This window comes from Homo sapiens, chromosome 9 (assembly GCF_000001405.40).
Source record: "Homo sapiens chromosome 9, GRCh38.p14 Primary Assembly".
Classification (NCBI taxonomy): Eukaryota; Metazoa; Chordata; class Mammalia; order Primates; family Hominidae; genus Homo; species Homo sapiens.
Window position 1 is genome coordinate 64,704,829 of NC_000009.12, and position 288,358 is coordinate 64,993,186.

The following is a 288,358-nucleotide window of genomic DNA, read 5'->3' on the forward strand; positions in this document are numbered from 1 at the left end:
AAAATTGGACCCTGATCATACACCATACACAAAAATCAACTCAAAACAGATACAAGACCAAAGACCCAAATAAGACCTGAAACCATAAAACTCCTAGAAGAAAACATAGGGGGAAAGCCTCTTGACATTGGCCTTAGCAATAATTTTTTGGATATCGCACCACAAGCCAGGCTACAAATGTAAACATAAACAAGGAGGACTGCATCAAACTAAAAAGCTTCTGCACAGCAAAGGAACAACCAACAAAATGAAAGGGGAACCTACAGACTGGAAGAAATATTTGCTACCACATATCTGATAAAGTGTTAATATCCAAAAATCAGTAAAGAACTCTTACAACTTAAGAGCAGAAAAACAACCCAGTTGAAAAATGGGCCAAATAGGAAATGACCAATAGGAAATGGGGAGATGTACATTAAAATAATACAAAGTAGCAGACATGTAGGATGAACAAGTTAGAGATCTAGTGTACATCATGAGGGCAATAGTTAATAAAAATATATTGTCTTTGGGATTTTTGTTAAATAAGTAGATTTTAGCTGTTCCTGTCACACAAACAAAAATCTAACTATGTGAGATGGTAGCTATGTTAATTTGCTTCACTATAGTAACCAGTTTACTATCTATATGTATCCTTTAAGATCATGTTGTCAACCTCAAATATATAAAATAAAATTTATTTTAAAAAAGAAAAGTTTTCCTTCAATCCAGAAAGAACCACTATTACCATTTTTTGGTGTTCCATTCCAAAATATCCCACAAATATACAATTGTTCAATCAAATTTAACATTAGACTTTATACTTGAACATTCAAAGTATGTAAGAAATTATAGAAAAGTGTCTGTGTGACTCCCTGTCTGTAGAGCACAGGCTTCATCTCCACTAACACACACACGACCAGTACCTTATACAGAGAGTCCTTGTTTGTCTTTAGTCTGACACCATGGGCGAGCCTGAGTTGGCCCGTGGTCCACATTCCTGACCAGGTGTCTTTCTCACCCACTGGTTTCAACAAAGATGTTACTGGGTTATAGAAGGCTGGGATGGAAACAGGATACCAAGTTCGCATGAAGACAATATCTGAAAAGAGGTAATTTACTTTAACGTTTTCAAAAGAAGATTCATATCCATATTGTGAAGAAACAAAGAACAAAATCTTCACTCCAAACTTCTCTACCTGACTGCAAAGTATTTGAAGGGAAAGCTCGCTAAGGAAACTATTCTTATAGATCAAAGAACTGTTACTGAGTGTGGCCAGGGGACTGCAGACACAAGGCAAATGGGCACACTGCATAAGACTGGGAGATCTAAGGCTGGAGCTGCTCAACTCTCTGGAGACCTGACTCCAGCCTCTCGTCACACTGGCTAGAAGTCAAGCATGAATGGTAACACCCTGCCCTGAACACTACTTAAGACACTCACCGCTCATCCGCAGCTTATCCTCAAAGCTATCCTGGAAAGCTCCTTCTGGAGCTCAGAGTGCTCTCTTGATCTGCCCCCTTATCCCACTGACAGTTCGAATCACAGCATCTTCAAATTTGGCCACTTCCAAGGCAGAATTAAACATTCCCTACAGGTATAGCAAGATAAAAACACACACACACACAAAATCATATACTTTATGCTTTACTTCTTACTTCAAACATACATCCGTGATTAAAGAACAAAAACAACTCACTGAAGGGTGATAAAATAATCAAAATGTATTTGCCCCTGAAAGTGGAATTACTACCTCAAAAAGAATACAACTCTTTCATTTTCCCCAAAATAATCATGTGAGTTCATGGGCATGCTCATCACTGCTGTCTGTGTGGAAGAGAAGATCGAAGAGGGATTTACTGGACTGAATTGGCCTAGGAAGCCTTTGCTGGCATCTCTCAGACTGGACTGCAGCCCAGATCCTTTTACTCAGATGCATGCACTTAGAACATGAAAACAGTAAGATAAACGCCAGTGGTATTATTACCTTATATTGCAAGAACATTTTATGACTTCCTAACTCTGTTTTCAATAGAAACATCCCCACTAATGAAATTGTCAATAAATGCTGCTCAAACCACCCTCCCAAAATACTGAAAAACAGTACATCCATTTCTCTGTACCCTTGCCAAGTTGTCTGCAAATGCTTTGTCGATTTTTCTACTGAGTTAGACAAACTTGTGATTTTTTTCCCTTTCTTAACACCAATTTAAAAAGTAGGAAACAAAACCTAGTGGATAAAATGACATATTTTCAATATGAGTTCTGTGGCAGTCTCACATGGAAGTCAGGAGTAACAGCCTCAATTCCTAAATAGCTGTTTACCACTGCTTTTTTGCGCATATTTAAGTAATACAGAATATAAAGGAGCAAACAAAATATGAAGTTTATAAAAGATTTCAAACACTTTTCTAAAAATAAGAGGCCCACATTTTAGAGGTATTTCATTCCTTTTCTCAAACAATATGGACATTTATAAATATGAGAATATATAGATATACAGACCTTAATAAATGAAGTGTTCTTGAAAATTTTATATGGAAAACCAGTTAGCTTTAATTTCTTCACAATTTTTATGGATTTATCCAGATCAAGGACAACTCCTGTGGCAGCTATCCGAAAATCAGGCTAACAGGAGCCCCAAAATTTGAAAATAGGAATAATATTAGCAAGAGAAAAACTTCAATTCTATGTGACACAATAAATTACCAAAGTGAATTTTACTTACAATTAGTTAAGAAAAACAAGAGAGACCATCTGAACTTGCAACCCATTGGTTTGACAAAAGCAATCCAAAACTTTAAAGTTGGTAAGCCAAACTAACAAGGGTGACTTGAGGCCAGGCACAGTGGCTCATACCTGTAATCCCAGCACTTTGGGAGGCCAAGGCAGGTGGATCACCTGAGGTCAGAAGTTTGAAACCAGTCTGGCCAACATGGCGAAATTCCGTCTCTACTAAAAATACAAAAATTAGCTCGGCATGATGGTGCATACCTGTAATCCCAGCTACTCGGGAGGCCGAGGCAGGAGAACCGCTTAAACCCAGGAGGCAGAGGTTGCAGCGAGCCAAGATCGTGCCACTGCACTCCAGCCTGGAAGACAGAGTGTGACTCGGTCTCAAAAAAAAAAAAAAAAAAAAAAGAAAGAAAAAAAAAGGCTACTTGAGTACTTTCCTGAGAGTGATTTCAGAGGAATGTAATTTTACTATAATAATTTATTTGGAACGAAATGGAAAAGAAAAATACAGTTGCAATGTTTAGGAAATTAAAATTTGGACCTCCAGGGAAGATTCCATCTGCTCATTATTCTGCTTTCTTCTCTGTTAAATGGGACCAGTAAACCCTGCCCTGCCTGACTGGTCAAATGAAAATGGAGTGAACAGAATGCTACCCCAGCACAGCTGCAGGGAGTCTTGTGTCTGGGTGGTCTCTGATGGCTCCTCATAACCTCATATAGTGCTTAGCACATGGTGAGCACTGCTTAAATACTTGCTTGGATAAATAAATGCAAAAGATGCATAAAAATAGGAAATGTACCATTATAATTCTTCCACCTCCCCTCCTCTAATCCCACACCCTACTGAAAAGGATGTACGAAGATTAAAAGCAAAGGGAAATTTACTTTATATTAATAAAAATGAGTAATTTTCAACTTAAAGTCTCATGTACATAATAACCCACATTCAGGATATATTTCTCAAACCAATCTGTAAAAGAAATCGTCCAAGATAGTTACCATTATGCCACTGACAGACTGTATTGCCAAGAAACCAGTTCCCTGTGGAGTGATAGGGTCTTAAAGGAAAAGGAAAAAAAGAAATATAGCAAACCAGAAATTTTAGATTCTAGTTTAACATACTGGATATGGACACTTAGATTTGGATATAGATGTACATATATACTCCAAACCACCTCCCCGCTCCCAGAAAAGAGAAACATCTTAGGAGTGGAATTTTATGAAAGGAAAAGCACAAAGCTAAAATAACACAGCCTGTAAAGTTTAATCTCGGCAATAGGCAAGTTATTGTAATCATATTTTACCCCAAAAGGCTGCTCCACAATGGATGTGCTGTGGCGTATACTTTAGAAGCCTTTGTCTTCCATTGTGGTCTTCGATATAATAGAGCAGGATGGTCTGAAACCTCCTCCACCCTACAGAAAATATGATTGGATCTTGGGACTTGAGGATTTTCTTATACCAGCGATGCTTCTTCAGACGCATCTGAAGGGGATGAGAGGGTAAGATGATTGATGGAGGGGAAATCCACAGAGCCTCAGGCACCAAATACGCAGCAAAGGGACCCACCTGCACGTGTCCAACATTTCCCTCACTGTTGCCCAAGCCACCCAGGATAATGGGGTAATGGGGGTCAAAGTTCTGCACAAATTCACAGGGAACATTTTCAATCTCAACGCGGACATACATCCCAGGTCGAAAACCCTCATACTGAACTCTGGCTTCATCATCTTGATCTTCAAATTCTACGTGATTCAGCTGTACATGATGGGGTGGGGGGGGGCGGAAACCTGTATGCTGTTATTTGTAATAAACATAGGATTAACATGAACAAATGAGCAATTTCTAAGTAAAGGAACTGTGGACAGAATTATGTAGGCTTTATCCTATTAAAAATACTACACATTTGGCCGGGTACAGTGGCTCATGCCTGTAATCCAGCACTTTGGGAGGCCGAGGCGGGCAGATCACATGAGGTCAGGAGTTTGAAACCAGCCTCGCCAACATGGTGAAACCCTGTCTCTACTAAAAATACCAAAATCAGCTGGGCATGGTGGTGCGTGCCTGTAGTCCCAACTACTCAGGAGGCAGAGGTGAGAGAATCGCTTGAACCTGGGAGACGGAGGTTGCAGTGAGTCAAGATCGTGCCACTGCACTCCAGCCTGGGCAATAGAGCGAGATTCCATCTCAAAAAACAAAAAAACAAAAAAAAACCCTACACATTTTACCTCTACAGTCTGTTCAGAATATGTCCCAACCATTTTCTTCTCTCCTGCTCCAAGGGACAGCAAATGTAGATAACTGTGGAGCCCTGCGTGCTCAAACATTAGAAACATCCCCAGTCCACACTTTCTTTCCTTCCTCTCCAAATAATTCTTTCACACTTTTCCCTTGTCTTCAAACACCCACCACCACCCTCACCTTCACTCAGCTGATGGCTGTTTCCTGATTCACTCCAAAACCAAAAGAACCTCTACGGTCAACCCTATACCAGGGTTTCCTCCCATATCCAGCCTTATCAGAGCTCTGACCTGCCCCATAGAGGAGCTATGTGTGGCTATTTAAATTAAAATTAATTACAATTACATAATATTTAAAATGCAGTTCCTCAATCACACTAGTCACACTGGAAGTGGTCCGTATCAACCTGTGGCCAGTGTTACAATATTGGGAAGCACAGATGTGCATCTCCATGATCACAGAAAGTTCTACGGGCAGCTCAGGCACAGATGATTTGTCCATGCCTCTACTCAGGGCCACACATCACTTGCTCACTAGACACCATCCACTCTTCCTGGACTTTATTCCAACAGCTCTTCCCTCTGTTCTCTCTCTCATCTCAAAACCTTTTGATTCCACTTCTTCCACCAAAAACTGCTTCATTTCTCTGCTTCTCTCTGCAGCAAAACCCCACAAAAGTTTTCCACAGTTGCAGCCTCCAGTTCCTCTGCTCCCATTCTCCTACATCCATGAAAATTGGTGCTTGCCAAGATCGCTGAAGGCCTCCACGCTGAAGGACTCCTCCGGTGGTCAACTCTGCCTTTACCATAGTTAACACTGCAGCGGGATCTGAACAGTGTTTCGCCTCCGTGTACAACTGGACTCCTGCGTGCCTGCAGGCTCACACTGCTTCTCCCTCTCCCTCCTAGGCACTGCTCAGGCCTCACGGCCGCAATCGCCCCATCTCGCCCATGCCAGTCTTGCTCCTCCCAGTCACTCTGCACTCACTCCCCGGCCACCTCACAGAGTTAAGTGGCATCTACATGCTGAGGGCTGTACATCTAAGTCCCTGGCCAGACCTGTCTCTCCAGACTTGACACTCCGCTTGTCTGCATGATACCCAGCCGAAACAAACATCATCTTCCCAAAACTGCATCTGCAGACAGTTTCCTATCTAACCTGCAACAACCCATCCTTCCAGGAACTTCCAGTCGCCATCCTCATTTCCTCACACACCCCACATTCAGTCCACCAGGAGATCCTACTGACCCAGCTTCCAAATAAACTCTATCCGGGTTTGACTCTTTGTCTCATCTCCACTGCCAGCCCTCTGGTTTGTGCCACCGGACTGATCTCTACCGGACTGATGTCTTGGCAGAGTGATCTGATTACCTGAATGTCTCTCCTCTGCTCAAAACCCTCCAAGGACTCCCATTTCAGAGTGAAACATTCAGTCTCTTCCAATGGCCCACAAGGCTCTAGGTAATTTTAAATTGTAAATGGTGTGAAGCAGAAACTTCAGAGTTAGCCTAGTCATGCCTTTCAAAGGTCAACACAGACTAGCAACCACTAAGCTAATGCCTAATCAGGAAACAGTCCTTTGACTAGATGAAGATCTAGGATGAAACTCCGTTTCACAAATCATATACCTAATCTGTTCCAGCTTACACAGGCACTCCTGGCCTCACTAACAAGACGCAACTCAGATGCTCACCATCAACTGTACACACATTTCTGTGTCTGTCTCCTTCAGAGTGAGATCACCGCCTCCAGCAACCTGCTCAGCACCCCCAGGCAGGAGGGCCACACCATCTCCCTTTATCTCCGCATCTGACCTTATACTCCACATGTCCTTCTGAACTCTGACCAGGATGAGTTTTCAGAGCTGGGGAGTGGAGCCTGGGCCTGCGCCTCTCCGCGCCTGCGCCGCCGCTGTGCGCCTGCGCCGCCGCTGTGCGCCTCTCCGCCGCTCTCCGCCGCGCCGCCGCTCTCCGCCGCGCCGCCGCTCTCCGCCGCGCCGCCGCCGCCCGCCTCGCCGCCGCCGCCCGCCTCGCCGCCGCCGCCCGCCTCTCCGCCGCGCCGCCGCCGCCCGCCTCTCCGCCGCGCCGCCGCCGCCCGCCTCTCCGCCGCCCCGCCGCCGACCGCCTCTCCGCCGCCCCGCCGCCGACCGCCTCTCCGCCGCGCCGCCGCCGACCGCCTCTCCGCCGCGCCGCCGCCGACCGCCTCTCCGCCGCTGTCCGCTTCTCCGCCACGCCGGCACCGGCGCTGTGTGCCTTTGCAAGGGCGGAGCTGCGTTCTCCTCGGCACAGACCCGGAGAGCATTGCGAGGGCGGAGCTGCGTTCTGCTCTGCATAGACCTTGGGGCACTGCCTCGCTTTGGGACAACTCGGGGCCGCATCGACGGTGAATAAAATCCTTCCTGTTTGCAGCCATGTTTGTGGTTGGTGGCAGCGATGGAGACTGCAGCCAGCCAGTGTAGAAAGGCATTGGGGTAAGTGCGCCATCCAGGCTGCACTGCTGGTGGCCTGGGACGGGTTGGGAGCCCTATCTCAGGCGTCACTGCCCGTCTTGGGTGGCTGGTTGGGTGTGCTATCTGGGGCTGTGCTGCCTGCCCGGGGGCGGGGGGGGGGCGGTTTGGGGGCTCAAACCGGGGCTGCACTGCCTTTGGCGGGGAGCCGGTTGGGGGCACTATCCCAGACTGTATTGCTGGCAACAGTGAGGTGGGTTAAGTGTGCTATCTGGGGCTGCACTGTGTGGCTGTGGGGGGGGGTGGCGGTTTTGGGTTGAGGGCGCTATGGGCTGCTGTAATGCCCATGGTGCGGGGAGGCGGGGCGGTTAGGGTATGTTGGGTGTGCTATTGGGGGGGGGCGACACTGCTGGTGGTAGGGGGCAGGGTGGGTTGGGGGCCATATCAGGGGCTGCACTGATTGCTTTAGCTAGGATTTCTGGTACTATGTTAAACAACAGTGGTGACAGGGGGCATCCTTATCATGTTCCAGATCTTAGAGGAAAAGCTTTCCATTTTTCCCCATTCCATATGATTCTAGCTGTGGGTGTCTTTCCTGTAGTTTTTATTATGTTGCGGTATGTTTCTTCTGTGCCTGTTTCTTTGAGGATTTATAGCATGAAGGGATGTTGAATTTCATCACATGCTTTTTTGGTTTCAGTTGACATGATCATACGGTTTTTGTCGTTTATTTGGTTGATATGATGTATCACATTGTATGTTGAGTGACTCTTGCATTCCAGGGATACATCCCAGTTGATCATGATGAATTATCTTTTTAATGTATTACTGAATTTGATTCACTGGTATTCTGTTGAGGATTTTTGCATCAATATTAGAGATCCTGTCCTGTAGTTTTCTTCTTTGATGCTTTTATCTGATTTTCGTATCACAGTAATAATGGTCTCATAGAATAAGTTTGGAAGTATTCCCTCCTGTTTTTCAAAATAATTTGAGCAGGATTTGTACTAGGTCTTTAAATTGTTTGGTGTGAAGCCATCAGCAGTGAAGACATCATCAGTTCCTGGGCTTTTCTTTACTGGGAGACTTTTTCTGATGGCTTCAATCTCATTACTTGTTACCAATCTGTTCTGGTCTTGGATGTTTTCATTGTTTAACCTAAGTAGGTTGTATGCATCTAGGAATTTGCCAATTTCTACTAGGCTTTCCAATTTATTGGCATATAATAGCCAGTTATGATCCTTTGAATTTCTGAAGTATTAGTTGTAATGTCTCCTTTTTTTAATCTGTTGATTTTATTTATTTGAATCTTGTCTCTTTTCTTAGGCTGGTTAAAAGTTTGTCAATTTTGTTTAGCTTTCCAGAAAACCAACTTTTCGTTTAATCTTGTGTGTTTTTTATTTCAATTTTGTTTCTGCTACGATCTTATTTATTTTCTTATTTTCGGTTTAGTTTGTTCTTACTTTACTAGTTCTTTAAGATGTATTGTTTATTTGAAGTTTTTCTTTTGTTTGGATGGTAGGCACTTATAGCTGTAAATCTCTGCCTTTGTACTGCTTTCTGCGTAACAAGTTTTGGTATACTGTGTTTTCATTACCCTTTGTTTCATGAAATTTTTGAATTTCTGTCTTAGTATCTTCATTGACCTTTATTTATTCAGGTCATTTATTCAGGAGGGTAGTGTTTAACTTCCATGTGATTGTATTGTTTCCAAAATTACTTTTCTTATTGATACCTAGTTTTATTTCTTTGTAGTGAAAGAAGATTGCCACGGAGACAGAGAGCAGCATGGTCAGTGTGGTAGGAGCCGGCCATCAGCGAGAGCTGCTCCATGCCTGGCTGCTGGGAGCTAGAGCCTGCGGCCCACTGGCTTGCCTCACTGTAGTTGGTGGTGGCAGTGACAGAGACTGCAGCATGACCAGAGTGGTAGGACAGGGGCTATCCAGGGCTGCACCTTTCGCAGTGTGGGGTGGGTTGGGGGCGCTATCCAGGGTGTCATTGCCTGCATTAGGGGTACTGGTTGGTAGCACTGCACAGGGCTGCACTGCCCACAGCAGGGAGGGTGGGTTATGGGTGCTTTCTGGGGCTGCAATGCCCATGGAGGAGGACAGGTTAGGGCATATCGGGTATATGCTACTGGCGGCATTGGGGGACGGAGGTGGGGGGCGCTATTGAGGGCAGGACTAGCCGTGGAGCGGGGGCGAGTTCGGTGCTATCAGGGGCTGCACTGCTGGCGGCAGTCAACAGAGTTGGCATCCAAGGAAGGAGTGGTTCTCCTCTCCCTGACTCCACACTCCAGAGGGCGAACCACTCTTGGTCATACTGGAGTGCGGCAGGGCACGCAGCGTTTGCATGGGAATCCTGAGCATGGCAGAGCCCCCACACCCACCGTGGTTCCTGAGCCTGTGCACTCTGGGTCTGTGCCTCAGAGGCTGCCAGGCACCCCTGGGGACACCACGGGGAACAGGGCCCTGTGTGTGGAGGCATCCGGAACAGGAATTGGCACCTGGGTGCGGAGGGCTGGCTGGGTCTGAATTTTTCTGCTTCTCCTGTTCCCCGAGGAGTGCAGCCCCGGTGGGCCCAGTGGTTCCTGTGGAGTGGGGAGCTGGGTGCTGTGGTGTCTCCAGCACCCACCCCAGACCCCAGTTCCCAGCCAGCTTGGGCCAAAAGGAGAGGCTGGACTTTGGAGGGTGGGTGTGAGTGCCTTTGCTGAAACTGGCCCCTGCCACCCAGTGGCCGGCACGACAACTTGAGGCTCTAACGCTTCCACTCCTCACAACTTCCTCTAGGCTTTTCTGGCTTTGCCCGCCCAGCTGCTCCATGCCAGGAGGAGGAGGAGACACCTAGAGCCTGCAACACCACGGCTCACCTCGCTGCGGGTGGGTGGCAGTGACGGAGACTGCAGTGCGCCAGAGTGGTAGGAGAGTGGCCACGCTAGGAGGGCGGGCGGCTGCAGGCAGGGTTGGGAGTCAGGCTTACAGCGATGGACGGGCTGCAGCAGTGGCCAGGTGGTAGGAGCCTTGTAGGGAGGGCTGGTGCATTGGCAATGGGCCTGGCTTTGCCCTGTGCCTGCCGTGGATCTGGCCCTGTACTGCCCTGCCTTGCCCTGTACCTGCCCTACTGTTACCTGGACTCTCAGCCCTGTCCTGCTCTGGTCCCATCCTGACCCTGTCTTGGCCCCGTGCTACCCTGTCCCTGCCCTGGTCTTGCCCTGGCACTGGCCCTGCCCTGAACCTGCACTGGCCTGACCTTGGCTCTGGCTCTGCCCCTTGTCCTGACCCTGGTCCTGTCATGGCACTGGCCCTGCCAGTGGTCATGGTCCTGCTCCTGTTCTGGCCCTGACCTGGCCTTGGAAATGTCCTGGCTCTGCTTTGGCCCATCCCTGCCCTGGCCCCACCATGGGCCTTCCTGTTCTGCCCTCTCCTGGCACTGACCTGGCCCTGTCATGGCCCAGTGGTGCCATTGCCCTGCCTTACCCTGCGCTGGTTGTGCCTTGGCCCCGCTTGGTGCTGGCCGCTTCCTGGACCTGCCCTGGACCTGCCCTGACCCTGCCTTGGCTTTTGCCCTGCCCTCACTATGGCCTGGCCCTGGCCCTGGCCCTAGCCCTGGTCCTGCCATATCCCTGACCCTGCCCTTATCCAGGCCCTGCCCCTGCTGCTGCCCTGGCCCTGGCCTGGAACCTGGTCCTGTCAAGGACCTGCCCTGACTCTGCCATGGCCCTGGCCCTGCTCTGCCTTGTTCCTGGCCCTGACCCAGACCCAGACCCTTTCCTGGCTCTGCACTGGTCTTTCCCTGGCCCTGAGCTGGCAGTGGTCTGCCCCTGGTCTTGCCATCACCCTGCCCTGCTGTGCTCTGGATGTGTCATCACCCTGCCCTGGCTCTACTCTGCCTTTGACCCTGCCCTGGCCTTGCCTTGGCCCTCACCCTAGTCTTCGCTAGGCCCAGCACAGACCTGGCTCTGACCCTGGCCCTGGTCTTTGTCCTGCCATAGCTTTGGCCCTGAAGTGGACTTGGAGGTGTCCTGGCCCCGGTGTAACATGGCTCTGCATTGGCCTGTCTCTGCCCTGCCCCTACCATCGCCTTGCCCTGCTCTGCCCTGTCCCAGTACTGACCCGGCCACGCTATTTCCCCGCCCTACCCTGCCTTGGCTGTGCCCTGGCTCGGTTCTGGCCCTGGCCCCGGCCCTGCCCTGGACATGCTCTGACACTGCCTCAGCCTTGGCACTAGCCTGGCTCATTCTTGGCATCAGCCCTGCTCTCTCTGTGGACCGGCTCTTGTCCTGTCCTGCACTGGCCATACCATGCCCTGCCCTGCCCTGCCCTGACTCAGCCCTGACTCAGCCTTGGCCTTGGCATTGCCCCTGGTCCTGCCATATTTCTTGCCCTGTCCCTACCCTAGCCTTGGCCCTGACCCTTACCTTGCTCTGGCCCTGCCCTTGCCCTAATGCAGCCCCTGGCCCTGTCATGACCCTGCCCTGGACCTGTCCTGGCCCTGGCCCTTCCCTGCTTGAGACCTTGCCCTGGTTCTCCCATGGCCCTGACCCTGAAATGCCTGGCCCTACCCTGGCCTTGCCCTGCTCTGGCCCTTGCCCTGACTCTGGTCCTGTCACTGACCTAGCCCCAGCCCTGTTGCTGGTCTTACCATGGCCCAGACCCTGCCTTGGCCCTGCCCTGACACTGTCCTGGACCCTGGCTGTGCCAAGAACCTGCACTGTCCTTGCCCTTGTTTTGCTCCTGCCCCAAACCTGGTCCTGCCCAGGCCGTTTCTATGGCCCTGGCCCTGGCCCTGCCCAGGTCTTGGCACTGGCCTGGCCCTGCCCTGGCCCTGCCCTGCCCTGGCCCTATGCTTTCCTGGCCCTGCCTTGGCCCTAGCCTGGCTTTGACCCTGCCCTGGCCCTACCTTGGCCTTCACCCTAGCCTTACCAGGGCACTGTGTTGGACCTGGCCATAGCACAGACCTGGTTGTGGCCCTGGCCCAGACCCTAGCCCTGCAGGTACCGGTCCTGGCCCAGCTCTGGGCCTGGCTTTGTCCCTAATTCTTAGATGACCCTGGCCCTGCCCCTGCCCTTGCCCTTGCCCTGGCACTGGCCTTGGACATGTCCGTGGTCCTAACCCTGGCCCTGCCCTGGAGCTGCCACTGTCTTGGCCCTGCCCTGGCTCTGGCCCTGCCCCGGCCCTGGCCCTGCCCCGGCCCCAGCCATAGACCTGCCCTGGTTGGTCGTGCCCTACCTTAACCCTGTGCTACCCTGGGCCTGCTCCACCCTGCCCTGGCCCTGCCCTCCCTTTGGCCCTGCCCTGACCCCGTCTTGGCCCTCACACTGGCCCTAGCACAGACCTGGTCCTATCTGTGGCCTTGGCCTGGCATTGACCCCTGCTCCTGACCCTGGTCCTGCCATGGCCCTGGCCCTGCCAATGACCCTGGCAGCCCTTACCCTGGCCCTGAACTGGCCCTGCCCTGGCCCTGAAGTGGATTTGCAGGTGTCTTGTCCATGGTTTAACCTGGTCTTACCATGGCCCTGTCCCTCCCCTGGCTCTGTCCTGGTCTTATGCTGACCCTGACCCAGACCTTGGCCCTGCCACAGCCTTGTCCTAGACCTGGCCATGGCCCTGCGTCTGCCCTGGACCGGCGCTGGCACTGGCATGGACCCTGGCCCTGGCCCTTCACTACTTAAGGCCATACCCTGGCCCAGCCCTGGCCCTAATTTGGCCTGGCTCTACCCTGGCATGCTATTCTGGCCCTAGCCCTGACCCTGTCCCTGTCCCTGTACTGGTCCTAGCCCCGTTGCTGGTCCTGCCATGGCCCTTGTCCTGACATTGCCCTTTCCTGGTTCTGGCCCTGGCCCTGTCCCAGCCCTGCTCTGGCCCTGGTCTGAACCCTGGCCCTGCAATAGACCTGCCTTGGTCCTGCCCAGACCCTGGCTCTGGCCCTACCTCTGCCCTGGCCATACCCTTGCCCTGGCCTGGACCCCGGTCCTGGTCCTTGTCCTGCCCCAGCCGTGGCCCTGGCCCTGCCCTGCCTGTGCCCTGTTCTATCCTGGGCTGGCCCTGCCATGGCCTGGTCTTGCCATTGCCCTGCCCTAGCTTGCCCTGCTTGTGCCCTAGATCTGCCCCGCTTGTGCCCTAGATCTGCCCCGGCCTTTGCCCCATCTTGGTTCTAGCCTTGACTCAGCCCTGGACCTTCCCTGACCTTGCCTCAGCCCTGGCACTACCCTGGCATTGCCTTGGCATTTGCCCTACTCTCTCTATGGCCTGGCTGTGGTCCTGCCCTGCTCTGCTCTTGTTCTGTCCTGGCACAGCCCTGGCCCTGGCCCTGGCCCTGCCGTATCACTGGCTCTGGTCCTGCCCTTATGCAGACCTGACCCTGCCACTGCCTTGGCTTTGGCCTGGACCTTGGCCATACAGTGACCCTGCCATGACATTTTCCTGGTCCTGGCCTGGAACCTGGCCCTGCCAAGGACTCGCCCTGGCTCTGTCATGGCCCTGGCCCGTTCCTGGATTTGGATGTGTCCTGTCCCTTATTTGCCCCGGCCCTTCCCTGGCTCTGCCATACCCCTTCTCTGGGGTAGGGCCAGGGTCAGGACCAGACCAGGGCAGGGTCAGGACCAGGGTAGGGCCATGTTAAGGCCTGAAGATGGGAAGGGCCAGGGCAGCGGCTGGACCAGGGAAGGGTCAGGGCCAGGGATGTAGTAGGACTAGGGGCAGAGCCGGCACTAGGGCTGAGCCAGGGCAGAGCAGGAGAGATTACTTTAGGCTATTACTAAAATTTTTATTTTAGATTTTTAAGATAACTATAGTAGTAGTAATGTCTATACTATGTTGTTTGTAATAGTAATAATACTTGCGGTAATCACTAAATTTTAACTAATACTATCTTTGCTTCCAGTAGTGTTCTATGAGTATAATTTTATCAACATGTAAATATGTGAGGCATTGATTCTCATAATAATTCTATATGCTAGGTACTTAAAGCATCCCCATTTTCCAAATGTAGGAAACAGGCAAAAAGAAGGTAAATACTTGGCCAGATTACTCCTGTAATCCCAGCACTTTGGGAGGCCAAGGCAGGCAGATGGCTTGAGCTCAGGAGTTTGGAACCAGCCTGGGCAACATTGTGAAACCCCATCTCTACTAAAAATGCACAAAAAGAACTAATTTAAGTTTCTTGTAGGATTCTGGTTATAAAACACTGGTCAAACACACAGGGCATGGATAGGGCAGGGCCAGGGACAAGGTCAGGCCAGGAAGGGGCCAGGGCCAAGGCAGGGCCAGAGCTGGACTTGGAGGTGTCCTGGTCTGATTTGCCCTGCCCCAACGTTGGCCCAGCCCTGCTCTGGCACGTCCTGTCATGTCCTGTCCCTGGCCTGAGCATTGGCCCTGGCCCTGTCCTGCTTCTGGCCCTGCCCCGGAGTTGACCAGGCACTGCCATGGCCCAGTCCTGCATTGCCCTGCCCTCCTCTGCCCTGGTGCTACCATGGCCCTGCTTGGGCCCTAGCTCTGCCTCGACTCTGGACCTGCCCTGACTCTGCTCAGCCCTGGATCTACCCTGACTCTGCCTTGGTGTTGCCCTCCCATCTCTATGGCCTGGCTCTGGCCATGCCTTGCACAGACCATGCTCTGCCCTGCGTGCCCCAGCCTGGGTCCAGCCCTCATCCTACCATATTCCTGACCCCAGCCATACCCTTGTTCTCGCCATGACCCTGCCGTGGCCCTCTCCTGGCCCTTCCTTGATCCTGCCCTGCCCTTCCATGCCCTGGCCTTGCCCTCACCCTGCATTGGCCCTGCACTGGTCCTGCCCTGCCCTGGCACTGCCTTGGCCCCGGCCCTGCCTTCTTCCTGGCCTTGCCTTTGCCCTGCCCTGGCCTGACCCCAGGCCTACTGAGTCCATGAAATGGCCCTGGACCTGCCTTGCCATCCTCTGTCCTGGCCCTATATTGTCCCCACCATGCTCTGGTCCAGCGCTTGCCCTAGCCCTGTTGCTAGTCCTGCCACTGCTATGGCCCTGCTCTGTTTTTGGCCGTGCCCTGTGCTACCCTAGCCCTGCCCTGCCTTGGCCTTGGCCCTACCATGGCCTTCTCTTACCCTGGCCTGGCCCTACCCTGGCCTTTTCTACCCTGGCCTTGCCCTTCCCTGGTCTTGCCCTGCCCTGGCCTTGGCTTTGCCTTATCCTGGTCCTGGTTCTGCCCTGACCCTGGCCTTGCTCTGGATCCTCTCTGGTTCTGCTTTCTCCCTGGCCCTGCCCTTGCTCTGGCCCTGTCCCTGGACCAGCCTTGACCCTGACCCTGACAATCCCCAGGTCTGACACTGGCCATGCTTGGCCCTGGCCCCTCCTTTTGGCCCTGCCTTAGCCCTGTGCTATCTTAGTCCTGCCCTGGCCCTGAACTCGCCCTGGTCCTACCCTCACCCTACACTGGCCCTGCCCTATCCTGGCCTTGCCCTGCCCTGGCCCTGCCTTTGGCCTGCTCTGGCTCTGGTTCTGCCCTGGACTTGCCCTTGCCCTGGACCCTCCCTGGCCATGTTTTTCCCATGGTCCTTCTCTGGCCTTGCCCTTGCCCTGTCCCCTTTCTGGTCCTGCCATGTTTCTGGCCCTGCCCTGTCCATGTCCTGGACCTGACTCTGGCCCTGGACCTCCCTGTCCCTGCCCTGCCATACCCTGGCCCGTTCCTTGCTCTACACTGACCCTGCCCTGCCTTGGCCCTGTGCCACCCTAGCCCTGCCCTGGCCTTCTGCTGACCCTGATCCTGCCATGGCCCTGGCCCTGCCATGTCCCTGCCCTGGCCCTGGTTCTTCCCTGCTTCTGGACCTGGCCTTGGTCCTCTCATGTCCCTGGCTGTGACCCTGCCCCTGGTTTTTCTCTGGCCATGACCCTGCCCCAGTTCTGTCCTATCCCTGGCCCTGTCTCAGTTCTGTCCTAGCCCTGGCCTTTCACAGTACTTTATGCTTAGTAAGGGCTCCATGGTGTCTGTGAGTTGAATGTTGTGTTCATAGTATCTGCCAAAACAGAAAGAAAAAAGTAAAATATTTTGATAAGAAGTTAAAGCTTTGTATATAATATGCCTTGAATTGTAAGTGCCTGTTATTAGTTGTATTACATATGGGTCATGGCTTTGTACACGTAACTCCAAACCATTGATACTGTTAAAAGGATATATGAATATATGAAAGAATGTATAAACGTAAGAATGTATCAGTATCTAATGACCTTTCCAAATTAATTTTTATTTTTAGCTCTATTAGATTTTTCTCAGTGTAACAAATGTTTATTCCTATGTAATTAAGGGTGTGTTTCCTGTACAGAATATTCATAATACCTAATTGAAAATTATATGATACAAAAATATAATACTATTTTTAGGCCAAGCATGGTGGCTCATACCTGTAATCCCAACATTTTGAGAGGCCAAGTTTGGAGAATCATTTGAGTCCAGGAGTTGACCAGCCTGGGCAACATAGTGAGACCTTGTCTTTATTAAATAAATAAATAAATAAATAGGTTGGGCACTGTGGCTCATATCTGTCCTCCCAGCATTTTGGGTTGCCAATGCAGGAGGATTGCTTGAGCCCAGGAGTTTGAGACCAGCCTGGGCAGAATAGCAAGACTCCATCTCTGCAAATAATAAAATATTAACCAGGTGTGGTGGTGCGCACCTGGGGTCCCAGCTACCTGGGAGGCTAAGGTGGGAGGTTTGCTTGAGGCTTCAGTGAACTGTGAATGCACCACTGCATTCCAGCCTAGGCCACAGAACAGGACCTTGTTTATAAATAAAGAAATAAGTAAAAATATAAATAAAAAGTAAAAATAACTATAAGTAAATATAAATATAAAAATGCATACATGAAAAGAAACAATTTTTAAATTTAACATCACTGAGGGCATCCTATCCATTTCATTTCATGATTCCATTACATCATTTCACTTAGATGAAATGATGAGATGAAATGATGAGATGAAATGACGAAATGATGAGATGAGATGATGAGATGAAATTTTGAGATGAAATGGTGAGTAGAAATGATGAGATGAAATGATGAGACGAAATGACAAAATTGAAAAGAAATTGAAAGGAGAGGAGATGAGATAAAATGAGATGAAATGAGATGATGGATGAAATGAGATGAAACGAGATGAAATGAAATAATGAAATGATATGAAATAATGAAATTGTAATGAGATGATATGAGATGAAATAATGAGATAAAATGATGAGATGAGATGAACGATGAGATGAAATGATGAAATGAAATGAGATGAAAAATGATGAGATGAAAAATGAGATGAAATGAAATAATGAAATGAGATGAAATGAAATGAAATAATGAAAGGAAATTATGAAATGTAATGATGAAATTGAAATGAGATGAGTTGAAATGATGAGATGTAATGGTGAAATGAAATGATGAAATGAGATGAGATGAAATGAGATGAAATAATGAGATGAAATGAGATAATGAGATGAGATGAAATCATGAGATGAAATGATGAAATGAAATGAAATGATGGATGAAATTATGAGATGAAAGATGAAATGTAATGAGATGAAATGAAATGACATAATGAAATGAAATAATGAAATGAGATGAAATAAAATAATGAAATGATGAAATAATGAAATGAAAATGAAATGGAAATGATGAGATGAGAAGAAATGATGAGATGAAATGATGAAATGATGAGATGAGATAAAATGAGATGAAATGGTGAGATGAGATGAAATATGATGAGATGAAATGACATAATGAATGAAATGATGAAATGGAATAATGAAATGGAAATGATGAGCTGAGATGCAATGAGTTGAAATGAGATGAAATGATGAAATGATGAGATGAAATGATGAGATGAGATGTGATGAAATGATGACATGAAATGATGACATAAAATGAGATGAAATGAGATGTAATGATGGAATGAGATGAGATGAAATGAGATGAAATGATAGATGAGATAAAATGATATGAAATGATGAGATGAATGATGAGATGATGAGATGAATGATGAAATGAAATGATGAGATGAGATGATGAAATGAAATGGTGAGATGAAATGAGATGAAATGAAATAGTGAAATGAAATTGAAATAAAATCGAAATGAGATGAAATGATGAGATGATGAAATAAAATGATGAAATGATGAGATGTGATGAGATGAAATGATGAGATGAGATGAGATGACATGAAATAATGAAATGAAATTGAAATGAGATAAGATACGAGATGAGATGAAATGATGAGATGAAATGATGAAATGATGAGATAAGATGAAAAGGGTTGAGATGATGAGATGAAATGAGATGAAAAGATGAAATGATGAGATGAAATGAAAGGATGAGATGAAATGAGGTGAAATGAAATTAGATGAAATGTAATGAGATGAAATGAAATGACATAATGAAATGAAATAATGAAATGAGATGAAATAAAATAATGAAATGATGAAATAATGAAATGAAAATGAAATGGAAATGATGAGATAAGAAATGATGAGATGAAATGATGAAATGAGATGAGATAAAATGAGATGAAATGATGAGATGAGATGAAATATGAGATGAAATGACATAATGAATGAAATGATGAAACGGAATAATGAAATGGAAATGATGAGCTGAGATGCAATGAGTTGAAATGAGATGAAATGATGAAATGATGAGATGAAATGATGAGATGAGATGTGATGAAATGATGACATGAAATGATGACATAAAATGAGATGAAATGAGATGTAATGATGGAATGAGATGAGATGAAATGAGATGAAATGATAGATGAGATAAAATGATGATATGAAATGATGAGATGAATGATGAGATGATGAGATGAATGATGAAATGAAATGATGAGATGAGATGATGAAATGAAATGGTGAGATGAAATGATGAGATGAAATGAAATTGAAATAAAATCGAAATGAGATGAGATGAAATGATGAGATGATGAAATAAAATGATGAAATGATGAGGTGATGAGATGAAATGATGAGATGAAATGATGAGATGAGATGACATGAAATAATGAAACGAAATTGAAATGAGATAAGATACGAGATGAGATGAAATGATGAGATGAAATGAAATGATGAGATAAGATGAAAAGAGTTGATGAGATGATGAGATGAAATGAGATGAAAAGATGAAATGATGAGATGAAATGATGAGATGAAATGAGGTGAAATGAAATTAGATGAAATGTAATGAGATGAAATGAAATGACAATGAAATGAAAAAATGAAATGAAATAATGAAATGAGGTGAAATTAAATGAGATGATGAAATTAAATGATGAAATGAAATAATGAAATGGAAATGATGAGATGAAATGAGATGAATGATGAGATGAAATGATGAGATGCAATGATGAGATGAAATGATGAGATGAGATGTAATGATGAGAGGAAATGAGATGTAATGAAATGAGATGAAATGAATGAGATGAAATGAAATAATGAAATTGAATTGAGATATGAGATGAAATGAGATAAAATGAGATGAAATAAATGATGAGATGAAATGATGAAATGCTGAGGTGAGATGAAACGATGAGATGAAATGAAAGGATGAGATGAAATGATGAGGTGAGATGAGATGAAATGAGATGAAACGAGATGAAATGATGAAATGAGATGAGATGAGAAGAAATGATTTGATGCAATGAGATGAGATAAAGTGATGAGATGAAATGAAATGAAGTGAAATGAAATAATGAAATGAAATTGAAATGAGATGAGATGAAATGAGATAAAATGAGATGAAATGAGAAGAAATGAGATGAAATGATGAAATGAGATGATGAGATGAAAAATGAGATGAATTGAAATGAAATGAAATAATGAAATAATGAAGTGAAATGAAATGATGAATTGATGATATTGAAATGAAATTGAAAGATGAGATGAAATGATGAGATGAAATGAAATGTTGAAATGATGAAGAGATGTGACATGAAATGAGCTGAAATGAGATGAAATGAAATGAGATTAAATGATGAGATGAAAAATGATGAGATGAAAAATGAGATGAAATGATGAGATGAGATGAGATGAATTGAGATGAGATGAGATGAAATAATGAAATTAGGTGAAATAATGAAATGAGATGAAATAACGAAATAAAATTGAAATGAGATGAGAGGAAATGAGATGAAATGTTGAAAAGAAAGGAGGAAATGATGAGGTGAGATGAAATGATGAGATGAAATGAATTGAGATGAAATGAGATGAAAAATGATACGAAAAATGATATAAAAAATATGACATGAGATGAAATGAGATGAAAAATGATACGAAAAATGATATAAAAAATATGACATGAAATGAAATGAGATGATATGAAATGACATAATGAAATAAATGAAATTACATGAAATGAAATGAAATAGTGAAATGAAATGATGAAATAATGAAAATGAAATGGAAATGAGATGAGATGAGATTTGATGAAATGATGAGATGAAATGATGAGATGATATGAAATGATGAGATGAGATGGGATAAGATGAAATGAGATGAAATGATGAGGTGAAGTGATGCACTGTCATGTGTGTGTCTTTTTCCCAACCAACAAAAATTATAATTCATTAATTTTATTATTTAAGAATATTCTTAAGAGTTGAAGGAAAAATAATATCTGTACATTATGGGTTACAATTAAGTATAAATAATACATAAATATATTAAAACTTACAAAGAATATGTTTCGGAATCGAATATACCATGCTTCTGTGATGACAGTTATTTCATGCTGGTTGTCACAATTTTACATGAAAAACTAATGAAACAATGTTTTTAACTGTTTCTAAAAATAACAGTTTCCAAAACAGTTTTACATTCAAAATATGAAAAAGATGTCTTTGTGTTCCTTAATCTGATGAGATTTTCACACTCTGCACATGATAATTGTTAGATTTTTATTGTGTTGATAAATTGTATATCAAATAAAAAATGTTATTACCTCTTAAATTAGGATTTTTAGGTGATATAGGCAGAAAGGAAGGCAAGTTTTTATAACTTTGTCTAAATGAACTTTCTAAATGCCTGAGTATTAAAAGATAGCATGTCTATAAATGACAATGTATATATTACTGTATGACCTAGGACCAATCAAAACCGTTACCTCTGATAACATTATATTGTGCCCAGTATAAAATAGATATAATAATACCTCAAACTTAAATCCAGGCATTGTCATTGAATATGTTAAGAATATGCAGCAAAGGTGCTTTTAAAAATACAAGCTAGTGATTGTACTAAATTTGTAAATCACATAGGATAGTGGGTCATTTTAAGAATATTATTTCAATCTATAAACGTGGATGTCTTTGCTTTTTTATGTTTTCTTTAATTTCTTTCATTAATATTTGTCATTTTTGTTGTCGAAATCTTTTACTTGGTTAAATTTATTTCTAAGTACATTTTTGTAGCTATTGTAAAAGGAATTGCTTTCTTAATTTCTTGTTTCAGCTAGTTTACTATCAATATATAGAAATGCTACTGATTTTTGTATGTTGATTTATATCCTGCAACTTTATTAATTTCATGTATCACCCTGAGAAGCTTTTGGTAGAGTCTTATTTTTTTCCATGTATAAGATCACATTGTCTTTAAACAAGGACAATTTGACTGTCTCCTTTCCAATTCAGATGTCCTTTATTTCTTTCTCTCACCTAATTGTCCTGGCTAAGACTTTCACTATGTGAAATATGATTGGTGAGAATAGGCATCCTTTTCTTGTTCCAGTAAAATCTTTTTCTTGTTCACAGTAAAATCTTTCACCTTTTCCACACTCAGTATGATCTTAGCTGTAGATTTGTCCTTTATGTCCTTTGTGTTAAGGCATATATTTTCTATACTAAATTGTTGAGAAGTTTTTTGTCATGTAAGAATATTTAATTTTGCCAAACGCTTTTATTGTGTTTATTAATTTAATCATATGGTTTTCAGTATATATCCAAAGGAAAGAAAATCAGTATATCAAAGAGTTACCTGCACCCCCATGTTTATTACAGCACTATTCACAATAGCCAAGATATGGAATCAACAAAAGTGTCCATCAACAGATGAATGGATAAAGAAATGTGACATACATATATAATGGAATATTATTTAGTCATAATAAAGAACAAAATCCTGTTGTTTGTGGCAACAAGAATGCAAGTGGAGGGCATTATGTTAGGTGAAATAAGCCTGGCATAGAAATATAAACACCACATAACTACGTGTTCTCACTTATGTATGGAAGCTAAAATTTTTAATCTCGTAGAAGTAGATAGTAGAGTTTTGGTTACCATATCCTGGAAAGAGTAGGAGAAAGAAGAGTATAAGAAAAATGTGCTTAATACATACAAAATTACAGCTGGAGAGAAGGAAGAAGTTCTAGTTCTCTACAGCACTGTTGGGTGACTGTAGTTAATGGGAATTTATTGTGTGTTTTCAAATAACTAAAAGAAAAGATTTTGAATATTCTCACTGCAAAGAAATAATACATGATTTAGGTAATGGATATGATAATGACTCTGACTTGATCTTTACGCATTGCATAAATATATCAAAATATCACTCTGTACCCCATAACATGTACATTTATTGTATGTCAATTAAAGTAAATTTAAAAGAGAAAAAATGAGGTAAAGGTAAATGTACAGAATTTAATTACTTTTTCTTCTATAAAACCCGAGTCAGTACCAAGAAGAGTCAATTTATTAGTTTTCTAAAATAAAAAAAATCAAAATCACCAAAAAAGAGCAATATCCAAGAAAACATTGAAAAGGAAACACAACATTTAGTAAGAATAGAAAACTTGGGCACTGTATCACCCTGTTCCTAGATACCGATTTACTGATGGCCATTTAAATAGAATTTTATTCTATCTAATTCATTTATACTCCCAGAGTTTGAAATTACATTTTACCTACAATAAATGAGATAACACTTGTAAATTATATGGTACTCTGCCTAACACACGTTAATAACTCAATAGATGTTAGCAATAAACTTTTACTATAGTAGTCAAAGTATTAATTTCTCACATTGCAATTTCCTTCAAAGACATAAATACAACCTTTCTAATGACTCCTTGTTCATCAAGATACCTCTTCAAATTATTCTATTTGTTTCATTCAGTATATTATCTGTGTATACCGATATTACACTCTTTTCTTTTTTTGAGATGGAATCTCATTCTGTTACTGATGCTGGAGTGAGGTGGCATGATCTCGGTTCACTGCAACCTCCACCTCCCAGGTTCAAGCGATTCTCCTGTCTCAGCCCCCCAAGTAGCTAGGACTACAGGTGCACACCACCATGCCTGGCTAATTTTTGTATTTTTAGTACAGTCAGAGTTTCACCCTGTTGTCCAGGCCGGACTCGAACTCCTGACCTCAGGTGATCCACCCACCATGGCCTCCCAAAGTGCTGGGATTACAGGCATAAGCCACCGCACCCAGCCTGATATTGCACTCTTGGATTTTGAACACTGAGTATCTTTTTGAAAGATTACACCTCTTTACCTCTTCGTGCTTCAGAAATTATTTTCCTTCAAGTGTTCTAAGAGGCTAATGAAGAATGAAGTCATGTTTTATCACTTTTGTCCTTAAAGATTTCAGACATGCTGAAACTGATTGAAGTATCATTTGCTACCAGATAGATTAGTTATCTCTAGTTGTAGGAGTGGATACATCTTTAATGGTATATTTTGGTTTATTGTCTTATTTTTGATGTAGTATTCTATCAATAATTTATTAAACCTGGCATCCTTGAGTGAGCATGGATTTTTCAACTTTGGTGTTATATTGTGTTTGCTTTTAAAAACTGCTTTTGAGGCCAGGTATGGTGGCTCTTGCCCATACCCAGCACTCTGGGAGGCCAAGGTGGGCGGATTACCTCAGGTCAGGAGTTCAAGACCAGCCTGGTCAACATGGCAAAACCATGTCTCTACTAAAAACACAAAATTAGCCAGGCATGGTGGTGCATGCTTGTAGTCCTAACCACTCGAGAGGCTGAGGCAAGAGAATCACCTGAACCTGGGAGGCAAAATTTGCTAGGTTGCTGTGAGCCAAATTCGCATCATTGCCCTCCAGCCTGGGTGAAAAGAGCAAAACTCTGTCTCAAAATAAAAAAAAAAAAAACGACCAAAAACTGCTTTTGAATGGAGTTGTACATACAATTTTGATGAAAAAAATTATCAAGTGCATAAGTTCATAATAGAAAAACCAATAATACTCCAGGCACAAGTTAGTACTAAAAAAATTATGTTGAATATGCTCTAATACAACATGCTTTTTCCCTTCATGAACAATTTGTGTTTTACTGAGAAGAGTCATTGTTTATGGTAGACATTAGACTACAGATGAATATGCACTTTAAACACTCTTAGTTGCTTTCTTAATTTTATATCTGCTGCTTTATGCTTCTGTTTATTTTCATTCTTTCCAATGTCCACATTCTAGTAAATTTGAATATTTTAATCCAAGTTTATATACTATTTAATATTGCTTGTATAGTTTAGTATTGTTAAGACTCAAAAAGGTTTACAGAAAGAAGAAAAAGATCAACATGTTATTAATCATTTAAAGATCATTTTGAAATCTTTGACCTTTATATTTTAATGAATAAAATATTAGTAGTTATTAGTATAAAATAATTTATGTGTTTTGGACTTAGCATCCAGTATTTCTTTTTTAATAAAGAAAATAATTATTCTCTTGCAATATACTATGTTTACCTGGGTTTTGAAAAGTGATGTTTCCTAATATGAGAAAGCCATTTACATTTTTAAATCTACAAAGGCAAATGGAATGGTACTAAATTATTTATATAATAATGTTTAGATGGTGGCCCTTATAACATTCTTTCTATACTTCCTACAGAGTTGGGGGTATGCAATCCTGGAATATTTCTGGGAGCTAATCCTTTAGCTTGATGAATGAAACAAGACTTTTAAATAAAATTAAACTTTCAAATTATCCAGGTAATGGGCCTGTCTTTTAATTCAATGGATATGGAGCATAATGAATTATCCCCTGTTCATTGGGTAATAAGTTCTCATTCTTAATTTATAATACTCAAAATATCCTTTAATTTTTAATTTTTGATAGTCATATCATTATCCCTAGGTATTTTAGCTTCTATCTTAAATTCTAAAATAATTTTGAGACAGGAGAAAGTATTCTTTATTACTATATGTATTAAACATCATGGTTTTCAAATTTAACTGCAAATGTATCTTTTCATTGCTTCTTGGTGACGCCCTTCACCCTATCCATATTGTCACTACCAAGTGGTGATTACTTTTCAGGTTCACATACTTATTCTTTAGAAAAATCTTCTCTGTGCCTTATAAAGAATATGATTGTTGGCATTGAAAAGCCAGTGAAATATACATTATTAGCCTGTTGCCTAACTCATTTATTTAAGAAACTACACTAATTACCCACATACTTATGTTTTTATTTACTCATTATTTCTGGAGAAAACAAATACTGCTAACATGATATTTGTAAGAGAGAAAAAAGTCTTTTCTTGAAAAGTGCTGTCATTGTAGTACTAACTTATAGTATCAACTTCTTTATCAACTCCTTATACACTTTTTATTCTGAGAGAAATAAAAAAGCTAAAAGTGAAATGACTTTGTAACTCTCCATATTATAAGCACCCATCTTGGTAATTTAGGGTCTTTATAGTTAGGGTAAGTTGTGTCATACCGAGGTTACAAAATAAAAAGTATTTTGTCTCTTTGGGCCTTTCCTTATTCAGTAATACTGTCAGTTTGGCTTTTTTTGTAGGTCAACTTATTGAACTCAGTATTCTGAAATAATGTGTTTACTATCTTTTGATAAGCATTTAAAATATTAGATTTATTGTTACTCGTCTGCCTTCATTGGGCTGGAAGAATAATTGTTTCACTCCACAAAAGCCAAGTTGCAGAGAAAAACACATAGACATTCAACTGCAAAGCAGAGAAACTTGACTATTTTCTGCAATTTTAAAGTGTATATTGAATAAAACCATCTTTTTATTTTCTTTTTTGCTCACTGGCAACTATTAACAACATCAAGTGCGTTATTATAATGTTATCTAGTTAAAAATCTCAAAAAGTTTTCATAATTACCATTTAAAAATATATAAATAAGTGACCTAATGTTAATTTTTATTGTCTGAGACCATGTCTGTTATTTCACTCTTTAAATTCAGTTAGTAATGCAGAACCTAGCACTTAGTAGATACTCAAAAATTATTTGCTGAATAAAAAAAGGTTAAACATGTAATATACACAAAATGTACTGGAAAAAATGCACCAAACAATTTTGTTATACCAGTTTAATGTAAATATTGTCTTTAAAAGATAATATAGTTTTCAGGTGTCTACAGTGATTTTGTAATATTTGTGCACATATAAAGTAATATTTCCAAAAATGTAATCCAGTGGGGAAATATACTTTCTAAATTCTAGATTTATAATTTAGGGTTTAAATTATAAAATCATTAAATAAGACACAAGTGAAATATAGTCAAATATCCCCTTGGAAAAAAATTAAGTGGCCTCTAAAGTGAGGTATTCATATATGTAATTTTACAATCCTCTAGTGATAGAATTAATTAAATATGCCACCAAATTGATTAATTCCTACAGTGTTAAAAGAGAAGCACTAACAATGCCAGTGACCATGTAACATGGATTTAAGCTACAAGTCATAGAAATGTGATGAGAAGCCTCAGCACTGTAAAACCGAGGGTGGAGGAAAGCTTTTCCTCTCTCAAATGAGCTTTGCGAGGTATACTTCTTGAAGGATAGGAAGTTGAAGTGTTCAGGACTTTTATGTCTATTCTACTTTGGCTTAGTTTACATGATTCTTAGTTTATTAGCCTAGAAATGGCCAAGAAAACTTAAGGCTCAATATTTAGTTATAAATATGAAATATCCCCAATTTTTAAGATAAAAACAACTTATAAATGTATTTGTCTGTAAAAATTGTGTATATTTTTACAGAACATCTATTTCTTTCTTTATTTTTTTATTTTTTTTATACTTTAAATTCTAGGGTACACATGAACAATGTGCAGGTTTGTTGCATATGTATACGTGTGCCATGTTGGTGTGCTGCACCCATTAACTCATCATTTATGTTAGGCATATCTCCTAATGCTATCTCTCCCCCCTCCGCCCCCCCCACAACAGGCCCTGGTGTGTGATGTTCCCCTTCCTGTGTCCAAGTGTTCTCATTGTTCAATTCCCACCTATGAGTGAGAACATGCGGTGTTTGGTTTTTTGTCCTTGCGATAGTTTGCTGAGAATGATGGTTTCCAGCTTCATCCATGTCCCTAGTAAGGACATGAACTCATCATTTTTTATGGCTGCATAGTATTCCATGGTGTATAATGAACCTGAAACGGGAAAGGGCGAGATTAACTAAGCCTGTTTGCCATGGACAGCAATGGGGTTGCTAGAAGATTAGCTGTGTGGAAAAATTATGCATTTACCTTTGGGCATAATAAAATGCAATTGACTCTCCATATTCATGGGTTCTGCATCCACTGATTCAAACAACTGTGGAACAAAATTGTCAGAAAAAACAATACAACGATAAAAAATGATACAAATAAAAAACAACATGGTATACCAACTATTTACGTAGCATTTACATCGTATTAATTGTTATTAAGTAATCTAGAGATTATTTAAAGTATATAGGAGGATGTGTGTAGGTTATATGCAAATACTACACTATTTTATACCAGTAACTTGAGCATCCATGGATTTTGGTATACAAGGGGGATCCTGGAACCAATTCCCCATGCATATCAAAGGATGACTGTATGAGTTATCTGTAAAATGGTTTGGTTGAAATGTTTAGAAAACAGCTAGAAATACAAGACTGGCTGTTGGATGAAAAAAACATAGGACTAGGAAATTCAGGTATGCTAGTCTTTTTGAGTATTGCTTAAAGCCATGGGAAAAGAGCTCTCTGTGAGTTCCAAGACAGATGCAAGGACTGGCATTCATGCACAGCTTCTAACAGATAAATCTGAAGAGTTCTTAGTATGCATGTTGACTGAAATTACTTTAGAAGTAATTTTTCTCCTGGTGATAAAAGGCATGTAAGGCTATTTTAGGAAATTGAAAAATGCAAAAAGGTATAAAGAAAAAGAAAAGATAATCATTAATAGTACGTTAGTAAACAAGACTTGACTAAAGATACGACTTTCCTCCCGCTTGTTTTCTTATTCATATAAAGGGATAGGAAATATGTATGTATGTATGTGTGTGTATAGGATCATGCACTGTATATAGCTTGCTTCTTTTTCCATTATGATAATTTTCCCATGTCATGAATTACGGCTTGCAAGTGCTTATTCTTAAAGGGCTGCATTATTTTTCATTATTTGGATTTATTGTTATTTAATTGGAGCTTTATTATTGAACATTTAGATTGCTTCCAAAATTTTTTGCTCTTGTTAATATATTGTAATAAACTTCTGTGAAACACATACTCTTCACCTGCTACTTACATATGACTTCTGTAAGCAGAGACCTCTGTATCCCCAGGACCTAGAAGGTTACCCAGACATAGTAGTTGCTTAATTAAAAAAAATTATTGATTGAATGAAAGAAGACTATTAAATGTTCAGTTCTTCTTTTTTTATTCTGATTCCCTGTGTATCCAGGGGCCTCTTATTTGGCTGCATATATGAGTTTGGCTGTAATGAAAGTATTGGCCGTATATGACCATAAACAGGCATTCCTATTTCTGTCACAGTTATATTTGTCATTCTGTATTAATACATCTATATCCTGATTTCTATTGAAGCATGGTTAATTTTGTTTGCTTCTAAGCAATGTAGCTACCCTGTTGATGCTGATAAAAATAAATTTCTGAACCTATAAGACTGAGGATTGGGCCTAGGTTGTAGTAAATTGGCAAGATAATGGATGCTACCCTGTCAAGAGTCCTCTGAAGAGAAAAGTCTGCCACCCTTCACCAGGTAGAAACTCCAGGCAGTGCCACATTTTCCAGTTTGACGCCCTGTGATACCCTGAAAAGACAGATGTTTGACTCTTTTCAAATAATATTTTAACATATTTTAAGACGCAAAGGCATTGTGTCGGACTTTTTTCTTAAGAATATATTTCATTACCACTCAGAAGTTAGCTTCCAAAAGAAATAAGTGTGTGCAAAGGTTTATGATAGTGGTGTAGAGAAGTTTTTAAAATAAATGTGCATCTTTTATGGTAATAAAAGTACATTACGAAGAATTTTTTAGGTCCAGTTCACAGATTCCTTGTGCCTGGGGAAAACTTTATTAGAAAATTAGATAATTTCTAATTTGATTAGGGGAAGTCTAATGGGAAAACTTTTTAACTGAGCGGTCCAATTTGAAACATGAATATCTGTGCTGGAAGCTTCTATTGAACTTTACTTAAGTCACATCTGAGCCCCTCTGCCTGTCAGTCCACCATTACCCTAATAGTGGTAGAAATTCTTTATATGACACCTAGATCTTTTTTTGTTGCACTTTTAAGCTGTGTAGGAAACACACTGCCCACATGTTCATACAACACAGAGTGATTATCCACTTAGTTCCTAAAAAGTTGTGTTTGGTTATGGGATTTGATCCCACTTGTCCAGGGTTTAGGTCAGCTACTGAAGATTAGGATATCTGGGTACCTCTTACTGGAGAATCCATTCCTGTTTTCATTTCATTCCTGGGGGCAATATTCAATCTGGTGTGGCCCTCTGTATTATAAAATGTTTCCCAGATTGTGTTTATCTGAAATACAAATCCAAGAAGAAGCATGGTGTTAATTGCCATGTAAAAAAGATTCCAGAGTCAAGAGCTTGAGAAGTTCTATTCCTTCCTTCATAGGTTCAGTTGTTTAACTCAGCATTTTTCAAACATATTTTACTCCTAGAACCTGTTTTTCCTCAGACATATTTAAGAAAAAAGCGTTTTGTAGAACACATTTGGACAAATGATACTTTATATCATTGCTTTGTTTTTTAAATTTTAGTTTGACTCAATTTTACAGTTTCAGGATTTTGTTTCTGTTTCAGGTTTTAAGCTTTTCTTTTATAAATAGTTACTTTCCTAGTCTGAAATCTATACATTGTTTCAGTAATGAATTCATTATGTAAATTTGCCCATCATTCATCTAAAGGGAATAAACATTAAATTGTTTTTTTAAATTTTGACTTGTGTCACATATGAGAATATAAAGTATATCTGTACAATAAAGGAAAATGAAACATCAAAGTATCTACCTCAGGTTAAGAAGCAGAACTTGGCTGGGCATGGTGGCTCACACCTGTAGTCCCAGCACTTTGGGAGGCAGAAGTGGGAAGATCACTTGAAGCCAGGAGTTGGAGACCAGCTTGTTCAATAAAGGAAGACCTCATCTCTAACAACAACCACAACAGCAAAAAATTAGCCAGGCACGGTGACACATGCTTATAGTCCCAGCTACTGGTGCAGCCTCGAACTCCTGGTCTCAAGCCATCTTCCCACCTCAGCCTCATGTTGTAGTGAACTTTGTTATGCAGTGTCTCCTATTCTACTTGTGCAGGAGTATTTTTCCAGTATGTACCTGGAGTGGAATTGCTTGGTCATTGGGCATGTGTGTGTTCAGCTCTATTGAGTGGCATCATACTGTTCTCCAAGGCAGTTGTACCAATCTACACCCTCACCAGCAGTGAATAGTCTTCCCATTGTTCTTCCTCAATGAAACTAGATATTCACAGCCTTTTAGGTTTTTCCTAGAGTATGAAGTGGTATCTCTTTGGGGTTTTAATATTTATTTCCCTGATTAGAATTGTAGTTGAGTATCTTTTATTATGTTTATGGGCCATTTATGTTTTCTCTTCTGTGAAATTCCTATTCGGGTTTTTTGCTCATTTTAAATGTTGTTGTTTGTGTTTTTCTTATATAGGAATTCTTCACGCATTCAAGATGCACGTATGTTGTTCAGCATAGTACCTGAGACATAGAAACAACTTTGTAAGAATAGCTATCATTACATTACCATTGTATTTAATCCTTTGTTTTTATGTGTTACAATTATCTTCTGCTAATTTGTGGCTTATTTTTCATTCTGTAATGCTCATTTTTTAACCTAGTATTCTATTATTTTAAAAATACACAATCTTGAGTAGTCTACATGTTCATAACCATGACATATTCATGTTGCATTTGTTCTGTGTCATAACCCAGAACTTTCTTTTTTTTTTTTTTTTTGAGATGGAGTTTTGCTTTTGTCACCCAGGCTGCAGTGCAATGGCGTGATCTTGGCTCACTGCAACCTCTGCCTCCTGGGTTCAAGAGATTCTCCTGCCTCAGCCTCCCGAGTAGCTGGGATTACAGGCACCTGCCACCATGCCCAGCTAATTTTTGTATTTTTAGTAATGGTGTTGTTTCGCCGTGTTGGCCAGGCTGGTCTCGAAATCCTGACCTCAGGTTATCTGCCCACCTTGGCCTCCCAAAGTGTTGAGATTACAGGCATGAGTAGCTGCACCCGGCCAACTTTCAATCTTAAGTACCATTTTTTGCTGCTGTTTCTTTTTTTGAACCCCAGGAAAAAATTAACTCATTTAATCCCCTATTCAAACTGCTACAATTTTATTTTCAGTGTTGTCGCCTGGTTGTAGATGCATTTGTCTCTCCAAATGCACTGTGATTATTTCGAAGACAAAACATTTTTGGCATTGTGATATATATATATATATGTATGTATATATGTATATAATATATGTTGTATAAATATTTATGTTTTATATATCATATAAAATTTATATATAAAAATTATATATATATATATATATATATATATATATAAAAATGCCACTTATCCCTAATATAGGGACTCGATTAGTTTCTGCTAGTGTGGAGACAAGTCATATCATGGCTAGGGGCCATGATGGTAGGAGCAGTCAGAGGATTTCTTGCATTGTGATGAGTGCCTATAAGTTAAATGAGCCACTTATCAGTAGATTTGATAGCAGGATAATAGTTATATCACTGATACCTAGGCAGTACATGACACTCGGTAAAGAATAGATTAATCCTCGTGCTCTTCATCTTCCTCCTAATCTCTTTACCTGTGCTGCCCTCCAGCTTTCAAAGTGCTCTGAGTCATCACTTACACAGTGTTCCTTAGCTGCCCCTTCAGTGAGCCAGTGTTTCTGTGCCCCAGTGTTCCTGAGAGTTAGAACACAGAAAACAGAGCAGGCTCTTGCCCACATCACAGAACATCTTTGTCTCCCTGTGGATCCCGCACATTTGTTCATTAGAGCTCAGGAATTGCCAGAGACTGGCTTTTGTGGCAATGGACACTAGATTCTTCAGAAGAATATTGGTTGAAATCTTCCTGCTGTGACAATTCCCTGCATGCAGGGCAGGAGTGTGTGCTTCTTCCCAGCAAAGGCAGAGGCAGGGCCTACAGAAACTGTGCCCGCAGCCTATAGTGATGGGGTCTATGAGGTAATTCAGGCAGATGAGGCAGGTGAGTTCTTTCTGGAAGGCTTGTGGGAAGTCTAAGTCCATTTTTCTGAGGGAAGAAAACCAGAAGAATTTATTCTTATGCCACAGAGAGGCAAAGATCTACACAAAGTTTGAATCAGGTTTTGAGTAGGATTCGCTCACAGGTTTAAATCTATAGCAGGATACGATTTTATTTTGCACATAACAAAAATGAAAAACTGAGGCATAGAATTCAAGCTTTGCAGAAAAATGTGTTGGCTCCCTAACCAACACACACACACACACACACACACACACACACACACACACCCCTACTTTCCAAATTCTTTCCTCCTGTATGAAAAAAACTTAAGGCTGGGCACAGTGGCTCATGCTTGTAATCCAGCACTTTGGGAGGCTGAGGCAGCAGGATTGCTTGATCCAAGGAGTCCAAGACCAGCCTGGGCAACATGATGAGACCCTGTCTCTACAAAAAGAAAAGGAGAAAAAAATTAGCTGAGCATGCCAATAGTCCCAGCTACTAGGGAGGCTGAGGTGAGAGGATTGCTTGAGCCTAGGAGGTCAAGGCGGCAGTGAGCCATAATCCAGCCACTACACTCTAGCCTGAATGACAGAGCAAGACTCTGTCTCAGAAATGAACAAAGAAAGAAAAAGAGAGAGAGAGAGGGAGGGAAGGAGGAAGGAAGGAAGGAAGGAAGGAAGGAAGGAAGAAAAGGAAGGAAGGAAGTTTACAGAGTTTTTTGAGGTGTTAGTGTTCCCTAAATTGTATGGTCTTCAGAGGTTTACCCTCCTATAGCTTCAAGGGGTGAGTCCTGACTGGTAGGAAAATCAATCACACTCTTACTTGCCAGTGATTCATTTAGGGAAGACAGCTAACTAAGCTCTTCCACTTTGATTATTTCATTTAATTGTAACAACCATCTTATTATGACTTCTTCAAAATTACCCTGCCAGTAAGTGTTGGAGGACTCCCCAGAAGCAGAAACCACCATGCTTCCTGTATAGCCTACGGAACCATGAGCCAACTAAAGGTGTTTCTCAGGTATTTCTTTATATCTTTGGCCAAAATTAAAGAGTTAGGCTTTACTCTCCAAGATACTGCAATGGACAAAAACAAGCCACCACTGTTTTCTAATGTTGTTTTCTTGTTAATTCAATCAACAAGTATTTTCTGGTAAGTTTAGTGTTCCAGAGACTGGTAACCTGGTGATGCACCAGTTAATAAAACATCCTTAAGAGAAATAAAAGTTGAAAAATGAACCAGATGATAAAATGCAGTAGTGTACACAATCCCACTTATCCACAGGTCTTCTGTGTGTCACCCATGATCCAGAAAATGTCTTTAGTATAAGCCATTGATAAAGATGCCTGAAAAATTTACGTATAGAAGACATAGTCACAAAATTATTTTTTTCCTTTGATATCCCTTGTTACTTCAAACAGAATTTACCACTCCAATTCGATTTCTGAATACATGGGAGTTAATAGAATACTTCTAATCCATTTATAGGATCTACACTAAGTAAAAAAATTAAAGACATCTGAAAACTATTTTGTGAGTCCTTATAATCCATATCAACAATCATGGAATATATTAAGTAATAGACCAAAAATTAATCATCATATTAACCAAAAACACATAGCAAGACAAGATAACTAAATATTTTCATTTGGAAATTGGGAAATTTAGTCAATTTTAAAACTCAGCAAATGAGATCATTTCACAGAAGCAACCTAGGTTTGCTGGTAAATTAAAATTATGACGTTTTGGTTTGGGAGGGTAGTTCCTCTTCTGTAAATTGTGTACTCACATAAGAAATATATCTATGTTCTCACGGACACTTGCTGTAGAGGTAATAATATGAAGTTAGCTCAGGGATCAGGGCCTCACAGTGCAGTGCTGGTAGTTTTTTTTGTTTTTGTTTTTTTTTTTTTTTTTTTGCCCTGCACCTTGAGTAAAAGTTTCCTGAGGCCTCCCCGGAAGCAGAAACCACCATGCTTCCTGTATAGCCTATGGAACTGTGAGCCAACTAAAGGTATTTCTCATGTATTTCTTTATAGGAATGCAAGAGCGTACTAATACAGCTAAGCAGAGGCCATCAGGACCAGCAAAAGTCTGAGCTGGATGAGAGACAAAGCTAAACTTTGAGCAGCAGCAGGAGCTGCCAGGGATTACAGAAAGGAAGGACTGACTCCTAAATTCCAGGATGTCTCCTTTAAGTCTGTAAGAAGCTCAGCCACTGTCTCCTTACCTGACTCCTCTGGGAAAGAGTTTCCCTAGGTTAAACCATACAGGGATAGGGTAGGAGATGCCATTTGGATCTAGGAGCAGAGGGCAGAGACTCAGCAGGAAGAGTGTCTCTTTGAGAAGGATACACAGTGGAGCAGGTGTGTAGGTTCACAGGGCCAGCTATGGGTAGAGTCGGGTGTACATTTTTAGAAGCCACAATTCCCAAAAATCTCCTGACTATAAGATCAGTGCACAGAGCCAGTCAAATGGAGGAGGAGTGGGTCCAGGCAATTCAGGAAGAAGGAAAGTAACAAATGAGTGGTTGCAGGAGGACACTTTTTCTGTCGAGGTCACTAAACAAAACATTGTCTCCTCCCCTTAACTTCGGAAACAATGGAGGGTAAAAGTGTTGCCTGGGCCCTGGGGGCAAAGGCAGTAGATAACTTCTCTGTCGTGTTCTCCAGAAGGGCCCATTCCAGCCTCACAGGCCGAGAAGTCTGTTCAGTTCCCAAGTACTAGAGATGCTGCTATAAGGGACTCCTGAATTTCCTTCCTGAACCAGAGGCTGCCCAGCCTTTTCTTCCTGTTTTATTTTTTCCCAGGAAGAAACTTGCCTGTACAATTACAAGGTTCTACGGTTCTAAATTCCAATCTAGTCTTCCACATCATTTTGAAGGTATAATATTACTTGTCAAAGTGGGATGATAGAAGATATGTGTGGACATAAATTGTTGACAAGGAAAAAAACTAAAATCAGAAAATAAGAAAAAATATATGTATGTACAGTGGTTAGCTAGAAATGTGCCTTTTAAATATTTGGCATGTGGTATGTGGGCCTCAATGTGTACTATTGCACTAGCTTCCCAAATATTAAAGGATGTCTTTTAAAAGAAAAACCTCTTGCTAAAAGGTTAACAGTTAAAATAACCAGAGTGGCACAGGTACCAGTCATTAAGTGAAACCTTTCATCTTCCCAGAATAGTACCTGTTCCCAAGCCAGCTTCTTTGAAAATCACTTTTCTCTCCTTTACTATTTAGTTTACAGATTGTATAGTAACAATACAGAAACCACAATAGTAGCAAAAAAAATAAAGAATATTTTTAAATGAAAACTCACATCCTAACTCTACCAAAACATGAAAATTAAACCTGAATGCCTCCCATTCCTGATATATTTTCACCTAAATATTCAGCTCTGGGATTGCATTGTTTTTGGATTGAGTGGAAATTATTGCCTGGTCTTGAAATCTTCCATAATGTGTGTGTGTGTGTGTGTGTGTGTGTGTGTGCGCGTGCGTGTGTGCATGTGTGTGTGTGTATATGTATGTATGTGTGGTGAATATATTTCTTTTTGTTCGGAGCAAAGATTTTTTCAATATGTATATTTATTTTAGGCAGATTATGCTAGTAATTTTCTACAAATGTGCTTTTTAAAAAATAACCTTTAATTTAAAAAAAATTATTCTTACTCAGTGGCCCACAATTGTTAAAAACGCTACTAATGGAGCTGGGTATGGTGACACACACCTGTCATCCCAGCTACTTGGGAGACTGAGGCAGGGGTATTGCTTAAACTTGGGAATGTGAAACCAGCCTGGGCAACATAGTGAGATCCCAATCTCAAAAATCAATCATTAAAAAATAAAATAAAACACTACTAATAGCTTTTTAAAAAATAGTTCTTAACCAATTTTCCTAGCACCTTCCTTTCCTCAGTGAAGTATAGAAATATGTGGTCAGTCACTGTGGCTCACACCTATAATCCCAATAATTTGGGAAGCCAAGGCATGAGGATCAGTTGATTCCAGGAGTTCAAGACTAGCCAGGGTGACATAATGAGACTTGGTCTCTAACGAAATTTTTTTTTCTTTAATTACCAGGGCATGAGGGTGCATGCCTGTAGCCCAGCTACTTGGAAGGCTGAGGTAGGAGAATCACTTGAGCCCAGGAGGTGAAGGCTGCAGTGAGCCATGGTTGCACCACTGCACTCCATACCTGGGTGACAGAGTGAGACACAGTAACAAAAACAAACAACAACAAAAAGTATTTGTTTTAGAAAAAACATTTGGTGAGATTTGGGCTTAAAAATATATTATTCTAAAATATTCATAAATATTCTCTAGTAATGATAAGATTAAAGTGACAAAGACAAACTTTTTTCCTGTGCAGTTCCATCTCTCACCTTCCTGTAATTTGTCTGTCCCATCCAGCTTCCAAAGGAAATTATTTACAAAATAATGTCTGCATCCTGGGTCTATATATCTATTGCCTATGAGGAGAGCGTTTAAGATCTGAGCCATCTTCAAGTCTTATACTTTGTGTATAGCTCTCATGTTTTTGCAGGTTATGTAAGTTTGTATACCCTTTCTTTTATTAATCTGTGTATGGTCAGTTCATTTCCGGTAATCTTCAGAGGGTGAAAGGGGAAGCTTTTCACTTCACTCCTACTGTGACAACTAACTACCTTCTTACTTATTCAATTTTTTAGTCTATATCAACATTTTTATATACATTTACTTTTAAACAAAATTTTGCATCATTACACTTAAAATTTTATTTAACTTTTAAAAAGGAAATTAAAAATAAAATTAAAAATTATAAAATTTTACATAATAAAAATAAAATAAATGATTTATATAAAAATTAATCTGACCTGTGAAAAACACTGTCCAGAGGCTAGGTGCGGTGGCTAACGCTTGTAATCCCAGCACTTTGGGAGGCCGAGGTGGGTGGATCACGAGGTCAGGCGATCTAGACCACGATGAAACCCCTCTCTACCAAAAATACAAAAAATTAGCGGGGCGTAGTGGCGGGCGCCTGTAGTCCCAGCCACTCGTAGAGGCTGAGGCAGGAGAATGGCGTGAACCCGGGAGGCGGAGCTTGCAGTGAGCCGAGATCGTGCCACCGAAATCCAGCCTGGGTGACAGAGCCAGACTCTGTCAAAAAAAAAAAAAAAAGAAAAAAGAAAAACACTATCGAGAGAATAAAAAGACAAATCACAGACTGGGAGTAAAAATTTACAAAAGCTATATCTGGTGAAGATACATTTGTTATCCAAAATATGCAAAGAACTCTCAGGACTCAATAATAGGAAAACAAATAGTCTAACACAAATGTAGAGATCTGAACAGACATTTCACCATAGAATACAGATGGACGATACATAAGCACATCATTCATCATTAGGGAAATGTAAATTAAAACCACAATGAGATACTGTTACTTGCCTATTAGAATAGCTAAAATTTAAAAGACTGACCATACTAAACATTGGTGAGAACACAAAGGAACAGGAATGCTCATATACTGCTGCTGGAAATACAGCCACTTTGTCAGTTTCTTTAAAAGTTAAACTGGCTGGGAGCGGTGGCTCACGCCTGTAATCCCAGCACTTTGGGAGGCCAAGGCGGGCGGATCACGAGGTCAGGAAATCGAGACCATCCTAGCTAACACGGCGAAACCCCATATCTACTAAACATACAAAAAATTAGCCGGGCGTGGTGGCGAGCACCTGTAATCCCAGCTACTCCGGAAGCTGAGGCAGGAGAATGGCGTGAACCCGGGAGGTGGAGCTTGCAGTGAGCCGCGATGCACCACTGCACTCCAGCCTGGGCAACAGAGCGAGACTCCGTCTCAAAAAAAAAAAAAAAAAAAAAAAAGTTAAACATATCACACCACCTAGTCATTCAAATCCTGCTTATTTGCCCAAGACAAATGAAAGTGTATGTCCAAACGATTGGACAAACATTCGTAGCAACTTTATTTGAAATAGCAAAAACAACTGGAAGCAAACCAAATGTCCATCAAGAGGTGAATAGATACACTAACTGTAGAATATCCACACAATAAAACTATTTTTTTAAAAACTACGGGGCAAAAAACAAAAAACCAAAGATAGAATCTAATTTCTTGGTAAATACATTCACTATTAGGGTTTTTATAACAGAGAAGTCATTCTTTATTAACACTCTTTTGACTATGAAAATATTTTGACATCAAAAATCTGCAAAATATGAAGAAACAAAGGACACACAGCTTTTTCTATTTTTTATTTTTATTTTATTTTTATTTTTTTGAGAAGGAGTCTCTTTCTGTCACCCAGGCTGGAGTGCAGTGGCGCGATCTTAGTTCACTGCAAGCTGCGCCTCCCGGTTCACGCCATTCTCCTGCCTCAGTCTCCCGAATAGCTGGGACTACAGGCGCCCGCTACCAAGCCCGGCTAATTTTTCGTATTTTTAGTAGAGACGGGGTTTCACCGTTAGCCAGGATGGTCTCAATCTCCTGACCTCGTGATCTGCCCGCCTCGGCCTCTCAAAGTGCTGGGATTACAGGCGTGAGCCACCACCCCCGGCCCCAGGACACACAGCTTTAAAATTTCTCCTTGGTCTCACCCAGTGCCAACCACCTAAAACCTCTCATTTTCCCCCAGACATTTCTTCTGCCTCCAGGATGGAGGTAGAGAATCTTGGCCTTGGACCACGCACTGGGGACCATGCTGGGCTGCCGTGGACAGTGACGGACTCAGGTTCTCACCAGGATCCCCAAAATAGGCCCCTGAAAAAAATGTTACCATCAGGGTGCGCTCCCTGATTCTTGTGTCTGCTGGAAGGAGGAAATCAAGCCAGGAACATTGTCAGGATAGAGATGAAAATGGGGCTCACTTTTCTGTCTTTTGTGATGTCAGACAAGCCTTTCAGCTCTGTCTCTTCAGCCCTCATGGAATTGTTTGGTGTGGACGCACCGAGATTCTGAACTGGGTCCCCTTTCCCTCTGCCCTTCTCTGGGGCCAGATTCTGAGCTCTCCATTCCAATTTTTCCCCCAATTTGCCCTTGCATTTATTTATCTGGATTACTGTCTGCCTGTCCCAAAGAATAAAAGCTTTATCACAGTGGGGATTTTGTTTAAAAAAATAATAATAACAGCTATATTTTTAGGATCCATGACACTGTCCAGCATATCGGTGGTATCTGATAAAAAATGTTTGTTGACTGGATGAACAAATATATTATTCACAATTCACATTATCCTGAACTGGCTAGAAAATTAAATATCTGATATCAGTATTGGCAATATTATGAAGTAAATATAAGTCTGATACAGTGCTCGTGAAAGTCTAATATGCAATGCTCATTTTAGAAAACATTTTCTTGTAGATTTGAAAATGTTTCATCTCCATGAACTAGTTGTATATCTGCAAGTTGTGTATCTTTGGGTTAGGCAGAATAATTGCCCCCCACCAAAGACAGCCACATCCCAGTCTTCAGATAAGGTGAACATGCTAACGTAAGTTAGCATGTTCAAAGAGACTTGGCAGATGTGATTACCATTAAGGGCATTGAAATGGGGAAATTACCTTGAATTACCTTGGTGAGCCAGTCTAATCTCATAATTCCTTGAGAGCAGAGAATATTTTCTGGATGCTGAGATTCAGACAGATGGCAGTATGAGAAAGATGTGGCCTGCTATTACTGGCTTTTAAAACAGTGGTAGGGGGCCACAAGCCAAGAAAAGCCAGTGACCTTTAGAAGCTGGGAATGACCCAAAGTTTACAACCAGGAAGAAACTGAGGATCTACAACCACAAGGAACTGAATTCTGCCAACAACCCAGATGCTCTTTTAGAGCCTTCAGAAAGAAATGCAGCCTGCCAACATCTTGATGTTAGTTCAGTGAGAGCCATGCCAGATTTCCAACCAAAACAATTCTAAGACAATAAGTCTGTGTGTGTTTTTTAAAACTGACTCAAATCTTACAAAAATGTGTTCTTTTAAGCCACTGAATTTGTGGTAAATTGTTACAGCAGGAATAGAAAACTGATACAACCCTAGAGAAAGTCTTGTACATGTGCCCTATAAACACACAGCAGAATTTTTTTAACTTTTTATTGAGTTAAAAAATATATATATATAATTTACCATCTGTACATTTTTAGAGGACAGTTTAGTGGTGATAAATACATTTATATTTTCTTCTCTTAATCTCCTCTTCCCACTCCCCTTGCTGGCCTCTAGCAACCACCAATTTACTTTCTATCTTCATGAGATCCACTTTTTTACTGCCCACATATGAGTGACAACATGTGGTATTTGCCTTTCTGTGCTTGGCTCATTCCACTTAACATAATGGCCTATGTTCATTACGTTAAACCAAATGGCCAGTGCCACCTATGTTGCTGTGAATGACAGAATTTCATTCTTCTTTGTTTCTGAGTAGTATTGCATTATGTATATATATGACTTTTAAAATCTATTCATTTGTTTATGAGCACTTACGTTGATTCCATATTTTGTCTATTGTGAATAGTGCTGCAGTACACATCGGCATGTAGATATGTCTTTGATACATTAATTTCCTTTATTTTGGATATACATCCAGTAAAGAAATTGCTGGACCACATGGTAGTTCTATTTTTACTTTTTTGAGGAACCTCCATACTATTCTCCATAGTGGCTTTATTAATGTGGATTCCCACCAACAGTGTACTAGTATTTCCCTTTCTCCACATCCTTGCCAGCATCTGTTATTGCCTGTCTTTTTGAAACAAGTCATTTCAACCAAGGTGAGATGATATTGCATTGTGATTTTGATTTGCATTTCTTTGACGATTAGTGATACTGAATATTTTTTGTCTTCCTATTGGCCATTTGTTTGTCTTCTTTTGAGAAAATATCTGTTCAGATCTTTAGCCCATTTTTAAATTGTATTTATTTATATATTTTTAACTATTTTTTTTGAGAAGTAAGGTCTTGCTTTGTCACCCAAGCTAAAGGGCAGTAGCATAATCATAGCTCACTGTAACCTCAAACTCCTGGGATTAAGAAATCCTCCTGACCGGGCGCGGTGGCTCACGCCTGTATTCCCAGCAATTTGGGAGGCAGAGGTGGGCGGATCACGAGGTCAGGAGATCGAGACCATCCTGGCTAACATGGTGAAACCCCGTCTCTACTAAAAATACAAAAAATCAGCCGGGCTTGGTGCCGGGCGCCTGTAGTCCCAGCTACTCAGGAGGCTGAGGCAGGAGAATGGCGTGAACCCCGGGGGAGCAGAGCCTGCAGTGAGCCGAGATCACGCCACTGCACTCCAACCTGGGCGACAGCGAGACTCCATCTCATAAAAAAAAAAAAAAAAAAAAAAAAAGAAATCCTCCTACCTCAGCCTCTTCAGTAGCCCATTTTTCAATCAGATTTTTTGTTTGTTTATTATTGAGTTGTTTGAGCTCCTTATATATTCTACTTGTTAATCCTTTGTCAGATAGATAGTTTGAAAATATTTTGTCCCATTCTGTGCTTGGCTCTTCACTTTGTTGATTGTTTCCTTTGCTTGAGGCTTTTTAGTTTGATATAATCCCATTGTCTATTTTTGCTTTTGCTGCCTGTGCTTCCGAGGTCTTACGCAAAAAAATCTTTGCCCAGACTAATGTCCTGGAGCATTTCTCCTATGCTTTCTTTCTTTCTTTTTTTTTTTTTTCACGCCATTCTCCTGCCTCAGCCTCCCGAGTAGCTGGGACTACAGGCGCCCACCATCATGCCCCGCTAATTTTTTTTTTGTTTTTTGTATTTTTAGTAGAGACGGAGATTCACCGTGTTAGCCAGGGTGGTCTCGATCTCCTGACCTTGTGATCCGCCCGCCTTGGCCACCCAAAGTGCTCAGATTACAGACAAGAGCCACCGCGCCCGACCTTTCCTATTTTTTTTTTTTTTTTACTAGCTTCATAGTTTCAGGTCTCAGATTCAAGTCTTTAATCCATTTTTATTTGATTTGATTTTTGTGTATGGTGAGATGGGTTTAATTTTATCCTTCTGCATATGGTTATTCAGTTTTCCCAGGATCATTTATTGAAAAGACTGTTGTTTTCCCAGTGTATGTTCTTGATGCCTTTGTCAGAGATGAATTGTTTGTAAATGTGTAGATTTGTCTGCGATCTCTATTCTGTTCCACTGTCCTATGTGTCTGTTTTTATGCCAGTAGAAATATATTGGCAATAATTAGTACAGAAGAGCTGAAACAATGAAATGACAAAAGTGAATTATACTGATATAATTCATTATGCTCACTAAATGCAATAGCATACAGCTAGGAAAACAAAGTAGTGCACACGGTATTAAAATACAACACAATTCAATATACACAGTGCTCACAGTGGCCATCGTTAGAGTGTTGAAGAAGGGGATGTAGTCAGCAAAAGTTGTACAGGTGACTTCAAAAGTAATCATAAGCACTTATGATTACTTTTGGCTTAATTTCTTAAACCAAGACTGGAGACACAGGTGTTCATTATGTGCTTATTATATATATAAAATAAATATTTTATAAATATATTGTTTCTATTCAGTATTTAATAAAGTAAATCAGTAGAAAAGGTTAAAAAGCAATGCACACATATTTCAAATATTTTTTGCTCCAAATTATATAAACATTGCATAGTTATTGCCCTGGGCCTGGCAAGGTGACTCACACCTCTCATCCTAGCACTTTAGGAGACTGAGGCAGGAGGATAGCTTCAGCCCCAGAGGTCAAGGCTGCAGTGAGCCTTAATTGCACTACTGCACTCCAGCCTAGGTGACAGAGCAAGATGCTGTCTGAAGATAAAAATAAAAATAAGTTAATAAATATATGTTTATATATTAACTGATTTTATTAACTATATATATATATAGTTGTTGTCTTGGTCTATAGGCAATCTTACAGTGCTTAAGACTTTGATACTGAGAACAGATCTCCTAGGTATATGCTATGTTTCTGGGGTGATATGATGCTCTCATCTGGCCTCCGTGAGCCTAATTCTATCTTACATTTACCCCACTCTTCAACAACAACTTGGGGAGGTGTCCCTAAACATTCCTAGGTGAACCCAAACCTGTGGCCCTCAACACATTTCTAGGTAAAGCAAGCTCCTGACATATCTGTGGATATCCTCTCACTGGAAGAAGGGGGAAGAGACCATCTCAAAATAATTCATTTAATATAGCTTTTCAGCATTAATTTTATTTTGATAAAGAGACACACAGTAAATAAAATTTCTAAAAAACTATAAACTTTCAAGCATTCTCACGCTAAATCTAGCCCTGCTTACATGCCAGGGAAATATAAAGGTAATCTGTTTCTCAACCTGACCAGGATGCTACAGTAATTAAAAATAAACTCAATCCCTGGATCCCTACCAAAGGGACATTTCATATGGATCAAAGTTCTGGAAAAATTATTTGTCTGGAAATAGACTAATTCTCCAAAATATAATTGAAATAACAGCCTCTGGAAAGGGCCAAATACGACTCTTAATGAAACAACAGCTAAATATAGGTCTGATGCTCATTCCGTGTGGACAACAATAGCAGCCATTCCCACAAATGGCTGATTTGTGGGAAGTAAACACTACTTTTGCAGAATCTTTCATGATTTCAGTAGAAGGTCAAGGACATTTCAGTTGGGAACAGATTGCTCCATGGTAATACGATCACTATGTACCCAACAATGGCTCTTTCTTCCTAGCCTCAATGCAGATGTTATTTTCACCTTAACTATTATCATTGCTGTTTCTAACCACATAAAAGTGTATCCTTTATATATCTGAAGTAAATTCATACTAGTGGTGTAACATCTCCAGCCATTTAAGTGTAAAAACAGAAAACATATGATGTGTTTACTTACTGTTTTATACTCCTAATGCATGAAGAGAAGATCCTTTTATTCATTGCCTATACTTTTATTTCTAAACTTTCTGTAACACTTTATCTTATATCCAGCATAGAATTGAGATTTGCTTTTTGATTTAATCTGACAATATTTTTTCCTCTAATAAGAGTCAAGCCCACTTACTTTTAATGATAAATTGTGTTTGGTTATATTTTGATTACAGTATATTATGCTATGATTTATATGCACATATCTGTCTTTTGCTGTCTTGTTTTATTGCTTTTGTTTTGATGTTGTGATATTTGGAAGAGTTAAACTTTTATTCTGATGGCTACCTTATGTAATTTCATAAAATCATCTCTTTCTTTAGACAGTAGCTAATGTCTCTAAACTAAGAACAATGGTATTAGCTGTATTCTCTTTCTTGTCCTCCCTATGTGATTTTTCATCCCACAATTTGATTTAATCATATTAACTTTGTTTCCCCTGGTGCCATTAAGTATGCTTACATTTCTATAAACAATATCCTTTGACTCCCAGGCATTACAGATGAGCAGTCAGTAAAATCATTCTGAGGAATACTTTCTCTTTCCTTTTCTTCCATTTTTCTTAGTTGTATCATTTCTATATTGCCAGAGCACCTACAGTTGCATTTCTTTCTGTCAGCTTTATCCAGCATTTGTTCTTGTCTTTTATTTGAAGTTAAATATATTCCTTGCTCACTACAACACTGGGGGAAGGAAGGTTTCTGTTGTCGTCGTGCTTGTACAATTGTTTATTTAAAAACATTGGCGAAAACAAAAACTGTATGTAGATGGAATGGAGATAAGACAGAAAATGAGAGAGACTGATGATGAGTGTGCCTATTCTAGACTGGGAGGCGTGCTACACTGAGTAGTGTCTCCAAGGCTGCAGGAAAGGATGGTTGATTGTGAGCAGGTGGACTTTCCACTGGAGGAGAGAAGTCCTGCGCTCAACAACCTGTGCAGAACCAGAAACTGGTAATGCTTCAAATCAACTTACAGACCTGGAGGTAGAAATTTAAGAAAACTCGTTTAGCACATAGTTTCCTAGAAAATATTAGCTACTATTTGCTGAGCATCTGTCAGGTCTGTCTGTAGTATGGAAGATCTAAGTACAGGGGAAACTGGATTAGTAACAGTGGGTCAGAAAATTATATAATATTCAACCAAAATTCCTGCTTTACATACACAGCACCTGGTATTTCCAGAACTAGAAGGTAAAGAAATTATTTGTGCTTGAACTTGCAGAAAACTGCCTTTTCCCTTCTTCTCTTGCATCTTAACCTGGAGCTTCCCTTTTCTTGAGCCTCAGTGTGCTTCCCAACTCAATTTATAATTGACTTCCTGCAGTTTCTCCTTAGGACAGGGCTTTGTTTTGGGGGTGGTTAATTTGTAGGGTTCATAGGAAACAGACCACTCACAGCACTGCTTTTTGCCACCCTCACTCTCAGCTATGAGTTGAGGCCCAGGAAGCCTTCTGCCAGCCTCAGCTGCTGTTCTCAGATTAATCTGCTGAGTTCTTTTTGCCTAGTAAGAATCTCTGAATTTAGGAACATAGATGTTAGCGCTTGTATTTCTAGGTTTTCCAGTTCCCAGGGCCATTAAACATTTTTTTCCTTTCCTTTCCTTCTTCCAAAAAAATTGGTGATTCCCCTGGGTCCCTGTGGTTTAACCTCACAAAACGTCCATGATGACACCCTGTTACATTGTTTTGTCGTAGTTAATACCTTGTTATCCCAGTTGCTCAGTCAGTTTTTGTGAGAGATTCAGGGATCTTAATAAAACTGTGCTGCTACTGCTACTAACATCTTGCATAAAAGCCCGATTAATTAAAATGTTTATTTTGCATGTGATTTGAACTTGTAATTTTTATTCAAAGTTTTTCAACAGAGATCCAGAAAAGACCCTCCTTATATTTTTAGTTTTGTGCATTGCAACACTTTTTAGTGAAAAAAAAAATGAGAACAACACAAGTGATTTTAAAAGAATAAACCTACAATCCATTAATTATAAAATGAAATACTATGCAGGTGTTAAGAATGAGGGAATCAATAAGAACTTGTGTGGGGTAACTATAAACTTTTAAAAAATAAATTTAATGCTCATGTGACCATATTATCGTTAAAAAAATACAAGCATACTTGCACACACCTTCAAGCAAAATGGGTACACGCATTTAAAAATATTTAAATTAAGTAAATGGCCCAATAATTTAACTTCGTACAATTCTATGTTCTCTGATTATTTTATATGCCAGAAACAGGCATTACTGTTTTGTTTATTTCATTTGAAATAATTGTAGTCACATGAGGTTTAAGTTATAATACAGAGAGGTCACATATGCCTATTTTCTAATTGGTATCTTATTACTATTGAGTTTTGAGAATTTTTTACATATGCTAGATGTAAGTTCTTTGTCAGATATATGGTATGCAAATTATTTCTCCCAGTCTGTAATTCATTTTTTCAACCTCTTTACAGGGTCTTTCTAAGTAAAAAAAAAAAAAAAAAAAAAAAAAAAAAAAAAGTGTTTATTTATTCTAATGAAGTCCAGTTTTATCACTTTTTCCTTTTGTAGATTTTGTTTTTAATATCAAGCCTAAAAATTCTTTGCCTAGCCCAAGGTCTCAAGAGTTTTCTTCTATTTTAAAAAGTTTAGTGAATTTATTTATTTATTAATTATTTTTGAGACGAGGTTTCGCCCAAGCTGTAGTGCAGTGGTGCCATCATTGCTCACTGCAGCCACTAACTGCTGGATTGAAGTGATGCTTCCACCTCAGCCACTTGAGTAGTAGCTGGGATTACAGGCACGAGCTACCATACACAACTTTAAGTTTTATAATATTACATTTTACATTTAAGCCTGTGATTTATGTGAGCTAAATTTTATATAAAGTATAAATTTAGGTCAGTCTTAGTTTTTGTACCTGTGAATGTCCAATTGCTGTAGCACCATTTGTTGAAAAAGATATCCTTCCTTTAAACTGATTTTGCATCCTTGTTAAAAAAAAACAGTTGAATATAGTGTGGTCTGTCAGCTTTTAATAAGATAAAAACATTGACACTCACCAGATATCGAAGTTTAGAAATTTTTTTAAAGCTAAACTTCTGAAAATAGAATAAAAACACCTTCACATGTCAAATTAGTCAATTTCTATAGGACTAATTCATTTAAATATATTAAAATACAAAATAATTCAAACTACTAAAGTGATAATACAAGACTATAAATTTAAAGGCTAATTATTAAGTCAAATTGCTGTATTCTACGTGTTAGAGTGAGTTCAAAAGATCCATTGCATTACTGAATAGGCAAAAGTTTTAATTTCAGAGGATGAAACTGATATATTACTGCCACCTTGTGGATATTCTGTTATTACAGGCTATTATAAAAAGCAATGAGGGTATGTAATCTGTTCTAAGAAGAAGCATTTCCTTTTTTTGAGGTTTTTATTATTGTTATTATTACATTTTAAGTTCTGAGATACATGTACAGAACGTGGAGGTTTGTTACATAGGTATACACATGCCATGGTGGTTTACTGCACCCGTCAACCCATCATCTACATTAGGTATTTCTCCTAATGCTATCACTCCCCTAGCCTCCCACCCCCCTGACAAGCCCCGGTATGTGATGTTCCCCTCCCTGTGTCCATGTGTTCTCATTGTTCAACTCAAAAGAAAAACAGAAGCATTTTCTGATTTCCCAATTTCTTAAATACAATGCAACTTTATGTTTAATTTAACTAACTTAATTTTTTGAGACAAGGTCTAGCTCTGTTGCCCAGGCTGGAGTGGAGTGGTGTGAATATGGTTCAGTGAAACCTCCACCTCCCTGGCTCAAGTGATCCTCCTTCCTCAGCCTCTCGAGTAGCTAGGACCACAGGCACGCACCACCATGGCCAGCTAATTTCTTTTTTATTTTTTGTAGAGATGAGGTCTCACTTTGTTGTCCATGCTGGTCTCAAACTCCTGGGCTCAAAGGATCCTCTTGCCATGGCCTCCCACAGCGCTGGGATTTATAGGTGTGTGCCATGGCACCAGGCCTAAGCAACTGTAGAGAAGCCTTTTTTTCTTTCATAAAAACAGTTGTAGATATTTTCCTTATGGAATTTATTTGTGGTGAAATATTTTAATAGATGGTTTGTTAATAATTTGTCTCAGATAATAATTGATTAATATTAAAACTACAAAACAAGTAGGATCTTCTTTTTCTATGAAAAATGAAAGTTGATTCTGACATTTATGTAAACATTTTAAATATTCAAAGTATATAAATGTGAAGTCCTATCAAGAGTAATTAGACAAGAGAAAGAAATAAAGGGCATTCAAATCGGAAAGGAGGACATCAAATTGTTCCTATTTGCAGATGACATGATCTTATATATAGGAAAACCTGAAGACTACCAGAAAACTTTTAGAACAAACAAATTCAGTGAAGTTGCAAGACACAAAACTAATACATGAAGATTGGTTGCATTTTTATATATGAACAACAAACTTGCTGAAAAAGAAATTAAGAAGGCAAACCCATTTACAATAGTTACCAAAAAAAAAAACCCAGACATAAATGTAACTAAGGAGGTAAAATGAAAACTACAAAACACTAATGAAAGAAATTGAAGAGGATACAAACAAATGAAAAGACATTCATACTCATGGATCAGAAATATGAATGTTGTTAAAGTGACAGTACTACTCAAAAGCAACCTACAGATTCAATGCAATCTCTATCAAAATACCTATGAACATTCTTCACAAAATTAAAAAAAAATCCAAAGAGATTTTATGGAATCAAAAAGTATCCTGAATAGCCAAAGCCATCCTAAGCAAAAAGAACAAAGCTGGATGTATCATGCTACCAGACCTCAGAATACACTACAAAACTGTAGTAACCAAAACATCATGGTATTGGCATAAAAACAGACACATAGACCTATGGAATAGAATAAAGAACCCAGAAAATCCACATATCTCAGCCAACGGATTTTTTACAAAGATGCCAAGAACACTCATTGGGGAAAGGATAGTCTCTTCAATAAATTGTGCTGGAAAAACTGGATATCCATATGCAGAAGAATGAAACTAGACCTCTGCCTCTCACCCTATACAAAGATCAACTCAAAGTATCTCAAATACCCAAATATAAGACCCAAAATGGTAAAGCTACTAGAAGAAAACATAGGGGAGATCCTTCAGGACATTGCTCTGGGAAAATATTTTATGAATAAGGCATCAAAAGCACAGGCAACAAAAGAAAAAATAAACAAATAGGATCACATCAAGCTAAAAATCTTCTGCACAGCAAAGGAAATAAGAAAGTGAGTGAAAAGACAACTTACAGAATGGGAGAAAGTATAAACTCATCTGGCAGGAAATTAATATCAAGAATATACAAGGAATTCAAACATATCAACAGCAAAGAAGCACAACAATCTAATTAAATATAAACAAATGCTCTGAACAGACATTTCTCAAAAGAAGACATACAAATGACCAACAAATATATGAAAAAATGTTCAACACCACTAATCAGCAAGGAAATGCTAATCAAAGCCACAGTGAGGCATCATCTTACTTCAGTTAGGATGGCTATTATAGAAGAGACAAAAATAACAAATGCTGACAAAGACGTGAAGAAAAGGGACTTTTTTTTTTTTGACAGAATCTCACTCTCCGTCCAGGCTGGAGTGCAGTGGTGGTGTAATCTGGCTCCCTCTGCTTCTAGGGTTCAAATAGTTCTCCTCCCTCAGCCTCCTGAGTAGCTGGAGAAAAAGGAACTCTTATGCACTGTTGGTAGGAATGTAAATTAGAGCAGCCAGTATGGAGAACAGTATTGAAACACCTCAAGCAATCCCACTACTGGGAATTTATCCAAAGGAAAGAAAAGCATTATATTGCAGAGACATCTGCATCCCCATGTTTATTGCAACAGTGTTCACAATAGCCAAGATATGGAATCAACCTAGGTTTCCAACAACAGATGAATGGATTTTTAAAATACGGTATATATACACCAAGGAATGCTATTTAGCCATAAAAAAGAATAAATAAAACCCTGTCATTCTCAGCAACATGGATGGAACTGGAGGATATTATGTTAAGCAAAATAAGCCAGGAATAGAAATTTCAACACCACATGTTCTCACTCACGCAGAAGCTAAAGAAAAGTTGATCTCATAGAAGTAAAAAGTAGAACAGAGGATACTGCAGGCTGAAAAGGGTAGGGAGAAAGGAGGAATGGTAAGAGATTTGTTAATGGATACAAAATTACAGCTAGGTAGGAGTAATAAGTTCTAGTGTTCTATAGTACTGTAGATGACTATAGTTAACAATACTATATTATGTAGTTTAAAATACCTAGGAGTAGTTTGAATGTTCCCAACACAAAGAAATAATAAATGTTTGAGATGATAGATATGCTAATTACCCTGATCTGATCACCATCTACATGTACTGAAACATCCCCATATAGCCATGAATATGTATAATCTTTGTCAATTTAAAAAGTAAAAAAAAAAATTAATCTTGGAGAATGCATTTGAAGAACTTGTACTCAAGAAATCAACTTAAGAACCTGAGTCTCCTTGGAATTTGTGTTTTCTAGACCAGTACTTCTCCAAATTAAAGCAAATTTAGGCTGGGCATGGTGGCCCATGTCTATAATCTCAGCCTTTGGAAGGCCGAGGCAGACAGATCACTTGAGGTCAGGAGTTCGAGACCAGCTGACCCAACATTGTGAAACCCTGTCTCTACTAAAAATACAAAAATTAGCCGGGCATGATGGCATGTGCCTGTAATCCCAGCTACTTTGGAGGCCGAGGCAAGATAATCGCTTGAACTGGAGAGGTGGAAGTTGCAGTGAGCCGAGATTGCACCACTGCGCTCCAGCCTGGGCAACAGAGAAAGACTCTGTCTCAAAAAAAAAAAAAAAAAAGCGAATTTAGTTCACTTTGGTATTGTGTCAAAATGTTGATTCTTTTAAAGTAAATCTAAAGAATTTAGATGTAGTTGAAGCTTGTCATCTGTTCTTAATTTTTTTAATAAAAATATAATATTTAGATTCAGAGTAAATCTAAAGTGAGACCTGAAGCTGCTCCCAGGTGATACTGATGCTGCTTATTTTTGCCCAGATTTTTAGTCACAAGGTTCTAAATTATCGTTTTGAAGTCCTACATGAGTAATCACTTGGGGAGCTCAATTAACACCCAGCAACAGACTAATTATTAATAAACCAGAATCTTCAGTATTAGGCTTCAATCATTGGCAATTTTTTTTTTTTGACACACAGTCTCCCACTGTCGCCCAGGCTGAAGTCCTGAGGCCAGAATGAGACTAGGACATGGTTCCTTTGCCTAAGTAAACTGAGGCAGAAAATGGAATACTTCAGACTTCAAATTAGTATGGTAAGTCCTATGAAGAGTATGATTAGAGTTCATTATTTACCCAGAAAAGGGTCACTCAGCCCAGCCTGGGAGTTAGAGAAGGTTTCCTGAAGTCTTGACATGTGAGTCGTGAAAGGACATAAGGAGTTAACCACGTGACAAAATAAGCTAAGAGAATTCTCAACAAAAGACAAAATATTGGCAAAGGCTTTTAGGCATATACTAGCTTAGTATTATTGGGAGAATGTAATGATTTTCTGTATTTCAAAAGTGTAAAATACAAAGTGGGCCATGATATGAGATAAACCAGTAAATATGTTCTGGGAACAGATCATAGAAGGGCGTGTATGCTGTCCTAAGGAGCTTAAACTTCAACTTCAGTTCATGGGAGCCAATGACAAGATCTGAGCAGGGGAAGGATGTGGCTAGAGGGGCATCTTAGACAGACAAGATCCTCTGTGGATTACACCTAGGCTAAGCAACGGGTTAAAGTTGTTGTCTTAAGACAATAGTCCAGGTAAAAGATAATAAAGTTTTAAATTAGGATGTTAGTAGGAATGAGGAAGAGGGATGGATTTCAGAAATAGTAAGGAAATGTATTAGCAGGACTTGATTAGTGATTGACTTGGGGAAGGAGGGGAAGATAGAGTTCAGGATGACTCCGAGACTGTCTGGTGTCGGTGGCTAATAACTGAAGCTATTAATAGAGGTAGGAAATGCAGACCAAAAGCAGGCCCGGGGTGAGAGATGATAAATTTGAATTTTAACATGTTGAGTTTGGACATCCAGGATGAAATAATCACAAAACATTTAAATATACGAATCTGAAAAGGTAAGCATCATAAGCATATGAGCTATTGGTAAAATTCTGATACTTAATGAAGTCTCACAGGGAGGCAGTACAGAGGCAAGCAATGGGCTGGGGATAAAACATAGGGAAATATTATTTAAATAAAGATGAAAGAAAAGGAGCCCACAAAGGAAGCTGAAAAGGCATAGTCAAAAAAAGAGGCTTGCCAAATGCCACCTTTGAAGCTCTGCTGTTACACTTTATAAGGAAACTTTTGGTTACCTGGGATTGCATGCATTTATAAAAGTTTCTATTATTAGGAAGACAATAATAATGATAAGGCTCTTTCTCATTGTTGTCAGTGTAATTTATCTATTTAATTATAGAACCTAGTTCCAGGATGCTTAATCTGAAGTATATACTTGGGGCAAAATGAATTATATCTTAATAATAATCTGGAATTTTTATCTCTAACTTGACATATTTTAATTCTTGCTAGATTTTCAAAATGTCATACCTTGAACCACCGCCAGATGGCTATGAGAATGTTACAAATACTGTGTCACCATATAATGCTTTCTCAGCCCAAGGCATGCCAGAGGTAAAATAAAATACATTTGTAACCCAAGTCTTTAAATGGTTCTTTTGCTATATAAAACCTGTATAGAGGACTAAAACCAAGGAAATTAGGTGAATCATTCATGCGGATTCATTGTTTGATATTCAGTGCTATGAAAACCTCATCCCTCAAATTTAAAAAATTATAATAAAATAGAAAACAACACCAGACAGAGAAAAAAGAAACAAAACAAATACATTAAAAACTGACCCTGCTGAAGCAGATGACACTCTTCGAAATAACAAAGAAACTGCTGAACACACCTTTAATTCAGTGAGGCAGTAGGTGTTTTTTTCTTTGTTTGTTTTTGTTTCTTTTTTTTTTTGAGATGGAGTTTCGCTCTTGTCACCCAGGCTGGAGTGTAGTGGCACAATCTGGGCTCACTGCAACCTTCGCCTCCCAGGTCCAAGCAATTCTCTTGCCTCAGCCTCCTGAGTAGCTGGGATCACAGGTGCACACCACCACACCCTGCTAATTTTGTATTTTTTTTAGTGGAGGCGGGGTTTCTCTATGTTGGTCAGGCTAGTCTCGAACTCCCAACCTCAGGTGATCTGCTCACCTCGGCCTCCCAAAGTGCTGGGATTACAGGCGTGAGCCACCACGTTAAAAAGGGAAACTTCCTATTTGCCCTCTGAAGGTTTGCAGAAAATGAATGGACAAAACATAAATTAATAGAAGAAAGAGGCAAAAAAAAATTCTGTAAAATGTAGGGGAAAAATCACAGGGTCTCACTCAGTTGCCCAGCATGAAGTGCAGTGGTGTGATCATGGCTCCTTGCAACCTTGAATTCTCAAGCACAAGTGATTCTCCCCTCTAAGCCTATGGAGTAGCTGGGATCACAGGGGCATGCCACCATGCCCACATACATAGGTATTTGCTGGAGAGGAGATGGAGACTCTCTGTCCTGGATGTGAGACAGGTGTCTGGCATCTGGGTAAGGATGACATTCCCTCATTGCTAAAGAGTAAAAGAGAAAAGTGTCATGGATAGTGCAAGCAGGGACATGCCCTGACCTAGTGAGGTCCAGAGGCTTATATTGTCCTTCATAGGGGAGTGGGAAGAAGCGAGTGTAGGCAACCCAGGGGAAATAAATGACCTAAAATAAAAGAAATAGATCATCAGAAGTGTAGATGTATTAGTCAGGGTTCTCTAGACTGACAGAATTAAAGGACTATATACATATATATATGAAGGGGAGTGAGATGGTTAATAATGAGTGTCAACTTGATAGGATTGAGGGATATGAAGTATTGATCCAGGGTGTGTCTGTGAGAGTGTTGCCAAAAGAGATTAACATTTGAGTCAGTGGGCTGGGGAAGGCAGACCCACCCTTAATCTGGTGGGCACAATCTAATCTGCTGCCAGCAAATATAAAGCAGGCAGAAAAATTTGAAAAGGAGAGACTGGCCTAGCTTCCCAGCCTACATCTTTCTCCCATGCTGGTTTCTTCCTGCCCTCAAACATTGGACTCCATGGCTCTCCTTTCTCATCAGTTTGCAGACAGCCCATTGTGTAACTTATGATCCTGTAAGTTAATAAACTCCCCTTTATAAATAAATATATATATGTGTGTGTGTGTGTGCATATATATGTATGTGTGTGCGTATGTATATATATATGTATATATCCTGTTAGTTCTGTCCCTCTAGATGTCACTGGCTAATACAGGAAGTTTATTAAGTATTAACTCACACAATCACCAAGTCTCACAATAGGCCATCTGCTGGATGAGGAGCAAAAAGAGCCAGCCAGAGTTCCAAAACTGAAGAACTTGGAGTCCATGTTCGAGGGCAAGAAGCATCCAGCATGGGAGAAAGATGTAGGCTGGGAGGTGAGGCCCGTCTCTTTTCACATTTTTCTGCCTGCTTATAGTATGGCTGGGTTGGCAGCTGATTGGATTGTGCCCACAAAGATTAAGGGTGGGTCTGCCTTTCCCAGCCCACTGACTCACATGTTAATTTTTTTTGGCAACACCCTCACAGACACACCCAGGATGAATACTTTACATCCTTCAATCCAATCAAGTTGACACTCGTTATTAACCATCACAAGCCCACCCCTTGTGAACTTGAACCCACACACATCTCCTGAGATCATACATAATCTTAAAATACAGACAATAGTAAGGTCATAATTACCCCTAACATAATAAACTATCCTTCCTACAACTGGAAATGCACCCATCCCCAACCCAAATACTCTTACATAAAGTAAACAATACTTAAATGCTGATATGAGGTCAGCAAATCTATGTCACCTGATAAAGAAAAGGGAAATGAAATGAAGATATTTTCTTAGTACAAGTGCATACATGCACAAACATGTTTCTAACAAAAGAAGGAAATACTCATGATAGTTCCAGTCCTCATTTCTGCAGCTGGTCAGGTGGTTGTAGCTGGTATTGATAACTACTTTCTTCCACTATTCATTCTGTATTCCCTTTGCCTTCAGCAAGCACCTCAGAAGGTCGTGACCCGGAGAGGATCTGGACCGTTTGTAGTCCTACCTGGATTGGGTATAGTTTCCCATTTACCTTAATCAGAGTGCATGATAATACCAAGAGACGCCCTAATGGATCTCCTATATTCCATGCATACTCTTCCTCACTTCCATTGTGGAGTAGCGGACTGACTTCATCTTGATAGTCTGGGTCAATCACTGCCACCAACACTGTAACTCCATTCTTAGCTTGTTGACTTAAAGGTAGGAGGACCCCAAAGCATCCAAGTGGCCATCTTAACTTCCAGTTTAATGGAATCGTTATTGTGTCTCCTGGTAGCAGCGTTCTTCCCTCTGGAGTTAAGATGACTAGTAAAGCAGAACCTAATGTCGTGGGAACAGAAAGCAAACATTTTGCTAGTGCATCATAGTGAGTGGTTCCACTTTCACATCCACCCCTTGAATCCTGGATCTGTGAATCCTGGCTATGGGAGAAACAATACCATACATTGGGCGCTGATTCAGAGCACACATGGTCTTCTGGAGTATGGTGCCCCGGCCCGGCAAAGTATTGCAACCTAGTTGATGTTGTAATCGCGACCTCAAAAGGCCGTCCCACCATTCTATCAATCCAGCTGCTTCAGGAAGATGGGGAATATGGTAAGACCAGTGAATTCCGTGAGCATGAGCCCACTGCCTCACTTCTTTACCTGTAAAGTGAGTGCTTGGTCAAAGGTAATGCTGTGTGGAATACCGTGATAGTGGATAAGGCATTCCTTGAGTCCATAAATGGTAGTCTTGGCAGAAGCATTGCTTGCAGGTAGGCAAACCCATATCCTGAGTAAGTGCCTGTTCCAATGAGGACAAACCTCTCTCCTTTCCATGGTGGAAGAGTTCCAATATGATCAACCTGCTACCGGGTAGCTGGTCGATCACCCCAGGAAATGATGCCATACAAAGGGTTCACTGTTAGTCTCTGCTGCTGCTGCTGGCAAATTGGGCACTCAGCAGTGGCCACAGACAGTTCAGCCTTGGTGAGTGGAAGTCCACATTGCTGAATCCATGCATAACCTCCATCCCTGCCACCATGGCCACTATGTTCATGGGCTTATTGGACAATGACAGGGGTGTCTGAGGAAAGAGGCTGAGTGGTATCCACAGAACGGGTCATCTTATCCACTTGATTATCAAAATCCTCCTCTGCTGAAGTCACTTGTTGGTCAACACTCACACAGGGTACAAATATCTTCAGTTTTTGACCACTCAGAGAGGTCCATCTACATACTCTTTCTCCAAGTTTCTTTGTCACCAATTTTCCAATCATGCTTCTTCCAAGTCCCTGACCATCCAGCCAAACCATTGGCTACAGCCCATGAATCAGTATATAACCGCACATCTGGAAATTTCTCCTTCCATGCAAAGTGCACAATCAGGTGCACTGCTCAATGTTCTGCCCACTGGGAAGATTGTCCTTCACCACTGTCCTTCAGGGATGTCCTAGAAAGGGGCTGTAGTGCTTCAGCTGTCCACTTTTGGGCAGTACCTGCCTATTGTGGAAAACCATCTGTGAACCAGGCCCTAGTCCTCCCTTCCTGTGTCAATTGCTCAAAGGCAAGTCCCCATGAGGCCATCAGTGCAGGCCATGGGAGAGAAGGCAGGGTGGCAAGAGTAGAGACCGTGGGCATTTGAGCCACTTCCTCATGTAACTTACTTGTGCCCCCCAGGACCTGCTTGAGCCCAATCACTTATACACCATTTCCATTTGATGATGGAATGCTGCTGTGCATGACCCACTTTATGGCTACATGAGTCAGAAAGCACCCAGTTCACGATAGGCAGTTCAGGTCGCATGGTGACTTGTTGACTCATAGTCAAATGTTCAGTTTCCACAAAAGCCCAGTATAGGACAAGAGCTGTCTCTCAAAAGGAGAGTAGTTAACTGGAGAAGATGACCGGTCCTTGCTGCAAAATACTAGAGGCCTCCACCATGATTCACCTATGGAGGCTTGCCAAAGCCTCAAAGCAGCATTCCTATCTGCCATGGACACCTCAGGGGGACCCAGCCTCCCCTTCATTCAAGGGGTTCTGGGTCTGTAAACTGGCTCAAGGCTGGAAATTGATTGAGGGGCCATGAATCTCTGTTTTTATGATTCCAGTTAGTCTTTTATCTGTTTGACCTTAAGTTTCCTCCTTACATAAATTAAGTAGGAATGCATTAGTCTTCCTGTCAGTTTCACTTCCAGGAACACTGTGATTAGTTAGCCAATGCCAGAGCTCTACATGAGTCAGACTGTTCAGATTGCTGCTTTGTCTTTTCTGCCCATTACGGTAGCTACGCCCACCGTGCCTTTGAGGGTTGAGTGCTACCACTTGGCCCCTGCCACTTCAGGATCCAATTATTCCAAATTGTATTTAACTTTTGTAACTGAGTGACTGCAGTTCTCACCATTAGATCTGACATACAGAGAAGAGCCTTTACAGGGCTCTTCAAAGATGCAGGTGCTGTCCTCACAAATCTATTTTGCAAGGTGTTTGTCAAGGGTATTAGGTACAGAGTCACTAAACTCCTTGCCTCTCATGAGCGATGATTCATTAGTGTCAAATGAATTTGTTTTGCATAGCTCTTTAAACCTTTCATGCCAAGAACTGTCAATATTCTCTACACTATTAAAAGTAGAGTCCTTAGCATTTTGGGATCTAATCATATTTAGCAGCCAAATCCAGAAACCCCAAAACCAACAAAAGAACTCCAGCCTTAATATTCTGATCCTGCAGAACCATTCCTGGTACCAAAATCTGTATTAATGAGGGTTCTCTAGAGGGACAGAACTAATAAGTTCAATATATATATATATATATATATATATATATATGGGTTTATTACATATTAACTTACAGGATCACAAGGTCCCACAGTAGGCTGTCTGCAGGCATGAGGAGTGAGGAGTAAGGAGAGCTAGCTCGAGCCTCAAAACTAAAGAACTTGGAGTCCGATGTTCAAGGGTAGGAAGCATCCAGCACGGGAGAGAGATGTAGGCTGGGAGGCTGGGCCAGACTCAATTTTTCACTTTTTTCTGCCTGCTTTATATTCACTGGCAGCTGATTAAATGGTGCCCATAGATTAAGTAGGGGGTCTGCCTTCCCCAGACTACTGACTCAAATATTAATCTCCTTTGGCAACACCCTCACAGACACACCCAGGAGCAATGCTTACATCCTTCAATGTAATCAAGTTGACAATCAGTATTAACTATCACAGGATTACAGACCTGAGCCATCACACACAGTGTTATTGTATATTTCATACAATATAAAATATTCCTGATTTTCCCATTTTATCTGTGACTTAATAAAGTTTTTCAGCTATGACCCCAAACTGGTAATACTTGAAAGCACATTCAAATGTATTTTGCAACAATTCATAACTGGCAAAATGTTGAGCCTTGTGGAAAGAGTCACCTTACTTCCCCGTCAGCTGTCAATTCCCCATCATTACTATCACTTCCGGGAGCACATTTTCCAAAACTCCTTTTCTCTCTATGGTTTCTTTAGAGTTGCTCCATGAGGTTACAATAAGTTACAACTAATTACTGTCATGAGATTGGGAAGTCAGAGTGGTGGATTCATGTACACTGACACCTGAAGTAAAACACATGCAGTTAGGTGTGGACTGGAGAATCACCTGGAGATGTGCTGCAGGCAGCTGAGAGCATCAGCACCCCCAGCCCTGGGCTTCCCAGACAGGACTGAGGATCATCACACGGTGTTCAGCACATACCACCAGGGGCAGGTGCATCCTGGCTTCTGAAGTAGCACCTGAGAATCCCCTGTGTCTAGTACCTGCTTCATGAATAACACTCCATAGGCTTCGGAAAGACTGTGGTTTAGACTCTAATTTATTCAACTTGAATAATTTCTCCTTGAAATACTGAGAATAGCTTCTCTTTTGCTGTACAAATTCCAATTATCCCATAACACAGACTCCTCAGCTGGACTTATCTCTCTTCTTTATTCAGTCAGGACAGGCATTGTCACGTCTTTTCTGCTGGGGATGAGGGCGAAAGAGGCTTAGCGTTCAGAGGAACCTCCCTGGCCTCCTCTAGGAAAATCTCCCGATGACTTTCCAAACCTGACTGAGTTTGAGAACTTCCCTCAGCAGATAGAGGCACCAGAAGGAGCATTGGGGCAGCCCAGCCTCACACATCTACTTCCTTGGGGTTTATGTTATGACTTGTAACACTGTGGGAGGGTTACTGTCACTCTGTTGACAGTAATAAGTTGCAAAATCTTCAGGCTGCAGGCTGCTGATGGTGAGAGTGTAATCTGTCCCAGATCCACTGTCACTGAACCGAGAGGGAATCCCACTTTGCAGACTGGATGCAGCATAGATCAGGAGCTTAGGAGTTTTCCTTGGTTTCTGCTGATACCAATTTAAATTATTGCTAATGCCCTGACTCGCCCGGCAAGTGATGGTGACTCTGCCTCCTACAGATGCAGACAGGGAGGATGGAGACTGGGTCATCTGGATGTCACATCTGGCACCTGAAGTTAGAAACATAAAAACAAATATTCTTGCAATTAATCATGTTATCAGAGGACTTCCCTGAAGTTCCAGACAGTACTGAGCACACTGACCGAGTATAATCCTAGTGTTCTCCTTCCTTACCTGGCAGCCAGAGCCCCAGGAGCCCCAGGAGCCCCAGGAGCTGAGTGGGGGCCCTCACGTCCGTGCTGTGTCCTGACTGGGGCTGACTCCTGCACCAGGTGTGGCCAGCCTATAAGAAGTCTTCAGGGCAGGGGGCTGTGCTCTAGGAATAGGCAAATCAGCAGGGGATGGGGCAGGCTGAGCACAGCTGCACGGCTGGCTCATCTCAGTAACTCAGCACATGGGCGCAGTATCCCCAGAGTCCCAGGTCAGACCAGGGCAGCACAGATTTACCTTGAAAGAGTACACTTCTCATTGGTGGCCATATGGTTACAGAACATATTTTTGGAGTGAATTTTCAAAATTTTAAATCAACCTAAGACTAGATTAAATAATATATTTATACTTGTATTAAGAGTGTATAGGAAAGCATCATTTTTGGCAGAAAATTTACAATAAAGTTATAGAGTGTGGGGCTGTCAGAAACTTCAGTTAGTCTCAAAGGAATTTGATGAGTGTAAAAGTATTTAGTGCTATAATAACAATGTCTCTGTCAGTGTGAAATTGCTTCTTTTTTGAAATGAATATAAAAAGAATTTATCAGAAGCATCTTTAATAAATTCAATAGAATTTACTAACAAACTTAAGACATTGTTCCTAGGAGTAAAAGGAAAAACAATTCTCTGAAGATGCACAAAGATGATAATGTGTCACGCATAGATCTGCCATTATCCAGAGCTATGGGTCTCTTTAAGACCTAGGGGCTAAATGGGCTGCACCTTATTCTTGGCGTGATGATCCCCATATTCTATCCCCTTTCCTGCCTTTGGTATAATTTCTTATGGTTCTCCAGCATGGAGAGCTGACTAGTAATACCAGGTCTCATTATTTCAAAATCTCTGTTTCACTCGCGGACTATAGGAGCCAGGATTAAAATCAACTTGAAGCCCTCTATCAATCTAGGCTCAAATAATCAATTGTTTCAAAGTAGGATGACAAAGGCCGCATCCCCTGAGTAATGCTCTGAGCTGCGCTCCCCACCAGCCTGTTCCTGGGGTCTCAGGAGCATCTGCCCTAGAGTCTGGCTTTCTGGAGAGCAGGTGAGGGGGGAAAAGCCAGGTCAGTGAACCTCTCTGCTTAGCAAGGACAGCTGCTGCCCAATGCATGTTCTTGCCATGCACCAGGGCATCATCCTGACCCAGATGCCAGCCACCCTGTTTCACATCCATTTAGAGAGAATCTCCATCTTCTGCCAAGACACTGCCCATGTAGATGAAAAAGTATTTTGCCTCCAAACATATCTTAAGCACTGATTTGAACCTCAATACTTCACACAGATGCCTTTGTCCAGGGCGTGTCGGCCTGGCTCAACAGCAGGGGAAGTGGAGCCAATTACATCAGTGTCAGTGGACTGAGAAATACTCCAGGGAGTAGTTCTCATGCACGACTACCAGTGGCCAGACCAAGGTAGTGCAGCCTGTGCACAAACCTCCTGCTGCTTTTCCAGAGAACTGGATTTCTGGGAAATGGCTACTGAACAGGCTGCCAGGATCCATATATCCAGATTCAGAGAGATACATCTCTGGATTCAAATGCGCTTTTTCTTTGTGCATAATTTTAGCAGTCATTGTTACTACGCCTTGGGGATTCTAGTCATTATACTTCAGCTGACTCTCTATGGCCCTTTCTCCCCTTCACTGCTCTGTCTGAACCTGGGGAAGCAGCTCAGGCTGCAAATGAGGCAGACCTCATGGCCTGGAATTAGCATCCCCTAGGACGGCTGTCAATCAGTGATGACAAGGGAGGTGTACACATCCCGCAGCTCCCTCACCTCTCAGGTGGAATAACAGAGGCATTTTTCCTGTGTTTCTATGTGGGCTTGAGCTCTCGTCATCCTCAGAGGTGGCTCCTTGTGAGGCACCTTTCACTTTCCCTTTCCCTCCTCCTCTCCCTTGCTCACTTGCTTGTTTCCCGCACTTTGTAAATATACTGCCTGCATGCGAATCTTTGGCATCCTTCTCACTGAGGGGACCCAACCTAATGCATTGGAAAAATCCTCATTCTTGGAGGGCATCGTTGGTTTGAATTATTGCCACTTCTCATGCTTTAATGCATAGGGAAATTCCAAAAATTTAGGAAATCTTTAAATTCCCTTTGCCAATCTTTCTTAGATTTGATTTTAGCAGAGATTCATTTTCTCTAGGTCACAAAATCACAGAAGCCTTCCACAAATGGCTACACAACATAGAGTCCACATAGAGCAGAGACTCAGAATCTCCCAGGATTTGACATCCACACATCAGACAGTCCTAGATTCTCAGGTTTTTTCTAGGTCGATCGCCTCGTAAATCTGCCTTGTGATATTTTTATTCTACCTTAGGGGAAGACCATTGTGTGGATGATGAGGGTTGTTTGTGGAATGAATAATACACCCACTAAAGACATCATTGTCCTAATATCTGGAATCTATGATCATTACTTATGAATATGTCAAAAATAACTTGGCAGACATGGTTGAGAATTTGGGGGTCAGGAGAGTATCCTGAATGATCTGGGTGAGACCATCATAATCACAAGGGTCCTTATAATAGGGAGGGAGGAAGGTAACAGCCAGAGAGGACCTGGGACAACGGACAGGGAAACTGGAGTGATGGAGGAAGGGGCCATGCTGCTAGGAATGTGGGAACATCAGAAAGATGGAATGCTCGATATTGGATTCTCTCTCTTGAAGCCTAGAATGAATAGAGCCCTATTACTCCTTGATTTTACTTCATTGAGACTTCTGACCTCCAGAAATGTAAGATAATACACTTGTGTTATGGGGAGCAGTAAGGTTGTGGTAATTTGTTACGGCAGCAACAGGAAACCAATGCAAGGGGAAGGGGTGTGTTTTACTTCCCTAGTGTATCACTGTCCTCTGTTCTCCCAAATAGTTCTGTGTTTTTGTGTTTGCTGTCAATTTCAACAAGAGACAGAAAACATTTTTCTATGAGGAGAGCTAACACCACAATTCTCTTACGTAGAAAGTGTCTTGAGTAATTCTCTGGGTTAGGTCTTGTACAATCTTGGTATCTGAGAGCCTGGAGGTCATCCCTCACAGCACATGAGAAGAGGAAGGGGATGCGGGTTTGCTGTTTTAACATTTGTAGGGCAAATTAGATGTACAAGACCTATTATTATTATTATTATTATTATTATTATTATTATTGTTCTTTAAGTTCTAGGGTACATGTGCACAACGTGCAGGTTTGTTACATATGTATACATGAGCCATGTTGGTGTGCTGCACCCATTAACTCATCATTTACATTAGGTGTACCTCCTAATCCTATCCCTCCCCCCTCCCCCCTCCCCCCACCCCACGATAGGCCCTGGTGTGTGATGTTCCCCTTCCTGTGTCCATGTGTTCTCATTGTTCAATTCCCACCTGTGAGTGAGAACATGCAGTGATTGGTTTCTTTGTCCTTGCGATAGTTTGATGAGAATGATGGTTTCCAGCTTCATCCATGTCCCTACAAAGGACATGAACTCATCCTTTTTTATGGCTGCAAGCGAGGACTGAGTCAGAGAGATGGGGATGGCAGAGGAGACAAAATGTGGTCAGGGCCATGTAAGATGTGACCCTGCTGCCATATCTGAAAGAAAGGCTATTGGTGTTTGTAAAGGCTTTGGGCAAATTGTGCTTTGTAGACAAAACTGTAGAAGGGTCTGGGTTTAAGCTTAGTGTCAGCGTGATGAGGAGTAGAGGTCGCAGTGAGCTTGTGTTAAGAAATCCACCCTGCACTTCTGGCTTTGTCTCTTTTCTGGTTTTATAGGTGGTGGGTTCCTCTATGGAATGAACGTGGCTCTGTGGAAGGAACATAGTTAAGGTCAGACAGACCTAGATTCCAAGTTCAGCTTCAACAACTGCTGACCAAGTGACTTTTATGCAAATCAGCCATGTGCTGTCATGAACAGTTTCCTCATGTGTGAAATGGGGCACTGAGGATGTGAAGGGGTGTCCTGAGGGTTCTGCCAGCTGATGCACCATGAAGTGTACCTACATGTATAGACAGACACACACACATACATGAGAAGAGTATCTAGTGTCCCTTTTATGCATTCTTGAGTAACTCAGAATGTTATGTGAGATATTAACAGTCATATGTCATTTTCAACTAAAATTATCAATATTTATCTTATAACTAACAGATGCTTCTCTGTACACTGTAGGTTTCATGTACATTTCTTCAATCACAAAATTTTTCACCAATCTATTTACGTCTAGTATCAGAAAGTTAAGCAAGGAGATTGCAAACCAACACAACACCTTTAGTCTGGATTTTCCCGGAGCCCCATTTGTGTTAGTGTCCTCGGGCTACTGTAACAAGTTCTCAAAAATGTGGTAGCTTCAAACAACAGGAATGGAATCTCTCATAGTTCAGAAGTCCAGATCAGTTTCACTGGGCTAAGAACTTGGAGTCATCAGTTCTGGCTCCTTCTGAAGCTCTAGGGAGCAGTCTGATTTAGCTCTTCCAGCTTCTGGTGGCTTCTCTCTCCCGGGATGTGGACACATCACTGCAATCTCTGTCTCTGTGTTCACACTGCCTTCTCCACTTCAGTCTAAGCTAAATGTCTCTCTACCTCTTGTTTTTATTAGGACACTTGAGTTTGCATTTAAGTCCCAGTTGATTAATCTAAGACCATCTCCCTGTTTCAAGCTCCTTAATTTACACCTGCAAAAGCTGTTTTCCCAAATGAGATACATGCATAGTCTTCTTGGAATGAAACCTCACTATTTGGGTATGATACTCATTACTACACCATTACATAACCAGGTCTCAGTGTTAGTCCTGTACATACATCACAATCTCTCTCTCTCTCCCCATCTCTCTCCACACACCCTGGCTTCCTCCTTTTCTCAATGTCATAAATCTCTTCAATTCCTTAAGTGTATCCAGTGATACCTATAAACAAATAAGTATCTGAGAAAAGTCTCAATCAGTTTAGAAATTTATTTGGTCAAAGTTAAAGAAATATCAGTGAAACAGCCTCAGGAGGTCTTGAGAACGTGTGTCAAAGGTCGTCGGGCTACAGGTTGGTTTTACACGTTTTAAGGAGACATAAGATATCAATCAATACGTGTAAGCTGTACATTGCTTTGATATTGAAAGGCAGGACAGCCCGAAGGAGGGGGGATATTGGGGACTTCCAGGTCATAGGTGGATTCAGAGATTTCATAGGTGGTTGAAAGAGTTTATCTAATGACCTGTAATCAACACAAGGGAGTTCCTGGGTTTAGAAAAAGGGTTTTGGAGCCAAGGTTGCATCATGCAGATGAAGCCTCCAGGTAGCAGGCTTCAGAGAGAATAGATTGTAATTGTTTCTTAGTAGACTTAAAAGGTGCCAAACTCTTAGTTAAATCTCTCTGGGTCAGGAAAGAGACTTAAAAAGGAATCTCTACAGAATTTAGATTTTTCCCACAAGAACCAGCTTTGCAGAGGCATTTTTAAATACATTAAATAACAATATCTTGGGGAAAATACTTTGATTTCTCTTAGGACGTGGTATCTGTCACATTGGTATCTTATTGCTATAAAGAGTTTTCTTTGTCAGTCTCAAGGTCTCTGTCTTCATATTAAAAGCTGGTCAGTTCTGCCTGAATTTTAAAGGGAAGAGGGTAAGTTAAGGCATGTCCAATCATCCGTTCCGATCATGGACTGTATTGTATTTCAGGTTGATTTTGGTGTGTCCTTGGCTGAGAGGAGGAGTTCATTCAGTTGGTTAGGGAGCTTAGAGTTTCATTTTTGGTTTACACACCTATGTCCAGGTAAGAGGGCCCCACACAGGAGGGCTTGCTCAGAACCTGGCTTGCAGGGCTGCTTACAGACCTTCTATGTCTCCTGTTGTCATGCACAAGGAAGGACACAGCCAATGACAAAACTCAGCCATCCGGGGAGAAGCTGTGTCTGCAGAGGACGGTCATGAGCTGTGAGTCTAGAGACCTGTGATTGTCTTCAGGGGCCTGTGGTCCTTGGCTTTCATAGGAGTTGTGGGGGCATGGCTCAAATAGCATCCACCAGGATTCCAATCAGAATATCTCATTCACAGAAGGCAGTGGGTGATATGACAGCACAGAGGGACTCCGTGGGTCCAGCTGCATGGAGCACTCTGGGAGAGTCACTGGCACCCGTGCTAGACAGAGCTTCATTCAACTTCTGGAGCACACGGATTTAGATCTCTTTACATCATTTTGAAATACCATTTATCATTCTGAAGGAAACCACTGTAATTAACTAAGGTAACATCTTTAATAGGTAGAAAGAAAAAAGTGATTATTTTATTGCCAAGACGATGACAAGAAAAGAAACAAACAAAAATAGCATGAAGGAAAGAGCAACACTAGACTGAGGGCTTTGGGTAAGAGGTTGAGACTTAGTAGTGAATGCCCTGGGCCATCTTCTGTCAAAAGGGAGGGACAATCAGCAAAGGGAAATATGCAGTAGAGGCAAAATCTTGGTTAGTAAAAGAATCCTAAGAGAAAACAAGAAGTCTCCTTCCTGAGCATCATGTTGGTGTCGGGAAGATGCACATAATCCCCCCATTGCATGTCTTACACTTTTCAGCAATTAGGGCTCAGCATGAATTTAGAAGACACGATTCACTTCACAGCAGATGGGGACACAGTCAAGGCAGTGGTGAGAGGCAAGGCTGGGCTTTCAGTCTCAGAGCACAGAGCAGGTTCCCCACTACTCCGCACCCTGGTGTCTCCCCCCAGATGTTCCACCTCATTCTTGCCTTAAGGGCTCCAAGTTGTTAATGGGACAGTAGCCCTCTTCCTTTCCCAGGGTTTCTAAGAATTTGGCTCTCTTTTGTGTATCGCGGGGTTTGTTTGCCATCTAGAGGCAGGTTTTTGGCATAGCAACTTATAGGCTTTTTCTACTTGTGATAGCAAAAATAAATACATAAATAAATTCATCATAAATAATAAATGGACTTAATGCATTCAATCTGTAAAAAAATATAAGGTCAGTTTGAGAGCTTAAAAGGAGCCTGATGAGGTTAAAAAGACAAATTATCTTTAGTAAAGAGCAGTTGGAGCAATAGATGATTATTTAATCAATGACATTTTAGGAGTAACTATCAAATGGTAAATAAAACTTGAAATAAGATGATAAACTATAATTTTATATGCAAAAAAAATATTTCCAAGAACCATACAAATACATTTTCAGATTAAAACAAAAAATGTGGGTTTATCATCATATCCGCTAAATGGAAGATTTCTCAAATGTGTGCTTGGAGCAAAAATAACACTTATCCCTATTTGAAAGTTCAAGATTTTTGAGCTTTCGAAGAAAACAGCTTTCCCTTCACTCTGTTCCACTCACGCTTCTGAGGATGGCCATGGGGCAAAAAGCCACGGGGGCGGGGGGCAAAAAGCCGCGGCGCCTGGGGTGCAAAAAGCCGCCGCGGGCAAATAACCGCGGCACGAGGGGGGGTGGGGCGCAAAAAGCCGCCATAGCGGGGGAGCAAAAAGCCGCGGCGGCGGGGGGCAAAAAGCCGCGGCAGCGGGGGTGGGCAAAAAGCCGGGTCGGGCAAAAAGCCGCGGCGGCGGGGGGTAAAAAGCCGCGGCGGGCAGAAAGGCGCGGCGGCGGGGCAAAAAGCCGCGGCGGCGGGCGGCAAAAAGTCGTGGCAGCGGGGGTGCAAAAAGCCGCGGCAGGCAAATAACCGCGGCAGGCAAATAACCGCGGCACCCGGGGCGCCAAAAAGTTGCGGAGGGCAAAACCCGGGGCAGGCATAAACCCGAGGCGGCGGGGGGACAAAAAACCGCGATGGGCAAAAAGCCGCGGCGGCGGGGGGTGGCAAAAAGCCGCGGAGGCAAAAAGCCGCGTCGGCGGGGGGGGGGGGGGGGGCAAAAAGCCGTGGTAGCGGGGGGGCAAAAAGCCGCGGCGGCAGGGGGTCAAAAAGCCGTGGCAGCGAGGGGCAAAAAGCCGTGGCGGGCAAAAAGCTGCGGCTTTTGGCGGCGGGGGGGGGGGGGGGGGGGCAAAAAGCCGCGACGACAAAAAGCCGTGGAGGGTAAAAAGCCACGGCGGCGGGGGTGCAAAAAGCCGAGGCGGCGGGGGAACAAAAAGCTGCGGAGGCAAAAAGCCGCGGCGGGCAAAAACCCGAGGCGGCGGGGGGGGCGCAAAAAACCGCAGTGGGGAAAAAGCCGCAGCGGCAGGGGGCGAAAAGCCGAGGCGCGCAAAAAGCCGCGGCGGCGGGGGACAAAAACCCGCGGCGCGGAAAAAGCCGCGGCGGCGGGGGTGCAAAAAGTCGCGACGTGCAAATAACCGCGGCACCGGGGAGGGGGGTGGGGGGGGGGGTGCAAAAAGCCGCGGCGGTCAAATAACCGCGGCACCGGGAGGTGTAAAAAGCTGCGGCGGGCAAATAATCGCGGCACCAGGCGGGGGCCGCGGCGGCGGGGGTGAAAAAGCCGTGGCGATGGGGGGGGGGCAAAAAGCCGCGGCGACAAAAAGCCACGGCGGCGGGGGTGAAAAAGCCGCGGCGGTGGGGGGGGCAAAAAGCCGGGTCGAGCAAAAAGCCGCGGCGGCGGGGGATAAAAAGCTGCGGCCGGGCAAAAAGCCACGGCGGCGGGGGAGCAAAAAGCCGCGGCGGCGGCGGGGGGTAAAAAGCTGTGGCGGGCAGAAAGCCGCGGCGGCGGTGGGGGCAAAAAGCCGGGTCGAGCAAAAAGCCACGGCGGCGGGGGTGAAAAAGCCGCGGCGGTGGGGGAGCAAAAAGCTGCGGCGGCGGCGGGGGGCAAAAAGCCGCGGCGGAGGGGGGAGCAAAAAGCTGGGTCGAGCAAAAAGCCGCGGCGGCGGCGGGGGTAAAAAGCGGCGGGGGGCAGAAAGCCACGACGGCGGGGGGCAGAAAGCCGCCGCGGTAGGGGAGCAAAAAGCCGCGGCGGCGGGGGGGTAAAAAGCCGCGGCGGCGGGGGTGAAAAAGACGCGGGGGGCAAAAAGCCGCGGCGGCGGGGGGGGGGAAAAGCCGCGGCGACAAAAAGCCACGGCAGTGGGGGTGAAAAAGCCGCCGCGGTAGGGGAGCAAAAAGCCGCGGCGGCGGGGGTGAAAAAGCCGCGGGGCGGAAAAAGCCGCGGCGACAAAAAGCCACGGCAGTGGGGGTGAAAAAGCCGCCGCGGTAGGGGAGCAAAAAGCCGCGGCGGCAGGGGGGAAAAAGCCTCGGCAGCGGGGGTGGGCAAAAAGCCGGGTCGGGCAAACAGCCGCGGGGGCGGGGGGGCAAACAGCCGCGGGGGCGGGGGGGCAAAAAGCCGCGGCGGTGGGGGGGCAAAAAGCCGGGTCGAGCAAAAAGTCGCGGCGACAAAAAGCCACGGCGGCGGGGGTGAAAAAGCTGCGGCGGTGGGGGAGCAAAAAGCCGCGGCGGCTGCGGCGGCGGCGGGGGGTAAAAAGCCGCGGCGGGCAGAAAGCCACGGCGGCGGGGGTGAAAAAGCCGCGGCGACAAAAAGCCTCGGCGGCGGCGGGGGGTAAAAAGCCGTGAGGGGCAAAAAGCCGCGGCGGTGGGGGGGTAAAAAGCCGGGTCGAGCAAAAAGCCGCGGCGGGCAGAAAGCCGTGGCGGCAGCGGGGGTGGGCAAAAAGCCAGGTCGGGCAAAAAGCCGCTGCGGCGGGGGGGGGGTGGGGGGCAAAAAGCCGCGGCGGTAGGGAATTAAAAGCCGTGGCGGGCATAAACCCGAGGCGGCGGGTGGGGGCAAAAAACCGCGGTGGGGAAAAAGCCGCGGCGGCGGGGAAAAAGCCGCGGCGGCGGAGAACAAAAAGCCGCGGCGGCGAAGGGCAAAAGAGCCGCTGTGATGAGGGTCAAAAAGCTGCGGCGACGCGGGGCAAAATAGTGGAGATGGGGTAGAAGGCCGGCACAGCTTGGCTTTGCTGGAGTGTGATGTGATAGGAAATGTGCAGCCAAAGACAAAAAAAGATGTAAGTAGGCTTGACTCATTGCAGCCAAGAACCCAGATGTTATCTTGAGGGTTTTAACTAATAAGCAGTTTAAATCAGAATGGCACATTCTGATTTGTTTTTTGTATATTCACATTTGGCAGGCATAGATACCGTTCGAAGAGAAAAATGTCAGTAGATAGAGGTAACAAACTTAAATATGTGCCGAATCTAGAAACAAGAGACTAGGGGGATAAGGACCTTTTGAAATAAAATGCGAGATTTGAAAACTGATTGACTGGGGGATGAGGAAAAGGCAGGTCTTTAAGGTCAATCCCTGTTTTGCTTTAAGTTGTTAGGGGGTGGTTTTATCACATATTGTAGAATACGTCATTTCAGTTTTGAACATCTTGAGTTAAATCGTCCTAACATAGCTTATGAATTTGATTTTCTTCCCTGGGAAGCTAATATTTCAAACACTGAAAGAGTATATAGATTTCCAACTTGTATCCAATTTATAAAACTATCTCTAGGCTGCTGATTTCAGGAGGAGGCTCATGAATATTCTATTTGCAGAGAATATATCAGGAGTTAACATCAGCGTCAATATTTGTGGACGACCAGTTAACTAAGCCACCTCTTAGTGTATTTAGATGGGAAATCTTAGCTGAAGATATTCAATAATGAACCAACAGTGACTAAAAAATTCAATATTTAAGTATATTTCATTGTAATTAATTTGAATTGAAGTAGCCATATACAGCTAGTATTTACTACATTGAACAATGCAAATAAGAGGAAAAAATTAATAACCATCTCTAATACCACATGCCAAAATCCTCATCAATTTATTCTAGCTAAAGGAGTTGATCAGAAGCAGCAATTGAAAGCACCAACTAAACCAGCTGGGGTTAGTTCACTGTCATTCTCTCAGAACCATCTCTTCTCTGAACAAAACAAGTACAAGAGTTCATTGTAAATCTGCATTTTCCTTGACTATTTTAAGGTTTTGATGTTGACACTAATTTGTGAAATCCCTCCTGTGGTGTGATATTTCGTTTTCCTTGCTTTTTGTTAGGACAAGAATGCTTCAGCTCTTAATTTAAAATTATGTTTCTCCCTCCTAGGTTGAATGAACTTAGAATGCATTCTCTGACATATCCAAGTTTTTGTTAATATGAATTTGGGGAACAAAGCATACTTAATTAGCTAAGACTTCTTATTCTAGGCTTGACCCTGTGTTCGACATCTATTGAATTTGTAGTTGCATGGGCTGCTCTCTGACACTGGTTACTGACCTGGAAGCTATATTAACGTTAGGGGAGGTGGTGTATGAGCATTAGAGGTATCCTTGCAAGGAAAGACTTGTCTTAACTCAATACGTCTTTTTTTTGCACACAAGAAAGTCAGTGTTTGAGTCTTCTAAAATCTTCCTATTTCCAAGTTGCAGAGTACCATTGATTCCTAAACAAAGACCTAATTTTTGACTCAGAGATGTGGCAAGGTAGTGAATCACCATTATAATTTAACAATCTTCAAGATAAAATTATCTCTCTGATATTTAGATTTTGCCCAATTATTAAGATATTTGGGTGTTTCGTTAAGAATGGAAGACTCTAGTCTCTTGAGCAGAGACTATAAAGGCCTCAGATGATCATTTTTACTTTTATGCTCTTTTCTTTAACACCTTCAACACAGTTGGAAGCAGCCGATATTCCCCAGAGTTGTGTTTTTTAAATCAAATGCATGGTTCAGTGGTAGAAAACTGGGCTGATCCAAGCTGTTTTCAGTAAACACTTCATTTCAGGTGACCTATTTCATATTAAATAATCTCTAGATCCTGTCTTCAAAACTAACTAGATCAGGTAACCTACCCTGGATTTTCTCCTTTTAGGGTCTGTGAGCTGCAGTCACTTTTGTGAAAATGATTGCAATGAAAAGATAGAGTTGTAGATGGGGAAAATGTTTTGACTAATTTAAGCATAGTGGTATTTCATATGAGAATTTAAGTTACACACATTTGAAAATTATAATGGAGTCTCTTGGCTGAGCTTTAAAAAAAATAGCGTTTAGGCTAAACGGGGAACTGCTACCTCTCCTAAAATCAGAAAGATGTTACAGTAATTCTCCATTCTCTAGAATTATCAGGAAGCACCTTTGTGATGATTTACTTTTGTTCTTGGGAGTGTGAGCCCGTGTAGTCTTGGAACCATCAATTAGAATGATGGCTTCCTGATCCCAAAGTCATTCGTTCTGAAAACAATATTTTTCATAAATTTGAAAGTGAGAAGTTTTGATCTTGCCATTCCCAAGTAACTCTCTTAATAAGAGGCATCAGCATGCTTCAGTGTCACTTTCCAGTGCTGAGAGTCATCTTTGAGTTCTCCATTTCACTCCCTACACTCCAATTTAGCTGCAGTTCTCTTGGCTAGTCCTATGAAATACATCCATGGCCTAATGACTTCTCACCACTACTACCACTCATCCTGACAGCATTCTCACCTAAGTCACTACCTTTTTTCTCTGGATTAGAGTAGCCTCCCAATTTATTTGCTCACAAAACCTATTTATTCTACACGGTGCACAAGATACACCCCTTTGAAATGCAAACACAATCATGTTATTCTCTGGTTAAGTTATCTCATATATTCCTATCGCATTTAAAATTAATTCAGAATAATCCCCTGATTATCAAAACCCTACATGCTCTTCCACAATATGGTTTACTTCCAAGATATCTCTTCAACTTTTTTTTCACTGTACTGAATTGGTGACTAATAATCATATTTTTGTTTTTGCACAAAAAGTCTTGACTTGTAAATTTTTCAGTTTCTCCTTTATCCACAGGTAACTCTTTCCTCATAAGGCGAATTGCTTGCTTCCTTGAGTTCTGCTCTCAAAGATACCCTTCATTTTCTACCTAATATTAATAACTTTAATCATTCATTATTCCATTACTATGCTCTATAGTGTATACAATTTCTGTTCTTTGTCATGTTATTAACTAAATTATTTGTTCCAGTAACGTATTCCATAAATATTGTACACATAAAAATTATGTTATTTTTATTGCTGTATGCTCAGCTGCCCAATAACAGTCTGAGGATTAACATATTTGTTAAATGCACAAATACGTTCTTTCACAAATATTAGTTTAATAATTTTATATTAAACTCCCTCTATACTTACAGTATGAATTAGATAATTGAGAATAAACATTCCAGTGGAAAAAACTAAACAATTTGTTGTAAAACATCCTTAAAAGCATCAGAAAGTTAATACAGCAATGAAGAATTACAGGACCAAATTAAGAATGGTATGGAAGCCTGTTTGTGAGGCTTATGTTTGGGTTATCTCTTTACTTAGAGAGACTATAAATCTCAAAAGAGGATTAAACGGAGAAATAACCATATCAACTCACATGGTAAGGGTATTCAAACATCTCTTAGTAATGGAGAAAATTGAAAGAAAAGAAAAAAGAGAAAGGGAGAAAGAGAAACAGAGCGAAAGGGATAATGGAGAGAAAGAAGAAGAGAAAGGAAGAGGAAGAAAAGTAGGAGGAGGAGGAAGAGGGAGGAAGAAAGAAAGGTGAAAAGAAAGAATGCTAAAGTTTTCAACAACATAATTTATCCTTCTAGAATATGAACGTTGGTCTATTTGATGATGTCCCACAGATTCCTTAGTCTCTGCTCATTTTTTATCTGTTTCTCAGAGTCAATATTTTCCATTTTCTTATCTTCAAGCTCATGACTTCCTCTGTGTGTGCAAATATACTCTTAAATCCCTCTGGTGATTTTTAAATTTTTATCATTGTAGTTTTCCACTCCAGAATTTCTGCTATCTCTGTTGATATTCCTACTTTTTAATATTTTTTCTGAATCCTTTATTTCTTTGTTTATGTTTTCCTTGTGACATTTGAGTATAATTAAGAGAGTTGTTTTAAAGTCTTTGTCTAGTAAGTTTGAAGTCTGGGTTTCCTTAGAGATATTTTCTGTCAGTTTGTTTTGTTCCTTTGAATGAGCCATACTTTCCCGTTCTTTGTATGCCTTGTAACTTTTTTTGAAAACTGGGCATTATAATAATTATAATTACTATGTGGTTACTCTGTAAATCAGACCCTCCCCCACAAACACAGTAATGTTTTGGGGTTTTAAATTTTCTTTACTTATTATATTGTTAAGGATTTTTTTTTTAGTGAAATTTTCCAAAGTGATTTACAAAACTGTTTGCTTTATAAGGTGTGGTCACCGAAGTCTTTTTGTTTCCTTAACAAATGTTAAGCTAATGTTTTGACAGTGATTTTCTTGTATGTCAGGAAGTAAGCAAACAGGCAAATACAACAAAAACAAAAAGAAAAACAAGTAATCATTGTCCAGCAAAATATGCCTCTAGGCCATGCAGACTGGCTTTGTGCTGGGTTCTTTAAAGCTGGCACAAAGTGTGTGTTCACTCTTGCACTGAGTGAAGTTCAAGTTCACTCTTGCACAGAGCTTGCACTGAGGGGAGGGATCAGCCAAGGTAAAAGTGTAGGGTCTTCTTATGACATTTGTCAGCATGTGGCTTAACCTATGCATACATGTGACTTTCTAGCCTCTCCCATGTACGTGAATAATTTTGAATGTCTTAGTTTTCCAAATACTCTTCTCCAACTTTTCTTCCTGTGCTGAAGGTGATCTACTATATGTGTAAACTCTAATTTTTGCCCTAAGCATCTGTGGTTTGTTAGGTCTCCTTGCAGAGTTCCTTGATAATGTCCATTCCTTATCTGTTCTGTATTCTAGCAACACAGAAAAACAAAAGCCTTTCATGAGTCCTTTAGGTATCCCCCAGACCAGTCAGAACAGACACATAGTAATTTGCGGGTAAGATCTTCTCTTGTTCCTTTGGACCATGGACCAGTGTTCCTCACTGGGAACGTGGGCTTCTGACACTTCAAAACTGCCAATTTGCTGGGGCAAAGGCAAGCTAAAAATGTCATAAAGTTTTCAAGTTGTCTTTTTCTTGAGTCTGCTTTCACTCGGTTGTTGTAATCTTTTGACTGTTTTCCAGAGTTTTGGCAAAGTTTATTTGGACAGTTTCTCTTAGTTGTGTGATGTTTCTGTGGGGAAATGAAAGATTGCAGCTGTCTCCACTGCCATTTTGCTGATGCTCCTCTTTTGTCAATTTTTGCTTCATGTTATTATGCTTTGTTATTAGTTCATGTATTAGTTTCCTAGGGCTGCCATAACCAAGTAACACAAACTGGGTGCCATGAACAAAATACATTTATAGTCTTATAGTCCTGGAAGCTAAAAGTCTGAGATTGAGGGGTCAGCAGGGATGATCCCTTCAAGGGCTATGAGAGAAAGCCTGTTCTGTGCCTTGTTTCTCGCTTCTGATGGTTTAGTGGCAGTCTTTGGCATTCCTTGGCTAATCTCTGTCCTCATAATCACATGGTACTCTCCCTGTGTGTATGTCTCCCTCTACTCAAATTTCTTCTTTTAATAAGGACATCAGTCATATTGAATTCAGGCTCATCTGATTGTATCTTAACTTGATCAGCTGCAAAGAACCTATTTTCTAATGAGGTCATATTCAGTGGTTAGAATTTCAGCATCTATATAAAGGAAACAATTTAGCTCATATCTGTGCATACATGATTGTAATAGCTATGTCTTCCTAAAGCGTTGACCCCCTTTTTACTACAATATAAATTTTTAAAATCCTATTCACATTTTTAATAGTCTATGTTGTGTGTTATGAGTATAATGAGTTCAGTGTTCTTATGATTGCTCTTTGCATGATATTTTTTGTCATCTTTTTACTTTCAATCCATTAGTATCCTTGCATCTCAGCGTATATTGGGATCACTTGTTTTAATCCAGTCTGACTATCTCTGCCTCTGGAATGGATTTTAATCTGCTCACATTTAAGATTATAATTGGTATAATTCTATTTATGTCTGTTTTATATATTTTATCTATTTACCGTTTGTTTTTTATATTTCTCAAATATTTTTCTTTATTGCTTTATTTTGCAATGAAAGAATATTTTCTAAAATAGGGAACTTTAGATTACTAATGAATTATTTTATTATATATTTTTGAGAATTTTTGTTGTTGTTGTAAGTTTACCATATAGGTATATGGAAAATTAATTATTCAAATCATCTTCCAATTTATACTAGTAAACTTCTGGTAATACATAGAAACATCATTCCTATATAAATCTCTTTTATTTCCTCCATTTTAAAGTATTATCACTTTACACATTACATCTATTAAAGTTACAAAGCCAACAATACATTTTAGTAATTATTACTTTACCATCTAGAGTGATTACCTTATCACAATACATTTTTCTTCCAACTACCTCCTTTTTGATGTTACTGGAAAATATGTTATAGACGTATTACATTTCTACATGTCAAAAACTCAGCAATACATTATGCACATATTATTATTATCATCATTGAGACGGAGTCTCCCTCTGTCACCCAGGCTGGAGAGAAGTGGCACAATCTCCGCTCACTGCAAGCTCCATTTCCCGGCTTCATGCCATTTTTCTGCTTCAGCCTCCTGAGTAGCTGGGACTACAGGCGCCCGCCATCACGCCCGGCTCATTTTTTGTATTTTTAGTAGAAACAGGGTTTCACTGTGTTAGCCAGGCTGGTCTCGAACTCCCAACCTCAGGTGATCTGCCCACCTTGGCCTCCCAAAGTGCTCAGATTACAGGTGTGAGCCATCGTGCCCGGCCATTATACACATGTTATTTAATAAACAATTTATGATAAAGAGAAAAAATGCATTTTTACTGTCTTTTATAATGTCAATATTACCTATACCAGTGCTTTTTTAAAAATGTGGATTCAAGTGACTGTCTTCTGTAACTTGCTTTTAGCCTTAGGAATTTATTTTAGAGTTTTTTTTAATGTGGTAGGTCTGCCAGCAACAACTTCAGTTAATATTTCTGTTTATCTGGGTAAGTCTTTGTGTTATCTTCATTTTTGAAAAATAATTGCTGGATAAGGAATTCGTGGCCGAGAGTTTTTTTTTTCCTTTGCATCTTTTGAATATATTATTCTACTGCCTCTTGCCTTCCATTGTTTCTCTTAAGTCAGCTGTTAATCTTACAAAACATAGGTGCTCAAAAAATAAACATGTGCATGAATATTTACAACAGTAATATTCATACAGTCAAAAAGTGGGAACAATCCATACGCTTGTTGACTCATAAATGGACACCCAATTTTCAGCTATAACAAAGAATGAAGTACTTATATATGTTATAATATGGGTGAAATTTGAAAGCATTATGTTAAGTGCACAAAAGGACAAATATTACTTGATTTTATTCACATGAAACATCAGGAATTGGCAAATCAATTGGGATATAAATTAGATTAGTGGTCGTTAGGGCTCAGGGAAGCAGAATAGGGTGTAACAACTTTATGCATAATGAGTTTTTAGAAGGGACATGATGAAATTGCCCTGGAACATTGTGAATATACTAAAAGCAAGTGCATTGTATGCTTTAAAATGGTTGTTATTAATTTTATATTATGTGATTTTTACCTTAGAAAATAGCCTTACTCTATACATAATAAACTCAAGATATGTTACAAATGTACATGTGAAATCCAAAATACTATAATATTTAAGGAATAGCTAAGTAGAATAACACTGAAATTTAACATAATGAAACATTTCCTTAAAAAAGAAAAAAGCACAGTAATTAAAAAGGGAAATATATTTAATATTTTTTCTCTCCATTAAGCATGCCATTAACTGAGTAAAAAATCAAGCTGCAATTATGTAAACTACATTTTCTAAAACCATAAAGAAAATAAGAAATAAAAAGGTATTTGGGAAAAAAAATCCAAAGGTACAGTCAACTACACCAAAAAAGCTTAGTCTCATTAATCATTATGAAAATGCAAATGGTAACTGAAAGAAGATAAAACTACAATTCAAAGAGAAAACCTAACATTTCAACCCCCCAAAAAGTCTGGGTTTTTGAGATCTGGGATGGAATAGGGTTCCTAACCTGACAACAATGAAAGAACCAAACTAACTTCAAAGTCATGACTTTATTTTTATAGCAACGAGGTTGCCAAGAACTGAGTCAAAATGTGAGGGAAAACAAGCACCTGCAAGGAGAAAGAGGACAGATGCACTTACAGAGGACAGATGCAAATAGACACCACTATGACAAGTAAAGCTGGAATAATCAATAAATTCCTAAAGACAAAGTGGGGCTGGTGAGATTGGGAGACCGCTGACAGTTGCAGAAGTTGGGAAAGATCCATCATCTTGAAAACTTTTTCCCCACAAACCCACTGTGATCTCTCAAGCAATTGGTAAGGAATCCAAGAGAGTCTGTATATGACACAGATCAGGGAGAGCAGAACACTTGGGAGGTGACCAGGTCTTGGGGGCCGAGCCCTTATGAATGGGATTAGTGCCTTTATAAAAGAAGCTCAATGGAGTTCTTTTGTGCCTTCCACTGTGTGAGGACATAGAAAGAAGGCACCATCTATGATCCATGAAATGGGCTCTCATCAACACTGAATTTGTGAGCATCTTGACCTGAGATCTTACAGCCTCAAGAAGTGTGAAAAAAGAAATATCTGTTGTTTTTGAGTCACCCAGTTTATGTTATTTTGTTATAAGGGTCCAAATAGAACAAGATATTCCACTTAATATGTAGGGGAAGGCAACAAAAACTGCCACACTTAGAATACTCCTGATGCTGGGAGTATGAAAACAGGAAAAACAAAACAAAACTGCTCTTAAAGGTGAAGGAGGAATATCACTGAGCTCACCAACACAGCCAGGAAAAGAACAGAAGTGTGAGAAGGCTACATTCCTGAGACCCTGAGAAAATGTACCTGCATAAGACTGAGATGAAATTGCCTACTCTAGTTATGATTGAAATCCCAAAAAGAAAAGAGGAAAAAATAATGGAGCAAAAGAAATATATTTCAAAATAACTGCCAAAAATATTCTAAAAGAAGTGACAGAAAATCAAACTTCAGATATAGGAAACTCAGAGAATGTCAAATAGAACAAAAAGAAATAAGAATTCCATCTTGAAAAATCTTTAAAAAATCAAGTCTAAATTTTATATCTTGCTCCAAATATATAGAGATATAAATAGGTTATCATCAAGATATGGAGAAAGCCATATCATGGAAACACTAAAATAAGGCTGTGGAAGGACTACATTGATATTAGACACAACAGAGTTCGGAACAAGAAATAGTATCAGAGATGAGAGATAATAGATAATAGAATAATCAATACTCAAGAAGATGTAAACATCCTACTAATTAGGATACGCAGCTAACAACAGAGCCTCCAAATACGTGAGGTAAAACATGAAAGAAATCAAAGGTGAACTAGAAAAATCCAAAATTATATTTGCAGACTTCAACACTTTTGTCTTAGTAATGGAAAGACTAGGCACAAACTCAGTAATCATGTGGAAGATAAGAACAACAATATCACCAACAAGACATCCAATCTTCAATGGCAGCTACTCTTTCCTTTCAAGTGAAAAAAAAACAGTATGGCATATTCTCTAACAAACACAGAATTTCTAATGTTTGCGGTCTTCCTTCTTTCCATCTTCCTTTGTCTTCTCTTCCCTTCCCTTGCCTTCTTCCTTCCTTTCTTCTTTTCCTCTTCCTTTTCTTTTCTTTTTTCTTTTCCTTTCTTTCTTTTCTTTTTTCTCCTTCCTTCTTTCCTTCTTTCTTTCTTTCCTCTTATTCTTCCTTCCCTCCTCCCTCCCTTCCTTTCTCCCTCCCTTTTCTTCCTTCTTTTCTCGTATTCTTTCTTTCTTTCTCACGTTCTTGCTTTCTTTCCTTTTTTCTCCCTTCCTCCCGCCCTCCTTTTCTTCCTTCCTCCCTCCCTTCCTTTCCTCTTTTTCCTTCCTTCCTTCGCCTCTTTATTTTCTTTGTTTCTTTGCCTTCCTCCCTTTTACCATTCTCTCTTCCTCCTTTTCTTCCTCCCTTCCTCCTTTCTTTCTTTCTCTCTTTCTCTCTTTCTTTCTGTTTCTTTCTTTCTTTTCTTTCCTTCCCTCTTTCTTTCTTGTGTTCATGTTTTCTTTTTTCTCCCTTCCTGCCTTTCTCCCTTCCTCCCTCCCTCCCTTCCTTCCCTCATCTCCTCCTTCTTTTCTTTCTTCTTTATTTCCTTCCTTCTTTTTCTTTCTTTGTTTTCTTTTCTTTCTCTTTACTACAATTCATATTATTTTTAAAAAATTAAGAGAGGGAGACAGAAAAATAAAGAACGCTTTAATCTGCAGGTAAATAGATTATGTCTGCTGCAGGCAAAAGAATGGCCTCCCAAAAATTTTCATGTCCTAATTCCCAGAGTCTAACATACAAATATGTTAGGTTGCACGGCAGTGTGAAATTAGATTTCAAGTGAAATTAAGGTTGCGGAAAAATGATAGAGAGATTGTCTTAAATGGGTGGGATCAATGAAATCACAAACTTCCTTATAAGTGAAAGAAGAAGACAGAAGAAATGCAACCTTGGAGGTGGTGGCATGAGAAATTACTCAACATCACTGACTTTTAAGATACAAGAATGAGGACCCAGCGCGGTGGCTCACGCCTAATCCCAGCACTTTGGGAGGCTGGGGTGGGTGGATCACGAGGTCAGGAGATCGAGACCATCCTGGGTAACATGGTGAAACCCCATCCCTACTAAAAATACAAAAAATTAACTGGGCATGGTGGCAAGTGCCTGTAGTCCAAGCTACTCATGAAGCTGAGGCAGAAGAATCACTTGAACCTGGGAGGCAGAGGTTGCAGTGAGCTGAGATCATGCCACCGCACTCCAGCCTGGGTGACAGAAGGAGACTCTATCTCAAAAAAAAAAAAAAAAGAAAAATAGGATATAAGAATGAGGTCATGTTCCAAGGAATAAAGGTGGCCTCTGGATGCTGAAAAAAATCAAGTAATAGAGTCTGCCACATAGCCCTCAGAAAGACTGCAGCCCTGCCCAAAACTTGATGTTAGCCCTGTGAATTTCATTCAAGTCTTCTGAACTACAGAACTGTAGGATTAACGGTCACTTTATTGTAAGATATGAAGTTTGTGGTAATTGGTTACAGCAGCAAGAGGAAGTTTATATTATAATTGTATCATGAAAATGAGAACCATAATTTACAACTGCTTTTAATACTGCACTTGGATGTTTGAAATCACATACGTGGAAATGATTTCTGTGTGCATGAGGGAGGATAGCAAATTGATGCCAAAATAATGCAAATGCAAATCTTACACACATTTCTATGTAGGTTTCATTTAATCTTTGAAATTAAAATGAAATTAAAAGATTGTGATATTTTGATGAAATTAGACTAAAATGAACAATAACAAAATAAGAACTCACTTATATTCTTTATATGGTCAATAAAGAAGTGATAGTGGAAAAAAACAAGATCAAATGAAGGTGACGATTTAGGAAGTTGGAAAGATAGCTGAAACTACAAAATGGTATATAACCAGTGAACACTTAGACACACTGATTGATGAACTTCAGCTTTAGCTTGGTGAGAGCATAAAATGAGAGCAGCTGAGGTTTGCAAATTTGTAATCTCCTTGTGGAAAAACAGGGGAAAACACATCTCAGCCTAATAAGATTTATCTACTAAGGAGTCTAGACTTGGTCCATTTGTCCTTGTAATTCAAAAGCTAATTCAAATACTGATTTGATGTATTGTGTGAACAACCATTGCTGATTATCATCGCATATCTGGCATTCTCTTTTATCTGATATCTAAAATATTTGGTAATTCCTGGAATTTCTCTTTTCAAACCCAGTACAGTTTAATTTGAGTCTTAGAACAGTTGTCTTTGAGAAATTCTTCCCTCTACTGCATCTGTGAATGGGCATAGCATGGTTACATACATACTGTCACTCCATAGAACATTTGTTAAATTAAAGCCAAAGTTTAAAGCAACAGCTTTAACTCACTGGTTTTACTAATGTTTTCCTCCCCAATAGCCACAACAATATTGATACCCTCACACCTTTTAACATAAAGCTTGGTGTTGTCTATTTTTCAGGTGTTGTCATGTATATGATCTCAGTATTTTAAAAATCAGCTTCCGGCCCATATGGTGGTTCATGCTTGTAATACCAGCAGTTGAAGAGGCTGAAATGAGAGGATTCCTTGAGCCCAGGAGTTCAAAAGCAACCTGGGCAACATAGCAAGACCCAGTCTCTATCAAAAGTTAAAAAAATAAAAAGTGGGCATGGTGGTGTGCACCTGTTGTCCTAGCTATTTGGGAGGCCAAGGTGGAAGGATTGCTTGAGCTTGGGAGGTTGAGGCTGCAGTGAGCAGTGATTGCACCACTGCACTCCAGCCTGGGCAAAAAACCAAGACCCTATCTCAAAAAATATATATAATAAAAATAAAAATCAGCTCTCATTGATTTCTATGTAAATATGTACAGGTGATGTCCATATAGACATAAATAATAATATTTCTGACAATGGTTCCATATGATCTTCAACATGTAAAATGCTTATCTGTGTAATTGACTGGTTAGTCTCATTAATGAATATAGATTCAATTCTACTTTCTTGTTCTAGATAAATTATATAATCTAGCTTTTCATTTCACTTATTTACTGATAACAAGAGGAAGAATGACAAGATATCTATTTTGGAAAATTACTCTGGTAGGAGTAAAGATGAAACAATGATAGAATTGCACAGAAAACTAGAAAAAAGTATGGTCTTCTGATATTCTATCACATCACATACTAAAGGCCTCATAAAACTCAGATATTTTATCTAAAAATGTTATTTTCATCATAGGAATGATCAAAGCATGAGACTACAGTTGTATTAAAATGTGCTTGTATCACAAGCACGTGTGCTAAAAAGGAGGGGAAAACATCATTACTGATATTTTCAATGTATGTTTTACTTTTCATCAACATGAACCTCAACTTGATATGATGCAAATTGAAGGAAATCACCCATAATTCCATATGAAAAAGGCCTGTGATATTTTATGGGAAAATAAACAGAGAAAATGCTAACAGAAACCCTATTAAGCATGAAGCTTTATGGAGCAAACACAAATCCAGTGGTGAAAGATACACACTCGAGTTCTCTTTGTTGTCTTGGAACAATACGGTTTAGAGGTGACTGGCGGGTGAGGAGAACATATGCGAGTTCACCAAAGAGAAAAGCTGAATGAGGCAATGCCTCTTCCTGACCATATCTCTTACTCAGATAACTATATAATTTATTGTCCAGTAAAGGGAATATTAAAAAATCATATTAAAAGTTATGCAGTGAAGTTGTCCAGGGAAATCAAGACTTAACAGTCTCACTCTGACAATAATGAACAGGGGGATTCCCTCAAGATAGACTAGGACATGACCCCACACTGGCAGATAGTAGTACCAGAGAAGAACCCATGGAAAATCTTTACCTTATGCTTGAGGTAGGGACCAGGCTAAAGTGAAAGCCAGACATAAAATTCTATCTAAAATAAATCCACAATCGAAGAAAATATGTGGTGTACAGGCATAGAATGTCTTTACTGGATCATTGAAATAGTAAGATAAATTCAACTTTTTACATTGTTTTCTTTTCCTCCAGTTAGGGCTTGAGGTTTGTCTCTGGAGAGTGACTGTCAATTGGAGCCCTGCCTTTCTGGGGTTCTGGTCAGGGGGTTGTGGATGCTTAACATGTGCCTTTCACAGGACACTTCCTTACACCAGCAGTGGCCAGATGTGCATCCCACGACCAGGCCTCCCTCTCACAGAACATCTGTTGAGACTAGGAGATGCCTGGTGACTGTTGCCTGACCTGTGTCCTGTGTATTTCTGACAAGAGCCACTCTCAGAGACCCTGGCCAGGAGGAGAGTTAGGTTCCAGTGTAGGTCAGCTCAGACCCATGGAGGCCACAGAACCAAACATGGGAAATCACAGAAGTAGGTTTATTACTCACAGATCCAGAGAGAAGAGGGTAGCTGAGAAGAGGGTTTAGCTGTGTCCCCAGCCAAATCTCATCTTGAATTCCCACATGTTGTGGGAGGGAACAGGTGGGAGGTAATTGAATCATGGGGGCAGGTCTTTCCCATGCTGTTCTTCTGATAGTGAATAAGTCTCACAAGATCTGATGGTTTTATAAAGGGGAGTTTCCCTGCACAAGCTCTCTTGTCTTGTCTGCTGCCATGTGAGACTTGCCTTTCACCTTGCACCATGATTGTGAGGCCTACCCAGCCATGTGGAACTGTGCGTCTATTAAAACTCTGTCTTCTGGAAATTACACAGTCTTGGGCATGTCTTTACCAGCAGTGTGAAAACGGACTAATACAGTAGCACACCTCATAGGGCTGAACAAAATGGGGAAGATGAGTGGGGAGCAGGAGAGAGAAAAGGGGTCTGTGGGACTCCAGCCTTTATTCGGCCCAGAACATTACCCAAATAAGTTTTCCACGGGGCACTAGTCTGTGGGGTGAGTGCCAGCAGGCACATTTCTTGACTCCCGCTGCAACCGAGCAGGTCACTCTGGCGTGTGGGGTCTGTCCATGTGTGCTGTGAGGTCTGTGGGGTGAGTCAGGTAGGTTGTATCCAACGGTTCCATAGCTGGTAGTCACCAGGAGGAGGCAACTGTGTAGGGTCAATATCTAGGCCAGCCACACTGAGGAACTGTGAGGGTTAGAATTGGAAATTGTCAAGGGAATCTGAACCCAGCTACCATATGAGAGAGTTCAACTTATGTTCAATGTGAATGCCATGGCAATATTAAAAGGTAAGAATTCGCTCCATACGTGCTTGAGGTAAATAGGAGAAACCTAGAATTTATGTAAACAGTGAGAAGATTGGATGCGTTTTCCGTCACATATTTTAATACTAGCAGCATATTATATATGTCAATCCATCAGGCATTCAGAAATACATGCTTATGAAAATTTTTTGCACCATCAGACAAAAGACAAGGGTAGAAGACATTTGTAACCCTATAAACACTAGTAAATTAAAAACAGAAGAACCTTTATGTCCTAACATATCTGTGTTGTGAAAGGCTGCCCTGTGAAATACGGGATATCTTAAACATATTTTAAAAATCATAGGTGTCAATATTTTTTAGAAATCCATTTAAATTTTCTCTTGCTATTTTACAATGCCTATTTATTTATTTAGTGGCTCTGCTGATTTTGATGTATATCCTAAACTTTACATTTTCTTTAAAGGATATTTTATACAACTTTATGTAAAAGTTTCAGTATCTTCACATTCTCTCCCTGTCCTTTTGTTTTGCTCTTATATGGTGGTCTTGAGTCTTTTCTCTGGCTTTTCAAACCTAGTAAGACTAAGAAACTAAAGTAACTTTGCCCGTGGTTTGGTAATGCCTTCCAAAGCACATCCTAAGCTCTCGTGCATACAGGGGTCTCCTTTGAGCTCTGTGCTTTTGAGATCCCATATACCTAAATTCCAGTACTCCAAATCAGTACTGCTCAGTTTTAGTTACTAAGTTTAAAAATGTATTTCAATAGCAAGTTACTTTAGTGCACTCTTGCTTCTTTCTTGACTGCTTGTATACATGTATATTCCTTTAAATGAATCTTGGAATTTATTTAAAAATTTTAAATTATACTAATGAAACTGTATATTGTTGTGAATTCATAAGTGAATTTGGAAATAATTTGTCTTTATGATACTAAATCCTTTTTATCCAAGAATAATATGTGTCTTTATATTTATTCCAGTCTATATTTATATCACTGAGTAAATATATAGAAATGTAGATACATACAGCTGTAGTTATAGATACAAATATAGATATAACATGTTAAATCTATATCTATCCCATATAACATATATACATGCTATATATGTGTGTGTGTATATATATATGTTTATGTTATTAAAGAGCTCCCTTAAAATTTTTCTTTTATTTCCTATATAATTTTAGGTCGAGCTTGAATTTTCCTTGTATAAACAAGCAAATATTTATACTAGTTTTAATACTGATGTTTAGACATTGTATCTTATTTTAGCATTGAATATTTTCACAATTATCATAAATATTATCTAATATTAATAATGTACCTGTTAAAAATATTTAAAATTTTACCTTTGAATTATTTTATTGTTGAATTAAAATTCCTTTAATATGACAGTAAATTTCTATTTTATGCTTTCTCTATGCATATGCAAATTAATCTATCCACTTCTCTATCTCTATGTAGTAACATATGAAAATCAGGCCTCTCTTCTAATGGACATACACATGTTTGCATATAGAATATCAGACTCTTTACAGCATTTAAAATCTTTACAGACATGAATATTGCCTTTTAACAAATATATTTTAGCATGTACTGAGAATCCCCTATTTATTTTTAATTTGGGCTAATCAATATTATTATTAATATTATTGGATTACCAAATTTGGAAACACACTTTCATCCCCAAGGTGGATATTTGTTTTATTTTTTTTGCCAATTTCTTGTCTTACTGTTTCAAACATTGTTGGATATTATTTTTATTTTATTTGGCATTTTAGTATCAACATTTGTAATTGATGTACTCTACATATTTTTTCTTCAATATCTGGTGGGTTTTATAATTACTGCTACATTGGATTTGTAGTAGACATTGACAAAAATTGTTCCTGTATGTTTCATAGCTGTATGAAGGAAACTAATATATTTTACCCCTAAATATATTTCCTTGATATATTTCAAAATGGCTATTGAGAAGGGCTGGGAATGCAAACTTAGCTGCAAAGCTGTCTTGGGGAGATTTGCATCGGTAGAGAATCTGCCTTGATGCAGCCAGGCTTTCTCTGAGGTCTGCCCCCTTGTCTGGATCTAGGAAAGGTTAACTGAGCATCTGAGGTCTCCAAAGGTCTGAAAGAAACATTTTCTGTCTATTCTCTCTGAGGACTGCTCCCAGTGAGGTTTCACCTATGTAATAAGTCCACTGTTGCTAGCCAGGGTCGTTTTCTCACATAACCTTTTTTTTTTTCCTGTGATCCAAGACCCCATTCTTTCTGTAAACTTCATGTGGTAGATAAGCTTCTGCACGCATCGTGTGTCTGGGTCTTCGTTCTAAGGGCTCCAGTGTACACACATTGCAGAAACCTTTATGCCTTTTCTACTATTTATCTGCCTCCTATTAGTGATTTTCAGGGAAACTTCAGAAGGCAAAAGGGACATTCTCCTTTAGCCCATTCTCAGACAAAATCCCAAAACATTTAACTGATTCCTAATAGCTTAAAATCACTCTGACAAATCCATATATTTATAACCTTTTCTTCCCTCTATGATTTCTGTTCAGCTTGGGTTTTGTTTTTCATTCCATTTACTTCATCCTCGAAAAGATCTCTTTTACGTCTATTTATTCTCATTTATGGACATTGAGAAAAGAAAATAACTTTCATGTGAGAAATGCAAGTCCTTTTAAATAATCAGGCCCAGAGAGATATTCAAATGAGACAGCAGTTCTGTCCTGCTCCTCTTTGAGCTGTGTGTTCATCTAGGCTGCTTGCTGTTGCCACAGTAGCTATTAATTAACCAATAACGCCACACCAGATAGTATAATCCACACCCAATAATAGTGTAACAGTGTATAGCCAGTCACTAATAAATGCTATTTCCATAAGCCAATGAGAATTTGTGACAAACCTATTTGCATCATCCCACTTCTGGACGCTTTTTTGCCTTTAAGAAACTGCTTGTTGCAAAGCTCCAAAGGGAGTTCATATCCAAGGATACTTGGGTCTGTTTCTTCCAGGCAGCTGTCCTCATTTTGGCTCAAGTAAACTCTTTGAATTACATTTTGTGCTTCAGCCCCTTCCACTTAGATTAACAACATGGATTTGTGTCACCATGTACGGCAATTAAAATGTTCACACTTTTCCCCCCAAGGGCACTGATGTGTTTTCCTGAGCACTTGGAATAGCTACGTAGTGTTTACTGTCTAGATTATGGTTTCTCAACCTTGGTGCTACTTACCTTTAGGACCAGAGGATTCTTTGCTGTGGGAGGCTGCCCTAGCAATGCTAGGTGTTTCGTTTGACCTCTAAATTTCACACCTCCACCAGTCTTGACATCCCCACAATAACACTAGACATTGACAAATGTCTCCTGGGGAAAACTCTCCACCAGTTGACAGGGAAAGTTCTGGAAATATTGGAATTGTCAATTGAGATTTTATGTTATCCAAAACAAGTATTTTTCTTTGTTTTCAAACATCTACTTCCATCTACTTATCTATTTATTTTTTACTTTTATTTGTAACTTAATTCCATCAAGGAGAGAGAGTTCATTTTCTGTTATGCTAAATTTTTGAAGAATGTATTGATTTTTTTATGACATGATATATGGATGATATGTAGATATTACATGTTTGTATTATCAAATTTCAGGGCGATAATAAAATAAATACTTATAATATTTATATTGTCACTGTATATTAGTTATTTTCTTCCTTCACTACAGGAGTTTTTCAACCTATAGGCTATTTTTCAATTCTAGGTTATCCAATAGATTTTGAAACGTTATGATTAAATATCTACTTCTCAAGCATTCATCTTTGCAAATGAAACAATCCCAAGCTCTTATAATGCACATCATATAAAGGGCAGATTAGTCAATATATGGTTCAGAAATAATTATGTAATATTTATAAGAATATTAAAAATTTACATCCTTAACTCAGATAACAATAATCCAAATTAAAATTTGATTTCATTACATAATTTAAAATGACACCAGAATACTAGTAAAAATGTAGATAAGTTTATATAATCTTTTTTAGCTGTAGGACTTTATTAGCATAAATTCAAATACAGGAACCAAAGTAAGATTGAGACCTATAGTCAAAGGTTAAAATGTACACATTATAGGGCCATGATTAAACTAATTTAAAGCATGATAACATGGAGAAATATTGCAAAACATACATTTTACTGAATTAATTGTTAATATCTAATCATTATGTGAGAACAAAATTAAAGAGTAGCTACACACGCACACACCCACACACAAGTGCAATATTGTCAAATAAACGATGTTCAGTTACACTAGAAATCACACCTGTGTTTCCTCCACAAAAAAGATTAAAAATCACAATAATATTTATTGTACATATGGAGGTAAAGATACTGAAAATATTACCCTAAAATACATTGTTTTTTGAGATGGAGTTTTGCTTTTATTGCCCAGGCTAGAGTGCAATGGCACAATCTTGGCTCACTGCAACCTCAGCCTCCCAGGATCAAGTTATTCTCCTAGCTCAGCCTCCCAAGTAGCTGAGATTACAGGCATGCACCACCACACTCGGCTAATTTTTTGTATTTAGTAGAGACGGGGTTTCACCACGTTGGTCAGGCTGGTCTCCAACTCCTGACTTCAGGTGATCTACCCACTTCAGCCTCCCAAAGTGCTGGGATTACAGGCGTGCGCCTGGGCAGCTTTTTGACATATTTCAAGATGGCTACTCGGAAGACTGGAGATAGCTTCTTCTACAAGAATAGCTGAAAAGCTGTGTTTGTTGGGGAGATTTGCATTTGTAGAGAATATCTGCGTTGATATAGACAGTCTTTTCCTGAGATACTCCCTTGTGTGGGTTTAGGAAAGATTAACTGAGCCTGGCACGTTTACATTTCTAAAAACCATTTCCTATCTATACTTCCCAAGAGGAGGGCTGCTCCCTGTGAGGTTTCATCCATGGAACAAGACCACCTCTGCTACCAGGCTCCTCTTTCTTCCTTGTCATCACCTGTCTTCCACAAAGCCTGATTTACCAACCTACAGCTCTGTGTTTTTCTGTAACCTCAAGATGGCATAGGCGTGTTGACTACCTTGCCTTTCCTGGAGTTTTTATATATATAGTATATATTTGTATATCTATTTATAATATACAAATATGTGTATAGATATATTCATATATATTATGTAAACTCCAAGTGCATACTTGTGCACATATCTGTAAACCTTTTTTTCCTGTTAATTTGTACATTTTTGGTTTGTTTTATAGACTCAAATAATTAAAGCTTCAAGGGAAAAATTTAAACTTTCCTATAGAGAAAAGACATATATATATGTGAAAAATAATATTTAGAGTGTAAGACGCTTTTTAAAGGTATATTTGCAATTTGTGTCAAAACATTTAAATATACATTTGTTACTTTAACTGTAAAATTTCAAATAATTTAAGCTAAATACATAGTATATGCAGAAAATTTAGCAATATTTGTATGTAGCACCTTACTGTGCATTACTGTAACCAGCTGTCTAGTATAAAGAACTAATTAAGGTAGCACCTACTTTTCAAATATCGCATTTTTTCACAGACCTATTAAATAAGACAAATAACATTTAAACTTTATTTTTAAATTTGCAGAATAGTATTTTTCCAGCAGATGGTTTATTTTAGCAAATTCCATCTTCACATTGTGCTATGCTTTTATGAGTTCCAGCTGTTAACAGATAATATTTTACTGCTGAATCTATCATGTGTGATATAATTGCTCATTATGTACCTTAAAACACAAGCAATATAGTTATTTTCAACTTGGAGCAAATTAAAATCTTATCAGCAATTTAAAAACTCTAGAGTCGTCTTCTTCTGGTTAATTATTTTAAACTTGTATTTTTCTCTTTATGTTTTTAGTAAGTTGTCTTATCAAGGAGAAGAACTCAAGCTGATTATTCTTTTTTTTCTCTTCCATCCACCTCGCTGGTGTGTGAATAATTTCATTTCTCAGAAAGTGTTCTTTCATATCCATCTTACAAGATGAGAGGCCTTTTAACATCTTCCATTCATATATGATACAAGTAATGGAAAATATTCCAGCTTCATGAATATGGTGATACAAATAGTTATCCGTCTAACCTCTGTCAGTGCCAAATGTTTACTCAGTGAATTACTCAGCTGACTGGTAATTTCTTCTGAAATCACTAATGAGAGGATCAGAGGTCTGGCTGTTGTCTGTACCTCGTACGACTCCCAGTGCAGACAATTGTTTCTATGGAGCACAGACAGTTGAATGGATTGACTTCCTGCCTAGAATAGCTTCTGCTGTGCTTCTTATCCTTCTTGTGGAGATTTCAGATTGTCTGAATTGCTTTTCTATCTTAAGAAAAAACTCAACAATTTTCCCACCTGAGAGGAATGTATACTGTAGTAAGTTAGAAGAAGCAATCCGTAAAGTTTTTACATTGTTTGTTGTAAAATGCAGCGTTGGTGTCTCCATCACTAACCTTTTCTATCCCTCATTGCTCTTTCTTTGACTGCAATAGGATACCTCTAGGCAAATCTGTATTCCCGAAACAGAGTGCCCTTTCCGTTAGCTATAAGTACACTCAATGGTAGGCTGAAATACTAGTTTTTATCTATGGCGAAATGGAATCATATCAGTGATTTTCTTTAAAAGGAAATTTAACTCTTGCTATGGTTTGAATGATTGCCCCTTCCAAATCTCACGTTAAAATTTGATCCCCAATGTTGGAAGTGGGGCTTACTGGGAGGTGTTGTGTCATGGGGATGGACTTTCATGAATGGATAATACCCTCCCTTAGGAATCTCAAGCTATCCTCCCTCCTCGGTGCCCTCAGGAATGAGTGTACCATTCTTTATTCAACTATAATTCCCCCACCCATCCTTTTTGAGATATTAATTACATGTATGTTACACTGCTGCATATTGTCTCACGTATCAGTGAGTTTCTGGCTTTCTTATTTTAGTTTACCCTTTGTCCTTTAGTTTGGAAAGCTTCTATTTTTTTCTATAAATTTTCTGATGTTAGGGTAAAATCCATAACTTATTCTATCTCATGGAATTTTTATTTCAAATGTTTATTTTTCATCTATACATGTCACATTTTTCATTTTATAACTTCTATTTTTCTCCTATGATCAATTTTCATTTAAGTACTTTGACATATATATGTATTTATCTATATGTATTTATAAAATATATTTACTTTAAGGGCCTTGAAAATTCCTTCTTCTCTGTCATTTATAAACGACTTATTTTTATCCTGTTAATATATATCTTAATAATATATATCTTCCGGCTTCTTTGCATGTCAGAGTTTTTTTGGGGGGGGGGTATTTTGATGTTATGCTATTGAATATCTAGATTTTATTGGCTACCTTTGAACAATGTTGTGGCAGGCAGTTCAGTAACTTCAGGATGAGTATTTTTCTGTTGTTGTTTTAAATCTTCTCTTTAAACTTTGTGGAGTTAGTCTAGAGCCATCTGTAATTTGGAGCTAAATGAGCACTGTCACTGGGGCATGAACCTCCAGTGGTCTTTACTGAATATCCTGGAGGTACAGAGGGGATTCCCATCTCTGGCTGGTCAGAGCTAACATGTCTTCCTTTCATGTGATGCCAGGGAAGTGTTCTTCCAACTCCGTGGTAGAGTCTTTTGCTGAGCTCCTTAGAATTTCATCCTATGTACCTTTGACTTAGGGACTTGGGAGAAACCTTAGGCTGATTATTGGTTCCTTTTTCTGTAAACGTTCTCTTCTACTACACATTCCAGCTGCTTAACCTTTTTTGATTTTTATCTGGTTCCTCAGTGCAATGACAATGTCTGCTCTCTCTGGGATTCCTCTCTACTGCTGTCACGGAGAACCTGGGAATAAAGCAGGACTCATTCTGGCTCCTTCTCTTCTCTTGCGGAGCACAGTACTGTGCTGCCTGATGTTCAGTACTTCAAAAAAAGTTTCATATATTTTGTCCAGTTTACTATTCTTTAACTCTAAAAGAGTACCTCCAGTCCCAGTTACAGTATCATGTTCTGTAACTCTACTCCTTGTTGCTTCATTCTGCCATTGTCTGGTATGATCGCCCCTTTCCCTTCTGTAATCAGGCCAAGAGCATAATATAATACTAGTTAGTTATAACTGCACAGCTTGCTTCCGTTGTGTAAAAAAATCACTGAGACTTAACTGTGTCCAACTTTTAAAATGTGAATATAAGTACAACTAAAGCTATATTTTGGTTAATATTTGCATTGCATGCTTTTCCATTATTTAGTTTCAACATATGTGAAATATAAATATAAATTATAAAAACTTTAAGAGAGTCCATTGAAAAATCTGGTCTGAGTATGTTTTAACTGGTTTATTATAACGTGCATTCTCGAATTCAGGGTCTAATATAATTGGTACGTTTATCTATTTGCAAAAAAACTTGACAATATTTTTAAATTAATTTATCCAACTCACAACTTATATGCTTCTGCTGTTGTATGGAAGATACATTTTAAACTTTATGAGATAGCATTCTGTTATACCGTCGATATCCAATTAAATTTCTCTCTGTGTTTACTTCTTTCATTAAAAAAAAAGCGTTCTTCTAACTGCAAACTTTCATCAGGGATCATGGCTCTTCTACCTGAAGAATAATCTTTACTATTTCCTTTCCTGTGGGTCTGCTTGGGAGAAATTCTTTATTGTATCTTTGTTTTTGATGGACATGTCCACCAAGTAGACAGTTCTAGGTCAGCACTTATTTTATTTCAGGACTTGAAAGGTATCAATACCTCACTTGTTGGCTTTCATTGTTTCATTTGACACGGTTGTTATCAGTCAACTCTTTCTGTTTATAGTTAGCCCAATTTTTTTATCAAGTGCTCTTGACATTTTTCTTTTACTTTTCAGAAATTGTCCCATTATGTTTCTAGGTGTGTCCTCTGTGTGTGTTTTCTTTTGGTTTGCAAAGCCTCCTGAACCTGTGGTTTAATATTATTGGTCAATTTTGATAAAACCTCTAACATTGCCACTTAAAATGCTGTTCAGACCAGCTGTTTTCTCCTTCTTAGATTTCAACGTGTTAGATTATTACTGTATGCTTTATATTTTTTAAATGACCTTTCTCTACTTTTTTTTAGTTGGTTAATCTGTATTAGTGTATATTTTGCTTTTTTATTTTATTTTATTTTATTATTATACTTAAAGTTTTAGGATACATGTGCATAATGTGCAGGTTTGTAACGTAAGTATTCATGTGCCATGTTGGTGTGCTGCACCCATTAACTCGTCATTTAGCATTAGGAATATCTCCTAATGTTATCCCTCCCCCTCCCCCCACCACACAACAGTCCCCGAAGTGTGATGTTCCCCTTCCTGTGTCCATGTGTTCTCATTGTTCAATTCCCAACTATGAGTGAGAATATGCGGTGTTTGCTTTTTTGTCCTTGTGATAGTTTACTGAGAATGATGATTTCCAGTTTCATCCATGTCCCTACAAAGGACATGAACTCATCATTTTTTATGGCTGCATAGTATTCCATGGTTTATATGTGCCACATTTTCTTAATCCAGTCTATCGTTGTTGGACATTTGGGTTGGTTCCAAGTCTTTGCTATTGTGAATACTGCCGCAATAAACATACTTGTGCATGTGTCTTTATAGCAGCATGATTTATAGTCTTTTGGGTATATACCCAGTAATGGGATGGCTGGGTCAAATGGTATTTCTAGTTCTAGATCCCTGAGGAATCGCCACACTGACTTCCACAATGGTTGAACTAGTTTACAGTCCCACCAACAGTGTAAAAGTGTTCCTGTTTCTCCACATCCTCTCCAGCACCTGTTGTTTCCTGACTTTTTAATAATCGACTTTCTAACTGGTGTGAGATGGTATCTCATTGTGGTTTTGATTTGCATTTCTCTGATGGCCAGTGATGATGAGTATTTTTTCATGTGTTTTTTGGCTGCATAAATGTCTTCTTTTGAGAAGTGTCTGTTCCTGTCTTTCACCCACTTTTTCATGGGATTGTTTGTTTTTTTCTTGTAAATTTGTTTGAGTTCATTGTAGATTCTGGATATTAGCCCTTTGTCAGATGAGTAGGTTGCAAAAATTTTCTCCCATTTTGTAGGTTGCCTGTTCACTCTGGTGGTAGTTTCTTTTGCTGTGCAGAAGCTCTTTAGTTTAATTAGATCCCATTTGTCAATTTTGGCTTTTGTTGCCATTGCTTTTGGTGTTTTAGACATGAAGTACTTTCCCATGCCTATGTCCTGAGTAGTATTGCCTAGGTTTTCTTCTAGGGTTTTTATGGTTTTAGGTCTAACATGTAAGTATTTCATCCATCTTGAATTAATTTTTGTATAAGGTGTAAGGAAGGGATCCAGTTTCAGCTTTCTACATATGGCTAGCCAGTTTTCCCAGCACCATTTATTAAATAGGGAATCTTTCCTCATTGCTTGTTTTTCTCAGGTTTGTCAAAGATCAGATAGTTGTAGTTATGTGGCATTATTTCTGAGGGCTCTGTTCGGTTCCATTGATCTATGTCTCCATTTTGGTACCAGTACCATGTTGTTTTGATTACTGTAGCCTTGTAGTATAGTTTGAAGTCAGGTAGCGTGATGCCTCCAGCTTTGTTCTTTTGGCTTAGGATTGACTTGGCGATGCAGGCTGTTTTTTGGTTCCATATGAACTTTAAAGTTGTTTTTTTCAATTCTGTGAAGAAAGTCATTGGTAGCTTGATGGGGATGGCACTGAATCTATAAATTACCTTGGGCAGTATGGCCATTTTCATGATATTGATTCTTCCAACCCATGAGCATGGAATGTTCTTCCATTTGTTTGTATCCTCTTTTATTTCATTGAGCAGTGGTTTGTTGTTCTCAATGAAGAGGTATTTCACGTCCCTTGTAAGTTGGATTCCTAGGTATTTTTCTCTCTTTGAAGCAATTGTGAATGGGAGTTCGCTCATGATTTGGCACTCTATTTGTTGTTGGTGTATAAGAATGCTTGTGATGTTTGTAAATTGATTTTTTATCCTGAGACTGCTGAAGTTGCTCATCAGCTTAAGGAGATTTTGGGCTGAGACAATGGGGTTTTCTAGATATACAATCAAGTCATCTGCAAACAGGGACAATTTGACTTCCTCTTTTCCTAATTGAATACCCTTTGTTTCCTTCTCCTGCCTGATTGCCCTGGCCAGAACTTCCAACACTATGTGGAATAGGAGTGGTGAGAGAGGGCAACCCTGTCTTGTGCCAGTTTTCAAAGGGAATGCTTCCAGTTTTTGCCCATTCAGTATGATATTGGCTGTGGGTTTGTCATAGATAGCTCTTATTATTTTGAAATACATCCCATCAATACCTAATTTATTGAGAGTTTTTAGCATGAAGGGTTGTTGAATTTTGTCAAAGGCCTTTTCTGCATCTATTGAGATAATCATGTGGTTTTTGTCTTTGGCTCTGTTTATATGCTGGATTACATTTATTGATTTGCGTATATTGAACCAGCCTTGCATCCCAGGGATGAAACCCACTTGATCATGGTGGATAAGCTTTTTGATGTGCTGTTGGATTCGGTTTGCCAGTATTTTATTGAGGATTTTTGCATCAATGTTCATCAAGGATATTGGTCTAAAATTCTCTTTTTTGGTTGTGTCTCTGCCCGGCTTTGGTATCAGGATGATGCTGGCCTCATAAAATGAGTTAGGGAGGACTCCCTCTTTTTCTATTGATTGGAATAGTTTCAGAAGGAATGGTACCAGTTCCTCCTTGTACCTCTGGTAGAATTCGGCTGTGAATCCATCTGGTCCTGGACTCTTTTTGTTGGTAAGCTATTGATTATTGCCACAATTTCAGATCCTGTTATTGGTCTATTCAGAGATTCAACTTCTTCCTGGTTTAGCCTTGGGACAGTGTATGTGTTGAGGAATTTATCCATTTCTTCTAGATTTTCTAGTTTATTTGCGTAGAGGTGTTTGTAGTATTCTCTGATGGTAGATTGTATTTCTGTGGGATCAGTGCTGATAACCCCTTTATCATTTTTTATTGCGTCTATTTGATTCTTCTCTCTTATCTTCTTTATTAGTCTTGCTAGTGATCTATCAATTTTGTTGATCTTTTCAAAAAACCAGCTCCTGTATTTCCTTCAATTCTGCTCGATTTTAGTTATTTCTTGCCTTCTGCTAGCTTTTGAATGTGTTTGCTCTTGCTTTTCTAGTTCCTTTAATTGTCATGTTAGGGTGTCAATTTTGGATCTTTCCTGCTTTCTCTTGTTGGCATTTAGTGCTATAAATTTCCCTCTAAACACTGCTTTGAATGTGTCCCAGAGATTCTGGTATGTTGTGTCTTTGTTCTCGTTGGTTTCAAAGAACATCTTTATTTCTGCCTTCATTTCGTTATGTACCCAGTAGTCATTCCGGAGCAGGTTGTTCGTTTTCCATGTAGTTGAGCGGTCTTGAGTGAGTTTGTTAATCCTGGATTCTAGTTTGATTGCACTGTGGTCTGAGAGACAGTTTGTTATGATTTCTTTTCTTTTACATTTGCTGAGTAGAGATTTACTTCCAAGTATGTGGTCAATTTTGGAATAGGTGTGTTGTGGTGCTGAGAAGAATGTATATTCTGTTGGATTTGGGGTGGAGAGTTCTGTAGATGTCTATTAGATCCGCTTAGTGCAGAGCTGAGTTCAATTCCTGTGTACCCTTGTTAACTTTCTGTTTCATTTATCTGTCTAATGTTGACAGTGGGTTGTTAAAATCTCTCATTATTATTGTGTGGGAGTCTAAGTCTCTTTGTAGGTCACTCAGGACTTGCTTTATGAATCTGGGTGCTCCTATATTGGGTGCATATATATTTAAGATAGTTAGCTCTTCTTGTTGAATTGGTCCCTTTACCATTATGTAGTGGCCTTCTTTGTCTCTTTAGATCTTTGTTGGTTTAAAGTGTGTTTTATCAGAGACTAGGATTGCAACCCCTGTCTTTTTTTGTTTTCCATTTGCTTAGTAGATCTTCTTCCATCCTTCTATTTTGAGCCTATGTGTGTCTCTGCACATGAGATGGGTTCCTGAATACAGCACATTGATAAGTCATGACTCTTTATCCAATTTGCCAGTCTGTGTCTTTTAATTGGAGCATTCAGTCCATTTACGCTTAAAGTTAATATTGTTATGTGTGAATTTGATCCTGTCATTATGATGCTAGCTGGTTATTTTGCTCGTTAGTTGATGCAGTTTCTTCCTAGTCTCGATGATCTTTACATTTTGGCATGATTTTGCAGAGGCTGATACCGGTTGTTCCTTTCCATGTTTAGTACTTCCTTCAGGAGCTCTTTTAGGGCAGGCCTGGTGGTGACAAAATCTCTCAGCATTTGCTTGTCTGTAAAGGATTTTATTTCTCCTTCACTTATGAAGCTTAGTTTGGCTGGATATGAAATTCTGGGCTGAAAATTCTTTTCTTTAAGAATGTTGAATATTGGCCCCCACTCTCTTCTGGCTTCTAGAGTTTCTGCCAAGAGATCTGCTGTTAGTCTGATGGTCTTCCCTTTGTGGGTAATCCGACCTTTCTCTCTGGCTGCCCTTAACATTTTTTCCTTCCTTTCAACTTTGGTGAATCTGACAATTATGTGTCTTGGAGTTGCTCTTCTCGAGGAGTATCTTTGTGGTGTTGTCTGTATTTCCTGAATCTGAATGTTGGCCTGCCTTGCTAGATTGGGGAAGTTCTCCTGGATAATATCCTGCAGAGTGTTTTCCAACTTGGTTCCATTCTCCCCATCACTTTCAGGTACACCCATCAGATGGAGAGTTGGTCTTTTCACATAGTCCCATATTTCTTGGAGGTTTGTTCATTTCATTTTATTATTTTTTCTCTAAACTTCCCTTCTCACTTCATTTCATTCATTTCTTCTTCCATCACTTATACCCTTTCTTCCAGTTGATCGCATTGGCTCCTGAGGCTTCCACATTCTTCATGTAGTTCTCGAGCCTTGGCTTTCAGCTCCATCAGCTCCTTTCAGTACTTCTCTTTATTGGTTATTCTAGATATACATTCTTCTAAATTTTTTTCAAAGTTTTTAACTTCTTTGCCTTTGGTTTGAATTTCCTCCTGTAGCTTGGAGCAGTTTGATCGTCTGAAGCCTTTTTCTCTCAACTCATCAAAGTCATTCTCTGCCCAGCTTTTTTCCATTGCTGGTGAGGAACTGTGTTCCTTTTTAGGAGGAGAGGTGCTCTACTTTTTAGAATTTCCAGGTTTTCTGCTCTGTTTTTTCCCCATCTTTGTGGTTGTATCTAGTTTTGGTCTTTGATGATGGTGATGTACAGATGGGTTTTTGGTGTGGATGTCCTTTCTCTTTGTAAGTTTTCCTTCTAACAGACAGGAACCTCAGCTGCAGGTCTGTTGGAGTTTGCTAGACGTCCACTGCAGACCCTGTTTGCCTGGGTATCAGCAGCAGTGGCTGCAGAACAGCAGATTTTCATGAACCGCAAATGTTGCTGTCTGATCATTCCTCTGGAAGTTTTGTCTCAGAGGAGTACCCAGCCGTGTGAGGTGTCATTCTGCCCGTACTGGGGATTGCCTCCCAGTTAGGCTGCTTGGGGGTCAGGGGTCAGGGACCCACTTGAGGAGGCAGTCTGCCCATTCTCAGGTCTCCAGCTGCGTGCTGGAAGAACCACTGCTCTCTTCAAAACTGTCAGACAGGGACATTTAAGTCTGCAGAGGTTACTGCTGTCTTTTTGTTTGTCTGTGCCCTGCCCCCAGAGGTGGAGCCTAAAGAGGCAGGCAGGCCTCCTTGAGCTGTGGTGGGCTCCACCCAGTTCGAGTTCCTGGCTGCTTTGTTTACTTATGCAAGCCTGGGCAATGGCAAGCGACCCTCTCCAAGCCTCTCTGCCACCTTGCAGTTTGATCTCAGACTGCTGTGCTAGCAATCAGTGAGACTCCATGGGCGTAGCACCCTCTGAGCCATGTGCGGGATATAATCTCCTGGTGCACCATTTGTTAGGACCCTTGGAAAAGTGCAGTATTAGGGTGGGAGTGACCCGATTTTCCAGGTGCCGTCTCTCACCCCTTTCTTTGACTAGGAAAGGGAACTCCCTGACCTCTTGTGCTTCCCGAGTGAGGCAATGCCTCACCCTGGTTCAGCTCACGCACTGTGCACTGCACCCACTGTCCTGCATCCTCTGTCTGGCACTCCCTAGTGAGATGAACCTGGTACCTGAGATGGAAATGCAGAAATCACCCATCTTCTGCGTTGCTGATGCTTGGAGCTGTAGACCGGAGCTGTTCCTATTTGGTCATCTTGGCTACCCTTGGTAGTTTCTTTTCCCTCTGCTTCTGGTTCTGAGAGTTTGTCACTAACATAGGATTCCAGAACACTGCTGCAGGGTCCTAAGTGATTGTCCCTCACATGGGATTCGAAAACAGTCCTGCTGGGTTCAGAGTGTTATCCCTCACATATGATTCCAGAACACTGCTACGAGGTTCTGAATGTTTGTCCCTCACAAAGGATTCCAGAACACTGCTGCTGGGTTCTGAGTGTTTGTCCCTCACATAGGATTCCAGAACACTGCTGCTGGGCTCTGAGTGTTTGTCCCTCACATAGGATTCTAGAACACTGCTGCAGCTTTCTTAGTGTTTGTCTCTCACATAGGATTCCAGAACACTGCTATGAGGATCTGAATGTTTGTCCCTCACAAAGGTTTCCAGAATGTTGCTGCTGGGTTCTGAGTGTTTGTCCCTCACATAGGATTCCAGAACTCTGTTGCTGGGTTCTGTTTGTTTGTCCCTCACAAAGGGATCCAGAGCACTGCTGCAGGTTTCTGAGTGTTTGACCCTCACATAGGATTCCAGAACACTGCTGTGGCTTTCCGAGTGTTTGTCCCTCACATAGGATTCCAGAACAGTGCTGCTGGGTTCTAAGTGTTTGTCCCTCACATAGGATTCCAGAACACTGCTGCTGCATTCTGAGTGTTTGTCCCTCACATAGGATTCCAGAACACTGCTACGATTGTCTGAATGTTTGTCCCTCACAAATTATTCCAGAGTACTGCTGCTGGGTTCTGAGTGTTTGTCCCTCACATAGGATTCCAGAACAGTGCTGCTGGGTTATGAGCGTTTGTCCCTCACATAGGATTCCAGAACACTGATACTAAGGTCTGAATGTTTGTCCCTCAGATAAGATTACAGAACACATCTACGAGGGTCTGTATGATTGTCCCTCACATAGGATTCCAGAACACAGTGGCTGGGTTCTGAGTGTTTGTCCCTCATATAGAATTTCAGAACACTGCTACAAATTTCTGAACGTTTGTCGCTCACAGAGGATTCCAGAACACTGTGGCTGGGTTGTGTTTGCCCCCCACATAGGATTCCAGAATACTGCTGCTGGGTTCTGAGTGTTTGTCCCTCACGTAGGATTCCAGAACACTGCTATGAGGGTCTGAATATTTTTGCCTCTCAAAGGATTCCAGAACACTGCTGCTCAGTTGTGTTTGTTTGTCCCTCACAAGGGACTCCAGTGCACTGCTGCAGGTTTCTGAGAGTTTTTCCCTCACATAGGATTCCAGAACACTTCTACGAGGGTCTGAATGTTTGTATCTCACAGTGGAATCTACAAAACTGCTGCAGGGTTCTGAGTGTTTCTCACTCATATAGGATTACAGAACACTGCTGCTGGGTTCTGAGAGTTTATCCCTCACATGGGATTCCAGAACACAGCTGCTGGCTTCTGAGTGTTTGTCCCTCACATAGGATTGCAGAACACTGCTACGAGGGTCGGAATGCTTGTCCATCACAAAGGACTCCGGAATATTGCTCCTGGGTTCTGAGTGTTTGTCCATCACATAGGATTCCAGAACACTGCTTCAAGAGTCTGAATGTTTTTCCCTCTCAAAGGATTCTAGAACACTGCTGCTGGGTTCTAAGTGTTTGTCCCTCACATAGGATTCCAGAACACTGCTGTGAGGTTCTGAAACTTTGTCCGTCACAAAGGATTCCAGAACACAGCTGCTGTGTTCTGAGTGTTTGTCCCTCACATAGGATTCCAGAACTCTGCTGCTGGGTTCTGAGTGTTTGTCCCACACATAGCATTCCAGAACAATCCTGCTGGGTTCTGAGTGTTTTCCCCTCACATAGGGTTCCAGAGCACTGCTGCTGAGTTCTGAGTGTTTGTCCCATATATAGAATTCCAGAACAATGCTACGACGGTCTGAATGTTTTTCCCTCACATAGGATTCCAGAACACTGCTACAATGGTCTGAATGTTTGTCCGTCACAAAGGATTCATAACACTGCTATGGGTTCTGACTGTCCCTCACAATGGATTCCAGAAAACTGCTTTGAGAGTCTCAATGTTTGTCCCTCACAAAGTATTCCAGAGCACTGCTGCAGGGTTCTGTGTGTTTGTCCCTCACATGGGATTTGAAAACACTCCTGCTGGGTTCAGAGTGTTTTCCCTCACATAAAATTCCAGAACACTGCTACAAGGTTCTGAATGTTTGTCCCTCACAAAGGATTCCAGAACACTGCTGCTGGGTTCTTAGTGTTTGACCCTCACATAGGATTCCAGAGCACTGCTGCTCGGTTCTGAGTGTTTGTCCCTCACATAGCATTCCAGAACACAGGTACGAAGTTCTGAATGTTTGTCACTCAAATAGGATTCCAGAACAATGCTGCTGGGTTCTGAATGTTTGACACTCACACGGGATTCCAGAACACTGCTGCTGGGTTCTAAGTGTTTCTCCCTCACATAGGATTCCAGAAAACTGCTTCTGGGTTCTGATTGTTTGTCCCTCACATAGGATTCCAGAACACTGCTTCGAGGGTCTGAATGTTTTTCCCTCACAAAGGACTCCAGAACACTTTTGCTGGGTTCTGAGTGTTTGCCCCTCATATAGAATTCCAGAACAATGCTATGAGTATCTGAATGTTTTTCCCTCACATAGGATTCCAGAACATTGCTAAGAGTGTCTGAATGTTTTTCCCTCACAGAGTATTCCAGAACACTGCTGCTGGATCTGAGTGTTTGTCCCTCACATAGGATTCCAGAACACTGCTGCTGGGTTCTGAGTGTTTGTCCCTCACCTTGGATTCCAGAAAACGGCTACGACAGTCTGAATTTTTGTCCATCACAAAGGATTTTAGAAGACTGTTGCTGGATCTGAGTGTTTGTCCCTCACACAGGATTCCAGAACACTGCTTCGATGGTCTGAATGTTTGTCCCTCACAAAGGATTCTAGAACACTGCTGCTGGTTTCTTAGTGTTTGTCACTCACATAGGATTCCAGAACACTGCTGATGGGTTCTGAGTGTTTGTCCCTCACATGGGATTCCAGTACATAACTGCTAGATTCAAAGTGTTTGTCCCTCACATACGATTCCAGAACACTGCTTCTGAGTTCTGAGTGTTTGTCTGTCAAATAGGATTCCAGTACACGGCTGCTGGGCTCTGTTTGTTTGTCCATCACAAAGGATTCCAGAACACTGCTATAGGTTTCTGAGTGTTTGTCCCTCACATAGGATTCCAGGACAATTCTACGGGGCTCCGAATGTTTGTCCTTCAGATAGGATTTCAGAACACAGTGGCTGGGTTCTGAGTGTTTGTCCCTCACATAGGGTATCAGAACACTGCTGCTGGGATCTGAGTGTTTGTCTTTCACAGAGGATTCCAGAACACTGCTGCTTTGTTCTGAGTGTTTGTCCCTCACATAGAATTCCAGAACACTGCCACTCGGTACTGAGGGTTTGTCCCTTACATAGAATTCTAGAACTCTGCAGCTCATTTCTGAGTGTTTGTCCCTCACTTAGGATTCCAGAACAATGCTACGATTGTCTGAATGTTTGTTCCTTAACAAGTATTCCACAACACTGCTGCTGGGTTCTGAGTGTTTGGCACTCACATTGGTTTCCAGAACACTGCTACGAGGGTCTGAATGTCCCGCACATAGGATTCCAGAACACTGCTAAGAGGGTCTGAATGTTTTTCCCTCAGAAAGGATTCCAGAACCCTGCTACTGGATTCTGTTTGTTTGTCCCTTACAAAGGATTTCAGAGCACTGCTCCTGGTTGCTGACTGTTTGTCCCTCACATAGGATTCCAGAACACTTCTGCAAGTGTCTGAATGTTTGTCCCTCAGATAGGATTCCAGAAGACAGTGGATGGGTTCTGGGTATTTGTCCATCACATAGGATTCCAGAACACTGCTGCTGGGTTCTGAGTGTTTGTCCCTCACATAAGGTTTCAGAACACTGCTGTTGTGTTCTGAGTGTTTGTCCCTCACAGAGGATTCCAGAACACTGCTCCTGGGTTCTGAGTTTTTGTCCCTCATATAGGATTCTGGAACACTGCTACGAGGGTCTGAATGTTTATCCCTTACAAAGGACTACAGAACAGTTCTGGAATCCTATGTGAGGGACAAACACTCAGAACCCAGCAGTGTTCTGGAATCCTATGTGAGGTCAGTGTGGGGGGATGGGGGAGGGAGAGCATTAGGAGATATACCTAATGCTAAATGACAAATTAATGGGTGCAGCACACCAACATGGCACATGTATACATATGTAACAAACCTGCACATTTTGCACATGTACCCTAAAACTTAAAGTATAATAATAAATTAAAAAAAATAAAAAATAAAAAAAGAATTAACATAGTTTTATGTAGTCTTCAGTAGACAACATTCATCCATGTAAATTAAACAGTATTTTCTACAATCATGTGAATATAAGGCCACAATATTTACTATGAATAAATCCCTTAAATAGTAATTTTAATATCGTTATTTATTCTTTTGAAATATAAAGTATTATAACTGAGTGAAGGTTACAGATAATTTTAAAAATGTATGTCATTACTAGTATATTAAGATTATTTATACTTAGATATTTATATCTAATATCCAAAGAAAATTTACTAATTGTTACAGTAGATATTAATCTGACATGCTTATTAATTCATCCCATAGATATAATAATAGGTCAGCTGGGCATGGTGGCTCACACCTATAATCACAGCACTTTGGGAGGCCAAGGCAGGCGGATCACCTGAGGTCAGGAGTTTGAGACCACCCTGACCAACATGGAGAAACCCCGTCTCTACTAAAAAAAAATGCACAATTAGCAGGGGATGGTGGTGCATGCTTGTAATCCTAGCTAATCAGGAGACTGAAGCAGGAGAATCACTTGAACCCGGGAGGTGGAGGCTGCAGTGAGCTGAGATTGCAACATTGCACTCCAGCCTGGGCAACAAGATCAAAACTCTGTCTCAAAAAACAAAACAACAAAAAAAGATAGAGTAGTAGGTTAGAAAAATTTTACATTCTATCTTTTTGTTGTTGTTGTTTTTGAGATGGAGTCTGGCTCTGTCACCCAGGCTAGAGTGCAGTGGCGTGATCTCAGCTCACTGCAACCTCTACCTCCTGGGTTCAAGCGATTCTCTTGTCTCAACCCCTAAGTAGCTGGGATTACAGTTGTCTGCCACCACGCCTGGCTAGTTTTTGTATTTTAGTAGAGACGGGGTTTCACCCTGTTGGCCAGGCTGGTCTTCAACTCTCGACCTAGGTGATCCACCTGCCTCAGCCTCCTAAAGTGCTGGGATTACAGGTGTGAGCCACCGCGTCCTGCCTTACAGTCTATTCTTATGTTTTACTAAATTAGGAATGCCACTCTTACAGAACAAATCAATGCAAGTGACGTGACTACCCAAAAATCATGAATCATAATAGTCTTCAGTTAGATATGTTGCAATCTCAGATATAGTTCTACTATGTAAACAGAGTCAAATTCCAATTCTTTATCAAAAAGTGCTGGTGAAGGTTGCCTGATGTGTTCCAGTGTAGATCCTCAATCCAATGGCCAGCAGATGAGAGAGCAGCAGATATGGAAGAAAAATCTTAAGAAATTCTGCTGAGAATATGCCCCCTTTCATCATAACACTGTGTTTCTTGTGTTGAGAGCGGCTGTGCATTTTGGGTGTTTAGAGAGAAACTGTCTCAGGGGAGTGAGTATTTTCTGGTCGACTTGGCTAATATTATATGTAATCTGAATTTTTCTTTCAGATGCTTTTAACCTCTTAATACAATTTTATTCAGACTGAGGGCTGTTTTTCTCTTCAATGCTTTCGGTGTCTGTCTTCAGAAGGGACACCCAAAAGTGTCTCATGGTGTTTCTGAGTGAGTTGGGCTGTCACAATGAGAACTCTTTTGCACTCTATCCAGACCCATGCTGGGAATCCAGCAGTATTTTTTTGTCACCATCATAAATAGAAACGTAGCTGAAACATTGCTCCCATTTCCATTATTGCAAAAGTGCAATCCTACCCAGGAGTCCTGCAGGTTCTCCTCCTGCAGTTCAGGGACCCTGCTCCATAATGTGACACTGGAGTGCAGCTGTGGTGGTTGGAGTCCATGTGGAATGTGGGCTGCCAGCTGTGTGCTGTGAGCTGTGCCTCAATGGTAGATGGAAGGGGAAGAGATGGGACACAGGCCACCAGGACAGGGCAAGCAGGATTGCTGCAGCCCATGGCCTAGGGAGTAGGGACCCTTTGCTTTGAAATGTAAATAGCCAAAAGAATAGTATCCTATCTCACAGTGTCTGTAAAAGAACCAGAGCCTACTTTCAGCAGGCACCTGGCTGTAAGTTGCAAAACTACCTCCTATCGTGAAGATGTGAGAAGTTTATTTTTCCTTTCAATATAACTAATTAACATACACAGATGGCCTCCCCAATTACCAGGTGAACTTAGGATAAACTGTGTATGAAAAATGATGCCATGAAATCTTCCACTTGAGGACTAATTATGGAGACCTTTCTGTCTTTGCAATCTCTTGAGCAGATTGTCTGTGATTCATGTCACATAACATTCTGGTTTTATTGTGCAATAAAACACTTTTCTTTCTGTTCTGTTATTGTGGGGTTTTTCTAGGATTGGAGATAATTTTCCTTTTAATTATATTTCTCAAACACTGTTCACAATTACCAGACATTGTATATATGTATAAATTGCCCACCAAGCTTCACTTTAGAGAAAGCTTTCCCCCTCAGGCTTCCAGTCAACCCAGTCAGTTGTGCTTCAAAGTGCACACTGCCCCCAGAGTATGCAGGCAGTCTTGTGTCTCTGCCTGTTTCACATCTATAGTCCTCTACAACCACTCATAGAGAGGTTAAGCCTTTCTACAAGTGGTTGACAAAATTCACAGGACAGTAATCAACCATTTCACCTCTTTCAGTGACCATAGTGTCTTGAGACCTGAAACTGAGTTGGAGACTATTAGGCCCAGAAGAACAATTAGGGTGACATGTGTGCATTGAGTAAACATGAGTATCTCAAAGTTCCTCTTTCTCCTCCTCCCAAAATTCCCATGAATGTGCAGTTAACACCTGCCATTTCTCCATCCATCCAGGACCTAAATCTACAGTACCAAATTCTGAATCTCGGTCTTGAGATTAGAGGAAAAAGAATAACTTTGATCTGAGGAGTGCAAGTCCTTTTAGTTTTATCAGGCCTGGAGGGACACAAAAATGAGAACATAATTATGTTCTACTGCCTCCTTTGAGCTACGTGTTTACCTCTTGAAACTGTTTGCTATTCCTACAAGTAGATATAAATTAACCTAATAATGCCACACTAGATGTTACAAGCAATACCTCACAGCTTAAAAATATATAGCCAATTAGTCATCAATGTTATTTCTGTAGATCAAGAAGAATTTCTGACAAACAACTTTGTTTCAGTCCACTCCCTGTCCCTCTCTTTTGCCTTTGTAAATCCACTTGTAACTGCTGCTAATTAAAGTGTACATTCAAGGCAACTTGAATCTATGCTCCCAGAGTTCAATCCTCAGTCTTGGCCCAAATAAACTCTCTAGTTAAATGAGTGTTGCCTTAGCCTTTTCTTTTTAGGCTGACATATCATGTGCTAGAGCAGACTTTATGATGGAAACTTTTTTTTTTTACTCTCCTTGCTGTAACACCAAAGAATGAAGAGTCAGGTTGATCTTACCTGTAATCTGTACATAAGAGCTGAGCTCTCCCTGGGATTCACAGGAGAGAGCCAGATTTTGGATTGAGAATGTACAGAAAACCCATAGGAGACATTTTCTGATCTGTGAGATGTCAGCATAGAAATCTTAAAGCCCTTCCTTCAGAGTGTACCCTTTGAGCTTTCCAGATCTTTTCCAGTGACCTGCTATGATTATGTGAGAGGCTGCTGGTGTAAATAGAATCTGGTTGCACAATCTGTAAGTGTAAACATGCATGTCAGCAGGGAGAGATCAAAGCCACAAAATACCCAGAGCAATGACATAAGTTTACCTATTTGTAAAATGTGATACTGGAGTAGAGTATTCTTGTCCTTTCTCTTACCTAAGACCTAGCTAATCAGAACAGGTGATATCACATGTAGATCCAGGTTCTGGAGCTCTACCAGGGCAGTTCCATTTTCTATTTAGAATCAGCTTGAGTCTTTCCTACCTGGATCAACATATGGTCATCAGTCTATGGTCACTAGGAATCCTCTCACAATCACCCGGGAATCTTTAAGACATTTCAGGATGTCCTGTACAGACTTAGGTCAGACTGGCAGGAGTGCCTAATTCTGCTTCCATGTTAGAGGAAGGGAAATGAGTCATTCAGTGTCTGTTCCTTCTTTTGTAGAAAGAATCTCCTTCGTTGGTACCTGGACGAGAGTTTCTCCAGTTTCCTTGGCAAAAAATTCAGGAGTTCTGGAGACTTGGACTGATAAACAAATTGCCTCCATTTCATATGGCCTTTAGAAAAATAGATGAAGCAGTCAGGGTCCCTGTCATTCAAAAACTTTCAGTCTAGAGCAACTGGATAAATGGTTTAATTAAGCATCATATAGTCAATACAATAAAGTGGGAGTGTTAAGGGGACTTGGGCGATGACTCTGATGTTGTTGTGACTTCTGATGTCACCACCTGAAGAGCTATTCTCAAACAGGAGAGTTATTTGTATTTCTACTGCTTTTACCTTGCTAAGAATACATATTTTCTAATAAAATTATCCTAGGAAGCCCTAAAAGTTTTGGTTAAATTGCTTGTTATTATATGTTATAAAATAGATTAGTGGCTAAATGGATTAAAATTATACAAACTCTTAAGTTTCTCTTGGACAGGCTTAGGAAAGACAGAACAAGAAGTACTCCAGCAGCATAGAGATCATAATTCAACATTGGACCGTTTCTCTACCCCAGCTCTGTCCAGATTCACCCTTTTCTGAGGCTCATTCAGGTCTGGTCCCACCCTGGAGTTTCTCCTCACAGAACTCATAAGAGGAGACCAGAGATTTGGGAGGTGGCTTCTGCTGCCTCTCCAGAGCTTATGCTCACAATATTCTGAAACCCAAAAGCAGATAAATTAGAGCAATAAGCTATATATTTTGAGGTCTTAACTTCTTTCTTTTTAATTAAAACCAGTGCTTGTAGAGACATTCCATCCCAGTAGTTACTCCACAAGTCACAAGAAAGTAAAAGAAACACAATAAAAAATCCCTTTAAACTGCACTTAACCCTTTCCTTTCTGTATCCCTCCCATCTGTCTACATTTATCACTTATGCTATACATTTTTAAAAAAAATCAGTGAGAGGCCGGGCTATGTGGCTCATGCCTGTAATACTAGCATTTTGGGAGGCCAAGGTGTGCGGATCACTTGAGGTCGGGAGTTCGAGACCAGCGTGACCAACATGGAGAAACCCTGTCTCTACTAAAAATACAAACTTAGCTCAGTGTCGTGGTGCATGCCTGTAATCCCAACTACTCGGGAGGCTGAGGCAGGATAATCCTTTGAACCCAGGAGGCGGATGTTGTGGTGAGCTGAGATCGTGCCATTGCACTTCCAGCCTGGGCAACAAGAGTGAAACTCCGTCCCGAAAAAAAAAAAAAAAATCAATAAGAGATAAACAGGGAAGAAAACAATGCTGGCCCCTTCATCTAAATTCTGAGAATTATTTAACACTTAGTACCCAACTCTCAAGTTGTTATGAAGATTAAATCACATAATGTGATGTTCCCGGCACAGTGCTCTGTAACATACTCCGGAGCACATAGTACCTGCTTAATAAGCATTGCATAAGTATATGTGTACATGTTGTTTTTCAGTGCAGACTTACTCAGACGTTGTTGCCTTCTCCTGTCTCTGAAGTTAAAGAGCTAGCAAAGAATGTGGTTTTTCAGGATAGAGATTGATTTTTTATTTGATCAGAAGTATTTGTGTTGTGATGAGTGATGAGTGTAAGAGTTTGTTCCATGCCTGCTTTCTCTAGCTAAATGCTACTAATGATGGGTCTGGGGAAGCTACATCAACATTGACAGGAGATGTGTTTAAAATGCACTTTCATGGATGCTTTTAAAACCTGCAGAATCACATTACATAGTGTAGGGCCAGGGTTACCAAATGATTTATATGCACACTGAAGTTTGAGAGGCAATGTTTAGCTAAGTGGTTCTTGGCCCAGGCTTCTAATTAAGATTCCATGGCCAGGTTGCAGAAATCTTTTCACTTGTGCCCTTCCCGCAGGCTCTGTATATTGGTGTGGGTGGGAGCATCCTTGTTGATATAATTAAGTGCCTCATGTGACTCCAGGTTGAGGCCAGGGTCAAACATGAGGAATTCAAAATACATTCATGAGAGTTGAGTTCAAACTTTATTCCAAAGGGAGGTCCATTCCAATGGTTGGATTTAGTAGGGACAAGTTAGTGTGGCCCATATCCCCATTGCTGTAGCAGAAATTGTGGCATCTGTGGCAGGAAAAGAGAAAGATAAATTTTGATCTTTGTGGAGGAGCTCACTGTCCTTGAATCTCACCTGTTATAAAGAACATAAATGAGTGGACATTTTCTGCATGCCTGGATCTTTCTACCTGTGTTTGTGGTGGTAGCAGGTGAAGAGATTGTGCTGATTCCTTTAAAGGCATATTCCCAAGATGCAGGTGTGACTTGTCCAGAGAATATCACCTGAGAATAAATCCTAGAGAAGGACGATGAAGAGAAAAATGGCTTTTTCTCAGGTGACTGTGTCTCAGACCAGGAGCAGTGTTCACTCTGCCTCCTGGAATGCCATATGTTTAGAACTTACAAACCTGTACTTCTTGACTTTATGCTGTTTCTCCCTATAAGTTTGTTTAAACACTTTTTCTTCTCATGATAGTCAAACCACTCTGAAAAAATATTATTTTCTATACACTAGAGTCTTCTCGACATTCTCTTCATCTTGGCTTCTTCTCTGCTATGCAGAATTCTCATCATTAATTTATGACTCATAATATTAAAAATATTCCCTTTGGCTGGGCGCGGTGGCTCATGCTTATTATCCCAGCATTTTGAGAGGCCGATGTGTGTGGATGACCTGAGGTCAGGAGTTCGAGACCAGCCTGGCCAACATGGTGAAACCCTGTCACTACTAAAAATAGAAAAAATAGCTGGGCATGGTGGTGGGTGCCTGTAATCCCAGCTACTTGGGAGGCTGAGGCAAGAGAATCACTTGAACCCAGGAGGTAGAGGTTCTGGAGGTTGCAGTGAGCCTACATCGTGCCGCTGCACTCCAGCCTGGGCAACAGAGAGAGACTCCATCTCCAAAGAAAAAAAAAAAAGAAAAATACCCTTTGTTGCTGGTGCTGGTGCACATGGAAAGGTATGGATACCCAAGATTCCTACTGGGGAAGAGGTGGGGTTCTTAGATATTCATGAAAAATGGGAATATGTAATGTTGAAGTTCTGTCTGTGTGCTCCATCAACTCGATGCGGAACAGGATTAAAATATGCACATTTGAACAGGATGGCATTTATTACCCAGAATAATTCAGAAAGTTTTGAAAAAAATAATTAGAAGATACTCGCTTTCTAGAATGCTAAAGAAAGTCTGTGTAAATACTTTAATAGAGATTACACAACATGAGCGATTACTGTCGTTTGCATTTTGCATAAAACTTGTTTCTTTATGATTAGATTTGAATTATAATTTGCCTCTTTGGCGGGGGCTAGTATCCCAGCAGTGATATTGTGTCCTTCTGTGAGCATCGGCGCATGATGAAAATTTGTTCTGTTATAATTGGTGTTAATTTGATTCGCTTAGTTAAATAGTTCTCTGAGAATTTTTTTCCACCGTAGAGTTATTTTTCTTTTTATTATTGAGTACCCTGGGGACATTTACCAGCTGATGTGCATAAAGCATCACATGTAATCTGGAAGTTCTCTTTTCTTCTTAGATTGTCTTTGCATATGTCTTTCTTTAAAAAGTGAAGTCTCTCATCTTTGTTTACTGGTCATAAAAACCCAGGCTCTGTCACTTAATGAATGTTTGACAAAATATTTATCTTGGGCCAGAAAGATTGGTGTCACTTGTGAGCTTGTTAGAAATTCAGAAACTCAGGTTTTACCTCAGGTTTCTTGAAACAAAATCTGCATAAAATGATCTCCAGTTTATTGTTGTACACATTAAAATTTGAGAGGTACTTTATAAGTAAGCCTGACTTTTTAATCTGAGAAATATGCAGAACTTATACTGTATGATTAAATGGAACACTCAAAAATGTACATGTCTATGTTCCTGTTGTTAATTTTGTACTTTATCATTCAAAAAATATCAATACACTACACTGGTATTGTGAATCTTATGCTCTCTTTTCTCAGAGATAGAGAATACAACAGAGAATATTTCTTTGTTGGGAATTATTTTATAGGACAATTTCAGTCGCATCAGTCAGAATCAGTTCTCTTCACTCATTTTATCTTGAGTCAATTTAAAAATTCTGCCCATGGCCACTTGAAGTGGGTGTGTGTGTGTTTTCGGGGACTGTTGACATTCAGGGATGTAGCCGTAGAATTCTGTCTGGAGGAGTGTCAATACCTGGATGCTGCTCAGCAGAATTTGTATATGGATGTGATGTTACAGAACTACAGAAACCCGGTCTTCTTGGTTGAGGATAACTTCAATATAGAATTCCTAATTTACCCTAAAGGTTTCATTTTCTTCCTTTGTAGGATGTGTTTTGGTAATTTCTGCTTTGCATGAGTAAATTTCAGATCCCTGTTTTCAAGACAATCTTGAGGATTTTTTGGTGTGGAAAATAAATTCTTCAGGTTGTTTCATTTTGACCTGAATTTTCCCCTTTCCTGAGTTTATCTATATTATTCACTCTAGATAAGTGGTAATTTCAGAAATTTAGCAGCATAAAATAATGTTGTCCACACCTTAAAATTCAATTGCCACCACCAATTTTTGATTCAGTAATACTGGGGTGTGAAACAGAGGACCCACATATTTAATGTACTTTCTGAATATGCTAAAGGTTCTGTCAGTAAAAAGTACTTTGTAATTAATTTTCTAGAATCTTCTATTATGTCCTCTTTTCTCTACTTAGAACAGTATTAGGTTGGTAAATGGAGAATTCCAGGAAAAGTCATGCTCATGCTGCTTTTTAAAATAAAACAGGTATTGTCTTCTCTAAGCCAGACCGGGTCACCTGTCTGGAGCAAAGGAAAAAGCCATGGAGTATGAAGCACCCAGGTGGGTGAAAGCGAATGAAGAAGAGGATGACATAGATGAGACATCCAAAGGCTGAGAGGAACCCAGACTTTTACATGTGATTTGGGAAGCTGTGCTCCAGTGGATATCATTTCTGAGAAGCCTGGGTTTTTTCACTTGTTCTCACATAGGGGCATCCTCTGTCCCATGCTCTCTAATGACTCTACATTTTCTTCAATAATTTTTCTTCAGATTTGCAGTGAGAGCCAAAGTTCTCTTTACGGCTTATAAAAGAGTGCACAATCTGACTACTTTTATTGCTTTGGGGATATACAAATAGCTGCATATTTTTTAGAAACCCTGTGTTTAACCATTTTTAAGTTCGCTTTCTGCATTGTGTCTGAAATATGTAAAAGTAGTGATATTGAGATTTGGTTCAGAAATCCCAGAAATACAACAAACATATGTTGTATGTTTTCTGCTTTATAGTTTCTTATTTTATGGAGGTTTCATATGTGTTTCTACAGAAATTCATACTCAGTAATTTAATCAGAATATTAAGTATCTCTTTAAGAATATCTAATGTTATTTGAATTGATATTATTATTCTTTTAGTACTAACTGAGGTTGGTAATTTCAATTCTGTCTTAATTTCTCAACTGTAATGTAACGTAGATATTTCCTCCATTTCTTCAATTCACTATGTCAAGGAACTTAGAACATTACTGAGCATATTTTAAGCTCCCACTTCTTTCCTTGTTTTTTAAATTACTATTTTGTAATTTTATCTTGTTTAGGATAAAGTTTACCAGAACTGTAATTTATATGTGTGTATATATATGTAGGTGTGTACTGTGGATTTTTTTACAAATAAAAATTCTCTATATATTTATTGTGTACAATGTAATGACTTACTGCATGTGTAGATTGTAAAATGATGAGCACAATTATGTTTATGAGCATTTCTATCACCTTTCCTCACATAGGTACCTTTTTTGTAATGAAAACATCTGAGATCTGCTGACACCAAATTTTAAGCATACAAAAATTTAGTGTTAACTGTATCATGAAGCTATACATTACATTTGAAAAACTTACTCATAACAGAAAATTTGTGCCTTTTCAACATCTTTTCATTTTCTCCCATATCTAGTCCCTGACAACTTTCATTGTAGTCTCTGCTTCTGTGAGTTCATCTTTCTTAGATTCCCCATATAAGTGAGAATGTGCAGTATTTCCCTTTCTGTGTCTGGCTTATTTCCCTTGGCATAATGTCTTCCAGTTCTACCCATGTTGTTGAAATGGCAAGATTTTGTTATTTTTCAGGCTAAATAATATTCTATTGTTTATTTACACCAGCTTTTCTTTATTTAGCATCCACAAACATTTAGGTTTTTTATATCTTGGCAATTGTGAATAATGCTGCAACAAATATGGTGGTACAGATATGTCTTCAAGTTACTTATTTCTTTTCCTTTTGTTATATAAACAGTATTATATACACAATACTACTATTGCTAGATTGTGCAGTAGTTCTGTATTTCAAATAACCTCTATTGGTTTTTGTAATGACTCCATCAATTTATAACTCTCCAAGAATGTACAGAATTTTTTTCTTCAAAGTGTTGTCAACACTTGTTATGTTTCTTCTTTTTACATTATACATTCTAACATGTTTGAAATGATACTCATCATGGTTTTGATTTGCAATTGCCAGATATTTGGTGATATTGAGTACTTTATGGCTTATCTCTTGGCCATTTGTATGTCTTCATTGGACAAATATCAGTTTAGTTTTTTGCCTATTTTGAACTGGGTTACTGTTGTTTTTGCTTTTAATCTGCTTGCATTTCTTATATATTTTGTATATCAATCTTTTATCAGATGTATGGTTTGCAAATATTTTTTCCCATTCTACAAATTTTTTTATTTTATTGTTCCCTTTTCTGTGCAGAAGGTTTTTAGTTTGATGCAGTCCAGCTTGTTTATATTTGCTTTTGTTGCTGTACTTTTGGTATTATGTCTAACAAATTATTGTTAAGACCATATCATGAGGGTTTTCCATGTATTTTTTTTTCAGATTTTTTAAGGATTCATATTTAAGTCTGTAATTTAACTTTTAGCATGGTGTAAGAAAAATAAGCTAGTTTTATTCTTTTGCCTGGAGGTATCCAGTTTTTTCAGAACCAAATATTAAAAAGACTATACTTTGTTCATTGTGTATTTTTGGTGCACTTGTCAAAGATTAGTAAACTTTATATGCCTGGGTTTATTTCTGGGCTCTATTCTGTTTCATTGTTTTCTTGTGTCCATATTTTGCATGTATCATCTTTTTTTTTACTACAGTCTTAAAATATAGTTTGAAATCATAAAGTATGAAGTTTGGTTGTTTTGTTCCTTTTCCTCTAGATTGCTTTGGTTTTTCAAAGCCTATTGTAGTTTCATGCAAATTTTAGAATTGTAGTTTCCATTACCGTGAAAAATGTCACTGGATTTTTAATAGAGAGTTCATTGAAACTGTAGATCACTTTGACTCATATGGCACTTTATAATATTTATTCTTCCAGTTCATAAACATGCAATCTTTTTGCATTTGTTTGTGACTTCTTCCATTTCTTTCACAATATATGTTTCAGTGTAAAGACCTTTTGCCTTCTTTGTTAAATTTATTTTTCAGAAATTTATTATTTTAATTCTGTTGGAAATGAGATTGTTTTCTTCCTTTTTTATCAGGTGGTTTGTTGTTAGCATATGGAATCATAACTGATAATTATATGTTAATTTTATATATTGCCAATTTTCTGAGGGCATTTGTTAGTTTTTGATGTATTGTTTATGGTTTTCTATATATAAGATCATGTCACCTACAAACAGCAACATTTTAATTCTTTTCCTCAATTTGAATGTCATTTTTAGGGTCATTTTCTTGACTAATTCTTCTGCAAAGTACTTTCACTGCTATGTTAAAATAGAAACATTGACAATGGAACCATGTAGCCTTACCCTGGTGTCTATAAATTTGAAGAAGCAAACAGCTCTTTAATTTTTTATAAACTGGTTTCAGGAGGTACAGATCTCCTTTTGTTGGGTCCCCAGGGTAATGGGTCCACAGGGTAATGGGATGCCCTATGAGCTTGTAGTAGGGAAGAGTTTATAACTGTGTCACAAGGCTGCTGCGTATGCAGTGGATTCAACTTTGAAGTGACTTTTTACCAGGGGCTTTGGTTGTTGTGATTCCCATCTAATGTCTGGGTGGGCTGGATTTCCTTCAGGATTTTTATTTATAGTGCAGAAACGAGGACAGATTTCTGCAATTGTCTGTGCATATGGTGGACCTTATATCGGGATGTGGTAAGTGTGGCTACCACTGAGTATTTGGAAGTTTTTTTCCACATCACTGTGTGGGTTCCTGTGTTGGCAGGAATTGTTGTGAACTGTGGCAAAGACAGCTGAAACTGAGTCACTGAACTTTTTTAGGGGCCACAGTAGAGGCCAAGGTCTGCAGGCCACAGTAGAGGCCCAGCTGGAGTGCAGTGGCATAATCTTTGCTCACTGCAACCTCCGCCTCTCAGGTTCAAGCAATTCTCCTGCCTCGGCCTCCCGAGTAGCTGGGATTATAGGTGCCTGCCACCATGCCCAGCTAATTTTTCTGTATTTTTAGTAGAGATGGGGTTTCACCATATTGGCCAGGCTGATCTCTACCTCCTGACCTCAGGTGATCCGCCTGCCTCGGCCTCCCAAAGTTCTGGGATTACAGGAGTGAGCCACCACGCCCAGCCTTCTTTGCTGATTTTCAATAGTTGTCTTATTATGTGAAGGTGAGTAGTCATAGAAACAGTGGTATATTCACCAGGTGTTTAATGATAAATATATATATTTTCTTTGTGTGAGAGAAACACTTTAGTGATTTGACGGTGATTTATATTTATATATTTATATATTTTGTGATTTATAGAAAGACCTATATCACCTGTAGTTGTTTTCAAAAAAAATTGTGAAAACACATAACATAAAATTTACCATCTTAAAGCTTTTTAAGTCTATATTTCAGTGCTGAGTGTGGTGGAGGCTCATGCCTATAATGCCCGCACTTTGGGAAACTGAGGCAGAAGTATTGCTTAAGCTGAGGAACTTGAGACCAGCCTGCACAGCATATAGAGAGACCTTCCCCATAAAAATTTAAAATTAGCCAGGTGTTGGGTTTTCCACCTGTGGTCCTAGCTCCTTGTGAGGCCGTGGCAGGAGAATCACTTGTGCATGGGAGGTTGAGGCTGCAGTGAGCTATGATTATGTGACTTCATTCTAGCCTGCAGGACAGAGTGAGAACCTACCTCAAAAAAGTTGTACATTGTAGTCGTTAAGAGTATTTACATTGTTATGTAAAGATCTCTAGAACTTTTACGTCTTCTAAAATTAAAACAATACCCATTAAGTAACAACTGCCCATTTTACCCTCTCTTTAGACCTTGAGTAACACCATTCTCCTTTCTGTTTCTATTTGACTACTTATGATGACTCATATCATGGAATCATATAGTATCTGTCACTTTATTACTATCTTATTTCAGTTGACATAATATTCTCAACGTTTATGTAAGAATGTGACAGATTTACTATTTTAAGGCTGAATAATATTACACTGTATGTATATGTCACATTTTTAATTTGTTTATCAGTCAAGGGATATCTGGGTTACTTCTGCCTTTTGGCTTTTGTAAGTATTGGTATACTATATTTATATATATAGTGTATATATAAATATATGTGTATATATTTATATAATATATTGGTATAATAAATATATGATACCAATATTTATATATTTAACATATATATTAAATATATATTTACTTATATAATATATATTTATTTAATATATATTATATTAGTATATATAAAATATATAAATATTGGTATAATATAGTTAATATATATTACATTAATATATATTAAATGTATAAATATTGGTACAATATATTTATTATACCAATATTTCAAATATATATTCAAGTATATCTTCCAGGTTCTTTGTTTGAATATAGATTTATATTTGGAATATACATTTATATTTATGTTTGAATATAGATTTATAAGTGGAATTCTTGGATTCCATTTATAAATATATTAATATATAAAAATATATTTTATATTCCAGTCAAATAATATGATTTATATTTGAATATAGTTTTATAAATGGAATTCCTGAATTATGTAATTTAATTTTTAAGAAACATTCATAATATGATGGTTGCATCCTTTTTTCCCCACCAACCATTCACATGAGTTTTAATTTCTTTACATCCTCAACAGATTTGGCATTTTAAAAATTTATCATGGCCATTCTAATGGGTATGAGGTGGTTTTGTTTTGGATTGTAATTTTGTTTTGTATTTCTCTACAATTGGTCCTTTTTTGCATTATTTTAAGTGCTTTTTTCTACTTACATATATATTTTTGATTAAACATCAGTTCAATTCTTTGTCCATTTCTAAATCAATTTATTCAATGTTAGTTGTTCAGTTTTAGTTGTTTATAATTCTGAATATTAACTCATCACATGTAATTTGCGAATATTTTCACCCATTTCTTCAGTGGCATTGTCATTCTACTAAATATTTTCTTTGGTGTGCTGAAAATTTGAAGTTTAGCATAGTTAAATTATGGGGGTTTTTATGTTTTTCATAAGTATGATGTCATATCTACAAAAAAGTGCCAAAACCAGTGTTCTGTATTTTCCCTATTTTTTTCTTTTAAGAGTTGTATTCGTTATATGTTTTTTAGTTTCATTATTTTACTTAAAATGTGCAAGAAAATAATCCAACTTTATTTTCTTCAGCGTAGATACTCAGTTTGCAACATCATTTGTTGAAGAGATTTTCTTTTCTCTATTGTGTAGTCATGGCTACTTTGTGGAAGATTATTTGATTATATAAAGAAGGGTTCATTTCTGGGCTATTTTGTTCTATCATCTGTTTATTTGTCTCTGTTAGTACCACATTGCTTTTGTTTATTATAGCTTTTTAATATATTTTGAAATCAGGAAATACAATGCCTCTTTGTTCTTTCTAATGGGTGTTTGGCTAGTTTTAGCTCATAATCAATTTAAAGAGTTTTAAACAATATTTCTGGTCAACAATGTACCATTGGAATTTCTTCACCACCGTGAGTTGTTTTCACATTTAGATTAAATTATCTGGACCTTGAGCAAGAATATATTAAAGAGTGTGTTTTATTTCCATGTATTTTTGAATTTGCCAGTTTATCTCTTGATTTTGATGTCGTTTCATTTTATTTTAGTCAGAAAATGTAACTGTATAATTTTAGTCATCTTAAATTTATTTATTTATTTTTGTTGCTATTGAGAGACAGATTCTCACTGTGCCACTCAGGCTGGAGTGCAGTGGTACAATCTTGGCTCACTGCAGCCTCAACCTCCGAGGCTCAAATAATCCTCCCACCTCAGCATCCCAAGTAGTTGGGACTACATACGTGTGCTTTCACGCCTGGCTAGTTTTTTGATTTTTTGTAGAAATGCGGGTTCTCACTATATTGCCCAGGCTGGTTTTGAAATCCTGGTCTCAAGTGGTCTTTCCTCCCAAAGTGCTGGGGGCTACAGTCATGCGCTACCACACCTGGCTGGTCTTCTTAAACTTAATAAGACTTGTTATGTGTCCTAACAGAATGCACCAAGTTCAAACAAGAATATTATGTAATCTGTTCCTTTTTACTGTAGAGTCCTGTACATATTTTTAATGTGTAGTTGGTCTATGATATGATTTGGATGTTTGTACCCTTCAAATCTCATGTTGAAATGGGATTCCCAATGTAGGATGTGGATCCTTGTGTGGTGTGTTTAGGTCATGGGAGCAAATCTCTTGTAAATGACTTCGCACCATCCCCGTGGTGATCAATGAGTTCTCATTCTGTTAATTCACATGAGAGCTGCGTGTTTAAAGAACCTGGCACTTTCTTTTCATGCTTGCTCCCTCTCTCCCCATGCAATATGTCTGGTTTCTCTTTGCCTTCACCATGATTGTAAGCTTACTTAGACCCTCACCAGATGCAGATGTTGGCACCACACTTATTGTACATTGTGCATAACTATGAAGAAAACAAATCTTTTTTCTTTATAAATTACACAGTCTTAGGTACTTATTGCAATATAAAATGAATTAATACAATTTATAATGTCATCCAGGTTTTGTTCTCTTATTGATGTTTTATCTAAACTTTCACTGATTATTAAAGTGGGGTCTTAATGTCTGTAATTATTATGTTGCTATGTATTTTTTGCTTCACTTCTGTCAATATTAGCTTTATACATTTTGGAACCCTGATCTTTTAAATAGATATAATACTTATAGATTCCTGGTAAATGACCAATGTTACCATTATATAGTAACAATCTTTACCTCATGCTAGTTTTTGATTTACAGCGTATTTTGTCTAATATAATTATGACCACCTCACTTAATTGTGGATACTGTTTGCATGGAATATGTTTCTTCATTCTGTTTCTTTCAACCTATTTGAATCAAAGTTAAAGTGAGTATCTTGAAATCCTGGTCTCAAGCAATCTTCCAGTCCTTGCCTCCCAAAGTGCTGGGGCTACAGGCATGAGCCACCACACCTGATTAGTCTTCTTAAACTTAATAAGGCTTCTTATGTGTCCTAAAAGAGTACACCAAGTTCAAACAAGAATACTGTGTGATTTTTTGCATATTGTGTGATTTTGTTTGTTCTTATTCCATTTAGTCATTTAATTTCTTATTATTAGTTTAATCAATTTACATTTAAAATGATTCCTTAGAGAAATGAAGTTACTATTACCATTTTGATTGTTATTATTTTCTGTGTTTCTTGTAGAGATGTTTTCCATAATTTCCTATTTTACTGTCTTAATTTTTGCTTTTTTGATTTTGTAGTGTTATGCTTTGTTTCCTTTCTCATTTTGAATTGCATACTTTCTATAAACTTGTATTATCTAGGTAATTGGAGATTATGTAAAACATTTTAAAGTTATAACAATATTAGTATGTCATAACTTCAGTTGAATACAAAAACTATACCTCTTTACATCCTGTAGTGTTTTTTTTGCTTGTTTGTTTTGTTTTGTTTTGTTTTTGAGACGGAGTCTCGCTCTGTCACCCAGGCTGGAGTGCAGTGGTGTGATCTCGGCTCACTGCAACCTCCGCCTCCCAGGTTCAAGCAATGCTCTGCCTCAGCCTCCCAAGTAGCTGAGATTACAGGCACCCACCCCCACGACCGGCTAATTTTTCATATTTTTAGTAGAGACGGGGTTTCACCATCTTAGCCAAGCTGGTCTTGAACTCCTGACTTCGTGATCCACTCATCTCGGCCTCCCAAAGTGCTGGGATTACAGGCATGAGCCATTGTGCCCACGCTTACATCCTGTAGTTTTTTATTATTATAAATATTGTTTTATATTTTATATCTATTAACAGATTTGTGCAGATTTTTTTGTTGAAATTCTATAGCAGAATTTTAAGAGATTTTGCTTCATGATTATGGTAGTAAACCACTGTATATGTGTTTATATATTTACATTTAACAGAAAGCTTTATAGTTTCATGTAGTTTTTTAAGGCTGTCAGCATCATTATATTTTTCAACATATGGACTCTTTTTGGCAATAAAAAAATAAACAGCATCTCACTATGTTACTCAGGCTCATCTTGAACTCTTAGCCTCAACTAATCTGCCTGCCTTGGCCTCCCAAGACTCTGGGATTACAGACATGAGCCACTGGTGCCTGGCCACCATGTAGCATTTCTTGTGGGACCATGCCGGTGATGATAAATGCCTTCACCTTTTGTTTATTTTGTAAGTTCTTTATTGTTTCCTTATTTTTAATTCCAGAATAATTCCAAATAATTTCAAAGCAAACAGTGTTGATTGGTATTAGTTTTTCTTTTATCACATAAAAATTAGGAAAGTTCTCATCCTCTTTTATCTTCAAATAACCCCTCTACTACTTTTTCCCTACATTCGTCTTCTAAGATTTCTTTTCCAAATGTAGTAATCTACTTAATGGTGTTCAGTAAGTTTAACATTCCATGTTTTCATTTTGTTTTGCAATTTTATTTTATTTCATTTTACTTTATTTTATTTTATTTTTTTGAGACAGAGTTTTGCTCTGTCGCCCAGACTGGAGTGCAGTGGCACGATCTCGGCTCACTGCAAGCTCCGCCTCCCAGGTTCATGCCATTCTCCTGTCTCAGCCTCCCTAGTAGCTGGGACTACAGGTGCCCGCCACCATGCCCAGCTAATTTTTTTGTATTTTTTAGTAGAGATGGGGTTTCACCGTGTTAGTCAGGATGGTGTCGGTCTCCTGACCTCGTGATCTGCCCGCCTCAGCCTCCCAAAGTGCTGGGATTACAAGCGTGAGCCACTATGCCCAGCCAATTTTATTTCATTTTTGTTTCATATTTTAGAGTATGCCACGTCACATCAGTTAATTGTGTTTTTAGTTTTTATTTTGTGTGACAATTGTGAATGACAATATTCAACTCTGTACACTTTAAGACAGCGTGGAGACAAAGTTACATATGAATCAGTCATATGTCTATTCCCAATATAATAATTTCTGTGTTTTTGTATACACATATTATTTCTGTATTGTTTATGACTTGTATGTTTGTAAGTGATCAATGGTCGTTTTATCTGAGTAGTCATAAAAATTCTCCTACTTGTAATATCTATTTGGGAATCTATTTTGGTGTGGGAGAAACACTTTTTTGATTTGAAGGTAATTTTAAAAACTGTCAATTTTGTTCCTTTTTTAGGTATTATTACTGTTTATTGTTAATTATCAAGAACATAAAATTTAGAATCTTAATTTAAAAATATGTAGTTTATATTAATTATATTGACATTATTATACAATATATCTCTAGAATGTTTTTGTCTTGCAAAACTAAAACTGAATACACATTAAACAGTTACTCATTTCTCCCATTTTCTGGCCCTTTACAAACAATTCTGTTTCCCTGTTTTTGAGTCTAACTGCTTTAAATATCTCATGTAAGTGGATTCATACAGTATTTTTTGTGGCTGACATATGTTGTCCTGCATAATTTCATGAAAGTTTGTTATGGTTGTTAGAATATTTCCTTTTTTTTTAGACGGAGTTTCGCCCTTGTTGCCCAGGCTGGACTGCAGTGCAGTGATCTCAGCACACCACAATCTCCGCCTCCCAAGTTCAAGCCATTCTCCTTCCTCAGCCTCCTGAGAGGAGGCTGGGATTACAGGCATGCACCACCATGCCCGGCTAATTTTTGTAAGTAGAGACGGGGTTTTTCCATGTTGGTGAGGCTGGTCTCGAACTCCCAAACTCAGGTGATTCACCCACCTCGGCCTCCCAATGTGCTGGGATTACAGGTGTGAGCCACTGTGCCCGGACTGTATTCCCTGTTTTTAAACACTGAGTAATATTCCATTATTTTTATGTTTCAAATTATATTTATCCAGTAATCTGGGGAGAAAAATTTGCATTGCTTTCACCTATTGCCTGTCAATAACAATGCTGTATAAATTATGGATGTGCAGCCGGGCGTGGTGGCTCACGCCTGTAATCACAGCACTTTGGGAGCCCAAGGTGGGTGGATCATAAAGTCAGGAGATCGAGACCAACCTGGTTAACACGGTGAAACCCCATCTCCATTAAAAATACCAAAAAATTAGCCAAGCATGGTGGCGGGCACCTACAGTCCCAGCTACTTGGGAGGCTGAGGCAGGAGAATGGCATGAACCTGGGAGGCAGAGGTTGCAGTGAGCCTAGATTGTGCCGCCGCACTCCAGCCTGGGCAACAGAGCGAGTCTCCATCTAAAAAAAAAAAATTATGGATGTGCAAATAACTCTTCCTGTGATTATATGTGTGAGAGTTTATGTTTATACTACATTCTCTTTATTTGGTCTAGTTCACTTTTTATAACCAAACCAAATTGTTTTAACTCTATAAAATGTGTTTTGAAATCAGGGAGTTGTGATGCCTCCAACGTTGTTCCTCTCTTTGAAGATTATTGGGTGTTTCATTGTTTCTTAAAATTTCATATAATTTGGGGGTTGCTTTTTCTATTTCTGCTAAAATAAAATTAGATATTTGAAAGGGATTGCATTAAATCTGTAGATTACACTGAGCAGTATGGGCATCTTCACAATATTAGTTATTTTACCCTTCGATCATGCTGAATATTAATTATTTTACCCTTTGAGCATGCTGAAGAGTGTGTTGTTTAATTTTCATGTATTTGTAAATTTTTTAGTTTTGTTTTTGTTGATTTCTACTCTCATTCCATTTTGGTCATAAAAAGTAATCTATCAATTTCAATTTTTAAAGATTTAGTAAGTTTTTATTTTTATCATGGCCTAACAGGCAGTTTATCAAAGAGAATGTATGTGAGCTATTGAGAATGGTTGTACCCTGCTATTGTTAAGGGGTGTTCTTTGTTAGGCATAATATTGTTTTATACTTCTTTCTTTGTATATTTTTTCTTTTTGAGATGGAGTCTTGCTCTGTCACCGAGGCTGGATTGCAGTGCCGCAATCTCGACTCACTGCAAACCCCGCCTCCCTGGCTCAAGCAATTCTCCTGCCTTAGCCTCCTGAGGAGCTGGGATTACAGGCGCCTGCTACCGCACCTGGCTATTTTTAGTAGAGATGGGGTTTTGCCATGTTGGCCAGGCTGGTCTCAATCTCCTTACCTCAGGTAATCTGTCTTCCTTGGCCTCCCAAAGTGCTGGAATTACAAGCATGAGCCACTTGTTCCCATCTGTACTGCTTTCAGTTTCTCTTTTCCTTTTTTTTTTTTTTTTTTTTTGAGACAGAGTCTTGCTCTCACCCAGGCTGGAGTACAGTGGTGCGATCTCGTCTCACTTCAAGCGCCACTTCCTGGGTTCATGCCATTCTCCTGCTTCAGCCTCCTGAGTACCTGGGATTACAGGCACCTGCCACCACCTCCTGCTAATTTTTTGTGTTTTTAGTAGAGACCGAGTTTCATCGTGTTAGCCAGGATGGTCTCCATCTCCTGACCCCGTGATCGCCTGCCTTGGCCTCCCAAAGTGCTGGGATTACAGGCGTGAGCCACCGTACCTGGCCCTCTTTTCCATTATTAATATTGTTTTGTTTTATTGTTCATTGCAGAAATTGAAGTATTAAAATATCTTATTATAATAATATTGCTTTCTATTTGTTGCTTTAATTCTGTCAATTTTTGCTTTGTATTTTAGGAAACCTAATATGAGAAATATATGTACAGACACAAACATATAAATATATGTATGCACATATTTGTCATACATTTTCAATAAATGATATCTTTATTATTGTTTAATGACCTTTTTTTCTCTTGTGAATTTTGACATAAAGTATATTTTATAAAATAAGAGAGTTGTTGACTTACGATGTATTTTGTATAATACAATTTTGATCTCTTCTGCTCTCATTTGGTTGATGTTTGCCTAAAATGTCTTCTTCCACTTGCCACTTTCAGGCTGATTTCACTACTAGATCTCAAGTGACTCTTGAAGAGAGGCAAGTTGTATCTTGGTATATAAAATTTTATATAATCCCTCTATTCAATGTATGTGTATTGATTGGCAAGTCTATTTTTAAAATATTTATTTTCTGAAGACAAAGATTACTGTTATTTTATTGTTTAATGATTCTTGTAGGTCTGTTTCTCATTCTATCTTCCTTTGTGTCTTTTTGATTTTTGTATGGATAGGCTGTCACTACTTTCTTATTTCCTTTTTTGTACCTGTACAGACATTTTCTTTGTGGGTGCCTTCAGGATTATATAAAAACCTCTTAAAATTTCAACAATATATTTTGAAGTGGTGAAATTTAAATTCGGGTTCATGCACAAATTATTTCTTATTACATCTGTCCTCAACTTAGTTATTGATGTCACTAAACATATCTATTTATGTTATGTATTTATTAACAGATGTTCATTATTATTTTTAGCTTTTATCTTTAAATTTTAGAGAATAGTTAAATAAAACATTTTTTGGTATTATAATAATGCTACAGGATATTTTTTCTATAATATTTGCATATCTTTATATCTTTCCTAGAAAGCTACCTATTTTTATATGATAGTTTTGTTTTTTAGCATCATATAGTTTTAATAGGAGGACTCTTCTCAGCATTTTTTGTATGGCACATGTAGTGTTGATATAATTTTTCCACGTTTGGTTATCTTTAGAGGTCTTTGCTTTTTCTTCATTTTTGTAGCACAGTTTTGCTGGTTATGTTATTCTTACATAGAAGCTATTTTTCGCTTGGCACCTCAACTATAGCACACAATTTCCTTCTGGCCTGCAAGGTTTTTGTTGAAAGAGTCACTGGTTATATCATGCAACCATAATTATGTATTTTCCAGCATTTGAGATTCTCTTCTTGTCTGTGACTTTGGGAACTTTGCTTTGCATGTCTTGTTATGGATCTGTATGTTTCCTAGTTTTAGTATGTTGAGCTTCTTCATTTTTACAACCTTATTTTCTTACTTTTGAGAATTTCTCAGGTATTCTTAATTTTTTGAGACAGTGTCTTGCTCTGTCACCCAGGTTTGAGTACAGTGGCATGATTGCAGCTTACTGCAGCCTTGGGTTCCCTAGGCTTATGTGATCCTCCTACCTCAGCCTCCTCTTTACTGGGACCACAGGTGTGTGCCAATACACCTGACTAATTTTAATTTTTATAGAGGAGAAGTATTGCCATGTTTCCCAGTTTAAACTTGAACTCCCTAGGTTCAAGTGATCTGCCTGCCTCAAACTCCCAAAGTGCTGGGACTACAGACATGAGCCACTGCACCTGGCCTCAGGTATTATTTCTATTTCTATTTTCTACTTCCATAATTTCTATTATATTTTTCATCTTTTACTTGATATTCTATTTTTTTCTGATTTTATTTAGTTACCTGTGTTCCCATTTAGGTTAAATTTTTAAAATTAATGTGTACATCTTTATTTTCATGGTTGTTTTCTGACAGTTTTAAGTTTTTTTTTTTTTACTTCTTAGGCCATGTCACTGTAATATTTTGTATGTATTGTACTCTTTGGTTGAGATTTGGACATTAACAAACAGCTACCTCTCACAATCTTTATAATGCGGTATTGTCCTGACATAATCTGAAACCAGTTGTCTCAACTAGAGATTCTGGGAGCCTATCAAATATGTTATGATGTGTCTTGTGTGGAATTTTGTGTTGATTATTCAGTTAAAGAGGTTTGTCTGTGTTTCTTAACAGTCTGTAATTACTTCCTGTACATATTGCATGTCTGTGGTACTGTAGTTTGTTGCTGTAACATTTACCTTTGGTCTCAGCAGACTCAAGCTGTTATTTCAAAGTATACCATCATTTCTTTCAGCACATTTTGTCATTGGAGACAGAAACAAGTCTCTGTAAAAGTGCCCAGAAGCCAGAAGTAAAAATACACGAGCCAGTTTTTTCTTTTTCTATATTGAGGAAGATGCCAGGCATTGCAGTTTACTTCTAAAAGTGCCATGCTGCATTATGGAGGAGTAAAGGTGTTGGGCAAATGTAACAAACTTTTCTATCCATTCAGTATGGCTTGTGGCATTTTGCTCACCTGGTACACTGAACACACTTAACTCATTTCTAGATTTTCCATAAAGACATTTTGGTCAGTACAGTTTTGTTATAAGTCTATAAAAGAATTAAGACCTGTGGTATTTTTGTTATGCCATGTTGCTAATGTACTTTGTATAATTTTATGTATTAGATTTGTAAACAATAGATTTGTATATTTACATGGGCCTAGTGAGATAATTTGTTATTTTTATTTCTTTCAGCTGTGTTCTCATTTCACCCAAGACCTTTGGCTAGATCAGAACATAAAAAATTCATTTCAAAAAGTGATGCTGAGAAGATATGGGAAATGCAGACATGAGAATTTACAAATAAGAAAAGGCTGTAAAAGTTTGAATGCATCTAAGGTGCAGGAAGGAGGTTATAATGAACTTAACCAATGTTTGTCGATTACTCAGAGCAAAATACTTCAATGTAATACATGTGTGAAAGTCTTAAGGAAATTTTCAAATTCAAATAGACTTAGGAGAAGACATACTGGAGAGAAACCTTTCAAATGTAAAGAATGTGGCCAATTCTTTCACAGGTTCTCACACCTAAGACAACATCAGATAATTCATACTGAAGAGAAACCCTACCAATGTGAAGAATATGGCAAAGATTTTAAGCAGTCTTCAGGTCTTACTATACATGGGAGAATTCATACTAAAGAGAGACCCTACAAGTGTGAAGAATGTGACAAAGCCTTTAAACAATCTTCAAGACTGAATAAACATAAGAAAATTTATACTGGAGATACAACCTACAAATGTGAAGAAATAGTCTTCAAACCTGACTATACATAAGATTATTCATATGGGAGAGAAACCCTACAAATGTGATGAATGTGGCAAAGCCTTTAGAAAATCCTCAAAACTGAAAGAACATAAAAGAATTCATACTTGAGAGAAACCCTATAAATGTGAAGAATGTGGCAAAGCTTTTTACTATTCCTCAGGCCTTACTCAACATAACATAGTTCATACTGGAGACAAACCCTACAAATGTAAAGATTGTGGCAAAATTTTTAAGTGGTCTTCGAACCTTACTATACATCAGATCATTCATAGTGGAGAGAAACCCTACAAATGTGAAGAATGTGGCAAAGCCTTTAAACAATCCTCAAAACTGAATGAACATATGAGAGCTCATGCTGGAGAGAAATTCTACAAATGTGAAGAATGTGGCAAAGCTTTTAAGCAACCTTCAGGCCTTACTCTACATAAGAGAATTCATACTGGAGAGAACCCTTACAAATTCGAAGAATATGGTAAAGCCTTTTATTGGTTTTTAAGCTTTACTAAACATATGATAATTCATAGGGGAGAGAAACCCTACAAATGTCAAGAATGTGGCAAAGCTTTTAAGTGGTCTTCAAACCTTACTATACACAAGAGAATTCATACGGGAGAGAAACCCTGCAAATGTGAAGAATGTGGCAAAGCTTGTAAGCAGTCTTTGGGGCTTACTATACAAAAGAGAATTCATACTGAAGAGAAACCCTACAACTGTGAAGAATGTGGTAAAGCCTTTTACTGGTCCTTAAGCTTTACTAAACATGATAGTTCATACTGGAGAGAAGCACTACAAATGTCAAGAATGCATCAAAGCTTTTAAGGGTCTTCAAATCTTACTATATATAAGAAAATTCATACTGGAGAGAAACCATACCATTGTGAAAAATGTGGCAAAGCATTTTACTGTTCCTCAAACCTTATTCAAAATAACATAGTTCATGCTGAAGAGAAACACTACAAATGTCAAGAATGTGGCAAAGCTTTTAAGAAGTCTTTAGACCTTAATGTACATAAGATAATTCATAGTGGAGAGAAACCTTACAGATATGAAGAATGTGGCAAAGTCTTTAAACTATCCTCAAAACTGAATGAACATAAGATAACTCATAGTGGAGAGGAATCCTACAAATGTGAAGAATGTGGCAAAGGCTTTTACTATTCCTCAAGCCTTACTAAGCATATGATAGTTCATACTGAAGAGAAACTGTACAAATGTGAAGAATGCGGCAAAGCTTTTAAGTGGTCCTCTGAGCTTACTATACATCAGACAATTCGTACTGAAGAGAAACCCTATAAATGCGAAGAATGTGTCAGAGTCTTTAAACACTCCTCAAAACTGAATGAACATAAGAGAAATCATACTGGAGAGAAACCCTACAAATGTGAAGCATGTGGCAAAGCTTTTTAAGCAGTCTTCAGGCCTCACTATACATAAGAGAATTCATAATGGAGAGGAATCCAGAAATGTGAAGAATGTTGCAAAGCCTTTTACTGGTCCTTAAACTTTACTAAACATAAGAGAGTTCATACTGGAGAGATACCCTACAAATGTCAAGAATGTGGCAAAACTTTTTTTTGTTGCTCAAGTTTACTTGACATAAGAGAGTTCATACTGAAGAGAAATCCCACAAATGTAAAGAATGTGGGAAAGCCTTTAACCAGTCCTTTAGCCTTACTAAACTTATGAGAATTCATACTGGAAAAAAAATCATACAAATCGGAAGACTGTGGCAAAATCTTTTAAGTATTGCTCAAATATATCCAGCCATAATTCATACTAAAGATTATTCCTATGAACCTAAAAAAGTTTGGCAAAGCTTATGAATACACCTCAGACTTTCCTAAGCATTGGAGAAATATCAGTGAGAAACCTCAGAAAACTGAACAATGTGGCAAGGTCTTTAAATGGTTGTCACATCTTACTGTAGATAAAATAATTAATAGTGGAGAAAATCTCTACAAACAAAGAATGTGTCAAAACTTCTAACATGCTCATACCTTATGGCACATAAAGGCATTTATACTTGAAAAATTATACAGAGTGTGGAAAAGCCACTTCTATTTGCTCACATCATAGTCAACATCAGGAAGTTCATACTTAATAAAATTATTATAAATGTAATTACTTTTGAAAGACCTTGAAAAATTTAAACCCTTAAAAAAGAGTACTCTGGAGACAAACATTACAAATATAAAGAGGGTTGTAATACCTTTACTTGCCCTATATAATGTACAGATTTTATGCTAGAAGAAAACTCTAAAGGAATTACTCAAACTTGTTCAGCATCAGAGAATTTATGTTGAAGGAAACCATACAAATGTAATAAATGTGGAAAAACATTTGTTCAGAAACTACAGCTTAAAAAACACCATGCAGTTTATAATAAAAGATATTTTTGCAGATGGAATACATGTGTAAAAATATTTAGTCAAAATTAAGTCTTTGTAAACTTTAGAAAATTCACAGTAGGAAGAATTAAGGCACTGGCACTTAAGACGTTACACGAAATCAGAATGTTCTGTATAGAAAGTAATCCAAAGCTAAAACTGTTGGATAATTTATTTGTATATAAGTTTAAGAGGAGTGGAAGATTATTTTTTGGAGAGTTATAATTACATTCAAGGTATATGTTTTTCCTTGAAAAAAATGTAGATTTTTTGAAAAGCAAATAGTGAGGTAATTCAACTGTAAAATTGCTTCATTCTGTTCCTTTTTTCCTGTTGTTTGTGTAAAAGCATGTCATCAATTTCTGTTGCATCAGAAATCTGAGAGATTCCTTTCTTATTAGGTAGGCATAATTCATTAACTTTTCCGTGGAAGAGTAAGGATATTAAAATGTAAGATGTATATTGAAAATCCAATTGGAGAGGCTCTTTATGGCTGACTTTTAACATTTTTCCTGTGATACATGAGTTATGTGTTTAGAGTAATATTCTGCATTATAGTGAAAGGAAAACTTTGAGTTTTAGTAGTAAATTGTTTTACCAATTGTACTTTTATGTAATAAAATGTAGGGAATTTTAAAATTCTTTTATAAGACTGTGATAACTTAGCTTTTAAATTAAATGAAATAGTTTTAAACTTTTTAAGACCTGCATTTAGTAAAGTGTTATGTCACCAACTTTAATGTGTCCCACCTTATTAAAGATGTAGATAAAAGATGGTAACATAGTAGAATGAGCTCTCTAGCAATCTCTTTTGCCTGTGGCATTAACCTGAAAAGTTTAAGAGTATTGTTTCAATGGGTAAAAATGTAAATTTGTTTAACGTTTTAAATTTTTGTAGGAACAGAGTATTGTTTACCTATTTATGGCATATATAGAATATTTTCATACAGGCATACAACTTGCAATCACATCAGAGTAAATGAGGTATTCATTACATAATGCATTTTTTTTGTGTTACAGACAATCCAATTAAACATTTTTAGTTATTTAAAAATGTACAAGTAAATTATTACTTGCTACAGAGGTTTTTTATGGTCATAATAATAATTACATAGTAGTATAATAAGAAATCTCACATTTCTAAGTCCTGAATGAATATTTTTAAAAATTGGTCATATATATTTTGAACAAGTGGCCTCTCTGCCTGTAAACTCATACAGACTGTTAGTTTTTTACTTACATGGTGCTAAATATACAAATATTTCACTCTTAATATAAACATTAGGTGTAAGAAATTTGTGGGGCAAGTAATTGTGTGAGTGTGAGTGTACCTATTTTCAGAAGACAAGAAATATTGGAACAAAATATCACTTTAATAAAGTGGACAAATCATTTACTAGAAGACCAGAAACCTCCGTGATTTTGAATAATATCGGTATTCTCTGTATTTTATTTAATTAATTACTGTGAAGTCTTATGGATTGCGTTTCCAAATCTTTCCATGCAAATTCTTTCTTTCATGTGCCTGGTACTCATGGTAGACTGATATTTTTTTCATATTTTTTGTGTTTATAATTTATTAAGTATTCATTATGTGAGTTGCTCAGGTATTCTAAGAATTTTTATAAAATTTACTAATGCACGCAAAATAATTTTTCAATGTTATTTCACAATGAGTGTATTAACTTATATTTCTTTTGTTGCTTTCTTTTTTCTTTTTTTTTTTTTTGAGATGGTGTCTCACTCTGTCACTCAGGCTAGAGTGCAGTGGTGGGATCTCAGCTCACTACAACCCCCACCTGCTGGCTCAAGCAATTCTCTTGCCTCAGCCTCCTAAGTAGCTGGGACTACAGGCATGTGCCACCATTCCCAGCTAATGTTTTTGTACTTTTAGTAGAGACTGTGTTTCACTATAATGGCCAGAGTGGCCTTGAACTCCTGACCTGGTGGTCCACCCACCTTGGCCTCCCAAGGTGCTGGGATTACAGGCATGAGCCACTGCATCTGACCAACTTATATTTCATTTAGTTAGAACATCCCATTTTGTTATTTTAATTGGAGAAACCTGTGTAAGCTAAGTTTCCTTTATTATTGTTCCTTTTACTCTTTATAATTGACATAGGTGAATTTATTCATTCAGCCAATTTGTTTAGGTAAATGCTGGGGAGGCTTCATAAGTCATAAAGGTATTTTGATATGTAAATGTAACAAACACAATGCTTGCTGTGTAATAGATGCACCATTATTGGCCGCAAATATTTCTGCTGGAGTTAGTTTGTAGCTCCAAGTGAAGATAAAGAAATACACATGGTGAAGAAATAAAATCGATTCTGTATATGGAGAGGACATTGTTCTTATGCTGCAAAATTGACTCTTTCTGAATTTAAAGAGACATTCTGCTTATTTTCTGATTATTTTTAGTTTTGTTTGTGTGTCTACTTATGTTTATCCCAACTGTGTATGCATCACAGCCCTTCTTTTTATTCTTTGTGTTATGGCTACATCTTTATTGCTGTTTGTTTTGTGCCATGTCACTTCACACAGTACTTTGTAGGTTCTGATGAAAGTGTCTCAATGTAACTTTCAGATCTGTTAATTGAGATAAAAGGCATGCAGTGTTCACAGGTGAGAGGAAGAAATCAGTCAGAATTTCTTGTCTTTGTAAAACCAAACTTTTATTAAATTTTAACACAGTCTGTCTGCGTGGCTTACAGCTATAATCCCAGCACTTTGGGAGGCTGAGGTGGGAGAATCACTAGGTCAAGAAGATGAGACCTTCCTGGACAATATGGTGAAACCCCATCTCTACTAAAAATACAAAAATTAGCTGGGCATGGTGGCATGCACCTGTTGACCTAGCCATTCAGGAGGCTGAGGCAGGAGAATCACTTGAACCCAGGAGGCAGGGGTTGCAGTGAGCTGAGATTGCACAACTGCATTCCAGCCTGATGACAGAGCGAGACTTCATCTCAAAAAAAAAAAAAATTAACACAATGTGTGGAAAATATAAAATTAGTTAGAAGATATGTCTTAGAAATTAAACTTTTAGAAGAGTTAATGGTAAGTGGAGAATGTTAAATTTAATTTTTTATTACATACTTACAGCTCAACTTAAGTTTTTATTCAGAATCTTTTATTTTGGTGTGAATGTTAAATATTCAAAAATAATAGAGTGACACCTGTGGATTTCACATGTGAAATAAACTTTTTCATATTAATGTTAAAATCTTGAGGAATTTCTCACACTTGTATAACGTACTTTTTTATTGGGTGCAGTTTACAATTTAGAGGTTCAGTCTTTAGAGGTTTCACTGGTCAACTCCTTGGTCATTTTATCTGGAAAAGTTTTAAAGATCATGGCATCTTTTGAGTTAAAAAATGTCTTCAGTGATCTGGGATGCAAACTAATTTACTCTCTTCAGAGTGGTTTAATCATGTGAAACACAGCAAGAGCTGCCCTTTTTGTGTCTTCCCTATCATTACCACCAGCACCAGAAACTCCAGTTGTCTCAAGCTCAAAATAAAAGCCCTAAGGTACATTGACTTCTCCCATGCTCTGTGCTGGGTCCCAAACATGGTGGTAAATATTAGAGTTCATACGGTCATGACTGACTAGGTGACAAAACAGCACAGAAACTGTATCTTTCATACTATTCAGACAGGTTTATGACAAAAACACAGGTCAGAATTTGAAACATTGTCATTTTTAATAGTTTTTATAAATATATTTTTAAATTCACTGATGAAATATGTATTTATTTTGTGAAATAGTAATTTGAAGTAAATATACTTTGTCAATGCCTAATTTTAGGTAATTGTCAAATACTTTGCCTCACATAGTTATTATTTTTGTGGTGAGAAGACATTTACTGTCTTAACATTTTTTCAGAAATACAATACATGCATTATAATCTCTTCAACTTATTTTTCTTATCCAACTGTAATTAGGTAATCAAGATACGTTTTGTAGAATCCACATGTGAGTGAAATCATGAGATATTAACCTTTCTATGCCTTATTTCAACAACTATAGTGTCCTTTAGGTTTATCTTTGGGATTAAAAATAAGATTTTCTGTTGAAAATACACTATTCGATTGTATATATATACCATAGTGTCTGTATTTCGTCATTGGGTGATGGACACATATGTTGATTCTATGTTTTGGCTTCTGTAAAGTGTGCTGCAACAAACAGAATTGCAGATGTCTGTTCATCAATCTAGTTTCATTTGTGTTGTGATAGATATCCAGTAGTTCAATTACATGTTAGAGTTTAATTGTTTTGCAAAATTTCTATTTTTCATAATGGCTGTTTATATTTACATTGACACAAACAGTGTGAAAACTACCCTCTTTCTTTTTTTTCAAGTTTACCAACAACTTTTTTAAACATTTTAACAGGAGTGAGTTTATATCTTAGAGTTGTTTTGGTTTGCCTTTCCTTGATGATAATTGACTTTGAGCCATATTCATCTATCTGCCAAGCTATATGTATGTCTTTCTTTGAAAATTATTTATATATATCTTTTGCTTATTTTTCATGGTTATTTGTTTTTTGTTGTATAGTCCTTTGAGTTTCTTATATATTTTTGATATTAACTGCTTTTCACATGTGTAATTTGCAAATATTTTCTTCCATTTTTCAGTTATGTCATTCTGCTGATTGTATCGGTTGGTGTGCAGCAGCTTCTTAATTTTAAGGAATCTGATTTGTCTATTTCCCCCTAAAATTTTGAGGTTAAACCCAAGAGTCACTGCCCAGACCAACGTTATGGGGCATTCATTCTATATTTCCTCATCTTAGTTTTAGATTTTCAGGTCTCATATTTAAGTATCTAATTTGAGTTAATTTTTATATATGGCATGAGATGAAGGTCTGATTTTATTATTTTGCATGTGGATATATATTTTCTCAACATCATTTATAAAAGAGACTCTTCTTTTTCAAAAAATATTGTCATCTTTATTTACAATCAGTTGTCTGTAAATACATGAATTTATTTCTGGTCTTTCTCTTTTGCTCTGTTGGCCTTTGTGTCCATTTTTATGTAAGTAACACTCTGTTTTGATTACTGTAGCTTTGTTGGACATTTAAAAGTCAGGTAGAGTGATTCCTTCAGCCTTTTATTTTTCATTTTTTGCTTGATTTTTGTAGCTATTAAGGCCTTTTGTGGGGCAATATACATTTTAGATTTTTTAAAAACATTTCTGTAGAGAATTTAACTGGTATTTTAATAGAAGTTTTATTATATCTGTATATCAGTTTGTGTAATGCTGATATTTAACAATATTAATCATGCCTATTTATGAATTAGAAATATCTTTTTGTTTGAATATTATTTATTTTCTAACTTTTTTTAGATTCTAATGTACAGATCTTTCACCTTTTTGGTTACATTCATTTCTAAGTATAGTTACTGCTGCAATTATTGTAGATGGGATTGGTTTTTGGTTTTATTTTCAGATACTTTATTGTTAGTGTATAGAAATGTTACTGAATTTTTTATGTTGATTTTGTGCAAGTTTAATAAATTTGTTTATTCTAATAATTTTTTGTGAAGTCCTAGGTTTTTCTATACTTAAGATTATATCATCTGCAAGGAAAATATAATTTATCTTCTTCATTTTATTTAAGATCGCTTTGATTTTATTGAATAATTTTTCTGTCTTGGTCATTTTGTATTATGTTCAGTAAGATCAAAGAAATTGGGCTGGGCGTGGTGGCTCACACCTGTAATCCCAGCACTGTGGGAGGCAGAGGTGGATGCATCACGAGGTCAGGAGACCAAGACCATCCTGGCTAACAAGGTGAAACCCCGTCTCTACTAAAAATACAAAAATTAGCCAGGCGTGGTGGTGGGCACCTGTAGTCTCAGCTACTCAGGAGGCTGAGGCAGGAGAATGGTGTAAACCTGGGAGGCAGAGCTTGCAGTGAGCCAAAATTGCACACTGCACTCCAGCCTAGGCAACAGAGTGAGACTCCATCTCAAAAAAAAAAAAAAAAAAGGATTGGAGAAATTGGACATCCTTGTCTTGTTCTAGCTCTTAGAGAAAAGGCTTACAGTTTTTCCTTATTTAGTATATTAGGTATGCATTGTTGTTACACATGACATTACCTTGAATTGCATTTATTTTATAACTAGTTCAGGAGATTTATTATGAGGAGATATTGAATTTTATTACACTTTCTTTATACATCTATTTGAATGTTACATTTGTGACAACCAATCCCACAAAAATACAAAACATACTTGCAGACTACTATAAATATCTCTGTGCACACCAACTAGAAAGTCTAGAGGAAATGAATAAACTCTTAGAAATATACAACCTCCCAAGATTGAATCAGGAATAAACAGAAGTCTTGAAGAAACCAAAAATGTGTAAGCAAATTGAATTGGTGATTAAAAAAATCTACCAATTATAAAAAGTGCTAAACCAGATGCATTCACAGCATGATTTTATCACGTATACAAAAATGAGTTGCCTGTAATTCTACAGAAAGTATTCCAAAAAATCAAAGTGGGACTCCTTCCTAATTAATTCTATCATATAATATCAGTCTCATCTTGATATATTAATCAGGTAAAGACACAACAAAAAGAATTACAGGCCAATATGCCTGATGAATACAGACACAAAAATTATTCATGAAATGCTTGCAAACTGACTCAGGAAATCAAAGTTATTTCACTGCAACTATGTGGACATTATTCTGTGAATGCAGGAATGTTTTAACATGTGAAATCTATAAATGTGATTCAACATATAAAAATAATTAAAAAACAAAACCACATTACCTCAATAGATGTGGAAATAGCAATTAATAAAATGTAATATCTATTTATGAAAAAAATTCTCAAAAAACTAGGCATTGAAGGAACATACCTCAAAATAATAACAGCCATATGAGACAAATCCTCAGCCAACATCATACTGAACAGGTGAAAGACTAATGCATCCTTCCTAAAAAATTGAAAGAAGAAAAGAATGTGCACTTTCACCACTCCTATTCAACATAGTTCTGAAAGTTTTAGCCAGAACAATCAGGCAAGATAAAGAAAGAAAAAGCACTCAAATAAGAAAAGAGAAAATCAACTTATCTGTCTTTACTGATGATATAATTTTCTACCTACTTCAAAGACTCCTCCAAAAGACTCCTAAGCCTAATAAAAGACCTCAGCAAAATCTCAGCAACAACAAAATGCAAAACAACATTCAAAAATGAGGAACATTTCTATACACCAGTAACACTTAAGCAGAGCAAAATTAAGAACACAATCCAGTTTACAATAGCCAGAAACAAAAAATAAAATAGTGATTCATTAAACAAAGGAGGTTAAATATCTCTACTAGAAGAACTACAAACCACTACTGAAAGAAATCAGACACAATGCAAATAAATGGAATAGTATTTCGTGATAATGGATTAGAATTATTAAAAAGTTCATACTGCCCAAAGCAATCGACAGTTTATTTCTATTTCTATCACTCTACCAATGCCATTTTTAATAAAATTAGACAAAAAAAAACTATTCTAAAATTTATATGAAAACAAAAAAGCTCAAATAGCCAAGGCTATACTAAACAAAAAGAATAAACCTGGAGACATTATGTTACCAAACTTCAAACTTTACCACAAGCTACGGTAACCAATATAATATGGATGCAGATACACACACACACACATCCCTATTGAACAGAAGAGAGAGCCCTGAAATGAAGCTGAACTCTTAAAATTAATTGATTTTTGACAGCATCAACAGAAACAAATGGAAAGAACTCCCTACCCAATAAAAGGTGCTGGAAAAACTGGTTAGTCATATGCAGAAGAGGAAAACTCGACTGCTACTTCTCATGATATAGAAAATTAACTCAAGATACATTAAAGACTTATCTGTAAGAGTTCAACCTATAAAAATCCTAGAAGAACACCTAGAAAATTCTCTCCTTGGCATTGGTCTCTGTAAAGAATTAATGACTACATCCTCAAAAGTGAAAACAACAAAAATAAAAATTAAAAATTGTGACCTGCACAGCAAGAGAAACTATTAACAAAATAAACAGACAACCTACAGTATGGGCTAAAATATGTGTAAACTGCATACAACAAATAACTAATATATATGTTTTATAAGGAATTTAAGAAAAAATGTTGACAAAAAATGTGAACATATACTTTTAAAAGACAAAAAAAGCAGCCATCAAACATATGGAAAATTGATCAACATTTCTAATGATTAGAGAGATGTAAATCCAAACCACAATGTGATACCATCTCACCCCAGTCTAAATGACTATTATTAAAAAGTGAAAAAAAAAAACAGATGTTAAAATTGTGTAGAAAAGAGAACCCTGATATACTCTTGGTGGGAATGCAAATTAGTTCAGCTCCTGTAGAATGCATTTTGGGGATTTCTCAAAGGACTAAAACTAAAGTTACCATTTGACCCAGCAGCCTCACTACTGGGCATATACCCAAATACAAATAAGTTTTTCTTCCAAAAATACACCTGCACTTGTATGTTTATTGCAGCACTAGTCACAATAGCAAAAATGTGGAATGAAACCATGTGCTCATAAATCTTCAGATGGATTTTAAAAATTAGGTAATTACACACCATCCAATGCTATGCAGCCACTGAAGAAGAATCATGTAATACTCTTTGCAGCAACATGGATGCAGCTCAAGGTCATGATCCTAAGCAAATTAACACAGAACAGAAAACCAAATACTACATTTTCTCACTTATAAGTGGAAGCTAAACATTGGGTACACATGGAAGCAAAGATGAGAACAATAAACACTAAGGATTCCAAAATGGAGGGAGAAGGGGTACAAGGGTTAACAAGTACTTATCATGTATCATGTACACTACTTGGGCAATGGGATTATTAATTGCCCAAACCTCAATGTCATGCAGTATACCTATGTTACAAATCTGCACGTGTATCCTTGAATCCAAAATAAAAATAATAAAGTACTTTGTGATATAATGCCATGTTAGATTTCTCCAGTTTTAGTTAATGGTTGGAATTAAGGGTGGAAGACATAGAATTTTGTCCCCTTTAGACATGGGGGTGAATGTTTCTATAATAGGTCTCCTGACATCCTATAAGCTATTTTCTCTGAAAGCTCTTGGCCTTAGTCTTGAGTGTGCAGCTAAAATAAATGACTGTACATCAAGCTTGTCCAACTCATGACCTACAGGCTGCATGTGGCCCATTATGGCTTTCAGTGCAGCCCTAAAGAAATTCATAAACTTTCTAAAAACATTATGAGTTTTTTGTGATTTTTTTATCATCATTGGTGTATTTTATGTATGGCTCAAGACAATTCTTCTAGTGTGTCCCAGAGAAGCCAAAAGATTGGACACCCCTGCTCTACATCTTTATTTTTCATCTATTTACAGTATGCTAGATGATAGTGTTAATTTATTAGTCTACTCCTTTGGGAAACAAAGATGGTCAGTGGTTTAAGTTTTTTTAGAACCATTTTTGAAAATATGAAGCTATGGTAATCATACCTAAGTGACATAATTAGGAAATAACATTTCTAGAAAAAGCATGAAAGCGTTATGGTTAAAGTTCAAGAACAATGAAACGGGAGTATTGGTTACTTAAGACAACAGTCCTGCAAAGGCAATCATTTCATCACAGCCATTTTGGTGAAAAAGAATAGTGTGTCAGAAGGAATTTTTAGAATAATTTTCTGATTATATGGCAGTGTTAAATTTTTATTTGTATAAGTCTGTAAATAAAAGAGAAGATGGCATGACTTTCAGATGAATCTTTTCACACATATATTCTCCCTAGAAGGGCACTGGTGTGCTTCTCAAAAGGGGTAGCATTGCTGGCTTTCGTTGTGCTGCTATGTTTGTGTGCTAAATGAAGGCAGAAAGTGAAGCAGAGTCAACCAGGATGTTTCTAGTTTCTACATCCACATCATCTGAAATCTAGTGTTATGTCAACTAGAAATAATCCTGGGGCTAAGTATTTTAAAACTGAAAAACAATGCATTGATAAATATATTTTTTGTTTATTTTTATAGTTTATAAAAATTTATAGTTTCTGACTTATTGTAAGTTAAAACCATTTGAACATGCAGATAACTAAAAGTTCCATCTAGATGATGGTATTAATATTTAATAATTTATGATTGTGAGCCACAATTGCCCCATTTGGCTTACTGAAAAGCAGTATTTTAAATGGAGAATAGGATTTCCAGAATTCCAAGCATACAGATCTTTTAAGATAAGCACTATGCTTAGATTTGAATAGATTGTGTTTGTAGTAACAGGAACTTTAATATTTTTTCTAATAGGAGCAAAAAAAGCAATAAAAATAGGCAGTTATAATTAGTTCAAAAGAAACTTCACATGTGGTCATTAAAGGAGTAGCTGGGGTTACAGGCATGTGCCACCACGCCCAGCTAATTTTGTATTTTTAGTAGAGATGGGGTTTCACCAGGTTCATCAGGCTGGTCTCGAATGCCTGACTTCAGGTGATCCCACCACCCCAGCCTCCCAAAGTGCTGGGATTACAGGCATGAGCCACCATGCATGGCTGGAAAAAGTATTCTTATGTTACTGTTTCTGAAACTTTCAGAAACTTTAGTCGACTCAATGGATGATGATGTACATGAAGACCACAAATTATAAATAAAATAATAGGCTCCTTTTAGCTTTTAACATTAAAACTAAATATATGTCAAAAGTAAAATTAGTGGCTCTTTTAAGTCATGAGAAGAATGTCAGTGTTAGAAAGCCTTTACCAAAATATTTGTGTTAGGCTTAGTAATGAGTGCTTTGCACCAAAAATTAAGTTCATTTGTTTTTATATCGTTTTTCTTTTTTTGTTATTTCTAGAAGTACTTTAATTTTAAAATGTAAACTATGACTGTGTTAAATGCCTTCATTTCTATGCCTTTTTGTTAATATTTTGCCTGACTGAGAAGACGAGTTTTTAAAAAAATTTTCTTGAATCAAGACCATTAATTAACATAGAGACAAAATAGTAATTAAAATCGACCTTGATTAATAAAACAATTATCTAACTCCTAGTAATCCTTACCTGTCTCACTCAACATAAAGTCTACATCTTTGCATCTCTCTTAGTTATAAGGAAGTGGCATTTGATCAAATTGGTCAGCATGACATTGGGTAAAATGTAACTATGTTTTGGTCTGACAGTTGAACTGATTTATTACCAAAGAAGTTGATTTTTTTAGTATGCGATATTTTACTATTTTCTATTTATTTAGGGAAACTGACAAAGCATGAAATTAAAATTTTATTTCAAATGGAAAATGCTTAAACATGTTTTATAGTAACTAAAGCTAAAAATATTTTTGGATTTTTAAATTAAAGAACATCTCAAGTACTTCAAATTACCTTCCCCTGACAGCAGATTATATTTTACTTTATTGCTAAAATGGAGTTTGGCTGTCTTTTATGGCTGTATTCATCATTTTCACTCTATTTTTTTGTGCACTATTTGCATCATGCATTTCACATTTTAATAGTTGTAGTTCATGCGATGTGATTTTCAAACAATTGTCCTATTTACATGGCAAGCCATCTGCTTAATCAGCAGTCACTTTATTTTCAGTCTTTTCAAAGCCACTTTCCCTGAAAAGCAAAGAGACAATTCAATCCAATGTGCCAAGCTGGTCCCCTCCAGTGACCATCTATTCAAATTCACACAGGTGATCTTTTGGTGAAGGAAAGAAGGTGCACTTCAACAGCATTGTCACAGCAATGTGGAACAGATATTATAAAATACAAGATGAAACATTGCCTTCAAGGAAAAAAAGTTAATTTTTCTTATTCTGTGTACATGAGTATCTGATGGTTGTAAGGTTGAGAATAAAGAGTAAAGTTGGGCCAGGCTCGGTGGCTCATGCCTGTAATATCAGCACTTTGGGAGGCTGAGGGAGGTGGATCACAAGGTCAGGAGATTGAGACCATCCTGGCTAACATTTTGAAAGCCCGTCTCTACTAAAAAATATAAAAAATTAGCCAGGTGTCATGGCGGGCGCCTGTAGTCCCAGCCACTCAGGAGGCTAAGGCAGGAGAATGGCGTGAACCCGGGAGGCGGAGCTTTCAGTGAGCCGAGACTGCACCATTGCACTCCAGCCTGGGCAACAGAGTGAGATTCCATCTCAAAAAAAAAAAAAAAAAAGTAAAGTTAGAGAAAGAAAAAGCTTTACATTAGTAGTACCTTCTTGTTTGTCTAACACATCCTGAATGGTTTTGTCAGGTGTTAGGTTGCCATATCCATCATTTGTTAGATTCTGATAATCATTTTCTATCTTACCAGTGTAATTATGCAATTGACATCATCTGGAGTTGATGTCTTTGATTCTTAGGTTCTCAGACATAAAACTATTAAATTATTATTGATAAAAATATTAGGTTTTATTTGCCTGTTTTACTACAGAACATTTGATGCCAGTAAGCTTAAGTCCCTTGAACCTTTGAAAAAAATGCTTTAGCTTTTCCTGTTTGGAAAGTCAAATTTGGTCAAAAGTAAATATAACAACAAACTTGAATAAAAATTATTTTTTAATTGAATCCAAAAAATTGAATAAAACAATACATTTGATATTTACTTGAGTATATGTCAGAAATTTTCAAAAAATTCAAATACATACAAATTTGTGACTGAGCTGAAACTTGAAAAATATACCTGCTTTCATGACAAATCATTTTGTGATCACATTAATTTTCAATTTAGCTATGTTTTATAGTAGACTTCAGTAAAAGTCAGCTGTGGTCCAATTGTAAATACTGACATATTAGAGAAGAAAATGTTGGTGATAAAGAATACAAAACAAAGCATAATAGTACTTGCCTTGATTTATTCCCAACCACCAACTCTGAGACCAAGATTTAACTGTTACATCAACATTGTCCACAGTGGAAAAAGGAGAATTTTAAAATCAAACACATCTGAGCTTGATTTGGGTCATTAGCTGTGTGTCCAGGATAAATTATTCCACAACCTTGAAGCTTTAATTTTTTTTTTTAGATGGATTCTCACTGTTGTCATCCAGGCTGGAGTGCAATGGCGCAATCTCTGCTCACTGCAACCTCCACCTCCCAGGTTCAAGCAATTCTCCTTCCTCAGCCTCCCAAGTAGCTGGGATTACAGATGCCTGCCACCACACCTGGCTAATTTTTGTATTTTTAGTAGAGACGAGGTTTCACCATGTTGGCCAGGCTGGTCGCGAACTCCTGACCTCAGGTGATCTGCCCACCTCGGCCTCCCAAAGTGCTGGGATAATAGGTGTGAGCCACTGTGCCCTGCCTTAATCTTTATTATTAATAGAATTACTATTTCTTCCAGGGCTGTTTTAATTCATACATTGTAGCTATAAGTATTTTTCATTAAAAGTCTTGTCTAAATACGGTAAATATTTGAAAATAAGATTATCATTTAAAAATATTTTATTGTAATTGTATACGTTCTGTTATATTTAATGTATTTCTTAAATGGTAATTTTTTATTTGTTGTGGGAAGTCAGGGACCCCAAATGTGGGGACCGGCTGAAGCTATGGCAGAAGAATGTGGACTGTGATGATTTCATGGACATTTATTAGTTCCCCAAATTAATACTTTTATAATTTCCTATGCCTGACTTTACTCCAATCTCTAAACACAAATTGTGAAGATTTCATGGACACTTATCACTTTCCAAATCAATACCCTTGTGATTTCCTATGCCTGTCTTTACTTTAATCTCTTAATCCTGTCAGCTGAGGAGGATGTATGTCACCTCAGGACCCTGTGATAATTGCGTTAACTGCACAGATTGTAGAGCATGTGTGTTTGAACAATATGAAATCTGGACACCTTGAAAAAAGAACAGGATAACAGCAATTGTTCAGGGAATAAGAGAGATAACCTTAGACTCTGACTGCTGGTGATCCAGGTGGAACAGAGCCATATTTCTCTTCTTTCAAAAGCAAATGGGAGAAATATCGCTGAATTCTTTTTCTCAGCAAGGAACATCCCTGAGAAAGAGAATGCACCCCTGAGGGTGGGCCTATAAATGGCCCCCTTGGGTGTGGCCATCTTCGATGGTCAAAACTGTAGGGATGAAATAAACCCCAGTCTCCTGTAGCACTCCCAGTCTTACTAGGAAGAGGAAATTCCTGCCTAATAAATTTTGGTCAGACCGGTTGCTCTCAAACCCTGTCTCCTGATAAGATGTTGTCAATGACAATGGTGTCCAAAACCTCATTAGCAATTTTAATTTTGCCCTGGTCCTGTGGTCCTGTGATCTTGCCCTGCCTCCATTTGCCTTGTGATATTCTATTACCTTGTGAAGTACGTGATCTTTATGACCCACAGCCTATTCGTACACTCCCTCCTCTTTTGAAAGTCCCTAATAAAAACTTGCTGGTCTTGCGGCTTGGGGGGGCATCATGGAACCTACTGACCTGTGATGTCTCCCCTGGATGCCCAGCTTTAAAATTTCTCTCTTTTGTACTTTCACCCTTTATTTCTCAAACCAGCTGACACTTAGGGAAAATAGAAAAGAACCTACCTGACTATCGGGGCAGGTTCCCTGATATTTATTGGCATAATAGTCTAACGGTTTCTGTATTTTGACTTTGGTAATTTTTACAAATGGTTTTTGCCTGGTACTGTTGAAGTTAGGCTTAATTTTGAACCAGTAGTTTTGTTGTTTACCTTATGTGGTTTTGGGTTCATTTGTTCTATACGTATAATGCATATTCTTTTGGGGGTAATTTGGCTTTATTTCTGCTTTCTCATTTTTACATCTGGGACTGGAGAAATTGCTAGAATTTCAATAAGTTTTATTTGAAATCAGGCAACAGAACATCCCAGAAAAGACTGAAGGTTGGATGTACTGGATAATGCCTTTAGGTGAGGTTTATACATAAAACACAGTTCAGTAAAATTTATATAATCATTACAAGTTTGTTAAATTTGAGAACAAAATGCCTATGACATATTAGGCATTTGTCTTAGTTTCTCTTTGACATCCCTATCTTGGAGAAGCTGATATTACATGAAAGGATATTGCCTAATATAATAAGACGTGGAACAAACACTTATGTGCTAGAAACATTCCCCTTAATAACCCTTAAATACATTTTATTCTGGCTCAATTCTTTTTTTTTAAATTGACAGTTTCGCTCTTGTTGCCTGGGCTTGAGTGCAATGGCACGACCTCGGCTCACTGCAACCTTCGCCTCTTGGGTTGAAACTATTCTCCTGCCTCAGCCTCCCAAGTAGCTGGGATTACAGTGCCTGCCACCACGTCTGGCTAATTTTTTGTATTTTTAGTAGAGATGGGGCTTCACTATATTGGCCAGGCTGTTCTCAAACTATTGATCTGAGGTGATCTGCCCACCTTGGCCTCCCAAAGTCCTGGGATTACAGGCGTGAGATACCAAACCAGGCTGGCTCAATTCTTTTGGCACAACTATTTTTGATCCCAGAGGCTTCTTCCCACCAAATTTAAGCCATGATGTTTTCACGTTTGTATTTTTAGTTTTATTTGCTTGTTTTCTTTTTTACTTTCTTGGAAAAGGGAGTGTCGGCTTACCTCTGTGAAATGAGATCGGCCTATTTGTAGTTTTACCCAGTAAGCTTCATAGTTGACATCATTATATTGAGTTTCCCCAGGCCACCCTGAGCTTCAGAGCTGACCATCCTACCTCATTCTTCTTGGTTTTTCAGGCTCTGATGTTAAGTCCCTCTCACTTCAAATTTGAGCTTTCAGAATGCCTCAGCTTGAAAGAAGCAGAAGAAAGTGTTGCCATATTTATTTGGATGAGGATCAAGACTTTACATCCATCATTCATAGTACAAAGCAACACTTTTAATAATGTGGACATGTTTCACTCAAATTAAATATAAGTAGTTTTATCAACATGCCAATATAGTCAAAATAAATAACTATCAAGTTTACCAAAATGTTCTGCTTTAGATTTTCCCAGCACAAAGATCAATATGTATGCATTGGTGGATGTTAGGGTTTTTTTGGTGTAGGTTTTTGTTTGTTTTTTTGTTTTTATTTTTTACAGATTTTCATCCTACTTTACACTGATGTAAATTTAACTGCCTAAGGCTTACCAGAAGCTTTATTTTACATTATTTCTACCAAAAATTCATATTTTCAAATATTAAAAGTGGCATTCTGTATTACCATTTTTCAAGTAATGTAGTCTGCATTTATTAGTATATTTCAATGTATTTTTTTTACTTGGGGTAAGGTTATAAAAATGCCTTGCAGTTGATTTTCTAGGTAAAAACGCAATCTGTTTTCTCAAAGAGTAGCATGAGAATTCTTGATATAGCACCTTCAGAGGTACTGAAAACAACCATATAATTTTGCTGAAATTTGGATTTTTTCATAATCTCTTCAGAGGCAGAGTCATGGCAACATATGACAGCTGAATTTATTCTTCTTCTCTAAATGTTGTAGAGCCACATCCACCTGTGTAAATAACACTAACTGGGTAAAAGCTTTTTTATACTAAGCCAGAAATCATTATACCTGGTGGTTTTATTTTAAATATATGAAGAGTATTCTATAACATTCAAATAAGTAATAGAAATTTAATTATATATATATAGAAAGAAAAGTTATACAGGCACACTGAGAATAAATTGGAATCTAGAACTGAATGCTGATTAGCATGGCCTATAAAATCAAAACCAAGTTAATTACTTCTAAGATACAATGAGGGTACAGGCATTGGATGAGGATGTTCCCATTCCATATAGGAGAATTGGACAAAACAAAGGGGCTAAAAGCCCCATGCAAGTCCAGAATCCAGCAGGGTATTCATTGAATTTTACAGCTCCAAAATAATCTCCTTTGACTCTATGTCTCACATTCAGGTCACACTGGTGGAAGAAGTAGACTCTCATGGTCTTGGGCAGCTCTGCCCCTGTGCCTTTGCAGGGTACAGCCCCATTCCAAGCTGCTTTCATAGGCTGGCATTGAGTGTCTGCAGCTTTTCCAGATGTACAGTGCAAGCTGTTGGTTGATCTACCATTCTGGGATCTGGAGAATAGTGGCTCTCTTCTCACAGCTCCACTAGGCAGTGCCTCAGTGGGGACTGTGTGTGAAGGCTCTGACCTCACATTTCTCTTCTGCACTGCCCTAACAGAGGTTCTCCATGAGGGCTCCACCCCTGCAGCAAACATCTGCCTGTATATCCAGGCTTTTCCTTACATCCTCTGAAATCCAGGTGGAGGTTCCCAAACCCCAATTCTTGACTTCTGTGCACTCACATGCTCAACACCACATGGAAGCCAACAAAGCTTGGGGCTTGTACCTACAGAAGCAATGGTCTGAACTGTACCTTGGCCCCTTTTAGCCACAGATGTAGTGGCTGGGACACAGGGCACCAAGTACTGAGGCTGCACAAAGCAGCAAGGCCTGGACCCTGCAGACAAAGCCATTTTTTCCTCTTAGACCTCCTGGTCTGTGATGGGAAAGGCTTCTGTGAAGGTCTCTGACATGCCCTGGAGACATTTTCCCCATTGTCTTGGTGATTAACATTAGGCTCCCTGTGGCTTATGCAAATTTTTGCAGCTGGCTTGAATTTTTCCCCAAATAATGGGTTTGTCTTTTCTATAGCATTATCAGGCTGCAAATTTTTCCAAACTTTTATGCTCTGCTTCCCTTTTAAACGTAAGTTTCAATTTCAGATAATCTAAGTTCAAAGTTCCACAGCTCTTTAGGGCAGGGGGGAAAATGCTGCCAGTCTCTGCTTAAGCATAGCAAGAGTGACCTTTGCTCTAGTTCCCAATAGGTTTCTCATCTCCATCTCCAGACCCAAAGTCGCTTTTACATTGCTGGGTATCTTTACAGCAGTACCCAACTCTACCAGCACGAATTTACTATAATAGTCCATTCTCACACTGCAATAAAAATCTTCCCAAGACTGGGTAATTTATAAAGCAAAAAGGTTAAATTGACTCACAGTTACTCATAGCTGGGGAGGCCTCAGGAAACTTACAATCATGGCAAAAGGCAAAGGAGAAGCAAACTGGACCTTCTTACATGGCAGCAGGAGAAAGAACATGTGTGTGCAGAAAAAACTTCGATTTATAAAACCATCAGAATTCATGAGAATTCACTCAGTGTCACAAGAACAGCATGGGGGAAACCACCCCCCATGATCCAATCACCTCCCACCAGGTGTGTCCCTTAACACCTGGGGATTACAATTCAAGATGAGATGGGGGCACACAAAGCCTAACCATATCTATCATAAAGACATAGTCCCAATTCCCTGATATCTCTGCTTCCTGACCCCTGTGTGAGACAGGCTATGGTGTCCCAGAATGGCCTGTTTCTCTTGATTTGGGGGGCAGTGTGTTAAGCACCTTTCAGCAGAATTCACCTTCCCTTTATGAATTAAATCCTAGGCACAATTCACAATGCCAGCTCTCAATAAATTTGTTACTGTAATTTGTTTCCAGAAATGATATCAGAGCAGAAACACAAAGCAAAAGAAACCAAAAGATAGGTCGTGCTGAATGGTTGGAAAGTATATTTATGAAAGAACTATGCTTCACAAAAGCATCTTTGCTATGATTCAAGGGAGAAATCATTAAACACCAACCCCATCATATCCACATAAATTCAGCAATCTAGAGACTGTTGGTCTTTTTTCTTTTCTGCATTATGTTTCTGCTCTCAGTAAAGCAAGGTTTTAATTGTAATATTGAAGCATTGGAAATTTAACACCAAGATATTTTCAAAACTAAGTGTTTTTTTGTTTGTTTTTGTTTTTGTTTTTTTTTGACAGAGTCTCACTCTGTCATCCAGGCTAGAGTGCAGTGGTGTGATCTCAGCTCGCTGCAAGCTCTGCCTCCCAGGTTCATGCCATTCTCCTGCCTCAGCCTCCTGAGTAGCTGGGACTACAGGTGCCCACCACCACACCTGGCTAATTTTTTTTTTTTGTATTTTTAGTAGAGACGGGGTTTCACCATGTTAGCCAGGATGGTCTCGACCTCCTGGCCTCGTGATCCGCCTGCTTTGGCCTCCCAAATTGCGGGGATTACAGGCATGAGCCACCACGCCTGGCCAAAACTAAGTTTTAATTATAATAGGAAAACTAATGCGAGGCCAGAAATTGTTGACTTTGTTCACAGAATGCTAATTTTCCCCAGACAAAATATGCAGAGCTATGTTTCATTAATATGCAGATCTATGTTTTATTACCAAAACACACTATTGCCAAATGCACAAAAGGAAAAAAGATATTTGTACCCTGTGCTAAAACAGATTCATTTGTGGTATTTATATGACAAAACTGGAATTATTTCAACCTGGAAATCATTGTTTCAAATTTCCATGGTTAAAGGTTTGCTCAAGCAAATCTTAAAACACAGGTATGTATTTCAGAAGATCAACCAAATTCAAGTTTGCATCCCATTTTGGGTACCTTGTAAATAGAAATTTCAAAATCTTCCTCAAAAATGTCTGCATTTGTTTTCCAGATTCTTGCAACCCAAAACAAAACTTCACAGAAACTCTGCACAAGAGTTGGTAGACAGCTAAACCTTCTCTAAATTGAGTTATGGACAATAAGGTCTTGATTATAGCAGAACTGGAAGGTCTATTTACAAGCCTGCACACAGTGCTGTGTAAATTGGCTGCTGGGGCACATTGATTGGCAGGGAAAGGCCAGGGAGGCAGTTGAATCCCTGGCATTTTTCAAAGCTTTTTTCCTAGTTTCATTGTTCCTAGAATTTTGAAGCTTGTTAAGACATTCCCTATCCTATGTCATACTCTAGAGCACTCTAGTCAGAATCCTGATAGAATACACTCTTTTTTTTAAAAGTGTACATTTCAATGATTTTTAATAATTTTTTTATACTTTAAGTTCTCAGGTACATGTGCACAACGTGCAGGTTTGTTACATATGTATACATGGGCCATGTTGGTGTGCTGCACCCATTAACTCGTCATTTACATTAGGTATATCTCCTATTGCTATCCCTCCCTTCTTCCCCCACCCCACAACAGGACCTGGTGTGTGATGTTCCCCTTCCTGTGTCCAAGTGATCTCATTGTTCAATTCTCACCTTTGAGTGAGAACATACAGTGTTTGGTTTTTTGTTCTTGTGATAGTTTGCTGAGAATGATGGTTTCCAGCTTCATTTGTGTCCCTACAAAGGACATGAACTCATCCTTTTTCATGGCTGCATAGCATTCCATGGTGTATATGTGCCACATTTTCTTAATCCAGTCTATCACTGATGGACATTTTTGTTGGTTCCAAGTCTTTGCTATTGTGAATAGTGCCGCAGTAAACATATGGGTGCATGTGCCTTTATAGCAGCATGATTTGTAATCCTTTCAGTATATACCCAGTAATGGGATGGCTGGTTCAAATGGTATTTCTAGTTCTAGATCCTTGAGGAATCACCACACTGTCTTCCACAATGGTTGAACTAGTTTACAGTCCCACCAACAGTGTAAGTGTTCCTATTTCTCCACACCCTCTCCAGCACCTGTTTTTCCTGAATTTTTAATGATAGCCATTCTAACTGGTGTGAGATTTTATCTCATTGTGATTTAGATTTGCATTTCTCTGATGACCAGTGATGATGGGCTTTGTTTCATGGTCTGTTGGCTGCATAAATGTCTTCTTTTGAAAAGTGTCTGTTCATATCCTTCACCCACTTTGTGATGGGGTTGTTTGTTTTTTTCTTGTAAATTTGTTTGAGTCTTTTGTAGATTCTGGATATTAGCCCTTTGTCAGATGAGTAGATTGCAAAAATCTTCTCCCATTCTGTAGGTTGCCTGTTCATTCTGAGGTAGTTTCTTTTGCTGTGCAGAAGCTCTTGAGTTTAATTAGATCCCATTTGTCAATTTTGGCTTTTGTTGCCATTGCTTTTGGTATTTTAGACATGAAGTCCTTGCCCATGCCTATGTCCTGAATGGTATTGCCTAGGTTTTCTTCTAGGGTTTCTATGGTTTCAGGTCTAACATTTAAGTCTTTAATCCATCTTGAATTAATTTTTGTATAAGGTGTAAGAAAGGGATCCAGTTTCAGCTTTCTGCATATGGCTAGCCAGTTTTCCCAGCACCATTTATTAAATAGGGAATTCTTTCCCCATTTCTTGTTGTTGTCAGGTTTGTCAAAGATCAGATGGTTGCAGATGTGTGGTATTATTTCTGAGGGCTCTGTTCCGTTCCATTGGTCTATATTTCTGTTTTGGTACCAGTACCATGCTGTTTTGGTTACTGTAGCTTGTAGTATAGTTTGAAGTCAGGTAGCGTCATGCCTCCAGCTTTGTTCTTTTTGCTTAGGATTGACTTGGTGATGCGGGCTCTTTTTTGGTTCCATATGAACTTAGTAGTTTTTTCCAATTCTGTGAAGAAAGTCATTGGTAGCTTGATGGAGATGGCATTGAATCTATAAATTACCTTGGGCAGTATGGCCATTTTCACGATATTGATTCTTCCTATCCATGAGCATGTAATGTTCTTCCATTTGTCTGTATCCTCTTTTATTTCCTTGAGCAGTGGTTTGTAGTTCTCCTTGAAGAGGTCCTTCACATCCCTTGTAAGTTGGATTCCTAGGTATTTTATTCTCTTTGAAGCAATTGTGAATGGGAGTTCACTCATGATTTGGCGCTCTGTTTGTCTGTTGTTGGTGTATAAGAATGCTTGTGATTTTTGCACATTGATTTTGTATCCTCAGACTTTGCTGAAGTTGCTTATGAGCTTAAGAAGATTTTGGGCTGAGACGATGGGGTTTTCTAAATATACAATCATGTCATCTTCAAACAGGGACAATTTGACTTCCTCTTTTCCTAATTGAATAATCTTTATTTCTTTCTCCTGCCTTATTGCCCTGGCCAGAACTTCCAGCACTATGTTGAATAGGAGTGGTGAGAGAGGACATCCCTGTCTTGTGCCAGATTTCAAAGGGAATGCTTCCAGTTTTTGCCCATTCAGTATGAAACTGGCTGTGGGTTTGTCATAGATAGCTCTTATTATTTTGAGATACATCCCATCAATACCTAATTTTTTGAGAGTTTTTAGCATGAAGCATTGTTGAATTTTCTCAAAGGCCTTTTCTGCATCTATTGAGATAATCATGTGGTTTTTGTCATTGGTTCTGTTTATATGCTGGATTACATTTATTGATTTGCGTATGTTGAACCAGCCTTGTATCCCAGGGATGAAGCCCACTTGATCATGGTGGATAAGTTTTTTGAGGTGCTGCTTGATTTGGTTTGCCAGTATTTTATTGAGGATTTTTGCATTGATGTTCATCAGGGATATTGGTATAAAATTCTCTTTTTTTGTTGTGTCTCTGCCAGGCTTTGGTATCAGGATGATGCTGGCCTCATAAAATGAGTTAGGGAGGATTCCCTCTTTTTCTACTGATTGGAATAGTTTCAGAAGGAATGGTATCAGCTCCTCTTTGTACCTCTGGTAGAATTCAGCTGTGAATCCATCTGGTCCTGGACTTTTTTTGGTTTATGTCCAATCATAAATTTATATCCAGAATACATGAAGATTTGTAGGAAATTTTTATATATTCTGGATATAAGTTTTTGACTGGACCTAAACATTGCAGATATCTTCTCCCAATTTAACTTGTCTTTTCTTTCTCTTAATGGTGACTTCGTTAATACCAATTTCTTAATTTTAATGTAGTTCAATTTATCAGACTTTTTCTGTGTAGTTAACGCTTATTTAGTCTTGCTTAAGAAATTTTTGTCTACCCCATTGTCATAAAGATATTCTTCTATGTTACAGAAGCTTTTTTTTAAAATTTTTAACATTTCAGATTGAGCTTTATAACCCACCTACGATTGACTTTTGTTTGTGACACAAGACAAGGGTTAAAGTCTTTTATTCCCCCATATTGATATCCAAATTATCTACCACCATTTATTGAGAAGATTATTATTTCCTCACTGCACTGCAGTTTCACCCTTGTCATAAATCAGGTGACGGTGTAAGTATGAGTTTGTTTTTTGTTTCTCTATTTGTATGTCCTGCTAATACCATCTTATTTTAATTGTAATAAAGTTGGAGACATCTGATGGTATACATTCTTGAGCTCTGTTCTTCTTCAGGACTTTCTTGGTTCTTCTTGTCCTTTTAAATTTTCAAAAAAATTTTAAATTAGCTTGTCAATTTTCAAATTACCTGATAGGATTTTGAGTAGGATTGCATTCAACCATAATTTAATGAGTAGAAATGACTTATTTACAATATAAAATCTTTCTATTCATAAACATTGTGTGTCTTTTTTATGTATACAATATTTATATCTGTTTTAAAAGTTTTACTTTAAGTTCTGGGATACATGTGCAGAATGTACAGGTTTGTTACATAGGTATACATGTGCTGTGGTGGTTCGCTCCATCTATCAACCTGTAATCTAAGTTTTAAGCCCCACATACATGAGGTATTTGTCTAATGCTCTCCCTCCTCTTCCCCTCCAACCCCTGACAGGCCTCTGTGTGTGATGTTCCCCTCCGTGTGTCCATGTGTTCTCATTGTTCAACTCCCATTTATGAGTGAGAACATGCACTGTTTGGTGTTCTGTTCCTGTGTTAGTTTGCTGACAATGATGGCTTCTAGTTTCATCCATGTCCCTGCAAAGAACATGTACTCATGATTTTTTATGGCTGCGTAACATTCCATGGTGTACTCTAATTTGTACATGTACAAATTAGAACTCAGGATTAAGAAACTCACTTGAAACCACACAATTATATGGAAATTGAACAACCTGCCCCTGAATGACTACTGGGTAAATAACGAAATTAAGGCAGAAATAACAAAGTTGTTTGAAACCAGTGAGAACAAAGAGACAACGTACCAGAATCTCTGAGACACAGCTGAAGTAGTGTTAACAGGGAAATTTATAGCACTAAATGCCCACAACAGAAAGCTGGAAAGATCGAAAATCGACCCCTTAATATCACAATTAAAAAACCTAGAGAAGAGTAAACAAATTCAGAAGCTACCAGAAGACAAGAAATAACTATGATCAGAGTAGAACTGAAAGAGATAGAGACACGAAAAACCCTTCAAAATATCAGTGAATCCAGGAGATTAACAAAATAAATAGACCACTAGCTAGACTAACAGAGAAAAAAGAGAAGAATCAAGTAGACATAATAAAAAATGATAAAGGGGGCTGGGTGTGATGGCTCATGCCTGTAATCCCTCTACTAAAAATACAAAAATTTGCTGGGTGTGGTGGTGTGTGCTTGTAGACCCAGCTACTAGAGAGACTGAGGCAGAAGAATTGCTTGAACCCCAGAGGTGGAGGTTGCAGTGAGCCGAGATAACACCACTGCACTCCAGCTTGGGTGACAGAGTGAGAGTCCATCTCAAAAAAAAAAAATGATAAAAGAAGTATCACTATTGATCCCACAGAAATGCAAATTACCCTCAGAGAATACAATAAACACCTCTCTGCAAATAAACCTGAAAATCTAGAAAATATGGATATATTCCTGGCACATACACCCTCCCACGACAAAATCAGGAAGAAGTAGAATCCCTGAATAGACCCATAACAAGTTCTGAAATTGAGACAGTAATGAATAGCCTACCAACCAAAAAAAGCCCGGGACCAGATGGATTCATAGCTGAATTATACTGGAGATATAAAGAAGAGCTGGTACCATTCCTTCTGAAACTATTCCAAACAATGGTAAAAGAGGGACTCCTCCCTAACTCATTTTATGAGGCCAGAATCATCCTGATAGCAAAACCTGGCAGAGACACAACAAATAAAGAAAATTTCAGGCCAATAGCCCTTATAAACATTGATGTGAAAATCCTCAATAAAAGACTGGCAAAATGAATCCAGCAGCACATACAAAAGCTTATCCACCATGTGCAATACTTTTTTTAAAGGCATGCTTTAATAAAGAAACACTTCTATTTAGTCAGGAGACTATCTCTTTGAGTCTAACATAGATTACAGCCTTGACATGAATAAGATTCTTCTTTTATGTAGTCAATAAATGTTTACTTACAGCCTATTTTATGCTGGGTAGTATTATGGGAACTGGAGAGAGAAGGTCTGTCTTTATGGAGCTTGCAGTATAGTGACAGAGATAGAACATAAATGCACAAACAGTTGCACACTAAAGTGATGGATGTACTAAGCGCTATGAAGAAATATATTAGCCAAGTGTGGTGGTGCTCACCTGTGGTCCCAGCTACTTGGGAGGCTGAGACAGGCGGTCTGTTTGAGCCCCAGAGTTTGAGGCTGCAGTGATCCATGATTGTGCCACTGCACCCCAGCCTTGGTGACAGAGTGAGACCCTGTCTAAATAAAAAGTATAATAATACAAAGAAAATAAGGTAGGGTAATCACATTCAGGGTGTCAGGGACTGCTACTTTAGATAGAGAGCTCTGGAACAATCTTTTTGAGGAGATGACACTTGAGCAGGTCAGAATGGTATGACGGAGTGAGTTAAGCGAATGTCTAGAGGGCAGAGAGAAGAGACACTGTGCAGAGTCTGAATACAGACAGCACTTGATGAGCTCAAAGATCACTACAAAGACCAGTCAGGCTGCAGGCACTGGGAGGCGGAAAGGAGAATGCACACTCTGAGGAGCAGATAAATACAGACCATAGTAAAGAGCTTGGATTTCTTTGTTAATTGTCATAGGTAACCACTGGAGGATTCAGAGCTGGGAATGAAATGGTATAAGATATGTTCTTACAGGAATAGTCCAGCTTTGTGGGAGAATAGATTACAGATTACCATAAATAGAATAATAAGAAATGCAAAGGCAGCTTAGAAATGATTATATCTGTCCAGGGGTTGATACTGGTGGTGTTAGAACTGTGAGGTCCCGTATGATAGCCACCAGCTGCATTTAGTTTTTTACATTTAAATTAATTAAAATACCATAAAATTTATTCCTACCAGGGACTTGGGAGGAAAGGGAGAATGAGGAGTTATTGCTTAATGAGTACAGAGTTTCAGTTTGGGGTGAAAAAACTTTTTGGAAATACATAGTTTTGATGATTGCACAACATTATGAATGTAATTAATGCCTCCGAATTTTATGTTTAAAATGGCAAAGCTTATTACATAGGCTTTACCACAATAAAACATTATAAAATTAATCATAGAACCAAAACTCTAAAACCATTTTTTAAAATTGTATAAATTTAAGGAGTGCAAGTGCAATTTTGTTACATGGGTATATGGGGTAGGAGTGAAGTCTGAGCTTTTAGTGTGTTTATCACTGGAACAATGTACACTGTATCCACTAAGTAATTTCTCATCACCCTTCCCCTTCCCACCCTCTCACCCTTCTGAGTCTACAGTGTCTTATCATTTTACACTCTTTGTTCATGTTTACGCATTATGTATTTCCCGTTTTTAAGTAAGAACATGCAGTATTTGATTTTAAGTTTCTGAATTGCAAAACTATAAAACTCTTAGAATAAAAAATAACAATAAATCTTTATGGCCTTGGATTTGGCAGTAGTTTCTTAGATATGGCACCAAAAGCACAGTGATAGAAGAAAATGTACTGGGCTTCATCAAAATTAGAAACATTTGTGTTTCAAAGGACGTAACAAAGAAAATAAAACGACAACCAGAAAAGTGAAGAAAATGTTTGCAACTTATATATTTGATTAGAAATCTGTATCCAAAATGCACAAATAAATTTTACAGCTCAACAGTAAAAAGGAAAAATACATAAAAATAGGCAAAATATTTAAATAGACATTTTTGTGAAGAAGATATAAGAGTGTCCAATAAGCGCATGAAGAAAAAGCCTAACATCACAAGCCATCAAGAAAACGCAAAATCAAAACCACAAGCAGATATCACTTAACACCCACTAGTGTACCTACAATAAAAAATGACAAATGGTTGGGTGCGGTGGCTCACGCCTGTAATCCCAGCACTTTGGGAGGCTGAGGTGGGTGGATCACGAGGTCAGGAGATCCGGAACATCCTGGCTAACATGGTGAAATCCCGTCTCTACTAAAAAATACAAAAAATTAGCCGGGCGTGGTGGCAGGCGCCTGTAGTCCCAGCTACTCAGGAGGCTGAGGCAGGAGGATGGCGTGAACCTGGGAGGTGGAGCTTGCAGTGAGCTGAGAGTGCACCACTGCACTCCAGCCTGGTGAGGCCATTGAGAAATTAGATCTTTCATACATTGCCGGTGGGAAAGTAAAATAGTGCACACTTTGGAAATCTGTGAGGTGATTGCTGAAACGGTTATACATAGGTACCTTACGACCCAGCAATTCCATTCCTAGGTACATACCCAATAGAAATGAAAACTTTTGAATGAAATATACAAAAGTTTGTACCTAAATATTATAGCGGCATTATCATAATTCTGAATAATACATACTAAATCGAAGGGATATTAAAAGTAATATTGATGAAATAAAATTAGAAATATATAAAATTTTTACCAGTGATTGATTGAGCTGATTCAAATTACTTCTTACAGTCTTCAATTCCACATTTTGTACATTCGGAGAGTGAGTTCAAGTTGCTTCACTTCTAACTTTTTCTTTTGCTGCTCTTCGAATTTTCCTAATTCTTCCCTAATTTTTTCATTTAATATATTGACATTTCTTCTCTTCTCTTCTTGTTTTAAAGTCACTCTGCCATTAAATATACTTATCTTAAAATTCATTTTGTTAGAAAATAGAATTCACTTTGAGATCTACTTCTTCCTATATTGGTTTATTATTCCAATAAAATTCCTATATTCTTGAATACGTTTTTCCTTTCTAGTTCTGAGGTATTTAATTTATTACTGAACTCTCTTCCAAATGATACACATACTTGAAAAATAGTGAAAAAAAAACATCTTCTAGTTAGAAAGATTCTGTTACTAGTAACTTCAACAACTGTTACAGAAAAGAATACTGGAAGCTATCCAGTAAAGTTATAAGTTGAAAATTATTATTTTAAAAATATAACAGTCAAAATTACTCCTCAATGAGGACAGATCATTTAGAGTTAACTAATTAAAATGACGTTACTTTTTATAAACAAGTTTACATATTTATTAGACATAAATATTCATCTTTAAAAAATAAGGCAAATATCCTTAAACATAATTATAATATTAAAATCTGAGACTAGGCTGAAGAATCTAATATCTGTTATCCCATATATCTTTTGTTTCTTTTTTTAGTAATACTTTAAATGTATCTTGTTGATTATTTTATATTTTATCAACAAATTTTAAATCTCTTTTAGAATAAGACAGAATATTATATTTAATTAAAAAATAAAAATAATAAGTGTTTTTAACATAGAATTCTGAATTGATTTTATTTATGTAGGAGAGAGAGAGATGTTGAATATACTAGTCATAAATTACTCTATATTTTTCTTTATACTCCATGCATATTAAGATTACAAGTGTATAATTAAAGGAAAATGATTATTGGGGGTAGTGGAATGGCCGTTTCACACTCTCTTTGTTGAACTATAAATGAATATAAATTTTCTTGAGAACAATTTAGAAGTAATGAACAAAGAACTTCTTAAAACTTCCTATAATTTAACCAAATATTTTTATATTGAATAATTTATTCCAAGTCAATAATTAGAATGGTAGAAAAGGATTTACATGCAATTATGCCTTGCAGCACTTATTATAACACAAAAAAATTAAAAATAAAAAAATAATTTTTTAAGTAAATAATGGGGTTTCCAAATAATGGCCTTCTATGTAGCCATTAAAATTGTGATTTAAATAAATATGCATTTAATTATCAGGAGATGTATTCACAGTTAATAACTTGTATTATTTAAATGGATTTGACACTACAAGACAGAGATTTCTTTCTCTAGTTAAACCTCAGAAGGTAAGTCAGCTAGTACTAAAAGTATCCTATATACTAGTATGTCATACCTCACACTGCAGAGCTCTTGTTCTCTTTTAACTTTTTGATTCTCTATGATTTTATTTCTTTTGGTTCTGATAGTTCCTTTTGTAGTACACGAAGCTTTTTTTTCATTTGTTTCATTTTTGCTGTAAGTTGTTCACAGGGATTTTTTTTTCTTTCTTTTTTTGACGGAGTCTCACTCTGTTGCCTAGGCTGGAGTGCAGTGGCGCGTTCTCCACTCACTGCAAGCTCCGCCTCCTGGGTTCACGCCATTCTCCTGCCTCAGCCTCCTGAGTAGCTGGGACTACAGGCAACCGTCACCACGCCCGGCTAATTTTTTTGGTATTTTTAGTAGAGACGGGGTTTCACTGTGTTAGCAAGGATGGTCTTGATCTCCTGACCTCATGATCTGCCGGCCTTGGCCTCCCAAAGTGATGGGATTACAGGCGTGAGCCACGGCGCCTGGCTCACAGGGATATTTTTTAAGTTCCCTTGCTCTTTCACAAGAAAGAATTGCATCCAAGAATTTTGATAGGCTAGTTGAATCTGTCTCCAGGAGGAGATAGAAATAAAATATATAAGTACTTTTGGGATATAAAGAACTGCATATTTTAAAAATCACTAATTCATACACTGAACAAATATATATTGTTTGCCTACCTCGTGGAAGGCATTATACTAAGCTCTGCAGATTAAACAGAAAAAAACAAAAACCTCTGCCTTTGTTTAACTTAAAATGTACTAAAAGACGAAGCCCCAGAAAAGTGACAGTTATAAATTCAGATAGATACTGTAAGAAAACAGATTGCTAAGAATTAGATCTATACTAGGCTCATGGAAAATTCCCCCGAGGAACGTATAGCTACACTGAGGAATGAAGAATGAAAAGGAAGCAGTTGAGCAAACAGGGAAGGAAAGCATTTTAGCCAGTCTGTGGCATGTGCTGAAACTCTAGTGTAGTCTGCCTCTAGCCAAGGGAGAGCAACAGGTATGATTTTTCTTCATAGCTAAAATAACTAGCATCAAAACACACAAAATACAGTAAACAATTTTTCAGACACTGGACATTAGGCAAAGAGATAATAATCCCTGAAAAAGAGAAAAAAAAAAAAAACACGAAAGAAAGCAAACCTTATGAATGTTTCAGCTTCCTGCCTTGACAGAGATTCCGAGACATGACACAGGAAGAAAAAACTGAGGTGGGATCTACCAGACTCTCTTGGTTACATTGATGAAGCTTAGAGTCTGGTAAAACCAAAGCAGACAGATATTACAGAACAAACACTGAGGAGGAGAGAGAGATACAGAATCAATGGCAAGAAACCCCCTGTCAATATTTAGCAAAATTTTGGAAATTGCATGTGAGCTAGAAAACTACCTAAGAACAAACCAGGTGGGGGTGGGGGGTGGCCTATAAAATTATAGGAAATCACAACTGGTGCTCACACAGCGCCAAGAAGAGCATCTATTTTTATAGATTTGCCTGGGAAAACTGAGACTTCACAGGAGAATGAATACTCAGAAAGGCCTTGCCTCAGGTATGGGGAGTTAGCTCATACCATAAAAAGAAAAATGAAAGGGATCAAGCTCTTTATAAGTAACTCAACTCTATTCTACCATAAAATTCAAGAAGATAAGTAAAGCAGTAGAAGATACTTTTAAAAATCAAATTGCACTTGTAGAGATACAAGTTACAATGCTGGAGATGAAAGCTGCACTGAGTAGATATGAGCATAGATTAATTCGCCATCATGAAATAAAAGAGTCACAAATTTGAGACACTAGTGAACTATGAGCAAACTTCCAGCAGGTAATATATAAGTCCCCAAAGAGGTAGGAGGAGAGGCAGAATAAAAAACTTGAGAAAAAAATTGGCTAAATATGTTTTAAACTTAACGACAGCCATAATCCCACAGATCTAGGCTGGGATCTGGCTGATAGAAAAGAAATGAAAATATGGTTGTAATTTCTTATACCGTCTATGATATGATATAATATTACTTGAAGGTGGATTGTGATGAGGTAAATTCATACACTATAAATCCCAAAGCAACTACTAGGACAGCAAAGAGTTATACCTAATACCAAATAAACTTATACCAAAAAAGATATGACTAAATCATAAAGAAATGTAACACTAGATTAATAACTAAAAAAGTTATGCATGTACAGATATGTAACTAAATCATAAAAATTACTAAACTAGTCTGAAGGAAGCAGAAAAAGGAAAAAAGCAAAGCAAAGAAGATCTGGGACTAATAGAAATCAAACAGTGTGATGACAGACAACTCTAATCATATCAATAATTACATTATAAATTAAACTGCTCTAAAAACCTCTACTCAAAGGCAGATTGTCAGAATGGATAAAAAAGCAAGTCTTACCTGTATAATGCATATAAGAAATAAACTTTAAATATAAAGACAAAAATTAGTTAAAAGATGAAACAAGATATACCACACTAACACTTGACAAAAGAAGGCTGAGGAAGAGTGGTTGTATTAATACCAAAGTACATTTCATAGCAAAAATATTACCAGCAATATACAATGTCATTTTATAGTGACAAAGGGTTCGATTAATCAAGAAAACATAACAGTCCTAAATATTTATGTACATAATAACATAAATGCTTCAAAATACATGATACAAAAATTGACAGAACTGCAAAAGAAATAGACAAATTCCCAAGTATAGTCTAAAATCTCTAAACCCCTTACTCAAGCCGTATAGGGAGGCAGAAAATTCTGGAAAAATGTTGGCATGTGTACTCACCAGTCTAGACATTTTCCCACTCCCTGTGTATGTATGCTGCTTTAGTTACAAAAAGTTAGGTAGGATCTTGGGAGATTTCTTCTTGGATACCAGAAATATCAACCACATCAAAAGTATACCTAACAACTCTAAAATAATTCTTTTGAACAGATTACCACTGAAGAACTTGTAAGTTAAATCCAGTAGACTTTTGAGTAATTTTACTGCTTGAAATTCTCACATTTAAAAGAAATTTGTAACATCACTTTCTCAGACTCCTCTTCTACGTTTCTTTAACCACTGCTCAGTCTCCTTTACCAAGTCCTTTGACTCTTGTGAAATGTTGATATTCCCAGGGTTTTGTCAATGGCTTTCTTTTTATTCTACATCTACTGCCTCATGGATAAGCTCATTGAGATCTATGGCTTTGCCTAATAATTATAATAAAAGTATTCTAAGCCTGCATCTTCAAGCAGAGTTCTATCTCCAGCTAGAAATGCATATAATCCAATTGCCTACTGAAAGTATCCCACAAGAATGTTTCGTTGAACTCAATATGTAAAGAAAACTGTTGGTCTGTCTCATGACTGTTTGCACTTCTCTGTTAACCTGAGAAATTCCTACTCCTTCCCCATGATCATTGTAAATGCTTGTGCACAATCTGAAAACTTATGAATGACCTGAGATTTTATCTGTCCCCTAGCTTTTTAAACTCAATTATCACTAAGCCATATTAACTGCACCTCTTTTCTGCCTTTGCTTTATCTTTCCAGTGCCACTGGAAATACATACTTATTTATTTTATATTTATATTTCCTAGTTAAACGTGGCCCCTTAACTGATGGCTTTCACAGGGAAAAAGAAACCCTACAAATTACTGTTCTTATTTTTTAAGTTAAAAAATTAATCAAAATAAAATAATGCCAAAGAAGGACCTACATGTTTAAATGTGTAAATTGAGCTTCTGAACTTGATTCATTTTACCCTTGATGGATCAAACTTTCATAATAGATTGATACTAGGCCACAGATTTGTTACAAAAAAAAAAAGACCATCGCATGAACTACTACAAAAACTTCATCTTTAAATCTTTTTATGTGATTATCCTCCATCTATCTTCTATATGAAGGGCCAGAAACTATAGGCCACAGGCCAAATTCAGCTTTCTAAATGGTTTTTTATACAAACTTTTATTGGAGTACAATCATGCCTCTTTGCCCATCCATTATCTATGACTCCTGTCACCCTACAATGGCAGAGTTGAATAGCTGTAATAGAGACCACATGACCCAACATATTCGCTATCTGGCACTTTACAGGAAAAGTTTGCCAATCTCTGCTTTATACCATGACCAGAATGCCCTGATACTCAAATCTAATCTTGTGATTCCCCTGCTCAAACTTTTCCACTGTGTTCCTGCAGAAAACATTGCTGGCTTCCTATGCATAGTCATTATTTATTCTTTATTGCTGTAGAAACACAAGTTCATTTAGATATTTACTATTCCATTACCCCCATCCAGTCTTAAAAGAAAAATCATTATTCTAAGCTAATCACAGTAATTACATTTGCTTTCCTAGTGATTGGTATAGAAATAAGCATGTGGTATAATCCAGCCAATAAAATGTTACAGGAAGATTACTGCAAGCTTCCAAGTTTTCTTCCTATTTAAAAAAAAAAAATGTGAACAAAAGCAGCACCCCCAGCCTTCAGATATTGTCTTGAGTTAGCATGATGATTGGAGCTGTTGCTAATTAGCCAACCAAGAAAGGAGACATGGACAAAACACTGCCGATAGCACAACTAATAATGGGGGTGGGGGGCAGAGTGAGATCCTATAATATCCCTGTACCACCAAAAAAACTTTGGTTTCTATGGTTTTAGCAATTGTTAGTTAGTTCATCTAATATTTACAGCCAGAAGTATTCTGGGAATTTTTCCAGGGCCTATAGAATAAGATCTACTCATTTCTACACTATTAAAATGTGTTGCCCAAGCTTGCCTTATCTAGACATTCAAGCCATTCCCGACTACTCCCATACCACACTATTTCCACTAGGGAACCCAAAGTGCCAATAAACTCTACAAAGTTCACTCAAGCATCTTACCATGTGTACTTGCTTTTGTAGCTGTTTTTTTGTAGGACATGTGATCATCTTAGATGTTCCTTCTTCCAAAACTTCAGTTTTATTAGATGTTACTCCTGCCACGCATTCAGTCTTTACAGATGTTTCTTTTTCCTCCCATGTGGTCTTTGTAGGTCTTTCTTGTGGCCATGCAAATTTCTCAGATGTTTCTTTCACAGGCCTTGTAATTTTCCTAGGTGTTTCTCCTGCTGACTCTTCAATCTTTCCAGATATTGTTTTCCCCAAACATTGAACTTCGTCAGATGTTCCCTCCACCAAGGGTGCAGCTTCGTGTTGGAAATAACTTTTTGGTGCCACAAAGAAGAGTTAGCACTCCAACAACAAGTTAACACTCCAGCAAGGCAAATTTACTTCTATAGAAGGGTGAGTCTTGCAGATGGAGCAATGGCAAGGGCACACTGGATAAGGGAGGGGAAAGGGTTCTTATTCCTAATACAGATAGTCCCTACTGCTGTATCTTTCCCCTATTGGATAGGGTTGTACTGCACACTCTAAGCTAATTTTGACTGGCTACTTCAAAGAGGACAGGGGTGCAAGCCAGAGTGGCGGGGTGGGTAGTTTCCTCAGGAAGGACGGTTACAGAGCAGGTGACTAAGGATGACTAAGAACAGAGCAAGTGACTAAGAATGACTAAGGACAGAGTAGGTGATAGGGACTAGGAGGGGGTCATTTACTGAAACTAGGGGCAAGGAAGCATAAAGAATGAGGAAGTTAAACTTTAAATGGAGAACAAAGAACAGAGAAGCTGAACATACTGACTTATTGACTCTTTGAAGAGGAAATGAGAACTCACTGTACTTAACAATCTTCCCTCTCTTGAATTTTAAAGGATGTTAACAGGCTAAAACCTTTGAAGAGTAATTCACTGTATTCTACAATTGCCTCTTTCAATTTTTATAGCCCTTCCTCTTCAAACCTTTTTAGCATGTCTTGGATTTTTTTTTTCAACTTGATCCTCTAAAAGGAAAAGCCTATCTGAATAAGGTGGAGGACAGCTAAGGGAGGTTTTAGAAAGTGTTGTTTCTATAAGCCTTTGCACTAGCCCATGGATGCATGGTATGACACAACACCCAACAAGAATGAGTACACCAATTACTGCTGTAAGAGAAGTAAGAATTGAGGCTACAATTTCTTTCCATTTACTGAACCACCTTTCTAGCCATCTTGAGAAAGGGTTATTGACTCCAGAATTTTTAGCTAATTCATTGGATAAAGTGGTAAATCCTTGTAGGGCCCTTGTTATGCTCCCATTGGGGGCAGTGTTGTTTGCCCCCAATGGATAAAGGTACAACACTGAGTTTTAATCATAACACAAACACCACCATTTTCAGCTAATATCATAACTAGGGCCATTCTGTTTTCCCAGGCCATCTGGCTAGTGGGCCTCAATTGTTCCGCTATTCCTTTGACAACACCCCTGGTGTAATTAATAAACCACTGTTGATTATTATAGATTTAATTTATCCAATCTACATTTTTATTGTCACATACCAAAATATCAATTCAAATCCGGTAGCTATTTGAACTTGGACTTAAATATATCTGGTACTCCTCATGGGATTCCAATAACATCTAAATAAATGTGGGAGTCAAAAGACCCATAAAGGACTTCCCTTGCTTTACTATGTTGTGTTTTCCCTTTTTCTGGTTGATGAAATGCCAGAGTGAAAAGTATAGCCAACTGGACTAGAGCACCAGCGCTGCTCCAGTTACTTGACAGAGTGTCCTGTAAAGATCCACCACAATACCACCATAAATCTTCTCAGGATTGTATAAGGGCTGACTGATTGGTAAGCTCTTGGAAAGTCTTAAGCTTACTGCATCTTTTAGGTTTCCAAGCAAAGCTAAGTTTCCTCCTTGTTGTGAGAGACATGAAGTGAACTTAGTGTCAGGAGAAGGAAGCTGGATGGTCCTTGGGGGCTGACCTGCAAGGTGTTGAACTTTGGGATATAGCAGAGAGAGAGATTGACATGACTTGTTACACCAGGCTGTGGAACCCTGGAAAAGAGCTACCATACAGCCCATGCCTCGTTGACTGAAGGACCATCCTAGTGGAAAGGGAACAATCTGGGCCTCTGGTCTGCTGTGTGCACAAGCATAACAATTGCTTTTGTTTAAAGTGCGAATGGAGTATTTGATCCATTCCAACCAGGCATTCACATCTTGATATCCTGTCTCAGTTGCCAAAGTTTGTTTTAGGTCTTTAACTTTTACAATAGCTACCTTGGTCTTCTCATTAGATGGAGGAGGAACAACAGTTTCATTGTGAGAGTTTTTGGAAGAAGACTTAGGGGAAGCTGTAAGCAGTAGGGGAGAAATGAAGCATATTTCAAAGAACCAATAGGGTCTGTTTCTGAAAACTCAGCTCCCATATCATAAAACCAGCTTAAAGAAGGGAATTGGTTTAGAGAAGGGGAAGAACTTTGAAGGTTTGAAATAATAACCTGTATTGAGTTGCACTAGTTTACCTGAAAGTTAGGGGGAGCTATATCTTTAGTAAAATGAAGGTATGGTTTTAGAAATTACAACTACTGGTTGGGGCAGCCATCCTTGCTCTCTCTTGCATGTAGTTGGACCAACTACGTCATAAAAGCTCTGTGTCAAGGGGGCAAAACTCCCAGTTGACACTGGGGTCTTCATTGAAACTTTCCCAGACTAAATGATCCAAATTCACTAATGTCCAGTCTGAGGACAGCCAGGAAGTACAGAGGTACTTTTCTGAATTGGAGAGCTGTCTTTGACCTGACAAGGCTCCACAAGGTATAACAAGGCAAGCATCAAATGTAACAGTTTGAGGCAAAATGGGTTCCATTTTCTGAGTCAATGTTTTCTACTAGCCTAAACCTGGGCACTATATTTTCAATTAAGGCCTTAACTACATTATTGGCCATCACATTTGAAAAGGGAATAGCTTTGACCCAGTGAGTAAGGTGATCTACTGTCACTAGTAAATATTTTAGACGACCTATTGGAGGCATCTCTGTGTAATCAATCTGGATACTTTAAGTCTGGACTCCTTCTCCCAAGGGGTAATCTTTTTATAGTTTGTTAATTAGTTTTCTTACATACTAAGCAACTCTCTGTAACCTGTTTGGCCAGAGTATAAATTCCTATACACCCAAAAACTTTCAGAACAGTGTCACACATGGCTTGGGACCCCCAGTGGGTCCCTTGATGCAGTTGGGACAAGTTTTCCCTCATAAGGGGTTTGGACAACATTTCCCTCTGGTCTGGCAATATCCATTTTTCTTTTGAATTCTCCTTAGCACCTATTTTTATTAGTTTCTCTTTTCAGTGGAAGAGAAAATGGAGATTATGTTAGGAGGAAGAAGGTAAAGAGTTCAGTGAAAAATAGATGTTTTAAAAGAAATGGCAGCCTGTTTGCCTATGTAATCTGCTGGGTTATTTCCTAGACTGTCAAAAGAAAGACTTTTCTGGTGTCTGGGTCATGGACAGTCACTATTTCTTCTGGCAACTGAAGGTTATTCAATACTTGGGTGAATATCTCCTTATGAAAAAGATCTTGACGTTTACTATTAATGAGACCTCGTTCAGTCCAAATTTTTCCGAATGTATGAGCCACTCCAAAGGCGTACTTAGAATTGGTATAGATGGCTCCTTCCTGGTTCTGCAAGTACTTTAAGGCTTGGCTGAGTGCAAACAGCTCACAAGTTTGGGCAGTCCAATTCTTAGACAATTTTCCTGCCTCAATTTCTTCAAGAGTTTCTCCATCAATTACTGAATACCCATTGCATCTTTTTGCCTCAATCACCTGGGAAGAACCATCTATAAATAAGTGTCATCCCATCCTGAAGGGAGTTTCTCCTAGGTCTGGTCAGACTTTTGTATGGTAATCAGTTAAATCTAAACATGTGTGCTATCTCTTTAGATTTGGATCCCCTATTAGAAAAACTGCTGGGTTAAGGGAATTATCAGTGGTTAATGTTAAATCATCTTTTTCTAACAGAATAGTCTCATACTTTAAGATTCTTGAGTCAGTAAGCCACCTCCCTGCTATCTGGTTTAAGATAGTTCTAACTTGATGGGGCATTCTTACTGTCAATTTTCCTCCAAAGGTTAACTTCCTGCTTTCTTTGACCATTAGTGCTGTAGCCACAATGGATTGGATGTATTGAGGCCACTCACAAGTAACTGGATCTAAGACTTTTGACAGGAAGGCCACCATGGGCTGCCGATGGCCTCCGTGTTCTTAAGTGAGCATTCCTAAAGCTACCCCATTATCCACATTGACAAAAAGGTGGAATGGCTTTTCTAGGGAAGGTAAGGCTAAGAGAGGGGCTGTTATAAGCCTTTTTTTCAGCTCTTCAACCTGATCGACTTCCTCAGAAATCCACAGGAAATGGTCAGTCTTCCCCTGGGAAAGTTTTGGATATAGAATTTTACTGTTTAGTGCATGTGAGTTAATCCATAAGCAGCAGTATCCAACTAACCCTAAAAATTTCCTGAGTTCTTAAGTTTGAGGCAAGGGTAGGGACACGATTCCCTCAACTCGTTCAGGCCCTATTCTTCACTTCTCTGCACTTATCAAGTGGTCTAAATATTTAATTTCAGGTTCTACATACTGAAGCTTTCCCTTTGAGACTCATAACCCCTCGAACTGCAGATGGTTGAGAATATGTGTAGAGAAGCCAGCTACCTTCTCTATATCTTCACCAGCGTATTGGAGCAGGCATATTTGTTTGGGATGATAACTTTTTCTAATACTTGTTCTAAAATTTGACTGAAAAGGTTAGGGGAGTTTGTGAACCCTTGGGGTAAGACTATCCATCGATATTGTTTCTACCCTGAATGGGGATCCTCCCACTCAAAAGCAAATATATCTGGCCTATCTTCTGCCAGGAGACATGCCCAAAAAGCATCCTTCAAATCTATTACAGTAAACCATTGATTATTATATGGAATCTTGCTGAGAATGCTGTAAGGATCGAGGACAATGGGGTGGGTAGTTTGGACTATTTGGTTAATAGCCCTAAGGTCTTGTACCAGCCGGTATGACCCATGTGATTTCTTGACTGGCAATATTGAGGTGTTATAAGGGGACATAGAGGGCTCAAGAAGCCCATCTTTAATAAGACCTTCAATTATAGGTTTCAACCCTATCCTGCCCTCTAGGGGAATGGGGTATTGTTTCCTCCTTACTACTTCCCTGGGGATTTTTAGCTTCATGTGCTTGGAGGGACTCAGAGTTTCTCTCAGTTTCCTTCTTTGGATCAGACATTAGGATTAATATATTTTTCATCTGCAGTGGTGAGTAGCTTTAATGAAGTGAGGAATCCTCTTGGGCTGAGCTGCAGGCCTATGCCTAACTTCAACATTAAATCCCTCCCTAGTAAATTAGTCCCTGCTTTAGGGATTAACAAAAACTGAATATGAGCTGATTGAGCCTGGTATCTGACTGCTGTGTTTTCTAAAATTTTTGCTTTAAATCCTTCTCCCTTTACCCCACAAACCAAAAGTTCCTCTGAAGAGCAGGCAATTTAGATGGGGGGAAAACAAACAGAGGATCGAGCCACTCCTGAATTGACTAAAAAGGTTATAAACTCATGCTTAGGTCCCACTTCTAGACTTATCAAGGGCTCCTGGTGGAACTCAAGATAAAAGAGACAGAACCCCTGACCCCATTATTCTTCCTCAAAAGCCATGAGTGGAAGGGCTTCTTTTTCCTTTTCTAATTTGGGACATTCTCTCTTGAAGTGGCCTGTTCTTCCACATTTGTAGTGCCTACCTTGCCCTTCCTCACTCTCAGTTCTGGGATTCTTTGATTTTACTCCCCCATACTATTTAGATGGCCTGGTAGATGAGAGCCTTGATCCTCCCAATGGAGGCTTGGGTCCTTTAAAGGAGGGTTTGGAACCTTTATAGTTTCTGGCCCACTGGAAGCTTTGTTTAGGGGTACATGGGTTTGGAGCGATCTGTTAGAAGGTGAATAACATAAGTTTTGTCTTTTGTTTTTGCTTTTCTTCGTCTCTCTTTACAGATACTTTTTGAGTCTCTCTGAGAAGTTCACTTGAGGTCAGTTTTCCCAATCTTCTAATTTTTGTAACTTTTTTGAAATATCTGGACAATGTTGGCCAGGCACAGTGGCTCATGCCTGTAATCCCAGGACTTTGAGAGGCCAAGGTGGGTGGATCACGAGGTCAGGAGATTGAGACCATCCTGGTTAACACGGAGAAACCCCGTCTCTACTAAAAATACAAAAAAATTGCTGGGCGTGGTGGTGGGCGTCTGTAGTTCCAGCTACTCGGGAGGCTAAGGCAGGAGAATGGAGCAAACCTGGGAGATAGAGCTTGCAGTGAATCAAGATCGCACCATTGCACTCCAGCCTGGGTGACAGAGAGAGACTCCATCTCAAAAAAATAAAAGGAAATATCTGGACAACTTTTAGTGACAAAATGGAGCTTTAACATTCCCTGTCCCAGGGGATTTTCCAAATTTAGGCCTGCATATTGTCTCATTTGCTCCTTTAGTCTGTCTAGGAATTTCATAGTCCACTCATCTCTCTCCTGTTGTATATCAAATGCTTTAGAGAGATTTTGAGTTTGGGGTACTGAATCCCTAGTTTCTTTCATTATCATTTCCCTTATGTCTTGCATGTTTTCTTGGTGAGCTGTGTTTTTATTATCCCACTGGGGATCTTGGGCAGGGAATTTTTGGTCCGTGGTAGGAACGTTTTGACAAGGAGGGTGTTCATATTCCCAAATTGCCTTAGCAGCCCTACAGATCAGATCATTCTTCTTTCCTCCTCCGAAAAGAGGATGCCTAAGATGGACATAAACTCGACCCAAGTGTATAACTGAGGTCCCAAGAATTGATCAACCTGATTTGCCACCTCATAAGGGTCGTCTAACAATGGCTTAATTTCCTTTTTCAAACTTCAGGCTTCTGAACTGGTCAAGAGAGCATTCACAAATACAATGGCTCCTCCTCCTAGTGGCATGTCTTTTAAGGGGAAGAGAGTTGGTTCTGACTCCTTATGTGTGGAGAGAAAAGGGAAGTTCTGAATGTCCTTTTTACATTGCTGTACCTCATGCTGGAGTCCCTTTAGGGAGAGGTATTTAGGTTGACAGGGGACAGGCTCATGGGATGATAACTCCCAAGAATTAGATGTAAGGAGGAGGAACAGCTTGAGCAGGAGAAGGATCTGGGGTGGGATCTGGGGTGGCAACAGCTGCCCGAGGGGAAGGGACAGAGGCACTGAGCAGGGCAAAATGGTATAGGGAATCCCATGTGCTGGCTTTAGGTGTGGGAGTCAGCTCATCTGACTTTTCAATTTGAGATGCTGGATCGGGTTCTTCCCTAGTTGTCTTTAAGGGAATAAAGACAGGTCCCTGTCTCCATAATCTAGTTCTTGAGAAACCAGATTTTTATCATTAACATATTGAATTAGAAGTTGACACATTACATCCTCATTCAACCCAAACTTTGGCCAGAAGATTGAGGGTTTGAAAATGGGACCTTGGGTCCAAATGAAACAGCAATATTTTATCCTCTAATGCTTTTTCTTATGTTTAGTCCTCTCATTATGCTTCCAATATTTTAACATGAGACCCAGGGGACTATCAGGGGGCATGTCTTTGTTACTATCCTCTTCTTTTTTGCGCCCTGTCTTTCTTGGGGCTTTTCCCATGTTAGGTCCTGGTTAGGCTCAATCCCACATGCTAGAGATTTCTTCCCTATCCTTTAACGCCACCTGCTGGAGGCTCCTTGCACGCTTCTTTCGCTTCATCCACTCTGGTTGCTTCTCTCCCAGGAATTTTAGGTCCCTCTTAGCATTCGCATCATGGTATAAACCTCACAGCAGGATCTGCCCTGAGCCCTATGAGGATACACTGAATTCCTCTTCAAAGGTTTTTTGTTCAAATAAAAAAACCGCAGATAGGACCCACTCACTCCTCACAGCAATAATGCTTAGTATCATCTACACAAACAGCAACACAAGCAGTAGTGCTTGTGATCATTCACACACACTTTCGACCTCCAGAATATCCTGACCACCAAGGAAATACTTTGTCACCCCTGCGACATTTCTTACCTCGGTCTGTGCACAGTTACCTGGTCGCCACGGTATGTGAAGATCCTTTCCCCAAAGATGCTGGCCTGTTTCTTTCCACGTTGCTGAGAGCCCAGGTTTATCAATCGCACCAGCTGAGTCTTGATTCCTTACCTTTATGGCCACTGCAACGAGGCAGCGGGGTGCGCCTCCTCACAGGAGAGGACTGGACCCTCCCCCAGAGGAGAATGGGAATGCTGGGTGGGCCCCCACATTTGTGGAAAATAAATTTTCAGTGAAACAAAGAACAGTCAGCACTCCAGCAACAAGTTTTTACAGCAAGGCAAATTTACTTCTATGAAAGAGTGGTCTTGCAGATGGAGCAATGGCAAGATCATACTGAACAAGGGAGGGGAAAGTGTTCTTATTCCTAATGCAGCTAGTCCCTACTGTTGTGTCTTTTCCCTATTGGATAGGGTTGGACTGCACACTCTTAGCTAATTCAGATGGGCTATTTCAAAGAGAGCAGGAGTATGAGCTGGAGTGGCAGGGTGTGTACTTTCAGCGGGAAAGACAGTTACAGAGCAGGTGTCTAAGGATGACTGAGGACAGAGCAGGTGACTAAGAATGACTAAAGACAAAACAGGTGTTAGAGGCTAGAAGGGGGTTGTTTAATGAAACTAGGGGCAAGGAGGCATAAATAATGAGGAAGTTAAACTTTAAAACGGAGAACAAAGAACAGAGAAGCTGAACATACTGACATATTTACTCTTTGATGAGGAACTCAGAACTCATTGTACTTAATCTTCCCCCTCTTGAATTTTAAAGGATTTTTACAGGCTAAAATCTTTGAAAAGGAATTCGCTGTATCCTATTCCTCAGGTGTTCTTTCCACCAAGCTTTCAGCCATGTCAGGTGTTCTTTACGCCAAGGGTGCAGCCTCGTCAGGTGTTCCTTCAGATGTTCCTTCTGCCAAACACACAGTCTGGTTAAATTTTCCTTCTGCTAAATATCATCCTTCTGACTCTTTACCTGGAAAACTTCTACTCATTCAGCTTGCTTTCCTTAAACACTACCAAACTTTTGTTTTCTCCTTTTTTTTTTTTGAGACAAGAGCCTCGCACTGTCGCCCAGGCTAGAGAAGAAGAAAGATAAAACACTCATGAAGTGAGGGCAGTGTAACTTAGTAAATTAACTAGAGGTAGCTTGACATATGAAAAATGTCCTTAACTCAGAATAAATCCTAGCATGGCTACCAACAGGTATTTTTTCTTGAACAAGTTGCTTCCTTAGACTCAATGTCTTCTAACAATGAGGATTTTAGGGCCTTATTTCACTATGTTATTATAAAGATTTAACAAGATAACATTTTTAAAATTCTTAAAATAAAAAGTGAAGCAAAAAAATAATTTGTTCTTGAACCTTATTGCTGAAACTATTTTAAAATTCCCAATAAAACCCAATATATTGGCCTGGTGCAGTGGCTCATGCTTGTGATGCAAGCAATTTGGGATGCTGAGATAGGAGGATTGCTTGAGTCCAGAAGTTCAAGACCAGCGTGGACAACATAGGGAGACCATGTCTTTACAAAAATTAAATTACAAAAAAAAGAAAAAACAAATGTGTTTCTTCATAGGTTATAATATTCAAATATTGCAATTTTCTGTTATTAATTCCTACTTTTGGATATTAGATGTTCTATTCTTTGTGGCTTGTAATTCAGAGCATCTAAGCTATTTTATATTTTGTAATGAAATTTATTTATAAATATATTAAATCATTAAATCAGATAACCTAATTATACTCTATTACTGAGCTCATCAGCCACACCAAGGGCAGAAAATAATAGATGTCAGCATCTGGCTTGGACTACTGCTACTCTTTATCTACCTCCTTAAACTCTGAACCAACAAATCTTTGTTAGAATGATGCTTAGTCACTATGTTCATTTCCAGCTGCTGTGGAAGACAAAACGCTACCTTTATTTTTTGTAAGTTCCACAAAGAAGATGCAAGTTGGTATTTTCTCATTTCTGAGATCCCTACTAACAAAATATTGCACACAAGATCCTATGTGTTACCACATCTCATTTCATAGATCACCTTACATAAATATTTTTTTGTATGAAAATCACAATTGCAATACTGGGTGTCACCCATTTTGCTTTGACTCACACCATTTCCTTGGAGCTAGTTAGAAAGGAGTAAAATGTCCTTTTGGGGACTGCAAGAAATATGCAACACTTTACAGATTTCTATGTCATCCTTGTGCGGGGACCATGCTGGTCTTCTCAACGTTGTTTCAATTTTACTATATGTACCACTGAAGCCAGCACAAATCCTTACTTTTATACATGAAGACTGATCAGTGATGGATGAGGCTTAGCTCTGTTAAATCTAACCAACTTACTTGAGATTTAGTGAAGTCTATTGAATGGCTTCATGGTGATGCAGCATTTGAAAATATTTAAAAAACTCGAGGTAGAGATGTAAGTAGCATGGGAGATTTTTACTTTTAGGAAAAAAGAATCACTTGAAGGGACAACCACAAGTTGGAACCCACTACAACTTGGGAAAGATGACATGGGATTTTACAGAATAAGGTGAGACCTTCCACTACCTACAAAATGGTGCTACACAGGATATAAAGGGCCAGAGATATAGATCTGGTAACAAAGACAAAATGGATCTCTAATTTCTTCCTGTAACATTATTTCAACCTGAGTTACAGTTTCAAACTACCACAACTAATATTGGCTAGAGAAAATAGAAAAAAGCCAATCAAAGGATAACTTACCATGAAGGTCTAGGCCATATCCAGGCTAAGATGTGGGTTTCATGTCAGGTTTTGAGTGTGAGAAGAAGGGTCAATTTGCTCACTATGTGTGTGGCTAAAGCTAAAAGTTCTAGCTGCCAGAGTGGGGTGCTGGTACTTTGGAAACAATGGCTGAGAATATGTACGTGAACTTTAAAAACATGTAATAACTTCGAAGTCTACACCATGAAGACTGAGAGATCTGCGTTACTAAGGGCATCCTGGTCACAAAGGTCAATCATTACCAGACTGCAGAAGCAGTTTCAATGGCAATGATGCAGCAACAGAATCAATGGAAACAACAAAATAAAGAGAATGGCCATTTCCCAACCCCCCAATCCTTCTGACTTGTACAAAAAGAATGTCTTCCTTGGACTTAGGTTCAGATTCTTTTAAAAGATTCAAGAATGAAGGTATGGAAGACAGCCCCCAGGGGACACTGTCAGGTTTTCTGCTTAAAGTGGACATTTTGAGACCCAAATAACTAATTAGAAAAACCAAAATTGTGACATTATGTTTATCCCATGCATAGGGGTTATACTTCAAATCAAGTAGACAACATTAGCATCCCTAAAGCCCTAAAATAAAGAATCCTGGAGCCATTATTCCTTCTAACTAGTATAGCTTTTTGCCTGGTTTCTGGCTGATGAAGTGAACTAACTCACTGTCATTCAAAAACTACCTGAAACAAACTATAAAATCTCACCTAGTCTTTAAATGTAAACACTTACAGATTAAACCCACAAGCAACAGCATAACGTTGCAATCATTCCACACGTATCTTCAGCACAGATGTCAACATTTTGCTGAAGAACCATGCCAACTATCTCTGATGATCCATGGCATATGGCAAGCATGAGGGCTGTGCTAAAATCACAAAGAGATAACTTCATTATTAGGAACAGAACCAGTTTAATATGTGCCTGTCAGTGTAGAATTAACCATTTACATGTATTAACAAATGTTAAGTATCTTGAGTGCTCAAGTGTTTATCTTTGTAAATCACGACCAAGGCTAAAAGGAAGGGGTGAAAAGACTCATGTCTCACTGGTATATGGCATAGTAGTACTGCACCTTCTCTTGTAAACATTCAGCCTCTGCATCACTACATCAACTCTGGTTATCTCCAAAAATCATTATACTGTAATGATTTTATTGTTTCCCATGTAAACCAAGAGCTTCTTGAGGGCAGGGTCTGTATCTTTTACCTCTATATAATTAAACCCTAAGACATAGTAGTAAATATTTTATTTTTTACTAAGTTAGTAATCTAAATTATTACCTCTAGAACAGTGTTTCTTCAACTATATTCCAAAGAATAATTACCTTACCAGAAGCACTGTACCCCAACAGATTCCACCATTATCTGTGTTCAAGAAATGTTATAAAACTGTGAATTAAATGTTCATTATTCAAGAAATGAATTGAACTTTACCTAATCCCTATTGACAGTATATTTTTGTGGCAAACATTAACATTTGACAAATAGAATTTCAGGGATGCAGTTCTGAAAGCTTCCCCCCAAAAATGGAGGTTTCCTCTGGGTGATACAAACTCACTTGATTCTCTTCTGTCAATGATCCCAAGATTCCAAATGCCAATGTCAGGCACTTCTGCTCTAAATGGGTCAATAAGGAAGTGGCTCTAAATTAAAAGAGGTTGGCTTCAAATAAACTTTGATTGCTCATTATTAAATGGTCCATGGGGTTTATCCTATTACCAGACAATAGGATTTTATCTCAGCTATTAGAAATTCAGTATAAAAGCCCAGGTGAGGTGGTTCATGCCTGTAATCCCAGCACATTGAGAGGCCAAGGCAGGCAGATCACAAGGTCAGGAGATCGAGACCATTCTGGTCAACATGGTGAAACCCCATCTCTGCTAAAAATACAAAAAATTTAGCTGGGCATGGTGGCACATGCCTGCATCCCAGCTACTTAGGAGGCTGAGGCAGGAGAATCGCTTGAACCAGGGAGGCAAATATTGCAGTGAGCCGAGATCACACCACCGCACTCCGACCTGGTGACAGAGCAAGGCTCCGTCTCAAAAAAAAAAAAAGAAAGAAAGGAAAGAAATTCAGTATAAAATTTTATTCTCTATTATAATGATACTCCTAGGATCCTAATGCATATCTACTTCTTAAAATGCAATAATCCATTTTTATTCTGGTTTCTATTGTAATTGATACTATTTTTTGGCAAAATATCAGAAGCATGAATAAAATGGCTTATTAATGAAAGTTCTAACTCATGTATATGGCTTAGCAAAATAGAAGCCACTAAATAACTTGAATTTTAAGGGACAATTCTGCGGAGAAAGATATAATATTTTCTGCAATATGCATAACCTATTCAAATATAACCATGATTAATCTAAGAAGGCTTAAAGGCCTTCTAATAGAAGATGATTATTTATGGTTTATATGAAGAAAAATAATCATTTAAAAAATATTCTAAATTCTAGAAGACTACCCCATTATTAATGAATTAATGTAAAATATAAACTATATATTATAAACACCTATAAACTGTCTTTGATAACTTGAAATCTTTACCAAAATATACTATGAGAGAGGAATTGATAAGTGAAATATTTACAGAGGCAAAAGAGGTCAGTTGAATAAGTGATGTAACTAGGTGGGCACAGTAGCAAACTGGAAACATATGCTTTATGTAAAGCTAGAATGTCTTCATAGCATACCAAACAGTCATATGGGCTCAAGAGACACCAGATTCAATCCTTTAAGAAGAAATCCAGATTTCTGCATGTCTCTGAAATTTTACATGTTGACTCAATTTATGCAGGCAAATTTTAATTTCCTGTAGTTTTACACTAACTGGAAAGAAAAAAAAACTTGGGTGCTAAAGAATATTTGAAAATGTTTTACCTTTAACAAATTCAAATATTTATCATAATGCACAGAAAAGCCATACTAATAGTTCTTGTAAAAATATTAATATTTAAAGCAAAATCCTAGACAATTAAGTTTTGTCAAACTATTTTCATAGAAAAATAGGAATGTTTGAGCTTCCAAATATAAAACAATTTACATATGTTAATGTTAAAACAAATGGATTTCAAATATTTTGAAAATAGCATTGGTTAACGTCTACCTTGTTCATCACTTCGATGTCTGCACCTTAGGACAGCAATTTTGCCACCACTGACAAGTTCTCACTATAAACAGCATAATGGACAGCTGTGTTGCCATACACATCTACAATATTTGGATCAGCACCAGAATCTATGAGAATATTTGCACAAGCCTCCCTCTGGCATTGCAGAGCCTGTTAGTATTAAAGCAAGAAGTAAATTATAAATTATAGGAAATATAAATAAATATTCCACAGGTTTCACAAACTAATTATATTTCAATGAGATAAATTCATCTTTATTCTATGTATTTAAACCAAATCCATCTCCTGCTGAAAGAACTGGCTACAATTTACCTTCATCAGAGGTGTCCTGTTTTCACCATCAAGGACGTCAACCTGGCGTTTTCTATCTACCAGTAGTGTTACTACTTCTGCGTGGCCATTGGCACAGGCCCAGTGTAGAGCAGTCCTACGAGAGTGAGAGGACTTTTTAGGAAATTTTAGTCCACTGTCTCAAAACATATAATGATTTATGTAATTGTCAACATTAAATATCATGCTCTTTCTCTGCCTTCAAAACAAATATTTAATATTCTCCTGAAGAAAGTACAACATTCATTCGCTCTTATTACTCACTACATTAATGAAAGAGTGGCCTATTTGAATAGAAAGAGCTTGGCCTTTGATTCAGTTCAACATGGGCTTGAATATTACTTTAAAGTCTTTCACCTTCTAGCTATCACTTAACCTTTCTGTGCCTCAATTTTCTCATCAATAAAGTGAAGATGAATACAGCAGTTATCTCACAGGACATCACTGTGATGCCTCATGAGAATCTGTGCAACGTTTTTCAAAGAATTCCTAGCACATGTAACAGCTCAGTAATTGTTAGATATTGTAATTATTTCTACTACTTAACAAAGAAAACATTTTAAGTAAAATGGTACAATTATGCCTACTTTGTGGTATGTTTTAAAGGTTAGAGATAAACCTGTAGTTTAATAATTCTAAGATACTCTATTTCTCATATTTTAACATCTCTGACATTGAAATGCCACTTATAAGTCATTATTTGTTACAAGTATATTCTGCAGAAATTTAAACAATCTTTTATTGTTACATAAATAAGGAGGCATCACACAATTCACGGTGCCTTCCATGAAGTGGCATATGGTATATACAACAGGATGATGGCAGTCCTAGTCATAGGATTAACACTTAAAGAAATTTTAGCTTTTAAGAGTGCTACACAAAAGGAGAGTTGAAATAAAAACAAACTGTTAAAACAAAGTACTTCTTTAATATTTTTAAAACTTCAAGCCAAAGAAAACTTGGGATTAAAGTAGGTATGGATCATTTTATTCCATATTTAGATTTATAGAATGTATGTAAATTCATATTTAAATTTATAGAATGCATGTAAATTAGGTATTTCCAATGATTAATATTACTATTTAAAGCTGTTATAAATTTCCAAAATCATGGTTGGTAGTTATGTTTTACTAGTTTCTTACTTCAGAAGTGTTTTTGTTTTAAAGATGAGAGGAAAAGCTTCAATTGAGATTCAGTCCTAGTACTCCAACTTTAAATCTCTCACTTTGCTAAGGCTGAGCAGGTAAATGTAAAATTTTTAAGGATGAAAGGATCTTGAGAGTTAATGTATCTTCTACATAATAGGCATTCAGCTTACATGTGATAAATTGATTAAAAGGATAAATACAGTTGAGAAGTTCAATACCTTAAAAAAACTGCTATAAATAAAGCACTTATATTTTCTATTTTATTTTCTTAATAATAAAACTACACTAATTAATCTATAATTATTGACATATATGTAATAAATCTATATATAATAAAAATATGTGTCTAATAAGATGTATATGTAAATCAACAAGCACAGGTAAAAAGATTGTCTTTTGAAGATGCTAAAAGTTCACAGAATATACTAATCCACAAAAAATAAAAATTAAAGTATGGAAAGTGAGAAATTATTTTCATTGGTGCAAAATTATATTCCTGCTCTTCCCAAAAATTATTTCATTAATAATAAACTTTTTCTAATAGCATTGTACATGCTCAATGTGGAAATCAAAGATAATAAAAAGGAAAAACATTTTATATTAAAACAAATGCCCTCAAATAACAAATTTTATCAGGTTTCATACACAATTTCAGATAACACAAGACTGTAGTCTGTGTGTATGTATAATCAAACTGAACTTTACCCTCACTTGATACACCAAAATACATTTTCAAATGTCACCTACTTCTCTACATATTTCTACCTTCAGTGGTCACATATTATCCCATGCTGTAAATTCACTGAAATGTATTTATAAAAGTCATTATATGGATTCTTCTTAATAATATGGTACTTACCACCAAATTGTCTATTTGAAAAGTTATCTGCAACTTAAACTTTAAACAGCAGTGTAAATATCACTGCTCTTTTTCCTCATAAACTTTGTAGATAGAAAGCAGTGTTTGATTCCTCTTTTAACTTAAATGCCTTCTGTAACCAGGAACACTAAATATTGTTTTCTGTGTGCATAGGTCACTTGCAGATCTTAAGAAAATACTTTTCCAATTTTAAATTAGAAGCAAAGTACTATTTTTAGACCTGCAATTTAGATCTCTAATTTAAATTGCTCAATTTTAAATTAGAGGGTTTTTTGTTGATTTAAGTGAATTATCTATAAAAGGACGATTTTTAAATCTAATATGTATACACACACGCACATACATGTGTAGTAAATATTTTACAAGTATGCGGCCTTTTATTTTTTCTCATTACAGTTTAATTTAATTTTGTTTTGCTTAATTATCCTTCAGACTGCTTGCTTCTGAGCTTCTTAGAAAGGTGTTGTCAACATAAAAATGTACCTGTGTAAATAGGCATTTATGTTTTCTTCTGGTGCTTTTATCATTTTGTATATTAAAAAAATTAATCTATATTCCGTTAGAAATTTACTTTGTGGCATAAAAATCTAGTTTTCTTCAAAAAGCAGGCATTTCCCTTATGAAACTATTCTTTCCCTACTAGTATAAAGTGTGAGCATTATCAAGTTCTAAATTCTTAGATATTCGGGTGTTTCTGGATTTTCTACTCTGTTGTATTCATTTACCTGTCTTTTCAGCTGTTATCAAAGAATTTGTGATTTATGTATTTATTTTTGAGACACAGTCTCACTCTGTCGCCCAGGCTGGAGTGCAGTGATGGGATCTCAGCTCACTGCAACCTCCACCTCCCAGTTTCAAGCGATTCTCGCTCCTCAGCCTCCCGAGTAGATGGGCTTACAGGCTACCGACATCGTGCCTGGCTAATTTTTGTATTTTTGTAGAGTCGGGGTTTCACCATATTGGCCAGGCTAGTCTTGAACTCCTGACCTCAGGTGATCCACCCGCCTCGGCCGCCCGAAGTGCTGGGACCACAGGCATGAGCCAGCACGCCTGGACTTTTTTTTTTCTTTTTTCAAATTTTATTTATTTATTTATTTATTATTATTTTGAGACGGAATCTCGCTCTGTCACCCAGGCTGGAGTGCAGTGGTGCGATCTCGGCTCACTCCAAGCTCCGCCTCCCAGGTTTACACCATTCTCCTGCCTCAGCCTCCCGAGTAGCTGGGACTACAGGTGCCCGCCACCATGCCCGGCTAATTTTTTGTATTTTTAGTAGAGACCGTGTTAGCCAGGATGGTCTTGATCTCCTGACCTCGTGATCCACCCACCTCGGCCTCCCAAAGTGCTGGGATTACAGGCATGATCCACCGTGCCTGGCCGTGGCCCATTTTGTGCAAATTAATAGCACATTTTGAAATCTAGAAGAGCAAGACTTTTCTACTCCGTTAGAAAAATTTTTAAATGTCATCACAGTAGTAAAAGACAGAGTGTGTAATTTTAAAAATGTTAAAATGTTGATGATTTTATTTGGTTTATGTAAAACTGATAAAGAACTTGCATCTTGAGAAAAATGAGTCTTCTTAAATTCGAAAACATAAACCATCTTCCCACCTCAAAGTTACCTTCTAAGGTCCCTCAGCAAAGATTATATTTACATAGACATTCATTGATATTGAAATGGATACTGGACTTTATCCAAAAAATTTTTAGCCAAGAAGTTAATATATTATGGGAATTATTTCATTATGCACCATTTCATAATGTATCTAACGTTATCTTTTAAAACCTGTACATTAAAAGTAAAACCCTGTATGTACTTAATTTTGTAAGTTAAATCACTTTAAAATTCTCTACACAGTGCTCTGTGAGAGGAAGTGGAAGTGAAGGAGAAAGCAGCTAACTAAAGTTTGAGGTTGATTTTAAGGTGGCCTGGGCCCTCCACCCTGCAGGGCGCCCCCATCCAAGGCCTGGGGGGCCTGCCCGGGAAGAAGATCAAGACCTCGGGGCCCAGGACAGCCGCCCCGCTGCCCGCCACTCCTCCACCTGCTCCCCTCGTCCCCAGGACCCCCAGCCCCCACTCTGAAGGGGCGATCCTCCCACAGCCGCCTCCTCCTCCTGCAGCCCCGGCTCAGGCACGGTCTGGTACCTCTTCTTCGCATCTCTTATGTTCAGGTCCATTGTCGTCTTCTTCATCATCCTCTCCAGCTTCCAGGCTTGGCCACGGGAGGCAGCTTTGTGGATCTTCCTGAGATCCCCATGGTGAATCACGTAAGAGCCATTGTTGGTGTAGACCAGCTGACTGAAGGGGCTCCGGCGCTCCGGGCCCGTCTGGCCCTTGACAGCGGCGGCAGAGAGCCTCTCCATGGCTGCAGCCACCTGCTAGACAGAGCCCGCACCTCCCGCTGCTCGCCCTTCCCCAGTCCCCGCCGCTCGCCCTCGCCCTTCTTCAGTCCCCGCACCCGCCCTGACACCAGTAGAAATCTCAGTCGGGCCAAGCTTTTGGACACTCCAGCCTCTCCTGGGAGAAAATCGCTGCGCAAAACCATTAGGCAGCTGAGCAGAACCGTTAGGCAGCTGAGCAGAACCTTTAGGCAGCTGAGCAGAACCGTTAGGCAACAGAGCATGCGCAACTCAGCAGACCGGGGAGACAGGCGAGGCGGGAAACCGCCCGGGCTATGCTTCGCCCAGCACCGCGTGCAGGTGGCACCTGCCACTGAGGTGCTGTCGGGCTGGCGGGGCTCCCTGGAGCGGAACGTGGGGGGCTCCCTGCCACACGGCCTGCTTGACAGAGCCGCCCCTGGCCCCTCCTCAACCTGAGATCCAGGAGCTGGGCCCTGGTGCTGGGCATCGTGCAGCCTCTGTGGTGGCGCTGAGCGTCGGTTCCCGCCCTCCTGCAGCCAGGGACCCAACCACTGACTTAGGCGCCCTGGAGGCTTCTGGCCCAAGTATCCATGCTGCTGGTGGCGCTGGCAGGGTCGGGGTTGCAGCCTCTGCTGCCAGGTGGCAGCTGCAGCTGAGCCCATGGTAGAGGCTACAGAGCTGGGCCCAGACCACTGAGCATTGCCGAGTACATCGCCCTTCCACCCGGGGCTCTGCTCTTCCTCAGCTCGCACTGGCAGTGCAGGCTCGCCACCACTGGGCCCTGTACAGCTGCGGCCATGAGGCTTTGCGGCAGGTTCCCACCCTCCTGCAACTGAGGTCCCACTGCCTGACTTAGGTGCAGTGGCGTTGTCCGACCCTGGGGTTCGCCTGCTGGTGGGGCGGACATGTTCTGGGGTTGCCACTGCTGTTGCCACCTTCAAATGCCAGCTGCAGCTGAGCCCATGGTAGAAGCTGCAGGGCTGGGCCCGATGGTCTGAGGGTCACTGAGTGGCACACGCCCTCCCACTCTAGGCCCTGCTCTTCCTTGGCTCGCGCCCTGAGTGCTGGTTTGCAGGCTCTGGGGACTGTGCAGTCGCCAGGATGGAGCTGAGTGGCAGGTTCAGCGCTGCCTGGGCCCAGAGGGGAAGAGGGGAGTTTGGGGTTGCTTGGCCGTATTTGCCTGTGTGCCAAGTGCAGGTAGTGGCTACAGTTCTGACAGGCACGGATGGCCCGTCCCGTTTAGAGGGCTTCAAGGTTGCTGAGAGCGCCAGCTGCCAGGCCTCAGGATCCCTTCCTCGTTGAGCAGCATCTGGAGTATGGCGGTGGCGCTGGGTAATCTGCAGCCATCCTGGATGGGACTGAGCTGCAGTTCTCTCCCTTGGACTGAGAGGGAAACTTGGCTGAGTAGAGCAGATGGAGAAACAGTTAAATTGAACTTATCTATAAAGACTTCCAGGCTGGGTGCAGGACCTCATGCCTGTACTTACAGCACTTTGGGAGACCGAGATAGGAGGATCGCTTGATCCCGGGAGTTTGAGACCAGCTTAGACAACACAGAGAACGTTCATCTCTGTAAAAATAAAACCAATCAGCCAGGCATGGTGGTGCATGTCTGTGGCCCCAGCTACTTGGGAGATAGATTGTGGGAGGATCACTTGCACCCTGGAGTTCGTGGGTACAGTAAACTGATTGTGCCACAAACAAGGAATGAGAGGTCCTGTTGCTCCACATCCTTGACAGCATTTGACTTTTTCAGTCTTCTGGATTTTGGTTATTGTTTGATTGTTTGTGCCGCTGCACTCCAAGCCTGGGCAACAGAGACTCTCTCTCTCAAAATAAATAAATAAAATACTTCTAGTCACTATATCATATTTATGTCGAATTCTTTACACATCAAGCTTGAAGAGTTAAAACCCACAGCACCCTCTGATTATGTGATAGGGACCATGTGATTAAAGTGGGTGACCATGTTCTTGCCTCCAGGGGGCCCAAGTCAAGGGATGGGTCCTCAGCTGCAGGAGAGTGGGAATGGATGCTCAGCACCACCCCGGAGGCTACACAATGCCCAGCCCCAGGGCCCAACTCCTGGATCCCGGGTCATGAACAAAAACCCAAGAATTGAAGACTTGAGTGTTAGATGTGCTCATTTCTGCTGGGATATCATTGGTTCTAGACTGTCTTAGCTTACAGAGCAAATAAATAAATGTGTGTATACAAAGCTGTGTATAGACATAACTATAAATATTTCTAAATGTAATGTGTGTAAGTGTTAGTTCATACTGATGTCTACGACTCAATTCTTTTATCACATGATCATTCTGGCCTTCTCCCTTTGCTTACATGTAACCTACCACTTTAATAGTGAGAAACTAGACTCCTGTCATTTGTCATCCATTTGCTTAACTGTCTAGTTCCAATATACATTTATTCTCTATCAATATCAGAATCATTATCCCATTTCCTGTAGGAAACAGCTATACCAACCAGATCACATGAGTTGTTTGCAGTTTCTCTTCCTTTCAGTCTTCATGCATTTTGTTTCTTTCTTTTTTTTTTTTTTTTTTTTTTTTTTGAGATGGAGTTTTGCTCTTCTTGCCCAGGCTGAGGCTGGAGTGCAGTGGCATGATCTCGGCTCACTGCAACCTCTACCTCCCAGGTTCAAGCAATTCTCCTGCCTCAGCCTCCTGCATAGCTGGGATTACAGGCACCTGCCATCATGCCCAGCTAATTTTTGTCTTTTTAGTAGAGACGGGGTTTCACCATTTTTGCCAGGCTAGTCTCAAACTCCCAGCCTCAGGTGATCCGCCCACCTTGACCTCCTAAAGTGCTGGGATTACAGGTGTGAGCCACCACAGAAGGCCCATCCATTTTCTAAGATGCTTATGTCAGCACGTTTTTCCCACTCCCTAGAGTGAAGTGGCTTTATACATTTGTAGTACTTTAGATTTTTTATCACTTTCTGCATTCCATCCCAGGATCCCCAGAACACCTACTTTGTTGTTGTTGTTGTTGTTTTAAAATTTGCATATATTAAGTGACACTCTTTGTGCTGTGAGATTCTTTGTTTTTTAACAAATGCAGGCCGCGTGCAGTGGCTCACGCCTCTAATCCCAGCACTTTGGGAGGCCGAGGCGGGCAGATCACGAGGTCAGGAGATGGAGATCATCCTGGCTACATGGTGAAACCCCGTCTCTACTAAAAATACAAAAACAAAATTAGCCGGGCGTGGTGGCAGGCGCCTGTAGTCCCAGCTACTCGGGAGGCTGAGGCGGGAGAATGGCGTGAACCCGGGTTGCCTAGCTTGCAGTGAGCCGAGATCGTGCCACTGCACTCCAGCCTGGGCGACAGAGCAGACTCCATCTCAAAAAACAAAACAAAAAAAAACAAACGCAAATGCATACTCTCATGTTTCCACAGTTGTGGTATCATACAGAATACTTTGACTGGTCCAAATAATGCCCATGTGCTTCACCTATTAAACCTCCTCACTGAATCTTTTGCCAGATCATTTACTTTTTTAGGAAGTAATATTCCTTTATATGATGTATCACAGTGTTTTTTGTTGTTTTTTTTTTCCATTCATCAATTATGAGACCTCTTGGTTTCTTCCAGTTTCGGGAATTATAAACAAACTGCTATATATATATATTCATGTACCAGTTTTGGTGTGGACATAGTTTTCAAATAAGGTGGATAAACACCTAAAAACACATTTGCAGCCAGGCACGATGGCTCACGCCTGTAATCCTAGCACTTTGGGAGGCCGATGCGATCGCATTGCCTGAGCTCAGGAGTTGGACACCAGCCTGGGCCACATGGTAAAATTTCCCAAATCAGCAGGTTATACTGACTCTAGTAAAATTAAAAAAAAAAAAAAAAAAAAAATAGCCGAGCATGGTGGTAGGTGCCTGTATTCCCAGCTACTCTGGAGGCTGAGGCAGGAGAATTGTTTGAACCCAGGAGGTGGAGGTTGCAGTATCCTTCTATTGCACCACTGCACTCCAGCCTGGGTGACAGAGCAAGATTCCATCTCAAAACAAACAAAAAACCACAATTGCTATATTATATTTAAGACTTTTTTTTACATGTAGTATAGCAACTATGGGCATAAGAAATTGCCCATCTGTCTTCCAAAGTGTTGGTTTCATTTTGCAAGCAGTGAAAGAAAAAAAACAAAAAACAAAATTCTTCTTGCTCCTGGTTTTTGGGAAAAAGCATCCCATTTCTCATCATTAAGTATGATAGTTCCAGGGTTTTTGTAGATGTTCTTTTTCAAGTTAAGAAAATTCACCTCAATTCCTAGTTTTCTGAGAGTTTCTCAAATTATAGATGGGTGATAGATTTTGCCATAAGCTTTTTCTACATCGGTTGATACAGTCACATGATTTTTCTTCCTTAACCTGTTGATTTAGGAAATTCTGCAGATAATTTTCTAATATTGAATCAGTCTTGCATACAGTCTTACCTAGAATAAATACATAGTTAGATTCAATTGTCTAGTATTTTGTGAAGGATTATTGAATCTTTGTTCATGAGAGATATTGATATATTGATTTTATTTCATGTTATGCCTATTGGATTTGGTAAGAGGGTAATATTTACCTCATAGAATGAATTAGGAAGTGTTCTCTCTAATTCCATTTTCTTGAAAAGTCTGTGGAAAATTGGTATAATTTCTCCTTTAAATGCTTGATAGAACTCACCACTAAAGACATTCGGGCCTGGAACCATTGGTGGGGGGGCGAGTTATTAACTATTTATTCAATTCCTTTTATAGATGTAAGAGTACTCATGTTATTTATTTTTTCTTTTGTGAGTATTGGCATATTGTGTCTTTCAAGGTATTTGTCCATTTTATATAGGTTATTCAACTTGTGAGTATAGAGTTTTAATATAGTAAATATATTATCCTTTTAATGTCCACAAAATCAGGAGTCATAACCCATATCCCTCTTTCACTTCCAATATTTGTAAGTTGTGCATTCTCTCTTTTTTTCTTTATTAGTTTGTCTAAATGTTAGCAAGTTTATGGATCTTTTCAAAGAAACAGCTTTCTGTTTCATTGATTTTCTCTATTGATTTCCTGTTTTCTATTTTACTGATATCTGCTATACTTTATATATTTTTTCCCTTGTTACTTACTTTGGATTTTCTTTTTCTAGTTTCTTAAGGCAGAAGCTTAGGTTATTGTTTTTATTTCCTTTTTCATAATAATATGCATTTAATGCTATAAATTTAGGTACTAGTTCTACTGTATCTCATATATTTTAATAAGTTGTGATTCCATTTCCTTTTAATTCTAAATATTTTAGTTACTCTTTAGTCTTCTTTTGGGATGCATTTAGATGTTTTTTAAGTCTTCAAATATTTGAAAAATTTTTCAGCTCTTCCTGCTATTTATTTCTACTTTAATTTTTATTGTGGTCTGAGTGTGTACTTTGTATGAACTTTATTCTTTGAAAAATTTTAAGACATTTATGGCCCATAATGCAGTGTGTCTTGTACAAACTGGAGAAGAATGTGTATTCTACTTTTGTTGAAGTAGAATATAAACATTAATTATATTCATTTATTTTTATTTCATTTTATTTTATTTTGAGATAGACCCTCACTCTGTCACCCAGGCTGGAGTGCAGTGGTGGTCTTGGCACACTGCAACCTCCACATCCCAGGTTAAAGTGATCCTCCCACCTCAGCCCAGAGTAGCTGGGATTACAGATGTGTGCCACAACACCAGGCTAACTTTCATATTTTTAATAGAGACGTGTTTCATCATGTTGGTCAGGCTGGCCTCAGGTGGTCCACCCACCTTGGCATCCCAAAGTGCTGGGATTACTGGCATGAGCCACCGTGCCTGGCCTGCCTCCTCTTATTTTAATTGAGCATCTTCTATGATTGTATTTTTATCTCAGCTCTTGGTGTATCTCATCACCTCATGAGATGTGATCTCATCACTTCTTTTAAAAACTTGTGGTGGTTATCTTAGAATTGATTATATGCATTTTAAGTCTATCTTTAAATTAAGTAGAATTGATTATATACATTTTATGTCTGTCTTCAAATAAAATTGTTACTTCACATGTAGTGTAGGTATCCCATAAAAATACTACCAGATTGTACCTCCTGTACCTTATGACATTGCTATTGTTCATTTCATCTCTCCACATTCTATAATTACCCATTTTTTGTTACTAAACAGTTATGGATCAATAAGAATAAAAAAAGTTTTTAACTTTAATTTATTCTTTTTCATTTATTTCTTCTTTATTGTGTATCTGAATTTCTCACTTGCATCATTTTCTCTCCCCTTGAAGAACTTCCTTTAGTATTTCTTGCAAGACAGGTCAGCTGACAATCACTTAAATTTTGTTTTTCTGAGAAAGTTTTCTATTTGCTTTCTTTGTTAAAGGAAATTTCAATATATAGAATTGCTTTATCCCCCTAAAGTCATATGCTGTTGAATATATTTTCAAATACTTATTTGCCATTTTTATATTTCCTTTGGTGACTTATCCATTTATATTGTTTCCCCATTTTTAACTGAATTGTTTGCTTTCTTGTGAAATTTGAAGGGTTTCTTGTGTATTTTGAATAATAGCCTTTATTACAGATTAGTGGATAAAGAAAATGTGGCATATACATACAATGGAATATTATTCATCCTTAGAAAAGAAGGAAATCCTAAAATTTGTGATAGCATTGATGGACTGAGAGAACATATTGCTAAGTAAAATAAGTGAGACACAGAAAGACAAATATACTGCATAATCTCACTTATCTGTGAAATCTAAAAAATTTAAACTCATTAGATGCTAGGGATTAGAAGGTAGGAAAAAGGGGGAGATGCTTTTAGTTAAAAGATGAATAAATTCTGGATACCTAACATATATAGCATAGTAGCTACAGCTGATAAGAATGCATTGTATACTTGAATTTTGCTAACAGGGTAGGTCTTACGTATTTCCATACAAGCACACATAGACACACACAGAGAAAGTGTAACTTTGTAAGTTGATGAAAATGTTATTTGACAGTGGCTATTACTTCACAATGTATACACACATCACATCATATTATATAACTTAAATATGTACAATTTTTATTTATCAATCTTACTTCAATGTAGCTAAAAAGAAAAATAAGAAAAAAACATTTGTACATCATAATTAATTATGAAAGGGATACATTTTCTAACAATTATGATATCTTTTTCTATGCTTATTTTAGAATATTATATTGTTATTGGGATTATTGCCCCCATTTTCTTCTCTGCACCTGTATTCCTATCTTTATCACAGTGACCAAATCTCCTCTGATAACACTTAATTTTTGCCCATCTGAAATTATATCTTAAATTCCAAAAAGTAAATGTTTTCTGATTTTTAGGGAAAAATAAGTATTTTTTAGATTTCCTAGGTGACCTCTAGAAAAACTGTGACAATTGTTGCCTTATAACATGAGTGAGACTAAAATAAATTGGGCTTCTTTGGTGTGCCCCATATTTCTTCATTAGTTCTACACATCTGCGTGAGTTGCATGAGGTCAATTCTAAAGGGCTCAGCCTTCTCAGTTCATTTTACATAATCTTACATATTAAGATGAATGGTGTCGGGGTGCGGTGGCCCACGCCTGTAATTCCAGCACTTTGGGAGGCTGAGGTGGGCAGATCAGGAGGTCAAGAGATCGAGACCATCATGGCCAACATAGTGAAACCCCATCTCTACTAAAAATACAAAAACTAGCTGGGCATCGTGGTGCATGCCTGTAGTCTCATCTATTCAGGAGGTTGAGGCAGGAGAATCACTTGAACCCAGGAGGCAGAGGTTGCAGTGAGCCAAGATGGCACCACTGCACTCCAGCCTGGTGACACAGGGATACTCTGTCTCAAAAAAAAAAAAAAAAAAAAAAAAGAGGTGAATGGTTTAGGAACTGTAGACATTTAACTCATAGATTAGAGATTGTAATAGGAAATTGGAGAGGTATATGCCCCCAGGTGAAACATTGGTCAAGTCTTTATGAGATAGTATTGAACTTAATGCAGAATTTTATTCTTCTCCATTTTTATATTATTGTTTACTATATAAATTAAACAGCCATTTAGTTGCATCTCTAGGTGGTTTTTGTTTTCCTCTGACACTTACTTGAATGTTCTCCTATAAAGTACTGAGCATAATAACTTACTTTTAAATCACATTGTTTTAAGGATTTATCTTTTTGCCTCATTGGTAGATAATTTTATCAAAGCAAAAAACTGACTCAACATCCAGTAGAAGGAGTATTAATTACAGTTTCTTTTTCTAGCTCTGATCCTCAATTTTATATACTACACCTGGTAAGTGAAATACATCATTCAAACACTGTCTAATTTCTATTTTTCTCTGAGAATTCAGAACAATATATTTGTACTGACTCTCCATGCTTGTAGGTCAACATATTATTATTGTAGGACTTTCTCCTTAGTTCAGCTAAAAGCTGCGTTCTTGTCACACAGCCATGAAATATTAGGCTCACAGATGCTTTGAAGGGTGAGAAAAATGGAATTTATTGGGCGAAAGGGAAAAAAGGGGAAACAGAGACTGTCAGTAAAGTGAGTCCTGCTTCCCAGCTTCCTGCCTCATAGATTGAATCCCAGCCTCCGCCCTGGAACAGAAGAGGCCAGGCTCCTCCCTGCTGCAAACTTCCCGAGGCACCACCTCATTGTGCACTCCTGTCAGTGTGCAAGCTGGTCGGAGGTTCTGCTGAGGAGCCCTTTTTACTTGCTTTCTTATTATTTGCATAGTTTCATCAAGAATCTGTCCTTTTCTCTTGGGATTTAATTGGACATCCAAGGCCATACATGTGTTTATAAGGTATGAAAATACCTATTAAGGAACAAGATTGTACTTTAAATGTTGAGCCAATACCTACTAACTCCTCCACCTGTTCTATGGTTCCAGCCTCACATTGGTAAGGGAGTGTTTTCAGAAGGCCATGAATCTTACATTTTAAAACCTGGTGGAGGGAAGACTTCACCTATGTGTTTAACTCCTCTTTCTGAAGCTACATAAATAATCAGGGTCAACTATAGTCAGATAAACTTTTTCTTTTTTTGATTAAGAATAACACTTGGAGGCCGAGCCGGTGGCTCACGCCTGTAATCCCAGCATTTTGGGAGGCTGAGGCGGGCGGATCACGCGGTCAGGAGATCGAGACCATCCTGGCTAACATGGTGAAACCCCGTCTCTACTAAAAATACAAAAAGTTACCCAGGCATGGTGGCGGGCGCCTGTAGTCCCAGCTACTCCAGAGGCTGAGGCAGCAGAATGGCGTGAACCCAGAGGCAGAGCCTGCAGTGAGCCGAGATCATACCACTGTACTCCAGCCTGGGAGACCGAGCCAGACTCTGTCTCAAAAAAAAAAATAAATAAATAAAAAAGAGAATAACACTTGAAGATTATTGACATGAAAATAAGGAACTGAGTTAGTTATGGATTAGCACTAACAGAGGACATATTTGTGATAGGGGACTGCTAAGGAAAAGTATCTAAAACTCTGACATAACACATGTATATTTAGTGTAATATTACATTATTAAAAGCTATCATCTAAAAGGCCAACCCAAAGATTACTTCATTTTCTTTTGATTTGGCTATGTATTAGTTGATTTGATCCTAGACGCTATGCAATTATGTGATAACTTCTAGGTTTCTCTCTAGTAGAAAAAGACAATGCCAGACCTTATGGATCTGTTTCCATGAAGGATATTAATCAGTTTTAATTCACAACTGATAGGAGTTCATCAAGCATCAGAAAAACTGCTCTTGAGTGCATTTACTGTATGCATTTTTGTGAATTACTGCATTATATCACATTTCCAATTCCCTTTTTCTAATAAGTTTAATAAAGTTTAAATTTTTTGCTTAATAACCAAAAATACAGTGCAATTGGGAATACATATTTTTTCTTTATTTTTCTTTTTTAAATTATGGTAAAATACACATACTGTAAAATTTGTCACTTTAATGAATTTTAAATGAACAGTTCAGAGGGCATTACATTCACCAAATTGCACAACCTTTACCACTGTCCATTTCCAGAACTCTTTAATCATCCCATATAGAAGCTCTGTACCCATTAAACAATAACTTCTCACCCACACTAGTCCCTGGTAATGATTATTCTGTCTCTGTGATTTGCTTATTCTAAGTACTTCAAGCAATATTTATCCTTTTGCATCTGGCTTATTTCACTAAGCATAATGTTTTCAAAGTTTACATATGTTGTAGTCATTGAAGTTCTGTAGTGTATATTAGAATTTCATTCCTTAATAAGGCTGAATAAGTTTCCATTATGTGAATATGTTGTATTTTGTTTATTCATTCATTTATTGATGAACCTTTGAGTTGCTTCCTGCTTTTGGTTACTGTAAATCATGGTACTGTGAACATTGGTGGTTAATATCTGTTGGAGTCTCTATTCGCAATTACTTTGGGCATGTATATAGGCATAGAATTGCTGGATCATATAGTAGTTCTATGTTTAACCTTTGAGGAGCCACCTAACTGTTGTCCACAGAAGCTACACCATTTTACATTCCCACCAGCAATGCACAAGGGTTCCCATTGACTCTGAATCCTCACTAACCCTTGTTATTTTCTGGAGTTTCTTTTTTGTAATCATCCTAATAGGTGTGAAATTATATCTCATCATTATTTTCATTTGTGTTTTTCTAATGCTAGTGATATTGAGCCTCTTTTCATGTGCTTGTTGGCCATTCGTATATCTTCTTTAGATAATTATCTATTCAAGTCCTTTGCCTATTTAACAAATTGAACCATTTATTATTGTTGAGTTGCTGGAGTTCTTTATTCTATTATACATATTATATCCACATATACTGATGTCATATCACATATGTGATTTGCAGACATCTTCTCCCATTCGTTGAGCTGTTGTTCCACTGTCTTGAGGGTGGCTTTTTTTTTTTTGAGATGGAGTCTCCCTCTGTCGCCCAGGCTGGAGTGCAGTGGCACAATCTCAGCTCACTGCAACCTCCACCTCCCAGGTTCAAGTGATTCTTTTGCCTCAGCCTCCCAAGTAGCTGGGATTACAGGTGCACACCACCATGCCCAGCTAATTTTTGTATTTTTAGTGGAAATGGGGATTCACCATATTGGCCAGGCTGGTCTCAAATTCCTGACCTTGTGATCCACCTGCCTCCGCCTCCCAAAGTGTTGGGATTACAGGCGTGAGCCATCACACCTGGTCAACGGTGACTTTTAATGCACAGAACTTTTACTTTTGATGAAACTAATTTTTTTGTTATTTTTTTCATTCCCTGTACCTTTGATATCATATCTAAGAAATCATTGTTAAATCTAACATAAAGAATATTTTCTCCTATGTTTTTTTTTCTAAGAGTTTAAGGGTTGTAGTTGTTACTTTTAAGTCTTTGATCTATTTTAGCTTATTTTTGTATATTATGTAAGTTAAGGGCCCAAACTTTATATTTTGCCTGTGGATATCCAGTTTACCCAGTACTATTTGTTGTTATTAATCAATTTTGCTTCTTTTTTTTTTTTTTTTTTTTTTTTTTTGAGATGGAGTTTCACTCTGTCGCCCAGGCTGGAGTGCAGTGGCGCAATCTGGGATCACTGCAAGCTCTGCCTCCTGGGTTCACGCCATTCTCCTACCTCAGCATCCTGAGTAGCTGGGACTACAGGCCACCACGCCCGGCTAATTTTGGTTTTGTATTTTTAGTAGAGACCGGATTTCACCATGTTAGTCAGGATGGTCTCGATTTTCTGACCTCGTGATCCGCCCGCCTCAGCCTCCCAAAGTGCTGGGATTACAGGTGTGAGCCAGCGCTCCCGGCCCAGTTTTGCTTCTAACATAGTTGTCTTATTCTAACATTTCTTGTTTTTGGGGAAAGAAAATCTGTAATTTTTTTTAACTCGTTCTTGGAACCAGCTTTCCCACCTACTGATTTCTTCAGGAATAAGTGAAATAAATTTTGACACAGGTTTATTTTGTATTTGTATGTGAGTTTTATTATTAAGCTCATTATTAAGTTTTATTATTAAGCAGAGAAAATTATACTCTGGCCACGTACATATCCACAGTGTATTACTTTCAGAATGTCCTGATTTTTTCTCTTGCTATAAAGAAGACTCAGGGAATTTACAATAACACACCAGAGTGTTAGAGTCAGGCAGCCATTGTCAGTTGGTGGGTCAGAACTGTACATAGATTTTGAAACAAACAACAGCTACAATGACAATTTCTTATAGACAGAAAATGTAAACCCATGCTTTGTTTACTTCTCTCCCAACGAACATAACTAGGCCTATTTTTTATTCTGAGACTTCTCTAAAGGGGCCTTTCATTTGTTCTATGACAGATAAATTGATGGATCAAGTGGGTTAAAACTAAAATAATAGTGTGAAACACCCAGTTATGTCCTTGTAAGCATTATATGTTGACATTTGCATCTAGACATTTAAACATCTAGAGAACACTGCTACCATCTTCACTTATTGACAATGGCATATTATCAATTCACTTTTCCAAAGAGATAGAAGTTACTTCTTTTGACTTAGATCTGACTTCTTAAACTGTCAAATGAAGTAGCTGAGTATAACTCAGCTACTGAGTTATAACTGAGTATAATCATGAAATTATTTAAGGCTTTGAGACCCTGGAACAAACTTAGAACCACTATACTAATAGTGGCTACAAACTAGTATTAGCTGGAAGGGTTTTGAAAGATTATGTTGATTTCTTAGATATACTTGTGTCAGAGAGGCAACTGCAAGTTAATCTCTACTCTCAGTGAAAGGCTTAATGTGGACACCTATAAAATCCCCAGTGGTCATAACTTGCAGGAATCTCTCCAGAGGGACAGCATCATACCCAGTAGGGCGACATTAATTTCCTCAGGATAGACCACCAATTAAAAAAAAATACAGAACTAGGCATGAGTCAACTTCTCCCTTAAAATTGTATTTCTCATCTAAATGAAAGCACATTTTTAAGAGAGAAAGATGTGTAAGATATAGAAATATTAAAGTAAGGGCTACAGTACATATAATACAAAGCAAATGAAGAGAGGAGGCTAAATACCAAGTTGTAGGTGGTGAGTTATACTCAGATACTTCATTTGACAGTTTAAGAAGTCAGATCTAAGTCAAAAGAAGTAACTTCTATCTCTTTGGAAAAGTGAATTGATAATATGCCATTGTCAGTAAGTGAAGACGGTATCAGAGTTCTCTAGATGTTTAAAATATTGTAAGACATTTGTTCATATAAAAATTGTTAATCATCTTGCTTGCTATGGGCTTTTTAAAAAGAATTAAGGGCTACTCCTTTTAGTAAACATGTAACTCTATACATTGAAAAAATCCAATTGTAAATTGACTTGCTATCCTTTCCTTCAATACAAACATTAGCCTCAAATGCAAAAGTGGCATGGATTCAGAGTAAATTAAGTGAAAATATGAAGGGATGGCCAGCCCCTCCACACCTGTGGGTACTTCTAGTCAGGTGGGATGAGAGACTGAGAAAAGAAATAAGACACAGAGTCAAAGTATAGAGAAAGAAATGTGGGCCCAGGGGACCGGCGCTCAGCATACCAAGCACCTGCACCGGCACCGGCCTCTGAGTTCCCTCAGTTTTTATTGATTATTATTTTCATTATCTCAGCAAGAGGAATGCGGTAGGAGAGCAGGGTGATAATAGGGAGAAGGTCAGCAAAAAAACATGTGAGCAGAAGAATCTGTGTCATAATTAAGTTCAAGGGGAGGTACTATGCCTGGATGTGCACGTAGGCCAGATTTATGTTTCTCTCTGCACAAACATCTCAGTGGAGTAAAGAACAATAAAGCAGCATTGCTGCCAACGTGTCTTGCCTCCCACCATAGGGTGGTTTTTCTCCTATCTCAGAATTGAACAAATATAAAATCAGGTTTTATACCGAGACAGTCCGCTCCCAGGAGCAGGCAGGAGACAGTGGCCTTCCTCTATCTCAACTGCAAGAGGCTTTCCTCTTTTACTAATCCACCTCAGCACAGACCGTTTATGGGTGTTGGGCTGGGGGGTGATCAGGTCTTTCTCATCCCATGAGGCATATTTCAGACTATCACATGGGGAGAAACCTTGGACAATACCCGGCTTTCCAGGGCAGAAGTCCCTGCCATTTTCCGCAGTGCATTGTGCCCTTGGTTTATCGAGACTAGAGAATGGCAGACTTTTACCAAGCATACTGCTTGTAAAACTTTTGTTAACAAGGCACAGCCCTAGATCCCTTAAACCTTGATTCCATACATGTTTTTGTGAGCTCAAGGTTGGGGCAAAGAGGTTGGGGCAAAGTGATTGGGGCAAAGTTACAGATTAACAGAATCTCAGGACACAAAGCAATTGTTCAAGGTACAGGTCAAAATGGAATTTATTATGTCTTCCCTTTCTACATAGACACAGTAACAGTCTGATCCCTCTTCCTTTTCTCTACAAAATAGAAATGATCGTTAGCAACAGAAGAAAACTAAAACGAATAACTTATTTTTTAAAAGTAACATATTGGCTAGGCATAGTGGCTCTTGTCTGTAATCCCAGCATTTTGGCAGGTGGAGGCAGGCAGATCACTTGAGGTCAGGAGTTCGAGATCAGCCCGGTCAACATGGTGAAACCTCACCTCTATTAAAAATACAAAAAATGGGCTGGGCATGGTGGCTCACGCCTGTTATTCCAGCACTTTGGGAGGCTGAGGCGGGTGGATCAGAAGGTCAGGAGTTCGAGACCAGCCTGACCAACATGGTGAAACCCTGTCTCTACTAAAAATACAAAAATTAGCCAGGCATGGTGGCACATGCCTGTAATCCCAGCTACTCAAGAGGCTGAGGCAGAAGAATTGCTTGAACCTGGGAGGCGGATAGCCGGGCATGGTGGCGTGTGCCTGTAATCCCAACTACTCAGGAGGCTGAGGCAGGAGAATCACTTGAACATGGGAAGCGGAGGTTGCAGTGAGCCGAGGTTGTGCCATTGTATTCCAGCCTGGGTGACAGAGCAAGACTCTGTCTCTAAAAAAAGAAAAAACATAAAAACAAAAAACAAGCTGGGCGTGGCTGGTGTCTGCCTGTGATTCCAGATACATGGGAGGCTGAGGCAGGAGAATAGCTTGAATCTAGGAGACTGGGGTTGCAGTGAGTCAAGATGGCACCACTGCACTTCAGTCTGGGGGACAGAGTTAGGCTCTGTCAAAAAAAAAATGCAGCAGTGTATTATGCTTATGCTTAGGATTTAGGCTGAACTACCATTTAAAATGTATTGTATCCTTTCATTCTTCCTTTCCTAAGATTCCACATAGATATTGTAGAGAAGTCCAAACTCAACACCATTTGTTTACATTACTAAGGTCTTTAAAATTTTAAATAGATTTAAGTATTTAACTTAACCAAAACTAAACGCCTAGAGACTTGTCTTCACAGAAAATGAGCTTAATTCATATTTTTCTCAAACACTTGCCAAAACCTTAAACTTAAACCCATTTTCAATGCAAGTAGTGGCTAACTTTTTTTGTGCATCTTTTTGCCTTTTTGCCATTTCCTTAGCCAGATGTGCCTATTTATCTTTTTATTTTTGAGATGGAATTTCACTTGGTCGCCCAGGCTGGAGTGCAATGGCACGTTCTCATCTCACTGCAACCTCAGCCTCCTAGGTTCAAGCGATTCTCCTGCCTCAGCCTCCTGAGTAGCTGGAACTACAAGTGTGCACCACCACGCCCAGCTAATTTTTGTATTTTTAGTAGAGACAGAGTTTCACCATGTTGGCCAGGATGGTCTCGATATCTAGACCTCGTTATCTGCCCACCTCGGCCTCCCAAACTGCTGAGATTACAGGCCTGAGCCACTGTGCCCAGCTGTGCCTATATTTTTAAAAGATCAAAGGTTTATCTGAAATAAAGAGAAACTACAGGATTTTGTTCTGAGATTCAGTCAAGACCTGGTAAGACAGATAATGTAGAGCAAGCTTTGATCTTATCAATGTTTATATCAGCTGAAAGAAACACTCGCACACTCAGAGTCTTTCCTAGTGATTAAAGAATTTAATTTTCATTCACAATTCACAGTAAGGAATTGTTGTAAGAAAATACTGGATTTCAATATAGCATTTTCTCCTTTTTTTGTTGTTTTAATGGCATAATATGCTATGTGTGAGGTCAACATGAGGAGAGACAAAAAGAACAAGTTTATAAATGTGGTTATATTGTCCCCTAACCTAGGAAAAAATGACAATATTGACATTAAAATTTGCATTGTTTGCCTCTGGCTTTCATGGGAATTGTTTTGTTTGTTTGTTTGTTTTTGTTTGTTTTGTTTTTGTTTTTTACAGTTGGTATGCCATTTTTTAATGTTACCTATAACTAGCATTAGAATTGTATGGGAGCTTTTGTTTCTTTTGTTTTGGAGGATGTGATTCTTAAAATGAAATTAATTTTTTAGAACATAAAATATATCAAGGCAAGGACATTTCTAAGGGTAATACTGGAAAAGAACAGTTAATTGGTGAAGTTACCAGTAAGTTTAAGTCAATTTAAAATTAACTTAGCAAATTATATGTTCATACCACTCTGTGGACCAGTAGGGAATACAAAAATGAAAAAATCCTGACACTGTTTTATCAGTGAAAAGAGACAGGTCATTAACTTACTAAAATGTATGGCAGAGTAATGTATGTGCTAAATTATGACATATACAATAAAGGCTGCGGGAACCAAAGGATATGTCAATGAGTTTCAATAAGGGTTCAGGGACATCTTCAGAGAGGACAGAACAGTGGAATTTTTTAATTTAAATTTTATGGGGGATGGTAGGAAATTCCAGGTGGCCAGATGGTTTGACTAAATGCATGGTAGTTAGAATGTGTTGGCTCTATTCATGAAACAATGAATTCCATATGTCTGGGACATTAGGTACTGATGTGAACATGGAAGAAAAGTGTGGGGGCAAAGGAGAAAAAGGATAAATGGGAATTTCTATTTCTGTCTACATTGTGCCAAGCATTATAATTTTACTTTCTAGACCAAGAAGATATTTTTATGTTTTTTTTGGGGCAGACAAGTGACAAAGTGAGATATTTATGCTTTAGAAAGGTTAGTTGTATCAAAATGTAGAAAATATTTTAAGAAATAAGAAATAAAGACTGTATGGCAAACTTTGAGATATTTTAAAAATAGGCTACATTAAGAACCTAAACTAGAAACATGTTTTTCTAAGAGAAATAATGTGTTGGTACTATTAAACATGATAGGGGAAAATTGATGGGAATCAGTGACTAATTAAACATGAGATGTAAGGAAATGAAATAATTTGATAGAATTCTGAGGTTTTAAGCCTGGGTAACTGGGAGAATGGTGATGCATTTTGCAGAGGTAGGAAATGTTGAAGATACAACTGATTTTTGAAGACTAGTAATTTTACAGTCATGCACCATGTAAATACATTTCAGTAAATGGTGGACCACATATTGGTCCTGTAGGATTGTAATGGAGCTGAAAAATTCCTGTTTCCTAGTGATGTCATTGTCAATGTAATATCATTGCACAATTCATTACTCACATGTCTGTGCTGATGCTGGTGAAAACAGACCTATCGTGCTGCCAGGCCTCTAGCACATATAATTACTTACAGAACATAATACCTGATAATGATAATAAGTGACAATATTACTGGTTTATATATTTACTACTCAATTCTTTTTATCTTTTTTTTTTTTTTTTTTTTTTTTTTTTTTTTTTTTGAGATGGAGTCTCCCTCTGTTGCCCAGGCTGGAGTTGCAATGGTGTGATATCGGCTCACTGCAACCTCCACCTCCCAGTTTCAAGTGATTTTTCTGCCTCAGCCTCCCAAGTAACTGGGACTACAGGTGCCCACCACTGCACCTGCCTAATTTTTGTATTTTTAGTAGAAACAGGGTTTCACCATGTTGGCCAGGCTGCTCTTGAACTGCTGCCGTCAAGTGATCCTCCCACCTCAGCCTCCCAAATTGCTTGCATTACAAGTATGAGCCACCATGCCTGGCCCTTTTTATCATGTTTTGAGAGGGTACTACTTATTAAAAAAGAAAAAGAAAACTGAACAGTAAAGCAATTTCAGGCAGGTCCTTCAGGAGGTATCCAGAAGGAGGGATTGTTATCATAGGAGATGACAGCTTCATGTGTGTTATTGCCCCAAGGAACTTCCGTTGAGACAGAATGTGAAGGTGGAAGACAATGATGTTGATGATCCGATGATCCTGACCCTCTATAGGCCTAAACTAATGTGCGTGTTTGTGTTTGTTTTTATAAAAGAGTTAAAAAGTAACACAAAAATTAAAAATTGCAAAAAGCTTATAGACTTAGATATAAAGAAAATAATATTTTTTTAAAGTTGTACAATATGTTTACCTTTTAAGCTAAGAGTTGTGACAAAGGAGCCAAAAGGTTAAAAAAAAGTATATTAAATAAAAACATTACAGTAAGCTAAAGCTAATTTATTACTGATAAAAGAAAACAATTTAAAAATAAATTTGGCATAGCTTAAGTGTACATCCAGTACCGCTAAAGTCTACAACAGTGCCCGTAATGTCCTAGGCCTTCATATTCAGTCACCACTCACTCACTTACCCAGAGCAACTTCCAGCTGTGCAAGCTCCATTCATGGTAAGTGCCCTCTACAAGTGTACCTTTTTTTTTTTTAACTGCACCTTTTCTATGATAAGATGCAAAATACCTACCACTGTGTTACAGTTGCCGCAGTATTTAGTACAATAACATGCTGTATAGATTTGTAGCCTAGGAGCAACAGGCTACATATACTCTACCATATACTCTAGCAGAGTAGTAGGCTATCCCATCTATGTTTGTGTAAGTACACTCTGAGATATTTGCACAATAATAAAACTGCATAAAGACATATTTCTCCAAATTTATTCCATCATCAAATGATTCATGCCTGTATGCACACATATGCAGGGGCATGCAGAGAGGGCAATTCCTGTGTCCCAGGCACTGCTTTATGCTTGATAAATCTGTTATTCACCCTCACTACAATCTTACCCAGAGACAGGCACCATTATTTTCCCCATTTCACAAGTAAATAAACTGAACACAGGTAATTTATGTAACTTGCCTAAGATCACATAACTAGAAAAGAGAGAAAAGAAATTTAAGCTGATTATAGATCTCTTTCTATTAATGATTATGATATACTTTGTAATGTTATTTCTAGCTTTGATCATTTTATGAAGGAAAATAAAATGGATTAACAAAATTCAAAAATCTTTAACATAAAATTATAAAAGAACTTGATTAACGTTATAAAGTGAGGGATAGTCCAGGCAAGGCGGCTCATGCCTGTAATCCCAGCACTTTGGGAGGCTGAGGCAGGTGGATCATGAGGTCAGGAGATTGAGACCATCCTGGCTAACATGGTGAAACTCCATCTCTACTAAACATACAAAAAATTAGCCGGGCGTGGTGGTGGGCACCTGTAGTCCCAGCTACTTGGGAGGCTGAGGCAGGAGAATTGCTTGAACCTGAGAGGCGGAAGTTGCAGTGAGCCAAGATCCCGCCACTGCACTCCAGCCTGGGCGACAGAGCAAGACTCCGTCTCAAAAAAAGAAAAAAAAAATTAAAAAAAATATTAAAATGAGGGATTAATGGGGCTGGGCGTGGTGGCTGATGCCTGTAATCTCAGCATTTTGGGAGGCCGACGTGGGCGGATTGCCTGAGATCAGGAGTTTGAGACCAGCCTGGGCAACATGGCGAAACTGCGTCTCCATTAAAAATACAAAAATTAGCTGGGCGTGGTGGTGGGTGCTTGTAATCCCAGCTACCTGGGAGGCTGAGCATGAGAATCACTTGAACCCAGGAGGGAGAGGTCATAGTGAGTCGAGATCACTCCACTGCACTGACAAAGGAAGACTTTGTTTCAAAAAAAAAAAAAAAAAAAAGGAAGAAAGTGAGGGATAAATGGAGAGAAAGAAAAACAATCATAGAGATTCCCCTTAAGTTCTACCACTGAAAGCAGACACACACACACACTCAGTATAAGAGACAAGGTCAAAAGGAAAATGTCTTTACATATGAAGCCTTCCATTTACAGCTTAACTATCCCTGGAGGCCACATCTAAGGACAACCCTTTTAAAAAGCCATGGTGTGTAAATGAATATGTATTTTGTGTATATTCAGTATATTCAAGGTAAATAGTTGTTTTTATTAAAATAACAAGGGAAAAATAGTGGACCTTCCTCGCTCATGAAGAACATGACAGGATGAACTGTTTAGGTCAAATTTTAAAAGACCAGGCTGGGTGCAGTGGCTCACACCTGTAATTCCAACACTTTGGGAGGCCAAGGCAGGCAGACCACCTGAGGTTGGGAGTTTGAGACCAGCCTGACCAACATGGAGAAACCCTGTCTCTACCAAAAATACAAAATTAGCCGGGTGTGGTGGTGCATGCCTGTAATCCCAGCTACTCTGGAGGCTGAGGTGGGAGAGTGGCTTTAACCTGGGAGGTGGAGGAGGTTGCTGTGAGCTGAGATTGCACCACTGCACTCTAGCCTGGGCAACAGAGCAAGACTCCATCTCAAAAAATAAATAAATAAATAAATAAATAAATAAAAAATAAAAAATAAAAAAATAAGAATTAGGAAGAACAATTTAATAATAAGGTAAGTTACAAAGAAAATTTGTAGCTGGGTGCGGTTGCTCAAGCCTGTATCCCAGGACTTTTGGAGGCTGAGGTGGACAGATCACGAGGTCAGGAGATCGAGACCATCCTGTCTAACATGGTGAAACCCCGTCTCTACTAAAAACACAAAAAATTAGCCAGGTGTGGTGGCGGGTGCCTGTAGTCCCATCTAATCAGGAGGCTGAGACAGGAGAATGGCATGAACCCTGGAGGCAGAGCTTGCAGTGAGCCAAGACTGCACCACTGACTCCAGCATGGGCGACAGAGCAAGACTCCATCTCAAAAAAAAAAAAAAAAGAAAATTTGTGAATTTGTATGCAGTTCACTTGCTTGACCCATAAATAAACATGAATGAGTAAAATGGAAGCTCAGCTTAATAATGAGTTATTGCACAATAGGAAGAAATAAGTTAGGGATGGATACAAATTGAAAGAAGGATAAATGCATGCTAACTTCTTATCTTGATCTATAAGTCTAAAAACATCTTAAAATACCAGATGATTAAAAAAATAGTAACTTTAATTGTTAAAAATGATCATTTATTTTTCCTCAGGTGGTGGCTCAGTGTTCACTCCGAAAAATGAAAAATTGCCCATTTTTGTGAAAAAGTTCTACTGATATGTGAAGGTACCACATTATTCATTGAATTCTCTTCCTGAGTGAATGACATAGAACACCGACAGATAAATTAATATGTTAAAATTAAAAGATTATCTAATAAACAACTTTTCCGTTTTAATAAAATTGTATTTTGATATATTTGAAAGATTTTTATTGTAGTGAAAAATATATATAAAATAAAAAATAATGATGTTGGATAATATCATAAATGATTTCTAAGGTAGAAGGTTCTGTTGTTTAGAAAAACATCTTTGAGAGTCTTTTTTCATGAGGCACTAAATTCCTTGGTATAATAGGGTACCCTAGACAAAGTAGCTTTTTTTTTTTTTTTTTTTTTTTGAGAGTCTTGCTCTGTCACCCAGGCTGGAGTGACAAATCTCGGTTCGTTGTGACCTTTGCCTCCCAGGTTCAAGTGATTATCTTGCCTCAGCCTCTTGAGCAGCTGGGATTACAGACATGTGCCATCATGCCCAGCTAATTTTTGTATTTGTAGTAGAGACAGGGTTTCACCATGTTGGTCAGGAGGTTTTGAACTCCTGACTTCGTGATCTGCCCGCTTTGGTCTCCCAAAGTGCTGAGGTTACAGGCATGAATCACTGCGCCCGACCACTTTTAGAATATTTAATGCTTCATAAATATGACGTAAAAAAGGGTGAGCTGTAATGTTAAGCAGTAACTAAGAGGAGTGCCAAGTTACCACCAGGCAGTTAGCAAGAGGGGGCAAGGCAGCCCCAGGTGTAGAATTAATAATGTGAGAGAGACTAGAAGTTCCAAGAAAATGGTAGGGTGGGGTGGAGAAATTCCTTCTGATGGGAATAAATGAGGAGATTCAGGATAGTGGTGGCAATATATGTATGTATATATGTGTGTGTGTATATATGTGTATACGTGTATATATGTGTGTATGTATATATGCATATATATGTATCTGTGTGTATATGTGCATATACATGCATATATGTGTATATATATGCATGTTTATGCATTTTGCTGCTCTTCATGGGAAGTAATTCTCCCTTATCTCCTCCACATGGTGGTCTTGAATTAATGGTGCTTGGTGCTAAGGTGGGGGTGAAAGTGGGATGAGTCTCCTCACTAGAGGGAACTGAGTAGAGAAAACATGATCTGCTCTGGAGCACAGAGAAGAGGGCAGGCACCAACAGTAAGTGAGGAGAGGCCAAGCCCAACTAACCAAGAAACTCCCAGAAAATATGGAAGACTCTGAATGCTATGAAGCACAGGGGATAAATGAATCAAGATTTTTTTTTTTTTGAGATGAAGTCTCACTCTGTTGCCCAAGATGAGTGCAGTGATGTGACCTTGGCTCACTGCAACCTCCGCCTCCTGGGTTCAAGCTGTTCTCCTTCCTTAGCCTCCTGAGTAGCTTGGATTACAGGCACCTGCCACCATGCCTGGCTAATTTTTTTGTGTCTGCGATAATATTTTGTCTTCAGCAAAATTCTATTATTGACCTTAATACATAGAACCTTATTTGTCTGCATGTCTGGTTTGTGAGCAGATATTATTTTGAGTCCTCAAAACCTAGAGCAGTGCAGTTGTAAAAGGCTTTGACTGAAGTCTTAACAAATATTTGCTAAACTGAATTTTGTAGAAATGTTCCAGACTTTAGCATTGAATTTACAACTCACACATTCTTGTTATATTCAAATAATAAACTTTACTGAGTCAGCAGCATTTAATATCAACAAGAAAACAGTGAAATAATGTATGGATTAATTCTGAATTGCAAATTTAACTTTAATGTTAAAAGTTTCCATAAGTTATCCCCAAGCCTGGAAATAAATCCAAAATTGGTCTTAGTTATATATGTGTAAAATGCATATTCATATGAAGAATGAAACGCATCATCCTATTTTTTTTTTCTGATTTTGTGACTTGGATTTGTTTTTACCAAAATTCAGGGATTCCCCCCTAATCCCAATGAGAATAATGTCTTAAATAAATGGAATTAAGAAGCTTCAAAATTCTTTTTTTTTTTTTTTTGAGATGGAGTCTAACTCTGTCACCCAGGCTGGAGTGCAGTGGTGCAATCTCAGCTCATGCAATTTCCACCTCCCCAGATCAAGCGATTTTCTTGCCTCAGCCTCCCGAGTAGCTGGGACTACAGGTGCATGCCACCATGCTCGGCTAATTTTTTGTATTTTTAGTGGAGACAGGGTTTCACTGTGTTGGCCAGGATGGACTTGATCTCCTGACCTCGTGATCCATGTGCCTCAGCCTCCCAAAGTGCTGGGATTACAGGCGTGAGCCACCGCACCTGGCCCAAAACTCTTTAAAGTACTCAACCTATCATAAGACTAGTAGGTGTTTCTCAACTCTCCTTCTCAAAACATGAGATCATGAGGTCTTAATGCTGAAGATTATGGATTATTTTATGTAGAGAACATGGAACAAAGCTGGACTGTGCTCTGGCTCAATCAGCTCCACTTCCACACCTCGCAGCAATTCTCAATTATCACCACCAGAGAGAAGAAGGCAGTCCCTACCTGACCATCGCCTGGCCTGGCTACCTTATCTGTCTAAACAGTGCATTGCAGGAGCCCCTTTCCTTTCTGTGCTGTTTTATTTTTTCTCCCCCAGCACTAGTTTTCTAATTAGAATAATTGAGGAGAAATACAAGATTTTCACAGAATGAAAGCAAAAGTCTTCCAAGTATGAGAAAAATAGAACAAAGGCTGTTTATATCCATATTGATTATAGTGGGAAGGTATTATTGTAATAAATGTGATGGTTATTAAAGCAAGTCTTGATTTTAAGGAAATGTTTTGTCTTGGGACTGTGACAGGAGATTATGTGATGTTCATGAGATGATCATACTGTCTCTGTCCAGGTCTCTGTAACATGTAGAACACAACCAACGTAGAGTTTCAGTCCCATTTGATTTACAGAAACAGCTTGTTCCTCAGTAGTATTCTATATATAAAAAGTAAACACACACACTATAGTTCATAGAGAATACATTCACATGGATTACTAGGAAAACTAAAGTAGCCTTTCAAAATAATTAAAAAAGAGCCAGGTGCAGTAGCTCATGCCTGTAATCCCAGTACTTTAGGAGGCTGAGGAGGACGGATCACTTGAGGTCACGAGTTCAAGACCAGCCTAGCCAACATGGTAAAACTCCATGTTTACTAAAAATACAAAAATTAGCCAGGCATGGTGGCAAGCTACTCTAATCCCACCTGCTCAGGAGGCTGAAGCAGGAGAATCACCTGAACCTGGGAGGCAGAGGTTGCAGTGAGCCAACATCACGCCACTGCACTCCAACCTGGGTGACAGAATAAGAAGTTGTCTCAAAAAAAAGATAAAGAAATAAAAATAAAAATAATAAAAATGAATTCTTCTCAAAAAACTACCTTTCTATTAGATATTTTTTATCTCCAAACATAAAAGGTAAATTTTGAAATAACTAATAGTTAATAAGAAAAACATGTAAATAGTATGTAACTAGAATTGTTAATTTCTTGAAACTTAAGGTTTGTTTTTATGTTATGTTAGCAGGATATGTAAATCTAATGACATTCAAAAAACATAAAGTGAGAAAAGAAGAGGCTGGTATTGAACATGTATATGTTTACTATATTCTAATAATGGTCGAGTTGTTTAATTTCTGCATGAATGTCTAGGCTTCACTATTAGTCTTCAGCTAAAATTCTGCCCATTTTGGTGAAGGAACTGTGTGTGGCACATAAGGAGAGCTTAATGTTAGTATTTACCATAGCCTTACTAATATAATCCTATAATATTGTTCTCCATGTTCCCAAAATTAAAAAGTAGTCTAATTCTACATACGAACTCAAAATAAATGTATACTGTTATGTGGCATAACTCAAAATATTTAGAATTAAACACAGCTCTTATTTTCTCACACATACTGAGTATGGAATTACTATTATTTTTGTTTCCTTGATCAGAGGTAGATGAAACTTGATAATATAGTCACTGACTGAAGGGCATTGTTTTGCCAAAGTTCGTTAAGTTAAAAAATATTTTGGATCAATAAATGTCTTTCATTAAAATATTCACCTACATAAAATAAGTATTCAGAATTGCATAGGACATATGAATGTCATCTTTCTTTTGCTGTTCATTTACCCAACATTTTTCTTCTTTTTATATGTGCCAGGTTGAAAATTGTCATCCCATACTCTTTTCAGCTAAGAATATTTCTGTGTTGGGAATATCTTGAATTTCCCTCAGGGGTTGATGATATTGCCCACAAAGACTTTAGGCAATTTTGATGGCCAGAATGAAAACAGGCAGCTAAGATATTTATTTTTAAAAGAAAAGAATAGAAAACTTTGTAATCTAGTCATACATTGTAGGAAGTTTTTTTTTTTTTTTTTTTTTTTTTTTTTAGAGACGGAGTCTTGTTCTGTAGAGCAGGCTGGAGTGGAGTGGTGTGATCTCAGCTTGCTGTAACTTCCGCCTCCCAGGATGAAGGGATTCTCTTGTCTCAGCCTCTGGGAGTAGCTAGGATTACAGACATGCCCCAACATGCCCAGCTAATTTTTGTAGTTTTAGTAGAGATGGGGTTTAGCCATGTTGGCCGGGCTTCCTCAAGCGATTCTCTTGCCTCAGCCTCCCAAGTAGCTGGGACCACAGGCGCCCGCCACCATGCCCGGCTAATTTTTTGTATTTTTAGTAGAGGCGGCTTTTCACCGTGTTAGCAAGGATGGTCTCGATCTCTTAACCTCGTGATGAGCCCACCTCGGCCTCCCAAAGTGCTGGGATTACAGATGTGAGCCATGCCCCACTCTGGAAGTAATTATTAATAATGTTTCTCCTTCCAGTTCTTCAGTTTGTTAAGCGCAACTGTTGAAAACATTTATTTGTCCCAGGAGATTATAGGAAAAAATTAAGTGAATCTACTTAAACATAAAATTTCCAGTTTTAGAATAGATTCTTTTTTTTTTTTTTTTGATGGAGTTTTGCTCTTCTCGCACAGGCTGAAGTGCAATGGCACAATTTCAGTTCATTGCAACTTCCGCCTCCCGGGTTCAAGTGATTCTCCTGCCTCAGCCTCCCAAGTAGCTGGGATTACAGGCGCCTGCCACCATGCCCAGCTAATTTCTGTAATTTTTATAGTAGACCATGTTGGCCTGGCTGGTCTCAAACTAACCTCAGGTGATCCGCCTGCCTTGGCCTCCCAAAGTACTGGGATTACAGTCGTGAGCCACCGTGCCTGGCCAGATTCAGATTTTTATTAGGGATGTCATTTAGCTAATTTAATGTATTTCTATGCCATAGTTCATATTTTCTGTGCTGTAAGTATTTTCTATATGTCTGATTTATGTTGAAGAATAGTACCTCTTTAGACGCAGGGGCATACTGTGAGCATCTACACCATGGCAAATGGCTTTGCATTTTGCACTCTATACCATTGCCAAAAAAAGGTTTGATTATGCTACTAAAAATCCGACATGAATCAGTGAACACCGAAAGCCAATAATTTTAGAATCCCAAAATAGTGGAATGTTTAGAACTGTGATATTTTCAGTTTATTTTCTCCATCAATTTTCATTAGAAAGCGAGTAAGGAAAATAGTAGAATTTAGGAGTTAAAAAATCAAATTAGCGGTCAGGGCATGGTGGTTCACGCCTATAATCCCAGCACTTTGGGAGGCTGAGGCGGGCGGATCATGAGATCAGGAGATCATCCTGGCTAACAGGGTGAAAGCCTGTCTCCACTAAAAATACAAAAAATTAGCCGGGCATGGTGGCAGGTGCCTGTAATCCCAGCTACTCAGGAGGTTGAGGCAGGAGAATGGCGTGAACCCGGGAGGTGGAGCTTGTAGTGAGTCAAGATCACGCCACTGCACTCCAGCCTGGATGATAGAGCGAGCCTCTGTCTCCAAAAAACAACAACAACAACAAATTAACACCTTGCTTATTATAATAAAGAACGAAAGTAATCCAATACCTGTAACCTAGAGAATAAGGTTCACATCACTTAAAATGGCATTATATATAAAAGAAAAGATTGGTTCTACTACATACATCAGGCTTATTAAGTCACACTAGACAACTGAGGTTGCCTAAGACGTCATTGTCCTGGACTTGCAAGGGCCTCCAACTCCAGTTAAGGTGATAAGAAAAAATGAAAATGAGCAACCTAGCAATTTTCACAGGCCTCAGGAAACTGGGGCCACATCGAACCCAGTCACAGGTTATACCAATTTGATTTACAACAATGAAAGAACCATCTGCTTATACTTGAGTTACAGCACATCCCTTTGTAGACATCCATACAATAGAAAGCCCCAGAAGTTGATTCACAGTAGAACAAAGTGTTTGTGTCAAGCAAAGGAAATTCTGCACTTAGAAATTTTATCGGCACATTTGATTAAAAGATGGTGTAGGTAGGCATAAGTAAGAAAACCATAAGCAGACATAGTCAACATACTAGGTAAGTAAAACCAAATCCAGAAGGTTGTATTTAGTAATATTCATTTCAGATTTCCTTGGATAATTGTGGTTTGCCTTACATCTTTTGACTATGACATAGAGATTTTATTCACTTTTTAAAATATCTCCTAGAATGTAGCTTGAGTCAGTCAAACAGGAAAACATATTGCAGCATTCTCTCTTTTACCTCCCCCAAAGCACTGTAATATGGCTTTTGGAAATATTTCCTCATTGTCCTTTAGTTTTTGGAATGATGTCTGAGATACTGCTGTATGTAAATACAATGATATTCCATATTTCCTGTAAGTTTGCCTATTCAGAAAGCTGCATTTACATACATGCTGAAACACAATCGCTGGTGATGTATCAACCAGAAATTTTATGTGTGAGCCTAAAAGGAAGTGTTGAGTCTTTCTCTACTTAAATAATTAGAAATTAAAAGTACCTCTTCTGCATTCTACAGTTTATGTAATATTAAAAGAAGGAATTTTGGCAAAGTAACTGAGGTTATCAGTTCAGTTCAGTTTATAAATTTAGTGACATCAACTTGTCCCAGCAAAATAATCAGTAGATACTCCATAATCACCACTGTTTCTGTTTTCAAGCAGAGAGAAAAAAAATAAATTAATTGTATTATATGTTACAATCTTGGGTAAATTCTTTTCTAAATTGGTGGGTATAGCACAGCAAATCAAAGGTTGATAACATAAAATAGTGGACTAAACTTCAGCTCTAAAAAGTTAACAAATCTTGAAGTCTGCTTGCTCAGTTGTAAAATGGGGATAATATTCTCACCTTTGAGTATCTCACACAGTTGCTGTAGGATTTATTTGAGAAAAAATATGCATAAAGATGCTTTGGACATTATAAAACTGCATCCTAATACAGAGTAAAATTATAAAATTTGATTTGAATGATACCAACTAGTTGGGGATAAAATATTTTACATAAGAACTCCCTGAAAAAGGCAATCATGTGTCATGTCATGTTTGTCATCAAGGATGACAAGGTTTCAATTTGCCTAGGTCAGAAATGTTGTGGTTCTATTCCCTCAACAACTAGTTACTTCTGCTTTGAGTACATGTTTTCCAAAAGCTAGAAAACACCCATCAAAAGGCTACTTTCCAAACATAAAAAACAGGTTTACTTCAACACATTATGTCTGTAGGAAGAGTCAAATGAAACAAAACTACTGAATCATTTCCAGGATAGAGCCATAGTATCCAAAATTTGGAACAGAATTGGATGATACTTGTAGGTCAAGTCCCTTTGCAGGTATAAATCCCCCCTTTAAAGTGGAAAAGTATACAAATTGTGTAATATAGGTATATATTATAGACTATACATGACTGGAATTTCAGAGGCATGTATGCAATATGAGTTTAGCATGGAGAAATAGCCAACTGGGTAAACATAATTGATCCATGCTGCTATGAAAGACAATCAAAGCTAAAGCTGATTGCCAGTTACACATTTAGATCTTTTATGCAGCGAATTATGATAAGCAGATGCAGATTTTTTTGTTTCAGGCATTTCCCCTAAAAACTATCCTACATAAGGAAATTTCCTTTATGAATATGCCAGTTACTGTGTCTATTACAGGTCTTCCAGAACATACTATTGTAGGATTTGTGAATATATATAATGGATGGAAGCAAATTAATGTTTTAGAATCTAATAAATTTTAAAAGTCAACTTAACTGAGGTTTACTTTCAATACAATAAAATACATCCAAATTAAGTACAAACATATAAAGTTATGTGGCTATCACCAATGAAGATATTGAAGCTGTCTATCACCTCAAAAGTTCTCTTGTACTCCTTACCAAAACCTCTGGCTCCAAGCAGCCATTGATCTGCAACCTACCACTATAAATTCAGTTTCTAGAATTTTGTAATAATAAACTTTTATAATATGCCTACTGTTGTTTCATTCTCTCAATATATTTTAAGATCACCTATGTTGCAAAATCAGTGGTTCTTTCTATTTTATTCTATTGTATGGAAATACTACAATATGTTTATCCTTTAGCCTGTTGGTGAACCATTTACAAATGTTTCTATTCCTTGATTATTACAAGTAAAGCTGCTATGTTCATTTGTATGCACATGTTTTCATTTCTCTTGAGTAAGTAAGAATGGAATATTCTAGGTCAAATTGTAAGTGTATGTTTAACTGCCAAACTGCAATCCAAACTGATTATCCACTTTATACTCCCACCTAAATATGATAATTCAGGGTGTTGTATGTCCTCTCAAACATTCAGAATTGACATTTTTTTGGATCCATTATAGTTTCTGTGCAGTGTTATTGCATTTTGATTTTTAAGTTCCATTCCCAGGTGGTTAATGATGCATTTTTCAGTGTTTATCAATCATTCATATATCTTTGGTTATTGTCATCTACTCAAATCTCTTGCCCATTTTGTTATTGTGTTGTTTGACTTCTCACTATGGAGTTTGATTTTTTTTTTTTTTTTTTTGGAGATGGATTCTCGCTCTGTCACCCAGGCTGGAGTGCAGTGGCAAGATCTCGGCTCACTGCAAGCTCTGCCTCCTGGGTTCACGCCATTCTCCTGCCTCAGGCTCCTGAGTAGCTGGGACTACAGGCTCCCACCACCACGCCTGGCTAATTTTTTTGTATATTTTTAGTAGAGATGGGGTTTCACCGTGTTAGCCAGGATTGTCTCAATCTCCTGACCTTGTGATTCACCCACCTTGGCCTTCCAAAGTGCTGGAAATAGAGGTGGACTTTGATATTTTTTTCTACATGTCCAGTAAAGTCTTTTGTAAAATTATTTTTCTTTCTCTCTTACTCTTCCTCTTTGACCATATCTATATCTATCCATCTGTATCTATACAGTTATAAAAATACAAACTCATAAAACTCAAGAAACCCTAAGCAACATAACACAAGTAAGCCACAAGACAAGTCAGGGAGATAGGAAGACCACAGGGTTTGAAGAGTGCAGGGCAGGACAGGGCTCCACAGCATGTCCAGGCTCCATTGTGAACAGCCCTGCAGCTTGGGTCATATGATCTTGCAGGACCTGTATTCTTGCAGGTGTCAATGGTGGTCACAGTGTGGCACACATGGCAATTCTCAGTAAAAGAATTACAACACCAGCTCCTGGGATTCTGAAACAAAGCCATGCCCTCTATAGCAGAGAATTATATGTTGGACCTAGGAGAGATGCTGTGCTTGATAAGTTACCATGCTTCTGGTGCTACCTCTTGCAGGCTGAGTTCTATTGGAACCACCAAGTCATGACACCAGAAGGGAAAAGAAGTAGTTCATCATGAGGTGGAAATAGTAAGTATGAGACAAAGGCCAAGCAAGATGAGAGCAAGTGGATAAGTTGAATAGCAGGTAACCCAGATCCTCATGTCACCCACCATGTTTGCACCAGCAACCTTCCTTCAGCTCACACCTGTGCCTGCATTTGTGTCCCTGTGGCCATCTGAAGGAGGGACAAAGGGGCAATCTCTGTTTAAAGGTGTAGTTGCATTGCAGCCCAATGCAAGAATGACTCTGAAAGACAGAAGGAAATTAAAATATTCCCTATTAGCAGCACTGGGAGCAGTGGCCCTGGCCATCTACTTTACATAGAAGAAGCATGACCTAAGGCAGGAATATAAACAGATTTCTTTGCCGTAGTCAGTGGGTGAATCATCTGGGCAGAGGCTTAGACAGAAAAGAACTGAAATATCTGAGACAAGGAAGCTGGGTTAGAGGCATATGAGTGGACATGCAGGAGCAGGCACGGAGTGTAAAGAATCTTGTATTGCACGTTAACACTCACAAGAAAGCACTCACCACAGAAGAGGCACTCAATAACCAATCAAACAAAATGACTTAACAAGCTGCCAGCCTTGGAGATTGGCTTTCCCACAACAAGCACAACAGTCACACATATGCAATCACTCATATGACCATGTTGGCAGAGTTGGACGATACATATGGGCCCCACAGCCTGGACTTCTATGTATCAAGGTTTATCTAACTACTGCTGCCTCTGACTGTCCTACTTTTCAACAGCATAAATCAATAATGAGACTCTTATATGGCAAGTCTTTTGACCTTGAATGACCACCTTTTCATCCTCAGAGGGATATATCCTTATTCCAGGGCTGGTTTTGGCACTTCTGTTCACAGAGCCTGAGCCAGGACCACTTTTCTGAGGCTTCCAGAATTCCTGATCCACAGGCATAAAATCCCACATGGTATAGCATCTGACCAGGGTTCCTTGTTCACAGCAAAGGATGGGCAGAAGTGGGTCCATGACCATGTAATCTACTATTTGTATTACATACACTCTTCAAGAAGCAGCTAGACTCATGGAGCCCTGGAGAAACACTCTAAAGATGCAACTGAGGCACTATGCTAAAGGAGACATTCTGAATGCAGGGGGCACCATCTTTTATACATATTCTATCACAGATCTTTATATAGTAGTTCTTCTTCCATAGGAAGAATCTACAGGTTCAGAAAACAAGAGGTAGAAACAGGAATGTCCCTAATTACAAATGCTCCCAATAATCTTCTCAGGTTTTCCTGTGCTTCTCATCACTGCAGCTCTGGGATCTGGAAGGCAGGCAAGTCCTGCTCTCTAAAGAAGGTTATCTGTTGGGTGCTTTAGATTCCTTAGGTCCAGTAACCAAAGGACAAGAAATACGTCACCACTGGGGCAGGATGAATACACCCTGATTAGCAGGAGGAGGTAGGGCTACTTTTCTACAAAAGAAGCAGAGATAATTTCTCTCTCTCTCTCTCTCTCTCACACACACACACTCACACTCACACACACTCCCCACTCCCATACTCTCTCTCTCTCTTTCTCTCCCCCTCACACAACTGGGCATTCAAAGGCAGTTCTGAGACCAACTGCTATAGCATGGGCTAGAGTTGGTCTCATTAACCTTCCTTTTCTAAGATTCCCCTTGGAAAAGAGAGGATCATGGGAATTTTGGAAGAGCTGGTATGAAGAACCTGTTTGGACAAATATGTGTGTGCTGTGGTGGGGTTAGGAGGTGGGGGTAATGGATTTTAATGACCAAGGAAATTTGCAATGCAGATATCCTGAATCAGACAGCATAAGTCAGCGACAGCCTGGCTTTAGCCCTCTGTCTCTGGAAGCACTTCTACACTTGTGCAGCAGTCATGTTTCCAACAGTCATAGAGCTACATGGGGATTGTATGTGAGGACGTTTCCAGTGAGTTGTGAGAGTCTCCAATGAGTAACTTTAATTTAAGGAGTCTGCAGTGACCTAGGCCAAAGCATTCTTGGAACCATGCTGCAGTCTCTTTCTACCCCAATCAGCCTTCCTTCCCTCTTTCCCTCTACAGGTGTAAGATCTGCACCCTAGTCTGAAGACTCTACCCACCTTCTCCTGCTTCCTCCTTCCTCCCTCTTGCAAATTTAATTCCATGGTGGTGTTTGCCCTTAGCAGATCTAAACATTAATTCAAGTCATATGATCAGATATGATGAAAAATGACTAAAAATGTCATTCATGACATGTGAGTGGTGAGCTCTGCCTGGCAGTAGGGAGGAGAGAATTCTGAGAGAAATTAATTTGGAAAAAACGATGCTGCACATCCCAGCAAATACCATCCCATCTTATCTCTGCTAGGAATATTTTTTGTAACATGCATATAATTCACTTTTGCTTTATGAAGTAAATTTATATTTTAAGAATACAGCAGCAATTTGAGTGCTGTTCACAGCTAATGTGAACTGAAATTTGAGGTTGGCTATAGAAGAAGGCCAATGACAGACGGGTTAGTAGAACAAAATGGATATAAATAGGAAAAAGTGAAAAATCAGTAAGACAGTATGTTGGAAAGGAGTACAGTAGATGGAAGAATTAATGATTCAATATTTCTATAAAGAGTCTCCATTTAGATGATTCAAAGAGTATCCATGAAGAAATGCACATTTTATTGAATATACAGAAGTGTGATTAGTGGTGAAGGAGGGTGAATTCTGTTTGTTATATGACTATGACATGTAGAGAACTTCTCATTCAAGGTGAGTGTGAAAAAATATTACAAAACATGTGGAGAATTAACTATTAGAGAGAAAATGAAATAATTATACAAAGAAACCTCCTAGAGATGAATTCACCACAGCAAATATGAGAAATATTATAGCAAACTAAATTTTCCTTTTAAGTGAGTACACTTAGAATTCTCAACTGGCTTTTTAAGAAGAAAACATCCAGGGCCAGGCATGGTGGCTCACGCCTGTAATCCCAGCACCTTGGGAGGCTGAGATGGGTAAATCATCTGAGGTCGGGAGTTCAAGACCAGCCTGGCAAACACCATGAAACCCCATCTCTACTAAAAATTCAAAAATTAGCAGGGTACGGTGGTGGGTGCATGTACTCCCAGCTACTCAAGAAGCTGAGGCAGAAGAATTGCTTGACCTCAGGAGGCGGACTTTGTAGTGAGCCAAGATGGCATCACTGTACTCCAACCTGGGCAACAGAGTGAGCCTCTGCCAAAAAAAAAAAAAAAAAAAAAAAAGAATAAAATTCATCAAAAAGAATAGAAGACTTAAAAATAAAAACAGACACCGAATGTGGTGGCTCACTCCTGTAATTCCAGCACTTTGGGAGGACGAGTTGGGTGGATCACGAGGTCAGGAGATGAAGACCATCCTGGCTAACCCTCTCTCTACTAAAAATACAAAAAAATTAGCCCAGCATGGTGGCGGGCAACTGTAGTCGCAGCTACTCGGGAGGCTGGGGCAGGAGAATGGCGTGAACCTGGGAGGCAGAGCTGGCAGTGAGCTGAGATCACGCCACTGCACGCCAGCCTGGGCAACAGAGCTAGACTCCATCTCAAAAAAAAAAAAAAAAAAAAAAAAAGAAAAAATATAAATAAAAACAGGCAAAAGGCCAGGCGTAGTGGCTTACACCTGTAATCCTAACACTTTGGGAGGCCAAGGTGGGTGGATCACCTGAGGTCAGGACTTCAAGACCAACCTGGCCAACATGGTGAAACCATAGCTGGGAATGGTGGCGGGTGCCTGCAATCCCAGCTACTCCAGAGGCTGAGGTAAGATAATTGATAGAACCCTGGGGGATTGCAGTGAGCAGAGATGATGCCATTGCACTCTGGCCGGGGCAACAGAGTAAGACTCTGGGGGAAAAAAAAAAGCAGGCAAAAAAGAACAAAGTAAAGATTGATATAAAAAATTAAAAGCAGCCAGGCGTGGTGGCTCAGACTTGTAATCCCAGCACTTTGGTAGGCTGAGGCGGGTAGATCATGATATCAGGAGTTCTAGACCAGGCTGACCAACATAATGAAACCCCGTCTCTACTAAAAATTCAAAAATTAGCCGAGTGTGGTGCGCATGCCTGTAATTCCAGCCACTCAGGAGGCTGAAGCAGGAGAGGAGGCTGAGGCAGGAGGAGAGTCACTTGAACCCAGGAGTAGGAGGTTGCAGTGAACCGAGATCATGCCACTGCACTTCAGCCTGGGTGACAGAGCAAGACTCCATCTCAAAAAAGGAAAAAAAAAATAAAAGCTCTAGAAATGAAAATTATATATAAAAAAAAGTGTAAATGCAATAAACACAAAGAATTAGTCAATTGGGAGATAATGATGAATTTATCCAGATAAAAGGATTTAAAAGTCAGAAAGACCAGTCAAGAAAGTCCCCAATACATGTATGATAGGAGTTCCAAAAGGAGTCCAAAGAGAATGGAGAAGCCATATTTAAGGACAGTATTCATCCACTCAGCAAACTCTCACTAAGGGCCCACTTTGATGACGTTTCCATTCTAATGGTAGAGAATACTTATACACAAGAAAACACTGGCAATGCCTTCACTATTTGTATACTTGACATGATGCCATAAAATTTCCATTGCAGAGGAAAGACTTGAGGACTCTAATTTAAAGTATAAAACAAGTGCTGAGCAGAAGAAATAAAAATGAATCCATATCCAGACACATTGATGACTCTGAATTTTAGTGTTTACAAAGCAGTTCTTTAAAATTAATTTTCAGTAAGAGGATGTGTATATCACCTTCACTGTTTTCCTTTTTGTTTTGATCTATTCCTCTTGCTTATTCTAGTTTCAAATGATTTCTTCAAAAAAAGTCTTAAAAGTCTTATCCATTTATGAATCGATTTATATCTTTCATTTTCTAGATTATAATTTTTACTTTTCTGTTATTAATTTCCTTCCATTAGGTATGTTTTTTGATCCTGTATTTACTTACTGACATGAATGATTAACTCATTTATCTTCTCTGGCTTAGTAAAAAAAAAATTGAAAATCTTGAAATTATATATGTTTCTTATTATCTTTCTTAATTATATTGTGTGTAGAGAGGTTTGTTAACTTTTCCAAAAAGTAGATTATTTATTTATAGGTTAGTTGTTTCTTCTTATAGTAATTTCACTTGGAGGATAAATGTTAAAATTTGAAGCACAAAAACTTTTTGTTGACCTTTAAAAAACTATATTTTTATTTGAAAGGTACAGTGTTGGATATTTTTACTAAAATAACATAATTATTTACACACCGTCTTATCTAATTACCCTGTTTTAGTTCCTATGAACCTTATTATAAACCAGCAATATTTCTTCTGGCCTATGTATAAGCTTTTATTTTTATATTTAAATAAAGCTATTTAATGAAAGAAATACCATTGTGTATTTTTAAATTATAGACAGTAGACTTACTCAAATAAAAATGTCTTCTCTCTTCTAGTTGATAAACTTATTTCTGATTCGCATTTCTCTAGTTTATATATCTACAATCACAGCTGTTTCCTATACTAATGTAATCATTTCTGCATACACTGAGGGTGTATTATTTACAATATGACATGTAAAATATTTTAACAAGAGTTATTGTTTTGCAATTGTATAGTTTTTATTATTTCCATTTTTCTTGTTGAAGATGCTTATTCTCTCTTTTTCATAATTTACTATACCTTCATCTTTCTTCCTTTCTTTCTTTCCTTCTTTCTTTCTTTCTTTCCTTTCTTTCTTTCCTTCTTTCTTTCTTTTCTTTCTTTCTTTCTTTCTCTCTCTCTCTCTCTCTCTTTCTTTCTTTCTTTCTTTCTTTCTTTCTTTCTTTCTTTCTTTCTTTCTTTCTTTTCTTTCTTTTTTTGAGACAGAGTCTCCCTCTGTCGCCCAGGCTGGAGTGCCATGGTGCGATCTCGGCTCACTGCAAGCTCTGCCTCCCGGGTTCACACCATTCTCCTGCCTCAGCTTCCTGAGTAGCTGGGACTACAGGCATCCGCCACCATGCCCCGCTAATTTTTTGCATCTTCAGTAGAGACGGGGTTTCACTGTGTTAGCCAGGATGGTCTCCATCCCCTGACCGCGTGATCTGCCCGCCTTGGCCTCCCAAAGTGCTGGGATCACGGGCATGAGCCACCGCGCCCAGCCTTTTTTTTTTTTTTAAGACAGTTTTTGCTCTGTTGCCCCAGGTTGCAGTCCAGCAGTGAGATCTAGCCTCACTTCAACCTCCGCCTCCAGGTTCAAGCGATTTTCCTGCCTCAGCCTCCCGAGTAGTTGGGATTACAGGCGCCCACCACCATGCACAGCTAATTTTTGTATTTTTAGTAGAGACGACGTTTCGCCATGTTGGCTAGGCTTGTCTCGAAATCCTGACCTCAGGTGATCCACCCAGCTCGGCCTCCCAAAGTACTGGAATTACAGGCGCGAGCCACCGTGCCCAGCCCAGTCCTTGTATTTTTAAGGTTTCATTTGTGTATTTTCTTTAGGAAAATATTTCAATAATTTATCCCTGCAACTAGCTGAAGTTATAAAATTACTTCTGGATTTGGGAAGATTATACCTGAGTATGGCAAAGGATTAGAAATAATAGCTAGCAGCTGGGTGCAGTGGCTCACGCCTGTAATCCCAGCACCTTGGGAAGCCAAGGCGGGCAGATCAGAAGGTCAAGAGACATAGACCATTTTGGCCAAAATGGTGAAACCCCATCTCTACTTAAAAAATAAAATTTTAAAAAAAATTAGCTTGGTGTGGTGGTGCGTGCCTGTAATCCTGGCTACTCAGGAGGCTGAGACAAGAGAATCGCTTGAACTCGGGAGGCAGAGGTTGCAATGAGCCAAGGTTGCGCCACTGCACTGTAGCCTGGAGACACAGCAAGACTCCGTCTTAAATAAATAAATAAATAAATAAATAAATAAATAAATAAATAATAGCTAACTTTTTCTATCTGCCAGGCACTGTGCTAAATACTTTGCATGAAGATGATAATTTCGAAACTAAACACAGAAGAGCAAGTGTAAAAGAAGTAATTTCTTTCTTTCTTTTCTTTTCTTTTTTTTTATTTTTTGTTTGAGACAGTCTCTCTCTGTGGTCCAAGCTGGAGTGCAGTGGCGGGATCTCGGCTCACTTCAACCTCTACCTCCCGAGTTCAAGCAAATCTCCTGACTCAGCCTCATGAGTAGCTGGGATTACAGGCATCCACCACCAGAGACGGCTAATTTTTTCTTTGTATACTTTTATTTAATTCGGCTTAGGTTACTTGTTTATTAGTAGTAGTTTTGCATCTATGGGATTGTTGTATAAAATAAATGGTTTAAATATGTAGAATACTTAAAAGTCATTCTTTCTGCATTTGAGATTTTGAGCCTTTAAAGAGGGCAATATACGGGTAGAGACACAACCAAAAAAGAGAATTTTAGGCCAATATCCTTGATGAACATTAATGCAAAAATCCTCAATAAAATACTGGCAAAACGAATCCAGCAGCACATCAAAAAGCTTATCCACCATGATCAAGTGGGTTTCATCCCTGGGATGCAAGGCTGGTTCAATATATGCAAATCAATACATGTAATCCAGCATATAAACAGAACCAAAGACAAAAACCACATGATTATCTCAATAGATGCAGAAAAGGACTTTGACAAAATTCAACAACCCGTCATGCTAAAAACTCTCAATAAATTAGGTATTGATGGGACGTATTTCAAAATAATAAGAGCTATCTATGACAAACCCACAGCCAATATCATACTGAATGGACAAAAACTGGAAGCATTCCCTTTGAAAACTGGCACAAGACAGGGATGCCCTCTCTCACCACTCCTATTCAACATAGTGATGGAAATTCTGGCCAGGGCAATTAGGCAGGAGAAGGAAATAAAGGGTATTCAATTAGGAAAAGAGGAAGTCAAATTGTCCCTGTTTGCAGATGACATGATTGTATATCTAGAAAATCACATTGTCTCAGTCCAAAATCTCCTTAAGCTGATAAGCAACTTCAGCAAAGTCTGAGGATACAAAATCAATGTACAAAAATCACAAGCATTCTTATACAACAACAACAGACAAACAGAGAGCCAAATCATGAGTGAACTCCCATTCACAATTGCTTCAAAGAGAATAAAATACCTAGGAATCCAACTTACAAGGGATGTGAAGGACCTCTTCAAGGAGAACTACAAACCACTGCTCAAAGAAATAAAAGAGGATACAAACAAATGGAAGAACATTCCATGCTCATGGGTAGGAAGAATCAATATTGTGAAAATGGCCATACTGCCCATGGTAATTTATAGATTCAATGCCATCCCCATCAAGCTACCAATGACTTTCTTCACAGAATTGGAAAAAACTACTTTAAAGTTCATATGGAACCAAAAAAGAGCCCGCATCTCCAAGTCAATCCTAAGCCAAAAGAGCAAACCTGGAGGCATCACACTACCTGACTTCAAACTATACTACAAGGCTACAGTAACCAAAACAGCATGGTACTGGTACCAAAACAGAGATATAGATCAATGGAACAGCACAGAGCCCTCATAAATAATGCCACATATCTACAACTATCTGATCTTTGACAAACCTGAGAAAAACAAGCAATAGGGAAAGGATTCCCTATTTAATAAATGGTGCTGGGAAAACTGGCAAGCCATATGTAGAAAGCTGAAACTGGATCCCTTCCTTACACCTTATACAAAAATCAATTCAAGATGGATTAAAGACTTAAACGTTCGACCTAAAACCATAAAAACCCTAGAAGAAAACCTAGGCATTACCATTCAGGACATAGGCATGGGCAAGGACTTCATGTCTAAAACACCAAAAGCAATGGTAAGCAAAGCCAAAATTGACAAATGGGATCTAATTAAACTCAAGAGCTTCTGCACAGCAAAAGAAACTACCATCAGAGCGAACAGGCAACCAATATAATGGGAGAAAATTTTCGCAACCTACTCATCTGACAAAAGGCTAATATCCAGAATCTACAATGAACTCAAACAAATTTACAAGAAAAAAACAAACAACGCCATCAAAAAGTGGGCAAAGGACATGAACAGACACTTCTCAAAAGAAGACATTTATGCAGCCAAAAAACACATGAAACAATGGTCACCATCACTGGCCATCAGAGAAATGCAAATCAAAACCACAATGAGATACCATCTCACACCAGTTAGAATGGCAATCATTAAAAAGTCAGGAAACAACAGGTGCTGGAGAGGATGTGGAGAAATAGGAACACTTTTACACTGTTGGTGGGACTGTAAACTAGTTCAACCATTGTGGAAGTCAGTGTGGCGATTCCTCAGGGATCTAGAACTAGAAATACCATTTGACCCAGCCATCCCATTACTGGCTATATACCCAAAGGACTATAAATCATGCTGCTATAAAGACACATGCACATGTATGTTTATTGTGGCATTATTCACAATAGCAAAGACATGGAACCAACCCAAATGTCCAACAATGATAGACTGGGTTAAGAAAATGTGGCACATATACACCATGGAATACTATGCAGCCATAAGAAATGATGAGTTCATGTCCTTTGTAGGAACATGGATGAAATTGGAAATCATCATTCTCAGTAAACTATCGCAAGAACAAAAAACCAAACACTGCATATTCTCACTCACAGGTGGGAATTGAACAATGAGAACACATGGACACAGGAAGGGGAACATCACACTCAGTGGACGGTTGTGGGGTGGGGGGAGGGGGGAGGGATAGCACTGGGAGATATTCCTAATGCTAGATGACGAATTAGTGGGTGCAGTGCACCAGCATGGCACATGTATACATATGTAACTAACCTGCACATTGTGCACATGTACCCTAAAACTTAAAGTATAATAATAATAATAATAATAATAAAATAAAGTACTTCACCAAAAGAATAAATAAAGAGGGCATTATAAAATGCCTCATGGAAAAAATATTATTTTAACAATTATTAAGGTAAAATAAAAATTTGTGACTCATAAAGACACACTTCATTTTTATCCTCTATTTTTTTTTTTTACAAATGGGACTTGAATACTTTAAGATAAAATTTAAAAAATCAAGTAATTTTAATCGGAAATTTCAAAAAAATAAAACCCTGAATCCAATTCAAATTTCACTTACTTGAAAATTCTCACTGATATAAATTTATTTATATAAATGTGATATAACCAATAAAGATATGCAATAGAGTCATTGTTAATTTGGTTAAAAAATTTTTAAAAACAATGCAAACTTGTATTACCTCCATATGTGTGTATGTACACATGTACACATATATGAATATTCATATATATATTTGCATACACACACCATATATATAACTGTGTATAAATGAATAACAATGGAATGTCAGTTGGCCTCTACTACAACATTTGAAGGCCCATTGCACAATGGCCAGAACAGAGACGACATCGGAATGCAACTTAAAATTTCCAAGATGACTTGAATTGTATCTGAATTTCTAACAGGGCATAGAGAAATTAAAATATTGTTTGATTATGCTTCTTTGTTTATTACTGGGAGAGCCTCACATGCAAAGCAGATCAGGATATTCTCTTATCAAATGTGTTAATTAACAGTCAGTTCATAATGTAAGGGTGACTCAAATAGCAGATTCAATATCAAACAGGAAGGGCTTTTGTAGCCCGTTCTATTTTCGTTCAACCACAAACCACCCACCCCTGCTGAAATAAAAACTTAAAAGGCAGGTGGAGGAAAATATGTTCTAGACCAAGGGGTAGGTACTGGGTCTGCAAAAGACATAGTGTGCCACCCACAAACACACAAGTTCAAGGAGCGAGGCTCAATCCTTCAGAAAATTGGTTCTAACTTTCAAATTATTAGAGATATTCTTTATAAAAGATATAGCAAAAAAAACACAAAATATACCCCTCTAAGATTATTAGGAAGTTAAAAAAAAAGTGACTTGTAACTTTTAATAAATAACTAGGGAGGTAAGCTTGTTCATTTCTGAGATTCACAACTTTTATAAAGGCGCTGTATTAATACTTGAATTGTGCTATGTTCAATAGAAGCAATGAGACATAAGCCATACTGAGAGAAGAAAAAAATTTTACAACAAGAAAATCTAATGCTGTTTAATTTCTTTAAATATTTATTAATTTCTGAATGTTATGTGATTGCTTTCATATTAATTTTTCAGTAGAGAAATTGAATACAATTGAATACAATTTCTCAGTCGAGAAATTAAATACAATGGATTTTAGTGTGATGACATACTTGATGGGATAATTGTAAAATCATTATTTTAATTAGATATAATACTTTTAGGTAGAAAAATAAAAATAAAGGAAAACTGATTTTCTTTAAATTCCATCAATTATTTCTTTCTCACAATAATTAATATGTAATTTACCAATGATGTAGTAGATTAATACCAAATTCTCTTACTTTTGGTTTCATCAAAAAATGATGAGCATTTTTCTCTGATTGATGTTTAGTTACTTTCAGATGGCTTGTAATCTTGTACTTTCAACATTGAAGATTTTTTTTTCACATATTGATACCAATCATTTTATGATATATCTGATTTTATAATTATGTATTCATTGTTTTCAAATGAGAGTTATGGTTGTATACAGTAAGAGTTATAATAGAGGAAGTTATCTGGTGCTCCAGGAATTTAAATAAGAGAAGATATAAAGATCTCAGCCTTTGTGTGAATATTTTAATTGGATCCTGAAAAATGAATGAAGATAGACAGAAAACAAGTAAAAAATGGTCTAAGCAGATGGAATAGAAGGAGTAAAAGGAGAGTAATAGAAAAGTGTGTGTGCCTTTGAAGGAACATAACCTGTTCTGGGTGTGGCTACAGCACAGTTTTGTGAAGGAAAATGTTAAATGATTGAGGAGAATGTCTCTCAATATCAGTGATTTTGTATTTTACCCTTCAATGATGGGACATAAGTAAACAATTTTTGAAAGCATAGTGGGTGTGTGTGTATATAAATATATAGCATATATATATAGTATATAGCATGTCTATACTTATACTGTATACATACATATAATGTGTATGTATATATGTATATATAGTATATATACATACTTATTTTCATTCTAGATAGAAATTTTTGAGATGCAGTTAGAAGAAAAAGTCAGAAAGAATAGTCAAGATTATTCCAGCAGTACAGGCATGATGTGATGAATGACTACATTAAAACATCAGCAGCAACACAGAAGAGAAATGGCAGAATAGAAAGGTAATTCAAGGTAGAAATAGCTGAACTTAATAATTCATTTAGAAGGAAGAGTCAAGGTATATATACTCTAAATTTTCTTGGCGACTGGCTTGATATTATCATCATTAGCTGAGACGGGCAATGCTTTAAAAGAAATAGATTTATTTGCCAAAATATAAAATGTGTTTATGGCTATGTCAAATTTGAGATGCAGGTGGTGAAGACGGGGGGGAGAATCAGTTGACATTTTAAAATATAGGTTTGAAACCTACAGGAAAATATTGGAGTAAAAAAAAATAAAGAAAATCAAACGTCAAAGGAAATGCTGGAAGTGTGGGAATGGATAAAAGGAGCACAGGAAAAGTGTGCAGAGCATTGTTACCCAAAGTGCTGTGGGAATTTTATACACATATGAATACAACTCGCAAAACACACAAATATTTTTCTTCCCTGGATCATTTACTGGAGTCTTTTACATACACATTCTGAAGTATAAGGTATGCAGAATTTTCTAAGCGTATCATAGAAATCCATTCCAAGAATACATTTCAGGAAAACTATTGTCAATCAGGGAAACATTGGTGCAGAATAGTAAGAAAAGAAATACCCATTAAGACTAGTACTTACACAGTGGACATGAAAAAACTAGACAGCAAGGAGTTATTAAAAAGAAAGCACGGGCTGGGCATTGTGGCTCATGCCTGTAATGCCAGCACTTTGGGAGGCCGAGGCGGGCGGATCACCTGAGGTTGGGAGTTTGAGACCAGCCTGACCAACATGAAGAAACCCCATCTCTACTAAAAATACAAAAATTAAATGGGCATGGTGTTGGGCGCCTGTAATCCTAGCTACTTGGGAGGCTGAGACAGGAGAATCGCTTGAACCCGGGAGGTGGAGGTCACAGTGAGCCGAGATGATGCCACTGCACTCCAGCCTGGGTGACAGAGCAAGAGAAAGAAAAGAGAAAAGAAAAGAGAAGAGAAGAAAGAAAAGAAGGACGGAAGGGATTTTAAAAAGAGATGAGAAGTCAGTATACTGTTTTGGAGGAAGTGTAATTTATGATTTTGGCTATAACTTGCTATGAATGGAAACAGCAACACACCACTGGATTTCAACTTTTGAGTGCTTAAGAAGGTGGAGATGGTGATTAAAATAATAATAATAATAATAATGCTAAGTGTGTAATAGTTGCTAAGTGTGTGGTGTCTGAACCCAGGATATCAGGATGTCTGGAACTGGGATTGAATCCCAGCTCTTCCACTTTCTGGTTATGTGAGTGACTGTAGGCAAATTACTCAATCTTTTAATGCTCCAGTTTCCCATATGTAAAATGAGAATTATAATAGTAAACTACTTCATGGCTTGTGAGGATGATGTGCATGTAGAGTACTTAGTGAGTTCTCTTTGCGTATTATGTATTAGTTTCAAAATGCAGAGTCTAGAGCCCTTAGATTCTCATTCAATAGGTATGAGGCAAGCACGGGCCAGGATTCTGCATTCTTTAAGGAGGCGTAATTTCCTATATCTGCTGTGACAAAGTGGTTCACATTAGGTCGCTTAAAATGAGATAAAGTTATTCTTTTATGGTTCAGGAAGCTAGAAATCTTAAATGAAGGAGTGAGCAGTGCTGCATTTTTCTCGGAAGGACCTGGGAAAAAATCCTTTCTTGCTTCTTCTAGCACCGGGTGATCACTGAGCTTCATTGTCATTGCTTGGCTGGAGGATACCTCACTTTATTCTCTACCTCCATCCTCACATGGCCATCTCCTCCCTGCGTCTCTGTTTCCTCTTCCCTTCTTATGAGGATATCAACCATATTGAATTATGGCCCACTCTAATGCATTATGAGCTCATCTAGCATATCATAATTATACAGCATCTGCAAATAATTTGATTTCAAATTAAGTCATACTCACAGACATCAGGGGCTAGAACTCTAATATATATATTTTCTTTTTGAAGACACAATCTAACCCACAAAAGGAGGGGAGCCGCTTAAGATCATAAATAACTCAAGTAACAAGACTGTGTGTTTAAAATAGCATTTAAATTTCTCCAAATGGCAGACAGCTTAATTCAGATCAATACCAATCAGGAGATAAAGAAGTGTTTGTCTCCTGATTGGCATTTACCTGAGATTAAAACATTATGGTAAAATACATTATCTTCAGTGATCTTTGGTTTAGGTGAGCATTCACAAGGCATACAGTTATTATCACTTGAGCCATCTCTCTCTAATAACTCTTTTCTAATCTGCTGGCCAACAATATCAGGTTCTTTCAAATCTCTGATTATTGGACCAAACAATAAGGTCCTCCATGTGAATTGGTAGAAATATTTTTTACAAAGGTAAATGAAATTTTATTTACTTGATGGATTTCTCTTCTCCTTTGTACAAAGGGGTGACCCTTTGACAGCACAGGGAAAGAACATGATAGAAATAGACTTTCAGAAGGAAGGGCCTTCCATAACAAGGAATGCCATCTGTAATCCAGACTTTTTTCTCCTCAGGAATCCAGTCATAGGCAAATCTCTATGAATCACAGATAAATAGAAAGAAGGGTGGGAGTGTGTCAGGAGTAGGATGCTGAAAATGTGAGTAGCCTGTTCATTAATTGGTCCCTTGGAAACTGAGAAGGCAACGTGGCATACATGCAATTTCCATGGAATGATGGAAGACTGGTTGTAGTTACTATGATCCTATAATGCTCAGATCACAACGGGGTCACCCTTATTCATGATTGAGCATTCCTTCTTATTAGTATCCCAATGTGAAATTGTTTCTCAAAAAAGGAGGAGGCGGGTAATTTTTGTACAACAGGCTTTTACTCCAAAATAAAGTGGCTTGTACTGTATTTCTCCTCTGGAGCCTTGCCGCTGGCTCCATAGGAAAATTCTGCCTCACATAGATACCTGAGGCATTGGATTCCCTAAACAAAATTGTAGATCCACTTGTACTGCAGGCCTCTGTAGTCCAAAACGTTTCTCTTTCTCTGAGTCCCACTCACAGCTGACATCCTTCTTGACATTTGCATTTTATTTAGAATACACATCCAAATATGTTTTATGTTGCCTCTAACATTCAAAAGAGCCTCTAACAGTCTTCCTTTCCCTATCCCTTCCTTCCATTTGAAAGATGTTTGCTCCACATCACTTTCTACTGCATTCTTAGACTCCCTGAAGGTAGGAAACCCACATTTTTGTCATTGGCTCGATGTGTCTTTCCTGAAGTCTATGGTAGCTGCTATTTTTCTCTAGAGCATATCAACCGGATGCTGTCCATGTATTCCATAAGTTATGTCCGTTTGGCTAGTGACATGGCCAGGGTTCCTGAGTACAAAATTGTGACACAGACAAAAATAGTTATACTTCTACAGCTAAATAGTGAAGACACTCTGCCTGGAAAAAGTAAGAAATTTCAGGTATTTACCATTTATTTAAGATACAGAAAAATAATTTGCCTAAATGTATAGCAGGAAAAGGAGATAAGTGTATTCACTAAAGCAAGGAGACTACATCTGGATTTTAAATGTGTGCCCTCAGATAGGACTCCAGTACACAGTGGCTGGATTCTGAGTGTTTGTCCCTCACACAGGATTACAGAACACTGCTACGAGGTTCTGAATGGAAAAGGAAATATCTTCACATAAAGACAAGAAAGAAGCATTCTGAGAAACTTCTTTGTGATGTGTGCATTCACCTCACAGAGTTGAACTTTTCTTTTGATTTAGCACTTTTGAAATACTCTTTTTGTAGTGTCTGCAAGTGGATATTTGGAGCGATTTACAGCCTATGGTGGAAAAGTAAATATCTTCACATCAAAACCAGACAGAAGCATTCTGAGAAACTCCTCTGTCATCTATGCATTCATCTCACAGAGTTGAATGTTTCTCTTGATGGAGCAGTTTTGAAACACTCTTTTTGTAGGATCTGCAAGTGGATATTTTGAGTGCTTTGGGGCCTATGGTGGAAAAGGAAATATCTTCACATAAAAACTAGACAGAAGCATTCTGAGAAACTTCTTTGTGATGTGTGCATTCAACTCACAGAGTTGAAATATTCTTTTGATTGAGCAGTTTTGAAACACTCTTTTTGTAGTATCTGCAAAGTTGGAGGGCTTTGGGAATTCTAGAGGAAAGGGAAATATCTTCCCTTAAAAACTAGACAGAAGCATTCTGAGAAACTTCTTTGTGATGTGTGCATTCATCTCACAGAGCTGAACATTTCTTTTGATTGAGCAGCTTTGAAACACTCTTTTTGTAGAATCTGCAAGTGGACACTGGGAGCGATTTGAGGCCTATGGAGGAAAAGGAAACATCTTCACATAAAAACTACACAAATGCCTTCTGAGAAACTTCTTTGTGATGTGTGCATTCATCTCACAGAATTGAACCTTTCTTTTGATCGAACAGTTTTGAAACACTTCTTTTGAAGGATCTGCATGTGGATATTTGGATCGGTTTGGGGCCTGTGGTGGAAAAGGAAATATCTTCAAATAAAAACTACACAGAAGCATTCTGAGAAAGTTCTTTGTGATGTGTGCATTCAACTCACATAGTTGAAGATTTCTTTTGATTGAGCAGTTTTGAAACAATCTTTTTGTAGTATTTGCAAGTGGATATTTGGAGCGGTTTGAGGCCTATTGTAGAAAAGGAAATATCTTCACATAAATACTAGACAGAAGCACTCTGAGAAACTTCTTTGTGATGTGTGCATTCATCTCACAGAGTTGAAACTTTGTTTTGATTGAGCAGTTTTGAAACACTCTTTTTGTAGAATCTGCAAGTGGATACTTGGAGTGCTTTGAGCCCAATGGTGGAAAAGGAAGTATCTTCAATTAAAAACTAGACAGAAGCATTCTGAGAAACTTCTTTGTGATGTGTGCATTCAACTCACAGAGTTTAAACTTTCTTTTGATTGAGGAGTTTGGAAAATCTCTTTTTGTAGAATCTGCAAGTGGATATTTGGAGCATTTTGCGGCCTATAGTGGAAACGGAGATATCTTCACATAAAAACTAGACAGAAGCCTTCTGAGAAACTCCCTTGTGATGTGTGCATTCATGTCTCAGAGATGAACCTTTCTTTTGATTGAGCAGTTTTGAAACACTCTTTTTGTAGAATTTGCAAGTGGATATTTGGAGTGCTTTGTGGCCAATGGTGGTAAAAGGAAACATCTTCACATAAAAACTGGACGGAAGTATTCTGAGAAACTTCTTTGTGATTTGTGCATTCAGCTCACAGAGTTGAACCTTTCTTTTGATTGAGCAGTCTGAAACACTCTTTTTGTACAATCTGCAAGTGGATAATTGGAGCGCTTTAAGGTCTATGGTGAAGGAAATATCTTCACACAAAAACTAGACAGAAGCATTCTGAGAAACTTCTTTGTGATTTGTGCATTCAACACGCAGAGTTGAACCTTTCTTTTGATTGAGCAGTTTGAAACACTCTTTTTGTAAAATCTGCAAGTGGATATTTGGAGCGCCTTAAGGCCTATGGTGGAGAAGGAAATATCTTCACATAAAAACTGGACAGAAGCATTCTGAGAAACTACTTTGTGATGTGTGCATTCATCTCACAGAATTGAAACTTTCTTTTGATTGAGCAGATTTGAAGCACACTTTTTGTGGAATGAGAAAGTGGATATTTGGAGCGCTTCAAGACCTATGGTGGAAACGGAAATATCTTCACCTAAAAACAACACAGAAGCAGTCTGAGTAACTTCTTTCTGATGTATGCATTCATCTCACAAAGTTGAACATTTCTTTGGATTCAGCAGTTTTGAAAAACACTTTTTGTAGTATCTGCAAGTGGATATTTGGAGCGCTTTGGGGCCTATGGTGGAAAGGGAAATATCTTCACCTAAAAACTACACAGAAGCATTCTGAGAAACTTCTTTGGGATGTGTGCATTCATCTCACAGAGTTGAACCTTTCTTTTGATTGAGAAGTTTTGAAACACTCTTTTTGTAGAATCTGCAAGTGGATATTTTTAACGCTTGGCAGCCTATGGTGGAAAAGGAAATATCTTCACATAAAAACTAGACAGAGGCATTTTGAGAAGCTCCTTTGTGATGTGTGCATTCATCTCACAGTGCTGAACATTTCTTTTGATTTAGCTGCTTTCAAATACTCTTTTTGCAGAATCTGCAAGTGGATATTTGAAGCTCTTTGAGGCTTATGGTGGGAAAGGAAATACCTTCACATAAAAACTAGACAGAAGCATTCTGAGAAACTTCTTTGGGGTGTGTGCATTCATCTCACAGAGTTGAACCTTTCTTTTCATTGAGCAGTTTTGAAACACTCCTTATGTATAATCTGCAAGTGGTTATTTTGAGCGCTTTGAGTCTTCTGGTGGAAAAGGAAATATTTTCACATAAAAAGTAGACAGAAGCATTCTGAGAAACTTCTGTGTGATATGTGCATTCATCTCACAGAGTTGAACCTTATCTTTGATTCAGCAGTTTTGAAACACTCTTTTTGTAGAATCTGCAAGTGGACATTTGGAGCTCTTTGGGGCCTATGGTGGAAAAGGAAATATCTTCACATAAAAACTACACAGAAACATTCTCTGAAACTTCTTTGTGATGTGTGCATTCATCTCACAGAGTTGAACCTTTCTTTTCATTAAGCAGTTTTGAAACACTCTTTTTGTAGAATCTGCAAGTGGATATTTAGTGCGCTTTGTGGCCTAAGGTGGAAAAGGAAATATCTTCACATAAAAACTAGACGGAATCATTCCGACGAACTTCTTTGTGATGTGTGCATTCATCTCACAGAGTTCAAACATACTTTCGATTGAGCAGTTTGGAAACACTCTTTTTGTAGAATCTGCAAGTGGATATTTTTAACGCTTGGCAGCCTATGGTGGAAAAGGAAATATCTTCACATAAAAACTAGACAGAGGCATTTTGAGAAGCTCCTTTGTGATGTGTGCATTCATCTCACAGTGTTGAACATTTCTTTTGATTTAGCTGCTTTCAAATATTCTTTTTGCAGAATCTGCAAGTGGATATTTGAAGCGCTTTGAGGCCTATGGTGGAAAAGGGTCTGCAAGTGGACATTTGGAGAGCTTTGAGGCCTAAGGCGGAAAACAAAATATTTTCATATTATAATTAGACAGAAGCATTCTGAGAAAGTTCTTTGTGATATGTGCATTCATCTCACAGAGTTGAAACTTTCTTTTGAATGAGCAGTTTTGACACACTCTTTTTGTAGAATCTCCAAGTGGACATTTGGAGCGCTTTGCGGACTATGGTGGAAATGGAAATTTCTTCACATAAAAACTGTTCAGAAACATTCTGAGAAACTTCTTTGTGATGTGTCCATTCGTCTGACAGAGTTGAATCTTTCTTTTGATTGAGCAACTTGGAAACTCTCTTTTTGTAGAATCTGCTAGTGGACAATTGGAGTGCTTTGAGGCCTATGGGGGAAAACAAACTATCTTCACTTAAGTACTAGACAGAATAATTCTGAGAAACTTCTTTGTGATGGGTGCATTCATTTCACAGAGTTGAATCATTCTTTTTTTTGAGCAGCTTTGAAAAACTCTTTTTGTAGACTCTGCAAGTGGACATTTGGAGCTCTTTGCAGCCTATGGTGGAAAAGGAAATGTCCTCACATAAAAACTAGACAGAAGCATTCTGACAAACTCCTTTGTGATGTGTGAATTCATCTCACAGAGTTGTAACTTTCTTTTGATTGAACAGTTTTGAAACAATCGTTTTGTAGAATCTGCAATTGGACATTTGGAGTGCTTTGCAGCCTGTGGTGGAAAACGAAATATCTTCACATAAAAACTAGACAGAAGAATTCTGAGAAATTTCTTCATGATGTATGTATTCATCTCACAGAGTTGAACATAACTTTCAATTGAGCAGTTTTGAAACCCTCTTTTTATAGGAGCAGCAAGTGGACATTTGGAGGTCTTTGAGGACTATGGTGGAAAAAAATATCTTCTCATTATAACTAGACAAAAGCATTCTGAGAAACTTCTTTGTGATGTGTGCATTCATCACACACAGTTGAACCTCTCCTTAGATTGAGCAGCTTTGAAACACTCTTTTTGTAGAATCTGCAAGTGGACATTTGGAGCGATTTGAGGCCTATGGTGGAAAAGGAATTATCTTTACATAAAAACTATACAGAAACATTCTCACAAGCTTCTTTGTGTTGTGTGCATACAACTCACAGAGTTGAACCTTTCTTTTGACTGAGCAGTTTTGAAACACTCTTTTTGTAGAATCTGCAAGTGGACATTTGGTGCACTTTGAGGCATATGGTGGAGAAGGAAATATCTTCACTTAACAACTAGGCGGAAGCATTCTGAGAAACTTCTTTGTGTTGTGTGCATTTATCTTACAGAGTTGAACCATACCTTTGATTGAGCAGCTTTGAAAAACTCTTTTTTAGACTGTGCAAGTGAACATTTTGAGCTCTTTGTGTCCTACGGTGGAAAAGGAAATAACTTCACATAAAAACTAGACAGAAGCATTCTGTGAAACTTCTTTGTGATGTGTGCATTCATCTCACAGAGTTGAACATTTCTTTTGATTGAACAGTTTTGAAACACTGTTTTTGTAGAATCTGCAATGGACATTTGGAGGGCTTTGAAGCCTATGGTGGAAAAGGAAGTAACTTCCCATAAAAACTAGACAGAATCTTTCTTAGAAAATTCTTTCTGATGTGTGCATTCATCTCACATAGTTGAACATTTCTTTTGATTAAGCAGCTTTGAAACACTCTTTTTGTAGAATCTGTAAGTGGATATTTGGAGTACTTTGAGGGTGATGGTCAATAATGAAATATCTTCACTTAATAACTAGACAGAAGCATTCTGTGAAACTACTTTGTGATGTGTGCATTCATCTCATAGAGTTGAACATTTCTTTTGATTAAGCTGCTTTGAAACACTCTTTTCTAGAATCTGCAAGTGGATATTTGGAGCGCTGTGAGACCTATGGTGGAAAAGGAAATATCTTCACATAAAAACTATACAGAAACATTCTGACAAATTTCTTTGCGATTGATGTATTCATGTCACAGAATTGAACCTTCCTTTTAATTGAGCAGTTTTGAAACACTCTTTTTGTAGAATCGGCAAGTGGATATTTGGAGAGCTTTGAGGCCTATGGTGGAAAAGGAAATATCTTTACATAAAAACTAGACAGAAGCATTCTGAGAAACTTGTTTGTGATCTGTGCATTCATCTCACAGAGTTGAACCTTTCTTTTGATTCAGAAGTTTGGAAACACTCTTTTTGTAGATTCTGCAAGTGAACATTTGGAGCTCTTTGAGGTCTATGGTTGAAAAGGAAATATCTTCACACACAAAAAAGACAGAAGCATTCTGTCAAACTACTTTGTGATATGTGCATTCATATCACGGAGTTGCACCTTATTTTTGATTGAGAATTTTTGAAACACCCTTTTTGTACTATCTGCAAGTGGACATTTGGAGTGCTTTGAGGCCTATGGTGGAAAAGGAAATATCTTCACATAAAAACTAGACAGAAACATTCTGACAACTTTCTTTGTGATGTGTGCATTCATCTCACAGAGCTGAACCTTTCCTTTGATTGAGTAGTTTGGAAACTCTCTTCTTGTTGATCTGCAAGTGGACATTTGGAGTGCTTTGAGGCCTGTGGTGAAAAGGAAATATCTTCACATAAAAACTAGACAGAAGCTTTCTGAGCAACTTCTTTGTGATGTGTGCATTCATCTCACAGAGTTGAACATTTCTTTGTATTGAGCAGGTTTGAATCACTCTTTTTGTAGAATCTGCAAGTGGACATTTGGAGAGCTTTGTGGCCTATGGTGGAAAAGGAAATATCTTTCCATAAAAACTAGATATAATCATCCTGAGAAAATTCTTTGTGATGTATGTATTCATCAGAGAGAGTTGAACCTTTTTTTCATTGAGCAGTTTTGAAACACTCTTTCTGTAGAATCTGCAAGCAGACATTTGGAGTGATTTGAGGCCTAAGGTGAAAAATGAAATATCTTCACATAATAACTAGACAGAAGCATTCTGAGAAAGTTGTTTGTGATGAATGCATGAATCTCACAGAGTTGAACATTTCTTTTGATTGAGCAGCTTTGAAACACTCTTTTTGTAGAATCTGCAAGTGGACATTTGGAACACTTCAAGGCCTATGGTGGAAAAGGAAATATCTTCATAGAGAAGCTAGACAGAAATATTCTGAGAAATTTCTTTGTGATGTGGGCATTCATCTCACAGAGTTGAAATTTCTTTTGATTGAGCAGTTTTGAAACACTCTTTTTGTAGAATCTGCAAGTGGATATTTGGAGCGCTTCGTGGCATATGGTGGAAAAGGAAGTATCTTCACTTAAATACTAGACAGAAGAATTCTGACAAACTTCTTTGTGATGTGTGCATTCATCTCAAGGAATTGAAACTTACTTTTGATTGAGAAGTTTTGAAGCCCACTTTTTGTAGAATGTGCAACTTGATATTTGGAGCACTTTTAGGCCTTAAGTGGAAAAGAAAATATCTTCACATAAGAACTAGACAGAAGCATTCTGAGAAACTTCTTTGTGATGTGTGCAGTCATCTGACAGAGTTGAACATTTCTTTTGATTTAGCACCTTTGAAACATTATTTTTGTAGGATCTGAATGTGGACCTTTGGAGCGCCTTGAGGCCTATGGTAGAAAAGGAAATATCTTCACATAAAAACTATACAGAAGCATGCTGACAAACTTATTTGTGTTGTTTGCATTCATCTCACAGAATTGAACGTTTCTTTCCATTGAGCAGTTTTGAAACACTGTTTTTGTGCAATCTGCAAGTGGACATTTGGAGCGCTTTGAGGCCTATGGTGGAAAAGGAAATATCTTCACTTAAGAACTAGACAGAACATTCTGAGAAACTTCTTCTTTGTGATGTGTGCATTCATCTCACAGAGTTGAACCTTCCTTTTGATTGAGCAGTTTTGGAACACTCTTTTTGTAGAATCTGCAAGTGGACATTTGGAGAGCTTTGCAGCCAATTGTGGAAAAGGAAATATCTTCACATAACAACAAGACAGCAGCATTCTCAGAAACTTCTTTGTGATGTGTGCATTCATCTTACAGAGTTGAAACTTTCTTTTGATTGAGCAGCTTTGAAACACTCTTTTGTAGAATCTGCAAGTGGACATTAGGAGCGCTTTGAGGCCTGTGGCAGAAAAAGAAATATCTTCACATAAAAACTTGACAGAAGCATTGTCACAAACTTCTTTGGAATGTGTGCTTTCATGTCACAGAGTTGAACATTTCTTTTCATTAATCTATTTTGAAACACTCTTTTGGTAGAATCTGCAAGTGAACATTTGGAATTCTTTGAGGCCTACGGTGGAAAAGGAAATATCTTCACAGAAAAACTACACAGAAGTATTCTGGGAAATTTCTTTGGGATGTGTGCATGCATCTCACAGAGTTGAACTTTCTTTTGATTGAGCAGTTTGAAACACTCTCTTTGTAGAATCTGCAAAGGGACCTTTGGAGCACTTTGTGGCATATGGTGGTAAAGGAAATATCTTCACATAAAAACTAGACAGAAGCATGTTGACAAACTTCTTTGTGTCGTTTGCATTCATCTCACAGAATTGAACCTTTCTTTCCATTGAGCAGTTTTGAAACACTGTTTTTGTACAATCTGCAAGTGGACATTTGGAGCACTTTGAGGCCTATAGTGGAAAAGGAAATATCTTCACTTAAGAACTAGACAGAACATTCTGAGAAACCTCTTTGTGATGTGTGCATTCATCTCACAGAGTTGAACATTTATTTTCAATGAGCAGTTTTGAAACACTCTTTTTGTAGAATCTACAAGTGGACACTTGGTGCGCTTTGAGGCCTATGGTGGAAAAGGAAATATCTTCTCATAAAACACGGACAGAAACATTCTGAGAAACTTCTTCATGATGTGTATATTCATCTCAAAGATTTGAACCTTTCTTTTGATTGAACAGTTTGGAAACACTCTTTTTGCACTATCTGCAAGTGGACATTTGGAGGGCTCTGAGGCCTCTGGTGGAAAAGGAAATATCTTCACTTAAGAACTGCAAAGAATCATTCTGAGAAAATACTTTGTGATGTGTGCATTCATCTGACAGAGTTGAACCTTACTGTTGATTGAGCAGATTTGAAACATCCTTTTTGTACTATCTACAAGTGGACATTTGGAGTGCGTTGATACCTATGGTATAAAAGTATATATCTTTACATAAAAACTAGACAGAAGGATTCTTAGAAATGTCTTTGTTATATGTGCATTCATCTCACAGAGTTGAAACTTTCTTTTGATTGACTAGTTTGGAAAATCTTTTTGAAGGATCTGCAAGTGGACATTTGGATCACTTTGAGGCCTATGGTGCAAAAGGAAATATCTTCACATAAGAAGTAGACAGAAACACTCTCTTTTTATAGAATCTCTAAGTGGACATTTGGAGTGCTTTGCAACCTATGCTGGAAAAGGAAATATCTTCACATTAAAACTAGATAGAAGAATTTTGAGAAACTTCTTTGTGATGTGTGCGTTCATCTCACAGAGTTAAACCTTATTTATGATTGAGCAGTTTGGAAACACAATTTTTGTAGAAACTGCAAGTTTATATTTGGAGAGCTTTGTGGGCTATGCTAGAAAAGGAAATATCTTCACATAAAAACTAGACAGAAGAATTCTGACAGACTTCTTTGTGATGTTTGCGTTCATCTCACAGAGTGGAATCTTTCTTTTGATAGAGCAGTTTTGAAACTCTCTTTTTGTAGAATGTGCAAGTGGACATTTGGATCACTTTGTGGCCTACGGTGGAAAAGGAAATATCTTCACGTAAAAACTAGACAGAAGAATTCAGACAAACTTCTTTGTGATGTGTGCATTCATCTCACAGAATTGAGCCTTTCTTTTGATTGAGCAGTTTGGAATCACTCTTTTTGTAGAATCTGCAAGTGGACATTTGGAGTGCTTTGCGGCCTATTTTAGAAAAGGAAATATCTTCACATAAAATCTAGACAGAAGAAATCTGAGAAACTTCTTTGTGATGTGTGCATGCATCTCACTGAGTTAAACCATTCTTTCAATTGAGCAGTTTTGAAACTCTCTTTTTGTAGAATCTGCAAGTGGACATTTGGAGCGCTTTGAGGCGTATGGTGGAAAAGGAAATATCTTCACATTAAGACTAGACAGAAGAATTCTGACAAACTTCTTCGAGATGTGTGCGTTCATCTCACAGAGTTAAACCTTTCTTTTGATTGAGCAGTTTGGAAACACTCTTTTTGTATCATCCACAAGGGGACATTTGGAACGCTTTGCAGATTATGGTAGGAAAGGAAATAACTTCATATGAAATCTGGACAGAAGCAATCTGAGAAACTATTTTGTGATGTGTGCATTCATCTCACAGAGTTAAACCTTTCTTTTGACTGAGCAGTTTTGAAACTCTCGTTTTGTATAATCTGCAAGTGGACATTTGGAATGCTTTGAAGTCTATGGAGGAAAAGGAAATATCTTCATATAAAAACCAGACAGAAGAATTCTGAGAAACTTCTTTGTGATGTGTGCGTTCATCTCACAGAGTTGAACTTTGTTTTGATTAAGCAGTTTGGAAACTCTCTTTTAGTAGAATCTGCAAGTGGACATTTGGAGCGGTTTGTGGCCGATGGTAGAAAAGAAAATATCTTCACATAAAATGTAGACAGAAGCAATCTGAGAAACTACTTTGTGATGTTTACATTCATCTCATAGAGGTAAAGCTTTCTTTTGATTGAGTCGTTTTGAAACTCTCTTTTTGAAGAATCTGCATGTGGACATCTAGAGCACTTGAGGCCTATGGTGGAAAAGAAAATATCTGCATATAAAAACTAGACAGAAGAATTCTGAGAAACTCCTTTGTGATGTGTGCGTTCATCTCGCAGAGTTGAACCTTTATTTTGATAGAGCAGTTTGGAAACACACTTTTTGTAGAATCTGCAAGTTGACATTTGGAGCGCGTTGTGGCCTATGGTAGAAAAGTAAATATCTTCACATAAAATCTAATAGAAGAAATCTGAGAAACGTCTTTTTGATGTGTGCATTCAACTCACAGAGTGAGAGATTTCTTTTGATGGGGCGGTTTGGAAACTCTATTTTTGTAGAATCTGCAAGTGGATATTTTGAGCGCTTTACAGCCTATGGTGGAAAAGGAAATATCTTCACATAAAAACGAGACAGAAAAATTCTGAGAAACTTTTTTGTGATGCGTGCGTTCATCTCAGAGAATTGAACTTTTCTTTTGGTTGACCAGGTTGGAAACACCCTTTTTGTAGAATCTGCAAGTGGACATTTGGAGCACTTTGTGGCCTTTGGTAGAAAATGAAATGTCTTCACATAAAATCTAGACAGAAGCAATCTGAGAAACTTCTTTGTGATGTGTACGTTTATCTCCCAGAGTTGAACATTTCTATTCATGGATCAGTTTTGACATACGCTTTTTGTAGAATCTGCAAGTGGAGATTTCGAGTGCCTTGAGACCTATGGTGGAAAATGAAATATCTTCATATAAAAACTAGACAGAAAAATTCTGAGAAACGTCTTTGTGATACGTGGGTTCATCTCACAGAGTTGAAACTTTCTTTTGATTGAGCAGTTTGGAAACATGATTTTTGTAGAATCTGCAACTGGACATTTGGAGCGCTTTGCGGCCTATGGCAGAAAAGGAAATATCTTCACATAAAATCTAGACAAAAGCAATCTGAGAAACTTCTTGTGATGTGTGCATTCATCTCACAGTGTTAAAACTTTCTTTTGATTGAGCATTTTTGAGACTCTCTTTTGTAGAATCTGCAAGTGGACATTTGGAGCCCTTTGAGGCCTGTGGTGGAAAAGGAAATATCTTCACATAAAAACCAGACAGAAGAATTCTGAGAAACTTCTTTGTGATGTGTCCATTTATTTCACAGGGTTGAACCTTTCTTTTGATTGAGCAGTTTAGAAACACTCTTTTTGGAGAATCTGCAAGTGGACATTGGAGCGCTTTGAGGCCTATGGTGGAAAAGGAAATATCTTCACATAAAATCTAGACAGAAGCAATCTGAGAAACTTCTTTCTGATGTTTGCGTTCATCTCACATGTTTAACCCTTTCTTTTGATTGAGCAGTTTTGAAACTCTCTTTTTGTAGAATCTGTAAGTGGACATTTGCAGCGCTTTGAGGCCTATGGTGGAAAATGAAATATCTTCACATAAAAACTAGACAGAAGATTTCTGAGAAACTCCTTGTGATGCGTGCTTTCATCTCACAGAGTTGAACCTTTCTTTTGATTGAGCAGTTTGCAAAACAAGCTTTTTGTACAATCTGCAAGTGGACATATGGAGCGCTTCGTGGCCTATGGTAGAAAAGGAAATAACTTCACATAAAATCTAGACAGAAGAAATCTGAGAAACTTCTTTGTGATGTGTGCATTCATCTCACAGAGTTAAACCTTTCTACTGATTGAGGAATTTTGAAACTCTCTTCTTGTAGAATCTGCAAGTGGACATTTGGAGGAATTTGACGCCTATGTTGGAAAAGGAAATATCTTCACAAAAAAAAAATGAGATAGAAGTATTCTCAGAAACTTCTTTGTGATGCTTGCATTCATGTCCCTGAGTTGAAACTTTCTTTGGTGGACAAGTTTTGAAATACTCTTTTTGTAGAATCTGCAAGTGGACATTTCGAGTGCCTTGAGGCCTATGGTGGAAAATGAAATATCTTCACATAAAAACCAGACAGAAGAATTCTGAGAAACTTCTTTGTGATGTGTGTGTTCATCTCACAGAGTTGAACCTTTCTTCTAATTGAGCAGTTTGGAAACACTCTTTTTGTAGAATCTTCAAGTGGACATTTGGAGTGCTTTGCAGCCTATGGTAGAAAAGGAAATATCTTTACATAATATCTAGACAGAAGCAATCTGAGAAACATCTTTGTGATGTGTGCATTCATCTCACAGAGTAAAACCTTCCTTTTAATGGAGCAATTTTGAGTCTCCCTTTTTGTACAAACTGCAAGTGGACATTTGGAGCGCTTTGAGGCCTGTGGTGGAAAAGGAAATATCTTCACATAAAAACTAGATGGAAGAATTCTGAGAAACTCCTTTGTGATGTGTGCGTTCATCTCACAGAATTGAACCTTACTTTTGATTGAGCGGTTTGGGAACACTCTTTTTGTAGAATCTGCAAGTGGACATTTGGAACGCTTTGTGAGCTATGGTAGACAAGGAAATATCTTCACATAAAATCTAGACAGAAGCAACCTGACAAACTTCTTTGTGATGTGTGCATTCATCTCACAGAGTTGAATCTTTCTTTTCATAGAGCAGTTTTGAAACTCTCTTTTGTAAAATCTGCAAGTGGACATTTGAAGTGTTTTGAGGCATATGGTGGTTAACGAAATATCTTTACATAATAACTGGACAAAAACATTCTGAGAAACTTCTTTGTGATGTGTGTGTTCATCTCTCAGAGTTAAACATTTCTTTTGATTGAGCAGTTTTGAAACTCTCTTTTTGAAGAATCTTCAAGTGGACATTTGGAGGGCTTCACTGCCTGTGGTAGAAAAGGAAGTTTCTTCACATAAAATCTAGACAGCAGCTATCTGAGAAACTTCTTTGTGATGCCTGCATTCATTTCACAGAATTGAACATTTCTTTTGACTGAGCAGTTTGGAAACACCCTTTTTTTAGAAGCTGCAATTGGACATTTGAAGAGCTTTGCGGCCTATGGTAGAAAAGGAAATACCTTCACATAAAATCTAGGCAGAATCAGTCTGAGAAACATCTTTGTTATGTCTGCATTCATCTCAGAGAGTTAAACCTTTCTTTTGAATGAGCTGTTTTGAAACTCTCTTTTTGTAGAAACTGCAAGTGGATATTTGAAGTGCTTTGAGGCCTATAGTGGAAAAGGAAATATCTTCACATAAAAACTAGACAGAAGAATTCTGAGAAACTTCTTTGTGATACGTGTGTATTCATCTCACAGAGTTGAAACTTTCTTTTGATTGAGCAGTTAGGAAACACTCTTTTTCCAGAATCTGCAAGGGGACATTTGGAGTGCTTTGTGTCCTATGGTAGAAAAGGAAACATCTTTACATAATATCTAGACAGAAGCAGTCTGAGATACTTCTTTGTGATGTGTGCATTCATCTCACAGAGTTAAACGTTTCTTTTGATAGAGCAGTTTAGAAACTCTCTTTTTGTGGAATCTGCAAGTGGACATTTGGAGGACTTTTGGGCCTGTGGTGGAAAAGGAAATATCTTCACATAAAAATTAGACAGAAGCATTCTTAGAAACATCTTTGTGATGTGTGCATTCAACTCACAGAGTTAAACTTTTCTTTTGATAGAGCAGGTTTGAAACACTCTTTTTGCAGAATCTGCAAGTGGACATTTGGAGAGATTTGAAGGCTATGGTGGAAAAACAAATATCTTCCCATAAAAACTAGACAGAAGCATTCTCAGAAACTTCTGTGTGCTGTTTGCATTCAACTCAGAGACTTGAACATACTTTATAATAGAGCAGTTTTGAAACACTCTTTTAGTAGAATCTGCAAGTGGATATTTGGACCGCTTTGAGGCCTTCGTTGGAAATGGGAATATCTTCACATAATCACTAGATAGAAGTTTCTCTGAAACTTCTTTTTTCTGTGCGCATTCAACTCACAGAGTTGATCCTTTCTTTTGACAGGGCAGATTTGAAACACTTTTTTTATAGAATCTGCAAGTGGACATTTGGAGCGCTTTGAGGCCTATGGTGGAAAAACAAATATCTTCCCACAAAAACTAGAGAGAAGCATTCTCAGAAACTTCTTTGTGATGTTTGCCTTCAACTCATGGAGTTGAACATACCTTATGATAGAGTAGTTTTGAAACACTCTTTTAGTAGGATCTGCAAGTGGATATTTGGATCGCTTTGAAGCCTTCGTTGGAAATGGGAATATCTTCACATAAAAACTGACAGCAGCATCCTCAGAAACTTCTTGTGATGTGTACATTCAACTCATAGAGTTGAAACTTTCTTTTTATGGAACAGTTTTGAAACACTCTTTTTGTAGAATCCGTAAGTGGATATTTGGAATGCGTTGAGGCATTCGTTGGAAACGGGAATATCTTCACATAAACATTAGACAGAAGTTTTCTCCGAAACTTCTTTGGCTATGTACATTCAACTCACAGAGTTGAACCTTTCTTTTGATAGAACAGGTTTCAAACACTCTTTTTGTAGTATCTGCAAGTGAACATTCTGAGCGCTTTGAGGCCTATGGTGGAAAAGGAAATATCTTCACATAAAAACTAGACAGAAGCATTCTCAGAAACTTCTTTGTGATGGTGATGTATGCATCCAACTCACAGAGTTGAACCTTTCTTTTGATAGAGCAGGTTTGAAACACTGTTTTTGCAGAATCTGCATTGGACATTCGGATCCCTTTGAGACCTATGTTGGAAAAGGAAGTATCTTCACATAAAAACTAGACAGAACCATTTTCAGAAACTTCTTTGTGATGTTTGCATTCAACTCACTGAGTTGAACCTTTCTTTTGATAGAGCAGGTTTGAAACACTCTTTTTGTAGAATCTGCAAGTGGACATTTGGAGCGCTTTGAGGCCTATGGTGGGAAAGGAAATATCTTCACATGAAAACTAGACAGAAGAATTCTGAGAAACTTCTTTGTGATGTGTGCGTTCTTCTCACAGAGTTGAAACTTCCTTTTGATTGAGCAGTTTACAGACACTCTTTTTGTAGAATCTGCAATTGGGCATTAGGAGCGCTTTGCGACCTATGTTATAAAAGGAAATATCTTCACATAAAATCTAGACAGAACCAATGTGAGAAACCTCTTTGTGATGTGTGTATTCATCTCACAGAGTTAAACCTTTCTTTTGATCGAGCAGTTTTGAACCTCTTTTTTTGTAGAATCTGCAAGTGGACATTTGGAGTGCTTTGAGGCCTATGGTGGAAAAGGAAATATCTTCACATAAAAACTAAAGAGAAGAGTTCTGAGAAACTTCTTTGTGATGTGTGCGTTCATCTCACAGAGTTGAACCTTTCTTTTGATTGAGAATTACGGAAAAACTCTTTTTGTAGATTCTGTAAGTGGACATTTGAAGCGCTTTGCAGCCTAAGTTAGAAAAGGAAATATCTTCACATAAAATCTAGACAGAAGCATTCTCAGAAACTTCTTTGTGATGTTTGCATTCAACTCACAGAGTTGAACCTTTCTTTTGATAGAGCAGTTTTGAAACTCTCTTTTTGTTGAATGTGGAAGTGGACATTTGGAGCGCTTTGAGGCTTATGGTGGAAAAGGAAATATCTTCACATAGAAACTAGACAGAAGCATTCTCAGAAACTTCTTTGTGATGTTTGCATTCTACTCACAGAGTTGAATATTCATTTTCATGGGGCAGTTTTGAAACACTCTTGTTGTAGAATATGCTAGTGGATATTTGGACTGCTTTGAGGCCTTCGTTGGAAACGGGAATATCTTCACCTAAAAACTAGACAGAATCATTCTCAGAAACTTGTTTGTAATGTGTGCATTCACTTCACAGAGTTGAAACTTTCTTTTGATAGAGCAGTTTTGAAACACTCTTTTTGTAGAATCTGCAAGTGGACACTTGGAACACTTTGAGGCCTATAGTGGAAAAGGAAATATCTTCCCATCTAAACTAGAGAGAAGCATTCTCAGAAACTTCTTTTTGATGTTTGCCTTCAACTCACAGAGTGGAACATACCTTATCATAGAGTCGTTTTGAAACACTCCTTTAGTAGAATCTGCAAGTGGATATTAGGTACCCCTTGAGGCCCTCCTTGGAAACGGGAATATCTTCACATAAAATCTAGACAGCAGCATCCTCAGAAACTTCTTTGTGATGTGTACATTCAACTCACAGAGTTAAACCATTCTTTTGATTGAGAAGTTCTGAAACACTCTTTTTGTAGAATCTGCTAGTGGACATTTGTAGCGCTTTTGGGCATATAGTGGAAAAGGAAATATCTTCACATAAAAACTAGACAGAAGTATTCTCAGAATCTTCTTTGTGATGTGTGCCTTCAACTCAAATAGTTGAAAGTTTATTTTGATTCAGCAGTTTGGAAACACTCTTTTTGGAGATTCTGCAAGTGGACATTTGCAGCGCTATGAGGACTATGGTAGAAAAGGTAATATCTTCAAAAAAATCTAGACAGAAGGAATCTGAGAAACTTCTTTGGCATGTGTGCATTCATCTCACAGAGTTCAAACTTTCTTTTGACTGAGCAGTTTTGAAACTCTGTTTTTGTAGAATTTGCAAGTGGACATTTGGATCATTTTGAGGCCTATGGTGGAAAAGGAAATATCTTCACATAAAAACTTGACAGAAGAATTCTGAGAATCTCCTTTGTGATGTATCAGTTTATCTCACAAATTTGAACCTTCCTTTTGATTGAGCAGTTTAGAAACATTCTTTTTGTAGAATCTGCAAGTGGACTATTGGAGTGCTTTGTTGCCTATGGTAGAAAAGGAAATATCTTCACATAAAATCTAGACAGAAGCAATCTCAGAAACTTCTTTGTGATGTGTGCATTCATCTCAGAGAGTTAAACCTTTCTTTTGGTTGAGTAGTTTTGAAGCTCTCTTTTTGTAGAATCTGCAAGTGGACATTTTGAGTGCTTTGAGGCCTACAGTGGGAAAGGAAATATCTTCACATAAAAACTAGACAGAAGAATTTTGAGAAACTTCTTTGTGATGTGCACGTTCTTCTCACAGAGTTAAAACTTCCTTTTGATTGAGCAGTTTGCAGACACTCTTTTTGTAGAATCTGCAAGTGGACTATTGGAGTGCTTTGTTGCCTCTGTTATAAAAGGAAATATCTTCACATAAAATCTAGACAGAACCAATGTGAGAAACCTCTTTGTGATGTGTGCATTCATCTCACAGAGTTAAAGCATTCTTTTGATTGAGCAGTTTTGAAACTCTTTTTTTGTAGAATCTGCAAGTGAACATTTGGAGTGCTTTTAGGCCTATGGTGGAAAAGGAAATATCTTCACATAAAAACTAGAGACAAGAATTCTGAGAAACTTCTTTGTGATGTGTGCGTTCATCTCACAGAGTTGAACCTTTCTTTTGATTAAGAATTATGGAAGCACTCTTTTTGTAGATTCTGTAAGTGGGCATTTGAAGCGCTTTGCAGCCTAAGTTAGAAAAGGAAATATCCTCACATAAAATCTAGACAGAAGCAATGTGAGAAACTTCCTTGGGATGTGTGCATTCATCTCACAGGGTTAACTCTTACTTTTGATTGAGCAGTTTTGAAACTCTCTTTTTGTTGAATGTGGAAGTGGACATTTGGAGCGCTTTGAGGCTTATGGTGGAAAAGGAAATATCTTCACATAGAAACTAGACAGAAGCACTCTTAGAAACTTCTTTGTGATGTGTGCACTGATCTCACAGAGTTAAGCCTTTGTTTTGATTGAGCAGTTTTGAATCTCTCTTTTTGTAGAATCTGCAAGTTAACATTTGGAGCGCTTTGAGGCCTGTGGAGGAAAAGGAAATATTTTGACATCAAAACTACACAGAAGAATTCGGAGAAGCTTCTTTGTGATGCATGCGTTTATCTCACAGAGTTGAACCTTTCTTTTGATTGAGCAGTTTGGAAACACTCTTTTTGTGGAATCTGCAAGTGGACATTTGGAGCGCTTTGCAGCCTATGTTAGAAAAGGAAATATATTACCATAAAATCTAGATAATATGAATCTGAGAAACTTCTTTGTGATGTGTGCATTCATCTCACAGAGTTAAAACTTTCTTTTGATTGAGCTGTCTTGAAACTCTCTTATTGTAAAATCTGCAAGTGGACATTTGGAGCGCTTTGAGGCCTATGGTGGAAAAGTAAATATTTTCACATAGAAACTAGACAGAAAAATTCTGAGAAACTTCTTTGTGATGTGTGCTTACATCTCACAGAGTTGAACCTTTCTTTAGATTGAGCAGTTTGGAAGCACTCTTTTTGTAGAATCTGCAAGCGGTCATTTGGAGCGCTTTGCGACCTCTGGTAGAAAAGGAAATATCTTCACAGAAAATCTAGATAAAAGCAGTCTGACAAACTTCTTTATGATGTGTGCATTCATCTCACAGAGTTAAACATTTATTTTGATTAAGCAGTTTTGAAACTCTCTTTTTGTAGAATCTGCCAGTGTACATTTGGAGCGCTTTGAGGCCTATGGTGTAAAAGGAAACATCTTCAGATAAAAACTACACAGAATAATTCTGAGAAACTTCTTTGTGATGTGTGCATTCATCTCACAGAGTTGAAACTTTCTTTTGATTAAGCAGTTTGGAATCACTCTTTTTGTAGAATCTGCAAGTGGACATTTGGAGCACTTTGTCGCCTACGTTAGAAAAGGATATATATTAAAATAAAATCTAGACAGAAGCAATCTGAAAAACTTCTTTGTGATGTGTGCATGCATCTCACAGAGTTAAAACTTTCTTTTGATGGAGCTGTCTTGAAACTCCCTTTTTGTAAAATCTGCAAGTGGACATTTGGAGCGCCATGAGGCCTATGATGGAAAAGGAAATATCTTCACATAAAAAGTAGACAGCAGAATTCTGAGAAACTACTTTGTGATGTGTGTGTTCATATGACAGGGTTGAACTTTACTTTTGATTGAGCAGTTTGGAAAGACTCTTTTTGTAGAATTTGCAACTGGACATTTGGAGCGCTTTGTGGCCTATGGTAGAAAAGAAAATATCTTCACATAAAATCTAGATAAAAGCAATCTGACAAACTTCTTTGTGGTGTGTGCATTCATCTCACAGAGTAAACCTTTCTTTTGACTGAGCACTTTGGAAACTCTCTTTTTGTAGAATCTGCAAGTGGACATTTTGAAGGCTTTGAGGCCTATTGTGGAAAAGGAATTATCTTCAAATACAAACTAGACAGAAGAATTATGACAAACTTCTTTGGATGTGTGCATTCAGCTCACGAAGTTGAACATTTCTTTTGATGGAGCAGTTTGGAAACACTCTTTTTGAAGAATCTGCAAGTGGACCTTTGGAGCTGTTTGCAGCCTATGGTGGAAAAGGAAATATCTTCACATAAGATGTAGACAGAAGTAATCTGAAAACCTTCTTTATGATGTGTGCATTCATCTCACAGAGTTAAACGTTTCTTTTGATTGAGCAGTCTTGAAACTCTCTTTTTGTGGAATCTGCAAGTGGACATTTGGAGCGCTTTGAGGCCTACGGTGGAAAAGGAAATATCTTCACATAAAAAATAAATAGAAGCATTTTTAGAAACATCTTTGTGATGTGTGCATTCATCTAACGGATTGAAACCTTTCTTTTGATAGAGCAGTTTTAAAACTCCCTTTTTGTATAATCTCTAAATGGACATTTGAAGGGCGTTCAGGCCTATGGTGAAAAATGAAATATCTTCACATAAAAAGTACATAGAAGCATTCTGAGAAACTACTTTGTGATGTGTGCATTCAACCCCCAGATTTGAACATTCCTTTGAAGGACCAGTTTTGAAATACTCTTTTTGTAGAATCTGCAAGTGGACATTTTGAGTGCCTTCGGGTCTACGGTACGAAAGGAAATATCTTCCATAAAAACTAGAAAGAAGAATTCTGAGAAAGTTCTTTATGATGTGCGCATTCATCTAGAAAGTTGAACATTTCTTTGAATGAGCAGTTTGGAAACACTCTTTTGGTAGAATCTGCAAGTGGACATTTGGAGCGCTCTGAGGCCTATGTTACAACAGGAAATATCTTCACATAAATTGTAGACAGAAGCAATCTGTGAAACTTCTTTGTGATGTGTGCATTCATCTCAAAGAGGTAAAGCTTTCTTTTGATAGAGCAGATTTGAAACTCTCTTTTTGTAGAATCTGCAAGTGGACATTTGGAGCGATTTGATGCATGTGGTGGAAAAGTTAATATCTTCATATAAAAACTAGACAGAAGAATTCTGAGAAACTTCTTTGAGATGTCTGCGTTCATCTCACAGAGTTGAAACTTTCCTTAGATTGAGCAGTTTGGAAACACTCTTTTTGTAGAATCTGCAAGTGGACATTTGGAGAGCTTTGCGGCCAATGGTAGAAAAGGAAATATCTTCACATAAAGTCTAGACAGAAGCAATCTGAGAAACTTCTTTGTGATGTGTGCATTCATCCCACAGAATTAAAAGTTTCTTTTGATTTAGCAGTTTTGAAACTCTCTTTTTGTAGAATCTGCAACTGGACATTTGGAGTGCTTTGTGCCCTATGGTAGAAAAGGAAATATCTTCATATAAAATCTTGACAGAAGCAATCTGAGAAGCATCTTTGTGATATGTGCATTCATCCCAGAGAGTTAAAACTTTCTTTTGATTGAGGAGTATTGAAACTCTGTTTTTGTAAAATCTGCAAGTGGACTTTTGGAGCCCTTTGAGTCCAATGGTGGAAAAGGAAATATCTTCCCATAAAAACCAGACAGAAGAATTCTGAGAAACTTCTTTGTGATGCGTGCATTAATCTCACAGAGTTGAACCTTTCTTTTGATTAAGCAGTTTGCAACCACTCTTTTTGTCGAACCTGCAAGTGGACATTTGGAGGGCTTTGTGGCCTATGGAAGAACAGGAAATATCTTCACATAAAATCTAGACAGAAGCAATCTCAGAAACTTCTGTGTGTTGTGTGCATTCATCTCACAGAGTTAAAATTTTCTTTTGATTGAGCAGTTTGGAAACTCTCTTTTTGTAGGATCTGCAAGTGGACATTTGCAGTGCTTTGAGTTCAATGGTGGAAAAGGAAATATCTTCACATAAGAACTAGACAGAAGAATTCTGAGAAACTTCTTTGTGATGTGTGCGTTCATCTCACAGAGTTGAACTTTTCTTTTTATTGAGCCGTTTGAAAACACTGTTTTTGTAGAATCTGCAAGTGGACATTTGTAGCACTTTGGAGCCAATGGTAGAAAAGGAAATATCTTGACGTAAAATCTACACAGAAGCAATCTGGGAAACTTCTTTGTGATGTGCGCGCTCATCTCACAAAGTTAAACCTTTCTTTTGATTGAGCAGTTTTGAAACTCTCTTTTTGTAGATTCTGCAAGTGAACGTTTGGAGCGGTTTGAGACCTACGGTGGAAAAGGAAATATATTCACATAAAAACTAGATAGAATCAATATGAGAAACTACTTTGTGATATGTGCGTTCATCTCCCAGATTTGAATCTTTCTTTTGATGGGCCAGTTATTTATTACTCTTTTTGTGGAATCTGCAAGTGGACATTTCAAGCCCCTTGAGGCCTACTGTGGAAAATGAAATACATTCACATAAAAACTAGACAGAAGAAAACTGAGAAACATCTATGTGACGTGTGCGTTCATCTTACAGAGTTAAACTTTTTTTGATCGAGCAGTTTGGAAACACTTTTTGAACAATCTGCAAGTCGACATTTGAAGCTCTTTGAGAACTGTGGTGGAAAAGGAAATATCTTCACATAAAAACTAGACAGAAGAATACTGTGAAATCACTTTGTGATGCGTGCGTTCATCACACAGAGTTGAAAGTTTCTTTTCATTGGGCTGTTTGGAAACACTCTTTTTGCAGAATCTACATGTGGACAATTTTAGCGCTTTGCGGCCTATGGTAGAAAAGGAAATATCTTCACATAAAATCTAGACAGAAGCAATCTGACAAACTTCTTTGTGATGTGTTCATTCATCTCACAGAGTTAAACCTTTCTTTTTATTGAGCAGTTTTGAAACTCTCTTTTTGTAGTATCTGCAAGTGGACATTTGGAGCCCTTTTAGGCCTGTGGTAGAAAAGGAAATCTCTTCACATAAAAACTAGACAGAAGAATTCTGAAAAACTTCTTTGTGATGCGTGCTTTCATCTCCCACAGTTGAAACTTTATTTTGATACAGCAGGTTGGAAACACTCTTTTGTAGAATCTGCAAGTGCACATTCGGAGCGCTTTGTGGCCTGTAGTAGAAAAGGAAATATCTTCACATAAAGTCTAGACTGAAGCAATCTGAGAAACTTCTTTGTGATGTGTGCATTCATCTCATGGAGTTAAACTTTTCTTTTGATTGAGCAGTCTTGAAGCTCTCTTTTTGTAGAATCCGCAAGTGGATATTTGGAGCTCTTTGAGGCCAACAGTGGAAAAGGAAATATCTGCACATAAAAACTAGACAGAAGAATTCTGAGAAACTACTTTGGGACGTGTGCATTCATCTCACAGATTTGAACCTATCTTTTGATTGAACCGTTTGGAAACACTCTTTCTGTAGAATATGCAAGTGGACATTTGGAGAACTTTGTGGCATATGGTAGAAAAGGAAATATCCTCACATAAAATCTAGACAGAAGCCATCTGAGAAACTTCTTTGTGATGTGTGCATTTATCTCACAGAGTTAAACCTTTTTTTTGATTGAGCAGTTTGGAAACACTCTTTTTGTAGAATCTCGAAGTGGACATTTGGAGCGCTTAGAGGCCTATGGTGGAAAAGGAAATATCTTCACATAAAAACTAGACAGAAGAATTCTGATAATCTTCTTTGCGATGTGTGCGTTCATCTCACAAAGCTGAAATTTTCTTTTGATTGAGCAGTTTGGAAACACTCTTTTTGTAGAATCTGCAAGTGGACATTTGCAATGCTTTGCGGCCTATGGTTGAAACAGAAATATCTTCACATAAAACCTAGAGAGAAACAATCTGAGAAACTTCTTTGTGATGTGTGCATTCATCTCACAGAGTTAAACCTTTCTTTTGATTGAGCGGTTTTGAAACTCTCTTTTCATAGAATCTGCAAGTGGACATTTGGAGCGCTTTGAGGCCTGTGGTGGAAAAGGTAATATCTTCACATAAAAACTAGACAGAAGAATTCTGACAAACTTCTTGGGAATGTGTGCGTTCATCTCACAGACTTGAACCTTTCTTTTGATTGAGCAGTTTGGAAACACTCTTTTTTGTAGAATCTGCAAATGGACATTTGAAGCGCTTTGCGACCTATGGTAGAAAAAGTAACACCTTCACATAAAATCTAGAGAGAAGCAATCGGAGAAACTTCTTAGTGATGGGTGCATTCATCTCACAGAGTTTAAACTTTCTTTTGATTCAGCAGTTTTGAAACTCTCTTTTTGTAGAATCTGCAAGTGGACATTTGGAACGCTTTGAGGCCTATGGTGGAAAAGGAAATATCTTCACATAAAAACTAGAAAGAAGAATTCTGACAAACTTCTTTGTGATGTGTGCGTTCTTCTCACAGAGTGGAACCGTTCTTTTGATTGAGCAGTTTGGTACCACTCTTTCTTGTAGAGTCTGCAGGTGGGCATTTGGAGAGCTTTGCCGTCTATGGTAGAAAAGTAAATATCTTCACATAAAATCTACACAGAAGCAATATGAGAAACTTGTTTGTGATATATGCATTCATCTCACAGAGATAACCCTTTCTTTTGATTGAGCAGTTTTGAAACTCTCTTTTTGTAGAATCTGCAAGCCGACATTTAGAGCGTCTTGAGGCCTATGATGGAACAGGAAATATCTTCACATAAAAATTAGACAGAAGAATTCTGAGAAACTTCTTTGTGATGAGTGTGTTCATCTCACAGAGTTGAACATTTCTTTTGATTGAGTAGTTTGGAAACACTCTTTTTTTGTAGAATCTGCAAGTGGACATTTGGAACTCTTTGCGGCCAATGGTAGAAAAGGAAATATCTTCACATAAAATCTAGACAGAAGCAATCTGAGAAACTTCTTTGTGATGCGTGCATTAATCTCACAGAGTTAAACCTTTCTTTTGATTGAGCAGATTGGAAACTCTCTTTTTGTAGAACCTGCAAGTGGACATTTGGCAGCGCTTTGAGGCCTGTGGTGGAGAAGGAAATATCTTCACATAAAAAGTAGATAGAAGCATTCTGAGAAAGTTCTCTGTGATGTCTGCACTCATCTCCTGGAGTTCCAACTTTCTTTAGGAGAACCAGTTTTCAAATACTCTTTTTGGAGAATCTGCAAGGGGACATTTCAAGCACCTTGAGGCTTAAGTTGGAAAAGGAAATATGTTCACAAAAAAAACAGAAGAATTCTGAGAATCTTTTTTATGATGTGTACGTTCATCTAACAGAGTTGAACCTTTCTTTTGATTGCGTAGTTTGGGAACACCCTTTTTGTAGAATCGGCAAGTGGACATTTGGAGCACTTTGCGGCCTATGATAGAAAAGGAAATATCTTCACATAAAATCTAGAAGGAAGCAATCTGAGAAACTCCTTTGTGATGTGTGCATTCATCTCACAGAGTTGAAACTTTCTTTTGATTGAGCAGTTTTGAAACACTCTCTTCGTGAAATCTGCAATTGGATATTTGGAGCCCTTTGAGGCCTACTGTGGAAAAGGAAATATCTTCACATAAAAACTACTCAGAAGCATTCTGAGAAACACCATTGTGATGTTTGCATTCAACTCACAGAGTTGAAACTATGTTTTGATTGAGCAGTTTTGAATCTCTCTTTCTGCAGAAACTACAAGTGTATGTTTGGAAAGCTTTGAGGCCTATTGTGGAAAAGGAAATATCTTCACATAAAAACTACACAGAAGCATTCTGAGAAACTACTTTGTGAGGTGTGCATTCAACTCACAGAGTTGAAATTATCTTCTCTTTGAGGAGTTTCCAATCTCTCTTTTTGTAGAATCTGCAAGTGGATATTTGAAGATCTTTGCACCCTATGGTGGAAAAGGAAATATCTTGAAATAAAAACTACACAGAAGCATTCAGAGAAACTTCTTTGTGATATGTGCATTCAACTCACAGAGTTGAACCTATCTTTTGATTGAGCAGTTTTGAATCTCTCTTTATGCACAATCTGAAGGTGGATATTTCGAGCCCTTTGAGGCCTACAGTGGAAAAGCAAATATCTTCACATAAAAACTATGCAGAAGCATTGTGAGAAACTACTTTGTGAGGTGTGCATTCAACTCACAGAGTTGAACTTATCTTCTCATTGAGCAGTTTTGAATTTATCTTTTGGTAGAATCTCCAAGTGGATATTTGGAGCCCTTTGCGCCCTATGGTGGAAAAGGAAATATCTTCAAATAAAAACTACACAGAATCACTCAGAGAAACTGCTTTGTGATGTGTGCATTCATCTCACAGGGTTGAACCTAGCTTATGATTGAGCAGTTTTGAAATACTCTTTTTGTAGGATCTTCAAGTGGATATTTGGAGCGCTTTGAGGCCTACAGTGGAAAACTAAATATCTTCAAATAAGAACTACACAGAAGCATTCTGAGAAACTTCTTTGTGATGTGTGCATTCATCTCACTGAGTTCAACCTTTCTTTTCATTGCGCAGTTTTGAAACACCGTTTTTGTAGAATCTGCAAGTGGATATTTGGAGAACTTTGCCGCCTATTGTGGAAAAGGAAACATCTTCACATAAAAACTACTCAGAAGCATTCTGAGAAACTTCTTTGTGATGTGGGCATTAAACTCACAAAGTTGAACCTATCTTTTGATTGAGCAGTTTAGAGTCTCTCTTTTTCTATAATCTACAAGTGGATATTTGGAGCCCTTTGCGCCCTATGGTGGAAAAGGAAATATCTTCAATAAAAACTACACAGAAGCATTCTAAGAAACTTCTTCGTGATGTGTACAGTCAACTCACTGAGTTGAACTTATCTTCTCAATGAGCAGTTTTGAATCTCTGTTTTTGTAGATTCTGCAAGTGGATATTTAGAGCCCTTTGTGCCCTATCATGGAAAAGGAATTATCTTCAAATAGAACTACACAGAACCATCCAGAGAAACTTCTTTCTGATGTATGCATTCAACTCACAGAGTTGAACCTATCTTTTGATTGAGCAGTTTTGAATACCTCTTTTTGAAGAATCTGCAGGTGGATATTTGGAGCCTTTTGAGGCCTGCTGTGGAAAATCAAATATGTTCACATAAAAACTATACAGAAAGATTCTGAGAAACTTCTTTGTGATGTGTGCATTCAACTCAGAGAGTTGAACCTATCTTTTGATTGAGCAGTTTTGAATCTCTCTTTTTGTAGAATCTGCAAGTGGATATTAGGAGCCCTTTGTGCCCTATGGTGGAAAAGGAAATATCTTCAAATAAAAACTACATAGAAGCATTCAGAGAAACTGCTTTGTGATGTGTGCATTCAACTCACAGAGGTGAACTTATCTTTTGTTTGAGCAGTTTTGAATCTCTCTTTATGCAGAATCTGCAGGTGGATATTTGGAGACCATCGAGGCCTTCTGTGGAAAAGGAAATAACTTCAAATAAAAACTATACAGAAGCATTCTCAGAAACTTCTTCATGATGTATGCATTCAACTCACAGAGTTGAACCTATCTTTTGATTGAACAGTTTTGAATCTCTCTTTTTGCACAATCTGCAAGTGGATGTTTGGAGCGTCGTGAGGCCTACTGTGGAAAATCAAATATGTTCACATAAAAACTAAACAGAAGCATTCTGAGAAACTTCTTTGTGATGTGTGCATTCAACTCACAGAGTTGAACCTATCTTTCGATGGAGCAGTTTTGAATCTCTCTTTTTTCAGGATCTGTAAGTGGATGTTTGGAGAGCTTTGAGGACTATTGTGGAAAAGGAAATATCTTCACATAAAAACTACACAGAATCATTCTGAGAAACTTCTTTGTGAGGTGTGCATTCAACTCACAGAGTTGATCTTATCTTCTCATTGAGCAGTTTTGAATCTCTCTTTTTGTAGAATCTGCAAGTGGATATTTGGAGCCCTTTCAGCCCTGCAGTGGAAAAGGAAATATCTTGAAATAAAAACTACACAGAAGCATTCAGACACACTTCTTTGTGATGTGTGCATTCAACTCACAGAGTCGAAAGTATCTTTTGATTGAGCAGTTTTGAATCTCTCTTTTTGCAGAATCTGCAGGTGGATATTTGGAGCCCTTTGAGGCCTACTGTGGAAAAGCAAATATCCTCACATGAAAATTACACAGAAGCATTCTGAGAAACTACTTCGTGACGTGTGAATTCATCTCACAGGGATGAGTTTATCTCATGATTGAGCAGTTTTGAAACACTCTTTTTGTAGAATATGGAAGTGGATATTTGTACCGCTTTGAGGCCTTCGTTGGAAATGGGAACATCTTCACATAAACACTCGACAGAAGCATTCTCAGAAACTTCTTTGTGATGTGTGCATTCAACTCACAGAGTTGAACGTTTATTAGATAGAGCACGTTTGAAACACTCATTTTGTAGAATCTGCAAGTGGACATTTGGAGAGCTTTGAGGACTATGGTGGGAAAGGAAATATCTTCACATCAAAACTAGACAGAAGCATACTCAGAAACTTCTTTATGAAGTTTGCATTAAACTCACAGAGTTGAACTTTCATTTTCATAGACCAGTTTTGAAACACTCTTTTCATAGTATCTGCAAGTGGATATTTGGACTGCTTTGAGGACTTCATTGGAAACGGGTATAACTTCACATAAACATTAGACAGAAGCATTCTCAGAAACTTCTTTGTGATGTGTGCATTCAAGTCACAGAGTTGAACATACCTTATCATAGAGTAGTTCTGAAACCCTCTTTTAGTGGAATCTGCAAGTGGATATTTGGACTGCATTGAGGCCTTCTTTGAAAATGGGAGTATCTTCACATAAACACTAGACAGAAGCATTCTGAGAAACTTCTTTGTGATGTGTGCATTCAACTCACAGAGTTGAACTTTTCTTTTGATAGAGCAGGTTTGAAACACTCTTTTTGTAGAACCTGCAAGTGGACATTTGGAGAGATTTGAGGCCTATGGTGGAAAAGGAAATATCTTCCAATAAAAAATAGAAGGATTCTCAGAAACTTCTTTGTGATGTTTGCGTTTGCCTTACAGAGTTGAACACACGTTATCATAGAGCAGTTTTGAAACACTCTTTGAGTAGAATCAGCAAGTGGATATTTGGACCCCTTTGAGGCCTTCATTGGAAACGGGAATATCTTCACATAAAAACTAGACAGAAGCATTCTCAGGAACTTCTTTGTGATGTGTGCATTCAACTCACAGAGTTGAACCTTTCTTTTGATAGACCAGGTTTGAGACACTCTTTTTGTAGAATTTGCAAGTGGATATTTGGAAAGCTTTGTGGCCTACCGTGGAAAAGGAAATATCATCAAATAAAAACTAGACAGAAGCATTCTCAGAGACTTGTTCGTGATCTTTGCATTCAACTCACAGAGTTGAACATACCTTATCATAGAACAGTTTTGAAAGACTCTTTTACTAGAATTTGCAAGAGGATATTTGGAGTGTTTTGAGACCAACATTGGAAACGGGAATATCTTCACATAAACACTAGACAGAAGCATTCTCAGAAAGTTCTTTGTGATGTGTGCATTCAACTCACAGAGTTGAACGTTGCTTTTGATGGAGCAGTTTTGACAAACTCTTTTTGTAAAATCTGCAATTGGATATTTGAAGAGCTTTGAGGCCTATGGTCAAAAAGGAAATATCTTCACATAAAAGCTACAGAGAAGCATTCTCAGAAACTTCTTGGTGATGTGTGCTTTCAACTCACAGAATTGAACCTTGCTTTTGATAGAGCAGGTTTGAAACACTCTTTTTGTGGAATCTGCAAGTGAATATTTGGACCACTTTGAGGCCTTCATTGGAAACGGGAATATCTTCACATAATCACTAGACAGAAGCTTTCTCAGAAACTTCTTTGTGCTGTGTGCATTCAGCTCAGAGAGTAGAACCTTTCTTTTGATAGAGCAGGTTTGAAACACTTTTTTCATGGAATCTGCATGTGGATATTTGGACCGCTTTGAGGCCTTCGTTGGAAACGAGAGTATTTTCACTTAAACACTAGACAGAAGCATTCTCAGAAACTAATTTGTGATGTGTGCATTCAACTCACAGAGTTCAACCTTCCTTTAGATAAAGCACGTTTGAAACACTCATTTTGTAGAATCTGGAAGTGGACGTTTGAAGAAATTTGAGGCCTACAGTGGGAAAGGAAATGTCATCACATAAAAACTAGACAGAAGCATTCTCAGAAACGTCTTTGAGATGTGTGCATTCAACTCACAGTGGTGTACCTTCCTTTTCATAGAGCATTTTTTAAACACACTTTTCGTAGATTCTGCAAGTGGATATTTGGACCGCTTTGAGGCCTTCGTTAGAAACGGGAATATCTTCACATAAAAACTAGACAGAAGCATTTCAGAAACTTCTTTGTGATGTGTGCATTCAACTCACAGAGTTGAAACTTTCTTTTGATGGAGAAGGTGTTAAACACTGTTTTTGTGGAATATAAAAGTGGACATTTGGTGCGCTTTGAGGCCTATGGTGGAAAAGGAAATATCTTCACATAAAAAATAGACAGAATCATTCTCAGAATCTTGTTTTTGATGGATGCATTCAATTCACAGAGTTGAACATGCTTTATTATAGAGCAGTTTTGAAACACTCTTTTGTAGAATCTGCAAGTGGATATTTGGACCACTTTAAGGCCTTCTTTGGAAAGGGGTATATCTTCACATAAACACTAGACAGAAGCATTCTCAGAAACTTCTTCATACTGTGTGCATTCAACTCGGTGAGTTGAACCTTTCTTTTGATAGAGCAGTTTTGAAACACTCTTTTTGAAGAATCTGCATGTGGATATTTGGACGGCTTTGAGACCTTCTTTGGAAACTGTAATATCTTGACATAAACACTAGACAGAAGCATTCTCAGAAACTTCTTTCGGATGTGTGCATTCAACTCGCAAATTTGAACGTACCTTATCATGGAGTAGTTTTGAAACTCTCTTTTAGTGGAATCTGCAAGTGGATATTTGGACCGCTTTGAGGTCTTCGTTGGAAACAGGAATATCTTCACATAAACACTAGACAGAAGCATTCTCAGAAATTTCTTATTGATGTGTGCATTCAACTCACAGAGTTGATCTTTTCTTTTGACAGAGCAGGTTTGAAACACTCTTTTTGTAGATTCTGCAAGTGGACATTTGGAGAGATTTGAGGCCTGTGGTGGAAAAGGAAATATCTTCATATAAAAACTAGACAGAAGAACTCTCCAAAACATCTTTGTGATGTTTGCATTCAATTCACAGAGTTGAACATATCTTTTCATAGAGCAGTTTTGAAACACTCTTTTCGTAGAATCTGCAAGTGGATATTTGGAATGCTTTGAGGCTTACGTGGGAAACGGAAATATCTTCACATAAAAACTAGACAGAAGCATTCTCAGAAACTTCTTTGTAATGTGTGCGTTCAACTCACAGAGTTGAAACTATCTATATAGAGCAGGTTTGAAACACTCTTTTTGTAGAATCTGCAAGTGGACATTTGCAGCACTTTGATTCCTATCGTGGAAAAGGTAATATCATCACATAAAGACTAGACTGTAGCTTTCTCAGAAACTTCTTTGTGATGTATGCATTCAACTCACAGAGTTGAAAATACCTCTTCATAGCGCAATTTAGAAACTCTCTTTTTGTAGAATGTGCAAGTTGATATTTGGAACTCTGTGAGGTCTTCGTTGGAAACCGGGAATAACTTCACATAAAAACTAGACAGAAGCATTCTCACAAACTTCTTTGTGATGTGTGCATTAAACTCACAGATTTGGACCTTGCTTTTGATAGAACAGATTTGAAACACTCTTTTTTTAGAATCTGCACGTGGGCATTTGGAGCACTTTGAGGCCTATGGTGGAAAAGGAAATATCTTCACATAAAAACTACACAGAAGCATTCTCAGAAACTTCTTCGTGATGTGTGCATTCACCTCAGAGAGTTGAACATTTCTTTTGATAGAGCAGTTTTGAAACACTCTTTTTGTAAAATCTGCAAGTGGATAGATGGAATGCTTTGCGGCCTTCGTTGGAAACGGGAGTATCTTCACATAATCACTAGACAGAAGCTTTCTCAGAAACTTTTTTGTGCTGTGACATTCAAGTAAGGGAGTTGAACCTTTATTTTGAAAGAGCAGGTTTGAAACACTCTTTTTGTGGAGTCTGCAAGTGGACATTTGGAGAGTTTTGAGGCCTATGGTGGAAAAGGAAATATCTTCACGTAAAAACTACACAGAAGCATTCTCAGAAACTTCTTTGTGATATTTGTATTCAACTCACAGAGTTGAACTTTCTTTGATAGAGCAGTTTTGAACCAATCTTTTTGAAGAAACTGCAAATGGATATTAGGACAGCTTTGAGGCCTTCGTTGAAAACGGGAATGTCTTTACATAAACACTAGACAGAAGCATTCCCAGAAACTTCTCTGTGATGTGTGTATTCAATTCACAGAGTTGAACCTTTCTTTTGATAGAGCAGGTTTGAAACAATCTTTTTGGAGGATCTGAAGTGAACTTTTGGAGAGCTTTGAGGCCTATGGTGGAAAAAGAAGTATCTTTATATAAAAAGCAGGCAGAAGAATTCTCATAAAATTCTTTGTGATCGTGCATTCAACTCACAGATTCGAACATACATTTTGATAGAGCAGTTTTGAAACACTCTTTTAGTAGAATCTGCATGTGGATATTTTTACCGCTTTGAGGCCTTCGTTGGAAACGGGAATATCTTCACATAAAAAATAGAAGCATTCTCAGAAACTTCTTTGTGATGTTTGTTTTCAACTCACAGATTTCAACGTACCTTATCATAGAGTAGCTTTGAAACACTCTTTTAGCAGAATCTGCACGTGCATATTTGGAGAGCTTTGAGGCTTGTCGTGGAAAAGGAAATATCATCATATAAAAACTAGACAGAAGAATGCTCAGAAACATCTTTGTGATGTTTGCATTCAACTCAAAGAGTTGAACATACCTTTTAATAAAGCAGTTTTGGAACACTCTTCGTGGAATCTGCAAGTGGATATTTGGAATGCTTTGAGGCCTTCATTGGAAACGGGAATATCTTCACATAAAAACTAGACAGAAGTATTCTCAGAAAATTCTTTAGGGTGGTTGCATTCAACACACAGAGTTGAACATACCTTGTCCTAGAGCAGTTTTGAAACACTCTTTTTGTAGAATCTGCAAGTGGATATTTGGACCGCTTTGAGGCTTTCGTTGGAAACGGGAATATCTTCACATAAACAGTAGACAGAAGGATTCTCAGACTCTTCTTTGTAATGTGTGCTTTCAACTCACAGAGTTTAACCATTCTTTTGATAGAGCAGGTTTGAAACACTCTTTTTGTAGGATCTGCAATTCGACATTTTGAGAGCTTTGAAGCCTACGGTTCAAAAGGAAATATCATCACATAAAAAGTAGACAGAAGCATTCTCAGAAACTACATTGTGATGTTTGCATTCAACACACAGAGTTGAACATAACTTTTCATGGAGCAGTTTTGAAACACTCTTTATGTAGAAGCTGCAAGTGGATATTTGGATAGCTTTCAGGACTTCGTTGGAAACGGGAATATCTTCACATAAAAACTAGAGAGAAGCATTCTCAGAAACTAGTTTGTGAGGTTTGCATTCAACTCACAGAGTTGAACATACTTTATCATAGAGCAGTTTTGAAACACTCTTGTAGTAGAAGCTGCAAGCGGATATTTGGACCGCTTTGAGGTCTTCGTTGGAAACGGCATTATCTTCACATAATCACTAGACAGATGCTTTCTCAAAAACTTCTTTGTACTGAGTGCATTCAACTCACAGAGTTAACCTTATTTCATCGAGCAGGTATGAAACACTCTTTTTGTAGAATCTGCAACTGGACATTTGGAGAGCTTTGAGGCCTATGGTGGAAAAGGAAATATCTTCACACAAAAACTAGACAGAAGCAGACTCAGAAACGTCTTTGTGGTGTTTGCATTCAACTCACAAAGTTGAAGATACCTTTCCATGGAGCAGTTTTGAGACACTCTTTTTGTAGAATCTGCAAGTGGATATTTGGACCGCTATGAGGCCTTCGTTAGAAATGGAAATATCTTCTCATAAACACTAGACAGAAGCATTCTCAAAAACTTCTTTGTCATGCGTGCATTCAACTCACCGAGTTGAACATACTTTGTCATAGAGCAGTTTTGAAGCACTCTTTTAGTAGAATCTGCAAGTGGATATTTGGACCGCTTTGAGACCTTCATTGGAAACGGGAATATCTTCACATAAAAACTAGACAGATGCATTCTCAGAAACTTCTTTGTGATGTGTGTATTCAACATAAAGATTTGAACCTTTCTTTTAATAGAGCAGGTTTGAAACACTCTTTTTGTAGAATCTGCAAGTGGACATTTGGAGAGCTTTGAGGCCTATGGTGGAAAAGGAATTATCTTCTCATAAAAACTAGACAGAAGCATTCTCAGAAACAACTTTGTGATGTGTTCATTCAACACAAAGAGTTGAAGGTTTCTTTTGATATAGCAGGTTTGAAATACTCTTTTTGTAGAATCTGCAAATGGACATTTGGAGAGCTTTGAGGCCTATGGTGGAAAAGGAAATATCTTCACACAAAAACTAGACAGAAGCATTCTCAGAAACGTCTTTGTGATGTTTGCATTCAACTCACAAAGTTGAAGATACCTTTCCATGGAGCAGTTTTGAGACACTCTTTTTGTAGAATCTGCAAGTGGATATTTGGACCGCTATGAGGCCTTCGTTAGAAATGGAAATATCTTCTCATAAACACTAGACAGAAGCATTCTCAAAAACTTCTTTGTCATGCGTGCATTAAACTCAAAGAGTTGAACCTTTCTTTTGATAGAGTAGCTTTGAAATACTCTTTTAGTAGAATCTGCAAGTGGATATCTGGAGAGCTTTGAGGCCTATGGTGTAAAAGGTTATATCTTCATATAAAAATTAGAGAGAAGAATTCTCAGAAACTTCTTTGTGATGTTTGCATTCAACTCAGAGTTGAACGTACCTTTTCATAGAACAGTTTTGAAACACTCTTTTCCTAGATTCTGCAAGTGGATATTTGGAACGCTTTGAGGCCTTCGTTGGAAACGGGATTATGTTCACACAAAAACGGGCAGAAGCATTCTCAGAAACATCTTTGTGATGTGTGCATTCAACTCAAAGAGTTGAAACTTTCTTTTGATAGAGCATGTTTGAAACACTCTTTTTGTAGAATCGGCACCGGACATTTTTAGAGCTATGAGGCCTATGGTGGAAAAGGAAATATCTTTAAATAAAAACCAGACAGAAGAATTCTAAGGAACTACATTGTGATGTTTGCATTCAACTCATACAGTTGAACATACCTTTTGATAGAGCAGTGTTGAAACACTCTTTTTGTAGAATCTGCAAGTGAATATTTGGACCGCTTTGAGGCCTTCATTGGAAATGGAAATATCTTCACATAATCACTAGATAGAAGCTTTCTCAAAAACTTTTTTGTACTGTGTGCATTCAACTCACGGAGTTGTACCTTTCTTTTGATGGAGCAGGTTTGAAACACTCTTTTTCCAGAATCTGCAAGTGGACATTTGGAGTGCTTTGAGGCCTATGGTGGAAAAGGAAATATCTTCCCATAAAAACCAGACAGAAGCATTCTCAGAAAGTTCTTATGATGTGTGCATTCAATTCACAGAGTTGAACATACCTTATCATAGAGCACTTTTGAAACACTCTTTTAGTAGAATCTGAGAGTGGATATTTGCACTGCTTTGAGGCCTTCCTTGGCAAGGGGATTATCTTCACATAAACACTAGACAGAAGCATTCTCAGCAACTCCTTTGTGATGTGTGCATTCAACTCACAGAGTTGAACCTTTCTTTTCATAGAGCAGGTTTGAAACCGTCTTTTTGCAGAATCTTCAAGTGGACATATGGCAAGCTTTGAGGCCTACGATGGAAAAGGAAATATCATTATATAAAAACCAGACAGAATAATTCTCAGGAACTACTTTGTGATGTTTGCTTTCAAATCACAGGGTTGAACATACCTCTTCATAGAGCAGTTTTGAAGCACTCTTTTTGCAGAATCTGCAAGTGGATATTTGGAATGCTTTGAAGCCTTCGTTGGAAACGGGAATATCTTCAAATAAACACTAGATAGAAGCATTTCAGAAACTTCTTTGTGATGTGTGCATTCAACTCACAGAGTTGAAGCTTTCTTTTGATAGAGCAGGTTTGAAACACTCTTTTTGTAGAATCTGCAAGTGGATATTTGAACTACTTTGAGGCCTTCATTGGAAAAGGAGATATCTTCACATAAACACTAGACAGAATCGTTCTCAGAAACTTCTTTGTGATGTGTGCATTCCACTCACAGAATTGAACCTTTCTTTTGATAGAGCAGGTTTGAAACACTTTTTTTGTAGAATCTGCAAGTTGACTGTTGGAGAGCTTTGAGGCCTATGGTGGAAAAGGAAATATCTATAAATAAAAACTAGACAGAAGCATTCTCAGAAACTTCTCTGTGATGTTTGCATTCAACTCACAGAGTTAAACCTCCCTTTTCATAGAGCAATTTTGAAACACTCTTCTCTTATAATCTGCAAGTGGATATTTGGACTGCTTTGAGGCCTTCGTTGGAAACAGGAATATCTTCACATAAAAACTAGACAGAAGCATTCTCAGAAACTACTTTTGATGTATGCATTCAACTCACAGAGTTGAACCTTTCTTTTCATAGAGCAGGGTTGAAACACTCTTTTTGCAGGATCTGCAAGTGGATATTTGGAGCTCTTTGAGGCCTATGGTGAAAAAGGATATATCTTCACATAAAAACTAGACGGAAGCATTCTCATAAACTTATTTGTGATGTGTGCATTCAACTCACAGAGTTGAACCTTTCTTTTGATAGAGCAGGTTTGAAACATTCATTTTGTAGAATCTGAAGTGCACATTTGGAGAGCTTTGAGGCCTATGGTGGAAAAGGAAGTATCTTCACATAAAAACTAGAGAGAAGCGTTCTCAGAAACTTCTTTGTGGTGTGTGCATTCAACTCACAGAGTTGAACCTCTCTTTTCATAGAGCAGGTTTGAAACATTCTTTTCTTAGTATCTGCAAGTGGATATTTGGAGAGCTTTGAGTCCTATGGTGGAAAAGGAAATATCTTCACACAAAAACTAGACAGAAGCGTTCTCAGAAACGTCTTTGTGATGTTTGCATTCAACTCACAGAGTTGAAGATACCTTTCCTTGGAGCAGTTTTTAGACACTCTTTTTATAGAATCTGCAAGCGGATATTTGGACCGCTATGAGGCCTTCGTTGGAAACGGGAATGTCTTCACATAAACACTAGACAGAAGCATTCTCAAAAACTTCTTTTTCAGGCGTGCATTAAACTCAAAGAGTTGAACCTTTCTTTTCATAGAGCAGCTTTGAAACACTCTTTTTGTAGAATCTGCAAGTTGACATTTGGAGAGCTTTGAGGCCTATGGTGGAAAAGGAATTATCTTCATATAAAAATAAGAGAGAAGAATTCTCAGAAAATTCTTTACGATGTTTGCATTCAACTCACAGATTTGAAGATACCTTTTCATAGAGCAGTTTTGAAACACTCTTTTTGTAGAATATGCAAGTGGATATTTGAAACGCTTTGAGGCCTTAGTTGGAAACGGGAATATGTTCACACAAAAACAGGCAGAAGCATTCTCAGAAACTTCTTTGTGATGTGTGCATTCAACCCCAAGAGTTGAAACTTTCTTTTCATAGAGCATGTTTGAAACACTCTTTTTGTAGAATCTGCAAGTGGACATTTGGAGAGCATTGAGGCCTATCGTGGAAAAGTAAATATCTCACATATAAACTAGAGAGAAGCATTCTCAGAAACTACTTTGTGATGTGTGCATTCTACTCACAGAGTTGTACCTTTCTTTTGATAGAGCAGTTTTGAAACACTCTTTTTGTAGAATCTGCAAGTGAACATTTGGACCGCTTTGAGGCCTTTGTTGGAAACGGGAATATCTTCACATAATCACTAGACAGAAGCTTTCTCAAAAACTTTTTTGAACTGTGTGCATTCAACTCACAGAGTTGAACTTTTCTTTTGATAGAGCAGGTTTGAAACACTCTTTTTCTAGAATCTGCAAGTGGACATTTGGAGCGCTTTGAGGCCTATGGTGGAAAAGGAAATATCTTCCCATTAAAAACTAGACAGAGGCATTCTCAGAAACTTCTTATGATGTGTGCATTCAAATCACAAGGTTGGACATACCTTATCATAGAGTACTTTTGAAACACTCTTTTTGTAGAATCTGCAAGTGGATATTTGCACTGCTTTGAGGCCTTCATTGGCAACGGGATTATCTTCACATAAACACTAGACAGAAGCATTCTCAGGAACTTCTTTGTGATGTGTGCATTCAACTAACAGAGTTGAGCCTTTCTTTTCATAGAGCAGGTTTGAAGCCCTCTTTTTGTAGAATCTTCAAGTGGACAAATGGCGAGCTTTGAGGCCTATGGTGGAAAAGGAAATATCATTATATAAAAACCAGACAGAAGAATTCTCAGGAACTACTTTGTGATGTTTGCTTTAAAATCACAGGGTTGAACATACCTCTTCATAGAGCAGTTTTGAAGCACTCTTTTTGCAGAATCTGCAAGTGGATATTTGGAACGCTTTGAAGCCTTCGTTGGAAACGGGAATATCTTCAAATAAACACTAGATAGAAGCATTCTCAGAAACTTCTTTGTGATGTGTGCGTTCAACTCACAGAGTTGAAGCTTTCCTTTAATAAAGCAGGTTTGAAACACTCTTTTTGTAGAATCTGCAAGTGGATATTTGAACCACTTTGAGGCCTTCGTTGGAAAAGGGGATATCTTCACATAAACACTAGACAGAATCATTCTCAGAAACTTCTTTGTGATGTGTTCATTTCACTCACAGAATTGAACCTTTCTTTTGATAGAGCAGGTTTGAAGCACTTTTTTTGTAGAATCTGCAAGCAGACATTTGGAGAGCTTGGAGGTCTATGGTGGAAAAGGAAATATCTATAAATAAAAACTAGACAGAAGCATTGTCAGAAACTTCTTTGTGATGTTTGCATTCAACTCACAGAGTTGAACCTCCCTTTTCATAGAGTAGTTTTGAAACACTATTTTCGTAGAATCTGCAAGTGGATATTTGGACCGCTTTGAGGCCTTCGTTGGAAACGGGAATATCTTCACATAAAAACTAGACAGAAGCATTCTCAGAAACTACTTTGTGATGTGTCCATTCAACTCACAGAGTTGAACCTTCCTTTTCATAGAGCAGGGTTGAAACACTCTTTTTGCAGGATCCGCAAGTGGACATTTGGAGCTCTTTTTGGCATATGGTGGAAAAGGATATATCTTCACATAAAAACTAGACAGAAGCATTCTCATAAACTTATTTGTGACGTTTGCATTCACCTCTCAGAGTCTAACATACTTTATCATAGAGCAGTTTTGAAACACTCTTTTAGTAGTATCTGCAAGTGGATAATTGGAGGGCTTTGAGGCCTTCATTGGAAACGGGAGTATCTTTATATAATGATGCTTTCTCAGAAATTTCTTTGTGCTGTGTGTATTCAACTCACAGAGTTGAACCTTTCTTTTTATAGAGCAGGTTTGAAACACTCTTTTGCGGAATCTACAAGTGGACATTAGGAGCGCTTTGTGGCCTATGGAGGAAAAGGAAATATCTTCACATAAAAACTAGACAGAAGCATTCTCATAAACTTATTTGTGACGTTTGCATTCAACTCTCAGAGTTTAACATACTTTATCATAGATCAGTTTTGAAACACTCTTTTAGTAGTATCTGCAAGTGTATAATTGGACGGCTTTGAGGCTTTCGTTGGAAACGGGAGTATCTTCACACAATGAAGCTTTCTCAAAAACGTCTTTGTGCTGTGTGCATTCAACTCACAGATTTGAAATTTTCTTTTGATGGAGCAGATTTGAAACACTCTTTTTGTAGAATTTGCAAGTGGATATTTGGACAGCTTTGAGGCCTTCCCTGGAAACGGGGGTTTCTTCACATAAAAACTAGACAGAAGCATTCTAGGAAAATTCAGTTTGATGTGTGCATTCAACTCAGAGAGTTGACCCTTCTATTGATAGAGCAGGTTTAATACTCTTTTTGCAGAATCTGCAAGTGGACATTATGAGCGATTTGATGTCTATGGTGGAAAAGGAAATATCTTCACATTAAAACTAAACAGCAGCATTCTCAGAAACTTCTTTGTGATGTTTGCCTTCAATTCTCAGAGTTGAACATACTTTATCCTAGAGCAGTTTTGAAACACTCTTTTAGTAGTATCTCCAAGTGGTTATTTGGGCCACTTTGAGGACATCATTGGAAACGGGAGTACCTTCACATGATCACGACACAGAAGTTTTCTCAGAAACTTCCTTTGGCTGTGTGCATTCACCTCACATATTTGAATATTTCTTTGATAGAGCAGGTTTGAAACTCTCTTTTTGTAGAATCTGCAAGTTGACATTTGGAGCGCTTTGAGGCCTATGGTGGAAAAGGAAATATCTTCGTATAAAAACTAGACAGAAGCATTCTCAGAAACTTCTTTTTGATATGTGTACTCAACTCACAGAGTTAAACTTTGTTTTGATGGAGCAGTTTTGAAACACTCTTCTTGTAGAATTTTCAAGCTGGATATTTGGACAGCTTTGAGGCTTTCGCTGGAAACGGGAATATCCTCACATAAAAGCCAGACAGAAGCATTCACAGAAACTTCTTTGTGATTTGCGCATTCAACTCAAAGAGTTGAATCTTTACTTTGTTAGAGCAGCTTTGAAACACTCTTTTTGCAGAATTTACAAGTGGATATTTGGACAGCTTTGAAGCCTTCGCTGGAAACGCGAGTAGCTTCACATAAAAACTAGACAGAAGCATTCTCAGAAATTTCTTTGTGATGTTTCCATTCAACTCACAGAGTTGAACATGCCTTTTCATAGAGCAGTTTTGAAACACACCGTTTGTAGAATCTGCAACTGGATATTTGGAGCTCTTTGAGGCCTATGGTGAAAAAGGAAATATCTTCACATAAAAACTAGAGAGAAGCATTCTCAGAAACTTCTTTGTGATGAGTGTATTCAACTCCCAGAGTTGAACCACTCATTTGATAGAGCAGTTTTGAAACACTATTTTTGTAGAATTTGCAAGTGGATATTAGACAGCTTTGAGGCTTTCATTGGAAACGGGAATGTCTTCATGTGAAAAATAGAAGCATTCTCAGAATCTTCTTTGCGATGTGTGCATTCAACCCACAGTGTTGAAACTCTATTTTGATATAGCAGATTGGAAACACTCTTTTTGTAGAATTTGCAAGTGGATATTTGAACAGCTTTGAGGCCTTCACTGGAAACGGGATTATCTCCACATAAAAACCAGACAGAAACATTCTCAGAAACTTCTTTGTAATGTGTGTACTCAACTTAGAAAGGTAAACCTTTCCTTTGATAGAGCAGTTTTGAAACACTATTCTTGTAGAATTTACAGGTGGATATTAGGACAGCTTTGAGGCTTTCATTGGAAACGGGAATATCTTCACATTAAAACCAGACAGAAGCATTCTCAGAAACTTCTTTGTGATGTGTGCATTCAACTCACAGAGTTGAAATTTCCTTTGATAAAGCAGCTTTGAAACACTCTTTTTAAAGAATTTGCAAGTGGATATTTGGACAGCTTTGAAGCCTTCGCTGGAAACGGGGGTATCTTCACATAAAAACTAGACAAAGCATTCTCAGAAACTTCTTTGTGATGTTTGCATTCAACTAACAGGGTTGAATATTCCTTTTCATAGAGAAGTTTGAAAAAATCTTTTTGTAGTATGTGCAAGTAGACATTTGGAGCGCTTGAGGCCTATGGTGAAAAAGGAAATATTTTCACATAAAAACTAGACAGAAGCATTCTCAGAAACTTCTTTGTGAAGTGTGCACTCAGCTCACAGAGTTAAAACTTTCTTTGATAGAGCAGTCTTGAAACACACTTCTTGTAGAATTTACAAGTGGATATTAGGACAGCTTTCAGGCTTCCGTTGGTAATCCTGAAGATATTCGCTGGAATATCTTCACATGAATTGTAGACAGAAGCATTCTCAGAAACATCTTTGTGATGTGTGCTGTTGGAACTTTCCTTTGATAGAGCAGCTTGAAACACTCTTTTTGTAGAATTTGCAAGTGGATATTGGGACAGCTTTGAAGTCTTCGCAGGAAACGGGTTTATCTTCACATAAAAACTAGACAGAATCATTCTCAGAAACTCCTTTGTGATGTTTGCGTTCAACTCACAGAGTTGAACATTCCTTTTCATAGAGCAGTTTTGAAAAACACTTTTTGTAGAATCTGCAAGTGGACATTTGCAGCGTTTTGGGGCCCACTGTGAATAAGGAAATGTGTTCACATTAAAACTAGATAGAAGCATTCTCAGAAACTTCTTTGTGATGTGTTTACTCAACACACAGATTTGAATCTTTGTTTTGACAGAGCAGTTTGAAACCCTTTTTTGTATAATCTGCAAGTGGATATTTGGATATCTTTGAGGCTTTCGTCGGAAACGGGAATATCTTCACATAAAAACTAGAGAGAAGCATTCTCAGAAACTTCTTTGTGAAGTTTGCCTTCAAATCACAGAGTTGAACATTCCTTTTCATAGAGCAGTTTTGAAACACTCTTTTTGTAAAATCTGAAGTGGACATTTGGAGTGCTTTGAAGCCTATTTTGGAAAATGAAATATTTTCACATAAAAACTAGACAGAGGCATTCTCAGAAACTTCTTTGTGATGTGTGTACTCCACTCACAGAGTAGAACCTTTCTTTTTATAGAGCAGTTTTGAAACACTCTCCTTGTAGAATCTGCAAATGGATATTTGGACAGCTTTGAGGCTTTGGTTGGAAACGGGAATATCTTCACCTAAAAACCAGACAGAAGCATTCTCAGAAACTTCTGTGTGATGTGCGCATTCAACTCACAGAGGTGAAACTTTCTACTGACAGAGCAGCTTTTAAATACTCTTTTTGTAGAATTTGCAAGTGGATATTTGGACAGCTTTCAAGACTTCACTGGAAACGGAAGTATCTTCAGGTAAAAGCTAGACAGAAGCATTCTCAGAAACTTCTTTGTGATCTTTGCATTAAACTCACGGAGTTGAACATTCCTTTTCATAGAGGAGTTTTGAAAAACTCTTTTTGTAGATTCTGCAAGTGGACATTTGGAGCGCTTTGAGGCCTATGTTTAAAAAGGAAATATCTTCCCATAAAAACTAGACAGAAGCATTCTCAGAAACTTCTTTGTGTTGTGTGTATTCAACTCACAGAGTTGAACCTTTATTTTGATAGAGCAGATTTGAAACACTCTTTTTGTAGAATGTGCAAGTGGATATTGGGATAGTTTTGAGGCTTTCGTTGGAAACGGGAATATCTTCACATAAAAACTAGACAGAAACACTCTCAGAAACTTCTTTCTGATGTGTGTCCTCAACTCACAGAGTTGAACACTTCTTTTGATCTAGAAGTTTTGAAACACTCTCTTTGTAGCATCTGCAAGTGGACATTTGGTGTGCATTGAGACGTATGGTGAAATAGGAAATATCTTAACATAAAAACTGGACAGAAGCATTCTCAAAGACTTCTTTGTGATGTTTGCATTTATCTCACAGATTTGAACATTCCTTTTCATAGAGCAGTTTTGAAACACTCTTTTTGTAGCATCTGCAAGTGGACATTCAGAACGCTTGGAGGCCTATGGTGACAAAGGAAATATCTTCACATAAAAACTAGACAGAAGCATTCTCAGAAATTTCTTCACGATGTGTATACTCAACTCACAGAGATGAACCTTTCTTTTGCTGTAGCAGTTTTGAAACACTCTTTTTGCAGCATTTACAAGTGGATATTTGGACAGCTTCGAGGTTTTCCTTGGAAAAGGGAATATCTTCACATAAAAACTAGACCGAAGCATTTTCAGAAACTTCTTTGTGATGTGTGTATTCAACTCAAAGAGTTGATACTTTCTTTTGATAGAGCAGATTTGAAACACTCTTTTTGTAGAAATTGCAAGTGGATATTTGGACAGCTTTGTCGCCTTCGCTGGAAACCGGGGTATCTTCACATAAAAACTAGACGGAAGTATTCTCAAAAACATCTTTGTGATGTTTACATTCAACTCACATAGTTGAACATTCCTTTCAATAGAGCAGTATTGAAACACTCTGTTTGTAGTATCTGCTAGTGGACATTTGGAGCACTTTTAGGCCTCTGGAGAAAAAGGAAATATCTTCACATAAAAACTAGACAGAATCATTATCAGAAACATCTTTGTGATGTGCGCACTCAACAAAAAGAGTTGAAAATTTTCTTTGATGGAGCGTTTTTAAACAGTCTTTTTGTAGAATCTGCAAGTGGACATTTGGAACGCTTTGAAGTCTTCGTTGGAAACGGGAATATCTTCACATAAAAACTGTACAGAATCATTCTCAGAAACCTCTTTGTGATGTGTGTACTCAACTCACAGAGTTGAATCTTTCTTTTGATAAAGCAGTTTTGAAACACTGTCTTTGTGGAAACTGCAAATGAATATTTGGACAGGTTTGAGGCTTTCATTGGAAACGGGAATATCTTCACATAAAAACTAGACAGAAGCATTCTCAAAAACTTGTTTGTGATGTGTGCACTCAACTCACAGAGTTGAACCTTTCTTTTCACAGAGCAGTTTTGAAACACTCTTTTTGTGGAATCTGCAAGTGGACATTTGGAGTGCTGTGTGGCCTTCATTGGAAACGGGAATAACTTCACAAAAAACTAGACAGAAGCATTCTCAGAAACTTCTTTGCGATGTTTGCATTCAACTCACAGAGTTGAAACTTTTATTTTCATTTGAAACACTGCTTTTGTGGAATTTGCAAGTGGATATTTCGACAACTTTGAGGCTTTCACTTGAATCGGGAGTATCTTCTCATAAAAACTAGACAGAAGATTTCTTGGAAACATCTTTCTGATGTTTGGATTAAACTCAAAGAGTTGAACATTCGTTTTCATAGAGTAGTTTTGAAACATTCTTTTTATAGTATCTGCAAGTCGACATTTGGAGCACTTTGAGTCCTATGGTGATAAAGAAAATATCTTCAAATAAAAATTAGACAGAAGCATTCTCAGAAACTTCTCTGTGATGTGTACATTCAACTCACAGAGTTGAAAATTCTTTTTCATAGAGCAGATTTGAAACACTCCTTTTGTAGAATCTGCAAGTGGACATTTGGAGCGCTCTGAGGCCTTCGCTCGAAATGGGAATATCGTCACATAAAAACTAGACAGAAGCATTATCAGAAACTTCTTTCTGATGTGTCCTTTCAACTCACAGATTTGAACTCTTCTTTTGATAGAGCAGTTTTGAAACACTCTCTTTGTAGAATCTGCAAGTGGACATTTGGTGTGTTTTTGGTTTATGGTGAAAAAGGAAATATCTTCACATAAAAACTAGACAGGATCATTCTCAGAAACTTCTTTGTGATGTGTGTACTCAACTCACAGAGTTGAACCTTTCTTTTGATAGAGCAGTTGTCAAACACTCTTTAAGTGGAATCTGCAAGTGGACACTTGGAGTGCTTTGTGACCTTCTTTGGAAACGGGAGTATCTTCACATGAAAACTATACAGAAGCATTGTCAGAAACTTCTTTGTGATGTGTGCATTTAACTCACAGAGTTGAACCTTTCTTTTGATAGAGCAGTTTTGAAACACTCTCTTTGTAGAATCTGCAAGTTGATATTTGGACAGCTTTGAGGCATTCATTGGAAACGGGAATATCTTCACATAAAATCTAGACAGAAGGATTCTCAGAAACTTCTTTGTGATGTTTTCATTCAATTCACAAAGTTGAACATTCCTTTTCATAGAGCAGTTTTGAAAAACTCTTTTCATATTATTTGCAAGTGGACATTTGGAGCGCTTTGAGGCCTACGGTGAAAAAGGAAATATCTTCACATAAAAACTAGACAGAAGCATTATCAGAAACTTCTTTGTGATGTGTGTACTCAACTCACAGAGTTAAACATTTCTTTTGATACATCAGTTTGAAACACTCTTCTTGTAGAATATACAAGTGGATATTAGGACCGCGTGTGAAGCTTTCGATGGAAACGGGAATATCTTCACATAAAAACCAGACTGAAGGCATTCTCAGAAACTTCCTTGTGATGTGCTCATTCAACTCACAGAGTTGAAACTTTCTATTGATAAAGCAGCTTTGAAACACTCTTTTTGTAGAATTTGCAAGTGGATATTTCGAAAGCTTTGAAGCCTTCGCTGGACACGGGAGTATCTTCCCATAAAAACTAGACAGAAGCATTCTCAGAAACTTATTTGTGATGTTTGCATTCAACTCAGAGAGCTGAACATTCCTTTTCATTGAGCACTTTTGAAACACTCTTTTTGTAGTATCTGCAAGTGGACATTTGGACAGCTTTGCGGCCTATAGAGAAAATGGAAATATCTTCACATAAAAACTAGACAGAAGCATTCTCAGAAACATCTTTGTGATGTTTGCATTCAACTCAAAGAGTTGAACATTCCTTTTCATACAGCAGTTTTGAAAAACTCTTATTGTAGAATCTGCAAGTGGTCATCCTGAGTGCTTTGAGGCCTTCATTCGAAACGGGAATATCTTCACATAAAAAATAACAGAAGCATTCTCAGAAACTTCTTTGTGATGTGTGCATTTAACTCACAGATTTGAACCCTTCTTTTACAGAGCAGTTTTGACACACTCTTTTTGTGTAATCTGCAAGTGGACATTTGTTGTTCTTTGAGGCCTATGATGAAAAAGGAAATATCTTCACATAAAAACTAGACAGAAGCATTCTCAGAAACATCTTTGTGATATCTGAAGTCAACTCACAGAGTTGAAACTTTCTTTTGAGAGATCAGTTTTGAAACACTCTTTTTGTGGTATCTGCAAGTGGACACTTGGAGCGCTTAGTGGTCTTCGTTGGAAACGGGAATATCTTCCAATAAAAACTAGACAGAAGCATTCTCAGAAACTTCTTTGTGATGTGTGCGTTCAACAACCAGAGTTGAACTTTTCTTCTGATAGAGCAGATTGGAAACACTCATTTCGTAGAATTTGCAAGTGGATGTTTGGACAGCTTTGAGGCCTTCAATGGAAACGGGAATATTTTCACATAAAAACAAGACAGAAGCATTCTAAGAAACTTGTTATTGATGTGTGTCCTCACCTGAGAGAATTGAACATTTCTTTTGATAGAGCAGTTTTGAAACACTCTTTTTGTAGGATCTGCAAGTGGATATTTGGACGGCTTTGAGGCTTTCGTTGGAAACCGGAATATTTTCACATAAAAACTAGAGAGAAGCATTCTCGGAAACTTCTTTGTGATGTTTGCATTCAACTCACAGAGTTGAACATTCCTTTTCATAGAGAAGTTTTGAAACCCTCTTTTTGTAGAATCTGCAAGCAGACATTTGGAGCGATTTGAGGCCTCCAGTGAAAAAGGAAATATCTTCATATAAAAACTAGACAGAAGCATTCTCAGAAATTACTTTGTGATGTGTGCATTCGACTCACAGAGTTGAAACTTCCTTTTGATAGAGCAGATTTGAAACACTCTTTCTGTAGTATTTTGAAGTGGATATTTGGACAGCTTTGAGGCCTTCACTGGAAACAGGTATATCTTCACATAAAAACTAGACAGAAGCACTCTCAGAAACTGCTTTGTGATGTTTGCATTCCACTCACAGCGTTGAATATTCCTTTTCATAGAGCTGTTTTGAAACAATCTTTTTGTAGAATCTGCAAATGGACACTTGGAGGACTTTGAGGGCTATGGTGAAAAAAGAAATATCTTCTCATAAAAACTATACAGAAGAATTCTCAGAAATTCTTTGTGATGTGTGTACTCAACTCACAGAGTTGAACCTTTCTTTTAATAGAGCAGTTTTTAAATACTGTTTTTGTAGAAAATGCAAGTGGATATCTGGATAGCTTTGAGGCTTTCGTTGGAAACGGAAATATCTTCACATAAAAACTAGACAGAAGCATTCTCAGAAACTTCTTTGTGATGTTTACCTTCATCTCACAGAGTTGAAAATTCCTTTTCATAGAGCAGTTTCGAAACACTCTTTTTGTAGACTCTGCAAGCGTTCATTTGGAGCTCTTTGAGGCTTTCGTTCAAAAGGAGAATATCTTCACATAAAAACTAGACAGAAGCATTATCAGAAACATCTTCGTGATGTGTGCATTGAACTCACAGAGTTGAACCCTTCTTTTGATAGAGCAGTTTTGAAACACTCTCTTTGTAGAATCTGCAAGTGGATATTTGGTGTGCTTTGAGGCCTATGGTGAAAAAGGAAATATCTTAACATAAAAACTAGGCAGATGCATTCTCAGAAACTTATTTGTGAAGTGTTAACTCAACTCACAGAGTTGAACCTTTATTTTGATAGAGCAGTTTTGAAACACTCTTTTTGTGGAATCTGCACGAGGACATTTGGAGCGCTTTGTGGCCTTCGTTGGAAACGGGAATATCCTCACATAAAAACTACACAGAGTCATTCTCAGAAACTCCTTCGTGATGTTTGAATTCAACTCACAGAGTTGAACATTCCCTTTCATAGAGCAGTTTTGAAACACAGTTTTTCTAATATCTGGAAGTGGACATTTTGAGCGCTTTGAGGTCTATGGGGAAAAAGGAAATATCTTCACATAAAAACTAGACAGAAGCATTCTCAAAAACTTCTTTGTGATGTGTGCCCTCAACTCACAGGGTTAGACCTTTTTTTTGATAGAGCAGTTTTGAAATACTCTACTTGTAGAATTTAAAGTGGATATTTCGACAGCTTTGAGGCTTTCGTTGGAAACGGGAATATCTTCATATAATAACCAGACAGAAGCATTCTCAGAAACTTCTTTCTCATGTTTGCAATCAAATCACAGAGTTGAACATTCCTTTTCATAGAGTAGTTTTGAAAAACCCTTTTTGTACAATTTGCAAATGGACATTTGGAGCGCTTGGAGGCCTACGGTGAAAAAGGAAATATCTTCACATAAAAATTAGACAAAAGCATTCTCAGAAATTTCTTTGTGATGTGTGTACTCAACTCACAGAGATGAATCTCTCTTTTGCTAGAGCAGTTTTGATTCACTCTTTTTGAAGCATTTACAAGTGGATATTTGGACAGCTTTGTGGCATTCATTGGGAACGCGAATATGTTCACATAAAAACTAGACAGAAGCATTCTCAGAAACTTCTTTGTGATGTTTGCATTCAGCTCACAGAGTTCAGCATTTCTTTTCATACAGCAGTTTTGAAACACTCTTTTTGTAGTATCTGCTAGTGGACATTTCGAGCGCTTTGAGGCCTATGTTGAAAAAGGAAATATCTTCACATAAAAACTAGACAGAAGTATTCTCAGGAACTCCTTTGTGTTGTGTGTACTCAACTCACAGAGTTAAACCGTCTTTTGATAGAGCAGTTTTGAAACATTCTTCTTGTAGAATTTACAATTAAATATTCTGACAGGTTTGAGGATTTCGTTGGAATGGGGAGTATCTTCACATAAAAACTGGACAGAAGCATTTTCAGAAACTGCTTTCTGACATGTGCATTCAACTCACCGAGTTGAAACTTTCTTTTGATAGAGCAGATTGGAAACACTCTTTTTGTAGAATTTGCAAGTGGATATTTGCACAGCTTTGAGGCCTTCTTTGGAAACGGGTGTATCTTCACATAAAAACTAGTTAGAAGCGTTCTAGTAAACTGCTTTTTGATTTTTGCGTTCAACTCACAGAGTTGAGCATTTCTTTTCATAGAGCAGTTTTGAAACATTCTTTTTGTAGAATCTGCACTTGGACATTTGGAGTGCTTTGAGGCCTATGGTGGAAAAGGGAATATCTTCACATAAAAACCAGACAGAAGCATTCTCAGAAACTACTTTGCGATGTGTGCTGCCAACTCACAGAGTTGAACATTCCTTTTCATAGAGCAGTTTCGAAACACTCTTTTTGTAGAATCTGCAAGTGGTCATTTGGAGTGCTTTGATGCCTTCCTTCAAAACGGGAATATCTTCACATAAAAACTAGATCGAAGCATTTTCAGAAACAACTTTGTGATGTGTGCATTAAACTCACAGAGTTGAACCCTTCTTTTGATAGAGCAGTTTGAAACACTCTCTTTGTAGTATGTGCAAGTGGACATTTGTTGTGCATGAGGCCTATCATGCAAAAGGAAGTATCTTAACATAAAAAGTTGACAGAAGCATTCTCAGAAACTTATTTGTGATGTGTGCACTCCACTCACAGAGTTGAACCTATCTTTTGATAGAGCAGTTTTGAAAGATTATTTTTGTGCAATCTGCACCTGGACATTAGGAGCACTTTGTGGCCTTCGTTGGAAACGAGAATATCTTCACATAAAAACTAGAAAGAAGCATTCTCAGAAACTTCATTGTGATATTTGCATTCAACTCACAGAGTTGAACATTCCTTGTCATAGAGCAGTTTTGAAACACTCTTTTTGCAGAATCTACAGTGGTCCTTTGGAGCACTTTGAGGCCTTCGTTCGAAACAGGAATATCTTCATTTAAAAACTAGAAAGAATTATTATCAGCAACATCTTTGTGATTTCTGCATTCAACTCAGAGAATTGAACTCTTCTTTTGATAGAGCAGTTTTGAAACACTCTCTTTGTAGAATCTGCAAGTGGACTTTTGGTGTGCTTTGAGGCTTGTGGTGAAAACGGAAATATGTTAACATGAAAACTAGACAGACGCATTCTCCGAAACTTATTTGTGATGTGTGCACTCAGCTCACATAGTTGAACCTTTCTTTTGAGAGAGAAATTTTGAAACCCTCTTTTTGTGGAATCTGCAAGCGCACATTTGGAACGCTTTGTGGCCTACGTTGGAAACGGGAATATCTTCACATAAAAACTAGACAGAAGCATTCTCAGAAACTTCTTTGTGATGTTGACATTCAACTCACAGAGTTGAACATTCCCTTTCATAGAGCAGTTTTGAAACACTCTTTTTGTAGAATCTGGAAGTGGACGTTTGGAGCGCTTTGAGGCCAATGGTGAAAAGAAATATCTTCACATAAAAACTAGACAGAAGTATTCTCAGAAACTTCTTTGTGATATGTGTACTCAACTCACAGATTTAAATCTTTCCTTTGATAGAGCAGTTTTGAAACACTCTTCTTGTAGAATTTGCAAGTGGATATTAGGATAGCTTTGAGGCTTTCCTTGGAAATGGGAATATCTTCATATAAAAACCAGACAGAAACATTCTCAGAAACTTCTTTGTGATGTTTGCATTCAACTCACAGAGTTGAACATTCCTTTTCATAGAGCAGTTTTGAAACACTCTTTCTGGAATCTGCAAGTGGACATTTGGAGCGCTTGGTGGCCTATGGTGAAAAAGGAAATATCTTCACATAAAAACGAGACAAAAGCATTCTCAGAAACTTCTTTGTGAAGTGTGTACTCAACTCACAGAGTTGAACCTTTCTTTTGCTGCAGCAGTTTTGAATCACTCCTTTTGAAGCATTTCCAAGTGGATACTTGGACAGCTTTGAGGCTTTCATTGGAAACGGGAGTATCTTCACATAAAAACTAGACAGAAGAATTCTCAGAAACTTCTTTGTAAAGTGTGCATTCAACTCACGGTGTTGACACTTTCTTTTAATAGAGCAGATTGGAAACACTCTTTTTGTAGTATTTGCAATTGGATATTTGGACAGCTTTGACGCTTTCTTTGGAAACGGGACTATCTTCACATAAAAACTAGACAGAAGCATTCTCAGAAACTTCTTTGTGATGTGTGCACTCAACTCACAGACTTGAACCTTTCTTTTGATAGAGCAGTTTTGAAACACTCTTTTTGTAGTATCTGGAAGGGGACATTTGGAGCGCTTTGAGGCCTAAGGTGAAAAAGGAAATATCGTCACATAAACATTAGACAGAATCATTATCAGAAACATCTTTCTGATGTGTGCATCCAACTCACAGAGTTGAACCCTTCTTTTGATAGAGCAGTTTTGAAACACTCTCTTTGTAGATCTGCAAGTGGACATTGGGTGTGCTTTGAGGTCTATGGTGAAAAAGAAATATCTTAACAAAAAAACTAGACAGAAGCATTCTCAGTAACTTTTTGTGATGCTTGCATTCAACTCACAGAATTGAACATTCCTCTTCATAGAGCAGTTTTGAAACACTCTTTTGTAGTATCTGGAAGTGGATATTTGGGGGGCTTTGAGGCCTATGGCGAAAAAGGAAATACCTTCACATGAAAACTAGACAGAAGCATCCTCGGAAACTTCTTTGTGATGTGTGTAGTGAAGTCAGAGAGATGAACCTTTCTTTTTATAGAGCAGTTTTGAAACACTCTCTTTGTAGAATCTGCAAGTGGACATTTGTTGTGCTATGAGACCTACAGTGAAAAAGGAAATGTCTTCATATGAAAACTAGACAGAAGCATTCTCAGAAACTTCTTTGAGATGTGTGCAGTCAACTCACAGAGTTAAACCTTTCTTTTGATAGAGCAGATTGGAAACACTCTTTTTGTAGTATTTACAAGTGGGTATTTGGACAAATTTGAGGCCTTCACAGGAAACGGGAATATCTTCACATAAAAACAAGACAGAAGCATTCTAAGAAACTTCTTCGTGATGTGTGTCCTCAACTCACAGAGTTGAACATTTCTTTTGATAGGGAAATTTTGAAACACTCTTTGTACGATCTGCAAGTTGATATTTGGAGAGATTTGAGGCTCTCATTGGAAACGGGAATATTTTCACATAAAAACAAGTCAGAAGCTGTCTCAGAAACTTCTTTGTGATGTTTGCATTCAACTCACAGAGTTGAACATTCCTTTTCATAGAGCAGTTTTGAAACACTCTTTTTGTAGAATGTGCAAGTGGTCATTTGGAGCGCTTTGAGGCCTTCGTTCAAAAAGGGAATATCTTCACATAAAAGCTAGACAGAATCATTATCAGAATCATCTTTGTGATGTGTGCCTTCAACTCACAGAGTTGAGCCCCTCCTTTGATACAGCAGTTTTGAAACACTGTCTTTGTAGAATCTGCAAGTGGACATTTGGTGTGCTTTGAGGCCTATGGTGAAAAAGGAAATATCTTAAAATAAAAACTAGTCAGAAGCATTCTCATAAGCTTGTTTGTGATGTGTGCACTCAACTCACAGAGTTGAACCTTTCTTTTGACAGAGCAGTTTTGAAACTCCCTTTTTGTGGAATCTGAAAGTGGACATTTGGAGAGCTTTGAGGAGTATGGTGGGAAAGAAATATCTTCACACAAAAAAATAGACAGAAGAATTCTCAGAAACTTCTTTGTGATGTTTGCATTCATTTCACCGAGTTGAACATTCCTTTTCACAGAGCAGGTTTGAAACACTCTTTTTGTAACATCTGGAAGTGGACATTTGGAGCGCTTTGAGGCCTATGGTGAAAAATGAAATATCTTCTCATAAAAACCAGACGGAAACATTCTCAGAAACTTCTTTGCAACGTGTGCATTAAACTCACAGAGTTGAACTTTTCTTTTCATAGAGCAGATTGGAAAAACTCTTTTTGTAGAATTTGCAAGTTGATATTTGGACAGCTTCGAGGCCTTCACTGGAAACAGGAATATCTTCACATAAAAACAAGACAGAAGCATTCTAAGAAACTTCTTTGTGATGTGTGTCCTCTACTCACAGAGTTTAACGTTTCTTTTTCATAGATCAGTTTTGAAACACTCTCTTTGTAGGATCTACAAGGGAATACTTGGACAGCTTTGAGGCTTTCGTTGGAAACGGAATATTTTCACATAAAAACTAGGCAGAAGCATTCTCAGAAACATCTTTGTGATGTTTGCATTCAACTCACAGAGTTGACCATTCCTTTTCATAGAGGAGTTTTGAAACACTCTTTTTGTAGAATCTGCAAGTGGACATTTGGAATGATTTGAGGCCTATGGTGAAAAAAGAAATGTCTACACATAAAAAGTAGCCAGAAGCATTCTCAGAAACTACTTTGTTATGTGTGTACTCAACTCACAGAGTAAAAGCTTTCTTTTGATAGAGCAGTGCTGAAACACACTTTTTGTAGAATTTACAAGTGGATATTAGGTCAGCTTTGAGGCTTTCGTTGGAAATGGGAATATCTTCACATAAAAAGCAGAGAGAAGCATTCTCAGAAACTTCTTTGTGATGTGCGCATTCAACTCACAGAGTTGAAACTTTCCTTTGATAGAGCAGATTTGAAACACTCTTTTTATAGAATTTGCAAGTGGATATTTGGACAGCTTTGAGGCCTTCGCTGGAAATGGGAATATTTTCACATAAAAACTAGACAGAAGCATTCTCAGAAACTACTTTGTGATGTTTGCATTCAACTCACAGAGTTGAACATTACTTTTCATAGAGCAGTTTTGAAACTCTCTTTTTGTAGAATCTGTAAGTGGACACTTGGAGCCCTTTGAGGCCTATGGTGAAAAAGGAAATATCGTCATATAAAAACTAAACAGAAGAATTCTCAGAAAATTTTTGTGATGTTTGCATTCAACTCACAGAATTGAACATTGCTTTTCATAGAGCAGATTTGAAACACTCTTTTTGTAGAATCTGGAAGTGGTCAATTGTAGCGCTTTGAGGCCTTTGTTCGAATCGGGAATATCTTCACATAAAAACTAGACAGAAGCATTGTCAGAAACACCTTTGTGAAGTGTGCATTCAACTCACAGAGTTGAAACCTTCTTTTGATAGAGAAGCTTTGAAACACTCTCTTTGTAGAATCGGCAGGTGGACATTTGTTGTGCTTTGAGGCCTATGTTGAAAAAGGAAATATCTTCACATAAAAACTAGACAGAAGCATTCTCAGAAACTTCTTTGTGATGTCTGCATTCAACTCTCAGAGTTGAACATTTTTTTTCATAGAGCAGTTTTGAAACACTCTTTTTGTAATATCTGGAAGTGGACATTTGGAGCACTTTGAGGATTATGGTGAAAAAGGAAATATCTTCACATAAAAACTAGACAGAAGCATTCTCAGAAACTGGTTTGTAATGTGTGTACTGAACTCACAGAGATAAAGCTTTCTTTTGATAGAGCAGTTTTGAAACACTCTTCTTGTAAAATTTAAAAGTGGATATTAGGACACCTTTCAAGCTTTCCTTAAAAACGGGAATATCTTCACATAAAAACTAGACAGAAGCATTCTCCGAAACTTCTTTGTGATGTTTGCATTCAACTCACAGATTTGATCATTTCTTTTCATAGAGGAGTTTTGAAACACTTTTTGTAGAATCTCCAAGTGGTCATTTGGAGCATTTTGAGGCCTTCTTTTGAAACAGGAATATCTTCACATAGAAACTAGACAGAATCATTACCAGACACATCTTTGTGATGTGTGCATTGAACTGACAGAATTAAACCTTTCTTTTGTTAGAGGAGTTTTGAAACACTCTCTTTATAGTATCTGCAAGTGGACATTGGGTGTGCTTTGAGGCCTATGGTGAAAAAGGAAATATCTTAATATAAAAACTCGACAGAATTATTGTCAGAAACTTATTTGTGATGTGTGCAGACAACTCACAGAGTGGAACCTTTCTTTTGATACAGCAGTTTTGAAACACCCTTTTTGTTTAATCTGCACGTGGACATTTGGAGTGCTTTGTGGCCTTCATTGGAAACGGGAATATCTTCACATAAAAACTAGACAGAAGCATTCTCAGAAATTTCTTGGTGATGTTTGCATTCAACCCACAGAGGTGAACATTCCCTTTCATAGAGCAGTTTTGAAACACTCTTATTGTAGTATCTGGAATTGGATATATGGAGCGCTTTGAGTCCTATGGTGAAAAAGGTAATATCTTCACATAAAAAGTAGACAGAAGCATTCTCAGAAACTTCTTTGTGATGTGTGCATTCAACTCACACAGTGGAACCTTTCTTTTCATAGAGCAGATTGGAAACACTCTTTTTGTAGAATTTTCAAGTGGATATTTGGACAGCTTAGAGGCCTTCACAGGAAACGGGAATACCTTCACATAAAAACAAGACAGAAACATTCTGGGAAACATCTTTGTGATGCGTGTCCTCAACTCACAGAGTTGAACATTTCTTTTTCATAGAGCAGCTTTGAAACCCTCTCTTTATAGGATCTGCAAGGGAATATTTGGACAACTTTGAGGCTTTCGTTGGAAACGAGAATATTTTCACATAAAAACTAGTCAAAAGCATTCTCAAAAACTTATTTGTGATGTGTGCACACAACTCACAGGGTTGAACATTCCTTTTCATAGAGCAGTTTTGAAACACTCTTTTTGCAGAATCTGTAAGTTGTCATTTGGAGCACTTTGAGGCCTTCGTTCGAAACGGGAATATCTTCACATAGAAACTAGACAGAAGCATTCTCAGAAACATCTTTATAATGTGTGTACTCAACTCCCGGAGTTAAACCCTTCTTTTGATAGAGCAGCTTGGAAACACTCTTCTTGTAGAATTTACAAGTGGCTCTTAGGACACCTTTAAGGCTTCCCTTGGACATGGGAATATCTTCACATAAAAACCAGACAGAAGCATACTCAGAAACTTCTTTGTGATGCTTTCATTCAACTCACAGAGATGAACATTCCTTTTCATAGAGCAGTTTTGAAACAGTCTTTTTGTAGAATCTGCAAGTGGAGATTTGGAGCGCTTGGTGGCCTATGGTGAAAAAGGAAATATCTTCACATAAAAACTAGACAAAAGCATTCTCAGAAACTTCTTTGTGATGTGTGCACTCAACTCACAGAGATGAATCTTTCCTTTGCTAGAGCAGTTTTGAATCACTATTTTTGAAGCATTTACAAGTGGATATTTGGACAGCTTTGAAGCTTTGGTTGGTAACGGGAATATCTTCACATAAAAACTAGATAGAAGCATTCTCAGAAACTTCTTTGGGATATGTTCATTCAAGTTACAGTGTTGAAACTTTCTTTAAATAGAGCAGATTGGAAACACTCTTTTTGTAGAATTTGCAAATGGATATTTGGACAGCTTTGACGCTTTCATGGGAAACGGGAGTATCTTCACATAAAAACTGGACAGAAGCATTCTCAGAAACATCTTTGTGATGTGTGCATTCAACTCACAGAGTTGAAACTTACTTTTGATAGAGCGGATTTGAAACACTCTTTTTGTAGAATTTGCAAGTGGATATTTGGACAGCTTTGACGCTTTCATTGGAAACGGGTGTATCTTCCCATAAAAACTAGACAGAAGAATTCCAAGATACTTCTTTGTGATGTGTGTACTCAACTCACAGAGTTGAAACTTTCTTTTGATAGAGAGTTTTGAAACACTCTTTTTGTAGAATCTGCAAGTGGATATTTGGATAACTTTGAGTTTTTCATGGGAAACGCGAATATCTTCACATAAAAAGTAGACATGAGAATTCTCAGAAACTTCTTTGTGATGTTTGCATTCGACTCACAGAGTTGAACATTACTTTTCATAGGGCAGTTTTGAAACACTCCTTTTGCAGTATCTGCAAGCGGACTTTTGGAGTGCTTTGAGGCCTATGGTGAAAAATGAAATATCTTCACATGAAAACTAGACAGAAACATTCTCAGAAACTTCTTTGTGATGTGTGCATTCAACTCACAGAGTTGAACATTCCCTTTCATAGAGCAGTTTTGAAACAATATTTTTGTAGTATCTGCAAGGGGACTTTTGGAGCACTTTGAGGCCATTGTTGAAAAAGGAAATATCTTCACATAAATACTAGACAGAAGCATTCTCAGAAACTTCTTTGTGATGTGTACATTCAACTCACAGAGTTGAACATTACTTTCCATGGAGCAGTTTTGGAACACTCTTTTTGTAGTATCTGGAAGTGGATATTTTGAACGCTTTGAGGCCTATGATGAAGAAGGAAATATCTTCACATAAAAATTAGACCGAAGCATTCTCAGAAACTACTTTGTGATGAGTGCATTCAACTCACAGTGTTGAACATTTCTTTTGATAGAGCAGATTGGAAACCCTCTTTATGTAGAATTTGCAAGTGGATATTTGGACAGCTTTGAGGCCTTCACTGGAAACCGGAAGATCTACAAATAAAAACAAGACAGAAGCATGCTAAGAAACTTCTTTCTGATATGTGTACTCAACTCACAGAGTTGAACATTTCTTTTTTTAGAGTAGTTTTGAAACACTCTCTTTGTAGGATCTGCAAGGGAATATTTGGACACCTTTGAGGCTTTCGTTGGAAACGGGAATATCTTCACATAAAAACTAGTCAGAGGCATTCTCAGAAACTTCT

At 38.4% G+C, this 288,358-nt stretch overlaps 1 protein-coding gene, 2 long non-coding RNA genes and 7 pseudogenes across 9 annotated transcripts; 4 read left to right on the top strand and 6 right to left on the bottom strand.

The window, feature by feature from the left end:
- Positions 906–4,483, bottom strand: BMS1P11 (BMS1 pseudogene 11; annotated as a pseudogene).
- On the top strand, positions 14,246–16,789 carry LOC107987067 (formin-2-like). The gene is made up of 2 exons (XM_024447728.2): positions 14,246–15,554; positions 16,139–16,789. The coding sequence occupies exons 1-2, from the start codon at positions 15,094–15,096 to the stop codon at positions 16,233–16,235; spliced, it is 558 nt and encodes a 185-aa protein (XP_024303496.1). The 5' UTR covers positions 14,246–15,093; the 3' UTR covers positions 16,236–16,789.
- Positions 16,790–16,933: 144 nt separating this feature from the next.
- LOC124902169 (uncharacterized) lies at positions 16,934–19,907 on the top strand. The gene is made up of 2 exons (XR_007061547.1): positions 16,934–18,461; positions 19,281–19,907. It is a non-coding gene; the product is annotated as an uncharacterized LOC124902169 (long non-coding RNA).
- Positions 19,908–27,869: 7,962 nt separating this feature from the next.
- LINC03155 (long intergenic non-protein coding RNA 3155) lies at positions 27,870–40,545 on the bottom strand. 5 transcript variants are annotated; one of them, XR_002956880.2, is made up of 4 exons: positions 33,178–33,274; positions 30,057–30,159; positions 28,900–29,424; positions 27,870–27,937 (listed from the first exon to the last, which is right to left on the bottom strand). It is a non-coding gene; the product is annotated as a long intergenic non-protein coding RNA 3155 (long non-coding RNA). The 5 variants fall into 5 exon arrangements; XR_007061545.1 differs by adding an exon at positions 40,457–40,545 and having other exon boundaries at positions 27,871–29,424; positions 33,178–33,328; XR_007061546.1 differs by adding an exon at positions 40,447–40,530 and having other exon boundaries at positions 27,871–29,424; positions 33,178–33,328.
- Positions 60,228–60,711, bottom strand: IGKV1OR-2 (immunoglobulin kappa variable 1/OR-2 (pseudogene); annotated as a pseudogene).
- On the bottom strand, positions 81,573–184,218 carry LOC100132154 (ankyrin repeat domain 30B pseudogene; annotated as a pseudogene). Of its 2 annotated transcripts, XR_007061544.1 has the most exons (7): positions 183,768–184,218; positions 179,576–179,690; positions 179,240–179,413; positions 176,858–176,993; positions 173,355–174,281; positions 165,263–165,699; positions 81,573–85,193 (listed from the first exon to the last, which is right to left on the bottom strand). The product of XR_007061544.1 is annotated as an ankyrin repeat domain 30B pseudogene, transcript variant X1 (transcript). The 2 variants fall into 2 exon arrangements; XR_001746679.2 differs by lacking the exons at positions 81,573–85,193; positions 165,263–165,699; positions 179,240–179,413 and having other exon boundaries at positions 173,639–174,281.
- On the bottom strand, positions 106,038–106,593 carry BNIP3P4 (BCL2 interacting protein 3 pseudogene 4; annotated as a pseudogene).
- On the top strand, positions 129,606–130,819 carry LOC100533707 (ZFP37 zinc finger protein pseudogene; annotated as a pseudogene).
- VN1R49P (vomeronasal 1 receptor 49 pseudogene) lies at positions 134,611–135,345 on the top strand (annotated as a pseudogene).
- Positions 175,541–175,647, bottom strand: RNU6-1293P (RNA, U6 small nuclear 1293, pseudogene; annotated as a pseudogene).
- Positions 184,219–288,358: the final 104,140 nt, after the last annotated feature.

What these genes read in the sequence shown, in the direction of transcription:
- LOC107987067 (XM_024447728.2), top strand. Translation starts at nt 15,094, where the DNA reads ATGACCCTGCCGTGGCCCTCTCCTGGCCCTTCCTTGATCCTGCCCTGC. An exon ending in CTTGCCCTGCCCTGGCCTTG is followed by an intron (nt 15,555 to 16,138) that starts GCTTTGCCTTAT and finishes TGCTGACCCTGA; the next exon opens with TCCTGCCATGGCCCTGGCCC.